This window comes from Staurois parvus, unplaced genomic scaffold, assembly GCF_062004578.1.
Source record: "Staurois parvus isolate SC_StPar_1 unplaced genomic scaffold, SC_StPar_1.0 ptg000549l, whole genome shotgun sequence".
Taxonomy (NCBI): Eukaryota; Metazoa; Chordata; class Amphibia; order Anura; family Ranidae; genus Staurois; species Staurois parvus.
In genome coordinates, this window is record NW_028318345.1 from 6,756,654 (window position 1) to 7,045,011 (window position 288,358).

General features: G+C 41.0%; 1 protein-coding gene across 2 annotated transcripts; it reads right to left on the bottom strand.

The window, feature by feature from the left end:
- Positions 1 to 282: 282 nt before the first annotated feature.
- On the bottom strand, positions 283 to 179,121 carry TRPM6 (transient receptor potential cation channel subfamily M member 6). 2 transcript variants are annotated; one of them, XM_089691080.1, is made up of 35 exons: positions 178,923 to 179,121; positions 174,885 to 175,009; positions 174,464 to 174,635; positions 161,505 to 161,679; positions 160,022 to 160,145; positions 154,029 to 154,101; positions 150,903 to 151,003; positions 149,476 to 149,610; positions 143,094 to 143,147; positions 133,529 to 133,669; positions 129,615 to 129,764; positions 125,001 to 125,281; positions 121,910 to 122,138; positions 121,621 to 121,776; positions 119,466 to 119,603; positions 113,793 to 113,921; positions 109,573 to 109,824; positions 106,626 to 106,800; positions 104,541 to 104,655; positions 97,867 to 98,066; positions 78,356 to 78,488; positions 66,656 to 67,740; positions 65,144 to 65,256; positions 64,381 to 64,471; positions 61,106 to 61,203; positions 55,994 to 56,034; positions 50,265 to 50,290; positions 43,254 to 43,304; positions 32,695 to 32,760; positions 31,729 to 32,015; positions 27,489 to 27,571; positions 24,775 to 24,980; positions 19,389 to 19,440; positions 7,834 to 7,940; positions 283 to 2,188 (listed from the first exon to the last, which is right to left on the bottom strand). In XM_089691080.1, the coding sequence occupies exons 1-35, from the start codon at positions 179,107 to 179,109 to the stop codon at positions 2,085 to 2,087; spliced, it is 5,655 nt and encodes a 1,884-aa protein (XP_089547206.1). In that variant the 5' UTR covers positions 179,110 to 179,121; the 3' UTR covers positions 283 to 2,084. The 2 variants fall into 2 exon arrangements, with proteins under 2 accessions (XP_089547206.1, XP_089547205.1); XM_089691079.1 differs by having other exon boundaries at positions 64,342 to 64,471; positions 66,644 to 67,740; positions 178,923 to 179,120.
- Positions 179,122 to 288,358: the final 109,237 nt, after the last annotated feature.

The following is a 288,358-nucleotide window of genomic DNA, read 5'->3' on the forward strand; positions in this document are numbered from 1 at the left end:
AGGATATTTTTTTCTGCTGCTAGATGTTCTCAGTTTGATGGCTTGTGTCATTCAACCCACTCCCCCTAAGCCTAGGTCATCCTGGTCTGTGAATGGGCAGTGAGGAAGCAGCACAGTCATAAGCTCATCTCTCTGACATTTCTTTCTTTTCCAATTGGCATACTTCTTGTCAACACAAGAACTCATTTGCTCCCTGTACTGCTTCTTCCTCTCATACTCCAGCTCTGCAATATGGGGACAGAAAAAGGCAGGTACCAGACCAAATTCAGGTACTTACACTGCTTGCATTTAAAACACATTTAATGATTTACTAGTGATTACAGAGCTGTTATTAATTTGTGTCTTCTAAAAGCTGCCCAGAGTTCAGCTTTAACAGTGTTATAACAGAAATAAGTACAATTCCTAAACCAACTCTACAATCTCTCCTTTAAGTTTCAAGAAAAAAACATGCTGAACACTACAGTATAGTAGAGACTCTGTACAGTATGTATCTGATGTGTCATCCTATTTATGAACCTGTAGATTTCAGAAATGCAATTGTGATACCAGCTTTAGTTGGATGATGATAGTTTTGACAACGTGTTTGAATATAGACAAAGATAACTCAGAAAAGATGCTATTGAAATGAAGATTTCATATCTTAACGTTTCATAAAGGATATGCTGTAATAACTGGGTACTTCATATCATTGGTCATGTAACAATATGTACAATATATTCAGACTGTGTGAATTTCCAGCAGGTCACTCTCTTGGGTCACACTGCTAGCCCCACTCACTCCCTTTCTTGGCTGTTATGCTGCAGCGGTTTCATCTCAGCTCCCTTCTAATCTCCTTACAGCCGGTGTAATATAAACAGAGACTGACTTGGGAGTTAGCTTCTATTTTAGGTTTATAAGGTTGCTATAATTCAGCAAATAGAGTAGTCCTAGAGGAATTCAACATGGTGGAACAGTGCTCTAACAGTACTATGCACAGTTCATAGAGAAGAAAATTTGGGTGTGTGTGATGCTATCCTTAGTACTCAGGAAGGCTGTTGCTGTGGGCATTCCCATGGTCTGGGCACAGGTTTGCTTTCATAGTTCTAGTTTACAGCCCTACACTGGGTTTTCCTGTAATATGGGCAGGAATAGGCAGGGCAATATGGTAGCAGTCAGCAATCTTGTTATACAACAGTGAAACCTATTAACCATACTTCTAATGCAAAGAACAACTTAAGCTATCAGTACCTGGCAAACATGCCTTCTCAAGATCTTTCAACAAGTAATATGAGTTTTTACAATTGCTCAGAACTGACTACAGTATGTCACTTTTGATATTAAAATCCCAGATTTTATTAGCAGGTAGCAATGCAGTCTGTAACGGAAGCATCTGTGTATGACAAAACCAAGAAGGTGGTGGAGGGGGACCTTAGGTTTACTGTACTAGACATTTTCACATACACATATCTAGTACCTCTTTAATAAAGTAAAGAATGTTATATAAAGGTTTGTAACCCATGCCACTTATGACTAGAAATAATATTGCTACATTCCTGCAACTCTAAGGCTAGAAATACATACGTAGATTTTATCCGTAACAACTTGGATGGAAATCTACACTGTCGGCTACTGTATTCAGAGAGCTGCAATACTCACATCTATCTGTATACGCAAACAGTAACTGCATCTGACTTTTGTCAAGCCTGATGGTGCCAAGAGGGCCACCTACCACTCGAATTTTAGTTGATTGAGCAGAAATCTGCTGAACTTCAAATATTGCATGGCCAGCTTAAGTTGATAAAATTTATAAAACTAATTACTACCTATAGTTAGTCACACAATGTGGTACTACTGTATATATAGCTCTACATGTAAAATATCTGTGAAACTAGTATAAGTTAAAATTTTACATAAAAAGCATAAATGGTTTAAATGATCTTCATACAAATAACAGATACTTTCCCAATGACAAAAAAAACGAGATTCAGTTTAGCAACTTGTATAATCAGCAGGTATTTGCTATCCTTTCCTGCTTGTTTTGCTGATGGTGCCAGTCTGATGCCCTGGGTAAAATGATCAGTTTATAGCTGGGCAGCACTGCTTTGCTAAAGTTCTGTGTCATATTGTTGATCATCTTCATCTGTGCCTGCTTCTCCAATTTCAAATCCTAGGTTGACCTTCCCAGGTGAATAGTCATTTCTTTTTAAGTCTGTGGGTAAAAAAAAGTTTAATATTTGAGTGAAAAAGCGAGAAAAAAACACAACACGATCTCAGCCATAAATATATACTATATGGAGTGGAGGCTGTTCACCTGGCAAAGTGAATGTTCACTTCACTGGATTTTTGCTTGCACATAATTGGATGACTAAAGTGAACACGGGTTCACCTCAAACTGCAGTGAACAATTCTTTGCAAAGTAAACATGCTCAGTAAATCAAACCAATACTATCAAAAAGTAAGCAACAGTGATCAAAAGTGCAACAGATTCATTCGACTTCCTTATAAACCTTGCTCTGCTGATAATCTAAATATTTACTATATATTATCTTCTGCTAGAAACTGGGTTGTTTTACGAACATAGTAGAGAATGTTCATTACTGTGAATAAAAATAAAGCTTTGTTCACTTTGTGTACACAGTCATGTGCAGAAGAATTATGAAAAAAAAAAAAGGTGTTGTCTTGCACATAATTGGATAACTGAATTCAACAAAGCTTACATATAGATCAGCAATAATAATGGGAAAATAAATTTAGAAAATAGGAGGAAAAAGTGTAGAAAGTTATCATTTTTGGATTGTTTGTCGCCAATTGCAAAGTGGCCTTGAGAAACAATTTTTTTCCCCACAGTAGTAGCCCAACACACAAGGCTTTATCCATAAGCACACTGCAAAAAAAGCCATGCTGACCACTAATCCATGACATCCAATGAGAACTTTCTATCAACTTAACAGTTGCAATATGTGTCTGTGACAGATGCAGTTTCAGACCCCAGCCATCTTCACCAACTTGTGACAAATGGATATATGAACTAGCATTGTGCTGCCACTGATACTCTCAATGACACTCTCAGCATCAACCTGCACAAAGATTTTCCAGCTCGCAGGACCACAATCCAGAGTAAGAGTGATATTCACTGGGCTACATTAACTCCACAGTTAACTCTTTAAACTGCCACCAGATATTTATCATAAATATTAACATTTACTATAACAATTGTTCCTTTTAATAAATGTCTGTAATACACACTATCACCACAGACAGGAATATTCAGGGATTCAGCATACAGTAGTGCTCATCAAAAAGATGATTCTTTAAGTTCTGCATTAGTGCATTAGAGACAATATTACATCTTTTCAAAATATTGTTTAATAATAAAAAAGATAAAATGGTGCAAACTAAATATTTACATAAAAAGGGTAAGCCCTGGTTTTGTTGGTTCAACAAAGTCCAGTTAATGAGCATAAGATGGATTAGTGGCTGTCATAAACCTTGGCTGATATTCCTTGATTGATGGTAAAAGAGAGCTCCAGACTACTGATACAGTTTCCCTTTTCTGGTCCCTGGGGAGAGTGTTTACAGAAATGACTTGACCAATGAAAAGGTCTGAGGAGTGGCTGATGGGAAGTCACAGTCTTTATATGGACCGGTAGAGGTTTAGTGTTAACATATGGAGATGTTAAGCAAAGCCTGACATACAGCAGTGTTCCATTCCAGACCTCTTGTAATAGCATTCAATTAGATATTTACAGATTTATTAAAGAACAGGTCTCGGCTAAGTAGGTTTTATGACCCTGCTGGAAAAGTTGAGCATTCCTGAGTCATGTTCTGGCTGGGGGGGCTGTAACCTGCTATGGGGTTAAGCTGCTCTTGTGTATATCATCATAGTGTCAACATATTATTGTTGTTTGTGATATATTTTATATATATTTATATGCATAAAAATCTCAGTGTCTAGGCAAATAAAATAAAATAAAACAAAACAAAGAATATCTTCAAAGGCACTTAAATGATTCATTAATTTATGAAAAACACTCTGGGGAGAAACAAGGTGATCCTTCTCATCTCTGTTTTAAGTCACCCATATTTTACAAATGATTCCATAAAGGGAATATTTCCATACTCTATGGCAGGTATCAATAAATGGCAGACCGGGGTCTGGATGCGGACCAAGTCACTGTCCCATTCGGACCCATGCAATCTTGTCATTTAAGAGCCTTTGCTTCCCCCAGCTGTCTCATGGTCATCCTCACAGAGCTGACAGCAGGAGGCAGGACAGTCCTGGATGGAGGGTGGGAGCTGCCCAAGGTTAGCAAGCAGGTGATTGGTTGCTAGGATGAAGGGTAGTCCTAGCAATCAGTCACTGTCTGTGTAAGGTAGGACAGTGGATCGGGGGGGCACAGTTAAAGGAGCTAAAGAAATTAGTATGAAGGGGGGGCGAGGACTGAATGTGGGGGGGCTAAGGACAGTAATGTGGGGGGCTAAGGACTGTGGTGCGTTTGGGCTAAGGACATTAAAGTGGGAGGGGCTGAGGACAATAATGTGGGGGGAGGCTGAAGACAGTAACATAGGGGGTCTGGGACAGTAATGTGGGGGGATGATGTAAAAAGTGGCAGAGTACTCTTCAGTGAAGGGGGCAGGGGACAATACTGTTAGGGGTAAGGGGGGGGGGTTGATGTCAAGAAAGTGTGAGAATACTATAGTGAAAGGGGTTGAGGGGGGTGATGTAAAGGGGGAGCTAAGGACACTCATCAAGAGGGCTTTTGCTGTGAATGAGGAGGGAACTGTGATGTGCAGTGGGGATTGAGGACACTGATGAATAGGTTCTGTACATGTGCATTTGGTGCACACGTTGTGGGTAGGCCAGCACTACTTGCTAGAAACCTGAAGAAGTCCCCGACCCTTTTTTTCAAAATCGCACCGCAGCAACAGGTGGATTGGTGCACACGAAAATGCACCACAGGGGCCTACATGAGATTTGGACCTCTGCTGCATGCACATTTTACTGCCCGGACCTTGGTGAATTTTAATTCAATACCCCTGCTCTATGGGGTTGATTTACTAAAGGAAAATACACTATGCACTGCAAGTGCACTTGAAGTTCACTGCAATTGCAGCTGCTTTATATCCAAGGGGAAGCTCTGAAATGAGGCAAAGCTCTGCTGATTTCTTCCGTCCAATCATGTGCAAGCAAAAATGCTGTTTTTTTTTCCCTTGCATGTTCCCCTCAGATCTAGAGCAAGTGCTCTTCCAAGTACACTAGGAGTGCACTTGTAGTGCACAGCCTATTTGCCTTTAGTAAATCAACACCTATGAAGCTCTGAACTGGTTTTATTCTGGTTTAAAATAGCTATAATTAGAACGGCATCATCCAAGCCTCTATATACTTTCATCTTGACCACTGCGATATATTTCTTAGAATCTTTTATTACAACCCTATCAGCCTATTACAGGGAGAATATATTACCACAGTTACATACGTACTACATTAATATAATTTTTCAGAACTAAAATGTATTCATGTTACTGAATTAACTAGAACTTTGCAGTTTCAATTCTAGCGCTTTACCATCTAAAATAACATTACAACTTTATGGAGCTTATACTAGGTGTTCAGTAAGTATCGTGACTAAGTAACAGAATGAGCAAAAGTAAAGCAAACCGGTTATGGGAGAAATATAGGGGCTGCCATTGAGGACCTTGATGTGAAAATGCTAGTTGATGATATTTTGACCTAATTGTTTAACACTTTTTGTATCACTTTCCAGGAAGAAGTATGCAAATGAGTAAACTCAGAGAAGAGACAGAAATCCTTATTTGCATAAATCCCATCTGTGGGCAAAATCTGTTCCCCCACAATACTCCCACCCACCCAGCCTATTTTTACTCAGCCAAGTCCACCATCATATGACTCTCCATGGCCTCTCTTCCAGGAATGAAGACCAATGATCAACCGGTCTTCTGTTGACATCATCACACTGCCACTGGCAGGAACTGTGAGTAGCTCACAGATGGACAGTCAATGGGAAGTGTTCTTTGGAGACCGAAAGAAAGACCTTCTCACTCTGCAGTGCAGAAGAAACAAGATTCAGGACCTGGATCGTCATGTAACCATGGATTTAGGTATTTGGGACATTTATTTTTTAATCTACTGAGAGATTAACTAGAGAGGGTGGGAGGAAAAAAGTTTAGTGGGGGTGGGTCCCTTGACAACATATAGCTTTACTTGTTCCAGGTCAGTGAGTGAAAAATCATTGAAGCAATTCAATCAAAATAGCAGGCAAGCATTTTCAGAATAAGAGGTCAGCAATGGCAGCCTCCATATGTGTGATGACCTGGTTCACCTACTGGGCGAAAAGCTGCAGTTTTAGTGTCCACCAGCAGGTGTCTCCCAGCAATCAACAAGCTCCAAAAATCAGCTTCACTTAGCCACACTTGCTGGGAGGGTACTTAAACACTTGCCCTCCTGGTGATTTACCCCCCTTCCTGACCAGGCCATTTATTGTTTTATGGCACTGCGTTATTTTAACTGACAATTGAGCAGTCATGCAACGCTGCACCCAAATTAAATTAGCTTCTTTTCTTTCCCACGAATTGATCTTTCTTTTGGTGGTATTTGATCGCCTGAGTGTTTTAAATTTTTTGCACTATAAAAAAAAAAAAGACCGACAATTTTGAGGAAAAAAAAAAAACAGTATTTTTACATTTTTTTTTACTGGAACAGGATTGCGATATAAGAGGAGAGGACTGTGGTGTGAAGGATCACACAAATATGCGATTTGAACCTCGGCTGGAAAAACATTTACCTGATAGGACCTCTATGAATTTTTATTCAGTACCCCTGGTATAGACCTTCCTTAAACTTACAGATATAGTTTTGGGTTGAAAATATGACATTACCTGGACATATCTGAAATCATTACACTCTTTTGATGTCCTTTTTTGGATTTAACAGAACCATAAATTTCACAAAGTTGCTTCCTAGACTAATTATCGTAAATAGAAATCCCATTTAGTTTGTACTGAGTGTATGTATTAATTACAGAAGCAAAATGTATTCTAATGACAAAATCTGTGCTTCAGTAAATGGGCATGTTTATTTTTAGTGAATTAGGAAATTGTTGGCATTATCTGAGAGTAGACAGCATGAACAGCATGTAATGAATGCTGCCCTTGGTAGCATCACTTCTGAGGAGCATAATACAAAAGATAAAGCATTACAAAAACTAGATTTCTTAGACCCACTTCAAAAGGTCTGCAATTACAAGTATGAAAACATACAGCAAACGCCCTTGAGGTTAACAAGCATCTCTAATGAAAAGGTGGGACTGCATGACTCTGCCTCGCCAAAGATAAACTGGATATAAGATCCGCATGATCTTAGCAAAACTCCAGAGGGAAGCCGGGACTTAAAATAAGAGACAGGGATAAAGAGTTTAATAACGGAATTGTTAACACCGCGCGCGCCCTTCTGACACGGTAGGGGTCACTTTAATATAATTTTGTGTTGCATGGCTGGTTATGGCAGCACTGGTGCTAGACTTCTTCTTAAAAATGATTGACAGGCCAAGGGCAGAGAGGCAGGCGCGCAGCAGCTGTACTTAATAGACTCAGCAGCAATGAAAGACTGTCTCATCATGTGCCTCATTTAATGTAAAAGTGTCAATGCTGTTTAATCTCTTCTCTGAGCAGCTCTTAAGTAAATCCCTTCCTAAACTCCTCACAGAATATTTTTATAATCTTGAAAGCAGAATGTCAGCACTGCACTGGAAATTAAACAGAAGTTACACATTTCAACAACATAATGAGTGGAAAAAAGTGTTGATGGTAGTATAATCAAACAATTATAACACATACCAAGAAGTTTCAGCTTCCTGCAGCAGGAGTTGCAGCGGTGTTTGGAAACAAAGTTTGTAAGTGCGTCTTCTCCTAAATTGGCTGGCCCAAACACCATACCTCTTGACCTGTAGAAACAAATGTAAAGTGTCAAAAAAGTCACCAAATCCCTTATTAAGAAAAAGGGAAGTTTGTGAACCTACACTGCGGGCACTTCACATAAGCTCCGAATCTGACAGGAAAGCTGAAAATCCCAGCTATGGTTAATGGGATCGGCTGTTCAAAATGTTTAATAGATATCAACAATACTGCTTGAAAGGTATACAGCAGAAAAATACGACACTGTGTAGCCTTAAAAATACTCAAATAGGTCACATACCACACCTGAAGTAAATATAACGTACAAAACAGTCCACAATCTAATTAACCACTTGCCCTCTTGAGGATTTACCTCCCTTCCTGACCAGGCCATTTTTTACATTACGGCGCTGCATTACTTTAACTGACAATTGTGCAGTCATGCAACGCTGCACCCAAATGAAAATTTACGTCCTTTTTTGAGCTTTGTTTCGGTGGTATTTGATCACCTGTGTGTTTTTTATTTTTTGCACTATAAAAAAAAAAAGGCCGAAAATTGAGAAAAAAAATATTTTTGACTTTTTGCTATTAAACATGTCCAGTAAAAAATTTTTTAAAAAATCAAATTTCATTATAAATTTAGGCCAAAATGTAATCTGCTACATGTCTTTGATAAAAAAAAAAAAAATGACACTACGTGTAAATTAATTGGTTTACATGAAAGCTATAGCATTTGCAAATGGCGGTATAGATACTGGAATTTTGTTTTTAGTTTACCAATAATGGCAGCGATCAGCGACTTATAACTGTGGTGGGCATTCTGACACTGGGGGGGATCTGACTTGGTGTCACTGACATCCCCAGTGACACCAATACAGTGATCAGTGCTAAAAAAAAGCAATAACCCTGTACTAATGGCACTGGGCAGGAAGGGGTTAACATGAGGGGAGATCAAAGGGTTAAGTGTGTGCTGGGAGTGGTTTACTGGGGGGTGATGTGTGTAGGCTTTACTGTAATCACACTACTCTGAATGGCTGTGATGTGCACAGCCATCCAGAGCAGTGTGCCCGAGCCAACAGGGAAGACTGCTAGTAAACAAAGCAGCCCTCCTCCCCATCGGAAATCCTCAGTTATTACCGGCTGGGACCCGGTGATTGACAGCCGCCATCGCAAATGGCCGCGAGCCCCCTACCCGGAAATGCGAAATCACGTATATATATACAGTCATGGCCGAAATTGTTGGCACCCTTGATATTTTTCCTGAAAATCAAGTATTTCACACAAAAAAGGTATTGCATTAACACATGTTTTGCTATACACATGTTTATTCCCTTTGTATGTATTGGAACAAATATAAAACAGAGGCAGAAAAGCAAATATGACATAATGTCACACAAAACCCCAAAAATGGGCTGGACAAAAGTATTGGCACCCTTAACTTAATATTTGGTTGCACACCCTTTGGAAAACATAACTGAAATCAGTCGCTTCCTATAACCATCAATAAGCTTCTGACACCTCTCACCCGGAATTTTGGACCACTCTTCCTTTGCAAACAGCTCCAGGTCTCTCTTATTGGAAGGACACCTTTTCCCAACAGCAATTTTAAGATCTCTCCACAGGTGTTCAATGGGATTTAGATCTGGGCTCATTGCTGGCCACTTCAGAACTCTCCAGCGCTTCTTTGCCATCCATTTCTGAGTGCTTTTTGACGTATGTTTGGGGTCATTGTCCTGCTGGAAGACCCAGGATCTTGGACGCAAACCCAGCTTTCTGACACTGGGCCCTACAGTGCGACCCAAAATCCTTTGGTAATCCTCAGATTTCATGATGCCTTGCACACAGTCAAGGCACCCAGTGCCAGAGGCAGCAAAACAACCCCAAAACATCATTGAACCTCCACCATATTTTACCGTAGGTACTGTGTTTTGTTCTTTGTAGGCCTCATTCCGTTTTCGGTAAACAGTAGAATGATGTGCTTTACCGAAAAGCTCTATCTTGGTCTCATCTGTCCACAAGACGTTTTCCCAGAAGGCTTTTGGCTTACTCAAGTACATTTTGGCAAACTGTAGTCTTGCTTTTTTATGTCTCTGTGTCAGCAGTGGGGTCCTCCTGGGTCTCCTGCCATAGCGTTTCATTTCATTTAAATGTCGACGGATAGTTCGCGCTGACACTGATGCTCCCTGAGCCTGCAGGACAGCTTGAATGTCTTTGGAACATGTTTGGGGCTGCTTATCCACCATCCGGACTATTCTGCGTTGCAATCTTTCATCAATTTTCCTCATCCGTCCACGACCAGGGAGATTAGCTACAGTGCCATGGGTTGCAAACTTCTTGATAATGTTGCGCACTGTGGACAAAGGCAAATCTAGTTCTCTGGAGATGGACTTGTAACCTTGAGATTGTTGATATTTTGCCACAATTTTGGTTCTCAGGTCCTCAGACAGTTCTCGTCTCCTCTTTCTGTTGTCCATGCTTAGTGTGGCACAGACAGACACACAATGCAAAGGTTAAGTGAACGTCTCTCCTTTTTATCTGCTTTCAGGTGTGATTTCTATATTGCCCACACCTGTTACTTGCCCCAGGTGAGTTTACAGGAGCATCACATGCTTGTAACATTCTTATTTATCCGCAGTTGTGAAAGGGTGCCAATACTTTTGTCCAGCCCATTTTTGGAGGTTTGTGTGACATTATGTCGAATTTGCTTTCTTTCCTCCCTTTTTTTGTTTTGTCCCAATACACACAAAGGGAATAAACATGTGTATAGCAAAACATGTGTTAATGCAATACGTTTCGTGAGAAATACATGATTTCCTGGAGAAATATCAAGGGTGCCAACAATTTCGGCCATGACTGTATATATATATATATAGATATATATATATATATATATATATATGTGATTTTGCACCCCCGCCGCACTGTATCAGTATATCTGCTATAGGGCAGCAGGGATGTGGTTAATACCACATTTTTACATGTTGTTGGAAATGAGCTTAACCGCGGTTCAACTGCCTTTTGACATCATAACAGTGTTATGCCAGGTACATACTATAAGAAAATCCAGCAAACATTTTCATAGAAGGAACAATTAAACGATTTTCTGATAGCTGATTTAGACCTTCTGAACAAAAATTTGCCAAGGGACAAACTCCAAAATTTTTCCCGTACTTGAACAGAACAAACAATTTTTGTTTAATATGTACTGTTTTCGTACAAGAAAAATCAGATACGAAAGACTGCACATGATCAGAAGCTGCTTATAACCCAGATGATCCTGAAGAAAATAAACACCACTTAATAATCGTATGCATAATAGCCAATAAAAACACATTAATATCAGTAAATATTGGTGTTCAACCCACCCCCCAAAAAAATACATTTTATATATGTGTATGTATCACGATGTATGTGTGTTTGCATGTTGTTGTCAATAAAAAACACAAATACATATTAATGTATATTTAAAAAAATATACATATATTATTAAAACTATATAATGTAAAAAATAAACATCAAACTAGATGCAAATTTACAACAAAGTGCTTTATATCTGGGCAACAATTAAATGTCCTTAACACCAAATAATGAAATTGTAGTAAACAGAATGTACCATTCAACTAAAGATTTGTGTGTTCGAAGAATCCAAAATCCCGAACAAATATGACACTGAAAAGGCGTGGCTACAGGGTCACATGTACATTACATCACTTCGCTACACCATTCTTACGCCTAATGCCTTTGTCATATAAGATTTTTTGTGTAATGTGTAGCACCCTCACTCTCCACCAGCTTCGAACAATCGAGGAAAATCGGAAAATCTTATAGTGTGTACAAGGCCTTTGACTGTCATAAATCCCCCCCCCCTATTTCTACCTGGCAAGCAGAACACATAAGCAGGAGCCCCTCTTTCTGTCACTTCTGCCAACTATATGGGCATTCCTGCCTATACTCACTTTCCTTTTCACTAAAGGGGAACTTTATGCCTCAATCGTCGACTCTCTCTGTACATCATTGTCACTATGTCATTGGTTCTAGAATACCTTACCCACATCTTTTTTATAGGTATGCCTCCACAAGCGTTTCTGGATATTTTTCTTGAGATCACACAAGCCATGTTACCATTGGGAAATTTACCTTTAACTTTGAAGGGATCATATTTTCAAACACTTTTTGAGTTAGGCTCAGTCCACACTGGTGCAATTTCTGATGTGACTTGAATCACTCAAAGTCACATGACAAGAGAAATTGCATTATGTTCAACAGTACTGGTTCACATCAATGGGACGGTGAAATTTTGGAAAAGGTTCCTGTGCTATTTTGGTGCAATTTGGCTCCACAGAATATGTTAGCCACATCTGAAGTTGCTTCAAGGTTGCACTACATGATCACACTGAAAGTCACATTGGAATTGAGTAACAGTAGTGTGAACCAAGCCTAATACAACATTGTATGTGTGGGCTCTTTTAATTTTGGATTTGTAACTCCTTTAATGGCACCTTACTGAGTTTTATGCTAAAAAAGCCTTTTGTTTACTGGATTCACTTCCAAATCCTAGAAGTTTCCTGGACTTCAGAAAACCTTTCCCCAGTCTACTCTTCTGAACTTGGCCCACGCCTAGTATCACTGCACTATCTATCGCTGTTGTGTTATGCAATTACCCATCTCATTATATTTTCCAGGATTTCCAGAAATCATGTCAAATTGGCTGTCAGGTCTACAATCACCTTGATTGTCACCAATGGAAAGGAAACTATCTTTTCATCCTTGTCATTAACATTCAGTTTGTCAGTACAGTGTTTGCAGAGGAACTATACATAATGGAGTAGTTATCTCCTGCAGCAGCCACATAATACACCAACTTCTCAGAAATATGACACTCCAAAGGCCATTGTCCTGACAGCTGACATTCATTACATGCAAACAATTGTTAATCATTTCTTCAAATACATTGGTACAACAATACTACAGTGTTAATTAACACATTACTTTTAACCCTTTCATGGGTCCTGATTTCAATCTCTGCAGGTTTCTCTATCTTGCTCAGCTTCCATTTCATGAGGAAAATTGTCTGAAACTCCAGAAACAGTCTCTATCCAGCTGCTACACATCAAGACCTCTTGCAGGGGTTTTCAGCATCTATCTTCCATAGACACAACAAAATACTTCACTTTCAGCCTCCTGGCTTTCACTTGCAGCACTGCTACTCTGACCTCACAGGCTTAAGCCCATGTCTGTCTACCTGCAGATTATTCTCATCCCATTTTAAAAGGGCAATGCACACCTACAAAACCAGGATGATAGCTGCAGGCAAAACATGGTCCTTGGGTTGGAGGCTTCATCCCTCTCAAGTCTCCACAAGCCTCTGGGCTCCATGATCTAAACTGGGTCTTACCAATCCCCAAGAAAAACAACAAGCTTGTTTTCCCTCTACAAGACATATATCATGGATCATTTAACCCTGTATGGGTGAGAACCCTATGTAATTCACGTACCTTTCATGACTGTACAATAAAGATCCACCTCTGGTTAGCAATCCCTAGTATGCCAAACTGTGATCTAATTTCCTTTTTACACCATGACATAGTGCTAGCCTATCACAATTTGTACAACAGCATGAACTAAGCTTTACTCTGAATATTATGTCCATTTTGCATCTGGTTGTCATTCTTTCATTGAACATCTACTGCAGGCCTAGTAAATATCAACATTAGTAAGATTACGTTAGGGTATAGTGCTGGTTGAAGCACTATATGCAATGCTTCATCAAACGTGAAGATGTGAATGTTTGCAACAATTATTTTTCTTGTCTCTGCAGGCTGAAAATTTAGATGCTGGAGTGGCAAGTATAATTAGAACCCCAATAAATGATACATTACACATACTTCTGGTCTTTGATGCTGGCCCTGTGCTTCCCTACCAAAAAGTTTTCATGGTAAATTAACTTTCATCCGCCCCAGCAGTAACAATGAATAGCTCCTGTCTACTGCAGTCCTCTAGGAAACAAAAGTCAGATCCCCATTCTTCAATAGTCAGATCTCCCTCCAGCAACAGTTAGGTCCCTATCCTGCAACTGTCAGATCTTCATTATGCTGTAATTTAAAAGTGTCCCAATAATATCAATAAAAAATATAAAGGCTAAGGTCTTGGTATTATATGTACCTGACTAATGGAAACATACAGCCTTCTCTGTGGGTTAAAACAACCTAAACTGCACAAATTTAAACCAATTTACCAAAGAAATAGGTTCTTTTTGCTTAAAAATTAAATGATCACTTTGCAAGTTGAGCTTAGTGAATAAGGTCATGGTCTAGGAAAACAGCATTCATCCCAAATTCATCCCAAAATTATTTTCCGGATGTAAATTGAGGGGCAAAGGAAGTTTTTCATCTTTGGGTTATACTGCCCATTACAGGAGGACTAGACTCTGGTAAACAAAAAATTGTACGCCAGCCAGGATCCATCCATCTACGACACTTACAGTTGGAGGAGTCTTCCTGGGCTGACCTATAGTATTTTGTTTGCTAGTGTCAAATTATCCTTTAGGTAGCAGTATACCCAAAGATAAAAGACTTCCTGTGCCCCTCAATGGATGAGAAAGAAATTCTCAATATTTTAAAATGATTGGGCATTCAAAGTGAATTTTATTTACTAACATTCACTGCTTTAGCAGCCTCTACTGATTTAGTTAATCAACCCAATTCTTTACAGGGATCATGTAACAATTTTACAAAACACAATTAATTTTACAGCTACTTCTCATGAAGTCAATGTATGCAATGACAGGCCAAGTTGAACTTTCCAGACTAAATTTTTGGTGAATTTTTGGGAAATTTGTCCCATGCCTCACTTATTTCTTAAAGTTATACTGTATACATATTGTGGCAGAAGGATGCCCTCAACTTCTTTGATGACAAATAATAGAAATGAGCTAAGTGATATTTGCAAAACTGATTGAGAGACAAAATTACCACAGGTTAAAATGTGCTACAGAAGACAAAATGGTACGTGGCAGAGGGACAATGGGTACCTTATTTGTTGTGTTGCTATCCCAAATTGCATTTATATTGGGCAGAAATTAACACCCTAAATATCGTGTTTAGGGTTGCTATACTACTCAACCCAAAACCCTTATCTTGGGTTTTCAAGACTCACTCTGGAGTTTTTAGAGCTGCCTGAAGAGGCAATCTCAGGAGCCCTATTTCAAGTTCGTAGACCCATTTTGATTCACTAGAAATCTGATGCCCCACCCATGGTAGGTGAGTGGATTAAAAGTGTGGTAGATATGCATAAGTTTGAATGCTTTATGTACCAATACATTTGAGAAACTTTGGTTGTGATGGCTTGATGCCCCTAGCTTAAACCGGTATACTTTGTGACTGGTAGGCTGGGTATCCTTGGACGATTTCTGCATATGTTTAATTTTTCTTCTTTGTTTCTTTGTTTTTTATGTATATACACTGCTGAAAAAAAATTAAAGGAACACTTGAATCTCAATGAGGAAAAATATCATGCTGGACATCTATACTGATATGCACTGGGTAATGTGTTAGGAACATAAGGATGCCCCATGAAAATTATCAAACTGCAGAGGGCTGAATTCAAAGGCACTCCAAAAATCAAAATGAAAAAATGATGCAGAAGACTAGTCCATTTTGCTGAAATTTCATTGCAGCAACTCAAAATGGTACTCAGTAGTTTGTATGGCCCCCACAGGCTTGTATGCATGCCTGAGAACATCAGAGCATGCTCCTAATGAGACGACAGATGGTGTCCTGGGGTATTTCTTCCTGGATCTGGACCAGGGCATCACTGAGCTCCTGGACAGTCTGAGGTGCAACCTGGCGGTGTCGGATAGACTGAAACATGATATCCCGGAGGTGTTCTATTGGCTTTAGATCAGGCAAGCGTGGGGGCAAATCAATAGTATTAATTCCTTCACCCTCCAGGAACTGGCTGCATACTCTCGCCACATGAGGCCAGGTATTGTCGTGCACCAGGAGGATCCCAGGACCCACTGCACCAGCATAGGGTTTCACAATGGGTCCAAGGATTTCATCCCGATATCTAATGGCAGTCAGGGTGCCATTGTCTAGCCTGTGAAGGTCTGTGCGTCCCTGCATGGATACGCCTTCCCAGACCATCACTAACCCACCACCAAAATGATCATGCTTAATGATGTTACAGGCAGCATAACTTTCTCCACGGCTCTTCCAGACCCTTTCATGTCTGTCACATGTGCTCAGGGTGAACCTGCTCTCATCTGTGAAAAGCACAAGGTGCCAGTGGTGGACCTGCCAATTTTGGTGTTCAATGGCAAATGTCAATCGAGCTCTATGGTGCCAGGCAGTGAGCACAGGGCCCACTAGAGGATGTCGGGACCTCAGGACACCCTCATTAAGTCTGTTTCTGATTGTTTGGTCAGAGACATTCACACCAGTGGCCTGCTGCAGGTCATTTTGTATGGTTCTGGCAGTGCTCATCCTGTTCTTCCCTGCACAAAGGAGCAGATACTGGTCCTGCTTATGAGTTAAGAACCTTCAATGGCCCTGTCCAGCTCTTCTAGAGTAACTGCTTGTCTCTTGGAATCTCCTCCATGCTCTTGAGACTGTGCTGGGAGACACAGCAAACCTTCTGGCAATGACACATATAGATGTGCCATTCTGGAGGAATGCCTGTGCAACCTCTGTAGGGTCCAGGTATTAATTTATGCTATCAGTAGTGACACTGGCCCTAGCCAAATGTAAAACTAGTAAAAAACAGTAAGAAAAGATGAGTAGAGAATAAAATGTCAGTGGCCTCCCCCTGTAAAACCATACCTGTTTTGGTTGTCGTATCATTGCTGCCCATCTAGTGCACCATTTGTTAATTTCATTAACACCAAAGCAGCTAAAACTGATTAACAACACCCTCTACTACTTAGCTGACCAGATCAATATCCAAGGAGTTTAATTGAGTTGATGCTATGCTCTGATTAAAAAGTGTTTATTTAATTTTTTTGAGCAGTGTATATGGTTATCAGTTAAGGTTGGAGTAACATTATACTTTTGGTTTCTATTGTTAAAATGTTGTGGTATGCACAATATGAATGTACCCTTGATTGCTATCCCTGGTGGACGTTTTGGATCTTCTGTCTACTGTTATTTCCCATTAGTGTGAGATGTGTTGTCTGTGATCCTGACTTGTACAATTTATACTGGACATGTTTATACTTACTTTCTGAAATAAAGTATTTGCCTGATTAAAAAAATGACCACAAGTGAAATTTTGTCAAAGCAAAACTGTTGAATATTGCTCATCAAGCTTCTGAAATGAAATCTGCATTAAATCTTTTTGTAGAGGGTGGTTGTCTTTTGGTGAAGGGTGGTTAGCGTAGTTTAGTTTATTTAATTTTGTTTTAACTCAGATTTATTAAATTTTGCCTATCCCTTTGACTTTAATGCACTTTGCTAATATGGTTAAATTTTGCTTAGCCCCTCCAGTTGTCTCTGACATTTCAGGGAAATGGAGACTATGAATTTCGCTCATCACTACTTATAAACATTCCAAGTTGGCAACCTGATACAAGTTGTTAGAGCACAAACTTAGGGCTTGTTCACACCAGATGCTGTGTTAGAACAGAGCCACTGGTGTGTAGTAGAATGACAGCAGTGCCAATTACAACACATCACATTATGTACTTTTTTAAACAAACTTTATAGAAATGTCACACATGACATTTCATTACATTTTACTGGCAGGCAGCGAGGTGTGAGACAGTGGACTGTATCACACTTCGCTGTGCTGAAAAAAAAAGTACTTTTTTCAGCACACACCATCGCAACACAGTTTTGTGAACTGGCCAGGTAGTAGACAGGGCATTTTACCTCGTCTTGCGGTGGAAATGCTCTGGAATAGCCACCCAATGCAATTTTTCAATACCTGGTGTAAATGGACCAGTCAACAAAACAGCCAACAAAACATGTCAAATAAATACAGCCTAGATGAAAAAAAAAGAAAAAAGTATGTGTGTGAATTTAGAAAACCCTTGCCAGACACCAAAAGCTGGGTTCTGACCATATATTTTTTCCACTGTATAATGACAAAGCAGCGCCTAACTAATAAAGTCATCTCTGTTCTGTTTCTTCCAACAATGCACTGGAAAAGCAAAAGGTTCACTATAGTTGCTCCACCCCAGTAGCACATACAAATATTTCCTTCATTTTCAACCACCCTGTTCAGTTGCCAGAAGCAAAAAAAAATACCCATTACTTTTATGCATGGAGAAGCATGGCACCATGCGTCAGAGCTGTTGTATAGGACGAGCCAATACCTCTGTGTAAGCTACTACTTTAGTGACTCCTAGCTTTCACAAGGTAGCTTCCCTTGCTAATGGCAACTGAGCATAGCACAGCTAGAGCGAAGGAAAGGTGATCAAATGCTGCTGGGGAGATATGGATTAAAGTGAACCTGTTGCTTTGCTCTGCATGGGCAAAGTGCAGATGCACATTAAACTTCAAATGTTACATTCACAGCATAGTGAAAAAAAATACTTATCTTATCCCTCTCTGCTAATGTGCAGGAGCGTGGTATAAAGAATGACTGAGCTACTACATGTATTTAAAAATTCATGCAAGCATTTTAATGAACACATAAGTGGATTTTTTTTTAAATCTGCCTACACATACAGTTTAAAGATGTATGTACACCCCTCTTTTATTGACTACTACTGTATTTGCCTGTACTGTATACTGAAAATGTATCATTCAGATTGAAAATACAGTGACATTAGATGCAATCACTGGAACCTATAATTCTTTCTAACGCAAGTTCATGGATGCACAACCATTTACACAGCATCTGGCACATGAAACTCTTGTTCTGCTGTCATTCATGTAATGTGCATTGTCTCCAGCTTGAAGCGCAGACTCTCTGGGAATGTTGTAATTTCATGCAACACAAGTGGAAACTATTTAATTAGTCCAATAACAAAGTGGTATAGACAACAACAGCTCTTCTCCAGCTCAGAAAGGTCCCAGGGTACAATCTCAGCTCTCCCTCAGATACCAGATGAGAGTTCCCATGAGGCACTGCAATTCTACTCACTGAAGACAACTTGTTTCTCCTCACAAATAAAAGGATGTTCATGAAACCAAAGAGTCTCTCATAAAGTAGGCTGTGTCTGCCACAGCGACGAAGAAAGAAAAATAATGACAGCAGTAATTTCACGGATGCTGTACTAATTTGTGCGGTTGTGTTAGTCTGTCATCCGGTAACATGGAAATATAGATGTTCTAGCTGATTACACTCACAATTGTTCCAATTACTCAAACAGTAAAACACTTTTAAATATACTGTGCTTGTTTAATTGTGGATTAAGACAGGCAGTCTGTGATGTGAAAGGCAGCAATCTGCAGAAAACCGTCCGTGATGAGGACAGATGGACAGACAATCTCTACTGAACGCTACATCGGCTTTTGTATTTTCAGTGGCAGCTTGTAAAATAAGATTAAACTTACTGCTTGTCTTCCGGTTTAATAACAGATGGATCTGTAAGATTTTCCCCAACACCTGTAAGGAAAACCAAGAGAAATATATTCAGTTCATGAATACCGGCCTTTAGAAATGAACAGTGAGGGCTGTGTCAGTGAATGGAGGTGAGGCGGCTAATACATTTTAAAATGACAAAGCTTTGTCACTATTGTGCCATTAATGAACAGTTCAACAAAAGAAGGAGACTCCAGATGAAATTCAGGGTCACCCTTCAATAATGATGGTTTCTGAAGTGCCAAAATGTTGGTGAAATCATTGATGACCGCTTTACCACACGATGACTGATGTAGCTATGATCCACGATTCTGTTCAGGTTTCTTTATGCATACTACATGTACACGCAAAGATCAATCGTTATCTTGTAATTTCATACTATAAACAGGATTATGAAGTGAAATAATAAGCAGTTTGTGAGAGTGATATTTCAGCCGTGAAATATTTTGGTCAATTTTCTATATAGATAATAGCACCCACAAAATATATTTTAAATGCTTTTAATGACCAAATGGTGTTTTTTGTTCTAGTATGTACTAGAAGCCCTACAGACAATAGGTGGCATAAAGAAGAGATTCTTAACAGTAAATCATTGTAAGAGCCACTTTGGATTTATATATGGAAAGCCAGATAAAGCTGCCATGGTATGAAATCCTTTAAAGAGAGAGAGAGAGAGACATCTGCTGTATATATCAAGTATATGCAGTTTAGGATTTCTGTTTTTGATAATAAAAAGATTTTATTACTGTAAATCTTTCACTTAAAGTAAGCAAAATGTCACACAGAGGCCTAAATGTAGTAATAAATAAAAACTACCAGATTGATATACACTATATCGCCAAAAGTATTGGGACACCCCTTCAAATCATTGGATTTAGGTGTTCCAATCACCTCCATAGCCACAGGTGTATAAAATCAAGCACCTATGCATGCAGACTGCTTCTACCAACATTTGTGAACGAATGGGTCCATGGCCAAGCAGTTGCATCCAAGCCTTACATCATTAAGTGCAATGCAAAGGGTCAGATGCAGTGGCATACAGCACACTGCCACTGGACTCTAGAGGAGTGGAGACATGTTCTCTGGAGTGATGAATCATGCTTCTCTATCTGGCAATGCGATGGGCATGTTTGGGTTTGGCGGTTGCCAAGAGAACGGTACTTAACTGACTGCATTGTGCCAAGTGTAAAATTTAGTGGAGGGGGATTATGGTGTGGGGTTGTGTTTCAGGGGTTGGGCTTGGCCCATTAGTTCCAGTGAAGGGAACTCTTAAGGCGTCAGCATACCCAAACATTTTGGACAATTTAATGATCCCAACTTTGTGGGAACAGTTTGGGGATGGCCCTTTCCTGTTCCAACATGACTGCGCACCAGTGCACAAAGCAAGGTCCATAAAGACATGGATGAGCGAGTTTGGGGTGGAGGAACTTGACTGGCTTGCACAGAGTCTTGACCTCAACCCAATAGAACACCTTTGGGATGAATTAGAGAGGAGACTGCAAGCCAGGCCTTCTCGTCCAACATCAGTGCCTGACCTGCAAATGCGCTTCTGGGAGAATGGTCAAACATCCCCATAGACACACTCCTAAACCTTGTGGACAGGCTTTTCAGAAGAATTGAAGCTGTTATAGCTGCAAAGAGTGGGCCAACTGAACACTGAACCCTACAGACTAAGACTGGGATGCCATTAAAGTTCACGTGCTTGTAAAGGCAGGCGTCCCAATACTTTTGGCAATATAGTGTATGTTAATTTCATTTCTTGATATATTGTCTGATTTTTTTCATGCAAAGCTCGGCAAACCTTAGGTGTTGCAATAACACCTATTCTGGTACATTGCATTAAAGCAGCTAACTCATTTTGAATAGGGCATCTTAATGTGTATGTAAAGCCTGAATTTGTAGCCTTTTTTGCTCCATTTGGTCCGTTAAACACACTATTAAAAGCATTTGTTATATCTGTTTGATAAGTGCAAAAAAATAGCTGTTAATTCTGCAGGAAATCCAATGCTGTCCTGTATCATGGGCACTCTGCAGCATTATCTCAAGCTGCGTTATCAGCTCTGCGATTTGTAGCCCTAACACGCTTTGGGGGGGATTTACTAAAACTGGTGCACTCAGAATCTGGTGTATATTTGCATGGTAGGCAATCAGCTTCTAAATTCAGATTGTTCAGTTAAGCTTTGGCAATAAAACCTCAAAGCTGAATGGTTTCTATGCAGAGTTGCATCCAATTTTGCACCCTTCAGCTTTAGTAAATAACTCCTTTTGTGTCTTAAGCCTGGTAAACACTCTGAGTTTTTTTTTTTTCGCTTTCTTTTTAAACTGAGGAGCTCAAGAGTAGCTTGCTGTACTAACTATGCAATGTTAGTACAGCAATATCCTTGCTGAGCTATTGTGTTCTGACAGGGACAGCCCCTTCCCCACCAGAACATACCAGTCAGCACTCACAGTCATTGACTGCAAGCGCTGATCGAATGCTGATCGGCAGATGTTTTTCCAGCAAGCCCGTTCTACAGAAGCCAGCGAACGTTCACCGGCTTCTGTCGGACAGGCTGCTGTAAAAATTATCCGAATGTTGGCAATTTTCTGTTGAACTGGCCGATACCAGCCAATATTCAGCTCATGTGTACCCGGCAATAGGGTGGCCATACTGCTTCTGCATACATACAGTACAATGAATGAGTGTTGTCACCTTAGGACAGAAAGTGAGTTAGTGGTAAAATAAAGGGAAAACACCTGAAAATAAGGAAACACATGCAACCACTACAACTAGAAACTGATAAGCAGTGATATATAAAATTATGGAGTTTTTTAGACTCACTTCAGCACATGGAAAAATGGACATGCATTTTTTTTAGCACAGCACAACACTTAAGAGTGTATTTTCACACAGGCACTATAGGTGAATCTAATCAAGAGGCCAACCAAAAATCATTCATGAAAAATGCAGTAACCTTTGGTAAACTATTTGATTGGCCTTGACTTTAGTCAGATTTGTGAACTACAATTACTCACTGGTTGTTCTGAGTTACTGTAATTTTACAGAACACATTCTTCATACTAGCTTATGAAACATAATTAAGTTTAGCTAATAAAAATGTTTACTGAGTTAGTTCAGCCAAGATATTTTGATGTTTTATGGAAGTTAACAGGTTTAACAAGCCAACTGTCTTTTGCTGCTAGGTGGCCATTGCTAGATTGCCTACCTCTGCCTTTTGGAGTTTTCATTTTTAACATACACAGAGTAAAGCCGACCATACATCGATCAAAACTCTCCTGGTTCAGCAGGGACTGGCAGAATTTCAATCCATATATGGACACCCTGGTTGTATATAAGTTGATCTATTGTTCGGGTTTTTCCCAAACAATTAGTGCCGCCAGCTACAGCCAGCAACACTAATCATTGCGTTCTGCCAGCCAAACACAAAAGCACTATGGGAGGGATTTGTGGTGGAAGGAAATAAATTTGCATAATCTATGGCCTGTCTAAGACTCCCCTGCAGCAGGAGAAGTGTAGCAGAAGTATACCCTCAAAGCAGAGTTACCAGAAAAGAACCATAGAAGAGAGACAATCACTGGTGATTTAATTATAGGCTCTTTAAATGCAGAACTATTAGGTTTGGGTAGACTTACCCATGAACCAACATCATAATATTGAGAAATGGTTGTTAAGTTGCTGGCTGAATCTTAAAGTGACCACATGATCACTTTAACAAAAAAGCCCACTGCAAAAGATCCCCAGCCGGCCACTGTTGTTCCTTCTGCCAACTTACACTCTCCAGCATCTTTACTAGGTACACCTTGCTAGTGCCAAGAAAATCTCCTCCACACCATTACACCACCACCACCAGCCTGAACCATTGATACAAGGCAGGATGGCTCAATGCTTTCATGTTGTTTACACCAAATTTTGACCCTACCATCTGAATGTTGCAGCAACCAGTCTACCCATTCTCCTCTAACCTTTGACATCAGCAAAGCATTTTCCTCCAAACAACTGCCACTCACTGGATATTTTCTTTTTTTCGGACCATTCTCTGTAAACCCTAGAGATGGTTGTGTGTGAAAATTCCAGTAGATCAGCAGTTTTTGAAATACTCAGACCAGCCCTTCTGGCACCCAGAACCATGCCCAGTTCAAAGTCACTTAAATCTTCTTTCTTCATTATTCTGATGCTCGGTTTGAACTTTAGCAAGTCGTCTTCACCATGTATACATGCCTAAATGCACTGAGTTGCTGCCATGTGATTGGCTGATTAGCAATTTGTGTTACCAAGCAATTGAACAGGTGAACCCAATAAAGTGGGCAGTGAGTGTATATGTTCTACACTCTTCAGCTGCTGTAAGCATTCAAACATCCAAGCATCCAATGAGTTCTATGCTGTCCTTGTTGGTTGCTTTGGTTCTTCCCTCTATCTCATACATCATGGCTGGATATACAAGACGTTAGGAGGAACCACAACGGTCAGCGAGGGGGGCAAGCACTCAACTCATTTGGTCAAATACTTGTAGCAACTGCGGAACAGAGAAGTGGCAGCTTTTACTTACACGGAAAGGTAAGTAAATAAACATTTATTTATTTATTTCAGGTACCTATATAGCGCCGTCAATTTACGCAGCGCTTTACATATATATTACATTCACATCAGTCCCTAACCCTCAAGGGGTGTACAATCTAAGGTCCCTAACTCACATTCATACATACACATACTAGGGCCAATTTAGACAGGATCCAATTAACCTACTAGCATGTCTTTGGAGTGTGGGAGGAAACCGGAGTACCCGGAGGAAACCCATGCAGGCACAGGGAGAACATGCAAACTCCAGGCAGGTGATGCAATGGTTGGGATTTGAACCAACGACCCTAGTACTGCCAGGCGGAAGTGCTAAACATGGGCTTTTTTCTGTAAACGTGGTCTTGGGGCAAGAGGGTCATTTTAAGTAGTACATCAGTGGATAAACTGTACAATTATTGTGTATTTGATTTGGCTATAATCAGCCTGACTCCATCCAAATAGTTTTTTTCTAGTTTTGAATTGAGGAAAAGCCTTCCTTACTTCCTATGCCAGTTACACGGGCAATAAATGTGCAGAGCAGTTGTCACTGGACAGAGAGGCCCAGATAGGAAGCCAGTTTTGACAGCAATTCTTCCTTACAGACAGACACCAGCCCCCACCTGATCTATGCAAAACAAAATAAAATATTTTGGCAAAGGCTGGGCAAATGATTGTATCCCAATAAAAAGAACTGTCATTAACATAATAAATTGATTTTTTTAATTCTGTTTCCTCTGTCTCTCGTTCTAATAATTTTATGCACATGTTTTACATGTTTGTCCTTGAAAAAGTACAAACATTACCTTGCAGGTCCAGAACAAGTAGTTCTCCTCTTGTATATTCATAGGTCCAGTGAGAAAAGGATAAAAGGGCCTCCTCCAATAAAGTAGTGGGGGTGATTTCATCTCCATTGTTGTTGTTATATTTACGAAATTCTCCAGTCATGTATTTTTCTATTGTCAGCCATTGGTTTGCAGAATGACAATAGATAAGAAAGACTTCTAAGAACCTAAAATCAAAATAAAACTAGTTAGGAATTGAATTCATAACTGGTTGCTTAAGTGACCTTTACCTTATAAAGTGCAGAATACTTGTTTCAAATATTCCTTCTGAGAGATAATATATTGAACATGGAAAGGAGTTACCCGAATGTCTAATGTTTATTTGGAAAATAAATCTGTTTAGCATAACTTAAAAAATGTGAGAATTTGTTCATTTCCAATATAGTTTACATAATTTGAACTGAATTCGTAAACTAGAATTCCATTAAGGATTTTAATTTAACAATGTAAAATTTTAGCAAGACTGCCCTTGAAATGTTTCCTTGTATGTGAAATTTGCCTTTGCTTTAACTAAAGTGGATCTCAAGAAATAAATAAAGCCATCCCATCAAAAAATATGAATGCCTTTCTGTTATAGAAAGAACATTCTGTTGCAGGAAATTTTCCAGATTTAGAAAATTGGTTGTCATAATCTCAGAATTCTCCGACCATTTATTTCTCTTCAGTAATTAATATAGGTCTGTAGGTGCACGACTAATGGTTCAGAGATGTAATCATAATTACCTCCTATGGAAACAAAACACTCATCAGGATCCCTTGTAAAGTGTAGTGAAATAGGAGGCCTCATTGGTCTTGTCAGCTTGGATCCAAGAAAATGACACATTCAAGCATAGGTCAACATTGAGGTACATTTACTAGTTCGGAAGTCGTGTTTTAGTGGTTTATATCTTCTTGGTAGTTACATGTCCTTAAAATGGCATAAGTATTTCACACATCACAGGGACCAGTAGAAAAGGATCTCTTTGTCCCATCACACTGCTGAATCCCTGCTCTTTGTGGCCCTGCACTGTGACCTAAAGCAGGGTCTAGGCAAAGAGTACAGCCTTGGTTGAGGCATAGAGCAGCAAATAGGAGGGAATCGGTAGACCATTTGAAACTGGGGGGAAACCACTGTGAATAACAAGTATGTATTTTATTTCTCTTATAAGCTTTTTCAGGTAGTAACAGGTCGGGGGGGGGGGGGGGGGCAGGTCTAATGTATTTAGGTTCACCTCCATGTGTCTAATGTTATATTTAGCTTTATTTCGCTTCACTTTACTGTTAATAAAGTTGTATATAATCCTGTGTTAATCAATATAGTATTGGAAGCTGGCATTAAGCAAAATTACAGCAGATACTTTACTTTAAAGCCTTTATCTTGCTGCATATACATACAATATACACAACATAAATATAATATATATATATATATATATATATATATATATATATATATATATTATACATACATACATACACACACACACACACACACACAATTGTGCTCAAAAGTTTGCATATCTTGGCAGAAATTGTGAAATTTAGATATTGATATTGCAATTAAGTTATTTATTGCAATAAAGTTGTAAAAAATCCTGTGTTAATCAATATAGTGTTGGAAGCCGGCATTAAGCAAAATTACAGCAGATACCTTACTTTAAAGCCTTTATCTTGCTGTATATACATACAATATACACAACATAAATATAATATATATATATATATATATATATATATATATATATATATATATATACACACATACATACATATACATACATACATACATATATATATATATATATATATACACACATACATATACATATATATATATATATACACACACACACAGTTGTGCTCAAAAGTTTGCATTTCCTGGCAGAAATGGTAAAATTTAGATATTGATATTGCAAGTAAAGGTTAGTTTCCCACATCTGTGGCTTTTAAAATTGCATTTAGTGTATAAATAGTCAATGAATTTGTTAGCTAGCTCTCACTTGAATGCACTGAGCAGGCTAGTTACTGAGCCTCGGGGAGCAGAGAAGAACTTGACCCTGAGCACATGGCCAAGCTGACCCTCCACTGGTTATAACAGAAAAAGGTAAAAGTTCTGGGGTGGCCATCACAGTCTCCTGACCTTAATATCGTTGAGCCACTCTGGGGAGATCTCAAAGATGCGGATCATGCAAGACTGTGCATGATCTGGAGGCATTTTGCCAAGATGAATGGGCAGCCAAACCACCTGCAAAAATTTGGGGCTTCAAAGACAACTATTACAAAAGACTGACAGTAGTCATTGATGCTAAAGGGGGCAATACACAATATTTTTAAATACTAAGGGTATGCAGACTTTTGAGCAGGAGTCATTTCATTTGTTTACTTGTCACCATGTTTTTTTTTATAATTGTGCCATTCTGTCATGACCTGCAGTTGAATATGAATCCCATAAGAAATAAAAGAAATGTGTTTTGCCTGCTCACTCATGTTTTCTTTAAAAATGGTACATACTATTACCAATTCTCCAAGAATATGCAAACTTTTGAGTACAAAATTATATATATATATATATATATATATATATATACATACACACACACATATACATATACACACACACACGTATAGAGTGCCCACTACAACAGGCATAAATATAATATATAGACACACACAAACTAATTTTTTTACTCCTTTACCTCAGGTTATATGGAATACTCTGTGGCTTCACTTGGTTGAATGTGTATATCAACTTCTGCGCTGCTCTTTGCTGCTGGATTTCCTTTATGATATGAATCAGAAGTATTAGGGGTTATTAGTCTTTCTGCAAGTATTAACCTACAGCAAGCCAGTCCCTACATAAACATAGATTTCTATGCAATTGCTTGGTATCCAGACACTAGAGTAAAGGAATAATGTAGCATAATGAAGATCCCATTTAAAGAAAATTAAGATAAAGGCTTGGTTCACACCTATGCGGTTTATGTTCTTTTTGCATAAACGCACTGCAGCCCATTTAACATGGTTTCCTATGGGACATGTTCACATCTATGCTTTTTTCAGCTGCTGTGTTTTTAGAAAGGGAAGGGGACTTTTTTTTAAACAAAAAAGGGTGCGTTTTTGGTTCAACAGACTTCAATGGAGATGCTGCAGAAAAGCATGTAGTGCGTTTTTGATGCATTTTGCATTTTTTAGGCTGCCCAACAACAAATCGGCCCAAAAATGCATAAAAACGCATAAAGCATAACACATAGAAAAGCATGAAAAGCACGTAAAAAAAGAGTGTGCAAAAACGCAGATCGCTCTACAAAAAGCACTGCAGTAACGGATCAAAAGCAAACTGCATAGATGTGAACAAAGACATATAAAATGTCCTATGTACTGACTAACTTAGTGGTATCCAAAGTGTTCTATACGAATTATACAAAAATTACACATTCACTTATGGAATGGATTGAGATGAGGCATCTGGTTTCTGAACAGAAAACAGTTTGATCTGTTAGTACATTGTCATTAATTTAAATTATATTTATTCCACACATAGGAAAATGTTGAAAAAAACACTTAATAGTAAAGGTTTAATTTGACATTGCTCAGTTTTTGGTAGAATGACCCTGCAACAATTAGTAATGTGGTGTTTGTGAGTCTACTGCTAGACTGATGTTTAATAGAGCTTTATTCCAATATGGCATAGTAAGGCATCTTAAAGGTCTAGATCACCCAAAACTGCAATATCAAGGTTATATAGCCACGTGGGAGTTGAATCAGCCACCATCTTCCTATATTGTTTTGAATTTCCAAAGCTGAAATTTCCATGCAGTTGTCTGTGACAACCCTCAGCTCTCACAAGGAAATTAAGTCGGTGTAACTTCAGATAAATTCAAAAATTACTTGTGGTCACAAGTGCTGGTCCACATATATGTGGATTGGATGTGGTTTGAATCGCCTCCAATCCGCATGACATGTGAAAAATCATTGCTTACTATGGTGCCTGTTTATATGTCCGGTGCACTGGTGGTGCGGATTCAGTGCGGTTTTAAAATAAGAGTCATGTACGAATTCTGAGCAGTGCGGTCCAGTTCAGGTGCAGATTACAGGCTATTGACTTCTATGGGAACCATTTCTAAACCACAGTTGTGTGAATGGGATAAGACCCTGAGCTAATCCTGTCCTGAACCTGATGTAACCCTGACATGAACCGGTGAACAACTACTGTATCAATTAGCTGTGAAACCTGAGCTTCAATCTGCACTGCAAATGTGTGAATCAGCTCTAAATGTCCTTTCTCACCCAACACTGCCTACTGTATACTTCATCCAGTAAAACAGTTCCCTGTGATATAGAAACAATGTCATGTAGTTCAGTTTTCTGTCCTTAAAAAACATTGAGGTTGATTTACTATAGGTAAATATACTGTGCACTGCAAGTGCAGTTGCTTTATAGCCTAGGGGAAGCTCTGAAATGAGGTGAAGATCTGCTGATTTCTTTCATTTAATCACGTGCAAGCAAAAATGCAGTTTTTTTATTTTCCTTGCATGTTCCCCTCAGATATACAGCAACTGCACTTTCAATGCACTTGGAGTACACTTACAGAGCATAACCTTTTTGTCTTTAGTAAATCAACCCCAATATAATATAGTCCAGTTTCTTGTCATATAGAAACTATGAGGGACACTTGGAATTCTACTGCTTTGTTATTCCATGTATTGCTCCACAGAAAACATGAACAGATGCATATACAGTATATACTCTAGTCTGGCGCTATGTAATGACAGAGAACTGAACTACAGACCTCACATTTTATAAATCCTTGATGATATGACTATTACAAGGATGGAAGTCCACCATTTGTTAAAGCCCTCTTAAAATTTACAATTCTGCACTACATGGATGCCCACTAAAGCTTTTTTTCTCTTAGGGCACCATCACCGGGGTTTTCCATATCAGAGCTCTTGGTTATGACTCCCTGTTGCAGGAATTGCAGGAAAAACTAATAAGTAAGGTTGTCTTGCTTCTTCTCTTTCATATTTCATCATGTAATATATCAGAAAACATGAAGATGAAAGAAAAAAATAAGAGATAGATTATAGAAGTCTTGGGAGATAAATAAAATCTGGTAAAAAAGACTTTGTTTTTTAAATAAAATTGAATTAAAATAAGAGTGTGGGGTACTTAACCACTTCAATAGTGGACAGCTTCGCCCCCTTCCTTCCCAGGCCAATTTTCACCTTTCAGTGCTGTTGCACTTTGAATGACAATTACTCAGTCATGCAACACTATACCTTATAACATTTGTATCATATTTTGAGACAGATAGAGCTTTCTTTTGGTGGTATTTGAAAACCACTGTTTTTTTTTTTGCTAAACAAACAAAAAAAGACCAAACATTTTGAAAAAAAAGGTTCTTCGTTTCTGTTATAATATTTTGCAAATAAGTAATTTTCTTCTTCATTGATGTGCACTGATGAGGCTGCACTGGTGAGCACTGATGAGGCTACACTGAGACACTGCAGGGAAATGATGAGGCTACACTGATGAGGCGGCACTGATGGGCATTGATAAGCTGCACTGATGGGCAATGATGAGGAGGAGCTATTGAGGCTGCACTAATGAGGCAGCACTGATAAGCTGCACTGATGGGCACTGATAGGCTGCACTGATGGGCACTGATGTGGCTGCTCTGATCATCAGGGCACTAATGATCAGTGCCCTGATTATCAGTGTAAATGCTGTACTGACAGCCTTGCCAGTTATCAGTTGTCCTTTCTCTCAGACAGAGAAAAGGACTGCTGATAACCGACAAGCCTTTTTACATGTGATGTGATTGGACACATCTTATCACATGGTAAAGGGCCACTGTGATTAGCCCTTTACCTTGTTCTGTGATCAGCTGTGTCCTAAGGACACAGAGGTCACAGAGCACGTCCAATGCATTCCCCAGGGGGTGCACGGGAGGCACAGTTCTGGGAGGACGTCTATAGAGGCCCTCCCAGAACTAGATGGCCACACTGTAGCCATCTTTTGGCTATAGCGCGGATGGAAAGTAGTTAAAATTTGGTAGTCTAAACAGGTCTCAAATCCAGTTACTATGTGATGGAAAAATTTAAAAGAAGTGTATTTTACCTCCTTTGACTCAGCCAAAACTTCCACTCGATCCTCTAAAAGCCTTAAGGTCACCATAGATGGATTGAAATTCAGCCAGCTCAGTAGGGACTGGCCAGATCCTACTGCGCTGTCAGATAAAAGCCGCCTGATCAGCAGCTACAGGTAATGGCTGTAGCACTGACCTGTGTATTCTGACAGCGGAAGAGTTTCCCTGTTTTCAGAATGCAATAGTGCAGTGGGGAGGATTCCCCCATCCACCTCGAATGTATGGATGGGGGAATCAGTGCAGTACTGAACCATGTACAGCCAGCTTTGCACTCACCCCTAGGCACTGCAATTCACAGTCGTAGTCAATTCTACCAATCTTAAAAGCAGTGGGAAGAGCTAGGTGTGTTCAGCAGCTGACTGCAAAGCTACACATGTATGTATCAGCAGGGACGATGTTGACAACCATGCCCACTGCAAAATTGTCTCACCTCTCTGTAGTAAAAGCACACATAGTCTTCATGAAGGATAACACTGTTTAAAATTTAATAGCAATGCAGCAGCATTGTATCATCATCATAATAAGCTGCTGGTGAACTTCACTTGTCAGACCATAAGGAATTTGTGAGACTCACAGAGGGACTAAGGGAGATATGTAAATGTAGATGCACTTACAATTAAATGTTGCATCACATCATAGTTCTACTATGACCGAACAGAATCCACTGATAAATTAATCAGTCTACAGTGGCATTAACCTTTAAACAAATTAGCCAAGTCCACCATATAAATAAAAGCACCATAAAAGCACCTTGAAATGCACAATCTGTAGTTTAAACATAATCTTACCCTGAGACACAGCTGCAATACAGTGTCACCATGGAACACCTTCTGCCATGTCTGTACCACTTCAGGAAGAAAGGATTTCACTATGAAGATCTCGCCAGGATCCAAAACATCATGCTCTGACCATGTACACACAACTTTTAAAGCCCTACGTAGCCCCCCATCCATTTCCTCAGGAGAAAGAACTTGGAGCATTGCTGCCATCCCTCTTTGTGACCATGAAGACATACTCCTATCCAGACTGGATGGTGAACTTTCTTCAAGTTGATAGACAGTGACTTCTTCTCCAGCTGTAAAGAACAACTGATTATTAGCTGTACTAGTGTACATATGAACAGAATAAAAACAAATAATTCTATACATCTGCAAAAAACACCACATATTTTATAATTAGCTTTTCCATTTCTCTAGATATCTATGTTGCTTCAGCAGATGTAGACCAATGTAGACCTAGTCACAGACATCACATTTTCATAAGGTAAAACATCTAATGCCCAGACCACAACAGAGCTGATAGGTCTCTGACAGGTCTGTCCCTAGTATCAGCTAAAATGACTTTGGTATCAAGAAAGACAGAAATTGAAGGCTTCTTTCCATTTGTCTGCTACCAAAAACATATTACAGTCTATTAACTTTTATAAATGCATTCATTCAAAATGGATATGCTGAATGTTTGGCCAGTACAACATTGTTTACAGCTGCAAATGTACATGCTATCAAAGCAAAAGGAAAAGCAGGGTTATGGATTAGTTGAACAATAGCAATGAGGTTTCAAGAGGTTGCCATTAACACACCAGTGGAACTACGCAGATTTCCAATTAAAATTTTAACACCTTAAACATATAACAAGGAGATACAACAAAAGATTAAAGATCAAGGCAAATAGATTCTAAAAATAAACATTGTACTGCTGAACTATTCAATATAATACATTTCTGAATAAAGCAATGTGTCGTAAAAGTAGCTCACCAAATAGATGTACTGGGGTAAAAGGTATGGTCTGTGCAAGTCTCATTAAGTTGTTTCTTTCTACCGCTGAAAGGGAAACAAACACACAGCTGAATGTGCATTTTTGAGCTTTTTCAACAAAAAAAAAAACAGATCACAAGTGTCCTAATTAACATTAGTTATTACTCATCCACACAAGTACAAATTCTACTTTCTACAGTTGTATCATTTTAATTTGCTCCCTAACTTAAGAATAAATATGAAAATGGAAAGGCTATTTACATTCTGCAGATCATAGTTTTGAGCTCCATGTGAACATAAAAAAAAACTCCCACTCTTAATTAAAGCAAGGCTAAATTGTACCTGAGCACCACAAACTGGTTACACTATTTAATTAATTTTTGATATTCACATAAAACTCATCCATCCATGTCTCCATGCTTTATTTTGTTCAGAAATCACCTTGAACTCCCCCTAGCATTTCTAGTAGTGGCCATCTTGAGTAAGGGCAGATGATTCATGTAGCATTTACTTCCTGGAATCCAACTGCCCTTAGCTCAGGTGTGCGGGCAGGATGTGTTTAGCTGAGAAAGCCCCTCCTCCACTCCTCCAGAAGAAAGGGAAAACAATGACTTACCATGAAGACTCATGTGATGTATGGCATAATTTTGGCCAGAAACCAGAAAACAATTGAAGAGGGAAAAAAAAGGCTAAAACATGAAAATATAATATACCTTTCTATTTATTTACTAATGCTAGCAGCATAAGGATTAAATATATTTAATGTTGATTGAGAGAATTTAGATCTGCTTTAATACAATATTGATTTCAAGAACTGCAGCACATGTTCACAAGATAAGTGTTTGGAGCATGGAGGATTGTTATATTATTATTTGAAAAAAAGGAATATTTTTTCAAATACTACTTGAGTTTTATTGAGGGGGCAAACTAGATAACTGGTGTCTGCATATAATGGTGTGATCCTCCTGTGCTCCTAACTAAAGTACCTTCTAACCTGTGGGAGCTGCTAACACCTAATCATATGCAGAGGCGGACTGACCATTCTGGTACTCAGGCACTGCCCGAGGGCCCGGGGTCAGTAGGGGGCCCCATGAGATGCCCTTAGTACCTTTTCATAGGCTTTTTTGAGTGTGGGTGAGGACACGGGCCCCATGATCCCCTATTGCCCGGGGGCCCCATGAGTTGTCAGTCCGCCCCTGATCATATACCATGTGACAAGTGTAAATCATAAATGCAATGGTGTCCAGGCACATGGACACAAACAACTTCTTCAGAATAGCAAAAGTTGACTGTATTACACCTATACTTACCTGAAGAGGACCCGGTTATCAAAAACTTTATTAAAGGGGATACCATCGTTTTGAATGGATATCATCCGCAGGAGGAGTTTCTTGGCACGGAGGATCCTTTTTATGATCCTACAGGTGTTTTGGCCCATTTGGGTCGCTGCAAGGAGGTGCAAGGAGGAGGCGCATTTCAGCTGTTTTGGGATATCTTTTGCATTGGTTGGCACGCACATCCACTTTATCACTTGCACGTTTAGAAAAGTCATTGGATCACCTGGCGTTTATGCACCTTTGAACTTTTTACATCTGTATTTCCTATTTATTTAGTGATTTATCACATATTTTTTCTGACACGTTTTTTCATTTTTTTTGTGCATTTTTTTCATACTTTGCATTTTTGGTCACATTTTTGGAGTTTGTTTTTAAAAAAAATATTTTTTATATGTATATATATTTTATATATATTTATTATTTTTGGGGGGGATTAAATTATCCAAAATTATGGGATAATGATGTTTTCTACGGATTGCTGTGTTTGAGTGGCACTTAGGGATTTGTGACACTTCTATATTCATTGTTCTACTTTTTTCACCTTTTTATTTAGTTCTACTTTTTGCTGTTTTTCACCTTTATCCAGTGCCATTTGGACTATATTTATTTTCAATATTCTTTACTTTTATAGTATTTTTCACCTTTGGAATATCACATTGGATCCCTGAGTGGATCAGTTCACGTTACACACTTTATTTTAGTCTTTTTATGGACCTGGTTGATTAGAGTACTTATTGATATCACCTGGGATCCCTAGTGGATCAGTACACTTTGTACACTTGTTTCTAGTCCCATTTGGACTTGGTTGAATTCATTGGTTAATAATATACTATTAAGATCCCACCGAGGATAAAGTTCACGTTTATTTTCGCATTTATGGTTTATTGTTTATAGCTTACAGTTTTATTTGTATTATTATGTCAGCGCTGCACCATTGCATTTATGGTGTCTGCAAATGTCACTTATAAACTTTAGCAGTCCTCATTGTCTAAAAGGATAGGGAGCATCACACATTTGGAACACCTGCTTTGAGTTTCACCTGTAATTTAAGAGAAGCAGCACAAGGCACTTGACTGGCTCTGGAGGACAATCTTTCCAAAGAGTCAAAAGAGGGCCTCATCCTTTTTTTTAGCATTTCCTTTTGCACCTTGAGCTCCAAAGTATGTTTAATGCAGGTAGTGGACTACATATACTTCCCAGATCATAGTAATTTCTCTGTGTGCAAAGAAACAAACAGAGGGTGCACGGGCCTAGTGCATTACTTTCTAAAAATTAATTTATTGAATAAAAAGTAGTATACTCACACAAGAATAAAATCAAAGGCACAACACAAAAAAGACAGTATGGTCCAATCTCCCTAGATGGTGGCTGTTCGGGCACTGTAGGCCTCCAAATGGCTCTGAGGAAGAGGTTCTGCCTCGAAACGCATCAACCATTAGTCTTTTTTGTGATGTGCCTTTGATTTTATTCTTTTGTGAGTATACTACTTTTTATTCAATAAATCTCATTTTTACAAGGTAATGCACTATGCCCGTGTGCCCTCTGTTTGTTTCTTTGCACACAGCTTCTTTGGATTTCCCTGGTCCGTTGAGGGCAGCAAGGCTTGCATTACCAAAAAGTACTCCATGTGGGGTTACGGACATTGTGGAGCTCATCTTCCAGCGCAGGAGTTTCAGCATTCATTTGCTCATGCTTTTTTATCATAGTAATTTCTCAACTGAATGGGGGTGAAGAAGAACTGTAAGGTACGAAACTGAAATGTGTTAGCCATCCTCCATTATTCACTTACTCTGTTATATATACCAGTGTTTCTCAACCTTTTTGCAGTCAAGCCAGCTTTTAAAGTTATGCACAGTTCCAACTCAGTTCAGTCATGTGAGCGGATGTCAGCAGGCGAGCTGTGAGCTGTGCTGAGCTCCAGCACCTAATACAGACTGACCTGGCTTCCCCTCTCTGTTCCTGCTTCCTGTCTTCAAGTCCTCGAGGTGGTTTGCCCTCCTTGCCGATTCGGCTGCAGCTGCCACTCACACTACCTCCACTGCTGCACACACTGCTGTCTCCACTGCTCCACAGCTGCTCCTCTTCTCAGAGATCCTTTGGGGGTCCTTTGTTGGGGTCCTCTCTGGGGAAGTTCATGGAGGTGCCTTCTTGTGGTTTACCTGTCTGCCCTTCTCCCCAATGCAGGGAGCAGTTCCAGCGGGGTCTGGTGTAGGCGCTGAATCCTCTGGCTGGCCACTGTCTATTATCCCAACCACCCCAATCATCTACATCTGTAGGCAGTTTTTCCTCCAACATGACCAGGAGGAAGGAGGGTGGAGGAGCGGTTGTCATGACAGCCAAAAATCCAGGAAAGCAGGAGGGTCTAGGAGTCACCCAGCCTCCTCCTCCATCGAGGGCTCTCAAAAGGGGGAGAAGGCTCGGGACACAGCCATGAACCACATGGAGGGACAAAGATGTCAGCCGATCAGCCAAAGCGATACGGAGCGGCAAACACAGGATCATCAGCATGAAGCTCTGTTGGTCCCACAAGTTGGGAACATGGACTGGCCTTCTCTTCCCCCACCAGCCGTGAGTACCTCTGCTACTGTTTCTACTTCTTTGGTAGGGGGAAGGTAGCTGAGGGGGAGCAAAAACCCACTATGCGGGATGTGTACTCTTTAGTAAAGCAATGCTTCTCCTTGATCACTTTGCTTACTTGGCAAGTACAGGCTGTACTTGAAGATGTGGCCCTTATTCATTATGATCTCCAAAAAGTGTGAGAACACACGACCTCTCTTGAGAAACGAATTAGTGATATAGAAGATATCTCTCCACTTGCAATCAATGTAAAAAAAGTTAAGCGCAAGTTGAACAGTACTTTATTAAAATGGAAAATTTGGAAAATCGGCTGCGCCACAATAATGTGCGTGGGGGGTCTCCTTGAGAAGGCTGAGGGCGATAACTCAGTTAAATTTGCTGAATGATGGCTGGTGGATATGCTTGGGGAGGAATACTTCTCGTCGACATTTGCTGTGGAACGTACACATAGGATTCCTAATAGGCCAGTATTACCCAGAGCTAGTCCACGGCCCTTCCTATATTGCAGAGGGCCCAGGTCCTCAAAGATATCAACTATAATGGATTAAAAATGATGTGCTTCCCTGATTTTTCACCAGAGGTACAGAAAAGTAGGGCTCATTTTCAAGATGATAGAAAATGTTACAGGCATCTGGGTTTAAAATATTCTGTGCTATATCCTGCTTGCCTCAGGTGGTTCATGAGAGTCGGGTGCAATTTTTTGAATCGTCACAGGCGGCTCAGGATTGGATGGATGGCCGTTTTAATCCTGATGCATCCTGATCGATGGTTGCTTTAAGGCTTATTTTTTTAGTTATTTGAGGATACTCATTGTTCTGGCAGAGGAGGGAGGAGAGTAGGGGAGGGGAGGGGGGCAGATGGATAAATATCTTTCCACCCCCCCCCTTTTTTTTTTCTCTCTCTCTCTCTCCCTCTCCCCTGGTTCCCTCAACATTGTGGAGCTAAAGGACATAGCTAGGTGCTGGAAGCTCAGCCAGCAAGTGGCCACTACTTTATATGTTTTGTGTTTGTGGCCAACTCCTGCGTGGAGCTGTTTTCCCTTTTTTTTTTCCTTCCTACTTTTGCTATATGAGAGCCAGGTTTGGAGCATGTATGCTCTTCATGGGGAGATATCTTTTGTAAGAATTGGGTCAGCTGTTATACTTATTGACTATCTGAGACTATGGTTAATCCAGTTTATTTGTCAGGGGTCTAAATAATGCTCTGAAAAAGCAATCTGTTTTTGAATACATTGCCTCTTTCTACTTGTCCTTGGTCTGTCTGCAGGAGACACACGCCACTTGTGATACTATCAGATTTTTACAGAGTCGTACTGTACAACAGGCCTAACACTCCTTGTATACTTCATATTCAAGGGGTGTGTCCATTCTGGTGTACAGGGGCATGTTGTTCTCGTGTAGTTGGACCTTAGTGGACGGTGATGGCAAATATGTTTTTCTTCAGTGCAAAATATATGATTTTGATTTGATACTTGCTGCTGTGTACCGACCTTCTCCTTATAATTCAGAGGTTCTGCATTGGTTAGTCTCCTTTGCAGGGGGGGGGGGGGAGGACCAATTCTGATGATTGGAAATTTTAATAATGTAATAGATCTGGGGAGGGATAGCTCTCCAACTCCTAGATCTAACTTTGGAGAAGGTCTTTCCTCATTGGGGAGACTGTGTAGGAAGCTGGGGCTGAAAGATATATGACAATTACATCCAGATGAAAGTGTTTTTACATGCTATTCTAAAACGCATAACTCTTTCTCCAGAATAGATTTGGCCCTATGTTCTATGGAGCTAATTCCAGCTTTAGTCAAGGTCAATATAGAACCTAGAGGAATATCAGACCATTCTCCGCTGTTAGTTACCTTAATATCTGGGCCTTCAAAATCTAATATTCCATGGCGATTGAACCTTTCCTGGCTGGAATTGTTCCCTAAAGAGTATAATTTCCCTTAATGTGGGTTCTGCTTCCCCATGTGTAGTAAGAGATGCGTTTAAGGCATTTCTTCGAGGCCTGCTTATTCAACAAATTAGTGTTATGAAAACAGCATCTCGTAGCAAGGGAGACTTTGGTGGCAGAAGCCAACTATATTTCGAACCCTACCCTAATTAGCAAATTGGAATGGTTGTCTTCCCAGTGAAGGCTCAATGAACTGTTGGAAGACTGGGCTAGGAATAAACTTTTTTTCAGGAAGAGGTTGACATTGCCTGAAGGAGATGCAAATGGCAGGTTATTGACTCAGATAGTTCAATCTCAATCTAACCCCACCTATGTCTATGGCTTTGAATAAGGAGGGGGAGATTAACACTAAGGTAGGTTCAATAGTGTCTATTTTTCAGTCCTCTTATCAAGATTTATATGCTTCTAGGGTTGATTATACACCGCTTGAGCCGAATACCTATATTGCTAATATCATGTCTCCTTTTCTGTTGTCTGTAGATCAAGAAGCTCTTGATGCTCTGTTTACTATACACGAACTGGAAGCTGCTGTGGCTAGTTTCTCTAACACTAAAGCCTCTGGGGTTGATGATCTCCCTATAGAGATTTATAAAAAATATAGTACACTACTGCTTCCAGCTCTGCTTAAAACATTTAATGAGGCTTTCTCTGAAGGTAGGTTCCGAGATTTAATGGGTAAAACGGTTATAGTAGTTATATAGTTATAATGGGTAAAACGGTTATAGTAGTTATACCCAAGAAAGACAAAGACCCTTTGTTTCCGGAGTCCTATAGGTCAATTTCTTTACTGACTACAGATGGTAAAATATTAGCTAAGGTATTAGCCAATAGATTGAAGAAGGTCATTCCGCATATTATTTACCCTGATGAGGCCAGATTTATGCCAAATATGTCAACAGATATTAATATCAGAAGGGCTTATTTAAATATGCAGGTGCCAGTCACGGGTCATATGGACCATGCCTTCTTAGCACTAGATGCTACTAAGGCCTTTGATAGTGTTGAGTTGCCATATTTGATGGCTGTTCTTAAAAAATTTGGTTTTGGTCCTATTTTTTGACAATGAGTCCAATTGCTGTATACGGCTCTTTGGGCCTCAATAAGAGTTAATGCCCTTCAATCCCCCTCTTTTAGACTTTTTCGTGGCACTGGGCAGGGGTGTCAATTGTCCCCCCTGCTTTTCGCCTTTGCTATAGAACCTTTGGCCTACCTTATTCAGGCTTCAACAGATGTGATACGTTTAGTTAGAGGTGTTTCTGAAGAAAAAATAGCACTTTATGCAGATGGTGTCCTTTTGTTCCTATCTAGTATTTAGACATCACTTCCAGCAGTAATGAAATATATTGACAAATTTGGGAAATTTTCAGGCCTTGGCATAAACTGGGAGAAATCAATATTAATGCCATCGGACCCTTTGTCAACTCCCTTACCATCTGCAATCTCCTATTTCAGTACTTAGCGGTAACAATATTTACTTCATTTCAGACATTCATTCCAGACAATATTACCCCTTTGTTGTCTAGATTTCAAACGTAAAATAAAACTTGGAGTAAGTTACCTCTATCTTTGGTGGGTCACATTAACCTACTTAAGATGATTTGGATGCCCCAACTCTTATATTTTATATACAACTCCCCATTTTGGATCCCTCTGAGGATTTTTATTAAGATTAATAGCATATTTAGGCATTTAATCTGAAGAAAAAAGGTTACTCATATAAAATTAGAGACATTACAATATCCCAGTGATTCGGGAGGGTTAGCGGTCCCCAACTCAAGGCTATATTTTTTTGCAGCTCAATTGCAGCACCTTGCGGGTTAGGAATCTGAAGGACCTCCTAATGCTGCTCACTGACTATTTTCTTATATTTTCAAGGGCCGGTAACTACTCCATGTTTTGGAAGGGGCATTGGGGGGCATTTCATTAACTGCCATGCCTACTTTGGCGTTAATGTGTAGGGTGTGGGAGGAAACTAAGAAAATGTTAGGGATTTCTAATCTCACTAGATATACTCCAATATGGGGGAATGATAAGCTTTCTGAGCTTCTTGTTCAGGGCTTTCAGAGATGGTAAAGATCAGGGATCTCTACTCTAGTACAGCTCTATGAGAATGGAGCTTTTCGAGTAGTTGAGAACAGAGTTTTCCTTACCTCAAAGGTGGTTTTACAAGTTTCTTCAACTTAGTTATGCGCTATCTGCTCAATTCTCCTTCACAGTAGTGTCTTTTGCCCCTTCTCCATTACTAGACACAGAAGTTCAAGCAACTTTAACCAAGGGACTTATTTCAGAAACGTATGTAAATGTATTTAAGAAATTCTTATTGAAGTTTCCGAGCCCGTCCAGGGCAGGATGGGAACAGGATACTGGTTCCATCTTGGAGGAGATTTGGATGAAGATCCTTCAGACTCTTCCTCTGGTGTCTCTTTCCCCATCACATAGATTAATGAATATTTTTATTTTTCATAGGGTATATAGAACCCCTGATTTTCTTCATACTATAGGTGTGAAACCTGACCCAGCTTGTGCTAGATGTGGCAATCCTGGTACCCTTATACATCTTATGTGGCGGTGTTCCAAACTCCAGGAGATATTGGGCAGAGGTGGTTGGTACACTCAGTGGGCTTTTTGATGTGGATATTCCTATTGAACCACTTAACTGTCTACTGGGCTATGTAGACTCTTCAGTATCCATGCCTCCTATGGTGATTACAATCATATGGGTATTTTTGTGGCCTGCAGACAAATTGCCCTTAGATGGACCTCCCAACATCCACCTACTCTATCTGACTGGATTTTTGACCTTAATAAGCTTATTTCTTTTGAAAAACATACATATTTTTTAAGGAATTCTATGGATACATTCAGTGCTATTTGGTCAAAATGGATCAAACATGTTTCCTTTATGCTTACACTCAAGGAAACATGATATGTTTGTGCATATAGATAGCAGGTTTAGATGACTATTTGTAGATCTGGACATCTCTATGGTTGTAGCTCTCCATGAATATATTACGTCTTAAACCTGCAATGATAGCTGGGTGGGAAGGTTTTTTTTTTGCATGCGTGGGTGTTTTGCGTTTCCTTTTTTGTGAAGCCCTGCATGGTGAGAGTTGTTTGTACAGTTTGTTGGTATTTGTTGATGAAAGAGAAAATAAATTAATCAAAGCAAAAAAAAAACATTATGCACAATCTTGAGGCACCCCATTCTAAAATTTAAAAAATATATCTATAGCTTTACATGCCACAACAATTTCAACACATGGAGGACACTCAACATTAGAGAAAATGTATTCTTTCAAAGCAAATATACTTTTGCACACTTGTACTGACCAGTATTCCAGCATTTCTCTTCTCCATCAGTTTCTCTCCCTCACTCAGCTAATGTGCCCCAGTGCTGATGGAGGGGGACAGGGGAAGGGTAAACAAGGATGCTGTGCAGTCACCCAACATCCTCCTCATCAACCGATGATATTACTGGTTGTTAGGAAGCCAGAGGCTGGAAGATTTTAACAGTGCACAATGAAAACCTGTGGATTTGTGTAACTAAAAGGCAGGCTTGATCCACCTGCTGGCTTGTATACCATTTTGCGGCAATTTTAGGCATTTTGCCAAGGCACCCCTGAAGAAATCTGAAGGCACCACAGGGTGTCTGAGTACCCTAGTTAAAAAGGCTGATATATACATCTAGCCTTTCGCCATCCCTTTCTGATCACAACTTTTTCCCATTGAAAACAACTTAATAATTCCTTTACAGACTGATCTAAAAAAAAATTACGCTTAATAAATATATCATATTTAAAAATAACTTATAATGGTAAAGTGAATACATAATCTGTAAACAAAACAGTCCCATATCAAACAGTGATCCTTCTTTGTTTAGACCCTTTAAACACAGCTCCACAGTGTTCTTTTTAGTTATGCTGATATCCACCACTAAATGGTACGTAAAACTCACTAGAGAGATGAAACCTTTTGTTACAGAAGGTCAAATGTAGACCTAGTAGAACTCAAAAGTATAACTTGGCAACTATCAAACTGATGCTCGCATTAATCTTTTTTATAAATATTTTTTGATCCACATCAATAAATACAATACACTTCTTTTACCTGCTTTCTTTGAAATGAGGAAAAATTTGGGTCCTCACTGCACCACGCTGCATGAAAGCACAGCTTACATGAAATAAAGTTTTAGAACCTTACTTTATGCAATGGCAAGTGAAGCTTTTTTCTTGGCTTAGGCTTTTTCAGCTATGCATTAAAGATGGGCAATGGCCAAACAAGGGGATTAAATATAAAGCTTTCCCCATAGGTTCTGCAATTAGAGGCAAGGGAATGTCATAAAATAAATTTTAAATACATGAATTTTAGTAAAATTGAAATGTGGTAGTATTAAGTGGCTATTCTACATATAAATAGTGCCATGGAGTTATTGTGTAACAATTTTTTACATTTTCCATTCAGGGATGGAATGCATTCTTACTAAAATATATTGATTTCACTTTTCATGATAACCTCTCTTTAACCTGTTGCCTCAAGCAGTATGGTTCCAGCAAACCAGCAGTAAGCCTGGTAATCCCCTTAGTGCCATCAAGTCAAGCTAAGTCTTGAAGACATATGTTAACTTGGCACATAGGCTGCGAGGAGATTTAGTAGAAAACTTCTTCTAGCAAACTAACTTTTCTCCTTCCTTTGACTTACCTGAGTAATGATTGTTTAAATCTTGAGAGGCTTTTAAAGAAGTAGACATTTCTGCAATAAAATGAGTGAGAAAAGTCATTGTAATGGACTCATAATTTACGTATTGATTTACAGTGATAATGCTCTAGTGCTGTCCTCAGCAGCATATGAATAAGTAACATTTTCAAGACAGAGACAAAGCATTAAAATCTGCTTTTCCATGTCAATTTTATCATCTCTAATATTCCATTATCTCAGTAGCAATGGCAACAGAATTATGCTTTTGCATCTATTGTGTCCCTTCACATTTCCTGTAATGTAATGGTGCCCGAGCAGTTTTTGCAATTAGCAATAGTAGATAATAAAATTATTCAACATGGGAACATTGTATGCACCTCCCAGTTTTCTGAAATTATTTGGGGTTATCCAATGATAAACATTCTCATTTATAGCAAGAAAAGTAGGCTTAGATAAGAATAATTCATTTGCATACAAACAGGAAAACATGAGTATAAGGACACAGCTGAAAAGGATTTTAGTGGTATAATACCCCCTAGCTCCCAAATGTACCTCCTCTAGAATAAAGCCTCCCCAGATATATATATTATATATATACACACACAATTGTATACTGTTCTTTTGTGAATATAAAACAATAGTGCAATTATATTACAAGTCCATTCCACAACTACAGGGCCTAACAGGTCAGACAAATACATGCCTCAAAAGCCTCCTGAGCAAGGCAACATAATAATTTATCCTACCAGCAAGAGTCTTTGATAAATTAGGTTGAAATACTTCAAGAATATGTTTGAGAAAGCTATTGAAACAAATAGTACATCACCAGCATTCAGTTTTTTTAAGAATGGTACATTTTTAGGGCATAGAAGCAATGACCATAGAATCCAATCAGATATTAACTTAATTTCTTTAATTTGAACCAAGAGCATAAGGCATGAAATGTAATTGGTTGCCATAGTCCTTCCCTTCATTTCTTTTTACATGGCCCTTATTGTTGAGTATACTCTGGCCTCTGCTGCCACTTCTGTTATATTGTATATTACGATTGATATACTAGTGGTCTTATGAAATAGAAATCCTTTTTTATTCTGCATATTGTGACAGTGTGGCGATCTGTCACCCTGGATTCTCAACAAGGCAGGTTGAGGGACTCCAGGGTAAAGGTTTGATATGGAGGAAAGTGGCTTTTCACTTTCCTCCTTTGTTTGTAAGGTCCATTTTGGGAGCTGGAGCCTGGAGATTTCGAAGCGATTTGGGAGGGATGAAATCTCCAATCCTGGGACCAGGTTTTGGGAATGGCCAGGAGACTGATTGCACAGGTGTGTGCAGGCCTTTTCAGAGAGTCAGGAGGGCTCCACCCCAGCAGATAGGAGTCAGGAGGGCTCCACTTGGAAGACTGGAGTCAGGAGGGCTCCACCTGGAAGACTGGAGTCAGGAGGGCTCCACCAAGGAGAGGTGGAAGCCAAAAGCGGCAAGGAGCTGCTTGGTAGTAGCTATGTTCTAGTGGCCAGCTGTGTGCAAGAGCCATGGTTTTTGAAAGGGTCTGCAGGAGTCAGACGTAAGCCTGAAGAGGAAGGCCAGTGGAAGATTGTATATCTGAAAGAGCCAGGAGGCTGAATTTTTGTTTATGTGGATGATCGATACCCCTGTGTGGGAAACTTCTGTTTGAACTTTCATTTAAATAAAAGTGGGCTAAAAAAGGCCTTAAAAAAGCAAGCGAGTTGCTGTGTGCGTTTAAAAGCTCTACCACTTTGAAGCGAGTTCCCACATATGGTGGCGGATGCAGTGGGCAGAATTGGAGATCCCGGCGATTGAAGTAAGTTCATCAGTTATATGAACTGTGTTGGGTGCATATGTCTGCACTAGCTGTGTGTGCAGGTGAGGAGAACCTGCTAAAGAAAAGGACTTTGCCTTAAAGAGACAGTGTTCCATGCTGTTGCTGAACTGTGTAACACAGTGCTGTGTGCATGACTGCACAAAGATGGGGCGGTCAAAACAGAAAAAGGAGGCAATGTTTGCTGAAATGAGAGAGAGAGCCCTGTGGCTAGGGGGTTATATACCGCATGCCCCAGCCAAGCTGGGAAATTTAGATGTGGGTGAGGCTGCTGTGGACTGGTGCAAGCCGCACCTGGCAGCATTGAACCAACCTACAGAGGAAAGCAAGCGCAACCTTCAGTGCAAGGAGAGAGCTGCAGGATGTCCGTACCTGGGAGAGGGGCGTTGTTGCCCCTGGCAACGCTGCTGCCATTAAACCAGTAGCTGTTGTGAAAAATGTGAATGTGTCACGGCTTGAGAGTTGGTCCAGCAGAGAGAAGCCTATGCTATGTGCAAGGAGAGGGGCTGACCAGAGGCCAGGACCAAGAGTGAAGGCCCATAGCAACACAGAGGAGGCCAGTCGGGCTGTCTGTGTACGGGGGGCCATGTCGTACAAAGATCATGGCAAGTGGTATCAAGAGGAGCCAATACAGCGTGTTGGAAAGAGCCAGCAAAGTTCTTCTTGGAGAGTGCAATCTCCCATGGCGACCGGAGAAAAAGTAGTGCCTGGAAGGAGGAGCTGCATTGAAGATGTGGCTCAGTGTCCCAGCAAAGATAAGAGTGGAAATGTACCATGCCTGGAATGTGGTCAGTGGGGGCATGGGATCTTTTCCTGTCCCAGACTCTGGAATACCGCTGATACTGGGCAAATGTCTACAACATCAAGCCCAGATTCTTGTTTGAAAATGTTGGCGGCCGCCTCTGGCAACAGGGAGGAAGTTCCTGTTGGGCCTGCAGGGGGTGCCAGAGAGTCCATGGAGCCTATGAGGGCATCTGTTACTTCACCTTGGGGCAAGGGAAAAGTTGCCAAGGAAAGTGCAGTTGAGGATGCGTTTATGAGACGACGCACTCAAATGAAGATGGTGACACCTACTACTGTGGTGGGTAAGACTGTGTGTGATAAAACCATGGCTGGGACTGTCATGTTGAGAAGGACTGGTTATGAGACTGTCCATTCTGATGTAGGAGTGACCCCAGTTAGCTGGGCCACTGAAGGTGCTTTTGAGAGTGACTTTTCCCTGTGCAGTGCCTTGTACAGTGGGGAGTTAGGGGTTAAAGTAAAACCTGTGCCTGGTTCTCAAAAAGAAAGTGATGTCACTAATGTGTGCCAGTCACATGTTGGCAGTAGGCTAGTACAGCCCACAAGAGCTACAAATGCTAATGTTGTTGATGAGAAATGTACTGCTGTTGGAAAACCCTGAGCTCTTGCAGTGCAAAAGCTGTAATTAAAGATGGCTCATTTCCTATAGCAACTGGTGGTAAGACAGCACAGGTGTCCTTAGACATCTCCAGGGGTCTCCGTGTATTGGAGCCGGAGGTTGCCCGGGACAACTGCGATGTCACTCTGGTTGAGCAGAGTGGAACTGCACCTTGTAATAGGAGTGTGTTGGTGCAGTCTAACAATACTGAAAGTGTTCAGGTGAACATCGGGTTAATGCAGCCTGGCAAAAATGCAAGTGTGTGGGTAATTCAGGAAGCACCACCAGAGCAAAGTGGTGGATGTGAGGTATTGCAACCTGCAGTGGGAAAACAGGTGTTGCCCAAGTCTGATGTGATCCAGAGTGATTTGTGCAATGGATCTGCAACCAAGCCCGTCTATTCTTATGTGTCTCCTTGGGCGGATGGTTCGGTGCTGAGGAGCACTGACGAATTGAGCACATATACAATGGATTGGGATAGTTGGGGTAAAAGGCTAATCTCGTTGATAGATGAGGCTTTTATGCAAAAAAATAAGGTGGACCCTGTTTCTGCTGTGCCAGCAGGAGGATCTATAGAACAGCCTATAGATAAGGGTGTGTATACAGCAGAGACTTTGTCTGTGACCCACAAAAGTGATGTTGACATGGAGTGTCAAAATGATGTTGTCACTGGGAATGATCAGGGGCAGCTTGTGGATACTGAGTCTGAGACTTTGAGAGTGAGCCCAGCACATGGCAGCGCTCTGGTGGAGCACCAGGCTGTGGTTATCGCCAGATTGGAGGAGGTCCCTTTAAAAATTTCAACTTCTCAAGTCTCAGCAGGTGAGTCTCTCAGCGTTCCCAGTGCCCTAAATATGGTCAGGAAGGTCTTAGGTCTAGAGTCAAGTGGTTGGGTTGTAACCAAAGTATTAAAGGAGATGCTTGAGCTTTGGAATGTACAACCAATTTATACTGGGGTGTCTCCTCCACAGTCAGATGGTCTGGTACTGTGGAGTACCACTAGGTGGAGCACCGAACGGCTGGCTGTACAGATCAAAGGGAAACAAGAAAGTTGTTTATTTTGGAATTTGTTGATGGTGTTAAAAGTTGTATCAGGGTATGCTGCTGGACTACCTGTAAATGTATTTGAGAGAAGTCTTGGAGAAATGGAAAATGAGTCAAAAAAGGTTTCACCTCCTAACAGCCAGGTGGGAAGCATTTCTGCTGCTATGGTCCAGGATGGTGCTGGTCAGTTGTCAGTGAAGGGCGTGTTGACTGCACCAGTGGACAAACCACATGAGATGGAAGGGCCGAGCATGGACCAGAGAACAGCAGAGATCCGGACCAGGGCTCAAACAGATGTGCATAAAGAAATCAGGGTCATTGGGTCAAAAAGAGGTTTATGTAGCAGTTCTGATAAGACACCTGAAATACAGGGAGAAATGGTATGTGAAAACTGGCAAAATAGATCAAAAGAGAGCTCATCTGTACTGGGTTTGGATACAGATCCAAGTGGTGTAGGAAAAGTTAAAATGGTTGGACAGCCGCCTGCAGAGTGCATGACACCAGGTGAAGTGGCATTTTGTGAGGTTCACGTGGGTGATGGCTGCCCTATGGTGTGTGTGCCCTCTACAGACACTGTCCTAACAAATGCTGGAAAAGATATTGAAAGGTGTAATATTGACTGGAATATAACCGTTCATGGTAAACTGAATGCTGTGGTAATGAGTCATGCAGCTTTGATAGCTAAAGGTACAAGAAATCAGGGGGGTGGTCCTGGTACAAATACAGTAGAAATAGGTCATCTACAGCCTTGGGACAGTAATACTGAGAGAGGTATTAGGAAACCTGAGCACCTGAAGCAAAGGGGCAGAAAGGTCGATAGAAAGGCCAGGGGGACCCCATTAGGATTTCAAGAAAGAAAGTGTTTATGGAAGTGCACCCGGAAAAAGAGTCGGGAAGGTCTGAGTAGAGCCCATAGCAGAGTGACAATGGGGCTTGGGGAGAGACACCAAAGGAATCATTGGGTAGAGTTTGCCTTTAGGAAAGGTATAGTCAGACCAGATTGGACCCCTGTAAGTGAGAGCTGGCACAGAGGTGCCAGAAGGTATAAGTTGTGTGTTCTGCCCCCTACGGGGTAAAAACAAAGGGGGGGATATGTGACAGTGTGGCAATCTGTCACCCTGGATTCTCAACAAGGCAGGTTGAGGGGCTCCAGGGTAAAGGTTTGATATGGAGGAAAGTGGCTTTTCACTTTCCTCCTTTGTTTGTAAGGTCCATTTTGGGAGCTGGAGCCTGGAGATTTCGAAGCGATTTGGGAGGGATGAAATCTCCAATCCTGGGACCAGGTTTTGGGAATGGCCAGGAGACTGATTGCACAGGTGTGTGCAGGCCTTTTCAGAGAGTCAGGAGGGCTCCACCTGGAAGACTGGAGTCAGGAGGGCTCCACCAAGGAGAGGTGGAAGCCAAAAGCGGGCAAGGAGCTGCTTGGTAGTAGCTATGTGCTAGTGGCCAGCTGTGTGCAAGAGCCATGGTTTTTGAAAGGGTCTGCAGGAGTCTGACGTAAGCCTGAAGAGGAAGGCCAGTGGAAGATTGTATATCTGAAAGAGCCAGGAGGCAGAATTTTTGTTTATGTGGATGATCGATACCCCTGTGTGGGAAACTTCTGTTTTGAACTTTCATTTAAATAAAAGTGGGCTAAAAAAGGCCTTAAAAAGCAAGCGAGTTGCTGTGTGCGTTTAAAAGCTCTACCACTTTGAAGCGAGTTCCCACAATATTTATAACTAAAAATTATGGTATTAAATGAACATGAGTATGGTTTACTGAAGGAAAAACGTGATGGTCTTAAAACGCAATCAAATATTATATGCCTGCAGACATAACAAGCCAATCAAATATCATAGAACTACACTATCTTGAAACAAACAATGCATTAACATGCAAGCTCATGTTTCAAGAGTAGGTGGGAAATGCCAATCAGGGAAATCATATCTTTTCCTGAGATAAGACTGCCACAAGGTGTTTGTTGATGAATTAGAGTTACATTTCCTTACTTCATTAAAGTACATATCCTCTCAAAGAATCCAGTGTTTACCAAGTTTCCACTAATGTGGTCCACGTCATTTTGATGTGGTTACATTTACTATTGCTATTCCCTGTGTGTGAATATCTTCTAAACAAATTTATTATGGTTTTAAAAAGACTCTGTAATTGGTATAGCCTAGAAGGCCTAGTGGGCCAAATGATCTTGGGTGGGTGAAACCAAGATCAAGAACATGGGGACATGACCTCAAACTAACTGGAGGGAAGTTCAAAACTAATCTTAGAAAGTATTATTTTACTGAAAGACTAGTTGATGCTTGGAGCAGACTTCCAGCAGAGGTAGTGAGGCAGTAAACGGTAAGTGGCTTTAAACATGCTTGGGACAAACTTAGATGTATACTCATACAAAAAAAATACAGAAAATATATATGTAAAAAATGTACAGACTTGATGGACCACTTGGTCTTTTTTTGTCATTAATTTTCTATGTGTCTATGTTCTATGTAGAACTGCTACAGGTATAAAAAAAAAACAAAAAACAAAAAAAAAAAAACATGCCAGCGCACCCTCCATTTTCAGAAAGAAGGATCAGCAACATTGTCAGAAGGAGGAATCAGCAATGGCTCCCCCAGTGTTTATATCACACTGTATTTGTTGGGCATATGTTTATGTGAATACACAGGCTTAAAAAAATGCAAACTTTAGTGTTAGATTAAATAAACTCTTATTCAAACTCATAGGTTTTAATGACACTTACTTTTAACTATATCCGAATTTCTGAACCTGGAATGAAAGCAAAATACACGTATTAAATTATACCAAATATTAACACTGTAACCAGAGTCCATGGTGTTGACATGGTAAAGTCATGATGTATGTGTTTATTATGCCCTATTTGCCTAGTTTAACAATTATTTTAATTCACAAAGCTTTAAACATACTTTGGATCAGAAATAACTCCTCTGGTATTGTATATGTTTTTGCTGTATTTGTGTATGTTTTTGTGGCAATACCAAGCTCTAGTGAAAAGAATGAGGAGATGCAAGGGGGCAAGAACAATATCCACAAGAGTAAATTATCTAAGGACCCTTGTAGATGAACTTAATGAGGTTAAAAGTAACGAAGAAGTTCAGCTCTCCAGAGAAATAATTATCTACTTGCTTAAGATGATGAGGTCTATGTTGGGTCCTTCAAAATAGAAAGCCATTGTGATTACGGGTTTAATGAATCCGGTGGTTTCCCTCCATAGGAAAATGCTACATTCCAGCAGGTTTGTAGAAAATGAATAGGGAGATTGAGCAGTTCTAAATCTATTTTAGAGATGATGCTATAGGCCTCTTACACGTGGCCATAAAGAACAGTGTATGGGTGTACAGTGTAACATTTTATCAGGTGGTGTGGCCCCCGGAAGCCACGGCTGCAGTGTATTTTTGCCCATAGGAATGCATTACTAAAACTGTACTGCACGCTTAACTGTTGGCACCACCATTTATTTGTGCACACATATCTTTGTGGTGGTAACTGCCCAATTAAATGAAGTGATCTGCATTTCAGTCAAGCACTTTTGGATGTACGATGCACTGTACAGTTGAAAAATAAAGGGTGGATCATTATTCAATAAAGAGGGTTATAATTATTTTATTATATTTTATTTAATCTTGTTATAAAACATGGAGATATTTAGTCTCCTTGTATTACAGTGAAGTATTTGAAAGTCTAGAGGTCTCCCAAGCTCACAAAAGTATACCGAGATAGCAGAAAGCAATGTCTCTTGTAATTAATGAGGTGCTGCTTTTGCAAATTCTTAAGTATGTGATTTTTTTATTACAAAATAATTATGTTTGGCTGGGTACTACATGACAACCATTCACAATTGTAGTTTAAAAGCCTTCATTTTTGAGCAGATGGTCAGATCCTTGGAACTCCTGCCCTACTAATAATACTATACTGAGAGTGGTGTGCTTCCCCTCTCTCCTCTTTCTTATTGTTTTATATCCATTGGAGTATTCTTAAGAAGCTGCCATCAGTTCATGTCTCCACACCTATTTACAGTGGTTTTTGCTTTTATTATCAGATAACATGGATAGACCATAAAAGAGAATATGGTATGCTATTAAGTATTAAGAAATCCATGAATTCACAAATATTCGCTAAAGTATAAAAATATGATCAGTGATAACTCAAAGCACTATAAACAATATTAAAATATTTCTAACTTACTGCTAGAGATGATTAGACATTGCTATTTTGCAGCATGTAATAATTTACATCTAATTGTGTATAACAATCAGCCTACTTAAGATATCAAGTCATTAATAATCTGCACGTAAGCTATTTCGAACTACAAATCAGGAGCGCACATGTGAAAAGTTAAAAAAGACAGAAATTTGACTCAGCCTTTGAAAGACTGACAAAAAAAATTTCAGAACATAAACCAGTATAAACATTCATAGATGCAAACATTATATGCTCTGCAAGATAAATGCCCTCAGGATGTTTGTCATTTTATGAAAACTCAGATGCATGTCAATGCACGATTCTATTTCAGGTAGAGTTATTGTCCCACAAACAGAGAATAAGATACAGCGAAATGCCTCCAAGCACCTCAAGGGTTTAGAGTACGCAGTTGAGAGACTATTTTTCTGCAGTCAGTCCTAACAAATATAACGTGGATCCTGAAAGGATTTTTTTCCTTATCTGACATACACTGTATGTGCAATATAGTTTGTAGATTTACTTTCACAAATCCTCATATTTATTTAAGAAACATAGCACATAACACAAGTTATTTGTTGTCGATGATTAGTTTACGGGCAGCACAGTAGCTAAGTGGTTAGCACTTCCACCTGGCAGTACTAGGGTCGTTGGTTTGAATCCCAACCATGACACCACCTGCCTGGCGTTTGCATGTTCTCCCTGTGCCTGCGTGGGTTTCCTCCAGGTACTCTGGTTTCCTCTCACACTCCAAAGACATGCTGGTAGGTTAATTGGTTTCTGTCTAAATTGGCCCTAGTATGTGTATGTATGAATGTGAATTAGACTGTACACCCCTTGAGGGTTAGGGACTGATGTGAATGTACAATATGTATGTAAAGTGCTGCATAAATTGACAGCACTATATAAGTACCTGAAATAAACAAATAAATAAAAAAAATAAATAAATAAAATACCAGATTCTACTTCAACCCTTTTTCAGAACCAGATGCAGGAAGAAGAGGAATTTTGCTCTTCCAGAGCCTGAAAGGCTGGCATTTATCTTGAGGATCCTCCAAATTACTGGAAGTAGGGACTTTCTTGACTTCAGAGCCAGATTTCTGAGCCACCAAGAAAGGGATAATCTTATCCTCAGTGACAAAAGTTGTACTGCAGCAGTCTCGAGTGAAACTGGGCAGCTGGAAGCGTCTCAGAGGAGGCTAGCCTCAAGTCTGGGAATTTCATGCAGAAGCGTTGAGTCACACTCCTAGACCTGAGATGACAAATTTGACTGGAGAGTCTGAGGTTTCTGCTGTGGAGGGAACATTCTAGGCTGAGCTATGTCCAGGACTAGACCCAGATGAATGGGAATGGTGAACAGGTTGTAGTAAAATGCATAAAACCATTCTGCCACAGTGCCTGTGGCAATAACACCTAAATCCAGAAGACCTGAGAAGGCCTAATGGAGATCTGCTAATCTCTGAAATGACACAGGTAGGAGGTGAGAAACCAAGAAGGAAACAGGGAGTAAAACTGCAGTTTATAGCCTTGGGATACCTCCTCTGGAAAGTAGGAGAGTACCTTTTGCTGAGGAAGGCTTGGCTAACCAACATCTGAATCTGAATCAGATGAAGGGACGCCTCCTGCAAGGCAGGTGAACTGTCAACAAACAAGTACAGTCTCAGGGGTGTCAACCTGATGCACAAGACAAGGACAGAGGAAATCACCACTAAGATGCAATGACTCCATCCGAAGAAATACTGAGCACCAAAACCCCACCAAACCCCACCAAAAACAGGTAGAATAACATAATAACCTTAACCAGTGATCATGGCAAAGAGGAACATGAAATCATGAAGTCATTTTAGATTGCAGAAGGAGGAATCAACTTCAATACTTGATCAAACAGAAAGGATATAGGCTTGAGGAAAGCCCGTGGGAACCAGAGTCCAACGTTCATGCCAGAGAACCAATTCAGGATTTTTGTCGTAACCACCCCAAGAAACTTGCCCAGTTGGGCATCTGGAGGCTGCACGTAAGAATGAGGCATTGTCAAGAAAGACATTGTGTGCCCAGGTGCATACTGTATGTGTGAGCAAGCACAAATTTACATTGAGCCATGCACGAACATGTGATTGTGTGCATATGTGAGCATGCCTGCATGCATGCCCACCAATAAAACAAGCGTCAAGAGGGCTATTTAAGCAGAACTAGTGTACTGCATCCTTGCCATATGGTCTATAACGTTTCCTGTATATCTGCTACCCGTTTCTGCAGCTGACCTCCTGCTGCTCACCCAAACTGCCTCTGACTATGTAGGAACTCTGTCTGCACTGACCCCTGGCTTGTCTCTGGTATATGCTTCTGCCTGATCTGCCTCACAGTTACTGACCCTGGCCTGGACTCTGACTACTCTTCTGTCTTCTTTTTGCACCTGACCTATTCACAAGTTACCGATCTGGCTTGCCTGACTCACTCTCTCTCTGCTCAGAACCTGTGCCTGCCAACTTGTACCCAGCTACTTAACAATGTGCCATTGCCTGCTGTCTGTCTGCCAATGACCTGTTGGCCTCTATCACACACTCCACAGCCTGTCATCTCTACTGCTCAACAATCACAGCCCAGCCTGTATCTGGAAATGCACAGATTAGTCTTCTGTACCACCATGAGAACTGCCAAGTAGTCATGCCACTCCATGCTCTGGTGCCTACTGTTACCTTACCAGGACTTTGAGCTGGAGGTGTAAGAGACCCCTACCTCTCCACATCAAGCTCCACCACCAGGTACACGACCGGGACTCTCCAATAATGTCACTTCTAAAAAGAAGAACTGCAACTAGGCATAACGTGAGGAAAGGCCTCAGGTACTCACAAACGTGTGCAGCTGGATTTCAGGCAGCTGGAGATGACAAAGTCATTGTAGGTGGGTAATGGAAACAAATCAGAAGCTCGAAATCCAAGCAGTGCCGCATGAGCAGCAGCAGGGGGTGAGGCTTCAACAAGGCTGAATGATGAGACAGAGAGCATGAACCAATGTGCATATCTCTATCCAGCAGATGACATCAGCACTCGGTCCTTCAGCTTTAATCCTACTGTGGTAAAAACAGCAGTGGTAGGAGATTTAAGAGTACTCAGCTATGTAATAGAGGTAGTTCCTGGTGTCCAAAGGTTGCTTCCATGCTAACCCTACAATATTCACTCCAGCAGGGGCGAACTGACCACTCATGGGGCCCCCGAGCAATAGGGGATCATGGGGCCCCTGTGTCCTTGCCTAAACTCAAAAAAACCTATGAAAAAGGTACCAAATGGTCAGTCCGCCCCTGCACTCCAGTGAGGTCTAAGCATGATATTACAAAAGTCAGTCTGAGGACAACATCCCCAGATAGCTGATAGATAGATAGATAGATAGATAGATAGATAGATAGATAGATAGATAGATAGATAGGACACTAGCACAAAAACTGAAGCTTGCAGGTAGAAGGAGGGGTTATCCTGGGGTGGCCTACTTTTTTTTGCCACTGTTCAATTCTCATGTAGTCAGCAGTTTAACCTGACTTTGTGTTTCTCAGTGGACTCCAATAAACATATTTTACAGTGTACGAAAATCCATTTTTTCTGTACCTAATTAAAATGCTCTTAGTCTGAAACAAGAAAACTAATGCAGCCACCACATCTACGCACTACTAAGCTGCAGTATATTATATTTGTGTTCCTTAGTTATCCTTTAACAACTATGATCTGCAGAATCCTTGTGCCTTGAGGCAGCAGTATAACCTCATTCATTTTATTTTGGAGTTTGGATATACTTTAGATTTCATTATGGAGAAATGAATACACCGACAGCAAATATATTACTGATTTGTATGATTTGTTTACTGCTTTTCTTTAAAATATTACAATTTTCATTTTAACTTATGCAATTTTAAAATGTTTTTGAAAATAAAGTGATAAAATAATTTATGTGATGCTATATGACTCATACTTTACAGAACACTGTTTTGTTTCTTTTTCCATGTACAAGCATAATCTTTCCTCAACAAAGCCTTTGACTTGCTATACATTTGTTACATAATCAAACATGAAACATTCTCTCTTATAGCACAATGGATTATTATTAATAACATTAATGCTTTAAAAAGGTTAATATTTTCCTATAGCTAGAGTGTGTAGGTACGTTCTCAGTTGTGGGAGTCAACTGCGTAAATACAACACTAATAGAAAATAAGAGTGTGGCAAGTCCTTTTATGACACACAGAAACAAAACCAGACATTTGGTGGTGATTATCGTACTTACAAAGAACTCCTCCTCAGATGAGCAGTACTATTGTGCAGCCCCTAAACCAAAGACATAACACAAATCATTATATAGAGCTGGGATAAAAGCCAGCAAGCTATTATCAAACAGATTACCTTTTTACACTAATTGGTAAGATTTATGTAACAGTTGTAAAAATGAAAAAGAAAAAAAAAACATTCACTACTTTCCAGTACAGTGCATTAAAACCTAAAGTCATTATTATAACACTTTCAACCTATAACATACTTTTACGTGTTTATTCACACAAAAATACATGTATTTAGGGGGGCTATTCTGATATGCTTTTTAGACCTATTGCAATTTTATGACGCTTTACTTGCCTTGCTGCTCTGAAATGATATAACTCAGTACTGCCTGCTTGCATTTTCATTGCCCTTACAGACCAAACATCCAGAGAGTCCAATCTTTAATAGAAGAGAGGAGGGACTGGGCTCCAAATACAAGTCACTAAGCTAGGTGACTAATTTGACAACACTGCCGACCATATTGTTATGTTTCACATCACTCTCATATGCCTTTAAGTGTTTTCTATATTTTGTAACTGATCCTCCTTTTCCTTTGGTTTAGTTAATGCTGTAGCCCACCCTTTTTTCCAGAAATGCATTTCAGCTCTAGCTTCATGTCATGAAGCAGGACACATTATGATCTTTTGACCTATCAGATGTTCATTGTTGTAAGATTCTCTCAGTTTATGGAATAAACTTCAAAAGATCTACAAGATATCATCTTGATTGAGTCACCGACTGTGGTATTCAACTGAGATTGCAGTTATCGTTATCTCATCAAAACTGTAAGTTACAGAGATCACACTTTCAATGCTTAGATTGGAGAGACAGAACACCACATAGTGAAAATCTGTAATTATGTATTTATTTATTACAGATACTTATATACTACTGTCAATTTTTATGCAGCTCTTTAAATATATTTAGTACATTCACATCAGAATTTAAGCCCCCAACATAATACCTGCTGATTGCAAGTAATGTAGAAAGTAAAGTAGAAATATTCATATTTTACACTTAAATCAGTTTTAAACCCAAAAGCAGACATTTATTATATTGCAGTTCACCAATTCTTAGCTGTAATGGCTGCATTACTTTTCTTTTTTAGGATGTATTTCTTTTATTTTCACCTGGTGATCCATCAAGTAATTCTGTCATAGATCTGCACATGTAGCAGTTGGAGGGTTGAGACAAAGCATTTACCACTGACAGGGGTGCGTAAAATGGTCAGCTTGTATTTATTTATGTAAAACCCTTATCCCAAAAAGAACACAACACCCCCCTCCCTCCAGACTGACAATGGTGCTGTCAAATGATGTCTCTGTTTCTCCTTCATCCATAGTGGAGGCAATCTCATATAGGAGGTGTGTTACCGGCCAGATCACCAGGTGAAACCAGAAAGGGTAATACCCTACAAAAAGAAAGCTAATGCAGCCACCACATCTAATGATTGGTGAGCTGCAATATATTAGGTTTTTGGTTTTGGATTTAATACTGTTTTTAATTCTAACTGCAAATAATTTTTTTTCTTCATAGCTTTGATATTGGGGGTGGGGGTAAATTTATCTGTGTTAATTTCTATGGAGTGGAGTGATTTCGGCAAAATTACTAATTCTATCATTTTTTTCTTTATTTATGGAAGTAAAGCTTATGTATCTTGTCTGAATCCCAGTTGCACCTTCAATATATCCATCTATGTATTTATGCACAGTAAATAAGCGTTTGTTGCCCCTTGCTATGGGGGCATTTGAGCAGGCTTGCACTCCTGTGAACGTACATAATTGCTGTGTGAGCCAATGAGGAGAGAGAGACCTGGGAGAGCCACGGATCGGCATTGCTGGATCGAGATAGGGCTCAGGTATTTATAAGGGGGGGGGGGGGAGCTGCACCCAGAAGGTGTTATACCTAATGTATATAATGTATTAAGGTAAAAAAAAAAAAACATTCTGTCTTTAGAACCACTTTGAGCATCATGGGAATCACAGACTCCGGAATATCCTCTCCACTAGAATCAGTGCTAACCAGGGAAATAGGTTGGCTTTTTTTGGTTTGACATGTGTTGTATCCATTTACTCCATACAACCTCAAATTTTATATTTTGCAAAACAAAATTTGTAGCATATTATGTTTTTGTGCACTACAATTAATGTTAGTGTAATTTTAGGGTATTATTTAGTGAAAATAATGGGTCTGATAAACATGTGTGCTAAACATGTGACATAAAAAATTGCAAGTTCCACCATTATATTCCCCAAGGTCTCAGATTTTTAAAAAATCTATAAATAATGTCTGGGGGTTTTAAATAAACTTCAGGCCTAAAATGTGCATTTTAACACATGTGCAAAAAAAAAAGTCTCCAGAAGAAAAAGATTTAAAGCCAGCGACCTTTAAGCAGGTCAGCAAAATATTCCCTGGGACAGTAGATATGAACAGTCTGATATGGCTCTTTCTGTGTCTGCCAGTAGTGTTATCAGACCAGCATTTTGTATCCACCTGGGCCAATCTAGAGTAGTGGGGACTATTGGAATTGCCTCTATCTCTGCACACAGGGAAAGAATAACTTTGAGGCAAGGGAAGGTATAGACCAGGGTCTACTGATCCCAAAGTCCACATCTGGCATTCCCCACCTGTGACACAGGTCACACCTTCAGGTGTAGAAACAACTGTCTCAGGTCTAGGTGCTGCCTCCTGAAAAAGTCTGCTGCCAATAGTCTATGGGATGTACATGGCTGACAAGGCTAGAATGTGAAATTCTGATCAGAAAATTGTGACCTCTGGTTCCTCCCTGATATTTAGTGTATCAGAGAGGCCTCCAACAGATTAGTCAAAAACTGAAGGGACAACAAATCCACAATAAGCTACAAAGCTAAAAAAACAGGGATATCCTGGTCTTTGGAGTTGTGCTGGAGACATCTGGAGTAAGATTGGCTCAATAGTCCCATTCAAAGAGTTCTTCCTCTGGGAAAGATGAGTACTCTTATCACCAGTAACATATCCTTAAAGTGGTATTAAACACAAACCAAAAATGTAATATATTGCAGTTTACAAATCAATTGATGTGGTGGCTGCATTCTTTTTCTTAGTTTTCTTAATTTAGTTTTTTGGCTTTTTTCCCCTCTTTTCGCCTGGTTACCTGGCCAGTAACTCGCCTCCTGTATTAGAGTTCCCTCACTCTGAATGAAGGAGCACAGGGGCACCTTTGGACAACAGCATTGTCAGTCTGGGAGGAGGGGAGTGTTAGGTGTACTAGCAGATTTAAATACACTGACAAATTGAAGTCAAACTCCAGCTCACACTGCAGTTACAAAAGTTACAAAAGCTAGTAATAGCAAACAGGTTTTTGTTTTGGGGGGAATAAAGGTTTTACATAAAAAAATAAAAGCTGTAAGCACCCTTTTTGGTGGTAAATTGTTTGTCTAAACACTATATCTGCTGCATTTGCAGGAATGCTTGTTCTGTTGAAAAACAACAAACTTATTTGCTGGATCACCAGGTGCAAATAAAGGAGAGAAACCCTTTAAAAAGAAATCTAGTACCATCGTCATATAAAAATTTGGTAAGCTGCAATATAATACATGTTTGCTTTTGGGTTTAATACCACTTTGACAAGAATATCTAAGGCTGGTCCAAAATAGCATTGTATAGTTAAAAGGTGGGTGCAAAATGAAAATTATGCTGCTTTAGGGGCCCAATAAGACCCATGGATTGAAACAGCACTGATAGAAGCACAGGCTGACCCTCTAGTTTCATTGGTGTGCAATACCACTATAAATGTTGAAATGGTCTCCTTTAAATTAGCAGTAATAACAGTAGACTGCAACTCCTCTAGGGTAAGTTAATTCGATAGGGATTTGAGAGACTCAGAATCAGTAAATTACATACAGAATCTGTAGGAGAGGGCTCAGGAGCATGCTTATGGCCTATATAATCTGAGTCAGCAAACAATTGGGAAATTAAACATAGTAAAACACCTCAGGCAAGAAGGTAGAGGACCCAGCTACAGGAAGACAGGAGAAACTCTAACAGCAGAGAACAACATGACTCTAAGCCGCAAGCTGCAGTTGTTGGCACCATCAGTGCATGTTCTACATACAGCCCCCATACCGTTAGTAGAATGTAGGGGCACCCGGTACAGCAAGACTGTCCCCTTGTGTCTAGAATCAGATATGTTGCAACTGCAAAGCAGATAAGCGATGCACAGGCTCAGGATAAGAGGAAAAGCTTTAAGTACTCACAAATCCCAGACAGCTCGTAGCAGGTGTGCGCAATGACTGGAGGGTTGGATGGCCAGAAATGGCCAAAGACTGAAGTTCCACATGGCACTTTGCAACAGTAGCAGCAGCAGGAGATGCTTCCTCAGTTTTGTATAGAAAGTAAGACACACTCCACCCAGTGGATGATATTAGCATACAGTCGCACAGTGTTAACCCCTTCCACAGCAGGGCTGGGGGAAATGGAGAATAATGGTGTCCAGCAACTAGCAAAATTGAGGGAGGCCTGACTGGGCTACTCAGTGAGTATTTTTAAACAAGGCAAGCACAAATGCAATGCCAGCAGCTCTGCACCTGGGAAGTGACCTGCAGCTAACTAACTAACCAGAACAGTCTGGAAAGTCTGAGGAACCCAGTGCCTGAAGGTCACTTCTTGGCTAGCTTCGCAATATCCAGTCCAGTGCAGTCAAGATGTGGTAAGGTACAAAACCAGGCTGAGGGGAGAACTCCAGATAGCTACTAATAGTAGGTTAAATCTCCAGTAGCGAAATAAAGAGTCTTGACCGAAGAACAAATTAAAGAAGGAAAAGAAATTTCTTAAAAAAAAAAAAAAAGAAAAAAAGAAAAAAAGTTAGTCTTTGAAACAGCAGAGCTGAAGAAAAGATGCCCATAAGCAAAAAACTGAGGCACACTGGTAGTAGGAAGGGTTATCCTAAACAGGCCTACAGTTCTTTTGTTAGCCAGTGACCAGTCCTCCTGTAGGTAAGAGTGTAATCTCAAGGGAGAGAATTTCTGTGTGCTTCAATGATGAGAAAAAATATTACTTTAACACAATGATATATCGTTCTCATAATTGTCCTTTGTACACATACTTCTTGGGATTGCCTCAGGTATTCACTTGTTTGCATCAGATTTCTTTCAATTTCTTGAGTTTTCAGTTGATGCCTTACATAATTCATGTGCTCCAATCCTGGACAGGACAAACACACATTTTAAACACAATTCTTACGGCAACTAATAATGTGAACCCTATTAATGCTAACATAATAAAACTATAAAACATTGGCTTTCAAGTCTTTGTTATTTTCTAAAGTATCTTATGTATCCTCATATGGTGCAATGTGTTTAAAATGTATAGATTAAAGAAGATTTGTAACATTTAAAAAATTAGCATTTGCCACCAATTCACATTTTCTAATTTGCCTTAGTTGCCAGAATGGCTATTTTCAAAACTATGTATTTCTTTATAACCAGTAGCCTAACTCTAGATTGAAAGTGTCCAAGCATTGCTCTGTTCTGCCTTAGCCTTACTTTAAATATTTCACTTCACAAAGCTACTGTACATTATCCCATCTTTAATATACTGGTCAGCTTTTTAGGAAAAGGAAGAAAAGTTGTGTAAAAAATGATTTTTCTGCACTGGTTATAATTCCATTGCCCCTTCCAGGATTTCATAGTAGTATTGTCATTTTAGACCCTGAAACAAAAATAAGATAGATCAGCTTTTCTCTGTTACAGAATTGTTGTGGGGAAAAAGGAGATATATCCTAAATCTTGATTCTTGAGGGTGTCTAGCTTCTGGTAAGTGCACAAATGTCTGAACTGAGCTCTTAGAACATCTAGCAAAATATTGATTGCCCATCCTATTATTCACAGTACAAAAACACTCACTTGCCTCCTTGTGTCATCTGTTAGAGGCTGAGAACAAAAACAGCAATTGGCTACAAATGGAACACCTCTGCGGCTATGCCTTCTCCAACCAAAAAGGTGGCAGCAACTATGTGGTGCCTGCTGCCTGCCAGACTATCAGCACCCTTCAAACTCAGATAATGAGGCTGATTTGTTGCAGATACTTGATACTACTAATGTATGCAACATTGTTATAACCTAATTAGGCAAGTTATGCAGGGAATCAAAGAGATGATCTACAGTATAAAGTGGAACACTGAGTATCTAAAACATCAGATTACTCTATAACTTTCTCAGCTGTCCAAAGTTAAAAAAATGTGAATTCCTGGCACGAATAGGTGGATGACATAGAAAACACCTATAGCACAACAACAACAACTGCATTGCCTGTATACCTGAGAAAGCTAAAAGATAGTCTCCAAACTCTTTTGTGGAGAAATGTCACAACTGAGAGACTTTACAAAGTCACAATAATACATATGGGCACTTCTCCAGAACTTCCTATGGCAGAGATTGCGACTAGATCTTGTATCTAGCTAAACAAAAAATATCTGATTACATTTAATAACTCTGATGTCCCTACTTTCCTGGATTGTTCTATAGAATTACAGAAGATAGCCAATTAAATTGTTGAAATCAAATAGATGATTTGAGAGAAGAAAGCAATTTACACCTCAACAGATAACCTAGGCAGCAATAAAACCTACTCCATGTTTGCTAATGATCAGGGACCAATATAAACCTTCTGCCCATCCAGCTCTCTGATGTGCTCTCCTACCTTCTGTTCTAGGCAACTGGCTAGCCTTAGTATGAAAGCCATACAAGCCATTACTAGCCTGGGGGAAGAGGGTGAAAGTTATTGTTTGCCAACTCTTATTCAGTAAACCTATAACAAAAGGTTAAGGCCTAGTACACACATTGAGAACATCAGACATAGGAGTGTCCATTTTTTTTATCCATGCTAGTCTCATATTGAAAACAAATAGGTTACTAGAATTAAAAAAAATGTCATAAGAAAGAATACAACTTCCCTCGACAATATAATGTATTGCAATGTATTCTTTCATTTCCGAGCATGTGCAGTCATGGTCACTCATTTTTATTTCACTGTACTGAGTAAACAAAAATTGTTTGTTCTGTTATCTTGCGAGAAAAATGTTTGTACTTGTTCCTTTGCATGAACTGTTGTGATCGGCTCTCGAAAGCTGTGTACCAACGATCAGATTATTGTACGATCGCTCTGAAAACTTTTTTTTCATGCAATATTCTCATACAGTAGTTTGTACTAGGCATAAGGAAACTAGGGTTTATTCTGCTCACATTTTGGTTTCGGATGTACAGACCCACGTTGAGTGAACGCAATGCACTGTTCAGCTGACAAATTGTAAAGAACAAAGAAAGATCATTCAAATAGCAATGGAACCTTATTACATAGGCGTCAGCATCTATATCTAAACCCAAGGTTTCTGCTGTGTCTCTCTGTTGATTACTTGGTAAAACTTTATTGATACCCAGTTTCTTGCTGAACTCGGAACTCTTTGCTGCTCCCTTGAACTTCCTATATAAGCCATGCCTCTGTATTTCCTGTGTGCCAAATTATTCTGCTTATGCCAATATCTTTCTCTTTGTTGCTACTGCTACACTGTGTCCCTATCTACCACTACTCATGTACTAGCCCTTGACTGCAGATTCAATGACTACTCTTTATTGGTCTCCACTTCAAAACTTGCTTTTTCAGCAACTGGATTCCAAGCCTGATCCCAGATCGTGACAATAGGGCACCGTGCTTCTAATACTTTGCAACATGATTTGTGGGTGGCTATGTGCTTGACACATCAGGCATGATCTATGTTGGTTATGTAGAATTTCATCCCTGTGGCATTTTGTAAAGCATTGCATTAAATAGGTGTACAGTTATCTGACAATGAACAATTTATGTACTGAAGTGGCCCTTTTTGTGGCTGACATCTGGCCAAAACTAGCAACTTTTTTATCCATACACCTCAATATTTCAAAACCTAAATTCAGAATATTATTTTGAAGAACTGCCTCATTCTACAACAGTTTAATGCTATTTTAATAAATCCATAAGTATTTTCAAAACTGCAGCCTGTTCAGAGATCAGAAATTAGGCCTGTCCCACCAAAACATAGAAACCTCAAATGTAAGAGTTAAATGCTCTCCATCTTGTTAATTAAGTTTACAGACATATTTATATAAAAGTAAACATATTATGCTTGCTTATTTTTTTCCTTCAATTCTATTTCCAGCTTTTAATGGGCTGAATAGCCCTGTTTAATTCTGTAGCACGTGTGGTACCATCCTCTCTGTGACACCATAATCCAGCACTTACTGAAAGAGCTTAATAAATACCAGGGAATAGGTCACATTGTTTTGCCAGCAGCAGGTGGTCACTTACCTAGCTGACTGAAACTAGATACAGTCAACCTGTTCTTGCTTTGTTCTTCTTTTTCATAATTCCAGCTGCTGAAGTCTGCTGGTTCTGAGCTCATCTCGGTGCTTTGAGAACAGCCATCAACTGTAATGACCTATAAGGGAGACCAGGCTTAAATAAAGACGTCTTGCATATGATTAAAGAGAACACTTGATCTCTTTGTCAGGAACAGGTCAGCAACATTTACATTACAGTACCTGACAGTATCACCCTTTCTGGTCAAAAAAATTGAATAACAGACCATGCATCAAATATTACGTTTTTGCAAAGGACCCATTAAATAAACTTGTAAAATGCTGCTGTATTAGGTTACTTTACCTATGTTCAATAAGGACTTCCCGGGGTATTATTAATAACTCTTGGCTAATAGGATGCTTTATTAAAATATCAGTGGATGACCACATCACCCATCAGTAGCTGTAAAGCCACCTGAGGCTCTCAGTCTTACTTTATGTCTCTTACAACAGTTTGCACACAGAGACACATGAACATGCATCTAAAAGCTTTAGCAGTACTCAGTGGGAAGATGTATTTATATGTATATGTGCAAGGCAACTAGATAAGTGAGAACATGTCCACAACTCTGAACATGATTGATTAATATTTTCCAGAATGAACATATTAAAGAATAGTAAACATCACAAACAAATATCCTTTTTTAAAATGTACAGGTGTACAATGTAAGCACAAAAGACACATATTTCATGCTAAAACACCTCAGGCCAAGCATAATAAAGAACAATTATAATATCTCCAAATATCTTACAGGAACTTGAAGTTGAGTCTTCTTTGTCTTTTCTTTGAATGATCTTCTGAAGGTGTTACAAAGTTTTTCTTTGGCCCGCCCAAGCTGGTAAAAATCTGAAGGTTTTGCAAACTCTGTAAAAAAGGTAGGCAATAAAAGGAAAAAGATCACTGGGCATCATAGATAGGGCTTGAATTTGAACTTTGGAAGCATGGAGATTTGTTGCAACTGCATTTCCCCTCAATTTATGAGGTGGTGACACCTTTTAGTGGGGCAGGAAGTGAAGGCATATCACTGCAACAGAGAAACAGACAGCTGAATTAAAAATGAATAGAGGTTCTAATTCTTCCTTTTGCTACCTGTTTTTTTCCTGCTATCTGTGCCCTTAAGAACGATATTTCCTCTTGTTTCCTATCCTAGATACTGGGGTGTGGCTAGTCCTTTTTCTTTATTCTTTCAAGGATAAAGTATAGGAAAAGAAGAGCATGTATCCTAGCAATAGATGAAGCAAGAGTACAGTACTGGAAACTCAAGCACAGAGATCTTACAATGGGAGTTTCTAGGATATATACTAAATTGTAAGGTGGTGTAGCTCTCAAGAATTTCCTAAAAACTTAAAAATTAATTCTGAGTGGACTGACCAATTAGGGTGAACTTGTCAGACAGCTGCCAACTCTTCACAGCAAGGGGAGTCCATTAGTGGAAGCTGACATTTCTGTAAGTGGTGTTAGCTCCAGAGCAGAACATGTCTGCACCATCAAGCACAGAGACATTCCTGCCCCAGAAATAGCACTGGCAATTTTGACAGTTGAGCAATGGCAGCCTCCAAAAAGACCAAAATGAACAAACCTTAAGTCTACCAACATATAAAAATAACACATCTAGGAGGGAAAAATTAGAGATTTGTTAGTCACTTTCTTGTAGTTTTTTATGAAGTAACAGAAAGGAATTTGTACCATGCACACCCAGGCAGTGGTACTTGCCAGGCTAAAGACCATGACCTTTACACAAAACACTTATAGTGGACACATTTTAGAAAATTGTTAGAATCTACATTAAAGGACACCATCATAATAAAAGAGACCTGCCATTGTGAACTTGTCATAAAAAACTGTATGTTTCCGAGTTGTCTTGATCATCTTACAGCTTCACTACTTAGTGAGTCACTAAAACCAGAGTTGCAACCACTGAAGTTTTATCTTCTGACCTATATACTTATTCTACATCAGTTACTAACTTATTAGAGAAGCTGAAAGATATGGATCACAACCTTAGGACATTGCGCACAGGAAAAAAACATGGCTAAAGCCTCTCCTATCATTTTATCATGACAGGTCTATGTAAGGTCATATTATATAAATTAATTCTAAATTCTTTTTACAGAAATGTCTCCATAAAAAGGACAAGTCTTACCACAGTATTATAGTATTGTTATATCATACTAGACATAAATGAAACAAAGCTGCTCCGTAGACCTAGCAGATTTGCATCAAGAGAATTACTATTACTGATGCCAATCACCTTTTAATATACTTGTCTTCCCATCTTTCTTCTCCTTGTGCTTTTTGAAACTCGACTTTGGGAAATTCCAGCGCAGATGTAGAGGGCTGGTCCAGAATGATGTGCTCTGTACTGGGTTGTCAACATTTACAACAGCCTTATCAGAGTCACTGGAAGGCACCTGCGTTTCAATGTACAGACCTTTATGGTCAAATTTTTTTACACACTGGCAGTCTTTAAAGTGATTGGGATGAATGCAAAGCTGCTGACTCTTTCCACCATTAAATACTCCAATTTCTCCCTCTTCTGAAAATGCCCAATTCACAAAGCCTCCCATAGGTTCATCATTGGTACAACCTGGAGAATGTTTAACTTCAACATTTGCAGATCCCTCATCTGAAGTGTTTTCATTTGCTGAATCTTCCTGAGGCTCATTTATGTTAATTAGTGAAAGCTTTAAGTCTTCTTGTATTGGCTGCTTATTGTCCAACTCTTTCTCCTCCTGCTCATACATATACTGGATAACATTTGTAATGGAAGCATCATGTCTGTTTTTTTCATCTTTAGAAGCGGATTCAAGTTGGCATCTCTGTTCAATACCTGAAATACTCAAAACAGGCTCATCAAAGCACGGAGACCCAACTGGACTAGAAGGAACAAGAAGAAAATTTCCATAACGAGGTGCTGACTTACTTTCTGATGATACTCCTGAAGTTACAGTGTCACTCTCTGTCTCAGGTTCTTCCATCTTACAGTCATGAAAATGTGGGAATGTTTGCTCAGTGGGAGAGTGACACTCTGAAGGCATTTGACTTTTTGCCAATGTCCTTAGAAGTGAAGGTGGCATACTATAATAATTATATTTTTTGGTGTGCTGTGAATATGTAGCATTACTCCAGCTATGTGGTATCTTTTTACAGGAGATAATCTTTTGGTCTTTCATAAAGCCCTCTTCCACTTGTAGAGAGTCCACTGCTGAGATGACTTTTAATGTATCTACTGTTAAAGCAGAAAGGTCCTGTAGGTGCCCCAACTGACTGTCCAATGAAATCAAGGAGTCCTTGATATAGAAAACTTTTTCACCCATCTCCTTCAGTTGCAAGAACATTTCTTCAGTTCTACGAAAAAAAAGACATAATTTACTATCTTTGTGCTGGTGTTATTGTTATTATTAGTTATTGCAGACTATATCAGCAAGAAAATGGGGGCTGTACACACATATTGAAATCTATTGATTTAGCAGCTCACCTGTGAAAAGCTCCTGGTGCTGGTATTAGAAAAATTGGCAATTGGCCCTAGAAACTAAGGGTGCAACAGAATAACAGGTATGCTTGGTTCTTGAACTGAAGGGGTGCCTTTCCTACCTATAACACACTTAGACTCACGTATATGCAGAACTGAAGTCCCTGGAGAGGAAGTAGTAGCATGTAGTCTAGAGGTACGTTGCTCAAAACTTTCACAATTTTATGTTTCATTGAATATTGGGACACCATACATTCTCTTTGTAACATCTATATAACCCTTCTCTCTCTAAACCTCTACCTATGATTCCCCTTGTCTACTTCTTACACCTAGCCTCCCCTCCCACCATTTCTCTAACTTCTCCATTTCAACCTACTCCATTCCCTATCTTTTCCCTCTAGGATGCTAAGGAGATTCACTCTCTCTCCTTGTTCTGGGGACCACTGTCATTGGGACTGAAAGTAAGAGAAAAATTAAAATTTTTGAGTTGTCACCAGAACAGCAATAGAGGTTAAATCTTCCAGCAGGAATACTTGCTCTTATGAACAGAGGCGATTGCCTGAGAAAACACAATCGGCCACAGACCACAAAACCACAATTACAGGTCTTCTCCTAAGGACCGCCAACTCTAATACCTTTAACCCATTAGGGTTTAGTCGCAGTTACAGCTAGCTAAGCCCTAATGGGTGAAATGCATATGAGTGGGCAGTCTCTAGGTAGAGACTTGATACGGAGGTTTTACAGAATTAAACTAAGCATATTGTGATATTTAGCAGTGCAGCTGAAAAAAAAAAAGAAACAAAAAACAGGGGTTTTGACAATTACCTATATATATATACAGTCATGGCCGAAATTGTTGGCACCCTTGATATTTTTCCTGAAAATCAAGTATTTCACACAAAAAAGGTATTGCATTAACACATGTTTTGCTATACACATGTTTATTCCCTTTGTATGTATTGGAACAAATATAAAACAGAGGCAGAAAAGCAAATATGACATAATGTCACACAAAACCCCAAAAATGGGCTGGACAAAAGTATTGGCACCCTTAACTTAATATTTGGTTGCACACCCTTTGGAAAACATAACTGAAATCAGTCGCTTCCTATAACCATCAATAAGCTTCTGACACCTCTCACCCGGAATTTTGGACCACTCTTCCTTTGCAAACAGCTCCAGGTCTCTCTTATTGGAAGGACACCTTTTCCCAACAGCAATTTTAAGATCTCTCCACAGGTGTTCAATGGGATTTAGATCTGGGCTCATTGCTGGCCACTTCAGAACTCTCCAGCGCTTCTTTGCCATCCATTTCTGAGTGCTTTTTGACGTATGTTTGGGGTCATTGTCCTGCTGGAAGACCCAGGATCTTGGACGCAAACCCAGCTTTCTGACACTGGGCCCTACAGTGCGACCCAAAATCCTTTGGTAATCCTCAGATTTCATGATGCCTTGCACACAGTCAAGGCACCCAGTGCCAGAGGCAGCAAAACAACCCCAAAACATCATTGAACCTCCACCATATTTTACCGTAGGTACTGTGTTTTGTTCTTTGTAGGCCTCATTCCGTTTTCGGTAAACAGTAGAATGATGTGCTTTACCGAAAAGCTCTATCTTGGTCTCATCTGTCCACAAGACGTTTTCCCAGAAGGCTTTTGGCTTACTCAAGTACATTTTGGCAAACTGTAGTCTTGCTTTTTTATGTCTCTGTGTCAGCAGTGGGGTCCTCCTGGGTCTCCTGCCATAGCGTTTCATTTCATTTAAATGTCGACGGATAGTTCGCGCTGACACTGATGCTCCCTGAGCCTGCAGGACAGCTTGAATGTCTTTGGAACATGTTTGGGGCTGCTTATCCACCATCCGGACTATTCTGCGTTGCAATCTTTCATCAATTTTCCTCATCCGTCCACGACCAGGGAGATTAGCTACAGTGCCATGGGTTGCAAACTTCTTGATAATGTTGCGCACTGTGGACAAAGGCAAATCTAGTTCTCTGGAGATGGACTTGTAACCTTGAGATTGTTGATATTTTGCCACAATTTTGGTTCTCAGGTCCTCAGACAGTTCTCGTCTCCTCTTTCTGTTGTCCATGCTTAGTGTGGCACAGACAGACACACAATGCAAAGGTTAAGTGAACGTCTCTCCTTTTTATCTGCTTTCAGGTGTGATTTCTATATTGCCCACACCTGTTACTTGCCCCAGGTGAGTTTACAGGAGCATCACATGCTTGTAACATTCTTATTTATCCGCAGTTGTGAAAGGGTGCCAATACTTTTGTCCAGCCCATTTTTGGAGGTTTGTGTGACATTATGTCGAATTTGCTTTCTTTCCTCCCTTTTTTTGTTTTGTCCCAATACACACAAAGGGAATAAACATGTGTATAGCAAAACATGTGTTAATGCAATACGTTTCGTGAGAAATACATGATTTCCTGGAGAAATATCAAGGGTGCCAACAATTTCGGCCATGACTGTATATATATATATATATATATATATATATATACACACACACACACACACACACACTATATTGCCCAAAGTATTGGGACACCTGCTTTTACACGCACATGAAATTTAATGGCAATCCAGTCTTAGTCCGTAGGGTTCAATATTGAGTTGGCCCACCCTTTGCAGCTATAACAACTTCAACTCTTCTGTCCACAAGGTTTAGGAGTGTGTCTATGGGAATGTTTGTTCATTCTTCTAGAAGTGCATTTGGGAGGTCAGGCACTGATGTTGGATGAGAAGGCCTGGCTTGCAGTCTCCGCTCTAATTTATCCCAAAGGTGTTATTTCGGGTTGAGGTCAGGACTCATCCATGTCTTTATGGACCTTGCTTTGTGCATTGATGCGCAGTCATCCCCAAACTGTTCCCAGAAAGCTGGGAGCATGAAATTTTCCAAAATGTCTTAGTATGCTCATGCCTTAAGAGTTCCCTTCACTGGAACCAAGGAGCCAAGCCCAACCCCTGAAAAACAACCCACTCCATAATCTCCCCTCCACCAAACTTTATACTTGGCACAATGCAGTTCGGCAAGTACGGTTCTCCTGGCAACTGCCAAACCCAGACACATCCATCAGATTGCCAGACAGAGAAGAGTGATTCACCATTCCAGAGAACACGTCTCCACTGCTCTAGAGTCCAGTGGCAGCGTGTTTTATACCACTGTATCTGATGCTTTGCATTGCACTTGGTGATGTAAGGCTTGGATGCAGTTACTCGACCATGGAAACCTATTCCATGAAGCTCTCTATGCACTGTTGTTGTGCTAATCTGAAGGCCACATGAAGTTTGGAGGTCTTTAACTATTGACTCTGCAGACAAGAAGAGAAATACTTTTTTTTTTTTAAATCAAGGAATGCGCTAAAACCACAAACTATTCCTAATTTAGTGTAGAAACATTAGTGCAAAAGATATATATATCTATTATCAATTAATATCAAAAAATATCAAAATTATGTGCAAAACATAAGTAATTTAAATAATTAAATTTGTGAATATAAAAAAACAAAAATGTCCAATTCTGAATTTCTTCAAATGTCCAAACAAATCCTTTTCAAATTCAGGTGCTCTCAAAGAAATTGTGCCAAAATCCACCACCAAAAGTAAAGTTGGGTAACTCACCAGAGCTCCATGCTGATCAATCTCTAGATCAGCAAAAAACGCTTTTTGCTCTGGGAGCAGATGCAATGAATCAACTTCTCAGGTGTGATGATCAATAGCTACACATTCATCCATAAGGTAGGTATCCACCACTCAATATAATGGTTCCAGGAGCATTATATCACTCTCTCTTTTTATATCTCTCCACCGAGGTCATGTTTGGGAATGAAAGAGAAAAATCATGGTGCAGCCAGTTTTTTTATAAAAGTATCCAACAATTTAATAAAGATTTACACTCACAAAAAGGGTGTCTTCACCGACACCAGTATAACAGCATAAAACAGCAAATGGTATAACAGTCTCCTGTTCCCCGTACACTCACTACAGCGCTCGTGACTTAATTTTCTCCACAAATGTCAGCATCCAGTAAGCCCTACTTACTGGATGCTGACGTTTGTGGAGAAAATTAAGTCACGAGCGCTGTAGTGAGTGTACGGGGAACAGGAGACTGTTATACCATTTGCTGTTTTATGCTGTTATACTGGTGTCGGTGAAGACACCCTTTTTGTGAGTGTAAATCTTTATTAAATTGTTGGATACTTTTATAAAAAAAACTGGCTGCACCATGATTTTTCTCTTTCATTCCCAAACATGACCTCGGTGGAGAGATATAAAAAGAGAGAGTGATATAATGCTCCTGGAACCATTATATTGAGTGGTGGATACCTACCTTATGGATGAATGTGTAGCTATTGATCATCACACCTGAGAAGTTGATTCATTGCATCTGCTCCCAGAGCAAAAAGCGTTTTTTGCTGATCTAGAGATTGATCAGCATGGAGCTCTGGTGAGTTACCCAACTTTACTTTTGGTGGTGGATTTTGGCACAATTTCTTTGAGAGCACCTGAATTTGAAAAGGATTTGTTTGGACATTTGAAGAAATTCAGAATTGGACATTTTTGTTTTTTTATATTCACAAATTTAATTATTTAAATTACTTATGTTTTGCACATAATTTTGATATTTTTTTATATTAATTGATAATAGATATATATACTTTTTGCACTAATGTTTCTACACTAAATTAGGAATAGTTTGTGGTTTTAGCGCATTCCTTGATTTAAGTTATAGCACTAAGAAATTTATTTGGTTTCTTTGAGGTGGAATTGCTGCTTTAAAGTATTAAGGGTGTGGCGCTTTTATTACACTTGTGATAAAGAAGAGAAATACAGTGCCTCTAAGTGTAGACTGTAAGACGTTTTAATGGTAAAACATAAGTTTAACAACTCACATATGAATGGTAGTAAGTAGGCTCATAAAGGGTTAAAAGTTGACAGCTCCTCATAGCTGGGTTCAGGAAACAATGAGCAAGGTTGCCGCCTGGACAGCAGGGAGCGCTGGAGAGGTGTAGATGGAAAGCCTGATGTGAAAGCCTGGCAAGTCTCTGTGAACTCCGGAGCAGCAACGATGGCTTGTGACTTCATAAGCATGCGCGGGATCTGAGGACCGGCACGCTCCTTTCTCAAGCATCCATTACAGTCTACACTTAGAGGCGCTGTGTTTCTCTTCTTGTTTCACTTCAGAGCCATTGCTTCACTCTATCACAGCTCGCCGGTTGTTTTTTGACTGCATACCCCCGTCATTTTCTGACACCACATTCATCCAAGAGACTATGTGGACTGCTCATTCCATGTGCCTGTTACCCCTTTTGTTATTGACTCTGCAGACAGCTGGGGACTTCTGTGCACTTCAGCATGTGTTGACCCCTCTCTGTCATTTTACATGGCCTACCACTTCGTGGCTGAGTTGTTGTTATTCCCAGTTGCTTCCACTTTGTTATAATACTACTAACAGTTGACCGTGGAATATTTAGTAGCAAGGAAATTTACATAGTTAGTCTGGTTGAAAAACGACAAAAGTCCATCCAGTTCAACCATTAAAAAAGTTATAATCCTATACCCACAGTTGATCCAGAGGAAAGCAAAAAAAAAAACAGCAAAGCATCATCCAATTTGCTCCTGCAGGGAAAAAATTCCTTCCTGATCCCCCGAGAGGCAATTGGATATTCCATGGATCAACTTTATCTATAAATGTTAATATCCAGTTATATTCTGTGTATCTAAGAAAGAATCCAGGCCTTTTTTTTAAAACAATCCACTGAGCTGGCCAGAACCAACTCTTGAGGGTGTCTATTCCACATTTTCACAGCTCTTACTGTGAAGAAACCTTTCCATGTTTGGAGATTACATTTCTTTTCCTCCAGACGTAAAGAGTGCCCCCTTGTCCTTTGGGATGACCTCAGGGTGAATAGCTCTACACCGAGTTCACTATATGAACCACTGATGTATTTATACATGTTGACCATATTCCCCCTTAATCTCCTCTTCTCAAGAGAGAATAAATTCAGTTCCTCTAATCTTTCCCTATAGCTGAGCTCCTCCATGCCTCTTATCAGTTTGGTTGCTCTTCTCTGTACTTTCTCCAGTTCCCCAATGTTCTTTTTGTGAATTGGTGCCCAAAACTGAACTGCATATTCCAGATGAGGTCTTACTAATGATTTGTACAGGGGTAATATGATATCTCTCTCTGGAGTCTATACCTTTTAATACAAGAGAGGATTTTGCTCACTTTAGAAACTGCAGCTTGGCATTGCATGCCATTATTAAGCTTGTGATCTACCAGAACTCCCAGATCCTTCTCCACCATTGATTCCCCCAGTTGTACCCCCTAGTATGTATGATGCATGCATATTCTTAGCCACCAAGTGCAGAACTTTACATTTATCAACATTAAACCTTATTTGTTGCATAGTTTCCCAATTACACAGTGCATTGAGGTCAGCCTGTACGTTGAAGACATCATGTAAGGACGTTATTTCACTGCACAGCTTGGTGTCATCTGCAAAGACTGAAATGGTATTTTTAATCCCAGACCCTATATTGTTTATAAATATATTAAAAAGTAAGGGTCCAACACTGAACCTTGGGGTACACCACTGACAACCCTAGACCATTCAGAGTATGAATTATTAAGCACTACTCTCTGAATATGATCTTTTAGCCAGTTTTCTACCCATTTACATATGGATTTTTCCAAGCCTGTAGACTTTACCTTACACATTAGCAGTGTGTGGGGAACTGTTTCAAACGCTTTTGCAAAATTCAAGTATATCACGTCCACTGCCACCCCTCTATCCAAGGTTTTTCTCACCTTCTCATAAAAAGAAATCAGATTTGTTTGACAACTTCTGTCTTTCATGAATCCATGCTGTCTGTTGCTTAAAATATTTTTTTCCAGCAAGAACTCATCTATGTGGTCTTTTATTAAACTCTCCAGTATCTTCCCAACTATAGAAGCTAAACTGACAGGTCTATAATTACTTGGTAAAGATTTTGACCCCTTTTTAAATATTGGCACCGCATTGGCCTTACGCCAATCCAGTGGTACTATGCCAGTCATTAAAGAGTCCCTAAAATTTAGAAACAATGGCTTTGAAATGACAGAGCTCAGTTCTTTAAGGACCCGTAGGTGTATGCCATCCAATCCAGGTGCTTTATTTACCTTTATTCTGTCTAAATATTTTTGGATAATACCAATATTAAGCCAATGTGGATCAGCTGGGGCTGTGTCAATACCATGCCCATTATGGACAAGAGCTCCCCCATGCTCCTTTATATACACAGAGTTGAAGAAGGTATTTCATAAATTTGCCTTCTATTTGTCCCCAGTCAACCACTCTAGATTATTTTGTAAAGGGCCTATATGTTCGGACCGGACCTTTTTACTATTAATATATTTGAAGAATTTTTTGGGGTTGGTCCTTCTATCCTTTGTAATCTGTCGTTCGTTTTCAATTTTTTTGCGGCCTTTGTTTTTTGCATATTCTGTTATATACTTTGTAATGTTTAAACAATGATAGCGTTTCTTCATTTTTATATTTAATAAAAGTTTTTTTCTTATTATCTATAGCTTTTTTAACTTTGGCCATAAGCCACATAGGTTTGATTTTTAGCCTTTTAAACTTTATGGATGTACTTATTGCACAGGTGGCAACCTATCACGGTGCCACACTTGAATTCACTGAGCTCCTAAGAGCGACCCATTCTTTCACGAATATTTGATTTTATACACCTGTGGCCATGGAGGTGACTGGAACACTTGAATCCAATGATTTGGAGGGGTGTCCCAATACTTTTGGCAATATAGTGTGTATATATACCCACAAATACATACACATACACACACACTGCTAAAAAAAAATTAAAGGAACACTGAAAACACATCAGATCTCAATGGGGATAAATATCATGCTGGTTATCTATATTGATATGGACTAGGTAATGTGTTAGGAACGCAAGGATGCCCCATCGTTTGATGGAAATGAAAATTATCAATCTACAGAGGAATGAATTCAAAGTCACCACGAAAATCAAAGTGAAAAAATGATGCAGCAGGCTAGTCCATTTTGCTGAAATTTCATTGCAGCAACTCAAAATGGTACTCAGTAGTTTGTATGACCCCCATGTGCTTGCTTGGGGCATGCTCCTGATGAGAGGACGGATGTGTCCTGGGGTATTTCTTCCCAGATCTGGACCAGGGCTTTACTGAGTTCCTGGATAGTCTGAGGTGCAACCTGGTGGCGTCGGATGTATCGAAACATTATATTTCAGAGGTGTTCTATTGGATTTAGGTCAAGCAAGCATGGGGGTCATTCAATGATATAAATTCCTTCATCCTCCAGGAACTGCCTGCATACTCTCGCCACATGAGGCTGGGCATTGTCTTGCACCAGGAGGAACCCAGAACACACTGCAACAGCGTGGGGTCTGACAATGGGTCCAAGGATTTCATCCCGATACCTAATGGCAGTCAGGGTGCCATTGTCTTGCCTGTAGAGGTCTGTGCGTCCCTCCATGGATATGCCTCCCAAGACTATCACTGACCCACCACCAAAACGGTCATGATGAACGATGTTACAGGCAGCATAACTTCCTCCACGGCTTCTCCAGACCCTTTCATGCCTGTCACTTGTGCTCAGGGTGAACCTGCTCTCATCTGTGAAAAGCACAGGGCGCCAGTGGCAGGACCTGCCAATTCTGGTGTTCAATGGCAAATGCCAATCAAGCTGTATGGTGCACAGGGCCCACTAGAGGACGTCGGGCCCCCAGGTCACCCACATGAAGACTGTTTCTGATTGTTTGGTCAGACACTCACACCAGTGGCCTGCTGGAGGTCATTTTGTAGGGCTCTGGCAGTGCTAATCCTGGGCTTGCTAATGGGTTAAGGACCTTCTATGGCCCTGTCCAGCTTTCCTAGAGTAACTGCCTGTCTCCTGAAATCTCCTCCATGCTCAAGACTGTGCTGGGAGAAACAGCAAACCTTCTGCAATGGCACACATATTGATGTGCCATCCTGGAGGAGTTGAACTGCAACCTCTGTAGGGTCCAGGTATCGCCTCATGCTACCAGTAGTGACACTGACCCTAGTCAAATGCTAAAAACTAGTGAAAAACAGTTTGAAAAGATGAGTAGTGAAAAAAGGTCAGTGGCCTCCAACTGTATTCCTGTTTTGGGGGTTGTCTCATTGTTGTCCATCTAGTGCACCTGTTATTAATTTCATTAACACCAAAGCAGCTGAAACTGATTAACAACCCTCTCTGCTACTTAACTGAGCAGATCAATATCCCAGGAGTTTAATTGGCTTGATGCTATACTCTGATAAAAAGATGTTCCTTTAATTTTTTGAGCAGTGTATATATATATATATATATATATATATATATATATATATATATATATATATATATATAATATAAATCTAATCTATAAAAATAGGGATACACAATGATTTGTTTTCAAAACACAGTTTTGGCCTTTATTTCCTCTATGTCTTCTTTTTTCTTTGTTTGCTTTTAAAAATTAAATTTCTATGTTGCTCCTACTTTATTCTAGTTTTACACATGCAGCCCATGGACAGGTGCTGGCTAAACAGACAGACAGAGAGCTCTGAAGGGATTAGAGAAACCAGAGATCAATTGGTGGTACAATGTTATACGTACAGTATATTGGTTATACCAGTGGTGTAGCGTTGTTTGTCAGGCCTGGGGGCAAATTTCCGCCCCCTACAAGAAAAGAAAAAGAGAATGAGAGAGAGAGAAAGAAAAACAGAGAAAAAGAAAGAAAAGAAAGACAGAGAAAAAGAAAGAAAGAGAAAGAAAAACAGAGAAAGAGAAAGAAAAAACAGAGAAAAAAAAGAAAAAAAAGAAAAACAGAGAAAAAGAAAGAAAGAAAGAAAGAAAGAAAGAAAAAAAAGAGAGAGAAAAAAGAGAAAGAGAAAAAGGGAAAAGAAAAAGAGAAAGAGAAAAAGGGAAAAGAGAAAGCAGTGCCCCGATCACATCTCCTGCACACTGCCCAATATTCCCTGAGCACCTGGCTGGATTGGACTGGTGGGGTGTTCAGCATGAGCTGTATGCCACCTTCTACTTCCCCCTCTGCTAGACGTAGCCAGCTCCCCTCCTACATGTGGGCCAGACAGAGTGGGGAGCTGCAGGAGAGCTGCAACTGGCATCAATGGGGTCCTGGCTGAATACACTGTGGGGAGTCTGGGCCTGGCCCAAGGCGGAGAGGGCAACAGCAGCAGCGCAGAACCGAGCACCGAGCACCGGGCAACTGAAGCCATGATCACACACAGGACGATGGTCGGTCACAGTGTGGGACTCAGGATTGCACGTGACTACTTTCTACACCCCAGGCGACCCCCCGGCTGCCCCCCACGCTATGCCACTGGGTTATACCATACATTTTTCTATAATCACTACCTTCCAAAGGCTACATTTGTAGCTTTGATTAAAGCTATTCTGTAGAAGCATTTTTAAGTCTTCCTCACCTTTCAGTTGTAGCACGAATCCTTTCACTGTCACTTGAATGCAAGCTTTCATTTTTCTCATGAAAATATGTCTCCACACATTTCTCCTCAAAGTCATGGAGTTTTCTCAATTCATCATCACTCAAGTAAAGTTCTGCCAGAGCATAGAGGACAAGTAATTACTCAAGAAATAACTATAGATCAAGTCCAAAGCTTTAAAAGTATACACAAACACTCACCTTGTAAAACAACAACAACAGTTTAAAATAGACATAAAAGGCAAACCATTTATGTATATATACACAATCACATTTAAATACCTTTTTCCGCTTTTTATAAGTGATCACACACTCTCTGTTCTCAGCTGCATAAAGAGCTGAGGGAGGGGAAACAGCAGTACCCTGATCGTCCCACTGTGCAGAGGGTGTGTATCAGCAGAAGTCTGATCATTGGATTTTTCCCAGCAGAAAACTGTCCATGCTGTGCTCTCATTCCTAGTGTGGTCAGTTTTAATAGGAAAGGAGGAGAGGGACTGGCAGGAACACCAAAGATTTCACACAAAGGAAACAATAAAAAGAGAACAGAATACCTTTTCATAAAGTACATCGTACAGCAGACACATATCAGGAATATAAAATGTTGGGTGTACATATTCTTTAACCACTTTAAGTCCGCCCTATAGCAGGGCAGACTCTCTGTGCAAAATCACACACACACATACACACACATATATACACAGTGAAGTAAATAAGTATTTGATCCCCTGCTGATTTTGAATGTTTGCACACTCACAAAGAATAGATCAGTCTAAAATTCTAATGGTAGGTGTATTGTAACACAATAGACAGAAAAGCAACAAAACTTTCAAAAGAAATGCACGTCTAACCAATTATGCACTGATTTGCATGTTCATGGAAATAAGTATTTGATCCCCTTCACAAAACATGACTTAGTACTTGGTGGCAAATCCCTTGTTGGCAATGACAGAGGTCAGATGTTTCCTGTAGTTGGCCACCAGGTTTCCACACATCTCAGGAGGGATTTTGGCCCACTCCTCTTGGCAGATCCTCTCCAAATCATTAAGGTTTGGTGGCTGACATTTGGCAACTCGAACTTTCAGCTCCCACAACAGATTTTCAATCAGATTAAGGTCTGGCTAGGCCACTCCAGGACCTTAATGTGCTTCTTCTTGAGCCACTCATTTGTTGCCTTGGCCGTGTGTTTTGGGTCATTGTCATGCTGGAACACCCATCCATGACCCATTTTCAATGCCCTGGCTGAGGGAAGATGGTTCTCAACCAAGATTTGACGGTACATTGCCCCGTCCATCGTCCCTTTGATGCGGTGCTGTTGTCCTGTCCCCTTAGCAGAAAAACACCCCCAAAGCAGAATGTTTCCACCACCATGTTTGACAGTTGGGATGGTGTTCTTGGGGTCATAGGCAGCATTCCTCCTCCACCAAACAGGGCGAGTTAAGTTGATGCCAAAGAGCTCGATTTTGGTCACTTTCTCACCAAGCTGCTTGGCAATAGTTTGGTAGCCCAGTCCAGCCTTGTGTAGGTCTACAATCTTGTCCCTGACATCTTTGGACAGCTCTTTGGTCTTTGCCATGGTGGAGAGTTTGGAATCTGATTGTTTGATTGCTCCTGTGGACAGGTGTCTTTTATACAGGTAACAAAATGAGATTAGCAGAACTCCCTTTAAAAGACTACTTCTAATCTCAGCTCGTTACCTGTATGAAAGACACCTGGTAGCCAGAAATCCTGCTGAATTATAGGGGATCAAATACTTCTTTCCCTCATGAACATGCAAATCAGTGCATCATTTGTTAGCAACATAAAATTCAAAAGGAATGCATGTCTATTTTGTCTCTCAGTGTTACAATACACCTACCATTTATTTTTTAGACTGATCATTTCTTTGTGAGTGGGCAAACATTCAAAATCAGCAGGGGATCAAATACTTATTTTCTTCATTGTATATATACGCAATCCGCTGCCCAATCTGGGATTTGGGTGGAAACAGCAAATTTAACTACTCCCCTTGATTTTTTGGTGCCGTTTTTATTGTAAAATCTGTATGCATTGATTGTGGATCAAAGCAGTTTCTATGCACAACAATTTATCGCCGCCATTCAAACCTAGCCAGACCATTTGCATGTAAACCTATTACGGTTTCTGAATTTCAAGGGTTTTTTTTGGCCTAACCCTCAGCATGGCCATTACTAAAAAAAATTAATGAATTGCGGTTGTATTGGTCCACAGACCCGATTCAACATATGCCCTTGTTCTCTGCTGCCATGGCCAGGCATAGATATGAAAATATATTTAGTTTATGCATTTCAACAACAATGCACTCTGTCATCCTCAGGGTGACCCTGAATATGACAGGCTACACAAAATTCGGACCCTCGTAAATCACCTTAACCAAAAATTTGCATATGTCTAAACTCCCAAGCAAAACATCTGTGTTGAGGAGTCCCTCATTAGTTTTTCTGGCCGTCTTGCATTCAATCAATTTCTCCCCAGCAAGCTTGCCACATATGGGGTCAAGATGTATAAGACCAGGCTATACATATAAGTTTTGGATTTACGCGAGAAAAGATAGTCAAGCGGAGCCCCCCGGATGTCCAGACTACATGGGGAGCAGTGGCAAGATAGTTTGGGACTTGGTGTCATCTTTTTTCCATATAGGGTACCACTTATACTGTATGTGGACAATTTTTATTCTAGCGGTGCCACTCTTTGAAATGTGTACAATCTTGAAATGTGGCACTGTGCACCCTAATCATCAGGGCTTCCCTCATCAGCTTGTATATACCCATCTGAGAAAGAGGGAAAATGCCTGCTTGAGAAATGATGAATTGCTCACAGTGAAATGAAAGGACAAACAGTATGTTTTTGTCCTGTCTTCCATTCACACAGACATGACCATCCAAATTTCCATGGCAGCTAGTGTTGTTGAGAAGCCCTTCTGTGTCCACGACTGTAACTTTAACATGGGAGGGGTCGACTTCAACAACCTGATGGCGAAGTCGTACTTAGTTTACTATAAAGCCAGACGCTGGTACAAAAAAGTGTCTGTTTATTTATTTCAATTGGCTCTATATAATGCTTTTGTGCTTTACAAAGCAACTGGACACAGTGAATCCTTCCTAAAATTCCAAGAAGAGATCATCATGGCCCCTTTGTATCCAGAAGGTGCTATGGCCCAAACCCCCAGCCCAGATGCAGTTAGCCGGCTGCATGAGAGGCACTTTCCTGGTGCAATTCCTGGTACCCCAACCCAAAGGACACCCAAAAAAAGATGTTGTGTCTGTAGCAGACACAGAATTAGGCATGACACCCACTTTCCTTCCTGTCTTGGCCAACCTGGTCTCTGCCTCAAGGACCGTCACTACCATACACTACTGAACTGTTAGTATAGGATACAGCAGTGCACAGGTTACACATTTACACAGGGTCTCAAAAGAAGTTAGATAGTCAGGAAACTGGCATCGCATTTTGAGAGACCCTAACATGTGGAAGTTTAAAAAAGTAAAAAAAAATAAAATAAAAAAGTAAAAAAAAAAACATAAAAATTAAAAAGTAAAAAAAAAATTAAATCAAAAAACAAAAATAGTTGTTTTATTGTTGTCAAGTTAATGTTTTACTGTTACGGTTTTACTGTTACTGTTTTATTGTTAACCATTGCTGTTTTCTTGTGCAGGAATGCCTTTCAGCTGCAACACCGATCTGTTTATTCTGACAGAAACAGGGTCTTGCTCTCAGAATATACATAAGTAGGTGTGTGCAGCGCTGTTGGAAGAGATTTTTCATCCACAGTTAAAAAAGAACATATATGCCCAAGCATGGGGACCTGGGGTGGCCAGTGGGTGGATGGCCCCTATGCTTCCGCATCACATAGAGGTGAAACTCAAAAAATTAGAATATAGTGCAAAAGTTCATTTATTTCAGTAATGCAACTTAAAAGGTGAAACTAATATAAGAGATAGACTCATTACATGCAAAGCAAGATAGTTCAAGTCATGATTTGTCATAATTGTGATGATTATGGTTTACAGCTCATGAAAACCCCAAACCCACAATCTCAGAAAATTAGAATATTACATGCAATCAATAAAACAAGGACTGTACATAGAACAATATTGGACCTATGAAAAGTATAAGCATGCATATGTACTCAGTACTTGGTTTGGGCCCCTTTTGCAGCAATTACTGCCTCAATGCGGCGTGGCATGGAAGCTATCAGCCTGTTGCACTGCTGAGGTGTTATGGAAGACCAGGATGCTTCAATAGCAGCCTTCAGCTCTTCTGCATTGTTCGGTCTCATGTCTCTCATCTTTCTCTTGGCAATGCCCCATAGATTTTTTATGGGGTTCAGGTCAGGCGAGTTTGCTGGCCAATCAAGCACAGTAATCCCACAGTCATTGAACCAGGTTTTGGTGCTTTTGGCAGTGTGGGCAGGTGCCAAGTCCTGCTGGAAAATGAAGTCAGCATCCCCATAAAGCTTGTCTGCGGAAGGAAGCATGAAGTGCTCCAAAATCTCCTGGTAGACGGCTGCGTTGACCCTGGACTTAATGAAGCACAGTGGACCAACACCAGCAGATGACATGGCTCCCCAAATCAACACAGACTGTGGAAACTTCACACTGGACTTCAAGCTTCTTGCAGTGTGTGCCTCTCCATTCTTCCTCCATACTCTGGGTCCTTGGTTTCCAAATGAGATGCAAAAGTTGCTCTCATCAGAAAAGAGGACTTTGGACCACTGAGCAACAGACCAGGTCTGTTTTTCTTTAGCCCAGGTAAGACGCTTCTGACATTGTTTGTTGTTCAGAAGCGGCTTGACAAGAGGAATACAACATTTGAAGCCCATGTCCAGGATCCGTCTGTGTGTGGTGGCTCTTGATGCACTGACTCCAGCCTCAGTCCACTCCTTGTGAAAGTCCCCAACACTTTTGAATGGCCGTTTCCTGACAATCCTCTCCAGGCTGTGGTCATCCCTGCTGCTTGTGCACCTTTTTCTTCCACACTTTTCCCTTTCACATAACTTTCTATTAATGTGCTTTGATACAGCACTTTGGGAACATCCAACTTCTTTTGCAAATTACCTTTTGAGGCTTTCCCTCCTTATGGAGGGTGTCAATGATGGTTTTCTGCACAACTGTCAGGTCAGCAGTCTTTCCCATGATTGTGATTCCTACTGAACCAGACTGAGAGACCATTTAAAGGCTCAGGAACCCTTTGCTGGTGTTATGGCTTAATTAGCTGATTAGAGTGGGACACTTTGAGCCTAGAATATTGCACCTTTTCACAATATTCTAATTTTCTGAGATTGTGGATTTGGGGTTTTCATAAGCTGTAAGCCATAATCATCACAATTATGACAAATCACGGCTTGACCTATCTTGCTTTGCATGTAATGAGTCTCATATATTAGTTTCACCTTTTAAGTTGCATTACTGAAATAAATGAACTTTTGCACGATATTCTAATTTTTTGAGTTTCACCTGTATACAAAAAAAATGTTGGCAGAGATTTGTACATCCACTTCGAACGATGTGAATAGAGGAATCTGTTATGTTCTTTTTTTTAATTCTGCCCATGAGTTGAATGATAAAAAAAGAACATTTCATGTGTGCCAATCATTAGAAGTGGTGGATGCAGGGCGGTATATTCTTATGGTGGGCATACCACACACTTTTTCTGGCAGAGATTTCTTCTCTTTTCTTCATTCATCCCACAGGATGCATAAAAAAAAAAAAAAAGAACATAGCATATACACCCAACAAGGACCAGTGACGTACATCATGTGAAAGCAAACTAGTGGCTAATTAGCTGCAGGATTGCTTTTACAAACAGCGGGAGAATATACCCCCCCCCCACTTTCTCAGGCAGTCCCGTGCCATCGGGGAAACTGAGAATGCAGCTGGAGCTTCTGCCAGCTGATCATAGAGCTGATTGGAGACTGGATCGGTGCCAATCAGCTCTATAGTCTAAGAAATCGGAAGCTACAAGGATTTCATCACTTCAGTTTCACTGGATATAAATAGAGCAGCGGTTCTCAACCTGGGGGTCGCGACCCCTTTGGGGGTCGAACGACCATTTCCCAGGGGTCGCCTAAGACCATCGGAAAACACATATTTCCGATGGTCTTAGGAACCGAGACACCGCTCCTCCGTCTCAGGCGATGTGTGGGCGGGATGATACGCTGCTCCTGTCACCTGGCCACACCTCCGGGATCGCTCAGCAGCTCCGCCTCCTCGCCGCTGATTGGCCACCGGAACTGTAGCTCAGGAGAGGCACACAGGCGGCCAATCACCGGCGAGGAGGTGGAGCTTGGAGGAGGAGCCGAGCGGCAGCGCGCGTACATCAAAGAAGATCGAGGGAGCTGCCGGAGCGAGTGAAGAGGAGAGCGGCCAGAGAAGGAAGACAGCTGACAGGTAAGTGAGAGAGCGAGCCCAGGCTGGAGCAGGGGTCAGCAAAGTAAGTATCATTGGTGTCAGTGGGAGGAATAGTGCCCCATCATTTGTGTCACTAATACCAACAATGGGGCACTATTCCTCCCCCCACTGACACCAACGATGGGGCACTATTCCTCCCCCCACTGACACCAACGATGGGGCACTATTCCTCCCCCCACTGACACCAACGATGGGGCACTATTCCTCCCCCCACTGACACCAATGATGGGGCACTATTCCTCCCCCAACTGACACCAACGATGGGGCACTATTCCTCCCCCCACTGACACCAGTGATGGGGCACTATTCCTCCCCCCACTGACACCAACGATGTGGCACTATTCTTCCCCCCACTGACACCAACGATGGGGCACTATTCCTCCCCCCACTGACACCAACGATGGGGCACTATTCCTCCCCCCACTGACACCAACGATGGGGCACTATTCCTCCCCCCACTGACACCAACGATGGGGCAGTATTCCTCCCCCCACTGACACCAACGATGGGGCACTATTCCTCCCCCCACTGACACCAACGATGGGGCACTATTTCCCCCCCCCTGACCCCAATGATGGGGCACTATTCTCCCCTCCACCACACTGACATCAATGATGGGGCACTATTCCTCCCACTGACACCAATGATGGGGCACTATTCCTCCCCCCACTGACACCAACGATGGGACACTATTTCCCCCCCCCCCTGACCCCAATGATGGGGCACTATTCTCCCCTCCACCACACTGACATCAATGATGGGGCACTATTCTCCCCTCCACCACACTGACATCAATGATGGGGCACTATTCCTCCCACTGACACCAATGATGGGGCACTATTCCTCCCACTGACACCAATGATGTGGCACTATTCCTCCCACTGACACCAGTGATGGGGCACTACTCCCCCCACTGACACCAGTGATGGGGCACTATTCCTCCCACTGACACCAATGATGGGGCACTACTCCCCCCACTGACACCAATGATGGGGCACTACTCCCCCCACTGACACCAATGATGGGGCACTATTCCTCCCACTGACACCAATGATGTGGCACTATTCCTCCCACTGACACCAGTGATGGAGCACTACTCCTCCCACTGACACCAGTGATGGGGCACTACTCCCCCCACTGACACCAGTGATGGAGCACTATTCCTCCCACTGACACCAATGATGGGGCACTACTCCCCCCACTGACACCAATGATGGGGCACTACTCCTCCCACTGACACCAATGATGGGGCACTATTCCTCCCACTGACACCAATGATGGGGCACTATTCCTCCCACTGACACCAACGATGGGGCACTATTCCTCCCACTGACTCCAACGATGGGGCACTATTCCTCCCACTGACACCAACGATGGGGCACTATTCCTCCCACTGATACCAACGATGGGGCACTATTCCTCCCACTGACACCAACGATGGGGCACTATTCCTCCCACTGACACCAGTGATGGGGCACTATTCCTCCCACTGACACCAGTGATGGGGCACTGTTCCTCCCACTGACACCAGTGATGGGGCACTATTCATCCCACTGACATCAGTGATGGGGCACTATTCCTCCCACTGATACCAACGATGGGGCACTATGCATCCCACTGACATCAGTGATGGGGCACTATTCCTCCCACTGACACCAGTGATGGGGCACTATTCCTCCCACTGACACCAGTGATGGGGCACTATTCATCCCACTGACATCAGTGATGGGGCACTATTCCTCCCACTGATACCAACGATGGGGCACTATTCCTCCCACTGATACCAATGATGGGGCACTATTCATCCCACTGACATTAGTGATGGGGCACTATTCCTCCCACTGATACCAACGATGGGGCACTATTCATCCCACTGACATCAGTGATGGGGCACTACTCCTTCCACTGACACCAATGACATGGCACTACTCCTCCCACTGCAAAATTACAGTTATGAAGTAGCAACGAAAATAATTTTATGGTTGGGGGTCACCACAACATGAGGAACTGTATTAAGGGGTCGCGGCATTAGAAAGGTTGAGAACCACTGAAATAGAGCCATTTTTAGATTGGGAAAGCATGTGATCACACTGATCTTGGTGAGATCAGATTATGTAAGGGCAGAGGAGATATCTAGAGTCTAGACCACGGATTTCTCAAAAAAGAATGCATGTCAATGCCTATTGTAGTCACAGGGGATATTTACATTCCCTGTTATAGCAATAAAAGTGATTAAAAAAAAATCAAAATAGCTAAAAAAAAGCACCCTCCCTCCCCCCCTCATGCGTGTGCAACTGCTTGCAAGTTTTGATCCCATGTCAGTATGTAAACAGCGATTGCACCATGCATGTGACGTATCATCGCAAACGTCATATCAAGGGTAGTAATTTGAAGTAAATAGTAAATGGTGAGAGAAAGCAAAAACATATTTTTTCTTTTCTTTTTTTAGATTTCAAAACCTTGTGAGAAAAAATGAGATTTGCAAAACACTTACCATGCCTATTTTTAAATTCCTTGGGGTATCTACTTTCCAAAAAGAGGTCATTTGGGGGGTTTGGTACTATCCTGGCATTTCAGGGCCTCCAAAACTGTGATAAGTAGTGAGGAAGTGAAATGAGGAAGTTTTTTTGCCCATATAGTTTAATAAACTCAGAGCATACAATAGGTACAGGTAATACAAGGTATCAGTCAGAAATGCAATAGGAGGTAATACACAAACAGCAAACAAAAAGATACATAGCAATACATAGGCAAAGAATCAGACGTAAGTCATCCCAGGGAAAAAAAAACAAGGGAAAAATGAGGACATGCAAACGCAGGAACATTAACCACTTGCTGACCGCGCATAGCCGAATGACGGCTTCACCGCGGCCGGCCAGTTCTGAGTGGACGTCATATGACGTCCTCCCAGAACGCGCTCTCCTGCGCGCCCCAGGGGGCGCGCACCCGGCGATCTCCGTGATCGCTGTGTCCTACGGACACAGCTGATCACGAGATGTGGTGAAAGGCCGATCCCACCGGCCTTTTACCACGTGATCAGCGGTGTCCAATGACACGCTGATCACAGGAAAATGCAAGTGCCGGTTCTCGGCTGCACTTTCCTCACGCTGTCAGATCGTGAGGAAAGTACTGCCGAGAACCGGCAGTTGTCAGAGCGGGGATCGGCACCGATCATCAGGGCACTGATGATCAGTGCCCTGATGATCGGTGCCCAGCAGTGACCCCCGCAAGTTCCGATCAGCTGTGCGCCCACTAGCCCCGCCCACCCATTCCCAGCGGTGCCCCCACCTGTGCCCAGCAGTGCCCCCACCTGTGCCCAGCAGTGCCCCCACCTGTGCCACTCTGCAGTGCCACCTACCTGTGCCCAGCAGTGCCACCTACATGTGCCCAGCAGTGCCACCCACCTGTGCCCACCCACCTGTGCCCACCAGCGCCACCCACCTGTGCCCACCAGTGCCACCCACCTGTGCCCACCCACCAGTGCTGTCCACCAGTGCCACCCACCAGTGCTGCCAGTCAGTACCACCAGTCAGTGCCCAGGGGTTGTGCCAGTCAGTGCCGCCAGTCAGTGCCCAGAAGTGATGCCAGTCAGTGCCGTCTATCAGTACCCATCATCAGTGTCACCTATCAGTGCCGCCTATCAGTGCTGCATATCAGTGCCGCCTATCCGTGACCCCTAATTAGTGCTGTCTATCAGTGCCGCCTATCCGTGCCACCTCATTAGTACTGCCTATCAGTGCCCTTTAGTGCTGCCTATCAGTGCCCATCAGTGCCGCCTATCAGTGCCCATCAGTGCCGCCTCATCAACGCAAATCAGTGAAGGAGAAAAAATACCTGTTTGAAAAATTTTATAAAAGAAACAAATAAACTTTTTTTTTTTCAAATTTTTTGCACTTTTTTTAATTTATAGCGCAAAAAGTAAAGCGCCCAGTGGCGATTAAATACCACCAAAAGAAAGCTCTATTTGTGAGAAAAAAATGATCAAAATTTCATATGGGTACAATGTTGCATGACTGCGCAATTGTCAATCAAAGTGCGGCAGCGCTGAAAGCTGAAAATTGGCCTGGTAAGGAAGGGGGTATAAGTGCCCGGTAGGCAAGTGGTTAAAGGCATATCTGGTCTCAAGCCCTTATTCAGCATATTGGAATCACAGCACTGGCAGGGTCGATGATATATAACCTCAGTTACCGAGCAGCAGCAAAGAGCAGGGCCAGCGAGTCAAAGGTATGCATTGGAAATGTATACAGTAGGTGTGGAGGGGGGTGCAAGGGCTTGTAGGATAGGGCCTTTTACTTTTGATGAAACTGAGGTAACCCACTACAGGTTGCCAGCACGTGGGTAAAGGGTTCAGGAAAGGAGGTATGTAAAAGTAAAACATATGTGCATCTGGATTGCAGATAGGGAGTAGGGCTCCTATGCGTAGAGAAGTGTACCAAAATGGAAAGGGGAGAATGAAAGCTAAACTCTGAGTAGGAAAGCAAGGAAATGGGGATTCAGAATTTAAGAATAAGCATGAAAAAGAAGGGAAGAGAGGGGAAGAAGAAAAACAAAAAAAGGGGGGAGGGTGGGGGGAGGGAGATGGGGGGTTGGGGAAGGGTAGGACGAAATGAGGAAGTTAAGCACCTTCAGGCTTTCAAAGTGGTCATTGGATTTCGGGCTCTTGTATGTGACTAGGCTTCAAAAAAGTCTCACGCATGTGGTATCCCCATACTCAGTAGAAGTAGCACAATGTATTTTGAGGTGTAATTCCACACATACCCATGGCTTGTGTGAGAAATATACAGTGAAGGAAATAAGTATTTAATCCCCTGCTGATTTTGAATGTTTGCCCACTCACAAAGAAATGATCAGTCTAAAAATCGAATCGTAGGTCTATTGTAACACTGAGAGACAGAATAGCAACAAAAAAATTCAAAAGAAATGCATGTCTAACAAATTATGCTCTGATTTGCATGTTAACAAGGGAAAGAAGTATTTGATCCCCTATCATTCAGCAGGATTTCTGTCTACCAGGTGTCTTTCATACAGGTAACAAGCTGAGATTAGAAGCAGTCTCTTAAAAGGGAGTGCTGCTAATCTTATTTTGTTACCTGTATAAAAGACACCTGTCCACAGGAGCACACAAACCATCAGATTCCAAACTCTCCACCATGGCAAAGACCAAAGAGCTGTCCAAGGATGTCAGGGACAACATTGTATACCTACACAAAGCTGGACTGGGCTACCAAACTATTGCCAAGCAGCTTGGTGAGAAGGTGACAACAGTTGGTGCAATCATTCGCAAATGGAAGAAACACAAAACTACTGTCAGTCTCCCTAGGTCTGGTGCACCATGCAAGATCTCACCTCATGGAGTGTCAATGATCATGAGAACAGTGAGGAATCATCCCAGAACTGCACATGAGGATCTTGTCAATGATCTCCAGGCAGCTGGGACCACAGTCACCAACAAAACAATTGGTAACACACTACGCCGACAAGGATTGAAATCCTGCAGTGCCCGCAAGGTCCCTCTTCTCAAGAAAGCACATGTCCAGGCCCTTCTGAAGTTTGCCACTGAACATCTGAATGATGCAGAGGAGGATTGGATGAAAGTGTTGTGGTCAGATGAGACCAAAATCGAGCTCTTTGGCATCAACTCAACTCGCCGTGTTTGGAGGATGAGGAATGCTGCCTAAGACCCCAAGAACACCATCCCAACTGTCAAACATGGTGGTGGAAACATTCTGCTTTGGGGGTGTTTTTCTGCTAAGGGGACAAGACAACTGCACCGCATCAAAGGGAATCTTGAGTGAGAACCTTGTTCCCTCAGCCAGGGCATTGAAAATGGGTCATGGATGGATATTCCAGCATGACAATGACTCATAACACACGGCCAAGGCAACAAACATCAGCCACCAAACCTTAATGACTTGGAGAGGATCTGCCAAGAGGAGTGAGCCAAAATCCCTCCTGAGATGTGTGCAAACCTGGTAGCCAACTACAGGAAACGTCTGACCTCTGTGATTGCCAACAAGGGATTTGCCACCAAGTACTAAGTCATGTTTTGTGAAGGGGATCAAATACTTATTTCCATGAACATGCAAATCAGTGCATAATTGGTTAGAAATTGCATTTCTTTTGAAAGTTTTGTTGCTATTCTGTCTCTCAGTGGTACAATACACCTACTATTTGATTTTTAGACTGATCATTTCTTTGTGAGTGGGAAAACATTCAAAATCAGCAGGGGATCAAATACTTATTTCCTTCACTGCATCATTTAAGTGACAACCTTGTGTAAAAAAAAAAAGTTGTAATTTTCCAAAAACTTGGGGAAAAAAATAAATCTTTCATGGACTCAACATGCCTCTCAGCAGATAGATTAGGGTGTCTACTTTCCAAGAAGGGGTCATTTGGGGCTGTTTGTACTGCCTTGGCATTTTAGCACCTCAGGAAATGTGATAGGCAGTCAGAAAGCAAAAGCTGTGTAAATTCCAGTATCTATACCGTAGTTTGTAGACACCTTTAACTTTCACACAAACCAATTAATGTATACCAATTGGGATTTTTCTTACCAAAGACATATAGCAAAATACATTTTGGCCTAAATGAATGAAGAAATTTGCGTTTATTTAATATTTTTTTATGACAGAAATGAGAAAATATGGGTTTTTTTTTTAATTTTTGGTCTTTTTTTCTTTATAGCACAAAAAATAAAAAACCCAGAGTTGATCAAATACCGCTAAAAGAAAGCTCTATTTGTGTGAAAAAAGGACATAATTTTTGTTTGGGTACAGCGTTGCATTGCATACTAGTTGAAATAGCACAATGCAAAAAATGGCCTGGTCAGAAAGGGGGGTAAATCCTCTGGAGGGCAAATGGTTAAGCTGTCCATGCATGTCAGGAATGTACAATGTGTGTATATATATATATATATATATATCTATCACTGTGTAAATTGTCACTGCTATATGAGTACCAGTAATAATAAATAAATAAAAAGTATGTACAGTTTCCTTTAGGTCTGGAAGCAACTGCACGGTGCAAAAGCCTAGCTTATTGGATGCAGACAATATAGATTGTTTAGGGAAGCCCTCACATTACATAGTTTTAGTAAAGAGATTGCTCAATCAGATTATATATATATGGCTAGCTTTAAGAGCAATGATATATATATATATATATATATATATATATATATATATAATTTTTTTTTATGGTTAAAGGGCAACCAGTTCCAACAGTTTTAGGTAGAGCATTAATGAGTTAAAAACAAATGAAGATGTAATTATTTAAGCTAAAAACTTTGAAACTTCAAACCAGAGAGAATAACAAAATAATTCCCCATAAACTGACAAAACCCTGGCTTTATTGTCCAGGGATCAGGCTTTATTATAAAATGTCAAACACCAAGCTATTACAGGCAGCAGTTTGAAAGTTGACCACGTGGTGGCACCAGAGTTCTATCTCAAACACAAAGAAACCCCATAAAAAGGACATTTTAGTATGTGAGATTCTGTTTGATAGTTTAACAACAGTGTGTGTCCCAGTGGAATATTAACAATGATTCTCTGAACGTCCACATTGTACAATAATGTCAGCAAGGAGCTGGATTTAATTAGGCAGTTTAAAAGGATGAAAACAAAGCTGAACTGTGAGCTGCAAGTGTGTTAATCACAGGGAAAATACTGTTTTTATACAGCTCACTACAGGCAAATCAAGACATAAAGCCCCATAATATAGAGCCTGTGATTAAACTCAGCAGGCCACTGGTTGACTCTACATTTTGCACTGGTCATTTAACCTATAACCTGTTGTCCATCAGTCCAATATGGTCATATGAGTCAACAGAGCTACAATTAAAGAAAGTGCATAGCTGAGGATGAAAAGATTTAGTGGCATGCATCACAGGAAATGTCTGACAACAGTAAATGGAAATTCAGTAGTGGATTTACAAGTCTGCTAAAGGTGATATGAAACATTTGTAAGAGTAAATGGTTATGATCCCACCTGTTCATGGGCAGCACAGTGGCTAAGTGGTTAGCACTTCCGCCTGGCAGTACTAGGGTCGTTGGGTCGAATCCCAACCACAACACCACCTGCCTGGAGTTTTCATGTTCTCCCTGTGCCTGTGTGGGTTTCCTCCGGGTACTCCTGTTTCCTCCCACACTCCAAAGACATGGTGGTAAAGGGGCGGACTGACCATTTGGAAACTCGGGCACTGCCCGAGGGCCCGGGGTCAGTAGGGGGCCCCATGAGATGCCCCTGGTACCTTTTTCATAGGCTTTTTTGAGTTTGGACAAGGACACAGGGGCCCCATGATCCCCTATTGCCTGGGGGCCCCATGAGTTGTCAGTCCACCCCTGTGCTGGTAGCTCAACTGGCGCCTGTCTAAATTGGCCCTAATATGTGTATGTACGAATGTAAGTTAGGGACCTTATATTGTACACCCCTTAAGGGTTAGGGACTGATGTGAATGTACAATATATATGTAAAGCACTGTGTAAATTGACAGCGCTATATAAGTACCTATAAAAATAAAATAAAATATATGACAGTGCTCTGACTTTGTATAGCACAGATTAAAACATGTCTTTCTCTTCCTGCATGTAAGAATAACAGCATAGTACCACTCCCATTCCTCCCTATATACAAAGCACATAACTCTTTTTTTGCTTTCAGATTAATGGCATCTTCCAGTTTAAGTGGAATTCTTTTCTCTACATAAGTTGCACATACTGAACCTCTTAGATTTAACTGAGCGCAAGGTGGAAAAAGTATATGTAAACCCTCCCCTTGTAAAATTCAGTTTAAAATATGAAATGAAAAGGCAAAACATTTGTGTATACATATTAAAAAAACCCATTATAAACACTTTTGATTCTCCTTCTTTATAAGTGATCACATGACCTCTGTTCCCAGCTGCATACGGATCTCAGATAGCTAGGAGAGGAGAAACAGTAATACACTGGTCTTCCCAGTGAATGGTTACACAGGAGTTGTCAGCACATGTCTGATCATTGGAGGGGAGCAGGCTGAGTTCTCAGCACTGCCAGAAAACTGACTACAGTATGCTCTCATGCCTAGTGTGGTCAATTTTTAATAGAAAAGCAGAGGGACAGGCAGGAATGCCAGGATTTTCACACAAAGGAAGCAATCCAGAGAGAACAGGATACTTTCCATACAAGTACATGGTACAACAGGGAAAAATCATGAGGAATATGAAATGTTAAGTTTACATATTCTTAACCGCTTCCCGCCCGGCCTATAGTAATATGACGGTCGGGGGAGCCTCTCGTCCCTCCGATAGGGCATCATATGACGTCCTTCCTGGATCGCACATTGCAGGGCCGCGCTGTGGCAAGATCTGTCACCGGCTGTGTACCTCGGACACGGTCGATGATAGATCTGTGTACCGGCCCTGTTGCCAGTACCATGTAACCCGCTGTGACCAATCACAGCAGGCCACATGACAGTTTTATACAATGGATGGCTTCCTTTCATGCCATCCATTGTATACAAGTGTGTCTAGCTGTGAATGGTCACAGTGATCACATGCAAAGGCTGGGACAGTCACAGCCCATCTGTGTCATGGTCAATCACAGCTAATCATAACAAAAAAATCTGCATGAATCAATTTCATTCAGTTAAATACTTGCTTATAGCAAATAAATTCTTTGCTATAAGCAATCAAATTGTGTAAAAACAAAAAAACTAAACAAAAACTGATCACTTCCCCAAAGTAGTAAAATGTTACTATGGTAACATTATACTACTTTGGGCATAGTGTAATATGAAACCTAAATCTTATATTGAAAAAAAAATTATCTTTTTTTTTTTTCATACTGTCACCAGTCAGTGTCCCTGATCACCGCTACACCAGTTATATGATGGCGCTGTACTGCATTGGTAACAGTATATATAAAAAAAAGTGTGAAAATAATTTTTTTAATTTCTTCATTTTTCAATAAATTATGACAACTCGCCATGCCTGTTATGAAATATGTCGGACTGTCTACTTTGCAAAAAGGGGTCATTTGGGGGATATCTGCACTGTTCTGACATGTTTGGGCCTCAAGAAATTAGATTGGCTGTCAGTACTTCAGGAATGGTTAATTTTCAGATAGTTTGTGAACTCTAGAACTTTCCTACAGACTAAATAAATACTGATTTGGGTTATTTTCACCAAAGAAATGTAACAGAATACATCTCGGCCTAAATTTATGAACAACAATTATTTATTTGCAAACTTTTATAACAGAAACAAAAAAAAGTGGGCTTTTTTTTCAAAATTTTTGGTCTTTTTTTGTTAATTTAGCAAAAAATAAAAACCCAAGTGGTGATTAAATACCACCAAAAGAAAGCTCTAGTTGTGTGAAGAAAATGATAAAAAGTTAATTTGGGTACAGTGTTGCATAACCGCGCAATTGTCATTCAAATTGTGAGAGCGCTGAAAGCTGAAAATTGGCCTGGGCAGGAAGGGGGTAAAAGTGTCCGGTATGGAAGTGGTTAAAGTTTCAATTACATTGAACCTGCTGCTCAAATTTGGTACTGTAGCAAACCATATATATTGCATAGTTCTCAATGAGAGCCATTTTATCTGAATGGTTCCCTTTTTGTCCATCAGATTGTGAAATATTCACATTTTTAACAATAAATAGATGACATGTTTATAACTTTACTCTTGCAGTGCCTCCTGAATTAATAATTAGTAATCAGACTTATTGCTATAATCTTTCCTCTTCAAACTACTAACACCTGTTGGTGCCTTGTCAGGCATGGTCATTATTTCCACTGAAGCTGGAGGGGCTCAGTTGTGTAAATACTAGTATGTGCATGGAAACAATTGATCAAGCCCACCCACCTATCCATGCCTCATTGTCCTCCTGGTCACATGCATTTGGCCTGTGTGAGGGGGCCAACTGATTTGCTCTGCCCAAGATTTCTCCTGCACATGCTGGTATATACGCTGTTGGGTTCTTCTTCTAGGCTGGAAGGGAAAGAAGGCCTATTTTTACCCCGTCTGTATAGGACTATTTTTACCCCGTCTGTATAGAAGGACTATTTTTACCCCGTCTGTATAGAAGGACTATTTTTACCCCGTCTGTATAGAAGGACTATTTTTACCCCGTCTGTATAGAAGGCCTATTTTTACCCCGTCTGTATAGAAGGCCTATTTTTACCCCGTCTGTATAGAAGGCCTATTTTTACCCCGTCTGTATAGAAGGCCTATTTTTACCCCGTCTGTATAGAAGGCCTATTTTTACCCCGTCTGTATAGAAGGCCTATTTTTACCCCGTCTGTATAGAAGGCCTATTGTTACCCCGTCTGTATAGAAGGACTATTTTTACCCCGTCTGTATAGAAGGACTATTTTTACCCCGTCTGTATAGAAAGACTAATGTTACCCCGTCTGTATAGAAGGACTATTTTTACCCCGTCTGTATAGAAGGACTATTTTTACCCCGTCTGTATAGGACTATTTTTACTCCGTCTGTATAGAAGGCCTATTTTTACCCCGTCTGTATAGAAGGACTATTTTTACCCCGTCTGTATAGAAGGACTATTTTTACCCCGTCTGTATAGAAGGACTATTTTTACCCCGTCTGTATAGAAGGACTATTTTTACCCCGTCTGTATAGAAGGCCTATTTTTACCCCGTCTGTATAGAAGGACTATTTTTACCCCGTCTGTATAGAAAGACTATTTTTACCCCGTCTGTATAGAAGGCCTATTTTTACCCCGTCTGTATAGAAGGCCTATTTTTACCCCGTCTGTATAGAAGGCCTATTTTTACCCCGTCTGTATAGAAAGACTAATGTTACCCCGTCTGTATAGAAGGACTATTTTTACCCCGTCTGTATAGAAGGACTATTTTTACCCCGTCTGTATAGGACTATTTTTACTCCGTCTGTATAGAAGGACTATTTTTACCCCGTCTGTATAGAAGGACTATTTTTACCCCGTCTGTATAGAAGGACTATTTTTACCCCGTCTGTATAGAAGGCCTATTTTTACCCCGTCTGTATAGAAGGCCTATTTTTACCCCGTCTGTATAGAAGGCCTATTTTTACCCCGTCTGTATAGAAGGACTATTTTTACCCCGTCTGTATAGAAATACTATTTTTACCCCGTCTGTATAGAAGGCCTATTTTTACCCCATCTGTATAGAAGGCCTATTGTTACCCCGTCTGTATAGAAGGCCTATTTTTACCCCGTCTGTATAGAAAGACTAATGTTACCCCGTCTGTATAGAAGGCCTATTTTTACCCCGTCTGTATAGAAGGACTATTTTTACCCCGTCTGTATAGAAGGACTATTTTTACCCCGTCTGTATAGAAGGACTATTTTTACCCCGTCTGTATAGAAGGACTATTTTTACCCCGTCTGTAAAGAAGGACTATTTTTACCCCGTCTGTATAGAAGGACTATTTTTACCCCGTCTGTATAGAAGGACTATTTTTACCCCGTCTGTATAGAAGGACTATTTTTACTCCGTCTGTATAGAAGGACTATTTTTACCCCGTCTGTATAGAAAGACTATTTTTACCCCGTCTGTATAGAAGGCCTATTTTTACCCCGTCTGTATAGAAGGCCTATTTTTACCCCGTCTGTATAGAAGGCCTATTTTTACCCCGTCTGTATAGAAGGCCTATTTTTACCCCGTCTGTATAGAAGGCCTATTTTTACCCCGTCTGTATAGAAAGACTAATGTTACCCCGTCTGTATAGAAGGACTATTTTTACCCCGTCTGTATAGAAGGACTATTTTTACCCCGTCTGTATAGGACTATTTTTACTCCGTCTGTATAGAAGGCCTATTTTTACCCCGTCTGTATAGAAGGACTATTTTTACCCCGTCTGTATAGAAGGACTATTTTTACCCCATCTGTATAGAAGGACTATTTTTACCCCGTCTGTATAGAAGGACTATTTTTACTCCGTCTGTATAGAAGGACTATTTTTACCCCGTCTGTATAGAAGGACTATTTTTACCCCGTCTGTATAGAAGGACTATTTTTACCCTGTCTGTATTTGTACATATTTGGAAATTTTGAAAAATGTAATCATGTCCAGAAAAGGTATGCTTACTCAGTCCAAAGTCTCCTTCATCCGTGTCATTCTCACTGTGAGAGCGACGATGGCAAAGATAGTCAGTAAGTAAATAAACGTGGCTCAGTAAGATCAGTGGAGGAGGTAACCATGGCTTCTCGTGATAAGTCATGATGTATCGGTAGCGGTTGTATTTCCACAGTTTGTGAGAGATGGATTTCATATCCAGATACACATTGCTAAAAGAAAAGAAAATAACAGATACACATATTCATCTTTATAATTCAAGATAGTTTCCCTTTTTCAAGAGCACAAAACCTACTTTCATGGGAGATATAATAAAAACAAAAATTATGTCAGAGAGACGGTATACAGAGTTTGAAAAAGATTACAAATGCTAAAAGAAAACATCTGCTGAGAGAAGCAAATGGACTGTCATAGATGACCTCTCTCTGTGAAAATACTAGCTGCCTGACAGTGCACCTGATCTTCTATTTTCACTGCCTTTGGAGTCACGGACTTGGAATAAGCATGAAAATCTAGAGTTTTGAACCTGGATATGGATTTTATGGGCTGCATGTTTGTACCAAGTCATTGGGGTTAATTAACTAAAACTAGAGAGTGCAAAATCTGGTGCTGCTGTGAATGGTAGCCAATCAGCTTCTAACTTCAGCTTGTTCAAGTAAAGTGTTACTAAGCCCACAACAGCTAAATCAATCTGTATATGCAGTAAAGCATGCTTGTTATACTCACTGTGGACCCTAAGGGGTTAATCCCCTGCATTGTGCAAAAAAGATGTTTGATCCTGTCTTCTCTGAGCCTCCCCTTCTCCTACTGTCCCCAATCCAGAACAGTCTTGGGGCAAGCCGCACATGCACAGTTTGGTGTGTATTGCTAGAGAGGTTTTGTTTTTTTTTCTTGGGGGAGTGCATGTAATCAGCACAAGGCCAATCATCGCTGTCCAGACAGAGGGTCATGGGTCCTACAGCCTCTTGGACAATCAAGGGAGAATGAAAACTCCTCCTACAAGTTTTAACCAGTGCTCTACTGGACACTGATAGAAGTCATAAGGATGATCTAACTGCTGATGAGAAAAGGCATTTAGCAGTTAATATTTACTAAAATAATTGCATTTCCATGTTCTGTGTACAGTGGTAAACCAGATACATTATAATGAATGCGGGGTCCTGAGTTTAGTAACACTTTAAGGTTTGACAAAAAAAATGAAAGCTGACTACTTTCTATGTAGGTTGCCAAAAAAGAAATGTGCCACAAGTGACAACGCTTAAGCTGCCAGCCTAACTTGAGCCAGCGGGCTCTACAAATGTTTTTTGCCCTCTCACTACCTTTTTTAACTCACATCAAAGTCCCAGAACTTCTTGGATGTCCTTTTTGTTTCTATGCAGAGCTGCCCCAGATTTTGCACTCTCCAGTTTTAGTAAATCAACCCCCTATTGATTCAAAAAATAATAAAGGTTTTGGATTAGAAGAATGACTAGACAACTAGCACAGAGGGAGGTCAACAGTGTGAGCCTAAGTACTTCTCTGAATACAGGTTTCTTTAAGATGGCTGTGCGAGCTTTACATCATGTTAACTGTGGCAATGGGGCAGATCCACACAAATGGGGCAATGAAAAAGTGTTGTGGAGCTGGGTGCAGTGCCTACAGGGTGACAGGCACTAGTAGACATTTTCCAAAACTGCAATTTATATATGTTTTTTCTGTTTGATTCAGACTGATGATACCTCCAGAATAAATATGGGCATCTGGCTACATTCCCTGTTATAATAACAGTTTTTTTTTTTGTTATTAGGTGAGCACAGTAAAGGGAATCAGAAGACTTTAGTTCACAAGCACCAAGGACTTTTTTGCTGAGAGCTAACAGCTTAAAGCAAACCTACATTTCTCATAGTGCAATAAAACATCAATTTCTATGATATAGCAGACATATCCAGGTGTCAACATGTTAATTCTATTGCATGCCAGCGCAGTATTGGTGGGTAGCCGCATTGGCCAATATTTAGGTTAAAAGGAGATACATTTTGTTTCAGGCTTTGGCCCATGGAAGCTCGCTGCTGTTTGTGTAATAATGCACCCTAAAGTCAGGACTCTTAAGTAACTATATTGCCAGAAGTATTGGGACGCCTGCCTTTACACACACACATGAACTTTAATGGCATCCCAGTCTTAGTCCATAGGGTTCAGTATTGAGTTGGCCCACCCTTTGCAGCTATAACAGCTTCAACTCTTCTGAGAAGACTGTCCAGAAGGTTTAGGAGTGTGTCTATGGAAATGTTTGACCATTCTTCCAGAAGCACATTTGTGAGGTCAGGCACTGGTGTCGGACGAGAAGGCTTGGCTCACAGTCTCCGCTCTAATTCATGCCAAAGGTGTTCTATAAGGTTGAGGTCAGGACCAGTCAAGTTCCTCCACCACAAACTCGCTCATCCATGTCTTTATGAACATTGCTTTGTGCACTGGGGCACAGTCATGTTGGAACAGGAAGGGGCCGTCCCTAAACTGTTCCAACAAAGTTGGGAGCATGAAATTGTCCAAAACGTCTTGGTATGCTCACGCCTTAAGAGTTCCTTTCACTGGAACTAAGGGGCAAAGCCCAACCCCTGAAAAACAATCCCACACCATAATCCCACCTCCACCAAACTTTACACTTGGCACAGTGCAGTCAGGCAAGTACCGTTCTCCTGGCAATGGCCAAACCCAGACATGTCCATCAGATTGCCAGGCAGATAAGTGTGATTCATCACTCCAAGGAACATGTTTCCACGGCTCTAGAGTCCAGTGGTGGCATGCTTTACACCACTGCATCCAACACTTTGCATCGTGCTTGGTAATATAAGGCTTGGATGCAGTTGCTTGGCCATGGAAACTCATTCCGTGAAGCTCTCTATGCACTGTTGTTGTGCTAATCTGAAGGCCACACAAACTTTGGAGGTCGTTAGCTATTGACTCTGCTGACAGTTGGTGACATCTACGCACTGTGCACTTCAGCATGTGCTGACCCTGCTCTGTCATTTTACGTGGCCTTCCACTTCATGGCTGAGTTGCTGTTGTTCCCAGTTGGTTCCACTTTGTTATAATACCACTAACAGTTGACCGTGGAATATTTAGTAGCAAGGACATTTCACGGATGGACTTATTGCACAGGTGGCAACCTATCACGGCACCACAAATTAATTCACTGAGCTCCTGAGAGCGACCCATTCACAAATGTTTGTAGAAGCAGTCTGCATGCCTAGGTGCTTGATTTTATATACCTTCGGCCATGGAGGTAATTGGAACACCTGAATTCAATGATTTGGAGGGGTGCCCCAATATTTTTGGCACTATAGTGTACCTGTTATGTGATGAACGTGGTCTTTAATAACATTACTGGGACTACAGGCACTCTTCAAGTTGTTAGTAACTGTGATGCTACAATGAGTAAATATCAGTATTGCATACTATTGCTTTCCAACAGTTAAGTCATAAAAGTGGTAATTTATTAAAATTTTGGAAGTGCAGGTTTATTTTAAAACTAAACTCCAGGCAAAGAGCAGACACATAAATTACATATATGGGAGCTGTTTTACTTGCCATAGGATTTGTATTTCTGTCATCCAGTCTTGAAATTTACACAGCTTTGGCACAGAGCACATCCTTATATGGCAGGGCATGGGTCCTCATGTTTCTCTGCTGTAATACAGTAACACACAGGTCTTGTCCATGTCCTCATCCTTTGATTTGATAGTGAAAGGAGAAGCAGCGGACTGATGAGCTCATCTCTATGTCACTGTGCTCTCTCCTGCCAGCATACTCTGTGCACTGCAGCACAACTGATTGGATCCTTGTGCTGGTCTTCACCCCCACTCCCACTGTTGTACGTCGGACTGATGCCAGGTTAAATTTAGGTTAATACACTGCCTATTTTAAAAAGAATATGTTTAATGATGTATTAATAAGTATATAACTGCATTGTTAATGTATATTTTACATCTGCCTTGAATTCAACCCTATGCAGTAATTAACTGTGATGCTATAGTAACTGGAACTGCATAAAATCTTCAATCATCCCCCTGATGTTGAAGAGGATATCAGCACTTGATTGGAATAATTATTTAAAAAGTAGCTTCAACCATTTTTGGATCATGGGTCACTCTCCTAATACATTGGGATCCATTGTCATATTTAAAAAGGTCTGTTACCACTTATCTACCAAATGCTGCTAAAAGTGATTCCTAAATATGGGAGATCACTGCTACTTCCAATGATAAGGGAATAAATTATGTCTTTTAGAAGAAATTCTGCAAAGAAGAGATGAATGTTAGAAAACTTCTGTTATTTGAACTGGTTGGTTACACTTCAAGAATTTCTAGTGAATACAATTATCTTAATATTATAGGAACACTCAATCCCAGATACGTAATCTAAAAATATGGCAGCTTCAACCTGCAAGAGGCAGTAATAATAAACAGTCCTATTGCCATTCATGGACTGCATAGTGCATGCATTGTACTAACATTCTTTTTTCCCCTACCTCCCTCTTGTGTCCATATCCTCTTTAGTTAGTCTATCCCCAATAGATCTTCTCTCTCCACAGCAACCCTACTTTCATAGTTTTGATGGAGCTTGTTCCTAGCACTTTAAAATTTTGGTGTGGCTGCCAGCTGCAGGTCACACTGCATGACATACTGTTCTCTTAGGGCATCCTGCATAACAAATGGTGGGAAAAGTGTGGTTGCACCATCCTGCAATTAAATCAGGCACTGTTGCCTTGATCACTTAAATGCTGCATTGATCCTGACAAATGGGCACTGAGAAGATAATTTTCACTGGGCACAGAGAGCAGGCAGGAGAGTCTCCTCAACAGGATGCAAATGGAACTTCTACTCTTATAGGTAGACTTATCATTTGTAGAAAAACAAGGGAGAATACTGGAAAAAGAAAATATCTCTTCATATAGATGAGCTTTTTGCTGTACTTGCTTGAGTTTTGATTTTTGCCTGAAGTTGAGCTTTAAAAATTGTATTCTGTACTTTGAATAGAAGCACTTTTATTGACTGATATCATTTTGTACTGATGTAGCAGAAAGTAAGTGTTTTATAAATTACAAAACTGTAAAAATACAAAACTGTATTGAGAACTGTATTGAAAATAGAATAACTGCTACAACATACCATAATAAATACTTATTGAGGTGTTAGTATATTTATAGAGGAAACACAGGCCGCTACATCACAACAATACTCCAGTTTACTATCAAGCTCCTAAAGTGCCAATATTATAGATGGTGATAAAAAAAAGGTGGCAATAAAGTAAGCAAGTAAATCTACAATATGTCTGAGATGAATTCCAGTAAGAATCCCTGTAAATCTAGTGACTACAACAGTTGGTCAATTTGGTACTACCGACTTTTCTCAGATCTGAAACTATGGCAGAATTCAGAACTGAACCATTGTCTTCCTTTTTAATGATCTGCTGGTCTGTCTTAAGGGAATGTTGAGATACCACTAGAGATAGTTAAAGTGTTACTAAACCCACAACAGTAAAATCAGTCTGTATATGCAGTAAAGCATACTTGATATACTTACTGTTGAACCTAAGGGGTTACTCCTCTGCATAGTGTAAACATGCTGCTTGATCCTGACGTCTCTGGTCCTCCACTTCTTCCAGTGTACCCCTCTCATCTCCTGATAAGACATACCGTATGGAAACAATCTGCACATGCTCAGTTTGATGTGTATTGCTAGAGAGGTTTCTTTTTTTCTTTGGAGAGTGCATGTGATCAGCACAGGGCCAATCAGCACTTTCTAGACAGAGCTCAGGGGTTCTGCATTCTCATAGAGCAGAAAGAAAAATCCTCCTACAAGCTTTAAAGTGGTTGTAAAGGCTCAATGTTTTTTATCTTCATGCATTCTATACATGAAGGTAAAAAACCTTCTGTGTGCAGCAGTGCTCCCAGCCCCATCGAGATCCAGTGATGTGCACGACAGCCTCTGCTGTCCCATGTCTTGCCTTCTCACTGGCTGAGACAGCAAGTAGGAGCCATTGGCTCATGCTGCTGTCATTCACAGCCATTCAGCCAATGAGGAGAGAGATGGGCGGGGCAAGCCGCGGCTCCATGTGTGAATCGACACACATAGTACCCCCATAGCAAGCTGCTTACTGTGGAGGCACCCGAAAGAAAGGAAGAGCCAGGAGAGCCTGCGGGGGACCCGAAAAGAGGAGGATCCAGGCTGCTCTGTGCAAAACCACTGCACACAGCAGGCAAGTATAGACATGTTTGTTATTTTACAAAAAAAAATTAACCTTTAGTATCACTTTAACCAGTGCTCTGCTGGCCACTGATAGAAGTCACAAGACTGCTGTAACTGCTGATGATAGAAAGTATTTAGCACTTTATATTTACTAAAATAACTGCATTCCCATGTAGTGTGTACTGTGGGAGACCAGATAGAGAGAATGCAGGGTCCTAGGTTTAGTAACACATTAAGGGCTCTACATGCTTATTTATAAGCTTTATCTGTACTGTTGATGCTGTCAAATGTAAAAATTCCATTTTCCATAATATAATAGATTAGTACAAAATTGCAGGAACAAAATTTTCTGCTTACATAGCATTGCAAAATTCCTAAAGTATTGAGCTAAGTGAAGAACAACCATTATTAACCATTAAGATATGAGCCCAATTTATTAAGTACTCACTCTGTACCTACTTGAAAAGGGAAATTAGCAGATTGACCATGATGATATACTGAACAAAGAGGTAGACAGCTTGAAGGAATGGTGTAAGAAATGAGCCAGGTGGACAGTTCGGATCTTCTTCACAAGCTTAAAAATTAAACAATATAAAAAGATCATTTTGACAAGCAGGACTATTATGATTATCATATCAAAGCAAAACCAAAATGCTGTCATTCAGCTCCATTATAAAGGCTATGTTTGGAGCTCAGAATATATGAGCAAATCATTAACTTTTCCAGTTTTGAGCTTCAGATAGGACCAGTCTACTCAGTGGCTCCAACAGCACCCATAAGCAGCCTGTGTGATTCCTATAGGCTAGTAATATATGTGTGATTAGAGGTAAAGCTGAATTGTAAATTATACGCAGCACTTAGTAACCTAGTCTCTAAACTCTCTGAACTGTTGCTTCTTTCCTCCTATGGACATGAAACAATCAGAGATCAAATGATCTATGCCTCCATAGCCTTCTAGGTCTTCAAAGTGCACCTGTGCCCAGACTAAACAAAAGTGAGGTCTAAATTTACAAAAAATGGTCAGATTAAAATCCCCTGTTTGTGCAAAAGAGACATAGAAGGTGACAAATTTGACAAAACACAATCCAAGTTAAAAGTAATAAGGAAATATCATAAACTTTAACTGACAAGGGTCTTAAATGACCTCTGGTGAGGCCCTGTTGTAAACTATAATGTTGTAAATAGTCTGAAGTGAAGCTTAAGGAATAAATCATCAGTGAGTTTGGGATATTGGCATCTAAGGAAGAGGCAAGTCCTCGAATGCATTAGCCTGTTGATGTCCAGTAATCCTGTTGTTATGGGAAGTGGTGTATTGTGTAGTGCTGATTTTATAAGATGAGCTTCTGTTTCACTTTTTGCACTTTTTTCTAAATGCCCCTCAGGTGTTTAGAGGCAGAAAAAACCCAGAGTCAGTGCGTTTCAAGACAGGAACATTCAGTGAGCTAGGCATGTCAAGTGCTTGGGGGCTCAGCCATTCTAATGGCCAGAATAAAATTGATATCATGACCAACAGAATGAAAGAACGTCCATACATTTGACGTGCCTAGACGTTATTAACATGTTTGCAAAACATGGCTTTAGGTGCATTTTTAACCCTTTCCTCCCCTGGGCGCCTACTCCTATGTGCGTGAGGTCTTACTCTGATGAATTGACTATTTTATTATCACATATGATTTTTAAAAAAAATACACATATATGGTATGTGATAGCCCTTATTGAACTGACCCTTAAATGATGCACTAGAGAGCAAAGCAAGAACTCTGAACTCAATAACACAGAGCAGACAAGGAGAAGCTGTTTCTAGAAAATACTACCCAACACTCCATGAGTTACACTAAGGGGGAATTTACTGAAACTGGAATAGACAGGATCTGTAGCAGCTGGGCATAGTAGTCAAATCAGTTTTCATTTTCAGCCTTTTCAGTTAAGCTTTGAAAAATAAAACTAGATGTCGATTGGTTGCCATACTTACTTGTTGCAGATTCCGGTTACTCCTGTTTAAGTAAATTCCTCATAAAGAGTCCAAAGAGTGTCAAGTGAATGAACAGTACTACACAATAATTAAAGAAAAAAATATAATTCACTTTTTACTTATATATTTTTTATTCACTCTTTAAATACTTTTAAGCACACACTTTGGTGTTGCTTTAGTTAAGAAATAGTGTCTGTTCTCCTAGAAAAGTATATTTTCACTTTATAACGTGAATGCTAGTAAATAAAGGTGACCTGTATTCATGTGTGAGAGGAAAAGCAAGATTTTTGCTTTGACATGATTGACTGAAATAGTAGAAACGAAGGAGCACCCGATGTCCAAAAGAATGCACTTTTGATGGTAGATTAGGAAGCATTTATTAAGAGTAACGACCAACAAGCTAATGATTGACTGAAATCAGCTTTACCTTACTAAGGTCAGTAAGGAGCCTCTACTCCTTTAGTGAATCAAGCCCTTTGTGTGCGAACATATTCTGGTAGCACTTAAGTGAACCTAAATATAGTGGATACAAATGCATTTCTCATACAAACAGTATTTTATTATAATCTCACCATCTATTTCTGCAGCATACACTTCACCAAACATCATCCAGTATGGCTGAAATACAATATCTCTGGCCAAAGTCCAGGAAGGAGGCTCTGATGGGGAAAGAATTGCTTTTCTTGCTACTCCAAAGGCCAACAGCACAATTGCCATGATAACCACAATGCCAAACATATTTGAAGTCTAAATACAAAAATTAAAAAAAATAAAGATTAGATAAAGATTATTGTAAACAGTACTGGAAGTATACTTAAGGGGACTGCCTGCTGTACAAAATACAAAAATATGTCCCTGTTGATTATTTCTGTGATGTGCCCTGAATAAGGAGTAATGGGTACCAACTTTAAAATCTATTTTTTAAAGGAAACCATTAACTGGCAAGTTATACTGACATCTAGAGGAGGACACTGGCAAACAAATAAATTGTCAGTCAGTCCAGGATTTATCCCTTCTACCCTCACGGCTAACTGCAGGGCAAAACTGACAGCTGCCTGCATGCTAAAATGGAGCATATCATATAGACACGGAGAATGAGCCCTTAATGTGGTTCTAAAGTCTCAAGTTTTTTGCTGAGCAAATCAGGAGTGGGAGGGGCAGGCCCGCACCACAGTTATGTGTGTGAATGGACAGGTAGAGCAACGGCTCAGGAGCAGACTGCTCAGGTGCCCCTATAGCAGGCAGTTTGCTATGGGGGCACCCGACAGAAGAGTGGGGCCAGGAACACTGGTGGGGGACCCGGGAAGAGGAGGATCCAGAGAGGCTGCTCTGTGCCAAACCACTGCACAGAGTAGGTAAGTATGACATGTTTGTTACTTTTAAGGAAAACAAACTAAGACTTTAGTATCATTTTAAGACTACAAGATTGGACAATGGTCAGTCTGAACTATCAAAAAATTGTAGAAGAAGAAGAGGCAGATGCACGTTTACAAGGACCATCTGGAATGAGGGGAAGTCTTTCTGAAAGAAGCTGAGAAAGAGACTCTCAAAGCCAGTACTACTACATCCAAGCAATGGAGGGATATCTCCTGCTGATAAATTGGAGCCAGACAGAAGGATGGAAGAATGATGCTCTGGTTGAGGTAAAAAGCCAACATGCTTAGGTAGAAAGGAAGTTCTGAACCTCAGAACCACCTTATTCCTGTGCAAGACCATTACAGGATAAGGCCACCAGCCCAAACACTCAGCTCACAGAGAAAAACAAATGCAATGATAGGAATGGGATTTTTCAGGTGAAAATAATATAGACTATAATATATGCACCTGAAAAATCCCATTCCTATCATTCTATTTATTTTTATATGCTATAAGCAGGGCTGGGACAGGGGGGGGCAGAAGGGACTGAAGCTCTGGGCGCAGCTACTTTCTGGTGTTGGAGGGGGGCACTGGTGAAGCTGATTCACAGTGCTGCATGGTGCTGCTAAGGTATGGATTCAATCTGGACCTGTATGATCACCATCGCTATGGTACACTCTTGCAATCAGAGCTGAAGCTTTGTGCCGAGTGCGTTCCTGCACCCGGCACACTAGAAGATGCAGATACACTTCCCTGTCAGGTGAAGTGATCTCCGCCCAACAGATGCTCATTCATTCATAATTCAGATGCCAGGAGGTGTGCTAGAAGAGAGAGTGATGCCAGTGACGCTGCACGGGAACGGTTTGCAACTTTGCAAGTAAAGCTTTGATCTGGCATATCCTCCTTCCTAAGGCTGTGCAATGACATATGACTTTACCTGTAAACTGACTGTTGGAGTGGTTAACTCTTTGGGGGGGGGGGGTTAAGGGCAGCCAATTCATTAACAATGCTATTAGTATTATGTAGCATGAAGGGGTTATGGCCTGCCACTGGTCACTGGTGCATTAGTGACCAGTGGCAGTTAATTAACCCCTTTGTGCTGCACATGAAGGGGTTAATTAACATTGACACTGGTGCCACTAATGCAGTGCAAAGGGGTTAATTAACTGCCACTGGTCACTAATGCATCAATGATCAGTGCCAGTACATTAACCCTTTCATGTTGCATAATACTAATAGTATTTTAATTATTTTTTTTAACAACTCCTCCATATCTGGTGGTGTGTTTAAGATACCCACCCACCCAGCCGATCCAGCCTCTCGGTCCCGCATTGCCATGTTTTACTGTGAAGTCATTGGTAGGCTTCCGGGTGTTCCGGATTCAGCCAGCACACCTCCTGATGACTCGCTGATTAGTCAAGCTGAACTTTCAGTTTAAATCAGCTAAATACATTTAAGATGCGAAAAAAAACCAAAAGGTGTTATTGGGTTCCATTTACACTTTTGCAACTTGTCATGAGACTTTGGACATCAAAAGTCACATTGCAAGTCACAGCCCATTCTTTTCCAAGGCACCTGTTCAGATTGGTGTGACTTAAAGTCACAGCGACTTTGAAAAGGTGCCTGCATTACTTTGACGCAATGTTTGATGCACCTTTGATACAGAGAGTGTATAGTCGAATCAAAGTTTCTTTGGAAATCATGTGACTTTGGAGTCGTGCAAGTGTTGATAGGGAAATCCCTCTTGCTGAGCTATTGAGTTTGTCCACAGAGGGCGCAGTGAGCTGTCCCTGCTGGGAGAACACAATGACTACTGCTAGCAGCTATAGCTGCTGGCAATTATCTCATGCTAAAAATCCAACTTGCTGGTAGTACCCAAGTCGATTGATGGATTAACCTGGGTACAATCAGCCTGCCCATAGATGGATCAAATCTCGGCCAGGCCCTGCTGAACTAGCCAATATTCGATCCATCTATGGCCGACTTAAATGTGCAACATCCTCTAAGTTTACCATTCACAGGATAAGGAACGTTGTGAGGAAAATGCCATACAAATTTCATTACACTCTGCAAGAAACTATATACCTAAGACATATTATTTATTTTCACATCCCACACATATTACTTATCATAGAATGTAACTCCACTTAAAAGAACCCTTACCATCTTCCCAAGCATAGTTATGTAAGGTCCAGCCTTCTGGTTTACTGCAAAGAAATCTAGAAGTTGTGTGTACCAAAAAATGATATCCAGACAGTAGATAAGCCTCCCTGCAGTTTGGAGAGGTTGGTCAGCCCAGCGCAAGGCAAAGCCAATTACAAATAATATAATTCCAATGCAGCCTGTCAAATTCCAATATTCATTAAGCCACACCTTGATCTTCTGACTGAATTTTCCAGGTTCAGACATAAAAACCTAAGGAGAATAAAGGGAAGGATAAATGGGTATCCCTGAAATATCACAGTATATCTGTTGTAAAGCATTGCGTAAACTGTTGGTGTTATATAAATCCTGTATAATAATAATTTCATCTCACTTACTGTCATAGTAAAACCTTGTTTACAATTGCAACCAGGAGGGGCAATAAAAATAGGTGGTTGATCTGGTGATTTTACTGACCCCTGACTGCCCCCCTCAAATTAACATGAAGGCTAGAGGGGGTGGCACACATGCCATGGGCAAAATGCTTAGCTTTGTGGTTGCCACAAAAATTATACCACAGGTCACATTCAGTGGACAATACCAAGAACAAACACAGCCCATTCAAGTGGATGGGACAGTGCCACAACCATCCTGGAACTGCGTGTAATGCAATCTGTTGCGGTACCGTGCTGTAGCCCTTCAAAGATTAAAACAGGCATTCTGGAAGCAACATATTGCGTCCGAGCCACCTGTCAAGAGCTACTGAAAACTGGTCCACTGCGAATTGCTTTTCACCAGAAAATTGTTTCACAAGACAGGAAGTGTGGGAAAACCTGCAAGAAGACGGAGCTACAATACAATGCTGACTGGCTATCTGGCCTTCTCCAACTTTACAAAAAGAAGCTATTTCATTTCTGCCATATCACTGTTGCAGATTTTGATGGATATACAGACATAAAATGGCATGGTTTGGTTTACAGAAAGCGCTCATTAACTTGTTGCCGACCGCAGATAGCCGAATGACGGCTGCACTGCGGCCGGCCAGTTCTGAGTGGGCGTCATATGACGTCCTCCCAGAACGCGCTCTCCTGCGCGCCCCAGGGGGCGCGCACCCGGCGATCTCCATGATCGCTGTGTCCTACGGACACAGCTGATCACATGATGTGGTAAAAGGCCAATCACAGCGGCCTTTTACCACCTGATCAGCGGTGTCCAATGACACGCTGATCAGAGGGAAATGCAAGTGCCGGTTCTCGGTTGCACTTTCCTCACGCTGTCAGATCGTGAGGAAAGTACTGCCGAGAACCAGCAGTTGTCAGAGCGAGGATCGGCACCGATCATCAGGGCACTGATGATCGGTGCCCAGCAGTGGCACCCGCAAGTTCCGCCCACCTGTGCCCAGCAGTGCACCCACCTGTGCCACTCTGCAGTGTCACACACCTGTGCCCAGAAGTGCCACCTACCTGTGCCCAGCAGTGCCACCCACCTGTGCCCACTCACCTGTGCCACCCACCTGTGCACCCACCTGTGCCCACCAGTGCCACCCACCTGTGCCCACCCACCAGTGCTGCCCACCAGTGCCACCCACCAGTGCAGCCCAGCAGTGCTGCCAGTCAGTGCCACTAGTCAGTGTCCAGCGGTTGTGCCAGTCAGTGCCGCCAGTCAGTGCCGCCAGTCAGTGCCCAGCAGTGATGCCAGTCAGTGCCGTCTATCAGTACCCATCATCAGTGTCACCTATCAGTGCCGCCTATCAGTGCTGCATATTAGTGCCGCCTATCCGTGACACCTCATTAGTGCTGCCTATCAATGCCGCCTATCCGTGCCACCTCATTAGTACTGCCTACCAGTGCCCATCAGTGCTGCCTATCAGTGCCCATCAGTGCTGCCTATGAAGGAGAACAATTACCTGTTTGAAAAATTTTATAATAGAAACAAAGAAACTTTTTTTTTTTTTTCAAATTTTTTGCATTTTTTTTTATTTATAGAGCAAAAAGTAAAGTGCCCAGTGGTGATTAAATACCACCAAAAGAAAGCTCTATTTGTGAGAAAATTATCAAAATTTCATATGGGTACAATGTTGCATGACCGCGCAATTGTCAATCAAAGTGCAGCAGCGCTGAAAGCTGAAAATTGGCCTGGTAAATAAGGGGGTATAAGTGCCTGGTAGGCAAGTGGTTAAAAAAAATTCATATTTATTCAGAAAGACCTCTTTTAACCACTTCCATTTTATGGATTTTTCTGTTACATTGTACTGGCACTTCCAAATACCAAGTCTCTTTAAATTATAGAATGCTTATATTTCAGGATTAGTGATGCCATTGCTAATAATTGGATTGCAATTTTGTCGCTTGAGTCATTTGGCTTATGTTGAAAGGGTTTATGATTGTCAGGAAGCTAAAGTATGTGAGGCAATAAGGATCATTTCACAAATTGGTTTCAGAATGAAATCGTACATGATGATAGGAGTTATTGTAAATCCTTATTTTAAACCAAAATAAGTGAAATTTAAGTTCCAAGACCTGTAAAAAAGACCCTCTAATATTCTTACAGATCAAAAATTACTTAATTGCTTTATAACTTATTACTGGAAAGAGGATCACCCTACTGAAGGAAATGTAATATTTTGTAATATATCACCATAATTGTCACTAAAGCCCCAGTAGTTATAATTTGTAAATCAACAAAAAAATGCTTTTAATTTATGCTGCTGAAAAATGGAACCATCCAGGAAGCTAGGGCAATAACTTAGAATTACCCAACCCCCTCCCCCCCATTTAATTAAATATGCCTTAAATAACATTGGCAACTACACAATTAATATATTAGCACAGATTACACACCCCTTTCACTACTATGCAGACACATAATGTCACATTTTATTTACCACAGAAACACGCTGACTACGAGTACTTTGTAAACTTGTATGAGCCCTCAAGGGATAGTTTAATAAGTATGTGTACAAGACTGGGCACCTGGAAGGTTTTAAACATGTCCTGCATCATAATATAACCAATTATGCTGTATACGATCCCAGTGATAAGAATGGAACACATAGACCTTCCGCTGGAACAGTTCATACCAATTACCTGATAGCATCTACAATGAACACCTTTACAAAATTAACATAAAATATTTCCAAGCCTGCTTGCAAACGAATGCTGAATGTTCTAAAAAATATAAGAAAGTCTTTACCAACTTCACAACTTGCAAAATGTCACATTAACTCCAAATCAAATAACTCCATTGACTTGGTTAAAGGGAATTCACTACCATATCACAATATTTACAACTGACAGGATTAAGCAACATAATTATAGCTGGACTCCAACCAGATAAAAAAAACATTTTTTTCCAGTTATACATTCATTACAGGCCCCTTAACACACAATAAGGGACAATGCAAACTACATACAATGGTGCTGTGGTTTTATTCATTGTAAATGGCACTCCAGTGCATGTTCCTTGCTGTGCACCACAAAGCACTGTAATACACTACCAGTTGTGTTGTGGTCAGAATGGTGCAGGTCCAAATGAACAGGCTGTCTTAACTCAACACAGAGTAAAGTGTGTGCATTAAACACACTGCAACTCTGATGTGAATGGACCCCAAAAAATTAAATATATTTTTTGGACAGTTCAAAAAAGTACCTAAAATTGACTTTATATCGACCTTGTGTAAACATCAGCACTCAGATAAGAAAGGGAGGAAAATACTCTAAACTTTTCAGGTGTTACAGCATTGGAGATGTTTCCGGAAGGAGCGGAACATTGGGATGACTTTATCTTCATTTTCCATCCACAAACTGGGGTAGGTTATAATTAGGGCTCTATTGCCTAATTGCAGTGTAATCTCTCGATAGGTCTCATGTGTGGCAGGTCTTGGCTGTGCTGGCTGGGAGGGGACTAATTTAACTGAAATGCATATCTTTTGGTGGGAAAATTTACTTCCATGCAGGTCAAGTGTGCCCTTGCCACATTAATGTTTAGGTCCACAAAGCCTCTACATATAAGCTCTTTACGGGTAAACATTGCGGTGAGAAGACTTCCAATGTTAGCTTCTAGTGTTTCTTTTGATGAAAGTTTTGGTAATTTAATTCTTCAAATGACAATATGGCAATTAACATTGATTTTTCTACTGAAATCCTTAAAAGCCAAAGTTTCCAGGCACTCATAGAAAAATAAAAATGGAAAATTGATTTTATGATGAATAGTTAACATTCATATGCTTTTGAAAAACTTACCTCTCGAACTTTCTCAATAACATTGGTAAACATGTAAACAATGACCAACCACTCCTGAACACTGGGTACTGGCTCCATCTTCACCAATACTACATAAGTAAATAGCATAAGGAAAAGTAGGTATGCCATCTGCAAACAACAAGGTCAAAGGCATTGTTGAAGACTGCAGGACATATTATTTCTCATGTAATTTCTAAAAATTTACTCATCGCTTAACAATACAAATTCTTTTTTTTATCCAATGTATTACAACACAATTTTTTTTGCAAGAACAGTGGGCTATACAGAGTGGAAAATAACAGAGTAGCTTGGAGAGATACAAAATGTGAAACTGAAAGAAAACTGGAGGACACATTACAGTAACAGATGTTAGCCTACTGTTATCTTATGAAAAGTTTCAAATTCTGTTTGGGTATACAAAGTATATATATCAGGAATTTGCTAGAGCTTGGCACCTATGCCAATGGGTCTCATTTGCAGTAGTTGCTGCTGTTAGATTGATTTCAGCACTAAGTGTCAGCAGCATTTCCACTGACCTTCTCTAGGGGCACTAAAAATCTCAAACTCCCTGCACAACCCTTAGCCAAAACCTTGTTCATTCATTCTCAGACCTCCAGTAGGATCTGCGTTTTCATTCACATACATGTTTTATATAGGGTAGATCAGTTTCTGAATTAGAGAATTTTACATTATTATATATCGATACTATCCATTAATAAACAATGAGATTATTCATCCAACACTTGTGAAACATAAAGCTCGGTTCACACTACTGCGACCCCAAAGTCGTGCAACTTTGTATAGTGACTTGATGCAACTTTGATGTTTATGTGACTTTGGCTTTGGCCAATCAACACAATGAAGAGCGTGACACAGCAGAAAATGGACTGGGAGTGGATTATAGGGTTAAAAAACACCTCTGAAGTTGGATCATGTTGCTGCCAAAGTCACATAGATAAGACAAAGTTACAACTCCTTGCAACTTTTGTGATTTTAACATTTCAATCTATGGCTTTTAAGTTGCACCAGTGATGCAGAAAAGTAGAACTTTTTTTTTTGTCATAGCAATAAAGATAGCACCCGTTGAAATTAGGAAATGAACTGTGACTTGTCATGTGGCTTTCTGTGTCACAAGCCACAGACAACTGCACAATTCGCAGCAATGTGAACCAGAGCTTATGAACACTTTTGGACAAATTAATATTAATATATTACAGTTCTATTCAGCCCTTTTTCTCTTTTAGCTTCCTTGATCCAGTTGTTTTTTTTTTATTTTACCCATATTAAATGTAAAAACATCTTTTTACGGTAATGGGACTTTCCGTGGTACTGCAATTATCAAAAACTAAGAAATCATAATATATATTATACATCCTGTTAAAAAGTTATATAGTAAAGTGCATAAAATAACCATCATAACATGGTGGTACAACAAACTGAATAGCCTCCAAAAAACTACAAGCGCTTGTTCTTACTTCAAGGATGGTTATGTTCCACCCCTTTTGACTTATCTGTTACAGCCAAGAGGTGTCCAGACAGAGCTTGAATTTCATGGAATATATACAGGAGTGTATTTTTTGGAAGGCAAACAAGAAGTTTGCTCAGGACAGCATTTTTCAGGGGAGGCGGTGCCCCCCCCCCCCCCGGCAGAAGGCACACGCACGGCATGTGGACCAGGTGGGATCCGAAAGAGGTTGCAGGCTGCTTGATGGTGTATGTAGAACCCGACTTTCGTTCCCGGGGCTATCCAGAGCTGTGAAGGTGAGTGTCTTTCTCTCTTTCTTGTTGGGGGGGGTGGCAGTGGGTGTATGGGGGTGCGGTGGTAGTGTAATGCTCTCTCGGCTGGGGGGGGGTATAAGAGGGGGTGTTAGTCGGTGTCAGGCTCTCTCCTTTGGGGGAGGGGGGGTTGTTTCACGGTGTCAGGCTCTCCCAGTGGGGAGTGCCCTCTCTCTGCAGGGAGGGGGGTGTTGCAGGTGATTTTTGTGTGGCAGCACAAAACCAAAATACACCACTGAATACATACTGTATCTCCATTTCTTCAGGATGTAAGTGGTGTTTTCTAATATATCAATACATGGTAGGAATAATCCATAATTTATAATGTACAGCGCTGAGCAACCTGTTGGCGCTATATAAATCCTGTATAATAATAATAATGATTGCTGAAACTTGCATCTTAAATTCATAAAACTCTACATATCAATAAAAGCCTCAGCTTTATCTGACCATCAGGGGTCAGCCCCACACCATTGTAGCAAGGAAGTCAGCAAGAGCACAGCGGAGGCTGACATACATCCTTGCAGTATAAAAAACAGTCCAGAGGATAATATGTTTCCAGAGCAATTTCCAATTACAAATGAGCCTCTCAATTTTCTATACATGTTTGTAGATCCCTGTGCTACACACTTTTATCTCAAGTAATTTAATGTACATAATAATTCCCCCATTCAACCCCTTTTTTCATCTAATGTAGAATTACAATATTTAAGATAAACTAGAAAACCTGCAATTTCTGGGGAAATTGTGTGAAGTGTTCTTGCCTGCACCAGTAGTGTCAGGAATGGACTCGCCAATGGTGGTGGGACTCACCTGCCTTGTGGGCTGCAGTACCAGGGCTGGCCAGCGGGTGCTCTCAGCAACCAGAAGCTCACTCCTGCAATGAAACCATCACCTGAGGCTGATTGCAAGAGGTGTATTTAAGGAATGGCCAGGCCTGCAGTCAGGGCCTTGGTGTATTGTTCCCATGAGCCCCTGTACCTGCATCCTGTCTGCTTCCTGCCTGATCCTGACTCTGCTTAAACTCTGACTGCACCGACCTCAGCTACTCCTGACCAATCTTCTGCCTACTCCTTGTACCTTGTCTGCCCGTTAGCTACCGACCCGGCCCACCTGACTACGTTGTTCTCCATATTTATATATCAGTTAAGGTTTGGGTTTGTTGCACCTTGTTGTACATATTTGTGTTAGTTTTGGGTTTGGTTTGTAGCACTGCGTTTATGTTTGTGTTGCCCTTAATAAATTATATTGTTTTACACGCTATACCTGAAGTCTATGTTTCCCTGTGTCGGTCCACACACCTCTGGTCATACCCGGAGCCCTGACAAGTAGTCTACAACTCACACTCTAGCTTTTGTCACTCTGCTGCCTGCTCACACACCTGGGTTCCTACGGCAACTCACTCTACAACAAGGGCAGAGAAGAGCGGTTAAAAACAAACTGCTCCAACTTGCTCACTTCACTGGCGGTTGCCATCTTCAAACGGTTGCAGTTTAAAAATTATAAATCCTACACCAAAGAGCTTTATATTGTGAGAATCACAAGACCCAGACCTACATTTTGATGCATAGTATGTCTCTGAAATATTAACAATGAAGGCACAGTCGCAGTGTAGAAATTGCCCTTCAAATTTGAGGTGGCTAGAGTGGAGTTTCAATTAATGTCAATGGGCAGCGTGAGTTGCAAACAAATGGTCATATTGTGAAAACTATCAGGACTATGGCTTAGCCGTGGGCATTTTTAGTGGCAGCAGGGATAGCTGAACGTTTTGATATAAGATTTGTGTAGGTGGGCTTGAAAATGAGGGAGTGATGGCAGTTTAGAAATCTTGTCCTGATTTTTCAGCTCCCACTCTAGTTTTGAACATTCCGCCATTCATTCCTATGGGACCAATTTCACCACAAAAACGGCGATATTTCGTGAACCATTCGGCGAAACGTTCCACAAAGTAATAGCACACCAATCGGGAACAATCCGCACGTTTCGGTACATTACTGTCTATGTAGTGTAAAAACTGTGGGAGGAGTTAGGGTGGTAAATTTGGCTATAATAATAAGAATATATATGTGAGATAACAGTAAGTGGTCTTATCATGCAAGAACACTTAATAATAACTGATCATAATCACATTTTATTGACACTAATAATGTAGAGAGATTCACAGCAGAACAGGAAATACTCAGACATCGGACCTCAGTAGTAGAAATAAGAAAAAGTGAGCATAGTTTACTTATACCTAGATCACATCAACACAAATATATACTATCAATGTCCTTCGTGATATTCTGATATTGGGGACAAAGAGGGAGATTGTGTAGGTGAGTGAAGGCCACACTGGGGCCAATTTACTAATACTGGAGAGTGCAAAATCCGGTGCAGCTGTGCATGATAGCCAATAAGCTTCTAACTTCAGCTTGTTTGATTAATCTTTGACAATAAAACCTGGAAGCTGATTGGTTTCCATGCAGAGCTGCACCAGAGTTTGCACTCTCCAGTTTTAGCAAATCAACCCTATTGCTATTATTGATGTCTCTTTTTAATTCTAAAGGCACAGTGGCCCATAAAGTATACTGACCATTTCGTATTTTCACCATTGAGGTTTGAGTATTTCCTTTAATACAAAAAAGTAAAAAGTGAAGCTGCACTCTGTATGAATCACACCATAGGTTTACTTAGTGTAACTGGCCTAAAACACAGTCCCCTCTTAATGTGCTGCAAATCTTGCTGCATTATTAGTTTCAATAAAATGTGATTATGTTCGGTTACTATTTAACTTAACCAGTGCAAATCTTATGTAGATGAACAAGGGGGTAAATGGGGGGTATTACTATGCAGATTACATTACATGGGATATGACTGTGTAGCACAGGGATCTGCCAGACATGTATGGATAATCAAGAAGCTCTTTGAAATCAGGGAAGATCATATCTGATGGGTAATATGTAATGTGGAAAATGCTCTGGATACATATCATATAGGTTGTCTTTTATATTTGTTGTAGTGCAAGATAGACTACCAGCCTCGCTGTGGTCTTGCTGTCTCTTAATACAATGGCGTGGAGCTGATGCCTTATGGTCAGACAAAGCTGAGATTTTATTTATATGTAATGACTTGTACTTACATGATGTAAGTTACACTAATTATTATGGACTATTCCTAGCAAGAGATACTGTATGAAATGTAGTTGTATTGCAAGGTGCTCTTGGTATTGCTTAGCATATAGAATTCACAGTATTAAAACACTTACATCATAAAAACACCTTAAAAACATGTATGAACTTCTAAATTTTCACTCTATCCAGGAACAACTGTTAATAATTACACTCTAAAGCACGACTTTGGGCAGAATAAAAACGTTACCCTTGCAGTGGTGCACCCCCCTCCCCCCCAACACTGCAAGGATTAAATGCTTATTAAATCTAGGGGTAGAGGAATATGTTGTAACACGTACCTTATTCCTCCATTCTGCAGGCTTCCATCGTGCGTTCTCCCAAAGCATTTTCTCTTTAGCGCTCTGTTTGGTGGCTACATTCTGACGTCATCACAATGCAGGACATACGTGAGGACGGCAAGAGATCACCCAGATCCTGGAGCGCTGGAGAGAAGAGGAGAGCACTGGATTCCAGGGAGTGAAGAATAATGTAATTAATATAGCGTATTCCTCTACTCCTACTTAACAAGCATTTAACCCTTTCAGTGAGGGGTTGGGGGGCTGACTGCAAGAGTATTTTCTGTAAGAATCAGTTCAGCTTTCAAGGTAAACTAACAATGTAACTAATGCTTGCCGCAATGTATCTTTATCTACTGTATATTTTCAATTAAAAATAAAAAAATTAGCTGCTTAAACAAAACTATTAAATGCGTATTTGCTTTATTTTTCAACATACATAAACTTACAGTATGAAACCAAAACTTGACAATAGGAGCTCTGTAGAACTCACAGACTTTCCTGGTTACTGGAAGATTTCCTTTAGTGCTCAAACGTTTGTCTTCATCCCTTGGATTACTTGCTCCTTTTTCTGCATCAGAATTTTGCTGATAAGAAAAAGAGTGGAAACCACCAAACATTATTGGCCATTTTATTATATCTACTGCTTAAAAAAATGAAAAAAAAAATGTTATATCTTTTTAACATTGTTACTATATGCAATTTTTAGTTTGGTCGTCACTTCTCTGAATGTGCAATTTTTAGTTTGGTCGTCACTTCTCTGAATGTACAACTCAGAGTTTAAAGTGTACCAATATGAAGATGACCAAAGAATTTAGATGTCTTTCAAGAGAAACAAATTTAAAATTTTCCTAAGTCAGATAATAATCAGGTTGCTTTTTGGGTAAAAACAATGATAACATATACAGTAACCTTGAAGTTGATATGCTATATCAGAATTATGTAACAGGCATTTTATTTTGTTTGTTTTTTTAGCCTAAAGAGCATTGTTCTCCATTCCAAATAAGACAGTGTTGGGTTTATATAAAGTGACTATATAACTCATTTGCTTTCAGTCACTCAGTCAGTGGGTGATAAGGACACACACTACACGTTGATGTGCTGGACTACATGTATACTTTTCTTCTATTACAAGGTAAGTAGGTTAGAGTGCTACTTGGCTGTATTAAGTAATTTCAGCACCTATACGTTTCAAAAGAATACTCTGCTTTTAAATAGCTTGTAGCAATAACTCATTTCTGTGTACTTATGATGACCAAAGAATGAAAATGACTTTGTTGCATTTTAATTATGAAATATTGACCACGGAAAATAAAATAATGAAACCAATTTACTAAATGAGTTAATAATTTGCACACAATAAAATGTGTGAATACTTACTTCAATCATCCAGCGGTGTGTAAGCAAATGTCAAGTTACTTATTTAATCTGCACATGATTAAATAATTAAATTGAATATTCATACAATGTTTTGTGTAAAGATCTTTGGCTACTTTAGTAAATCAGATCAGACAAGCTTCTCTGCACTTATGGCGTAATGACCCAAGAGAAAATATAAGCACAGACAAAAGTATATCAGTAACAAACTCTCACACTTAGTCTTAAAGTGGATATCTTAACAGAACACTATGAGGACACAAATGCTGACCCTCTTCATTGACCTGGAAAAAGCAAGAACCTCCAACACCCAATATGTGCATACTTGCTCCAACCCTTTATGACTCAACAAACTTTAGCAAACTTTTCATGCTCAGTATCTACGAAGAAAGATTTAAGGTATTTTAAAACCACTAGGTGGTGCCAATTTACACAGAAAGTTACTGCTGTGTTAAGATCATCTTGCTAGGTGATTTTATTGAACACACCTGCAATCCACAATGGTATACTGAAGGGGTGTCCAGCCTGCAGCCCATAGGCCGCATGTGGCCCAAGACAGCTATGAATGTGGCCAATAAACGTATTTAAAAATGTTGATTTCTTTTTTAATTCTTTTACACTTAGCAAACACATGAGGACGAATTACATTTTGAAAGTGACTCTTTATTGGAATTTTTACATTTTTATTTTCCCAAAGAAAAATATCCCACTCTTCACATTCATATCATATGTTTTTGGCAACACTTACATTTGTGATCAACCATTTTCAAGGATAATGCACATGAAAGGCAAAATTAGAACACAATATCTGATGGGCACCTTGAGACTTAATTGAGAATTGCTGCTACATCCATCAAACCAGAAACTGGTGCGCTAATTTATCAAAAACGGTGTCAAATATCACACTAGTTTTATGTTGCCCTCTTATGCTTTTATAATAAAAAAAAAATTACAAACAAATTAAGTTTTATTACTCAGATAGGTACATTATTTATATCAGTGATCATTAACTAGTGATCTGCCTGACATTTTCTGCTCATCAGGTATCATTGTTAGTGTATTTTATGTGTGGCCCAAGACAATTCCTCTTCTTCCAATGTGGCCCAGGAAAGTCAAAAGGTTGGACACCCCTGGGATACTGCATGTCATTGAACTGTTGTATAGAATTTGTCTAACTGGGTAAAATATAAACATATCCCTTTCATGATGATCAAAAATGCAACTCACCGCTGCCTGTTCCAGTCTCACGTTTTGAGTGGGAGCATCTACATAGAACCTGGAAAACTGGTGGAAATCCTGGGACTGAGGAACGTGAGACATTTCCTGCTTGGTTTTAAACTCCAACATCAAGATGAATGGTGGCAAAAGAATTCCTAAAATGACCTTTAAACAAGATTTGAATATAGTCTCAGACTAAATGATATGACATGTCCTTTGTGTAAAATAATAGAAATACAAGAACATACAAACAATACAGCAATATATTATCAATTATTTCAGAGTACAGTAATGTCACCTTGAGCCAAGAGTTTTTCCTCATGTTCAGGCAGCCCATCCACATGTCTGTTAAAAGCATCTGTGTACACGTGTGTGACACAAAAGGCCTCAGAGCGGATGACACAGCTAGTTTCAGACAAGTTGAGTTGCTCCAGTTTTTAAGCTCATATGTCAGAAGTTTCATGGCCAATTGCTCATTGAGCTTGAAGGCTTTTTCCAGAAGATCCAAAGCCAACTGGCCAAATTCTCTAAGGAAACATTAAAAAGCTTAAATTATGTATATCTTTTATAATAATAAACATTAGCATTATAATACAGCATATCAATATAAATATATCACAGCCATTTACATTAATATATTGTTTTATATACAGTTGTGAGAAAATGTATGTAAACTGTTATGAGCGTTCTGTATTTCTGCATGAACATTCTCTAAAATATTATCTGATCTTCATTTCCATAAATTGAAGTTAGCATGATCTAAAGCAGGGTATGATGGAAAAAATGTACTGTAGCAGTCTGGTATACAAGAGTAGGCCGAAACCTTTCTTAACTACCACACAGTAACAAGGAGTAATTGGCTGGGGTTACTGCCAAAAAGGAAGTTCCACTAATTACTAAACATAAGAGGTCTCTTATCTTTTTCCCAACTGACCTTCATTTGCTAAGTGCTAAAAATAAAATGGATATGCATACAGTTTTTGGATGGTGCTGCTGATTTACAAAAAAAGTCAGCACAACGTCACCTCATTCACTATGCTAAGTCAAAATTCATATTACAAAAAAGAACATTCACTCAGCTTAGTGAATGAGGCGAACGTATGCAAACTTAAATCATACAATCATGTGCAATCAAAAAAAGAGGGTTTTTGCATTCACCATAAAATCCTTCTGTTGGAGTCAATTGAGAGACACTGGAAGCCTTTCACCTTTGGACTATACTGCCAACTACAGGGGAAATGGAAACTGGCAAAAAAAACCTGTAGGCCATCCCACCTACTACCAGCATGCCTAAGTTTTGTAGCAAAGCAGTACAGAGAGAATGATCATAAACACAGAAGACAGTCCTAAATGGACTCCAAGAAAAGGATTTTATGGTGAGTACAAACATCATTTTCTATCTTGTCCATTGATGTACACAGAAACTCTTTCACCTTCAGGACATCCAAAGCAATTCAACCAAAGGGATGGACAACACAGCAAACAAATGCAAACAGACTGAAGAAAACAGAACTGGGGACTGCTTGAAGCTCAAAAAGCAATCTTATGGATCTTAAGCCCGAAGCTGGCATCAAATGACCCCACCAAGTCCACCTTGTAGATCTCAGATAATGTGTGAATGGAAGACCAGGTGGAAGCCCTGCAAATCTGGCAAACAGTTGCTTGATGCTAAAAATCCCAAGAAGCAGTAACAGATCTAGCCATGCACCTTGACAGTAGAGGATGGATCCTGATATTTGAGACCCTAAGCTTGAATGACAGTCTGTCTGAGCCACCTAGAGATGGTGAAAAGAGAACATGATAAACACTTATGGGGACCATCTGGGATGCCAAAAATGTAATCAGTCTTTCTGAAATAAGCCGTGTGGCTGAGAGATAGACTCTCACAGCCCAAACCAGATTTGGAAAATACAAGGAAATGTCTTTTTGTTGAACCAGACCTGCACAAGGGGATGGAAAAATGATGTCTTTGTTGAAGTGAAAGGCAGAAACTACATTATGCAAGAAGGAAGTCCTATGCCTCAACACTACATTGTCCATATGTAAAACAAGAAAAGGTTCCTTGCAGGATAAGCCCATCAGTTCACATACCTCCTTGTGGATGAGAGTAGAGAACAGAATGTCTCTAATGGTTTCAAACAGCAGTTTCTGAAATGCAGAGGGAACCAGATTTAGATCCCACTGAGTCCCAGGGGAACAACAGGAGTAGCCACGTGGGAGACTCCCTGTACAAAGATCAATAACTGAGAAGCCAACAATCTCTGAAATCTGGCAACTGACTATGCTGAGAACCAAATGTTAGTCCAGATACAGCTGCAGCATTGAGAGGATTCCCCCGTTTGAGAAACACGTGGGAAAGATATGGATGTGACTAAGGTTAAGTCAGATTTCAATCACCCAGTCATGTGCAAACAAAAAAATAGGGGTTTTGTACTCATCATAAAATTCTTCTGCTGGTGGTCTGAAAACATCTAGAAATATATTGGAATCCCAATATTTGTTCAGACATGTACTGATACTTTTTTCATTTTTATACAATGCTTACATGTGTCATATCACTTTACTTCAAACCAGTATATTAAAATTAGTAATTCCATTCGTGTACATCCCATCCAAATCCAGTGAGCAGGGGGGACCCCAGAAAACTCAACAAAGGAGGGCTTACTCAGAGCATCTAAGTGCAGTAGTCATTTCAGCAATTCACAAAAAAAGGCTAAGAAGCCTGCATCACTGTCCCACATATCAATGGCTGTTAAGGGAAGTGCCAACAGATGGGCCCAAACAAGTCAAATAAGAGCTAATCCTTACTGTACCTCACTGGTCAAAGGCACTGTTATATCCAAAGGTATCCAAAGTCTAATAAATCCTATCCAGATATGTCTATGGTTAGTCCTTTGTTCATAATGATGTTCACAAATGCTTATACCAATTCCCCTCTTCACACAGAATGCTCTGTTCACAAGACATTTTTTTTGCCTTGCCCATGATTGGGTATTCTTTGCAAAGTTATGTTTCACATTGTTTCACCTTATACACTCAGAAAAGTGAAAATTCACTTTGAAAGTGAACATACTTTAAGATACCTAGAAATCTTAGATAGAAAATCGGGCCAATTATACTATACAATTTATCTGTAATATCTAATTGGCTAGGCTGAATAATTTCTGTTATGGTGCAATGTACCACTCTGCTGTAATACTAAGAACCTGTGCTCATTCAGTGATACTGAGCGCCATGTATAGTTATTATAAACAGCAATAATTTCCTAATTTGAATGCAGTGTACATTGTATATTATATTATTATACTGTATTATTGTGTTAGTTACACATCTAATAGGTCACTGGCACTGCATACATCTACACAAAACAGGAGACATACAACCCATACTTAGAGTATTTCTTTAATTCATCTGAAGTGTCATCCACCATGTCACTCTGCTTTGCCTCATGTGCCATCGCCCGGTATAGTTTACAGGCAATTACCGCCTTCACCATGGCCTCTTCCCCAAGTTGCCAGAAGAACTTAGCCATTTTCTGTCTCTTCATCAGCACCGCCCAAACCAACAGGTCATTGTAGGGATACACAAATCCACCTAATTCATTTTCTTCAGGAGAAGATAGCTCTTCTTTCAGCTTCTTCTTTGATTTCTGGGTTCCAGTGGTCTTCTCCTTTTAGTAAAACATTTCATAATTTAGAAACTGTACAGTGTAAGGACATAACACAGGTTGTTAATATGGAACAGACACTTAGAACAAAAACCAACACATTGGCTTCAACCTAAACTGAATTATCAAGCCTGAAATGGATGCTAAGCAAAAACATCACCACTAACCTCAACCTAACCTCAATGGTAACCCTTAAAGTTATTGCTTAACTTCAGCCTAACCCCTACTTTAGCACGTAACCAGAGTCCAACCCCTAATATAACACTCAACCCTCTTTACCTGAACCTATCCCTAAACCTAACTTTAAATTCACCCCAGCTCCCAAGCTCAAAGTCCAAATGTAACCATTATAGATTGCACTAGGACCTTCAAACAAAAACATCTTTTGCACCGAAACACAACACAGCATAAAAATGGCAATTACAATTGCACACCAAATACTATATTTATAAACACATGATATACTTTCTTTAAAAGCTTGAATCCTGAAAATCAAACACTTTCAGATGATCTGCAGAAATCCTCAGAAGACGCAAGCTCTGGGCACTCTGTAATGCAAATGTTGAGTTCATGCTCTCTCCATCCCACAAGTCTCTTTTGGGCAATAACTGTGAAAGAGAGCCTAACTGTACAACAGCACAACAGCTGATCTCGACATCAGAAGCTAAAGTCAGGGTTTATAAATGAAAGCACCCGTGGTCTGCATGGAATTTACTAGTGAGTGTGAGTACCTTTAGTTGTCTGCTTTTTAGATCAGCAGTCACATTGGCATGTTTATTCTTGACATGGGAACGGGTTAATTCTGTGTATTTAAAATTCTAAAACGAAGGTTCAAGTGAAGCATCTGGGCACAGTTTCTTTTAAAGATTAATTTTATAGCCTATTGGCCAATTTTGATTAATATCTCTGATTAAAGCTTATTTACTAGTTTATCTTTATCTCTTAAACTATATTATAAACTGTAATAAAAGCGAAACTGATTCTTAGCAGTCTACTTGACCTGAGTGGTTCGTGAGTTATGCCTATTCCTATTTATTATTATTTGTTACAGGTACTTATATAGCGCTGGCAATTTATGCAGCGCTGTCCATACATATATTGTACATTCACATCAGTCCCTAACTCTCAAGGGGCGTACAATCTAAGGTTCCTAACTCACATTCATACATACACATGCTAGGGGCAAATTAGACATGAGCCAGTTAACCTACCAACATGTCTTTGGAGTGTGGGAGGAAACTGGAGTACCTAGAGGAAACCCATGCAAGCACACGGAAAACATGCAAACTCCAGGCAGGTGGTGCCGTGGTTGGGAATTCTTAAATATATGACTATTGCACAGAAGAAACTGACTTCAGTTTCTTTAGCTTGTATAGCTTTCCTTGATGAGTTCACTATAACCTAGTCATTTGGCAAGATTTTTTTATTTAGGATTATTCAACAGATATTTCAGTCACCGGCTTTCTGCTCTGCCCCTCCAGTGCTCACTGAAGCGCTGGACAGTTACTTCTGCACTCCTGTGACCCATTTTCAGCCAACTGCGGGCTGCAGCTCTCTGCCAGCTGATGTTACAGAGCCGGTCCAGGAGCTGGAAAGATCCGAACCATATGGTTTGGATCTACCCAGATGCCTCTTTCACCCCCTTCACAGTCCAGTGCTTCTGGAGCAGTGGAGGGACAGAGCAGAAAGCCGGTGACTGAAATATCTTCTTAATAATCCTAAATAAAAAAATCTTACCAAATGACTAGGTTATAGTGAACTCATCAAGGAAAGCTAAAAAAGCTAAAGAAACTGAAGTAATTTTCTTCTGTGCAATAGTCATAGATTTAAGAATTTCCAACCACGGCATCCATAGGAGAAGTAGGGCCATACTTCTCCTTTAAAGAAGTAAAATGTAAAAAATAACTAATAATTTGCTGAATATTTACACATTTATGGGAAATTAGTCAATCATACAATCATGTATAGCTTAAACTGATATGGTTCTACAGGCAATATTTTGAGTAAATGTACTTTTACAAAAGTGGAAAAATCACTGTAGTGACTTCCAATCTGAAACTCTTTACATTGCCCTCTTTTTGTAATATTGAATCTAACGTCTAGGTATGAAATATGGTCAAGAACTGTATCAGTGTCGCTTCACACGTAAAGTGGCCCATGAATTAATATAGGGCTATGTATTTATGGATTGGAGATGATCTGTCCACTTTGATGTGGGGAATTTAAAGGATGCACCAAACGACCACATGTATCTTTTCAGCAATTGGATCCTTTATTCATATAATGGTCCATAATACTCACCTTAAGATGAGGCTTCAATTCTGCTGTCCAAAGTTGCCCACTGTGTCCCTTCAGCTAGATTGGAGCACTCTAATACAGGAGGTGTGTTACTGGCCAAATCACCAGGTAAAACAGAGTAAAAAAAAACAAAAAGCCTAAAAAAATAAAATGAATGCAGCCACTACAACTAATGATTGATAAGCTGCAATATATTACATTTTTAGTTTTGAATTTAAGTCCGCTTTAAGTGAAAGATACATTTTTGGATCTGCTGCTGGATTTAATCACAAGTTTCAAGAGATTACATGACAAGGCAAAAAGAAAATAATATTTGAACAATAATTATTACCCTGTTGTCCTGGGTCACCTAGATTTCATATAAAGTATTTTATGATTTTTATACTTACTGTAAAAATCTTTTTTTGAAGTCCATTGCGGGAGACAGTGAAGTCTTTCACCTTTGAGTTATACTGCCACCTACAGTAGGATTGGCAGTGGCAAACAAAAAAAAAAAAAAGTAGGCAAGCCAGGGATAATCTCTCCTACTAATGGAATGCCTTGGTTTTGAAGCAAATCAGAACAGAGAGCATGATTATAAACACAGATGTTTGGGATCTGTGTCCCTCAATGGACTTTAAAAAAAAGAATTTATGGATAGTACAAAAATTCTTTTTTCTTTCCATTCACTGAGGATCACTGAAAGTCGTTCTCATTTGGACTGTTTTTGGACATCCCAAAGGTGGGCTGAGCAATACAGCAAACACTAACATACCCAAGAAAACAACAGAAAATAGGTGCTAGTAAAATAGTCTTTTACACAAAAAAAATCTCCATCCTCCTAGGACACTACAAAATACAGATGTATGCTGGTAGTAGCAGGGGGTTATCCTGGGCTGGCCTACTGTTTTTTCTGCCAATGTCCAGTCCTCCTGTAGGCAGCAGTCCCAAATGTGAATGATTTCCTGTGTCCTCCAACGACCTATCCCCATTTTAACCCCTTCCCGCTGGTGCTTCCCAGCCCTTAAAGAGTTTCAGAAGCTGGGATGCGGGGCAGAGTTTAGGGATCATATGACCGTCGTGACACGTCGTCACAGTGGTTACATGATCGGGAAAGGTCCCGACCGGCCCGGGATCTTTCCGTGAGTACATGTGTGCTGGGAGCACGCAGGGCGCGCGCTTTCAGCACATATTTTTTTCTTATCTGAACACAAATGTGTCTAGGCCCAGATGCCGGGAGGCCACACGTTTGTGTGCGGCCAGCGTAAAGGGCTTAAAAAAAGAACTAAAAAAGGTACCAATATGCACCTTTTACAGTGGATTACACAGTTTTACCTGCTAAAATTCCTGCTAAATATTCCTGCTTCAGGACAAAAATGATCAATACCTGTGCTGCTAGTAAACTGGTTGTATAAACTAATGGTTATTTACTAAAACTGAAGAGTTAAACATCTAGTGCAACTCTGCATTGAAATCAATCAGCTTCCACGTTTTATTGTCAAAGCTTAATTGAACAAGCTGAAGTTAGAAGCTGATTGGCTACCATGTACAACTGCACCAGATGCTGAGTGCTCCAGTTTTAGTAAATCTACCCCATAGTGTCATCTGCCATTGTATGAACTCCTCATGCAGCCAATTCTATGAAAGCAAATGATTAATGCTTTGGTAATGTGTGCAAAGCTAATTTCAATCCATGCCAATGTACTACCTTTATACACAATTACAAGCATCTACACAGGAAACAATATCAGATTTCTGTTTCACAGTTCCATTGCTGCATCGTTCGATAGAAGGGTTAGAATTGAATATACACCTTCAGAATAAAGACTTCCTTGATTGTTAAGGCAATACAAATCTTTCCTGGTATTTGAAATGTTTAGTAAATTACTAAGGAAATACATAAATGTAGAAATAATTTCTTGCTTCAATGTTTATGTTACAGTTCCTGCTCAAAATTCCTACCCACATAAGCAATCCTGTATGCGCATTAGGCAGATTAGAAACCTGACTCTAGCAGAAGGCTTTCAATTAAACTGGATATAAAACTTGGAAGGATCACCTTGCGCTTATAAGGCTGGGCTGTTCGGAAGAACTGGGAATGTAAGGTATTCTCAGGTGATGGAAGCTTGCTGTTCATCTGGCTGTTTTGGTTTATGGAGAGATGAGATAGGCTCCGTACAAGACTGTTAGTAGAATTGTGAGTTGTTCTCTAAAAGAAAATGCAAAGAAACAAATTAGAGACTTGGATTTTTTGATGATTAACAAAGCAGTTTAGATGATATAATAATGAGTATTGTAGTATTGTTTTAAAATGTATTTAAAAGCAGCTTCTCATCCCACAATATTTCTGAACAGTCATGTATGTGCAGCCTGACCTTGAAATACATTTTTGTAATGTTGGAAAACCTAACAAAAACTGACTGAAAAAAAATGTATTAAAAGTCAAAGTCCCTAGATACAATAGTTACAGGAAATCTCTTTAAGTAAACATAATCCACATCTTAGACAGCTTTCACAGGAAAAGATTTCCCATCTGAGGATTTTCCTCACTTCTTAGTGACAACTGGAAAATTATAGATTTACCAAAACTCTCTGTTTGAGAGACATTTTAGAAAATATAGGGGGGTGCATCTTACCAGTAAGGACACAGATAGCAAAAAAAAGTTGACAGGCGATCTAACCCTTCCTTACTTAATCCAAAACTGAAAAAGGTGCCTTTACATACATGTGAATATAAAGTTTAATTTTTTGGGGGTAAAATAACAAACATGTTATACTTACCTGCTTTGTGCAAGAGAATTGCACAGACCAGCCCCGATCCTCCTCTTCTGGGGTCCCCAGCTGGTGCTTCTGACTCCTCCTCTTCTTGGTGTACCACCATAGGAAGCTACTTCCGAAGGGGGACATACCCGCGGGCTCGATCCTAAGCCAAGCTGCCTATGTCTATAAACATAGACAGCGTAGCTCGACCCTGCTCCCTGATCCTCTGTCTCAGGACTTGACTGATAGCAGTGGGAGCCGATGGCTCCTGATGCTTCAGCAAAGCCTGTAAGAGTGGGGAGAACCGCTATAGACAGGCGCAGCACTAAACCGAGTGAGGGCTCAGGTAAGTATAAGGAGGGGGTAAAGGAGCAATATTATTACCTAAACATGTTTTACCTTAATGCAGGGGATGCAAGATTAGGCTTTACAACCTTTTCGCATCATACATACTAGGGGGAGTACAACTGGGGGAATCAGTGGTGGAGAAGGATCTGGGAGTTCTGGTAGATCACAAGCTTCATAGAAAGGTATGCAATGCCAAGCTGCAGTTTCTAAAGGGAGCAAAATCCTCTCTTGTATTAAAAGAGGTATAGACTCCAGATATATATATATATATATATATATATATATATATATATATATATATATATATACAGTCATGGCCGAAATTGTTGGCACCCTTGATATTTCTCCAGGAAATCATGTATTTCTCACGAAACGTATTGCATTAACACATGTTTTGCTATACACATGTTTATTCCCTTTGTGTGTATTGGGACAAAACAAAAAAAGGGAGGAAAGAAAGCAAATTCGACATAATGTCACACAAACCTCCAAAAATGGGCTGGACAAAAGTATTGGCACCCTTTCACAACTGCGGATAAATAAGAATGTTACAAGCATGTGATGCTCCTGTAAACTCACCTGGGGCAAGTAACAGGTGTGGGCAATATAGAAATCACACCTGAAAGCAGATAAAAAGGAGAGACGTTCACTTAACCTTTGCATTGTGTGTCTGTCTGTGCCACACTAAGCATGGACAACAGAAAGAGGAGACGAGAACTGTCTGAGGACCTGAGAACCAAAATTGTGGCAAAATATCAACAATCTCAAGGTTACAAGTCCATCTCCAGAGAACTAGATTTGCCTTTGTCCACAGTGCGCAACATTATCAAGAAGTTTGCAACCCATGGCACTGTAGCTAATCTCCCTGGTCGTGGACGGATGAGGAAAATTGATGAAAGATTGCAACGCAGAATAGTCCGGATGGTGGATAAGCAGCCCCAAACATGTTCCAAAGACATTCAAGCTGTCCTGCAGGCTCAGGGAGCATCAGTGTCAGCGCGAACTATCCGTCGACATTTAAATGAAATGAAACGCTATGGCAGGAGACCCAGGAGGACCCCACTGCTGACACAGAGACATAAAAAAGCAAGACTACAGTTTGCCAAAATGTACTTGAGTAAGCCAAAAGCCTTCTGGGAAAACGTCTTGTGGACAGATGAGACCAAGATAGAGCTTTTCGGTAAAGCACATCATTCTACTGTTTACCGAAAACGGAATGAGGCCTACAAAGAACAAAACACAGTACCTACGGTAAAATATGGTGGAGGTTCAATGATGTTTTGGGGTTGTTTTGCTGCCTCTGGCACTGGGTGCCTTGACTGTGTGCAAGGCATCATGAAATCTGAGGATTACCAAAGGATTTTGGGTCGCACTGTAGGGCCCAGTGTCAGAAAGCTGGGTTTGCGTCCAAGATCCTGGGTCTTCCAGCAGGACAATGACCCCAAACATACGTCAAAAAGCACTCAGAAATGGATGGCAAAGAAGCGCTGGAGAGTTCTGAAGTGGCCAGCAATGAGCCCAGATCTAAATCCCATTGAACACCTGTGGAGAGATCTTAAAATTGCTGTTGGGAAAAGGTGTCCTTCCAATAAGAGAGACCTGGAGCTGTTTGCAAAGGAAGAGTGGTCCAAAATTCCGGGTGAGAGGTGTCAGAAGCTTATTGATGGTTATAGGAAGCGACTGATTTCAGTTATGTTTTCCAAAGGGTGTGCAACCAAATATTAAGTTAAGGGTGCCAATACTTTTGTCCAGCCCATTTTTGGGGTTTTGTGTGACATTATGTCATATTTGCTTTTCTGCCTCTGTTTTATATTTGTTCCAATACATACAAAGGGAATAAACATGTGTATAGCAAAACATGTGTTAATGCAATACCTTTTTTGTGTGAAATACTTGATTTTCAGGAAAAATATCAAGGGTGCCAACAATTTCGGCCATGACTGTATATATATATATATATATATATATATATATATATATATATCTCCATTACCCCTGTACAAATCATTAGTAATACCTCATCTGGAATATGCAGTTCAGTTTTGGGCACCAATTCACAAAAAGAACATTGGGGAACTTGAGAAAGTGCAGAGAAGGGCAACCAAACTGATACGAGGTATGGAGGAGCTCAGCTATGAGGAAAGATTAGAGGAGCTGAATTTATTCTCTCTTGAGAAGAGGAGATTAAGGGGGGATATGATCAACATGTATAAATACATCAGTGGTTCATATAGTGAACTCGGTGTAGAGTTATTCACCCTGAGGTCATCACAGAGGACAAGGGGGCACTCTTTACGTCTGGAGGAAAAGAAATTTAATCTCCAAACACGGAAAGGTTTCTTCACAGTGAGAGCTCGAATGTGGAATAGACTTCAAGAGTTGGTTCTGGCCAGCTAGTAGATTGCTTCAAAAGAGGCCTTGGTTCTTTCTTAGATACACAGAATATAACTGGATACTAATATTTATAGGTAAAGTTGATCCAGGGATTGCCTCTTGGGGGGATCAGGAAGGAATTTTTTTCCCAGCAGGAGCGAATTGGATCGTGCTTTGCTGGGGGTTTTTTTGCTTTCTGTGGGTATAGGATTATAATTGTTTTTTTTCTATGGTTGAACTGAATGGACTTTTTTCTTTTTTCAGCCCGACTAACTATGTAAAGACTATGTAAACACTTTAACCACTGAGAAGAATAGTCTTATCCTTACTGAGAGTAAAAAGTAATCATTAATATAAAGATGTTTCAGGACATCAATGTTAGAGTATTCCTTTTCCAATAGAGGTGTACTATACTATGTGACTATATCCTAGTAGAACGAAAAAGTACAACACAACTGAAGAAGTATACTAAAAGTCAAGGAGTAAATTTACCTTGTGCTTTCTGTAAAGACTGTTATACAGCACTCGAAAACTCTTTCTTGTGTAACTACTCCGATATGCTCCGCCAATCAGATATTCAATAACCAATCCTATATCAATAAGTGTTATTTTGTAGTCTAAAGCAAGATGACTCTGTTAAAAAAATGTAAATTATTTTTATATTACAAAGCAGAGCATCTATATATAGGATAATAACATACAGTATTTATTATGAGATCACAAATGCATTATTATTCATGGAAATCAATTTTGCAAAGATGATTTCTGAATAGTTACCACTGAAAATGTACCATTGATCATATAGCAACCTGTTTTCTTGGGACAATATAGGGTTGCCAAAAATAAAAAGTGTTTACCAGTATTTGCCTAAATTTATTTTCTAAAAAAATAAGTGACAACGTCCCTTTAACTATATTCAGTTCAGCAAATCAAGGTCCTGTATGTGAAGGATTCCACAGGAGATTAGGATGACACCGTATTACATCTCCAAATGGATTAAGACTGACAGTAACAGTATTCATGTAAAAATAAATAAATAATGTAATAATTATATCATTAAAGATCAAAAGCAGAGTCAATTGCTAAAAGCCTAATACAACTAATGTGCCACGTGGATAACAGAATTATCTGACATTATGCACAAATTTTGCAACTTCAGTAGTATAATTGCTTGTCAACAATAAATATATTAACATATTAGAAATTAGACTTTCTTTACTTGTAATTGGCAAAAAAGAACATGATTTTTGCACTTATGTTAAAATTTTTTACTTTGAATCTATTGAGGGGCACATAAATATTAAAAAACAGTCCGGTTATACTGCTGCCCGCAGCAGATTGGAACAATGGCAAACAGAAAAATTGTAAGCGAGCCCAAGTACATTTTCTTCTCTAGAACATTTTATTTAAATATACCATCAAAATCTGCGCTGGTTCAGATGGATTGTAAACTGCCAACACTAAATTATGATACAAAGAATTTGCAAGACATACAAATAAATGTGTAGTGCTAAAAAGTGTGAATAAACAATATTAATGCTTTCCTAACTAGACATCCGTGAAGTTAGATGTAACAAATTTCAATACAAAGTGGAAAACAATATAAAAGTGAAAAAATAAGTCCCAATTCCAAAGAGAGTTGAAAAATATCAGAGTATAAATGTGCATCTTCAATTGCTAGACGATCAGAAGTTATCCATGTGAAACACGTATCACCATACTCCGTGCTTAGTGGGAACACAAGGATGTTTTTAGATATACAGAGATGTATTTGATTTTGAAGCAAGTAAGTGCACCTCTTTGGCTTAATAAATCTTTTAAAATAATTTTACACTATGGGAAGCTTTCTCATTTCATGCACATGCCACTTTCATGCCTAACAACGCATGCATTGACAGTCTATATGGAGCAGATAAAACGCCACTTGAACCACTTTTGGAGGCTAGAGAGGAGGCTGGGGCGGTTGCTTTATGATCATTCTTGAGCTGATTTTGACCATTCTATAACATGATGATCAAATACATTTGGAAAGTCTTCTTTGAGCACGCAGTATGATGATACGGGTTTCACATGGATAACGTCTGATCGTCTAGCACATTTATACTCTCTGATATTTTTCAATTCTCTTTGGAATTTCACGGATGTCTAGTTAGGAAAGCATTAATATTGTTTATTCACACTTTGTAGTGCTACACTTGTAGAACATTTTATTTTCATTGTATACATACAACAAAATTTATCACCAGCATGTTTCAGACATAAGTTGTGAGCAAGCAATACAAAAGACCAGCAAAAACACAGAGAGGTGGGACCTGTGTCCCTTAATGGACTTGAAGAAAAGATACAAAAATCTTATTTTCTTATTTCTTATCGTATCTTATTCGGGCAGCACAGTGTCTAAATGGTTAGCACTCCCGCCTGGCAGTACTAGGGTTGTTGGTTTGAATCCCAACCACGGCACCACCTGCCTGGAGTTTGCATGTTCTCACTGTGCCTGTGTGGGTTTCCTTTGGGTACTCCGGTTTCCTCCCACACTCCAAAGACATGCTGGTAGGTTAATTGGCTCCTGTCTAAATTGGCCCTAGTATGTGCATGTATGAATGTGAATTAGGGGCCTTAGATTGTACACCCCTTGAGGGTTAGGGACTGATGTGAATGTACAATAAATATGTAAAGCGCTGTGAAAATTGACGGCGCTATATAAGTACCTGAAATAAATAAAAATAATAATTTTCTTCTTAGTACATTGAAAGGCAATTCAGAGACAGTTGAGATGTCCAAAAGCAGTCCAGCCAAGGAGTGTGCCACTGACAGACCAAAGGTTTTGACTGTCTAAAAAACAGAAGTACCTCATGAAACAACATTTAAATCCAAGCCAGATGAGGAGAACCCTAGCAAGACAAAGGAACTGCCACAAACAAGGTGTCAGAGCCTGGAATCGAACCTGGGCCTTCTGCGGTGAGAGACAGTGTTCCTTCTCACTGAGCCACCTGGAATGCTGGACAGCTACCTTGACAATTCTTTGGATGATCCTGCCTTTCCCTGTTTTGTCTTGAACCTTGAACTCCTTGCTCCTCCCATGAACTTCCTATAAAAGCCATGTCTCTGCACTTCCTGGTTGCCAGATTATTGTGCCTTACCAGCCAATATCCCGCTTACTGCTGCTGTCTTCATCTACGTTACCGACCTTTGGCTTGCTACTGACTACGATTCTGCCTCATCCTATTTACTACCATTGGTGACCGACCCTTGGCTTGTGACTGACTCCGCTTCTGTTTGATCCCTGAACTGTTTGATCCGCTTTTGGTTTCCAGCCTACTCATTCCCTGGTGGGGTGATCCTGAGATCTGCGACCTGGCATTCACACGCAGCCAAATCCATCTCCACCATTAGGAGCTCTGGGGAAGACCGGTGGATGCTTAGATTCCGCACCTCAGGTGAGCCTGCGTCATTCCCAGGGTGGGCCGCTGGTTTACCAATCCTGCTGGTTTCAGGTAAGCCTTACAACTGCTATAGCAACTGGTCTCTGAACCTGACCTTATATTGTGACAGAATAATCTGGCCCAAACATGGAGGCCGCTATAGCAAGTGTTGTGAATCCTCTTAGGCAGTAAATTGCTGAGCTGCAGGAATTTGGGGTTACCCATCAGGAAAAAGTTGCCAAACTGGAAAGCATTGTGGATAGGCAACAGGGAGAGATTCAGGCTCTGCAGAGGCAACTGCTGAACCGTGATGATCCTAGCTCACATATGCCCAAGCCCCAACCATCTAAGTTTAATGGAGACCGCCGCCAATACAGGGGTTTCCTTAATCAATGTCGCATATATTTTCAAATGTACCCTGCTGCGTTTCCTTCAGAGAAAAAGAAGGTAATGTTTATTATTGGGCTTCTTACTGGGGAAGCTTTAGCTTGGGCCTCCCCTTATATAGAGCAAAATCATGGCATTCTAAATAATTTTGATACCTTTTTGACCGCGATGAATCAGGTTTTTGATGATCCCAACCTTTGTGCTTCTGCGGAAGCAAAATTACATAGTCTAAGGCAGGGTAGACGCTCGGTCGCTGAATACACAGCCGAGTTCAGAAGTTGGGTTGCAGATACCACTTGGAACCCTGCAGCACAAAAGAGCCAGTTCCACCAAGGGCTTTCTGAACAGGTAAAGGATGAGCTTGCCAGAGGTGATACTCCTAATGATCTTGAGGAATTCATCCAATTGTATATCCGAATCGATCAAAGACTTACAGAAAGGAGAAAGGAGAAGCTGGGAATACTTGGAATAGGGGCATGCATCTCTCTGCTAGTCCGTTTGTTCAGCAGGATTCAAGAGTCTCTCTGGGTTCTAACACTCCTGAGCCTATGCAGGTTGATGCAATCAAGAGATCCATCTCCATTCAGGAGAAAGAGAGAAGACGTTCAGAGAATTTATGTCTTTATTGTGGGGATTCTGGTCATTATGCAATTAATTGTCCTAACAAGGTTAAAAGAACTATTGCTGTGACTGACATGATTGAGCCTGAACACAAACTCTGTAAGCCAGTCTGTCTCCCCACTGATTTCTGAAGAGAATAAAGTGAACTCCCTACTTTCTCACTTTGTTATCCCTATTAAACTTGTATTTGAGGGCCATGAAATCTCCTGCTCAGCTATGCTGGACTCCGGGGCGGGGGGGAACTTTATGGATATAGAGTTTGCCAACAGCAATAATATTGAAGCAAGAGACACATTTACCCCTATTGATATGGAGACAGTTGATGGGTCACCCTTATCTTCAGGACCTGTTAACCATAAAACGGTCCCCCTGAAACTGTTGTTTGAGGCTGACCATTGTGAGACCATCAGCTTTCAGCTGATTACATCACCCAAGTTTCCCATCATCCTGGGCATTCCTTGGTTCTCCACTCACAATCCTTCCATCAACTGGGGAGCATGGACTATAGATTTTACGTCCTCCCACTGTGAAAAACATTGCAAAAAACCTTGCCGACCAAGTTCATCACCGACCAAGGAAGCGCAAGGTGATATAGTGGCTACCCAGTCATATGACAACTTGCCCACACATTATAATGAGTTCTGGGACGTCTGTGACAAGAAGAATGAAGATCTATTACCCCCTCATCGCCCATATGATTGCCCCATTGAGCTGCTCCCAGGGGCAGAAATACCTTTTGGCCGCCTATTCAATCTGTCGGAACCTGAATTAAAAGTACTCAGGGTGTGGATCGATGAGAATTTGGAGAAGGGCTTTATTAGACACTCAACTTCTCCAGCGGGGGCAGCCCTGTTCTTCGTTGAAAAGAGAGACTCCACCTTGTGTAAATGCATTGACTACAGAGACATGAATAAAATTACTATTAAAAAACGCTATCCATTACCTTTGATCTCTGAAATGTTGGAAAGACTTCGCTCTGCCAAGATCTTTACTAAGCTTGATCTACGAGGGGCATATAACCTTGTCCGCATTCATCAAGGAGACGAATGGAAGACTGACTTCAGAACTAGGTATGGGCATTTCGAGTCCTTGGTGATGCCGTTTGGACTTTGCAATGCCCCTGCAACATTTCAACATTTTGTCAACGATGTTTTTCGTGATCTGCTGGACCAATTTGTGATTGCCTATCTGGATGATATCCTTATCTTTTCCAATAATTGGGAGGAGCACCGCAAACATGTTTGCACAGTCTTTGAAAGATTAAGGAAGAATAGACTCTACATTAAATTGGAAAAATGTGAGTTTGAACAAACCCAGATCCAGTTTTTAGGCTATATCATTTCTCCAGAGGGCGTGAGCATGGATCCTGAGAAAATCAAAGCAGTGGTAGATTGGTCAGCACCTGGAAATGTTAAGGAAATTCAACGTTTCGTTGGGTTTGCCAACTTTTACAGAAAATTTATAAGAAACTTTTCTAAAGTGATAGCTCCAATCACACAGCTTACAAAGAAAGGGGTACCCTTTGTGTGGACCTCTGAGGCACAAGCTGCGTTTGAAAGACTAAAAACTCTTTTCACTTCTGCACCAATTTTGGTACATCCGGATCCTGAACTACCCTTTACAGTGGAAGTGGATGCCTCCAATTCTGCCGTGGGAGCGATCCTGTCTCAGCGAAGTGGTGAAAAGATGCAGCTTCATCCTTGTGCCTTCTTCTCCCGTTTGATGTCCTCAGCCGAAAGAAATTACGACATTGGGAAAAAAGAGATACTGGCAATTAAGGAAGCCTTTTCTGAATGGAGGCATCTGCTAGAAGGAGCTCATCATCCTGTAACTGTTCTCACAGACCATAAAAATCTGGAATTTATTTGTTCGGCCAAGAGATTGTCTTCTAGACAAGCTCGCTGGTCTCTATTCTTTTCCAGATTTAATTTTGTTATATCATATCGACCGGGATCGAGGAATGGTAAGGCCGATGCCTTATCAAGGATGCTGTCCGAGCCTCCCCTGGAGGGAAACTCCGAATATTCCATCCTAACACAAAAGAACTTCCTAGGGGCCACAAGTGCAAAAACATTCTTGAGTCTTCTCAAAGAGGGGTATGAGAATGACCCACTTCTCAATGATCCTCCTAGGGACATGAACCTGGTGTACAAAAATGGCTTTTGGGTTCAAGGACATCATCTTTATGTACCTGAATCTGTTCGGGTGGAAGCTCTCAAGTTGGTTCATGATTCCAAACTTGCTGGGCATTTTGGAGTTACTAAGACCGAAGAACTGTTGTCACGTTCCTTTTGGTGGCCGGGGTACAAGAAGGATGTCAAACGCTATGTGGCCTCATGCTTGACCTGTGCACGCAATAAAACTCCCCGAGCCTCTCCTTTGGGGTTGCTTCAGCCACTCCCTGTTCCATCGAGACCATGGGGGTCTATTTCTATGGATTTTGTGGTAGATTTACCTCCCTCAAAAGAAATGACCACCATTTTGGTGGTAGTTGACCATCTCACAAAGATGGCCCATTTTGTTCCAGTGAAGGGGGTGCCCACTGCTGAACAGACTGCAGAACTAATGGTTCGAGAAGTATTTAAACTGCATGGAATCCCTGATGATGTGGTGTCTGACAGAGGTGTGCAGTTTACTTCGAAATTTTGGAAAAGCTTTTGCTCAGCCTTGGGTGTTACAATCAATCTGTCCTCTGCTTTTCATCCCTAGTCTAATGGTCAGACTGAGAGAACTAATCAAACAATGGAGCAGTATCTTCTATGCTTTGTCACTTATCTTCAGGATGACTGGGTGGACTGTCTTCCCACTGCAGAGTTTGCATACAACAATTCTAAACATAGTTCCACCTCTCAAAGTCCCTTTTACTTAAACAACGGTTATCATCCAGTTTTTATTCCTGATCTCCCTATCACAACTCCAATTCCTGCTGTTACCAACAGACTAACTACATTGCAGGAGATTCAGGAGAAATTGATTGAGACTTTGAGGGAAGCTCAGGAATATTACAAAAAGGCTGCTGACAGACACTGGAGAGCACTTCCTACGTTTCATGTGGGTGACAAAGTTTGGTTATCAACGAAGAATCTGAAGGTGCATGTGCCATCTGCTAAGTTGGGTCAAAAGTTTGTTGGTCCTTTTCAGATTTCTGCTCAGATCAACCCAGTTACCTTTCGCTTAAAACTTCCTGACAGTATGAAGATTCACCTGGTTTTTCATGTATCGCTTTTCAAATCATTTCATGAAAATCCTTTCTCTGGAAGAATTCTTCCACCTCCTCCACCTGTTGAGGTACAGGGCGAAGAAGAATATGTGGTGGAGAAGATTCTTGATTCTAGGATGTTTAGAGGAAAGTTGCAATATCTGGTCCAATGGGAAGGATATGGGCTAGAGGAAAATTCTTGGGAGCCTGAGGAAAATGTTCATGCTCCTAGACTAACAAGAGAATTCCACCAGAGGTTTCCCCACAAGCCTGGTCCTATGACATCCAGGGGACGTCCTGTGAGGAGGGGAGTACTGTCAGAGCCTGGAATCAAACCTGGGCCTTCTGCGGTGAGAGACAGTGTTTCTTCTCGCTGAGCCACCTGGAATGCTGGACAGCTCCCTTGACAATTCTTTGGATGATCCTGCCTTTCCCTGTTTTGTCTTGAACCTTGAACTCCTTGCTCCTCCCATGAACTTCCTATAAAAGCCATGTCTCTGCACTTCCTGGTTGCCAGATTATTGTGCCTTACCAGCCAATATCCCGCTTACTGTTCCTGCTGCTGTCTTCATCTACGTTACCGACCTTTGGCTTGCTACTGACTACGATTCTGCCTCATCCTATCTACTACCATTGGTGACCGACCCTTGGCTTGTGACTGACTCCGCTTCTGTTTGATCCCTGAACTGTTTGATCCACTTTTGGTTTCCAGCCTACTCATTCCCTGGTGGGGTGATCCTGAGATCTGCAACCTGGCATTCACACGCAGCCAAATCCATCTCCATCATTAGGAGCTCTGGGGAAGACCGGTGGATGCTTAGACCCCGCACCTCAGGTGAGCCTGCGTCATTCCCAGGGTGGGCCGCTGGTTTACCAATCCTGCTGGTTTCAGGTAAGCCTTACAACTAATATAGCAACTGGTCTCTGAACCTGACCTTATATCGTGACACAAGGGTAAACTCCAGAAGATCTTCCTCGTGTCCCAGACCTGGACAGACATGCCACGACCAAGGTATATGACACCATGTATGGAACATCAACGCAAGGCTATGGGAACCCACCAGAAATCTACCAATAACAGGGAAACAACATAACCTAAAAAGAGGAACTAACAACTAGATGTACTCCACAGAAAAATAGACAACTGGGAAAAGGCCTAGAATAAAACATCCCAGAAAGGAGAGTTGCACACTGAAAATAAGTACAAAAGGAAAAGAACTGCCGGTCTACCTGAGAAGGTCAAAGTCTCATAATTCTAACCCTTCGAATTCAGGGAAAGGAGGTTCCATGATAGGAGTAGTGGGTGCATTGGTTGCGCCAACAAATTTGCAGTGATAAGTTAAAGAAATGTGAAAGCCCTCACAACATGATATCCTAACAAATTGCCAAATAACCCTAACAGAAATCCATCAAGGGTACCCCCCCAAATGGTCAGACAGACAGCAGAGGGAGAAGGGTGAACAAAACAATTGCACAAGGGTAGGCAGGGATCAGGACATACTGCAACCCAGAATCGTGCATGAGACATGAGGATGAGTAGGACCCATCTGATTAACACCTGTAGGTTTCTCTGAGAAATTCTGCCTAAACTACAGTAGATTAAAAAAAACATAGTATAGAGGGTCTTAAGAAGCACCAGGCCTGCCCCAATGCAGCAAAGCATCCTCAGTTGAGGAGAAAGGGGCAGGAATATCAGCTGCACTGCTAGGGGTAGCAGTGAGAAGACTCTGAAGCAACTTCTTCAATAGGCTGAACTTTACTCACAGTAGGGGAACTTATTCCCCAGTGAGTACTTCCAACAAAGGCCTTCAGATGAACTTTATCTCCCCCAGGGCGTACCAGCAGCAGGACTCCTGCATGTTCTGTCTACTAACAATCCAGAGGCATACAGGGTCATTCAGCCATGTACACTTCCTTTCTCCATGTGGGGACAACCAGTGAAGAAGGTGGTGAAACTATGTCTCTAAGAGGAACAGTGCAGATAAACTTTGCACACTCTGCATCACCCTGCATAGAGACCAGGCACTTGACCTGTCACAGAGAGGGCTCCTAGACCAGATAGGTGAAATCCCAATAATGCACAAGCTATGTCCATTGGAAATAAGTTCATATACTGAGTCATAAAATGAACCCCTGAGGAAATGGGGCATGTATGGTCTGGAGAAACAGGTAGTGCCAGGTTCACACTACTAACACTTGTCCTATAGACAGCAGAGTCCTGCTGTGCAACTGTTTACAGGTAATTTCAACTATTTACACAAGAAGCTTTTAAAAATGCAAATAATGTTATGCTATAGCTAGCACACTTTTTTTGTAGACATTTCAGACCCTTTTATATGTGATGGCTCAAAATTATAAACAAAACATGGCTAGAGTTCAGAACATAGAAAACTATGAATATCTGCATACAATTTCTGAAATATGTTACCTGTTTTGCATCTCCAACAAGATGGTACAAGAGCAGATTTGTTGGTCCTTGTTTCTTTAATGCAAAAAGAAGAAAATAAAATTTAATGAGAAGTGTTATTGTTTAATCAAGTCCTCTACTGGAAGAGATCTTATACAGCATACAAATCTGGAAGTCTGGGACACTGGATCTAACAGTCTCCTGAGAGAATAATAACCAATGACCCCTTCCAATAAAGTAAAGTAAAAACCCAGAGCTGGAAGTAGATGGACAATTTTTTTGCTGACTAATTTAAAAAAAAATAAACGTATTCCTTCATTCACACAAGCAAGGTGGTAAGAGGAATCTTTCCCGCTAAGGCGTTGTATTCCGACAGCAGAGATTCTGCCCTGTGAGAATGCACTGATCAGCAGCTACACCTTAAATGCTGCAGCTGCTGGTGGATAAAAATTTTCCAACAAGCTCGTTTGGCAAAAGTCATTCATTAGATTTCTGTCAAGCAGAAGCGGCCACACATGGGTCAAAATTCACCCGATCCCTGCTGAACCACATGAATTTCAATCCATATATGGCCAACTTAACAATAACTTAAAACTAACGTAAAAACATTCCCTACAAAATAGGATTTTTTTTTAATCCTATTTTGATTTGCATTTCTTTATATGGTCTTTTGTGTTGTTAAAACTTTAATAAAACGTACTTGTTTAAAAAAAAAAAACATTCCCTCCTCCATTCTTCTACCTATCCTGCATACCCTGTGTAGAAAAAAAAAAGAAATTGCATTTACCCTCTGTCCATGACCTTTTTATCACAAACTTGCTTGCAATTACGGAAGCCTGGCTTCATGAATCTGACTTTCCCTCTCCTGCTGCCCTCTCCTATAGTGGTCTCCTCTGGACTCAATCTTCCAGGCCTAGTGGATGGAAAGGAGGTGGAGTTGGAATCCTCCTATCCCCTCAAAGCACTTTTCAGGTCCTTCATTCGCCTACCTCTCCTCATTTGAAGTTCACTCTGTTCGTTTATTCTCTCCAGTTTATTTCAGAATTGCTGTCATCTAATCGGCCTCCTGGACCAGTATCAAGCTTCCTTGATGATTTCTCTGCCTGGCTTCCTTACTTTCTTTCTTCTGAAATTCCCACAGTCATTCTTGGTGACTTCAACAATCCTGTTAATCTTAACACTCCTGCTACCTCTAAACGTCTGAGCCTAACCACTTCTTTTGACCTAAAACAATGGACACATGCTTCTACTCACTCTAATGGGAACTGCCTTGACCTTGTATTCTCCTACCTATGCATTCCTTGCAACCTCACCAACTTTCCTTTTCCTCTCTCTGATCACTCCCTTATTAGCTTCTCTTTCTCCTTGGCGTCTTTCAACTACCGAACAGTTACCCATAGAAATATTTTCTATCTTAACCCTTCTCCTCTTTTTTTTTGGCAACAGATTGTCTCTATGACAAAATCTCAGCCCTGCCTGCCCCAACCTGACCACTTCTGTATACAACAGTTCACGGTCATCCACCACGTACACATTGGCCCCCCTCACTACACACAGAATTAGGCCCCAACCACTACAGCCCTAGCAAACAGACAACACCAGATGCCTCAAAAAACATAGCTGTACTCTTGAGCATTTATGGCATAAGACTAAGACCCAGCAAGACTTCGACCAATATAAATCTGCCTTTCAAACATACAATTCTTTTGTCCACACTACCAAACAGACCTATTTTATCACTCTAATTACCACCCTCTCAAGCAATCCCCATCAACTCTTTTCTACCTTTAACGCTCTACTTCGTCCTTCTTTACCTCCACCCACTAATTCACTTACTGTTCAGGAGATCTCTAATCACTTCAAAAATAAGATTGATACAATTCATGATGAGATCTCCACTGTACAGATATCTCCCTTACCCACCTGCATAATCTATACTTCCCTTGTTTAACCCAGCTACTATAGAGAAGGTTGGTAAACTTTTTTCTAAAGCTCACCTAACCACCTGTCCCCTGGACCCTGTTCCCTCGCAAATACTATGGTCACCCTCTGGCTCTATCCTGCATTCTTTAACTCATATCTTCAATCTCTCCCTTTCTACTGGTATCTTCCCCAGCTCTCTAAAACATGTGCTAGTCACCTCCATACTTGAAATGGCCTCAATGGACCCCACCAATCTTAGCAACCTAAGACCCATCTCCTTACTCCCTTTTGCCTCCAAACTACTTGAACGTCTAGTCTACAACCGGCTAAGCTGCCACCTTATTGAGAATAGCCTTCTTGATCCCCTTCAACTGCACTCCTAAAACTCACAAACAACTTACTAACCGCTAAAACAAATGGTCACTATTCTGTACTCTTACTCTTGGTCCTCTCTGCTGCCTTTGACACAGTTGACCACCCCCTCCTCCTCAAAAAACTCTATTTACTTGATCTCCATGACTGTACTCTCTATTGGTTCGAATCTTACCTATCTCACCACACCTTCAGTGTCACTTACAACTCTACTTCCCCCTCTCCTACTCCTCTTACTGTCAGGGTCCCCCAAGGTTCTGTCCTTGGACCTCTCCTATTCTCAATCTACACTTTTTCCTTGGGTCAGCTGATAGCTTCCCATGGTTTCCAACACCATTTGTATGCTGATGATACACAAATCTATCTCTCTACTTCTCAGCTCACCCCATTAGATTCCTCACGTATCACCGATTTGCTAAAAGACATATCAGACTGGATGTCACACCACTTCCTAAAACTCAATATATCCAAAACTGAGCTCATAATATTTCCTCCCCCACGTGCCTCTTCCCCTGATTTCTCAGTCAGGATCAATGGCACCACTATCAACCCATCCCTGCATGCCAGGGTGCTTGGGATAACACTGGATTCTGAACTATCTTTTCAGGCCCATATCCAATCCCTGTCCAAATCATGCTGCCTCAACCTCCGCAACATCTCCAGAATATGCCCCTTTTTAACCAATGATACCACAAAGCTCATAATTCACTCCCTGGTTATATCTCGCCTTGACTACTGCAACTCCCTCCTCATTGGCATACCTTTACATAGGCTATCCTCCCTCCAGTCCATCATGAATACTGCTGCCAGGCTCATCCACCTTACCTACCGTTCAGTGTCTGCTACCCCTCTCTGCCAGTCCCTCCACTGGCTTCCACTTGGCCAATGAATAAAATTCAAAATACTAACAACTTACAAAGCCATCCACAACTCTGCACCCAGCTACATCACCAACCTGGTCTCAAAATATCAACCAAACCGCTCTCTTCGATACCCCAAGACCTTCTGCTCTCTAGTTCCCATGTCAACTCCTCCAATGCTCGCTTCCAGGACTTCCCAGGGAGCTTCTCCCATCCTATGGAACTCCCTACCCCAATCTGTCCAGCTATCTCCTAATCTATCCACCTTTAGACGATCTCTGAAAACCTCTCTCTTTAAAGAAGCTTAACCTGTTTCTAACTATTAAACTACCTTTTATTTCCTTCATCAGCTCATCCCCACACAGCTATTATCTTTTGTATCACTCAACCCTTCCTCCTAGATTGTAAGTTCTAATGAGCAGTGCCCTCTGTTTCCTCTTGCACCAAATTGTATTGTAACTGTAATGTCTACCTTCATTTTGTAAAGTGCTGCGCAAACTGTTGGCACTATATAAATCCTGTACAGGGGCGGACTGACCATGCGAGCACTCGGGCACTGCCCGAGGGCCCGGAGTCAGTAAGGGGCCCCATGAGATGCCCCTGGTACCTTTAATTGGCTTTTTCATAGGCTTTTTTGGGTGTGGGCGAGGAAATAGGGGCCCCATGAGCCCCTATTGCCCGGGGGCCCCATGAGTTGTCAGTCCGCCCCTGATCCTGTATAATAATAATAATTCTCTCCCATCTAGTAATGCAGTCGGCTCCCCTGTCTCAATGAGCATCTGCTGCAGGGAAGAGGGAGCACTGACAATGTCTGGCCCATAGGATCTTATGGGTGATACCGTGGCTTCAGGAATTCACAGCAGCTCTTGAGTGTTCCCTTACACAGAGCTGCAGGATCACGTGAATACACAATGTACTACACAATCAACTAGCAATTTAGTAGTACTGAGGACCCTGTCTATCAGTGCTTTATTGAATGCAGCTGCAGTAGTAGATTTCAAATTGACTACTCCTGAAATCTAGTACTGTGCAATATCCCACTGTATCTGAATGTCTAGTTTAGGTCTGATGACATATAAAACATGCATTGTAAGTACAGTAATATCTCTGAGTTTATACTGGACAATCTAGCTAAGAAAACCGACAGCATGTTTATGCGAGATGTCTATATACAGTAAAACATGAATATAAAACAAACATTTTTCTCCTGTTACATGAATATGAAGTAATCAAATGAAGTTCATTACTTGTTCAAAGGGGACAGTGGCAGAACAATGTTACAGGATAAACGTATTTGAGCACTTAAAAATTTGTAGGATTTTGTACTCACTGTAAAATCCTTTGCTTGGACTCTATTAAGGAACAGTCTTTCATCTTTGGTTATACTGACTCCTACAGGAGATTTGGTCACTGGCAAACAAAAAATGGTAGGCCAGCCCAGGATAACTCCTTCTGCTACCAGCATGTCTCACTTTTGTAACAAGCATTATGTAAAACATGATCATAAACACAGAGGGGTAGGATCTGTGTCCCTTCAACAAAAGGATTTTACGGTGAGTATAAAAAAAAAACAGGATTTCTGTATCCTAGATTGTAAGCTCCAAAGAGCAGGGCCCTCGATCCCCTCATGTTCTGCATTGTATTGGTATTGTTCTGTCACATGTTCTGTCCCCCTTTGTAATGTACAGCGCTGAGCGAACTATTGGCGCTTTATAAATACTGTATAATAATAATAATATTGTAAAATCCTTTTCTTGGAGTTTGAGGGACACTGAAATTCTAATACTGTCAGTTATAATGTACAAACTGACTTCTGTCTACAACTGGATTGGCCACTGGCAAAAAAAAATAAAAAAATTTGTATAACCCCTCCTACTCCCAGCCTCAGTTTTGTGGCAAAGCAGTACTAAGAACATTAGATACATATGGGTGGAACCTGAATTACTTAATGGAATCCAAGAACATTTTACAGCAAGTCCAAAAGAAATCCAACTGAAACAGGCCCATAAAAAAAAAACAGCAGAAAGTACTGCCTGTAGCTCAAAAGGTTGCCTGAAGAACCTTACTCCTACAGCTGGTATGAGACATGAACAGTCAATTGGCAAAACTTAAATAATGTTTGAGCAGAAGACCAGGTAGCATTCATACAAATCTGAGAAATTGACGCTTGAGCAGAAAAAGCTCAAGAAGCACTCACAGATCTAGTGGAGTGTGCTTTGACAAGGAAAGGTTGTACTCAATTCTTAAGACCATAAGTTTGGATAATGATCTGCCTGAGTCACTGATAAATTGTGGAATTAAAAACTGGTCCCCTTTACAGGGCCCCTCAGGAATGAGAAAGAGTCAGTCTTTCTGAAGGAAGTAATGGCTGCAAGGTAAATGCACACAGCACAAACTACATCCAGGAAATGGAGGAAGATCTCCTTCTAGTGTACTGGAGCTGGACAGAGGAATAGAAGAACAATATCCTGGCTGACGTGATAAGCTGAAATCATTTTAGGTAAGAAGTGAGTTCTGGGCCTCAATACTATCTTGTCTCTGTATAAGACCATAAAAAGATCACAACTTAAACTGCATTCCAAATGGAAAAAAGATCCGTCAGGGTTTGGGGGTCCAAATGCATGAGGTAGCCCCCAGTTTTCAGGCTGAATGGCCTACCTACTGACTAAAGTCATCAGATGCAGGGCAAGTGCTGAGGCAATGCTAATGGCTCTGAACCTGGAAAGCTCTTTGTGGCTAACTTTTTACCAGAATGAGGTCTGAAAAGCGAGTGTGTGAAGATCTCTTCCAGGTTAGCCTGGGTTTAGATCTCCTCCAGGTTAGCCTCACAATGTCCATTCCAGCAGGGTCTGGTCATAGCAATTTAAGCTGACTGAAGACAGACCATACCAGATAGCTGCAATCATAGATACCAGCTCTTTTGGTCAGACTTTTCATAGCAGAGCTAAAGAAAAAACATCCATCCTCCTACACCAGCAAAACACAGAAGTATGTAGGAGGGGTTATCATGGGCTAGCCGACAGCCTTTTTTTTTTTTTTTTTTTGATAGTGACCAATCCTCCTAAAGGTGGCAGTATAACCGAAAAGTGAAAGACTCCCTGCGTCCCTCAAGGGATGAGAAAGACATTGTATTCTTTTCAGATAACTAAGACAGTTCACTGGAAAACATCAAACATTAGGACAAAGGCTGAACTGAGCAAAGTACAGACATTTAGGTTGTACTATAGCAATTTAATACAGACACGTACAGTATTATATAGCTCTTCCAATCTGCTTATTGTCAGAAAGCGATGCATATTCACGCCATATTCAATTAATAATTTCACAAAGTCAACGCGATCCATTACCAGAGCATCTTGCATTGCTTGTTCCAAAGAGCCCACCTTTCAAGAGAAATCAGTGTCAAAAATGTAAAATCTTGTAAAGATTTTGTAAGTCTGGTTTCACTGTTACTAGCCTTTAACAGAATTCTACTGCTCACTTGACGCTCTATGTACTGTATATATGATATATAACATTTTTCATATAGCTAATAAGAACAACTTGTAAATAACAACTCCATGTATAAAAACTGTACTGGTTGGAATAGGTAATTGAAGCTTCAGCCTAAATGTATAAGAAGCTATTCTGAAAATAAGTATAGTCTTAAAGCATATTAAATGGATCAACATTTTTATTACACCAGTTTATTGGTCTCATAAATGTAAAAACAAAAAGAGGGTTTGCAATCAGACTACTGAAATATCAGTTTTGTATGAAAAGATCCTTTGGGCATAACATTAAGAGACTGGAAGGCTGAGACTTTCTGCCTAAACAAAAGCAGAGGCATCCCATGATGGGATGGGTTCCCAAAAAAAAAAAAGATATGAAAAGCCGGAGGATAATTAAAACTATAATATGAGCAACGGATGGAGTGACCCTCTAAACAGCATTTTAAATGCTATTTCGTATTCTCTTTTGAAGCAAAGCTACAAAGCAACATTCATCTTTATGTGTACTACCTTCATATATAGTTATACTGTATATAGTTACACACACTCTTAAAGTAGTTACAGGAAACAGTAGAATTTTACTGATAGGAGACTACAGCTAAAGTAACTGCTAAGTGGACAAGCATCAGTGAAAAATGTAATTAGCTCAGGTACCTGGGGATATGATCCTGACACTGATTAGAAAGTACTGTTCCCACAAATAATGTGTTTTTAAAGGGAAACTATAAAGTTTTCTATTCCTCTAGGCATCTGGAATCAGCAATTCAGGGGCTGTTCATCCAAGTGGAAAATAGGAGTTCACACAGTTCTGGTCAGGTGTACAGCACAACAGGTTGAAACCAGATTAAGAAAAGCAAAAAGAAACTTTAAAAGTGAAAGAAAGGCAATCAGCATTCAGCATCCTATGCACAAATGTGTTGGAAGAAACAAAAGCAACCTGATATTCCCGTTTGTGCTTCCATTGGAAATAGATAAGGGAGAATGGTATTGCTACTGCCAGCAACACCTATTTTCCTTCATATGTCCACATATAAGATCTTATTAGGCTTCAGAAGCCAAAATGTAAATGGCACTAAGGCTCTGTAGCCCACCACAACTAAGTAATCTATGAGGGAGATTTTACATATAGCTGCGTTCTATAACTACAGAATACTAGTAACAATACTAAGATCAATAATACAAACTTTCCAGTGCTGTCCATACACTAGTATGTGTTTTTTAGCAATGTCCACCCTGTTCCAAGTCAGTGCCAAGCTTAGTTGGTCTGCAACAGACATATTGGTTCCTACAAAAACAAAAATCATCGTCACTTGAAAAGTAACATTTTTATAATTTATAAAATAACATCACAGAATCTAACTGTATAACAAAAACTTAAATTATAGTAGTGCTGTTAATTTAATCCTAAAAAGGTACTAAATGCTAGGCATTTTTAACCTTAAGGTGTTACTAAACCCATCATACGCTTTATACCCAGCATTCACTATATCTACTCTCCCACAGTACACACAGCATGGAAATGCAATTATTTTAATAAATATAAACTGCTAAATACCTTTTGTCATCGGCAGTATATAGCAGTCTTGTGACTTCTATCAGCTGAACACTGGTTATTCTTGTAGGATGAGTTTTCATTGTCCTCTGACTATCCTATGAGGCTGCATAACCCCTGATCCTCTGTCTGGACAGTGCTGATTGGCCCTGTGCTAATCAGATGCACCCTCCCAAAGAAAAAAAAAAACTCTCTAGAAATACACACTAAACTGGGCATGTGCAGAGTGACTCCCAGAGCTCTGTACTATCAGCAGATGGATTGGGGACAGTAGAAGAATGGGAGGATCTGAGAAGACAGGATTTTTACACAATATGGATGATTTATCCCTTCAGTGAGTGCATGAGTATAACAAGCATGCTTTACTTCATATACAAACTGATTTTACTGTTGTGGATTTAGAAACACTTTAAAGCTTACTTGAAAAAAATTGCACAATTTATATTAATTATGATTGATGTCATGTGTCACTTGTGTTGCTTTAGTAGAAATCCTCCTCTTCCAATTTCCCCCCACCTCCATGTCGTAATCTTCCTGTTGGGGGGGATTAATGGAGCCAAAGCAGCTGTGACAGGCACTCATCATGAGTGCTTGACTATGCCTGCCCTTTCCACCCACCTCCTGCATTCATAGAAGCTGTACAATAGCTTCTACGAATGAAACAGGATCTATGAATGGAGGACAGGAAGATAAATGAATGCTCTACCCTCTCAATTCCATTAATAGATAATGTTTCATTCATAGAAGCTAAGAAGCTATAGTACAGCTTCTATGAAAGGAGGAGGTGGGCAAAAAGGGCAGGTACAGTTGGCAATCTTGATGGGTGCCTGTCACAGCTGTGCTTGAAGATTACGATGGTGGGATTGGAGAAGGCAGAGACAGCAGCACAAGTGACACATGGTATCAAATCACAAGTATTGTCACTTGTGCTGACTTTTTTTTTTTTTTTTTGAGTATACATATGCCATATCTGTGGGATCCCTGGGGAAGCTGGAAATAGTGATAGAAGTCTCCGCTACTACAAAAATCGCCACTATCCCCTGGATCCCATGTTTCCTGTGTAGCAGGGCAGCTGCTCACTCAGGATGGATGCCATTTACAGAACTGAGATTGTGATATCACTACCATCCCTCTCTACCCCATCCAATCAGAGAACACTTTGCATTTATTAAGAAAAATGCAGTTGGACTTGGAATGGACTTGGAAGATAGCTGCAATCACTGCAGTAGCAGCGAATACTACAGTGATTTGCAGCTTCACAGGCGTCCCACAGATATGGCATGTGCATTCTTACACTGGTATAGGCTTGGTCAGTGTAAGTATGCTATAAAATCTATACCTGGAGTTCAGCTCTAAGCTGCAGTATATTAAAAGAGCAGTGCAGAAAAAGAAAAAAAACATACATACTCACCTAGATGGCTGCAGCATTGATCCGATGCTGTAGCTGTCCCCCACCGACTTGATACCGAGAACTGAGTGATAAAACACCACTGATGGCTCTGTTCTCAGGTCTGCTTTGAGCACAGAGCGATGACTTTCAGTCACCACTCCATGCTTTGTGCCTCCAGAAATCACTGGAGTGCTGCGTTAGGGAGGGGATGGGATCAGGTGGCTCAGGCTCTCCGTGTAAGCCAAGAGAGGTTGAGCCAGCTGCTGGTCAGGAATCTGTGTGGATCCCAACATTATTGTCGGAATCTCTGAAGATCATGGACTGGCTCTGTGACATCAGCCAACAGCAGACTTTAGCCTGCTGTCAGCTGAATCTGGGTCAAAGGAGTGCAGAAATAAATGCACTCCTGTGACCCACAGGAGAAGTATGGCCCAAAGAGCTTTGACCATACTTTCTGTTTTTGTTCTTGGGTTACATGCACTTTAACATGTATATATTTCTACTGTGTAATTAACTGTTTGTGTGGTGTTTAGCTATTATGATTTTCCAATGACCACAAACTTTGTGACTGCACAGTTCTCAACACATTTATACATAAAGAAAGTTTACAGTACAAATAACTAACATAATATTTTCTTATGTTTTACAGAGGCATGGGTACTTTGGTATGAAATGTAAAAAATAATGCAAAAACAGCCAGCAGTTTACTTTACCCACCCAAGATCAAGTCATATGCAGCTATACTACCAATCCTGGTCTTTTGATCAGCCCATATAGCCCCATTATCCTGGCAAAGTCACCAAGCTCAACTAGCTTAAATTGTAGGTAAAGCCAAAACATTTTATTTTTGATAGTTCGGGAGAGTGTAACATCCCCTGTTTTTTCTTCATCTCTATTTCTCCATGTCACCATTCTGAATGGAACTGAAAGTAAGGGAAAATGGAAAAATGTAAACTGGATCTTCACCTCAATCATTCAAATTTAAGTAAATGCACAGTTGGAAATGCTGTTACATGGCAATAACAAAACCAGTATTTACTTTTAACTTCAGGCTTTACCTTCCTGGAATACCTTTACAATAGTTTCTTCATCCCTCTCCTCCAGGTGGCCAATTTGCAGTAAGAACAGAGGAAACTCTCTCTCTTTACTTCCTGGAATTTCTTTACTCCACCTCCCCATTTCCTAACAGTAGTGGTCAACGTTCAGCTTTTTAGTAAAATATCAGAAACTTTTTCCAAGCAGACTGTATAGTTGCATGTATTTTTGTGAGGTGGGCAGAACAGCAATCATCCTGTGCCTTTACTGGTCCTGAAGAAATTTCCTTTTTACCTATTTCTTTCCAATGCACCCAGAAATGTTGTATCTTACCTTTAAGAAGAGCTGTCAGGATGGCCACATCAATGTCTTGTTGTTCCTCAGACTCAGCATCAAATATAGTAATCTAAAAGAGGGGAAAAGCATCTCATGTTGATACCACAAACTCAGACTTTTAAAGTTAAACTTTAGGCAAATATAAATGATACTTATGAATTGGTAAAGTAGGTTTCAGATTTACGGAGGGGGCAAACCAATAACTCTATGCTAAAGTTACATACTCATCATGCTGCCCTAGACACATCTGAATAATAAGGTTTTTTTTTTTTCCAAGACCCACGTCTTTTTTCATGACCGTTTTAGGAAATAACTGATGCCTAAATGCACTAAGAGTGTCAGTGGGGTCTGCTCTATTTGCAAGACAAAAAAAAAGAGAAAAAATAGATTGTTTCACATTTCCTGGACTATAAGCAACCCAGTGACACTTTTGAATATTCCAGAGTGAAGAGGGGCTAGTGCTGGGGCCAAAACCTTGGTGAACACTGGAAGTGCAGAAAAGAGGCTATAGGGCAGGGCCACAAACTGATAGTGTACAGTTCCCATAGCAAATCTTAGGAAACAATGATGTGCTGGAAAGATAGGGACATGTAGGTATGATATTTTGTCCACCAAAGCTATAAGTGTCACCCTGGTGAAGGGAGATGATGAAAAACCTGTTGGATTCCATATAGACATGGAGTTCACAATTCAGTGCTTTTAAATCCAAGGTGGGGAGGATGCCACCTTTGTCTGTGGAACAGCTAACAGATTGGAGTAAAACCATTGAAAAAATTCTACCCCAAGAACTGAGGTAATCATATCTTGATCCCAAAGACCCAAGAGGGCTCAATGGAGAACTGCAAATCTGTCTAGTGACACGGGAAGGTTGGAGGTGAAAAATCAAGAAGGGGGCAAGGAGTGAAACTACAGCTCCACCTTTTACACCCAGGTGTCTAAAGCTGTCACAGTTTGCACAAAAGGTCAACAAACACTCACCCACTCAGGTAAGTGGGGTTGCACCTTCATGTTGATAAAGGTTTGTCTGAGGATTTGGTGGACTTTGGTCTGCAGACCTTGCAGGTAAACTGGGAGGAAAGCTTGTAGGGTCTGAAAAAGAATGGTGTGGGACTGAAGAAATAAAAGGGACTTTTCTTAACTTGTAGCAAGGGAGAAGACTTTGCAGTCTGTTCTTTTGGTTTCTTCCACTTAGGAGAATGTTTACTCTTACACCAGTAACATACGTGTTAATAGTATCCAGAGCAGATCAGTCCCTTGAAGGCCATATTATTGAGAGACTTTTCTTAGGATGTGGGTTCTACAGTCCAGCACTTTAACTTTAAGTGTCCTCCACATGTGTAGGGACAGGAGACATATGTGACAGATGAGATGGGAAACACCCATCAACCCATCACAACTGCACAGGAAAGCTATACCCATTTACTTAAAATGTTTTATGACCAAGGTTTCAACTCCTGCAATGGTAAGAGCCCTTTAAGGGACTTTCAGTCAGCAAGAGTTTGGCAAAGAATAATCACTGCTAAGATGGGGTAAAGAGCAGCACCTTAAGGCAAAACAGAGCTCTAGAGAGGGCTTCCAGCCATGTATCAGTTGGGTCTTTAACCACTTGCCCTCCTGAGGATTTACCTTCCTGACAAGGCCTTTTTTTGCTACTCGGCACTGCACTAATTCAACTGATAATTGCGCGGTCATGCAATGCTGCACCCAAACGAAATTCATGTCCTTTTTTCACACAAATAGAGCTTTCTTTCAGTGGAATTTGATCACCTGTGCGCTTTTTATTTTTCACACTATAAACAAAAGACCAAAAATTTTGAAGAAAAACGATATTTTTTACTTTCAGCTATAAAAAATATATAGTAAAACTAAAAGTTAGTTATAAATTTAGGCCAAAATGTATTCTGCTACATGTTTTTGGTAAACAAAATCCCAATAAGTGTATATTGATTGCTTTGTGTGAAAAAGTTATAGCGTCTACAAACTATGGTATAGATACTGCAATTTACGCCATTTCTTTGCTATACAGCTTCGCGCTAGTTTAAACGGACAATTGCACGGTCATGCGGTACATAAATGAAATTTACATCCTTTTTTTCCCACAAATTTAGCTTTCTTTCGGTGGTATTTGATCGCCTGTGCGTTTTAAATTTTTTGTGCTATTAAAAAAAAAAACTGACAATTTTGAGAAAAAAAAAACAATATTTTGGACTGTTTGCTATAAAACATGTCCAGTAAAAAAAATGTAAAAATCAAATTTAGTCATAAATTTCTGCCAAAATGCATTCTGCGACATGTCTTTGCTTAAAAAAAAATCCCAATACGTGTAAATTAATTGGTTTACATGGAAGCGTCTACAAATGGCGGGAAAGATACTGGGATTTTTTTTTTATTATACTAATAATGGCGGCTATCAGCGACTTATGGTGGTGATCAGCGATTTATGACAGTGATCAGCGACTTATGGCGGGACTGTGACGGACATTTTGACACTGGGGGGGAACTGACTTGGGGTTACTGACGTCCCCAGTGACACCAATACAGTGATCAGTGCAAAAAAAAAAAAAAACACAGACACTGTACTAATGGCACTGGGGAGGAAGTGGTTAACTTTTATTAGGTAAAGAAAGGGTTAACTGTGAGAGGGGAGTGTTTTATTAGGGGGCGGGGGGGTGTACTTCACAGGAACACGCTGATCCCGAGAGATAAAGTCTTCTCTCAAGTTCAGCGTGCTCTGAGCTGACAGATAGCAGAGCTGCAATGAAAACACTGCAGCCGTGCTGTCAGTGATTACTTGTAATCTCCTGCAACTGGCAGGAAATGACTCACCGGGAGCTGGTGATGGACACCCGCTGCCACGATCGGCGGGACGGGTAGGGCGGGCACGCGCCTCGCGCTGCCCCTACCTGTTTTGCACAGCGTCGTTAAAAGACGGCGCTGTGCGTACAGGTGCCACCCTGCCACAGTAAAAACACTGCGGCGGGTCGGCAAGCGGTTAAAAGCAAGTGCATCTTCCATGGTACAGTTATTTTGTACTTGGATAGAAAACTGGCTAAAAAGACCACATTCACAGAGTAGTGATTATTGATTCATACCCTGAATGGTCTAAGGTAATAAATTATGTATCCCATGGTTCAGTGTTGGGACCCTTACTTTTTAACCTATAAGTTATATACAGCCTGGGATTAAAAGTACCATTTCTGTGTTTGCAGGTGACACCAAGCTATGTAATGGAGTAACATACTTACAAGACATCTCCAACTTACAAGCAGACCTTAATGCACTGTTTGATTAGGCAATTATATGGAATATGAGGTTTAACCTCCCTAACAGTTTGACTATGTCAATATTTCTGTGCTCAAAGTGGTCCATTTTTTTGCATGGAAATATGTCATTTTTTTATTGTAGGCCTGTAATTTTTAGAAATAACTCACTGAAATCTGTCCAAACAAGAGTCTAGTAAACATCCCGGGTATGATAAAATTTTAAACACGAAATCATAAAAATTTGAAATATAGAGCCAAGTTCGCACATCACGGAGCTTAGTTGCAAAATCGTTTTCAGTGTCTGATGACGAATTTCCCCACGAATCATTATCACTCATTTCTGCAAGTAGTTCTAATTTAATATCGTTGTTCTCTAGCCGGTCTAAAACCGCTTTTGACCTAAATGGTCACTTTTTGGACGCCATGGACATTTCTCAGTTTTAAGGCAGAAAGAATAGTAAAACTGCAGGCAGGGCACAGGACAAAGCACTAGGGACAAAATGTATGTGAAATGGTTTGATACAGTAATGTTATACTATGAGATTTTAGTGTATTTAGTGAATGTCACTTTTTAACATTTTTACATTTCCCGCCGGTTCCGTCCCCCGTATGTCCCGTAAATCCCGACGCTCACAGGGACCGGAACCTGGAAGACAGATGCCGGCATCAGCCGGAAGAGATGGCCGGGGATGCTGCAGGGCGGACATCGTGGGAGCGCAGTACAAGGTGCAAGAGGGATCCCTGAGCGACGCTGCAGGATAATCCCGAGTGTAGCTCGACGTTACCGCTTTTGGTACTGAAAGTTACACTCTGGAATACCGCCAGGGGGGTTAATGTTGATAAATGTAAAGATATGCACTTGGGGGCTAAAAGCATGCATGCATCATACATTCTAGGAGGAGTACAGCCTGGGGAGTTTCTAAAGCAAGCAAATACTTACTGGAGGTATCAACTCCAGAGGGTGAGACAATTTGCCCCTGTACAAACTATTAGTAAGGCTTCATCTGGACTATGTAGTTCAGTTTTGGGCACCGGTTTACAAAAAAGATATTGGGGAACTGGACAAAGTGCAGAGAAGAATACAGAGAAATGGATTAAAGGCAGAAAATATTAGCTGAACTGAATTTAAAAGGCGATTAAGGGGGGATATGATCTCCCTGTACAAAAAACATAAGTGGTCCATATAGTGAACCTGGGGCAGAGCTATTCACCTTAAATGGGGACTGGGGGGAGCTACTATTGAAAGGTTTTTCCCTTAATGCACCTTTACAGCCCCTTTAAGGACTCTAAAATAATCAAGACTGGGGATAGCACTGGCAAAAGAGATAAGCCGATCTTCTAGTTCCAGATCTTCTAGCAGAGCGGTGCACATAACATTAATTAGAGCCAAAATGGTCTCTTTAACTTTGGGAAAATGACATAAGACTATGATTCAGAAGCAAGCTTCAGCAGGTAAAGGATGAAGCAACTCAGAATCAAGACAGTCCTAGTGGCTGATGGCTTAGAGGTTGAGGACCAATTAGATGCAAAATCTTCAGGAGAAGGCACTAGAGCTCACCCGAGGCCTCTGTGGCGAGGGCAAGGCCTCAGGTAAGTATCCTAAACAGCTAAATGCCAGAGAGGGTTGGATGGCCAAAAGGTGACCAAGATCACTGTAGGAACAGATCAACAATTTAAGTTCCATTTGGCCCTTTGAACAGCAGGAGCAGCAGTGGGGAGATGCTTCCTTAACAATGCTGTATGGCAGGAAAGAGACGCGCCTCTCAGTACATGACATTAGTGCTTAGTCCCACAGCATTAACCCATTCTATGTTGGATATACAGTAGGGAATTTTAAAGGCACCCAGTGACCTATGTATCTGAGGTAGCTCCCTTTGCTTGGCCCAACTGGCCCACCCACAAAGTGTGTGTTTAGAGAAAATACAAGCATCTCTGAACCTGGACAGCATTTTGCTGCTCCAAAAGCCAAACTGAGGACAGTCACCCTGGATACCTGCAATCAGAAAGACCAGCTCAGTCAACCCTGTCAAGAAGAGTCTTGATTAAAAAGAAAACTGTTGAAGAGCAAGAAAAAATGGTGCTAGTAAAAAAGGGTAGTCTTTTACACAGCAGAGTTAAAGAAAAGATGTCCATTCTCCTAGAACACTAGCAAAAATGTGATGCAAGCTGGCAGGAGGGATTATCCTGGGCTTGTCTACATTTTTTTGCTTGCCAGTGTCCAATCCTCCTGTATAAATGGAGAAGGCAGCAGGAAATCATTTACCTGACAATAATGACTTCTTGTATTCCCCAAAGGACAAGAAAGAAAATCAATTCAGTATATTTGTGCAAGGAGTAATGGAGCACCAAGAGGTGAGCTGTCCCTCTAGGAGGGAGGAGATCTATAATTATACAACCTAAAGAGTGCCCAACATGACCACATATGATAAAAGGAGTATTTTAGCATATACAAAAAACAGAATAAAATATTTGATTGGCTAGTATGAACAAGAAACATTAGATATTAATTCTAGGTAACTACAGGCAGATGCATGAACATTTTTCTAACTGTAGACCCAGTCATGGCTTGCCCTAGCTATCTTCAAAATACTGTTTTATAAGCAAACTAAGAAAATATGAGTTTGATAAAAAAAAAAATGTAATTCCACTCTTGGAAATAACCTAACCCATGTCAATTTACATTACTAAAATTTAGCAGAAAGAAAAACGCAAGACAATATGACTTACTGAATCCCGGCACTCCATGCACTCTAGCAGAATAGATAAAATATGATTAGCTTGCCTATGACCAAGATTAAATGTTTTCTGAACCATCTGCAAGATTTCATCCTTTAGGTGTGGAGAGATTTCTCTGAGTGAAACAAAGATGGAAACACAGGTCTTATTATATAGTGACATAGTACACTAATAGGAAGCAACTTGTAGCAACTAGTTATAAACTTTTAGCAGCTTTAAAGGAGAATATTAAAAATTATTCTGCTCTTGGATGGATCACTCCACATTTAGTAATATAATAACCATAATATTAATATTAATATTGAAAAGAAACGTATACAATAGGCTCAATTCACATAGGGAACAAAGGTGACAAACCAGTTAAAGAAACTTTATTTTCAAAAAAGAGGGCAAAATGGCAAATATTCAAAATAACAATCCTTATTCTAGTTTTAAACCCTGGTTTAACACCAGAATGAAATATAAAATAATGTACTACTGTATCTAATTCTGTGTGTAAAGGTTTGTTTCCCATGAGTTTGCATCATTTACAAAACTTGTTGACCAAAAGAATATCTGCCTTTATTTAATTTACTGCAGGCTGCTGCAAATAAAATGAATCTATATTGATATTTTAGTGTAATTTTCGGCCTTGGAGGCAGCTTTATTCTATAAAAAAATATATATTTACTAACAAAACCAATTCACATGGAATCATGTTCAACATACCAGCAAAAACTTAACCCCAGAGCTATATAATTATCATAAACAGCATCAAATGATAATACTGCACCATAGATAAATAACTAATCAACTGTTCAGTTATAACCTTATCTAAAATGGTTAGATTAGAATACATATGGGGAGCAGCTGGGTCTTTATCTCAAATATAAACTATAGCTTTTCACAGTTTTTACTGAGCACTCATTTTATGTTAGTATTTACCAGAAAATAATCTTATATATGACACACTTTTTTAGTTCCTTGCTGCTCCATATTACCTGCATTGACTTTTAAAATACATATTTGTAGATTTTACCTGTAGCATTTATAAACACATTTATACAGCGTAGCAATGTGTTTTATAAATGTGCACTGTGCTCTGCTGGCTTCAGAAGCTAGAAATTCACAGAGCACAATAGAAATAAATGAAAGTCTCACCAAGAAAAAAAAATAGAAGATCCAGGTCATGTGACCTGTTAAAGCTACATGAGCATCTCTCCTCCAATCAGGAGCTTTCTTTCTTTTCTGCACTAAGTAAGGAACTTTGGTGGGGATTTCTGAAATATTTTCAGGCCACTGGGACCTTTACAAAGCTAGTGCATTATGGGAAGATCATCACAAAAGAACAAAACAAAAAATGTAATGTCTGCAGAATCCAGCTTTAAAAGAAATGAAGTACAATGTATAGCATTAATAATAACATCTTTTTAAAATTTCCTCTGACAAATCTAGAAATATTCAGAAAAAAAAATAATTTGCAACATTAGCTTACCCTCTATCAGCAGCATGCTTGTGAGTAAAGGCCAAAATGTCAGCTGCCCTTCCTGTTCCTTCACATACCACTACAGGAACTGATGGTGTATTCCTAACATATTCCCATACCATAAGGATCACATTGGGACCTCCTTCTACAACCAAGCCAACCACTGGAACTCCTTGTCCCATTCCTGTAATTAAATGATATCAATAAATTGAATCTACTTTTTAAATTACATGCATACCTGCATTTTCAGTATATGTGAATGAGCTTTGACAGTGTTAATTTCATCGCCGAAAAGAATTTCATCATTTTGGTCAGTGGCATGTTTCCAGTGATGAAAGCTAAACAAAAATGACTTTTGAATTTTCGTCAATTGCGAAAACTATGACGAAAATCAATTCCAATTTTTGTCACCGAACAAAAATGGAATGAAACTGTGAGGGAGGGATGTTTTACTTATAAAGATGTCATATGACAGCTAAATCTGTGTAGTTTGTTTAAACCTTAATACCATAAATAATAACATTTTATTAGATTTTTTTTACTCCAGGAGTATATGAGTTTGGAAATTCTAGAGAAATGCTTAAATAATGCATTATAATTTAACTAAACCCATTAGATTTTAGTTGAATAAAATGATTTTAATCGACTAAAATGTACTGCTGAATTTAGTCAGGTAGAGTTTAATAGAGTAGTAAATCTGCTCAGGGCAGCACACAATGATTGTCATGTTACTGAATATCAACAACCAATACCAGTGCATAATAAAACGTTCTATACTGACATTTTGCCTGCCAGACCACTCCACATGGCTCATAATTGTTGCTGATCTTTCACAGTCTGTAGAATTTTGTTGAGAAAATATTGTAGTGTGTACAGTACATTCACTTTGGGTCCATACACATCCAACCACACATAACATAATAGGGTGGTAGTTTTCCCTACTCTTGTCTGTTCTTGGCGCACAGGAAAAGTGTGGACAAATTATGCCTTTTAGCCTCTCCATCCACCTCCAGCCTTGGCATGCTGCATTAAAGCTGATCTGTAGTCACCCCAATAAAGATATAGTTAAATATATATCTGATGTTATATTTGTAATATTAATTATACAATATATAATATACTATATTTATAATATACAGTTTATGATGTTCAAATGTGTAATAAAATAGGATTTTTGACTTACTAGTAAAATCTTTTTCTGCTAAATCTTAGTCCTAACATGGGGTATATACAGTACAGCTAGCTTTGTGTGATTGGACAACCCCCATTTAACCTATCCTACTCCCAGCGATTCTCAGTTTTGTAGCAAACAATAAGGCAATCAAAAGAAAGAAGAGAAGGGAGAGATGCCTGTCTTTTATTGGTAAGTCAAAAATCCTATTTTCTTAATCGCACAGTATACAACACAGAATTTTAGTCTTAACAATTGTTGAGGTGACAAAGGAAACACAGGTCAACAGTGACATCTTCTTTCTCTCAAGATTCAAAAAGAGGAATCTCATATCACAAGGTCTCTGGATTCAAAAACCTTGTGCAAATACACCAAACTCTCCGTACGCAGAAGGACATTGCAAACATACTAGTAAAAGACTACAGAACAACCTCATACACAAACTGTATGGTAAAAGGATAACAACCAGGAAACAAACGCAGTCAGCTTTTGAAACCCTTACAGGATTAGACCCTACCAACACTAACAAAATTTAAAAAAAAAAATGGAAACTATACAAAAGGCGCCTGAAAAACAAATATGGTATGAATAAGAAGCAAAAAAATCTCCAGAAATTATACAAAGTGCAGATTCTGGATACAACCTAAACAACATAAAACCAACACAACATCTACACCTCCTTCTATCTGTGACCTAGAATCCAATCCATAAGCCCAAGGTATCCCATATGAACACACTGGCCTTACTGAAAATGGGGATATAACAGATGATCACAAACTTTCCAAACCAGACATAACAGTCCTATCTAAAGGCCTTACATTCTGCCTAACCACCACACTGGATAATTTACAGTTATTCTCAGATATGGGGGAATACTTCAGGAGACTAAGGCTCAAGGAATACTTTCACAGAAATTATAGCAATTGCATGACAATAGAATGTGACAAAAAGAGAAAGAATAGCAACTTCACAGCTCCACAAGGACATACATACATATATATATATATATATATATATATATATATATATATATATATATATATATATATATATATATATATATATATATATATATATATATATATATATATATATATATACACACACACACACACACACATACATATATACACACACACACACACACACACACACACACATACATACACATACACACACACACACACACATCAGCAGATACAGGGGTGCCGTTGTTATGATGGACACATATACATACATACATACATACATACATGCAAGAGGGTCAGAGACAACTGAAAAATGCCATTTATTATAAATAATTGGGATTGTGACCTCACCCATGATTTCACTCAACAATTAAAAGATCTCATTAAAACTCTACCAACCCACCTACATTCAGAACTTATCAGTGCAATTAAAGGTAATCCAGAAATTGAGGACTTCTACATGCTGCCCAAAATCCACAAGCCAGGAAATCTAGGCAGACCCATCAAAACAGGTATGAACACACTTACTGAACAAATCTCAGGCCTTGTAAAACAAGTGCTAAAACCATTAGCCATAAATACGGCTAGTTTGTTGATTTTGTTCAGAAAATCAGTTGTATCTTGCAGCAATATACAATTACCACCAAACACATTTCTAGTCACCATGGATGTAGAATTTCTGTACAGTAACATCCCTCACAAGGTTGGAGAGTTTGGGATCAGGGAGTCCAGGCACAAGGGAGAAGGGACAGAAGTTTGTCCCGGGACAGGAAGATCCTGGACAGGGCCACATCCATGTCAGGCCCAGGTACTGTAATCACTAAATTGTTTCTGGTGAAGACTTTGAAAGGCAGAGTCTGCTGGATAAAGGATGACAAGGTTACAATGTACTGATCTTTTTACAGGAGATCATCCAGGTATCTCACAATATGTATCCCCTGAGAACAGAGCAGAGCTAGGGCAAGCGCCTTGGTGGAGACCAGGGGTGCTGTGGACAGGACTAATTGGTAATGTTGAGCACCCAAAACAAAAATGCATATAGCACTGGTGAGGAGCAAAGATGGGACTGTGAGCATCCCTAATGTTCACAGAGTCCAGAAGGTCCCCAGGAAGGAAGGATGCAATGACCAATCTGGCCATTTCCCTTCATAACTTTTGCAGAAACAAGTTTTCAGATCCAGAATAGGCCAAGTGCCTCCATTTGGCTTGCAAACTGGTATTAAGGCAATGACCCCCTGAGCAGGAAGATCCGGATATCTTTGCACCAAGGACGGAAAATTCAAGAGTATAATGCAGGGAGAAGGCAGAGTCTAAAATTTCAGTTTGTAGCCCCTAGAAATGCCTGAGATTTCAATGGACTAGAGGGATAAAGGGTTGACAGAAGTCCCCCCACTCTGACAAGTGGGGCACTGCTTCATTGGTAAGGGGGCTTGGTGCTAGACTATGATGTCTTGAAGGTCCATGTCTTCTGACCAGATCTGGATTTGGAGCTTGAGGGAAAGTGACGATCATTCATTAGCGGAGTCTGAGCTAGCATAGACATCTGGCCCTTTCCCCTGCACTGATGGTCTGCCGTGTCCAGAGCAAAATGTTCCCAAAGGGGTATTAACCATCTTTGATGCAAAATGGTGCATGCATGTGTGATTGAGCTACAGAAATTGAGATCATGTAGGTACAGTTCAACAGACTTGCACCGGAAAAGGACAAAAATGGTACCAAAAAAATCTGCCACTCCCTTCCCACTTCATAGCTACATCAAATCATTTAAAAGTGTCAGCCTGAGCTCAGCTATAGCTACACTGCCACGAAGCACCAGCACACTGGGCTAGACAAGTGTGCAACTTACTGCAGCAAATGTCTCACTCTGGGCAGGATGATAGAAGCCAGCCCCATCCTAGCTCCATCCTCCACAATGGACATACACCGAAAGGGGTTCCTGTATAGTACCCTATGGCTAACTCAGCTCAATGCACTATGTGCAAAGGTGAGCACTAGAGATGAGCGAAGTATTCAAAAATTCGATTCGACTGATTCGGCGAATTCGTGGAAAAATTTTGATTCGAGTCGAATATATTCGCTGCGAATTTAACTTATAAAAGGGTGTTTCTAGGCTTCGGAGAGACTTTATATTAGTGCAGAACACTGTACCTTTAATTTAAATGCCCTTGGAGTCTGCTGTGGAAGAGAAATAATACTGACAGTCAGTATGACATGCAGATGAGTGCCGTCGATCTTAGAATCACCGCACACTTCACTCATTTGGGCAGTCACGGGGCCAAAACCAGAGTGTGGAGCCACAGTGTGGCGGTGGAGGCAGCAGCAATGGGAGGCCATACAGCACCCTATGACAAAAATGGAAACCACCAGCAGTGTGAGGAGACCTGAAAGTGGCACATGGCAGAGTGTGGCGATGGAGACAGCAGCAATGGGAGGCCGTACAGGGACCCATGACACACTCTGGACCTGGCAGCAGCATGAGGAGGCGGTACAGGGGCCCATGACAGATTACGGGCCTGGCAGCAGCATGAGGAGTTGGTACGGGGGCCCATGGCAGATTACGGGCCTGGCAGCAGCAATGGGAGGCCGTACGGGGACCCATGACACACTCTGGACCTGGCAGCAGCATGGGGAGGCGGTACAGGGGCCCATGACAGATTACGGGCCTGGCAGCAGCATGAGGAGTCGGTACGGGGGCCCATGACACACTCTGGACCTGGCAGCAGCATGAGGAGGCGGTACAGGGGCGCATGACAGATTACGAGCCTGGCAGCAGCAACTTGGACAGGAGGACGTTCAGCTTCTGCACCGTCGGGTGCGTGCTCGCAAACTGTTGTCTCTTGGAAACGGATTCCAAGAAAGACTGCTGACGGAATCCGTGAAGAGGAGTAGCAGGAGAAGGAGCATCTGAACGAGCGGAATATGCCAACAAGCGACAACAGGGGCCCATGACAGATTACGGGCCTGGCAGCAGCATGAGGAGTTGGTACGGGGGCCCATGGCAGATTAGGGGCCTGGCAGCAGCTATGGGAGGCCCGTAATCTGCCAGCACCCTATGACAAAAAATGGAACACACCAGCAGTGTGAGGAGACCTGAAAGTGGCACATGGCAGAGTGTGGCGATGGAGACAGCAGCAATGGGAGGCCGTACAGGGACCCATGAGAGACTCTGGACTTGGCAGCAGCATGAGGAGGTGGTATAGGGGCCCATGGCAGATTAGGGGCCTGGCAGCAGCTATGGGAGGCCCGTAACCTGCCAGCACCCTATGACAAAAAATGGAACACACCAGCAGTGTGAGGAGACCTGAAAGTGGCACATGTTTGGGGCATGATTCATGGCGGATTTAGTCAGTTGTGTCAGGAACTGGTGGTTTGAAATCCAGACTAATCCACGCCTGATTCATTTTCACAAACGTGAGTCTCTCCACACTTTGGGTGGACAGTCGTGTCCTCCGCGGAGTTGCAATACCTCCTGCCGCACTAAACACGCGCTCCGATGCCACGCTACTGGCCGGGCATGACAGCCTTTCAAGGGCAAATTCAGCTAGTTGGGGCCAAAGGTCAAGTTTCGTTGCCCAGTATTCAAGGGGATTGTCTACCTCGGTTGGCAGGGTGCTGTCCAAGTAGGCCTAAGCCTGTTGTTTGAGGTCCTGCTCCAGGTCCACCCGATGCTGCTGCTGCTGCTGCTGCTGCTGCGGCTGGTTATTAGTTTCCTCACTGCACTGGTGAAGAAAGCTACTCATCATCGACTGCAGACTGAGGCAGCTGCTGCTGGTGGAGCTGCCACTGCTCCTACCACCCCACCCCTCCCCTGCTGCCATGGCAGCGGAACGCGAGCGCACAGGGCCCAGAGTGTCTGAGGATGGACGTTGGCGCACAAAGGCAGAGACCAACTGACTACATAGGTGGTTTTTATAGTAGTTATTTTGGCCTCCCTCTCAACAGGTGTGAAAAAGGCCACCATTTTTGACCGGTAGCGAGGGTCCAACAAGGTGGACAGCCAAAAGTCATCCCTCTGTCTGATGGTTATTATTCGGCTGTCGCTACGCAAGCAACCGAGCATGCTATGGGCCATTTGTGCCAAGGAATGCGAGGGACTCCCTGCCTCCATCTCCACAGCATACTGCCACGGTGCGTCTGGGTCCTCTGTCTCCTCCTCCTCCTCCTCTACCACATGCTCCTGCTCCTCCACTCCTGTCCGCTGAGTGGAAAAACCACCCATTTCACTCAATAATTCCTGAGCACAAATGTCCTCCTCTACCTCCTCCTCTTCTTCCTGTCCTGCCCCCACAGGGGTCATGTGGCGTTGAGATCTGTGCGCCACGTCTACCGCACCCTGACCAGCCATTGTTAACAGCATTTGTTCCAGGACGTGCAACAGAGGAATGACGTCGTTCATCCCATAGTCCTGGCGACTCACGAATAGCGTGGCCTCCTCAAAGGGCCTGAGCAAGCGGCAGGTGTCACGCATGAGCTGCCAATGGCTGACATCGAAGTTACACAGGGGAGTACCTTTATCCGCTTGTAACATCAGGAAATCGGTGATGGCCTTTCGCTGTTCGTAAAGGCGGTCTAACATGTGTAGGGTTGAATTCCACCTTGTTGCAACGTCGCAGATCAGGCGATGCTGTGGAATTCCGTTCTGCCGCTGCAGCTCAAGGAGGGTGTGCTTTGCGGTGTAGGAATGGCTGAAATGCATGCAAAGTTTACGTGACATTTTAAGGATGTCTTGCAGTGGGATGGTGGATTTTAGGAACCGCTTGACAACCAGATTGAACACGTGAGCCATGCATGGCGCATGGCACAACCTTCCTTGACGCAGAGCAGACACCATGTTCTTTCCGTTGTCGGTCAACATGGTTCCGATTTTGAGTTTGCGCGGAGACAGCCATCTGTCGATTTCTCTGTTCATTACACTGAGAAGTTCCTCCCCTGTGTGACTACGTTCGCCAAGGCATACCAGGTGCAGCACAGCGTGACACCGTTGCGCCCTGCACATGTGATATGCCGGTCGGGTAATGGGACTTGGCACGGGGGTGGCGGCTGAGGACACGAAGGAAGAAGAGGTGGTAGAGGCGGACATGTTTTGTGGACCAAGGACGTGCAAACGTGGAGGCAAAAGCGGCGTGACCTGTCCAAGTTGCTGGTGCGGCTGTGCCGGCACCACGTTCACCCAGTGGGCCGTAAATGACATGTACTGTCCCTGACCGTAGTTACAGCTCCACACATCGGCGCTGCCGTGCACTTTGGCAGAGACCGACATGCTTAAAGACTGGCCCACCATCTCTTCTACATGTGAATGCAGGGCTGGCACTGCCTTTTTGGCGAAGAAATGCCGGCTTGGCACTCTCCACCGCGGCGCGGCACAAGCCATCATTTCTCGGAAAGGTGCTGAGTCCACCACTTGGAAAGGGAGGGACTGCAGCACCAGCAACTTGGACAGGAGGACGTTCAGCTTTTGCACCGTCGGGTGCGTGCTCGCAAACTGTTGTCTCTTGGAAACGGATTCCAAGAAAGACTGCTGACGGAATCCGTGAACAGGAGTAGCAGGAGAAGGAGCATCTGAACGAGCGGAAGATGCCAACGAGCAACAACTCCCCTCAGCAGAGGTGTTGGAGCCTTGACTGGCTGATAGAGGGCGATTGACGTCGGGTGACGGAGCAAGTAACGGAGCTGGTGATGGAGCGGGGGCTGGGGCGGGCAGAACCGCCGTATCTTTATCACGGTTTTCCCAGGCCACCAAATGGCGACGCTGCATATGCTGCCGCAACGCTGTAGTCCCAACATGGGCCCCCTGGCCACGCTTGACTTTCTGGCCACATAGTCGACATACGGCTACGTTTACTTCCTTGGGCGGCTTGACAAAAAATTGCCACACCGCCGAGTAGGAAACTTTGCCCCCGATACTCCTCACTGGCTGACTGCTGCTTCCTCCGTGCACACCGGCACCACTACTGGCCGTGGTGGTAGGCTGCAGTGGAGCTGGTGCTGTACTCCGTGGCCGTTTGCCTCCACTGACACTGCTGCGACCCTGCTGCCTCCTGGGCAACCCACCGACTGTTTTGCTCGCTGCCAAGCTGCCACCCTCTTCTCCTGATGATGCGGAAGCAATAGCCTGATGACGACGAGGCTGCCAAGTGCGATCAGCCTCCTCATCATCAATTAGGGTCTCCGCCTCACTACTAGCCCCCTCGGCTGCGTGTGGGTCAGGAGACAGACCTGTCTCTAGACCGGCTACCGAGCCACTCTCCTCGCCACTACTTCTTCGCCTGGCTGCTGAAGAGGCGGATGTCTCCCCCCGTTCCTGACCGCCCTCTGTTTGCTCTTCCTCACTGTACAGTGGGGCTGAGCCCACAGCATGCGATACTTCGCTTGGTGAGGGAACACCAAAGGACAGGGGCAGGTAGAGGACACGTGATTTCAGTGGGCTTGGTCCCGGGCCATGCCAACTAACGGTTCTGTCTGACGTACCCACCGACCGTTGGCTGTAGGTGTCAGAGATGACCTGGGAAGAGGAAGACGACCGAGCCAACCAATCGACGACGGCAGGGTTGTCGGTGGAGACACGACCGCTGGATGACACCGGGAGCACTGGCCTCTGGCTGCGAATAGTGCTGCCTCGACCCCTTCCTCTGCTGCCACGTCTGCTCGCTCCTAAAACATTGCCTCCTCTGCCACTCCTCTGCATGTTGTCTGACATACTCTTTAATTAAACGATTATGTGTCCCTGAGTAACAATTCTGTGTCTGTCCCTGAGTAACAATTCTGTGTCCCTGAGTAACGTTTCTGTGGCCCTAAGTAACAGTTCTGTGGCCCTCAGTAACAATTCTGTGTCCCTCAGTAACAATTCTGTGTCCCTCAGTAACAATTCTGTGTCCCTCAGTAACAATTCTGTGTCCCTCAGTAACAATTCTGTGTCTGTCCCTCAGTAACAATTCTGTGTCCCTGAGTAACAATTCTGTGTCCCTCAGTAACAATTCTGTGTCCCTCAGTAACAATTCTGTGTCCCTGAGTAACAATTCTGTGTCCCTGAGTAACAATTCTGTGTCCCTGAGTAACAATTCTGTGTCCCTGAGTAACAATTCTGTGTCCCTCAGTAACAATTCTGTGTCCCTGAGTAACAATTCTGTGTCCCTCAGTAACAATTCTGTGTCCCTCAGTAACAATTCTGTGTCCCTGAGTAACAATTCTGTGTCTGTCCCTGAGTAACAATTCTGTGTCCCTAAGTAACGTTTCTGTGGCCCTAAGTAACGGTTCTGTGGCCCTAAGTAACGGTTCTGTGTCCCTCAGTAACAAATCTGTGTCCCTCAGTAACAATTCTGTGTCTGTCCCTGAGTAACAATTCTGTGTCCCTCAGTAACAATTCTGTGTCCCTCAGTAACAATTCTGTGTCCCTCAGTAACAATTCTGTGTCCCTGAGTAACAATTCTGTGTCCCTGAGTAACAATTCTGTGTCTGTCCCTGAGTAACAATTCTGTGTCCCTAAGTAACGTTTCTGTGGCCCTAAGTAACGGTTCTGTGGCCCTAAGTAACGGTTCTGTGGCCCTCAGTAACAAATCTGTGTCCCTCAGTAACAATTCTGTGTCTGTCCCTGAGTAACAATTCTGTGTCTGTCCCTGAGTAACAATTCTGTGTCCCTCAGTAACAATTCTGTGTCCCTCAGTAACAATTCTGTGTCCCTCAGTAACAATTCTGTGTCTGTCCCTGAGTAACAATTCTGTGTCTGTCCCTGAGTAACAATTCTGTGTCCCTAAGTAACGTTTCTGTGGCCCTAAGTAACGGTTCTGTGTCCCTCAGTAACAAATCTGTGTCTGTCCCTGAGTAACAATTCTGTGTCCCTAAGTAACGTTTCTGTGGCCCTAAGTAACGATTCTGTGGCCCTAAGTAACGATTCTGTGGCCCTAAGTAACGATTCTGTAGCCCTAAGTAACGTTTCTGTGGCCCTAAGTAACAGTTCTGTGGCCCTCAGTAACAGTTCTGTGGCCCTCAGTAACAGTTCTGTGGCCCTCAGTAACAATTCTGTGTCCCTCAGTAACAATTCTGTGTCTGTCCCTGAGTAACAATTCTGTGTCCCTAAGTAACAATTCTGTGGCCCTAAGTAACGTTTCTGTGGCCCTAAGTAACGATTCTGTGGCCCTCAGTAACAAATCTGTGTCCCTCAGTAACAATTCTGTGTCCCTCAGTAACAATTCTGTGTCTGTCCCTAAGTAACAATTCTGTGGCCCTAAGTAACGATTCTGTGGCCCTAAGTAACGTTTCTGTGGCCCTAAGTAACGGTTCTGTGGCCCTCAGTAACAATTCTGTGTCCCTCAGTAACAAATCTGTGTCCCTCAGTAACAATTCTGTGTCCCTCAGTAACAATTCTGTGTCTGTCCCTAAGTAACAATTCTGTGGCCCTAAGTAACGTTTCTGTGGCCCTAAGTAACGGTTCTGTGGCCCTAAGTAACGGTTCTGTGGCCCTAAGTAACGGTTCTGTGGCCCTAAGTAACAGTTCTGTGGCCCTCAGTAACAGTTCTGTGGCCCTCAGTAACAGTTCTGTGGCCCTCAGTAACAGTTCTGTGGCCCTCAGTAACAATTCTGTGTCCCTCAGTAACAATTCTGTGTCCCTCAGTAACAATTCTGTGTCCCTAAGTAACAATTCTGTGGCCCTAAGTAACAATTCTGTGGCCCTAAGTAACAATTCTGTGGCCCTCAGTAACAATTCTGTATCCCTAAGTAACGTTTCTGTGGCCCTAAGTAACGATTCTGTGGCCCTAAGTAACGATTCTGTGGCCCTAAGTAACGTTTCTGTGGCCCTCAGTAACAATTCTGTGTCCCTCAATAATAATTCTGTGTCTGTCCCTAAGTAACAATTCTGTGGCCCTAAGTAACGTTTCTGTGGCCCTAAGTAACGATTCTGTGGCCCTCAGTAACAATTCTGTGTCTGTCCCTAAGTAACAATTCTGTGGCCCTAAGTAACGTTTCTGTGGCCCTAAGTATCAATTCTGTGTCCCTCAGTAACAATTCTGTGTCTGTCCCTAAGTAACAATTCTGTGGCCCTAAGTAACGTTTCTGTGGCCCTAAGTAACGATTCTGTGGCCCTCAGTAACAAATCTGTGTCCCTCACTAACAATTCTGTGTCTGTCCCTAAGTAACAATTCTGTGGCCCTAAGTAACGATTCTGTGGCCCTCAGTAACAATTCTGTGGCCCTCAGTAACAATTCTGTGGCTGTCCCCAAGTAACAATTCTGTGGCCCTAAGTAACGTTTCTGTGGCCCTAAGTAACGATTCTGTTGCCCTCAGTAACAATTCTGTATCCCTCAGTAACAATTCTGTCTGTCCCTGAGTAACAATTCTGTGGCCCTAAGTAACGATTCTGTGGCCCTCAGTAACAATTCTGTGGCTGTCCCTAAGTAACAATTCTGTGGCCCTAAGTAACGTTTCTGTGGCCCTAAGTAACGATTCTGTTGCCCTCAGTAACAATTCTGTATCCCTCAGTAACAATTCTGTCTGTCCCTGAGTAACAATTCTGTGTCCCTAAGTAACGGTTCTGTGGCCCTAACTAACGATTCTGTGGCCCTAAGTAAACGTTTCTGTGGCCCTATGTAACGTTTCTATGGCCCTAAGTAACGATTCTGTGGCCCTAACTAACGTTTCTCTGTCCCTAAGTAACGTTTCTCTGTCCCTAACTCTCTCCCTGCATACAGCCAGGTCTGCCTCTGTTGAATGACTGGAGGCAAATGGAGAATTCTAAAATGGCCGCCATTTATAGCTCGACCATTACACTGTGCTGGCTGGCTGGCTGCTGATTGGCTAATGCGATCACATGTCATGAATGAATGCATTATGGGTCAGCGCGCCTTGTCTGCGCGCCTTCCCAGACATCCCCGCTCCGTCACCGCACATGTCGCCGCCATTTTAGGAAAAATTTAGATTCGCGCATCCGAAGTCTGCTTATTTTCGGATTCGACGCGAATCGAAATTTTCCTAATATTCGAAACGAATTCCACTTCGCCTACTTCGATTCGCTCATCTCTAGTGAGCACCCACACAAGATCCTGTGTCAAAATTGACTACAGTCTGGCCTGACATCTTCCTTCAGGCAGATTCAGGTATAGTCTCCCATGGCTCAGCTGAGGAGTTAACAGATTTGGAAAGCATCTGAAGGAGAGTCACAGTGGTGTTGGTGTAACTAGGATCTTGACAGAAGAATCTTGAGAAAAAAAAACTCAACATAAAAGAGTTAAGCTTCTCTTAGTGGAGAGAAAAAGTCCATCACTTAAGGACACTAGCAAAAACTGAGACTTGTTGGGAGTGAGAGGTGTTAGATGGGGAATGTCCCTGCATCTTGTTACCAGTGTCTAGTGCTTGAATGAAGCTGCATATAACTCATGGTTAAGGCCAAGACCCTGTGTACTGTAGTGTAAGATAAGGAAAATGTATTTACAAGCTGTGAATTTTATTTCAAATCACTTGCAATTCCCCTATTTAAATCCCAGGTAAGGCAGCGGGAGAATGTATATCTCCACTCTGTCCAGTAGCTTCTGTGAGACAGATGAGCAGCCAGCATCACACCCCAACCTCTGATTACATTTACAGACTGTGTTATTTAGTGGGCAGATCATGCTTTCCTGGATCCCTCCCCCAGACCAGTATCTGTATTACAACCCTGCAGTCAGACAGATTGAGAGGATCCAATTCTTGTAGAGAAGCTTAAACCAGTAAAAATGAAATATATAGCATAGGGGTCATTAAAGAAAAGTCCAGCTGCATCACATTATTTTCAAAAGGGCTACAGATCAGCTTTAAATTACATGGAATAATCATATACTGCAATCAACTAAACAACTTACTGGTATGTATTTTCTGTAGAGAAATGTATTCCTCCAGGTTTCTTCTAAATGTAATCTCATTACCATAATTTCCAACTGTGCCATCATCCACCATGATAAAATGAGAGTGCATACCATTCAGAATGCTGAGTTTACTAAGTGGGTTCAACAGGGTTTGGTAAAGACAAACTGCCTGCAATAAAAAAGCACTGTTTTACAGTACTCCAAAGCTATTGACATCAAACATTGTTTAAAACATAGGAAATGCAACATACAGTATACTAAAATGACCTTTGTAATTAGGTCTGTATTACTAAAAAAAAAACCTAATCTGACATTTTGGGGACAACTTTAAGTAATGAAACAAAACACGAAAAACGTTTTTTTCCAATACACAATGATACTAATGAAATTAAATAAAATAAAAATGTAGCATGCTCACATCTTTTCCTATAAGATCCTTTTGATTCTCAATAACTCCCCACGGTGGGATTCCAATTGCACAGATTTTTCTTAGATGTTGGGATGCATGTGCTTTCAGGGCATCACCTACATGTTTAGAGACTCCTAAAAAAAAAAAAAAAAATAGGACAGTGGGCGAGAATTTGGCAGGCTGTGTAGATCAAAATATGATGAAAGACTGCTATAGTTTACCAAGCATGAACATGAAACATAATATGTTTATTAAAAAGTACAATATCTTCACAAGACCATGTGGGTCATACATAAGATCTCCAGTCACCTGATTTTGTCTATTGTATTACATTGTCTCTAGGTGGTATATTACCATGTGACAGGTTATTTCTTAAGCTACCTTATTTTGTAGCCATAAGCACACATCTAACCTTCAAAAATGCTCCTGTAAAAATGTACTCTGATGTTCACACCAAAAAGAAATGGATGGTATAGGAAACAAAGAGTAATGGCAAGCACAGAGGTGGCTCAGACTTGAGCCCTTTGGCCCATAAGAGAGGGAAAAAGAATCAACTGATTCCCATATCCACAATAACATGCTAACAGTTTATGAATCTTTATTGTATACTGTAAGCTGCAGCACCCATGGCTACCTGTACTGCATCTGATAGGCTGCAAGCATTGTTCGGTGGTAATTTACCTATGGGCTTAATCAATTTTTAAATCACCTTTTGTCAAGCTGGGTGGTGCTTGCAGGTCCACCCACAGCTCAAATTTCAACCACATCAGCACAGATCATCCAAAATCTGAGCTGTCTATGAGGATCTTAAAGATAATACTATGTATAAAGCTTCAGTTTAAAGAAAACTATACTCCATAAAAGGCAGCGGAATAAGTTTGCCTTACAGATAGGGCCATAAGCAGCCAGTACGTACCTCCCTTATGGTAGGAGAACTCATGAAAAATCCATGTTCGTTGTTTTAAAAATAAAGGGTATACACAAGCATTGATGGTGGGATGAGAACACAATCTGACGACTTTCATGCAAAACTATGAAAAAGAACTGGAGTTTGACTTGCTTAGATCTAAACCTCTGGAATAGTAGACTGTGGGGTTGATTAACTAAAACTGGAGAGTGCAAAATCTGGTGCAGCTGTGCATGGTAGCCAATCAGCTTCACAATTAAACTTGTTTAAGCTTTGGCGAAAAAAATGGAAATTGGTTGGTTTCTGTGCACAGCTGCACCAGATTTTGCACTCTCCAGTTTTAGTAAATCAACCCTGTGTTTTCTAGATCTGTGGTTCTCAATCTTAGGGAGAATATGGCTTGGTAAATTCTTCCAAAACCTTCTATGCCCAAATATGGCAATGATCAAGGGGTAGATCGTTGTCAACCTGTTGCCAACTCCAATTTTAACCTTCCCTACTCCATCCATAATACCTATGGTATTTAGGAACCTTAGACACTTTCCCTACCTCATGAACATGTAATGCCAAGTAGTAAGTCACCGTGCCTCAGTACATGTGAAGCAGTGGAGAAGTGTGTAAATCTCGGTTTAGGTTTTGACATGTTTGGAAAAAATATACAGAGTATATTAGGAGATCGGTCAGAGGACAGCCTACTATGGGCAAATTACAGGTTCATATTAAAGTATGTTTACCGACCTGTAACACAAAATATTTGGAAAAGCATTTTGTAATGAAGCATTAAGACACAATGGGGGGGGGGGGTACTAAACCAGAATCTGGTGCATGATAGCCAGTCATCTTCTAACTTTAGTGTGTTAAATTAAACCTTGGCAATAAAACCTGGAAGCTGATTTTTTTTTTATGCAAAGCTGCAACAGATCAAAAAACCCCAAATGAAGATAAATGCACTGGTTAAACATACCTGTCATCTTAAAGAGTTAAGCCTGCAAACTTAAAAATAAAAACATGTGTAGGGTAATGGCAACTGTATGAAATGCTAAGCCCTTAATGCCTTTCTTTATATTTGTGAAATGTACCATTTACCTTCTTAAATACCATATGTGCAGTTTACTTATACGCAAGCTGAATATTTGTTGATAGATGGCCAGAGTTTCAAAATGAACAGATTAATGGTAACAAATGAGTAAAGATGGTAATCTGTTTTAGGCAATGTTTCCTATCCTATTGTGCTTATATATTGTGAAATGTTAGCATAATGTAATTGTTAAGATGCCTTGCATGGATATGCATCTAGTAATTACTGTAGGAGAAGCTGCTGCTCTGCAGAATGTATTGGTACAAGATATAACACTTCAAGCCTGATTAACTTAGACATTACTACATATTACTGTAATATACTCTTGCAAAATATCATAAACACCTTTTCCCTCTTAAATTTGACCAATAACTCTAAAAATAATATTAAATGATAAGAAATGCATTAAAGACGTTTAACTATCTATCTATCTATAGTCTGTATGTATGTCTGTTGATGGTGGATGAATAGACTGAGCCTGGCATATCAAGGACTATGGATGTAAAATGTTTTAGTGTTACAAACTACAGTATAAACTTATATAGAAAACCCTATATTCCAAGCAGTCTATATACAGTCATGGACAAAAATATTGGCACCACTGCATTTCTGTCAGATAATGTACCACTTCACCCAGAAAATTGTTGCAATTACAAATGTTATTCTTGTGTTTATTTCTTTTATTTGTATTGGTATGACACAAAAAAGTAGAGAAACAAAAACCCAAAATCTGACACATTCCATGCAAAACCCCAAAAATGGACATGCATTTAAAGTTTGTGACGTTCCAGTAATTTGTAATTAAACTCACTTGAATCAATTAACAGATCCTAATGTTCCTGTGTCCACATTGCGTAACAATGTCATGAAATTTACAGCCCATGGCACTGTAGCTAATCTCCCTGGACATGTACAAAAAAACTTGATCAAAGATTGCAACTAAGGATTGTTTGAATGATGGATAAAGAACCTCGATCAACTTCCAGACAAATTCAAGTTGACCTTCAGGCACAGGGTACAACTGTGTCAGCTCGCACTATACATCACAATCTGAATGAAAAGGGACGCTATGGTAGGAGACCCAGGAGGACCTCACTGTTGACAGTTTGCCAAAATCCTTTTTGGGAGATTGTGCTGTGGACAGACAAAACAAAATGACAGATTTTGGTAAAGCCCATCATTCTACTGTTTTCAGGAAAGCGATGAGGCCTTTGAAGAAAATAATACAGTCAAACATGGTGGAGGTTCACTGATTTTTTGGGGTTGCTTTGCTTCTTCAGGCACTGGATGACTTGACTGTGTGCAAGGTATCATGATATCTGAAGACCTTCTAAAGAATTCTGGGGTGCAATGAAGGGCCCAGTGTCAGAAAGTTGGGTCTCCATCAGAGGTCATGGGTCTTCAACAGGACAAAGACCCAAAGCATACATCAGAGAGCACCCAAAAACGGTTGCAGACAAAGCACTGGAGAGTACTGAACTGGCCGGCAATGAGTCCAGATCTCAATCCCACAGAGCACCTGATCTCAAAACAGCAGTTGGGAAAAGAAACCCTTCCAATCTGAGGGACCTGGAGCAGTTAGTGAAAGAAGAGTGGTCCACAATTCCAGTAGAGAGGTGTAAGAAACGTATCGATGGTTACAGGAAGGGACTGATTTCAGTTATTTTTTCCAAGGGGTGTGCTAAATTGAGGGTGCCAATAATTTTGCCCAGTCCATTTTTGGGGTTTTTCATGGAATGTGTCAGATTTGGCTTTCTGTTTCTCCACTTTGTGTCATACCAATACAAATAAAAGAAATAAAGGAATGCCTAAACATTTGTAAGTGCAACAATTTGTTCGGCAAAGTGGTGCATTATCTGACAGAAATGCAGGGGTGCCAATATTTTTGGCCATGACTGTAAATCATATAATTTCATATAAAAGAATATTAAACTAGAATTAATCACACATTTTTTTAAAAAAAACAGCAAATACTGATATAAGCAGAAACTTTCTCTGATAACCTGAGAAGATTCAAAACAAATACTGTAACATATAATGTAAGACAAGGTATAATTCATACCTGTATTAATGCCCTCTGTAAGGATCCATGCCCCTGTAGTCTTTGCTGCCTTCACCAAACCTTTACCAAAAAGTTGCTTCACTTTAGGAGGAAGTTTAAAATTCTGAATTCCTCCGTGAACAGATATAACAAGTTTAGGAAGCTCCATCTGCCATTCTTTTATCATCAGGTGCATCAACTGGTCCATGGCTGTGTCGTAGGATACTCTTATATACTGAGAAAAAATATAGAAGTACCCTAAATCTCTGACCCAGTAAACTTTTTTTAAATAGTAAAACAGTGAAAGGGAATTATAACAATGATGAAGTTTATGTAACTACAAGTATGCCCTGTTTTTAACATAAATAACTAGGTAAGTTCTAAGTAAAGGTGACTGAAAAACAACCAATTAACCTGTTTATGAGTAGGCAACCTCTAATAATGATTAATATTTGATCAGTAATGAGTGGATTTGAAATTGCTGGCATGGTGCATGATATTATGTGATAGCCGCATACTCTATTTCCCCATAATTTCCTCCTCATAAAATTCAGGTTAGCTATATGACCAAGCATCTGGAAGCTTCTAGTTTTGGTAAAGTCTGTAATGCAGTTGAAGGAATACTCTGAGATTCTGGCAATTTTTGACATTGTATATTAAACCTAATCTATACAACCAGAGGAAAGGAAAAGTAAGGTAATGTTCACAGCAACTAATCAGCTGTCTATGTTTATCCTCTTACTTCTAACAGAACATTCTACCAGCTGTAATCAATAGACATGTGCATGCTGAAATTTTTGTTTTGCTTCCTTTCAAATGCATTTGTCATTGAAGAATTTTGTTTTGTCATATTGGTTATGTTGAACTGATTCGCTCTCAGGATTTGTTTCAAATCTTCAGCATTCATTTTGTATATTCGTTGGTCTGGGAAGATTCGAGAAATTTTGCTATACATTCGATATATTATCAAATCGGACAACGTCGAATCACAAGGATTCAATATTTTCAAATGCTAGTGCAACCCACCAAGAGAAATAACATGATCTGATTGGACAATATCGACAGGCATGTGCATTCAAATTAAGGAATGGAATGAAATTTGGATCCATTCATTATCCGAATCATTGAACAAATTCGAAAATTGAATTAATTTCCCCATGGGCCCAAACTATTATATTGTGTGAGGTCACCCGAATGCAACAAATGCATTCATTAATTTCATTATAAAGTTTTTTCTGATTTGTTGACATTTGTTACTATGTCAATTCAGAGATTTGTATACAGTACATCAAAATCTTAGAAAAATGGATCACAACAAAACAAAATGCACATGTCTACTAATCAATTGTTTTTTCTTTTCAATTTCTCCCTTCCCTATCACAGCTTCTGGCAATTATTATGGAGTCCCATGAGGAGTCTACTGAAACAGAGACATTCCAGTTGATCTATTAATCAATGTTTTCATCCAAGATGTATGCATTTTTCCAATTGCATTTTGGGTAAAAAAGCATGAATCTCTGGAGAAACTATGAGATTTGAAATTAGATGATGTATGACCACTTAATATTTTCATGTAAAAATGATTCTAAGATGAAATACTAAATGCTGTTAAAATCAATTATACATCTTCGTGAATTAATTGTAATACCTCTGAATATTATTAAACCGTATCTCATTTACATTTTATTAAACTATTTCCACAGTGTAAAGACAATATCGAAACATGGTGTATGTTGTATCTATTGTGTCATGTCACAATAAATGCTTGTTATGTACTGCACTTTAGTCAAAAACTAACATGAAGATATTGCACATACAAACACAACGTTCTGGGTTGGACTTCAATTTTATGCCCTACCTTTGCATGATATGTATGATGGCCATCCTGGAAATTGATGGTGCCAAATGCATCTGTGGGGCTTGCCTTTGTATGTTTGTGAACTAACCATTCTTCATCATTGCATCTCTCTCGTGGATTAGACGAAGCTTGCCAGTCGTAATTTAAACCCGGATGATCTCCAATTAATCTTCCACAGGAGCATCTAAAGCACAATTTAACATTTGCATGAGTCCAGCTCATTTTGACTAATGCCATGTTTCTACAGGTAGTGTCAAAGGAATTTTAGGCACTATATATAGGTATCTGCTCAATATGCTCAACAAACAGCCCTTTTGGCTTTTTCTGTGAGTGCCCGGGAAAAAATTGGATTTTTGTACGAATCCTATATTCTGCCATCTACAAAAGGACTGGAGGCTGACAAACAAGAAAAAAACTGTAAGCCAGTCCAGGATAACCCCTTCCACTACTAGAATGCCTCTGTTTTGTAGTAAAGCAGTACCAGGAGCATGGCCACAAAAAAAATAAATAAAAAGGTGTGGGATCTGTGTCTCTCAATGGACTACAAGAAAAGGATTTTATGGTGAGTACTATTACTTGCCATATACTAATTCACCATAATACTATTTGTTTGTCTTTTGAGGGACACAGGAAGTCTTCAACCAAAAATCATAAAGTGTAAAAGCAGTCCTACTGTGAGATGGGCAGCACACCAAGCAATCACTAACAGGCCCAAGAAAATAACAGAAAACTAAAGACTGACTGTGTTTAAATAGATACCTGAAAAATCTTGTGCCTGAAACTGGCATCAGTTGAGGTTGTAATTTCCACCTGGTATAACTCAGAGAACAAGTGAAACAAACACCAGGTGGCAGGCTAACAAAATGGTGGAACTCTTTAAAAACCATAAGCTTTGATAATAATCTGCCTGAGCCACCTGGAGATGGTGAAATGAGAAGCCTGTGTACCCTTACAGGGTCCATCCAGAATTACAAAAAAGAAGTCAGTCTTCCTGAAGAGGCACTGGTTGAGAGATAGACGTTTGCTGCTCAAACCACATCCACATACAGACAATGGAGGGAAATGTATTTTGGTGAACTGGAACAAGACAGAGGGACAGAGGAACAGAAGAACAATGAGCTGGCTGAAATGCAAGGCATGCAGTACTTTAGGCAAGAAGGAAGTCCTGGGCCTCACCACGTCATTGTCCCTATGCAAAACCAGAAAGTGTTCCTTACATTAAAAGGCTGCCAGTTAGGGCAATTGCCTTGTAGAGGTGATAATGTCACTCTCAGTCTCAACATGCACAGAGATTTTCCAGCTCACCAGACAATAATCTAACTGCCAACAGAGAGAGTGCTCTCTGCAGCTCTCTTTTGGTATATAAAGCTGAACCTAAAACTTCAGCCAGTTCTGTAGGGAATGGCCAAACTTAGATGTGTGTGGCCCTCCCTGCTCGACAAAAGTCGATCATTAGATCGACTTCTTTCAAATGGACATGCTGGAAAACGTTTGTCAATCAGCGGCTGTGCCAATTGATCAGTTTATTCTGACAGCTATATAAGTACCTGTATAAATAAAATAAATAGTCCAAATGATGTGTTGGTTTCAACAACAATCTCTAAAGGTCCAGTATCTATCAAATGTCTGTAAGCCTGGACAGACACCTTCACATTGTCTGAAACAGCCCACTGACATTTCCCTCAACAGAAGGTTGTCATTAAGTGTCCCATAATTGGGATGCCATGAAAATGCTGAAGACCTAGTACAGGGGCCACCATCTTGGTAAATACCTGAGATGCAGATGAGAGGCTCAGTATCAAAGTGTAGAAATCATGGTAAATAACCATCTTAGATGTCCATGGAAGCCAGAAAATCTTCCCAGTAATGGGAGATGATTACAGAATTTGTATATTCCATGCAGAATTTCTGGACTCATCTGAAGACATTCCAAGCGTTGAGATCCAGAATGGTGTGAATGCCCCCTTCGGTCTTGGAACAGTAAACATATTGTAGTAAAACCCCTATAACCATTCTTCCCCAGGAAGTGAGGTGATGACATCTTGATCCAGAAGAACTGAGAAGACTCGATGGATATCTGCTAATTTGTATGAAGACACAGGAAGGTTGGAGATGAGAAACCAAGGAGGGGATAGGGAGCATAACTGCTCCTGTGCCCAACCTTCTTGGATGCAAACTGTGTAAATGTCCACCAACGTTAATAATAATCCCCCAATCTGTAAAGTGGAGGCACATATTCATGCAGAAGAAGACAAATCTAAGGATTCGGCAGACTTTGAGTGCCATGACGTGCGAAAGGAAGGTAGCCAACACTGGGGGTCTAAATGTGGGGGTTAAAGGAGGGGAGAAATTAAAAGGACAGAGAAAGAGGGAGAAGACTTAGTAGTCTGTTCCTTCAGTTCCTTTTGCTGGGGAATATTGCTGCTGTAGCCATCAGTAGCATCCTTGATGATGTTATCAAGAACTGGTACAAAGAGACTCTATCCCTTGAAGTACATATGAATCAAAAGTTTTTTGCAAAAGAGTTCCACAATCCAGAACTTTAACAAAAGTGCCCTAGGCATATCAACCAACATGAGACACAAGCACCAAAACTGAAACACAGCATTCTGCTTTATGCATTTACAAAGCCTTTTTAAAGCAGGAGCAGCAGCAGGGGGGTGTTTCATTGATGCTTTATATCAGAAAAGAAAGCACAGAGCACCCTTGACACTCCACCATTATACCTATAAAGGGCTCTGCAGCTAACTTTTACCAGAACAAAGTCTGAAAAGCACCCTACACCAAACCTAATGTTCAAAAGTCACTTGCAGGTTATCTATGCAAGGTCAGTCCAATGGGTTCTGGAAGCGGTACTTCAAAAGCCAGGTTAGGGAAGACCATGCATGTGACCAAGCTGCAATCAAAGAGACATAGCTTCAGCAGCGATGCAGAGAAGAAGAAAAGGTGATAGCAAAAAATTATTAAGTCTCAACACAACAGACCTGTTGAAAAGACATTCCTCTTTCTAGGACACAACCAAAAATGGAGACACGCTGAGATTGGGAACCAGGTTTTGTTTTTGTTGTTTTTTTTTGTTTTTGTGTCCAGTCTTCTTGTATATCCTGAAGCCTTAAGACTTCTTGTGTGACTCAATGGACAAGAAAGAAAATCTTAATCATTTCTATAAAGAGGCTGTATTCTGTAAAAGGGAAGGACCTCTACATAGTAATGAATGTATTTTATAACATTCTGTGTAGTTAAGTGATAATTTAGAGCAATGATACCCTTAACTGGACACACATACTAAGCTGTCCTCACACAATCCAACTGCACAATCTACTAAGGCTAGGTTGACTAGTAGAATAATATCTGTAACAAGGTTTTGTGATATTAAAGCTTGCAGGATGTTGGAAGGAGAAATAAAGACAAAGCTTTTTTTGGATAAACTTCTCCTATGGAATCCAGGAGAAGTGTAGCCAAAAAAGCTTTGGATTTACTTCTCCTATGGATCACAGGAGTGCAGTTCAGTCTGCACTTCTGTGATCCATTGATCCTGTGATCTGTTTTTAGTCAGCTGATATCACAGAGCAGGTCCAGACTGTGAAAGCTGCATCCACCCAGAAGCTTGGACTGGCACCTGGCTTAGCCTCTCAGCGATCCGCTGAGAAAGTGGACCAGCCCCTCCAGCCCCCTTCACAGCCCAGCGCTCCAGTGAGCAATGGTGGGGCAGAACAGAGAGCTGGTGACTGACAGTCATGGCTCTCTGATCAGAGTGGATGGGGAGAACTGAGCGATTGCAGCCTTTGATCACTCTGTTCTCTGTGCAGAGCTGGCAGGGGGAAGATGCATCAATCGATGCTGCATCCACCTAGGTGAGTATAATGCTGTTTTTTTTTTTCAAAACCCCATACTTCTCTTTTAATGACTTTAATGTGACATTTAAATTGAGAACACTGGCCTCCCTGAACTGCTTGGAAGCAGTAAAACTGCTGGGAACTGTATTTTTCTGACTAGAGTTCTGGCTGGATTTTTCTACTTTACTATCCAAGGCTGGAGCCACAGACAAAGAATCTAGGGGGAGAGGATCACTCCTGTCTGTCAAAGGGACAGAAACACAGCTGCATTCTCAACTGCCATTCAGTCACAGCCGATCTGACCCTACCTGTTCCAGGTCTGTCAGCCACCTGAAGGGAAGAAGATCACTCCTGTCTATCAAAGAGACAGAAACACAGCTGCATTCCAAGCTGCCGTTCAGTCACGGCCGATCAGACCCTACCCGTTTCTGGTCTGTAAACCACCTGAAGAGGAAAGCATCACTCCTGTCTGTCTGAGAATGAGAAAAAGGAAGGCAAAGCTGCATTCTTAGCTGCCACTCAGCCCTCAGAGCTGGCCTGCACAACTCACTGATGGCCTGATCCCATCCACTTCTGTCTACCAGTCACCTGACAGTGAGGGTACCATTCCAGTCTGCAAGGAGAGGGAGAGAGATAGAGGGGCCCGGCTGCATTCCTAGTTGTTGTCCAGTCTCTTTGGTCAGTATGAATATCGTACCATCACTGCAACTTCACAAACTCTTGTCCACCAGACACCAGAGGAAGGAGTTGGCACACTGCACCCCGATTATTGAACAACTCACTCTATCCACTAAGCGGTCATCATAGACTCTGTCCACCTTGTGCATTGCATCAGCCTATTCCGCCAGCCACTAAGCTGCTATGGGGAGATCAGCGTACCCCAGTCCTTCACTACCAAGGTCTGTCAGTTTGAGTCAAGGAGATACTGAGCAGGTCATTGACCTAATTTAGAGTTACCTACCTACACAAGTCACATTCAACTCAGTTATCCTTCCTCCTGTCTTGATAGTCTGCAGTGTCCATACTGACTTTGCATGTGTCCAGTCCTGTACCTCAATCTACAGTGTATAGCCCATTACCACCACACTTTGTGCAGGGGTGGCCAGCTTTCATCAACCACACCAACGACACAAGGACTCCAATGTAGCCAGCAGAGGATCCATACTGAGGACTGTATATATTACATAAATTCATTTTTTACCATTTCACACTGTTCCAGTTTGCAGAGAAAGCCTAAGCCTAGCCCACCCATCATTGGTACGCCCAGACATCTTAGTGCTATACTCTTGCTACATTAACCATCTGTTGTTGTATACTTGTGGGGAAGCTACAGTTTATGCTTCATGTGTAAAGGTTCACTTCTTATTATTTGTGTACATTGTCAGTGAAATGCACATGGTACTACACACTTTACTGTTATACTCTGTACACCTACTTCTCAAGAGATAATATATGCTGCTACCTACTGTATAGTCTCGAGATTGATTACAAGGTGACCTTAGGGTACTGCAAAGTTTTCAAATACAGGCTGCCAAAGGTGGTATAACCTGAGGTGTCAGAGCAGTTGAGGTCTGCTACAGCGCGAGGTGAGAACAGAGCACCCAACACTATTAGCAGCTCCTGCAGCAATATCGCTACAAATCTTACAACAAAATTTAAGAAAAATGGTACAAAGACAAGATTCCAAGGAGTGCAAGGGAAATGAGCATCAGCACTTAGGGGGAAAACTTAACTTGCTTCTTTCCCCCAATGAGAAAAGTACAGGTTCACTTCAAATGAGCCCACACACTTTTTGTCACACAGATTTTGTCTCTCAGTAGATGGTACAATCAAACTGTGACATGTAGCAAGCTTTACATGCTGTTCCCTTGGACTTTACAACAACTGCTTAGGCTCAGATTCTGAAAATTAAAATTTAAATCTATATCCAAATTAAATTGCAAGTCCCTCTTCTCTTGACTGTGTCTGATTTGTAGACAGAATTTAATGTTTACACCAATCTTTCTTTACTGTATTTTCCCTACATATTATTCTCGGCACTGACAGAACCTTGTAATGCTCACTGCACATGAGTGGGCATATTCAGACACTACTGTTAGCATGTACATTGTACAAACTACAAAGAATGGGAGTTGAACCTATGCAATAGAATGCATTTACTCGACAATGGTGTCTTCTGATGTGCTTGAACAAGACCATTTTGATTAGTTCTGAGCACACACTTGCTATTTACATTCACACTACTATTTCAAATTACCTACTCAAAGAACAGACATACATTTGCTAGTATTTACAAACTGTAAGAGACATTATAATTAGAGATGAGCGAATTATTCAAAAATTCGATTCGGCTGATTCGCCGAATTTGCGGGAGAAATTCGATTCGATGCAAATTTATTCGCCGCGAATTTAACTTATTAAAAGGGTTTCTAGGCTTCAGAGAGCCTTTATATTAGTGCAGAACACTGTACCTTTAATTTAAATGCCCTTGGAGTCTGCTGGGGAAGAGAAATAATACTGTCAGTCAGTATGACATGCAGATGAGTGCCGTCGATCTTAGAATCACCGCACACTTCACTCATTTGGGCAGTCACGGGGCACGACGACGAAGAAGAAGAATGAGAAGAAGAAGAATGAGAAGAAGAATGAGAAGAAGAATGAAAAGAAGAAGAAGGAAAAGAAGAATGAAAAGAAGAAGAATGAAAAGAAGAATGAAAAGAAGAAGAAGAAGGAGAATGAAAAGAAGAAGAAGAAGGAGAATGAAAAGAAGAAGAAGAAGAAGAAGAAGAAGAATGAAAAGAAGAAGAAGAAGAATGAAAAGAAGAAGAATGAAAAGAAGAAGAAGAATGAAAAGAAGAAGAAGAATGAAAAGAAGAAGAATGAAAAGAATGAAAAGAAGAAGAAGAAGAAGAATGAAAAGAAGAAGAATGAAAAGAAGAAGAAGAAGAATGAAAAGAAGAAGAAGAAGAAGAAGAAGAATGAAAAGAAGAAGAATGAAAAGAAGAAGAAGAAGAAGAAGAATGAAAAGAAGAAGAAGAAGAATGAAAAGAAGAATGAAAAGAAGAAGAAGAAGAAGAATGAAAAGAAGAATGAAAAGAAGAAGAAGAAGAATGAAAAGAAGAATGAAAAGAAGAAGAAGAAGAATGAAAAGAAGAAGAAGAAGAAGAAGAATGAAAAGAAGAATTAGAAGAATGAAAAGAAGAAGAAGAAGAATGAAAAGAAGAAGAAGAAGAAGAATGAAAAGAAGAAGAAGAATGAAAAGAAGAAGAAGAAGAAGAATGAAAAGAAGAAGAAGAAGAAGAATGAAAAGAAGAAGAAGAAGAAGAAGAAGAATGAAAAGAAGAATGAAAAGAATAAGAATGAAAAGAAGAATAATGAAAAGAAGAAGAATGAAAAGAAGAAGAATGAAAAGAAGAAGAAGAAGAAGAATGAAAAGAAGAAGAATGAAAAGAAGAAGAATAAAAAGAAGAAGAAGAAGAAGAAGAAGAATGAAAAGAAGAAGAAGAAGAAGAAGAAGAAGAAGAAGAATGAAAAGAAGAAGAAGAAGAAGAAGAAGAAGAAGAAGAATGAAAAGAAGAAGAAGAAGAATGAAAAGAAGAAGAAGAAGAAGAATGAAAAGAAGAAGAAGAATGAAAAGAAGAAGAAGAATGAAAAGAAGAATGAAAAGAAGAAGAAGAATGAAAAGAAGAATGAAAAGAAGAAGAAGAAGAATGAAAAGAAGAAGAAGAAGAAGAAGAATGAAAAGAAGAATGAAAAGAATGAAAAGAAGAAGAATGAAAAGAAGAATGAAAAGAAGAATGAAAAGAAGAATGAAAAGAAAAAGAAGAATGAAAAGAAGAATGAGAAGAAGAATGAAAAGAAGAATAAAAAGAAGAAGAAGAAGAAGAAGAAGAATGAAAAGAAGAAGAAGAAGAATGAAAAGAAGAAGAAGAAGAAGAATGAAAAGAAGAAGAATGAAAAGAAGAAGAAGAAGAAGAAGAATGAAAAGAAGAAGAAGAAGAAGAATGAAAAGAAGAAGAAGAAGAAGAATGAAAAGAAGAAGAAGAAGAAGAATGAAAAGAAGAAGAAGAAGAAGAATGAAAAGAAGAAGAAGAAGAAGAATGAAAAGAAGAAGAAGAAGAAGAATGAAAAGAAGAAGAATGAAAAGAAAAATGAAAAGAAGAAGAATGAAAAGAAGAATGAAAAGAAGAAGAAGAAGAATGAAAAGAAGAAGAATGAAAAGAAGAATGAAAAGAAGAAGAAGAAGAATGAAAAGAAGAAGAATGAAAAGAAGAAGAAGAAGAATGAAAAGAAGAAGAAGAAGAATGAAAAGAAGAAGAAGAAGAATGAAAAGAAGAAGAAGAATGAAAAGAAGAAGAAGAATGAAAAGAAGAAGAAGAAGAATGAAAAGAAGAAGAATGAAAAGAAAAATGAAAAGAAGAAGAATGAAAAGAAAAATGAAAAGAAGAAGAAGAATGAAAAGAAGAAGAAGAATGAAAAGAAGAAGAATGAAAAGAAGAAGAAGAAGAATGAAAAGATAAAAAGAAGAAGAAGAAGAATGAAAAGAAGAAGAATGAAAAGAAGAAGAAGAAGAAGAATGAAAAGAAGAAGAAGAATGAAAAGAAGAAGAAGAATGAAAAGAAGAAGAAGAATGAAAAGAAGAAGTATTCCAGTACAGCAAAAAAGTGTATCTGCAGAGAGCTCCGCTATTTCTGACAGTTCTCTGACAGTTCCTTCACATTTACAGCGGTTGAAACATTGTATCTATTTATTTCCGAATAAAAACATCTGTATCCTAAATGGAAACAAATAGATACAATGTTTCAACCGCTGTAAATGAACTGTCAGAACTGTCAGAAATAGCGGAGCTCTCTGCAGTGACACTTTTGCCGGCTGATCGGAAAAAATTCGATTCGTGCACCCGAAGTTTGCTAAAATTCGGATTCGATGCGAATCGAATTTTTCCTGATATTCGAAACGAATTCCACTTCGCCAGGTTCGATTCGCTCATCTCTAATTATAATTGGCAAATGCAGCATCAATGTAAACTGCCTTGACTTGCACACAACAGATTAGATCTCTTAGAAAAGCAAACATGCTCATATAATCACTGCCAGGAAATGACCTGAAGAACAATGGACAGTGGCCACATCTATACTATGTGTGAGGTGAAGCCTACAGTAAGTATAGTCTCCTTTAATACTTACTTAGGCAAACTTTGAAAACAGTGTCACAGTAAACAACTATAAACCTTTGCTTCTTTGTCTTGTAACAATGACTTATTTTTCCCTTAAGTCTTGTTGAATAACTCATCAGCCTCCAATCTTTTATCAGTTAACTAAAGACAATATTAGTTTGTAAGAGGTACACAGGGAACTGGATAATTATTACAGAACCAATTGTAATCCTGTGAAACTACTTCACCTGATTAGATTCTGGCAGACATGACATCCCCCATGACATCTGCAGAAAAAGACAACACATAATTAAATTAATTAAATTACACATGCACAGCTCTTGACAGTGCCACAGTTTGTGCACTGAGGTTATTACAAATGTTTGTATCCATACAAAGCTTTATTGTAGGGCTGATTACTACTAGGCAACTAGTAGCTAAAACTACTCATAGGTGACACTATCTGGGGTTGATGAGAGATTATGCAGATCAAAAGAAAGCCTAATCTCAATTTCCCCCAATAAACTAGTACTAGCTTATGCTTTCTAGCCCCACAACTCCTCAATAAAAAAATGTGAAAGTTTGGAGCGAAAGAAAGATAAAGTACAGTCAGGTCCATAAATATTGGGACATCGACACAATTCTAACATTTTTGGCTCTATACACCACCACAATGGATTTGAAATGAAACGAACAAGATGCGCTTTAACTGCAGACTGTCAGCTTTATTTTGAGGGTATTTACATCCAAATCAGGTGAACGATGTAGGACTTACAACATGTGCCTCCCACTTGATGTGACTGCTGACAAAAGCAGCAGGATGAATTGTGAAGTGTTTCGGGCAATATTATCTCTCATATTCAGCCAAATGCTTCAGAACTCATTGGACTCCGCTTCACAGTGCAGATGGACAATGACCCAAAGCATACTGCAAAAGCAACCAAAGAGTTTAAGGGAAAGAAGTGGAATGTTATGCAATGGCCAAGTCAATCACCTGACCTGAATCCGATTGAGCATGCATTTCACTTGCTGAAGACAAAACTGAAGGAAAAATGCCCCAAGAACAAGCAGGAACTGAAGACAGTTGCAGTAGAGGCCTGGCAGAGCATCACCAGGGATGAAACCCAGCGTCTGGTGATGTCTATGCGTTCCAGACTTCAGGCTGTAATTGACTGCAAAGGATTTGCAACCAAGCAAAAAAGTGAAAGTTTGATTTATGATTATTATTCTGTCCCATTACTTTTGGTCCCTTAACAATTGGGAGGCACATATGCAAACTGTTGTAATTCCTACACCATTCACCTGATTTGGATGTAAATACCCTCAAATTAAAGCTGACAGTCTGCAGTTAAAGCACATCTTGTTCGTTTCATTTCAAATCCATTTTGGTGGTGTATAGAGCCAAAAATGTTAGAATTGTGTCGATGTCCCTATATTTATGGACCTGACTGTAGTTCCAGGAGTTGTCTTCAGTTCATCAGTGCCTTTGGGCACCCTGTACCTCCTTTCAATACCTAAATAATTATGTATATAGAGTTATAGTTGTTTCTTTTTTTTCAATAAATTTGTATCGATTATTGACATAAAGAAACCAAACCACTGCAGGTACATATGATGAATGAGAAGATTCACAGTATACAGAAGGTATATATGTGAATATGGAAAATTCAAACAATAACTATACATTTATAATGGAAAATTAAAGAATCACATAAAATCTTAAATGATTGTTAATATGAATCATAAAGGAACAATAATGAATGATAAGATTATATTATCAATAATAATATAGAGAATTATAGAGTAATTTTTAAGTGGGAGGCACATATGCAAACTGTTGTAATTCCTACACCGTTCACCTGATTTGGATGTAAATACCCTCAAATTAAAGCGGACAGTCTGCAGTTAAAGCACATCTTGTTCGTTTCATTTCAAATCCATTGTGGTGGTGTATAGAGCCAAAAATGTTAGAATTGTGTCGATGTCCCAATATTTATGGACCTGACTGTATATGCTACTGGGTAGGATGGCAATAAAATGTACCTGTTGCTTTGCCATGCATGGGCAAAGCACAGATTTACTTTAAAACTGCATAAATGTCCCTTTTTCAATATACACAAGCACATTATCTGCAAGAAAATTTTGTTTTAGACTATTGATAATTAGTCCCTTTATGTAGGGGAAATGCTGTGCAGCCTGGTAAGCTAGGTATCTCGGGAGATCATCAAGAAAAGGAGGGTGATACAAGCAGTCTACGGAAAATAAACCCAAAACATTGGAGGTTAGTGGCAATATGTGGGGGTTTGATCTAAAACCTTCACAATGACCCCTGGTTATTACCAATATGAAGTTTTTATCAAGTTCCATTTAGATTACTACTTTGAGAGATCAGGCACTAAGAAAGAAACTGCTCCAGCACTTAATTTTTGGCCCACAGAGAGATGTCCCATCCTGAAACTAAAAGGAGAAACTGGAGTAATTTCTATCTCTTAACACCAAGCCACTTGATGATCTAGTGATCTCACTGAGGATTGCTGAGAGTTTCGCAGTAGCACTATGCTATGTAAGAATCACTTTCAAGCTGATGGCTTTCATGAAGACAAAAAGGTAAAAACTTTTTTTTTAGATTTTTATTGAATGGTGAGGGGTTAGAAGCAATACCAGTTTATTATCACTGTAGCCTCCTTAGAAAGATTCACTCTTGATTTTTACTGGCTACCCATGTTTCTAGGAATTAAAGGTAAAACCAACATTTTGAGTTGCCACCAGACTAGGAACAGATGGGGAAACTTCCAAGAGGAGATCTCTCTTACATCAAAAATATACCCTCTTAATTCTTGTTGAGTCTGCAGGACAGGAACTGAAGCAAAAACCTCCCTAAAAAGTTGACTTGAGCCCTGTCCTACTCTATTCAAATTAATGGAAAAACTGTTTTAACTTCGCTATACTTTAAATCCACTATAAAAGAAATGAGACTAGAGATGCGACTCTTACTGTATGTACTTTACACTTACCCTTCTTTGGAGTATCAGTTGTCTGCATTGTAATGCTCCATGCACACTGGGTGTTTTAATCATCGTTTTTGCATCAGCGTTTAGTGGCGGTTTCCTGCATTTTTTGCAGGTTTTTTTACTCAAAAACACGTCCAAAAACTCCAGTTTACCGGGTTTTTCAGCGCTAGAGCATTTTTACAGCTAAACAACTCCTCTAGAAACCCACTAGTTCTGGGATTTTCTTCCAGCCAAAAAATGCCCCTGCCAAAAAACGCTGATTACAGTATATGTGACTGTAATCAGACTAAGTCCTCATGCACACTTCACGTTTTTACAGTGGCTGTTTTTGGCTTTTGACGTTTTTTTATACAGCTAGTAAACCCACCAGCATGTTATTCTATGTGTCCATGCACACAGACTGTAATCAACGTTTTTTGGCTGGGATGTTTATTGGCTGGACAAAAAACCCAGGACTAGTGGGTTTCTAGAAGAGTTTTTTAGCTGTAACAACGCTCTAATGCTGAAAAACATGGCAAAACGTAGTAAAACGCTGCAAACCGGCATTTTTGGAAGTTTTTTTGACCAAAAAGAACAATATTTTTTTTGGTCAAAAAAATGCTAAAAACACAAAAGCGGCAAAACGCAGGAAAACGCCACTAAACGCTGCACAACGCCAACACGAAAAAAACCTGAAAAACTCACATTTTTAACGTGACTTTACACAGCTAACGTTACCAGTGTTATCAAAACACCCAGTGTGCATAAGGACTAAAGCATTGCCTTGTTCTACAAGCAGATTTTGATGCTTATAGTAGGCACATCTTTTTAATATCCATCCCATAAGGTCACCCCCAGTAAGAAATGTGCAATGTATTTTTTATATTCACACTATTTCAAAGCTGCAATATTTATACAAATAAAATATATAACATACACTACCTGTGAGGATCTTTCGTTGCTGGTATTATTTTTGCACATTCTCGTTTGCAGAATATGTCTTCAATCCAAGATTTCTGGGACTAAATGATGAAAGCAGAAATAAATCAAGTGATATTGCAAAACAGGTAACACCGTTATTTAACATAATATGGCCTTTACCATGAATTGCATCTCCTGCGACAAGTGAATTTCACTACATTTTAGGACACTGTTCCATAATGGAGTGGGATAGGTACGAAATCATATAATGACCAAATCTGCTTGTGAATTTTATGACTGGTATGCTTGTAAATGCTTTAAAGCCTAAGTCCACCTTTTGCACAAAGAAATTCATAAATGTAGAAACACTGATCTTCTGATCAATGGGCACTTACTATAGTTATTGCAATGAAGCATGCACAGCATTGCAAACTGCCATCACTGGATCGTGGGTGCAATGCACAGGGTCTTGCTCCTACTCCCCCAGCTTCTGTACAGACCCAGCTGGAGGAAGAACAGCTGAACTACAGAGCTGAAGGAGGGCTCCCCAATGCATTCTGCAGCAGTGGCAGTATTTCCACTAAGCATTACCAGGTTCTCAATGATACAGCTATGCAGGTGGAGCCACATACAGCCATGCTGTATTCAAATAATTACAGCTGTGCTAAATTAAAATAATTGGGGATGTTCTCATCCTGTGGTAAATAAAAAAAAAATCCTATAAATTTAAGATTTATCTGGAATGATAAAAAAGCAAAAATATCTTATAACCAGTTAACTATAAATATAATGGTGGTTGGATATTACAGACATCTGAAAATTATTAGATTTATGAAATGGGCAAAAATCCTAGTAAACTGAGGTTTTAAAGTAATCAAAAATAATTCTAAATGTGTTGGAAAACCTAGGATACTTACATTCCACTATTGCCACAGAATATACCCCATTTAACCTTCTAGTCAAAGATGACCTCTTTTAAACCAATGAATAACTTCCCACTAATGGGTATCTTTCAAATCCCAGATATTGACATCTATCCAAATTGTTACTTTGAAAAAAGCCTTGCAAATTTACCAGAGATTTTAACATATAACATCACCAACAGAAGTGATGAAAAAACAGATTATTCTGTTCTGGCTAAACTATTCAAGACCTATAATAAAAACAACAAACTTTACCTAGAATGTATAAAAACTGTTACTATCCCAATATAGAGAACATACTAAAATGACCAACAATAGTACCCTTCCTGAGCATGATAGAAAGTGTATACTGTACTCACCACAAAAAGTATCCAGACATCCAAAAAAGCAAGAGTTACAATTTAAAAATTACTTAAATGGAAATTGTTCACACCAGGGTTTTGGAATTTTACTAAACCCTATGTGCTAATCATGCGGTAAGCAGGAAGGCTCTTTGAGACACAGAGGAGTTTATTTACTAAAGCTGGAGAGCGCAAAATCAGGATCACGTCTGCATAGAAACCAATCAGCTTCTAACCTCAGCTTGTTCTGTTAAGCTTTGGCAAAAAAGACCTGGAAATTGATTGGTTTCTATGCAGAAGTGAGCCTGATTTTGCATTCTCCAGCTTTAGTAAATAAACCCCGAATGGTCTTCCTCAAAAATAACTCCATGATGGGATTCTATATTTAAGTTTTTTTCATAAGTAGCTGAAATTACAATTGTAGTACAAAAATATACTTTTTTTACATGATTTTGATACTTTCTCACTTTACATCCTCCTCCCTTCCATTTTACCCCTGTTATTTCATCCTACCTATCTTGGTTACGATACAGCAAATAATTATGTACCCTTTGTTTATGTATGTATGTATAGCAATACATTCTCTTTATAGCAATTGTTATCCCTTTCATATAAAGTAATTTAAAAAATATCGAATTTACAAAAAACAAAACAATGAATTTAAAAACTGATAAATAAAAGTCCTTAAAGATGCCAGAAAAAGTCAGTAAACTCAATGTTTAGATTGGAGATATATATATATATATATATATATATATATATATATATATATATACACATATACATACACACACACACACACACACACACACATATATGCATACACACATACATACACACACAAGCATTAAATTAATTTACAATGTAAATTGCTGCTAAGTAGATCTGAAAGTGCTTTCTCTGCAGAAAGCTTCACATCAGCAGCTCCAGCAAACACTGCTCAGGGTATCCCCTCATTAACCTCCTATGCTTCCTTATAAGTAAACCAGTCCAAATGCACTCATTTGGCCTAATACCTATTCCCAGGTATCTTGTAGGACAGCAGAGGAGACATAGGTACCTCCTTCAACAGAAAACACATCACCAAAAACACTTTAAAAAAGGTCCTTCTACCAAACTGGTCAGCTGTTAAGAAGAACCAAAGAAACATACTCTTAAAGAAGAACTTCTTTAAAATTATCAGGAACTTCTTAGTTACCAGCAACATAAGAGACAGATTTCCATTGCAGTGCAGGTATATGGGAAGGCTTTCTGTATGTAGCCTCACAAAGTCACTGTGGTATACATAAGTGGCCTTACACAGCCCATTCCTTAGTAGGAAAATGTTGAAGCATTTAAACGAATAAGGCCTTCACTATGGGCTGAGAAGGTTAATAATAATCAGTCTTATCAAGGTCTGACCTATTGGGAATATAAGGCTTCTGAGACCAAGCGGAGGTGAAACAAAGCCAGCCAGGATATTATATATGTTTGTACAAACAGTGGTGAACTTTATAGAGAGATATATATATACAGCCTTCATAGCATATTACATGGGAGTCACAGAAAAAAAAAACCATAGGTGTTGAGTACAGAATATGAATAGGTTATAGCAATAGCTGGTTGAAGATACATTTTCTTCTCTTAATAAGAGTGTCATTTTAACTTCTGTTGTGAGACTACAAAAGCAAAATCATAAGCCAATGACAAGATTGTATGACAAAAATAAACAAAGTTAATGACTTGGATAAAAAAGGAATATGGCAGTATTGTTAAGTACTAAGGCTAGCCAAATATGTAACAATTAAACTAGCTGTCAAAGCTGGAAAATCTGTAAAACAACTACTTGCACCGATGTTTTTCTGCCATAATATCTTAATTGGAAACAGAGTTATCTGCTCTGTTAAACATGCAGAGAATCTAAACTTTCTGGATTGTTTGACTTCTCAGCCACCCACAGCCGCTTCATTTCTCAGTATCCATGTCATCTCCTGAAAGCAGAAAACTTGATTGGAGGTGAAAGCCACTACATAGTAAGTATCAGGTCAGCAGCTGTGACATCTGATCTTTTGTGCATTTTCCAGTGGTATTTCTGTCATTTTTTTATGACAACAAAAATATTTTTTTATTGGGCCATATAAGGTTTTCTTTTGGTCTTGCTCTATTTTTTTAAATAATCTATCTTGAATGTGAAAAAAACATTTGTATAAAAGAAAAAAAAAGGATCTTTTCAGGTCACAACCAGTGAGCCAGTGGAGAAAGCTGGGGTGGGACTGAGCCCCGCTCTTTGTGTGAATAGACACAGAGTGGGGATCTGGAGCGAGCCTACATGAGTGCCTCCATAGCAAGTGGCGTGTGCTGTGGGGGCCCTCGGCAGGGTGGAGAAGCCAGGAGATCCTGCGGGGGACTCAAGAAGAGGAGGATGGGGGCTGCTCTGTGCAAAACCATTGCACAGAACAGATAAGTACTTTATTGCTATTCATTTAGATGTGGGGATCTGGAGCGAGCCTACATGAGTGCCCCCATAGCAAGAAGCTTACTGTGGGGGCCCTCGGCAGGCTGGAGAAGCCAGAAGACCCAGCGCGGGACCCAAGAAGAGGAGGATGGGGGCTGCTCTGTGCAAAACCATTGCACAGAACAGGTAAGTACTTTATTGCTATTCATTTAGATGTTTAAGAAAAATGAAAAAGAATAGCAGGTATTTCATTTTCCACCTTTCCTGCAGCACCTGTTACAATCAGATTGCAAAACAAATCTGTGATATGCAGTCACAAGTGCTGTAGTAGGGCAACTGTAGCAATTCATAAAGCTACACTACATTATTTATTTATTTCAGGTACTTATATAGTGCTGTCAATTTACACAGCTCTTTACATATATATTGTACATTCACATCAGTCCGTAACCATCAAGGGACGTACAATTTAAGGTCCCTAACTTACATTCATACATACACATACTAGGGCCAATTTAGACAGGAGCCAATTAACCTACCAGCAAGTCTTTGGAGTGTGGAAGGAAACCCACGCAGGCACAGGGAGAACATGCAAACTTCAGGCAGGTGGTGCCGTGCTTGGGATTTAAACCAACGACCCAAGTACTATCAGGCGGAAGTACAAACCATTTAGCCACTGTGCTGCCCGTCATCATTGTAAATAACTGCTACTGCAGTCATTGAATCATATCTCACTCTGACAGGCTTCTGCTTGCAGACTGGGACTTCACCTGACTACTGTCAAACTACGCCAGTCCAAGCAGGAGCATGCACTGTGGAGGGACCCTATATAAGAATATCCTTGAGGGCTTAGGTGAAGTGCTTCGGGATGCTCATATATCGAAGCAAGTCATCAGGTAATTAATAATATGCTGTATCAGACACAGTATAACTGTTTGCCTCTTTTGCAAAGAAATTCTAATAATTGTCAGCAAGAAAATCGCCCTCTGAAATGAAGAGCAGTAATATTTACTGGCAGGAACAGCCGGTTTGGCATAAAGCCTTTACAAATATTGTTAAGCTCCAGTCACCTTACATAGCTCTGCCACTGCTCTTCTTATGGTTGTGTGTACATAATGGGAAATAACTTCTGAAACACTGCAATGGGATGAAATTTGGAAATTTATCCTACAGATGTGTAGAACTGCTACAAAGCACGTCTGGTGACTACACAACTATCTGAAACGCAACATGATCATCTTTAAAGAGACAGTGTTCACATAAACTTTCGATTGAAAGTTATTAGCACTCAATATATAGAAATCATGGCTTTTGGAGAGTTGAGCATTTTGGCCTCTTCTGATCCATTTCACCACCATGGCTAAAAGGTTTCAAGTAGCTGCAGTTAAAATACGTTATACTTTTATTGTTTTTGCCATATATGACCCAATGGGCAAATATTCCTTTTTTCATGTCCAAGGGTCACAAAGAAAGTGAGAGGGAATTTCTACAAATTAAGGGGAAATCCCTACTTAGACAGTTGTAATCAGATGTCCTCATTGGAAGACTTTACCTCACCTTGGGTTCTGGCAACAACTATAACATTCTGGATATTCCATTGCTTTCTGTCCGAGTGACAATGGTCACTAGGGCAAATAAAAAAGTAAGATCTTACCAGCAGAGACACAGCAACTAAAACCCGATAGATGTCCTAACTTTTCCCTCTCTATCTAATATTAACAAAAAAAAAAAGTTTGGCTTTAAATATATTCGTAGTTGAATAAGCTGTCTTCATTGGAAGACTTTCCCTCACCTTGTGTTCTGGCAACAACTATAACATTCTGGATATTCCATTGCTTTCTGCCTCAGTGACAATGGGCACTGGGGCAAATAAAAAAGGAAGATCTTACCAGCAGGGACACCTGATAGGGGTCCTAACTTTTCCCTCTCTATCTAATATTAACAAAAAAATATTAAAAAATATTAAAAGTTTGGCTTTAAATATACTCAAAATTGAATAAGCTGTTCTATATTTTTATTTTGAGAAAGGCCCTCTTGAATTATTGTAGTATGAACCGTCAAGTTTTTGGTAGATTCATATAGTCTAGCTCATGTGCTCTCATCAACTCTTTGATTCATTTTAAAGGCCTCATGCACACTGGGTGTTTGCCCAGCTCTTCTGAACTGCCTTTCTCCTGGCAGGAGAAAAGCAGCATAAAAAATGAGCCAAAAGCCATGTTTTGCAAGCGCGTTTAGGTATGTTTAATCACCTCAAGAGTTTGGGTGTTTATTCATTCCATTGGCCAGAATATAAATGTATTCTAGTCACTGACATGAATGAATGTTCAAGTGCTAATGTTTAGGTGCATTTAGAAATGTTTAGACCTGTCACAAGTTTTTTCTGCTGAAACGCTCCTCTCCTGAATGCACAAGTGATGTTTTTTTTTCTGCTTCTACATTTTCCTACGTCTTAACATCTGTAAATGCCTATGTGCACGGATGCATAGGCTAACATGGAGACAGGCATTTACAGACAGAAGAAAAAAATGTTAAAACGCCCTTAAAATCTGTGTTTTTGATACCTAGTGTGCCAATGTGCATGAGGTTTTATAGGAAACTTTCAACCATAAAAAACATGACATACTGTAGTTTTCATTTCTTCTCCATGACATGCAGAACTAGAAAAAAAAAGGTTTCTACCATAGGTTTAATCTATGTCATTACTATCTAATGTCATTATTTCAATCAGATTTTTGATGAACTAGGTACAATGCCCCTTCATAAATCCATCTTAAATTAAGTATTACGAATGAAAACCTGAATACCTATTAGGGTATGTGCCCTCCTTCGCACTATTCTTCATACAGACATTAAGCGTAATCCATATGAAGCGCATCTATTTAAACCACTGGAGGGCCTTCTCCGCTCTGAACGGCAGCTGGCATCACATTTATTTATGGCAACTAAATTGACGATTGTGAGGGCTTGGAAGACTCCTGTTCTTAGCTTTGAGGCTGTCAAAAATCGGATGAACTTCATAATGGTCAATGAAAAACTGACGGCCATATTATTGGATACCCATACAAAATTTCTGCAGATATGGCGTCCCTGGCTGGATGTAGCCCCGCCCTCGAGATTCGACCAGTCCCTTCTATCGATATGAGGATGGATTCTGCCGTGATCTCCCCGGAGCCCCTCCCTCTCCGTTTTTTTTTTTTTTTTTTTTTTTTTAGTGTCTGTGTGTGTTGTCCGTGTATCTCTACTATTTGTCTTTTTCTACTCTTCTGTTTACTCTGTCCTTACACATAATTTACAGATTGTGCCTGCTGTTTTATGATTTATGCAATCTAGATTTTACATTCTAGGTCATGAATATGTATTGTTTTTTTTTTTGATGCAGTCTTTTCTCAGGCCTCTCCTGTTTTTTATAATGTTGATGTAGCAATACTTCCCTTTGGAGTTTTTATTATTATTGACCCACAAAGGTCTGTTATCTGTTCCTTCCCAACCTCCCTCCTCATCCCCTCCCTCAGGGCACCTATGTAAACTTTTCGGATTTTGCTTTTACAGTCATGGCCGAAATTGTTGGCACCCTTGATATTTCTCCAGGAAATCATGTATTTCTCACGAAACGTATTGCATTAACACATGTTTTGCTATACACATGTTTATTCCCTTTGTGTGTATTGGGACAAAACAAAAAAAGGGAGGAAAGAAAGCAAATTCGACATAATGTCACACAAACCTCCAAAAATGGGCTGGACAAAAGTATTGGCACCCTTTCACAACTGCGGATAAATAAGAATGTTACAAGCATGTGATGCTCCTGTAAACTCACCTGGGGCAAGTAACAGGTGTGGGCAATATAGAAATCACACCTGAAAGCAGATAAAAAGGAGAGACGTTCACTTAACCTTTGCATTGTGTGTCTGTCTGTGCCACACTAAGCATGGACAACAGAAAGAGGAGACGAGAACTGTCTGAGGACCTGAGAACCAAAATTGTGGCAAAATATCAACAATCTCAAGGTTACAAGTCCATCTCCAGAGAACTAGATTTGCCTTTGTCCACAGTGCGCAACATTATCAAGAAGTTTGCAACCCATGGCACTGTAGCTAATCTCCCTGGTCGTGGACGGATGAGGAAAATTGATGAAAGATTGCAACGCAGAATAGTCCGGATGGTGGATAAGCAGCCCCAAACATGTTCCAAAGACATTCAAGCTGTCCTGCAGGCTCAGGGAGCATCAGTGTCAGCGCGAACTATCCGTCGACATTTAAATGAAATGAAACGCTATGGCAGGAGACCCAGGAGGACCCCACTGCTGACACAGAGACATAAAAAAGCAAGACTACAGTTTGCCAAAATGTACTTGAGTAAGCCAAAAGCCTTCTGGGAAAACGTCTTGTGGACAGATGAGACCAAGATAGAGCTTTTCGGTAAAGCACATCATTCTACTGTTTACCGAAAACGGAATGAGGCCTACAAAGAACAAAACACAGTACCTACGGTAAAATATGGTGGAGGTTCAATGATGTTTTGGGGTTGTTTTGCTGCCTCTGGCACTGGGTGCCTTGACTGTGTGCAAGGCATCATGAAATCTGAGGATTACCAAAGGATTTTGGGTCGCACTGTAGGGCCCAGTGTCAGAAAGCTGGGTTTGCGTCCAAGATCCTGGGTCTTCCAGCAGGACAATGACCCCAAACATACGTCAAAAAGCACTCAGAAATGGATGGCAAAGAAGCGCTGGAGAGTTCTGAAGTGGCCAGCAATGAGCCCAGATCTAAATCCCATTGAACACCTGTGGAGAGATCTTAAAATTGCTGTTGGGAAAAGGTGTCCTTCCAATAAGAGAGACCTGGAGCTGTTTGCAAAGGAAGAGTGGTCCAAAATTCCGGGTGAGAGGTGTCAGAAGCTTATTGATGGTTATAGGAAGCGACTGATTTCAGTTATGTTTTCCAAAGGGTGTGCAACCAAATATTAAGTTAAGGGTGCCAATACTTTTGTCCAGCCCATTTTTGGGGTTTTGTGTGACATTATGTCATATTTGCTTTTCTGCCTCTGTTTTATATTTGTTCCAATACATACAAAGGGAATAAACATGTGTATAGCAAAACATGTGTTAATGCAATACCTTTTTTGTGTGAAATACTTGATTTTCAGGAAAAATATCAAGGGTGCCAACAATTTCGGCCATGACTGTATCTATGCATGCCTTGCATCAGTTCCCCTTCATTTATTGTAATGTGTACATGTTGGTCATTGAATTCTTGCTTTGACTGCCTGTTCATCTTTGCTTGTTATTCAATAAAGCTTTTTGTAAAAGAAAACCTGAATACCTAAAGCATAAAGTTCAATGGTTGAAATAATGTTACATATAGCACAGCCTGTAAGACTCAGCAGTCTGAGGTAGATAGTGTATATCAAAGAGCACATATTATAGTTTTTCAGTGCAATGTAAAACAACATGTAAACACTGCAGTTGTTCTCTGTATGTAACATAAAAAATATGTACAGTGCATAGTGGTTTGCAGTGTAAAAAATGCAGCTCTCGGCAGTACGGAATATACAGCAAATTGTACAGAGCAATGGTCTGGAGTGTGTAATGTACAACAAAATATACAGTGTACTGAGATCCATACAGCAGGGTTCAGTTTGGAGTGTGTTACATAAACAGCATATAAAGAGAATTTTGCCCCCCCCCCTCTCTAAATAAAAGACCCTTCACATGGTGGTCAGAGTAAATGCCTTTGTTACATTAGTGGCCATTGTAAAAAAAAAAAAAAAAACCCGTTATGCTGGTGGTCATTGTAGAATCCCCTATATTGGTGCCCAGTGAAGATGTACTGTATAAATACTCATTGAAAAATGTGCTCCTTTTAGAGTGGTGGTCAGTGGAGATGTGTCCCCTTTACATAGTTGGTCATTGAAGAAAGGTCACATTGCATCGGTAATCAGTGTAATACCCCTTTACATTAGACGTCAGTGCAAATTTGCTCCTGTATGCTGGTGGTCAGTGGGAGGAAGAATGCTTCCTTACATTGGTGATCAGGGGCAGGAAGAATTATCTCATACACTGGTGGTCAGTGACAGGAAGAATTCTTCCTTACATTGGTGGTCAGTGGTAGGAAGCATCCTCCTTTAGTTTGGTGCTCAGTGGGAGAGGTGACCCCCTTAAATTGGTGTTCAATAGAGAAATGCCCTTTAGGTTAGTGGTCAGTTTACTGCCCCTTTACCTTAGTGGTCAGTGGAAACGGGCAAATTAATGGTTGGTGTAATGTACCCTTATATTAGTGGTCAGTGGGGGGAAGAAGGCACCCTTTTACATTGATAGCTAGTGGCAGTAGTGACGCATTAGATAGTTGGTCAGTGACAGAATTACTGTACTTTCCATTACTGGTCAGAGAGAGGACGTCTGCTCCATACAATGGGGGTCAATTGAGAAGTATTACATTTGTGGGCAGCAGGCTCTCAGGATGACTGCCCCTTACATTGGTGGTTAGTGGGTAAAAGGATGCCCCTTTTGTTGCTGAAAAGTGGCAGGAAGGACACATTTAAAAGGTGACAATGGCAGGAAGAATACCTCCTTTCATTGGGGGTCAGTGGCAGGAATAATGTCCCATTATATCAGTGTTCAGTTGGAAAAAGTAATCCCCATTACATTGATGGTCACTGACTGGTAGTCAGTGAAAAGAAGAATGCCCCCTTACAATAGTAGTCAGAGGCAAATAAAGTGTCTCTTACCAAAACAGCATTTGGTAGTGTTCTTTTTGAGATCTGAAATTGCATCCTTGAAATTTTTCTGTAACGGATTACAGTATTAGCTGGAGTAGGGTTGGTTTTAGAGATAATATGCAATCCATAATTAAATCCTAACCATAATTTCCATACAATTACATTTCCATGAGTTTATCAGATTACAGCTACAGTATATATTACACATATCAGATCCTAAAAACACACTTGGCATTTTAAGTAATTACAAAGAAGACAAAATTAGTTTGCCATGAACATTCATTTTAAATTCTTATTGCACCTAAATAGAAAGCTAAGATATATTAGATTTAAACCTCTGTTCTCATGTTTTATATGCATGAGCCAATTTATTACAACACCAAATATAAACAACAATAAAGCCAATTCAATCTGAAGGGACACAAAGATCATGTACATCAACAAGTTAGTACACAACAAATACAGTCAATCATCCCAGGATTTGTACACACGCATACTGCTTTATTTCAAACTGAGAACAAGGAAATAGGACAGGGCTTGGTAGGAAAACAGAAAGTCTTCCATGCCTTACAATAGGACACAGACGCAGTCTTGGCAAAGAAATGGCACTGAATGTTACTCTGAACCTAAATCCAGTGAATTATTTGTGACAACTTGTTTGAAGTGGTGTATTTTTTACATTTTATTTCAATAATTATAAAAATATCACAAGAGTATCTACACCTACAGGTGAAACTTGAAAAATTTGAATATCGTGCAAAAGTTCATTTATTTCAGTAATGCAACTTAAAAGGTGAAACTAATATATGAGATAGACTCATTACATGCAAAGCAAGATAGTTCAAGCCGTGATTTGTCATAATTGTGATGATTATGGCTTACAACTCATGAAAACCTCAAATCCACAATCTCAGAAAATTTGAATATTACATGCAATCAATAAAACAAGGATTGTACATAGAACAATATCGGACCTCTGAAAAGTAGAAGCATGCATATGTACTCAGTACTTGGTTTGGGCCCCTTTTGCAGCAATTACTGCCTCAATGCGGCGTGGCATGGAAGCTATCAGCCTGTGGCACTGCTGAGGTGTTATGGAAGACCAGGATGCTTCAATAGCGGCCTTCAGCTCTTCTGCATTGTTCGGTCTCATGTCTCTCATCTTTCTCTTGGCAATGCCCCATAGATTTTCTATGGGGTTCAGGTCAGGCGAGTTTGCTGGCCAATCAAGCACAGTAATCCCACAGTCATCGAACCAGGTTTTGGTGCTTTTGGCAGTGTGGGCAGGTGCCAAGTCTAGACTGTGGAAACTTCACACTGGACTTCAAGCATCTTGCAGTGTGTGCCTCTCCATTCTTCCTCCATACTCTGGGTCCTTGGTTTCCAAATGAGATACAAAAGTTGCTCTCATCAGAAAAGAGAACTTTGGACCACTGAGAGATCATCCCTGCTGCTTGTGCACCTTTTTCTTCCACACTTTTCCCTTCCACATAACTTTCTATGAATGTACTTTGATACAGCACTTTGGGAACATCCAACTTCTTTTGCAATTCCCTTTTGAGGCTTTCCCTCCTTATGGAGGGTGTCAATGATGGTTTTCTGCACAACTGTCAGGTCAGCAGTCTTTCCCATGATTGTGATTCCTACTGAACCAGACTGAGAGACCATTTAAAAGCTCAGGAACCCTTTGCAGGTGTTATGGCTTAATTAGCTGATTAGAGTGGGACACTTTGAGCCTAGAATATTGCACCTTTTCACAATATTCTAATTTTCTGAGATTGTGGATTTGGGGTTTTCATGAGCTGTAAGCCATAATCATCACACAATTATGACAAATCACGGCTTGACCTATCTTGCTTTGCATGTAATGAGTCTATCTCATATATTAGTTTCACCTTTTAAGTTGCATTACTGAAATAAATGAACTTTTGCACGATATTCTATTTTTTCGAGTTTCAGCTGTATATGCCAGTATACACACCAGGGATGTCAGCCTCAACAGCTCGGATTCATGTACATCTACATAGAAATAAAAAAAGAGAACTGTTTGATTATAATCCTTCACATTTCTTTGTTACAGGATAAGTTCACCTTTGGGAAGATGTTACACATTTCACAAGTTTTTAGGGTGGAACATGTAACATGCTCCTGCAGCCCTCTGCCTCAATCCCCTCCTCTCTGTGTCAGCAGGCCAGGAGTTCTGTGTATGGGAGAACTACAACTATCATCAGCCTTTGTGGCTGATGGCTGGCTTGTAGCTCTTAATGAACTAGCAGGGCACTGTGAGCATTCTAGGTAGTTCATTGTTTTGTCTTGTCATTGTGCAACTGCCTGCCTGTTCAAGGTACAAGCAGACAGCTTACACTGACAGTCTGCAGGAGCCCTGCATTGCACCTGCGATATGTTGATCATGGGTGCAGTGTTGCCACCCAGCTGTTTCATTCATTCACAGAGTTCTGTGAATAAGAGAACTACAACTTCCATCAGCCTTTGCGGCTGCCGGCTTGTAGTTCTCAATGAACTACCAGGACGCTGGTAAGTGCTTTAGGCAGTTCATTGATTCTTCCTATCATTGTGTAACTGCCTGCCCTTATGAGGTACAAGCAGACAGCTTACACAGGCAGTCTGCAGGAGTTCTGCATTGCACCAGCGATCTGTTGATCCTGGGTGCAATGCTCTGCAAACTCCTAATAAATCACAGATGTGCATTTATTATTTTTTTTAAAGGTGAACGTATCTTTTAAAGAAAAGCAATCTGGAACATCCAAATCATTCCTGCAGTGTTCTAATGAGTTTCAGCTGAAGCCTTATTCATAGTTAATCTGTTGACAGATTGTTTAGATGTTCCTGATCATTTTTCTTTAACAAATTAGGCACTGTGAAAGATTATAATCTGACCCCAGCTTTTTGAATTTTATGCTCTCTTTGAATTACATTCCTTTATATACCTTAAATCCAGCTGTTTTCTGACCAGTCACATGATGAGAGGACAGCCTGAGCTCACAGGAGGGGAATTGAATATCTCCATGAAAGCCTGAGCTCACAGGAAGGGAGTTAAATATCTCTATGACAGCCTGAGCTCACAGGACATGGGTTATATATCTCCATGACAGCCTGAGCTCACAGGACGGGAGTTATATATCTCCATGACAGCCTAAGTGCACAGGAAGGGAGTTATATATCTCCATGACAGCCTAAGCTCACAGGAAGGGAGTTAAATATCTCCATGACAGCCTGAGCTCACAGGAAGTGGGTTATATATATATCTCCATGAAAGCCTTAGCTCACAGGACATGGGTTGAATAACTCATTGACAGCCTGAGCTCATAGAAAGTTGGTTGTAAGGGAAGGGAGTTAAATATCTCCATGACAGCCTGATCTCACAGGAAGGGAAATAAATATCTCCTTGTCAACCTGAGCTCACAGGAAGGGAGTGAAATATTTCCAAGACAGCCTGAGCTCACAAGACATGGGTTATATATTTCCATGACAGCCTGAGCTCACAGTTAGGGAGTAAAATATCTCCATGACAGCCTGAGCTCACAGGAAGGGAGTTATATATCTCCATGACAGCCTGAGTTCACAGGAAGGGAGTTAAATATCTCCATGACAGCCTGCGTTCACAGGAAGTGGGTTATATATATCTCCATGAAAGCCTTAGCTCACAGGACGTGGGTTGAATAACTCATTGACAGCCTGAGCTCATAGAAAGTTGGTTGTATAATGCTATAAATTATTCAGCTTGGAAAAAGGGACTAGTGCTGAATGATGAAGGACAGTTCTAGAGAGAAGGCAGCATTTTTTATTTTAAAAAGCATTGGTCAGTGCAATTTTAAACATTTTCAAAACATATAGAATATATATGATAAAAAGATAGCGTATTTTGACAACATGGCATTCATCTTGGAACTATAGCCTTTTTCTTGACAACCGGAGTCTGAACCCTGACAACAGGAAAATTATTTAAAACCATCACCTGAATGTCAGAAATTTAAGTAAATCATTGTATGTGCAGGTATTTGTACAAGTCAAGAACCCCAATTAGACTGGTCACCAATATACTGTATTTACATACATTTTTACACACCAATTTTATATATAAGCAGTGGCACTCAATAACGTATACTGCATTAATTGTGATATAAATTGCTGACTACATACATTTTCTGCATGCTTTGAACTTCTGTAGTTTGTACAATTTATTACTAAATACATAATATTATCTGGAAGCGTGTGAAAGCCACTGACAGTAGGTCCACCTGTAATCACCATAACTAATTAACTATTGTGAGGTTGTATCTCAGATTTAAAAATATATTCCTTATAATGAATTTCAAAAGTTATTTATGGAAACCTGAGTTATTCAAGAGTAGTAAAAGGCTTATATGTAGAAAGGAATACACAATGTTTTACTCCAAGGTCCAGATTAACAATTAAAAGCTATACTTCTCATGCAGAATGTTTTTGTGACCATTAAAGCAGATGTTACCACCTACTACAGAGCAAGAGCAAGGTCACTCCTACCTCTTACATAAAAGATACAGCATTACCTTATAGTGCATCCCAGGGCAAAAATATGCAGTACAGTTCTGCAATAGATGCACATTTCCCCATGTCTTTTTCTACAAGTATAGAAAAATACCTGTGGATCTGCCAGAAATGCACTCAGCTCTTATGTCCTTTTGTGGGCTGACAGCATACAGGATTGTTGAGGACTGAGTGTTGTCAGCTTTGCCCAGTTTTCCCTTGCCAGACTGCTCAAACCCATCTACTCTCCCAGCTCTGCAAGACATAGGCTAATAACTCTGTAGTTACAAGAGAAGGACTGGGAGGTTAATCACTCTTCTATAGACAACCCATGAAGTGCTACCCACATTATAGACCTGTAGAGCAAAAATAAATAATACAGGAAAGATTGAGCACCTCTATGTGTGCCTAGATCAGACTAGAGGTGTACTTGTCTAGAAGAGAAAATATTCAGTTGCTTTGAAAATGACAATTAGATAGCCCAACAACTACTCCCATCTAATACAATTTAAGCCACAATAACTTCTATTGCAAAAACATGGAGTTTTGGCTATGTAACAGAAAACTACAGGACTTGGCGTATTTTGGTTTTTGGAGCAGTCTGAAAAAATCCTGTTTAATCAACATGGATGGTCTTCATGGCAACAAGTGGCAATCAACAAGCCAACCTTAGCAAGTAATTTGACATCTGTAATCAAGATTGGACAATAGTCACTACTTAAATGGTTTTGGTTTTAAACTGAATAAATAATTATAGCTTCAAACTAAGAAGGTAAGAAGTAGGTTTCAAATGTCCAGCTAAACATACCTCATAGAGGTTTTAGGAGCTCATCCAAATATTTGTTCACAAGTTTTGTTAGGAATCCTAACAGGGGTGTTCGTGTTTAGAACCAGTAAATGCTTCTGCCAGCTTGAGGAATTGCGGCAGTAAATTCTCATCTTCAGCTGACAATGATTTCAAATTGTACAGCGCTGAGCAAACCCTTTGGCGCTATATAAACTCGTAGTAATAATAATAATAATAATATACACTCCCCAGCCACTTTATTAAGTACACCTTGCTAGTGACAAGAAAATATCCCCCACACCATTACACCACCACCACCAGTCTGAACCGTGGATACAAGACAGGATGGATCCATGCTTTCATGTTGTTTAGGCCCAAATTTTGCCCTACCATCTGAATGTCGCAGCAACCACTCTGCCCATTCTCCTCTGACAGCTGACATCAACATGGAATTTTGGTCCACACAACTGCCGCTCACTGGATATTTTCTCTTTTTCAGATCATTTTTTGTAAACCCTAGAGATGGTTGTGCATGAAAATCCCAGTAGATCATTAGATTTTGAAATACCCAGACCAGCCTGGCACCGACAACCATGCCACATTCAAAGTCACTTAAATTCCCTTTCTTCCCCATTCTGATGCTTGGTTTGAACTTCAGCAAGTTGTCTTCACCACATCTACATGCTTAAATGCATTGAGTTGCTGCCATGTGATTGGCTGATTAACAATTTGTGCTACCAGGCAATTGAACAGGTGTACCTAATAAACTGGCCGGTGAGTGTATCTCACATGATGACTTAGAAATAGAGATGAGCTCAAGGTTCGGTCCTAGCGCAGGTTAGGACTGAATTTTGGCTGTTCGGGTGTTCAGACAAATGCCTGAACATTTACCCATTTGGCAAGAGACGAATGTCATGTACAATAGTGGTATTACTTTTGCTATTACACATGAAAGTTTCCCAGTGTGAATGTTTAAGGACACTGACAAGTACAAGTACAGCCGAGCCCTTAACAAACAACGATGTCACCAACCCCATTCACTTACATGGACAGGAATCCCTGTGTAAGCAAAGGAGTGAGGATAGCAAAAAAAAAAACAAAAAAAAAAACAAAAAAACACAATAACATGAAGTTCCCTCCCTTTTTCATAATAGACCCTTTTAATCTGGTATGAATTTTAAAAAGGTACACCATACAAAAAAATCAACATGAGGCTCCCCAGGAACTCCTTTGGGTCTCAAATGGATTTTAAGGGGAACCTCATGCAAAATTAAAAAAAATATTGTGGTTAAACTAAAATTCTAGGGAGGGCCTGCCTAGCAAAGCACCTTGTCTCCTTGATGAGGACAAAGGCCTCTTTTCCACAACACTGGCTTGATGGTTTTGGGGGTCTGATGCGGATTAAAAAAAAAAATTGTAACCGAGAAATAAAGACACCCAAATGTTTAACATTTTTATAAAAAAAAATTAAATACCAAAAAAAGGTGACCAACAACCCACCCAACAAAAATGTTGTCTGTGAAACATGCGCTGCTGAAGTATGGTGGATGACATACAAGGGGTTGGAGTCTTTCAGATTACATGTTTTCTTGGTGCTTTGCTTTTTAGACCTGTTCTTGGGGTTACTGAATTGCATTGGCTGGACTTCATCACCTCTGGTTTCTTAGACATGGTCAAAAGTATATAATTTTAGTCAGCTTTTGAAACAATCTTGCTGATCAACTTGTTCTTCTGTTACCTAGTTTGTGTTTTTGTGTACAAGTTAGCAGGTATAGTGAGTAGAGATGAGCGAAGTATTCAAAAATTCGATTCGACTGATTCGGCGAATTCGTGGAAAAATTTTGATTCGAGTCGAATATATTCGCTGTGAATTTAACTTAAAAAAGGGTGTTTCTAGGCTTCAGAGAGACTTAATATTAGTGCTGAACACTGTACCTTTAATTTAAATGCCCTTGGAGTCTGCTGGGGAAGAGAAATAATACTGTCAGGCAGTATGACATGCAGATGAGTGCCGTCGATCTTAGAATCACCGCACACTTCACTCATTTGGCCAGTCACGGGGCCAAAACCAGAGTGTGGAGCCACAGTGTGGCGGTGGAGGCAGCAGCAATGGGAGGCCATACAGCACCCTATGACAAAAATGGAAACCACCAGCAGTGTGAGGAGACCTGAAAGTGGCACATGGCAGAGTGTGGCGATGGAGACAGCAGCAATGGGAGGCCGTACAGGGACCCATGACACACTCTGGACCTGGCAGCAGCATGAGGAGGCGGTACAGGGGCCCATGGCAGATTACGGGCCTGGCAGCAGCATGAGGAGTCGGTACGGGGGCCCATGGCAGATTACAGGCCTGGCAGCAGCAATGGGAGGCCGTACAGGGACCCATGACACAATCTGGACCTGGCAGCAGCATGGGGAGGCGGTACAGGGGCCCATGACAGATTACGAGCCTGGCAGCAGCAACTTGGACAGGAGGACGTTCAGTTTCTGCACCGTCTGGTGCGTGCTCGCAAACTGTTGTCTCTTGGAAACGGATTCCAAGAAAGACTGCTGACGGAATCCGTGAAGAGGAGTAGCAGGAGAAGGAGCATCTGAACGAGCGGAATATGCCAACAAGCGACAACAGGGGCCCATGACAGATTACGGGCCTGGCAGCAGCATGAGGAGTCGGTACGGGGGCCCATGGCAGATTAGGGGCCTGGCAGCAGCTATGGGAGGCCCGTAATCTGCCAGCACCCTATGTCAAAAAATTCTACACACCAGCAGTGTGTGAGGAGACCTGAAAGTGGCACATGGCAGAGTGTGGCGATGGAGACAGCAGCAATGGGAGGCCGTACAGGGACCCATGACAGACTCTGGACCTGGCAGCAGCATGAGGAGGCGGTATATAGGGGCCTATGGCAGATTAGGGGCCTGGCAGCAGCTATGGGAGGCCCGTAATCTGCCAGCACCCTATGTCAAAAAATTCTACACACCAGCAGTGTGAGGAGACCTGAAAGTGGCACATGGCAGAGTGTGGCGATGGAGACAGCAGCAATGGGAGGCCGTACAGGGACCCATGAGAGACTCTGGACCTGGCAGCAGCATGAGGAGGCGGTATATAGGGGCCTATGGCAGATTAGGGGCCTGGCAGCAGCTATAGGAGGCCCATAATCTGCCAGCACCCTATGTCAAAAAATTCAACACACCAGCAGTGTGAGGAGACCTGAAAGTGGCACATGGCATGAGACACTGTGTACCTGGCAGCAGCATGAGGAGGCGGTATATAGGGGCCCATGGCAGATTAGGGGCCTGGCAGCAGCTATGGGAGGCCCGTAATCTGCCAGCACCCTATGTCAAAAAATTCTACACACCAGCAGTGTGTGAGGAGACCTGAAAGTGGCACATGGCAGAGTGTGGCGATGGAGACAGCAGCAATGGGAGGCCGTACAGGGAACCATGAGAGACTCTGGACCTGGCAGCAGCATGAGGAGGCGGTATATAGGGGCCTATGGCAGATTAGGGGCCTGGCAGCAGCTATAGGAGGCCCGTAATCTGCCAGCACCCTATGTCAAAAAATTCTACACACCAGCAGTGTGTGAGGAGACCTGAAAGTGGCACATGGCAGAGTGTGGCGATGGAGACAGCAGCAATGGGAGGCCGTACAGGGACCCATGACAGACTCTGGACCTGGCAGCAGCATGAGGAGGCGGTATATAGGGGCCTATGGCAGATTAGGGGCCTGGCAGCAGCTATGGGAGGCCCGTAATCTGCCAGCACCCTATGTCAAAAAATTCTACACACCAGCAGTGTGTGAGGAGACCTGAAAGTGGCACATGGCAGAGTGTGGCGATGGAGACAGCAGCAATGGGAGGCCGTACAGGGACCCATGACAGACTCTGGACCTGGCAGCAGCATGAGGAGGCGGTATATAGGGGCCTATGGCAGATTAGGGGCCTGGCAGCAGCTATGGGAGGCCCGTAATCTGCCAGCACCCTATGTCAAAAAATTCTACACACCAGCAGTGTGAGGAGACCTGAAAGTGGCACATGGCAGAGTGTGGCGATGGAGACAGCAGCAATGGGAGGCCGTACAGGGACCCATGACACACTCTGGACTTGGCAGCAGCATGAGGAGGCGGTATAGGGGCCCATGGCAGATTAGGGGCCTGGCAGCAGCAATGGGAGGCCCGTAATCTGCCAGCACCCTATGTCAAAAAATTCTACACACCAGCAGTGTGAGGAGACCTGAAAGTGGCACATGGCAGAGTGTGGCGATGGAGACAGCAGCAATGGGAGGCCGTACAGGGACCCATGACAGACTCTGGACCTGGCAGCAGCATGAGGAGGCGGTATATAGGGGCCTATGGCAGATTAGGGGCCTGGCAGCAGCTATAGGAGGCCCGTAATCTGCCAGCACCCTATGTCAAAAAATTCTACACACCAGCAGTGTGAGGAGACCTGAAAGTGGCACATGGCAGAGTGTGGCGATGGAGACAGCAGCAATGGGAGGCCGTACAGGGACCCATGAGAGACTCTGGACCTGGCAGCAGCATGAGGAGGCGGTATATAGGGGCCTATGGCAGATTAGGGGCCTGGCAGCAGCTATAGGAGGCCCATAATCTGCCAGCACCCTATGTCAAAAAATTCAACACACCAGCAGTGTGAGGAGACCTGAAAGTGGCACATGGCAGAGTGTGGCGATGGAGACAGCAGCAATGGGAGGCCGTACAGGGACCCATGACAGACTCTGGACCTGGCAGCAGCATGAGGAGGCGGTATATAGGGGCCTATGGCAGATTAGGGGCCTGGCAGCAGCTATGGGAGGCCCGTAATCTGCCAGCACCCTATGTCAAAAAATTCTACACACCAGCAGTGTGTGAGGAGACCTGAAAGTGGCACATGGCAGAGTGTGGCGATGGAGACAGCAGCAATGGGAGGCCGTACAGGGACCCATGACAGACTCTGGACCTGGCAGCAGCATGAGGAGGCGGTATATAGGGGCCTATGGCAGATTAGGGGCCTGGCAGCAGCTATGGGAGGCCCGTAATCTGCCAGCACCCTATGTCAAAAAATTCTACACACCAGCAGTGTGTGAGGAGACCTGAAAGTGGCACATGGCAGAGTGTGGCTATGGAGACAGCAGCAATGGGAGGCCGTACAGGGACCCATGACACACTCTGGACTTGGCAGCAGCATGAGGAGGCTGTATATAGGGGCCTATGGCAGATTAGGGGCCTGGCAGCAGCTATGGGAGGCCCGTAATCTGCCAGCACCCTATGTCAAAAAATTCTACACACCAGCAGTGTGAGGAGACCTGAAAGTGGCACATGGCAGAGTGTGGCGATGGAGACAGCAGCAATGGGAGGCCGTACAGGGACCCATGAGAGACTCTGGACCTGGCAGCAGCATGAGGAGGCGGTATATAGGGGCCTATGGCAGATTAGGGGCCTGGCAGCAGCTATGGGAGGCCCGTAATCTGCCAGCACCCTATGTCAAAAAATTCTACACACCAGCAGTGTGTGAGGAGACCTGAAAGTGGCACATGGCAGAGTGTGGCTATGGAGACAGCAGCAATGGGAGGCCGTACAGGGACCCATGACACACTCTGGACTTGGCAGCAGCATGAGGAGGCGGTATATAGGGGCCTATGGCAGATTAGGGGCCTGGCAGCAGCTATGGGAGGCCCGTAATCTGCCAGCACCCTATGACAAAAAATGGAATACACCAGCAGTGTGAGGAGACCTGAAAGTGGCACATGGCAGAGTGTGGCGATGGAGACAGCAGCAATGGGAGGCCGTACAGGGACCCATGAGAGACTCTGGACTTGGCAGCAGCATGAGGAGGCGGTATAGGGGCCCATGGCAGATTAGGGGCCTGGCAGCAGCTATGGGAGGCCCGTAATCTGCCAGCACCCTATGACAAAAAATGGAACACACCAGCAGTGTGAGGAGACGTGAAAGTGGCACATGTTTGGGGCATGATTCATGGCTGATTTAGTCAGTTGTGTCAGGAACTGGTGGTTTGAAATCCAGACTAATCCACGCCTGATTCATTTTCACAAACGTCAGTCTCTCCACACTTTGGGTGGACAGTCGTGTCCTCCGCGGAGTTGCAATACCTCCTGCCGCACTAAACACGCGCTCCGATGCCACGCTACTGGCCGGGCATGACAGCCTTTCAAGGGCAAATTCAGCTAGTTGGGGCCAAAGGTCAAGTTTCGTTGCCCAGTAGTCAAGGGGATTGTCTACCTCGGTTGGCAGGGTGCTGTCCAAGTAGGCCTAAGCCTGTTGTTTGAGGTCCTGCTCCAGGTCCACCTGATGCTGCTGCTGCTGCTGCTGCTGCTGCGGCTGGTTAGTAGTTTCCTCACTGCGCTGGTGAAGAAAGCTACTCATCATCGACTGCAGACTGAGGCAGCCGCTGCTGGTGGAGCTGCCACTGCTCCTACCACCCCACCCCTCCCCTGCTGCGATGGCAGCGGAACGCGAGCGCACAGGGCCCACAGTGTCTGAGGATGGACGTTGGCGCAGACAGGCAGAGACCAGCTGACTACATAGGTGGTTTTTATAGTACGTTATTTTGGCCTCCCTCTCAGCAGGTGTGAAAAAGGCCACCATTTTTGAACGGTAGCGAGGGTCCAACAAGGTGGACAGCCAAAAGTCATCCCTCTGTCTGATGGTTATTATTCGGCTGTCGCTACGCAAGCAACCGAGCATGCTATGGGCCATTTGTGCCAAGGAATGCGAGGGACTCCCTGCCTCCATCTCCACAGCATACTGCCACGGTGCGTCTGGGTCCTCTGTCTCCTCCTCCTCTACCAGATGCTCCTGCTCCTCCACTCCTGTCCGCTGAGTGGAAAAACCACCCATTTCACTCAATAATTCCTGAGCACCAATGTCCTCCTCTACCTCCTCCTCTTCTTCCTGTCCTGCCCCCACAGGGGTCATGTGGCGTTGAGATCTGTGCGCCACGTCTACCGCACCCTGACCAGCCATTGTTAACAGCATTTGTTCCAGGACGTGCAACAGAGGAATGACGTCGTTCATCCCATAGTCCTGCCGACTCACGAATAGCGTGGCCTCCTCAAAGGGCCTGAGCAAGCGCAGGTGTCACGCATGAGCTGCCAATGGCTGACATCTAAGTTACACAGGGAGTACCTTTATCCGCTTTTAACATCAGGAAATCGGTGATGGCCTTTCGCTGTTCGTAAAGGCGGTCTAACATTTGTAGGGTTGAATTCCACCTTGTTGCAACGTCACAGCATGAGGAGTCGGTACGGGGGCCCATGGCAGATTACGTGCCTGGCAGCAGCAATGGGAGGCCCGTAATCTGCCAGCACCCTATGTCAAAAAATTCAACACACCAGCAGTGTGAGGAGACCTGAAAGTGGCACATGGCAGAGTGTGGCTATGGAGACAGCAGCAATGGGAGGCCGTACAGGGACCCATGACACACTCTGGACTTGGCAGCAGCATGAGGAGGCGGTATAGGGGCCCATGGCAGATTAGGGGCCTGGCAGCAGCAATGGGAGGCCCGTAATCTGCCAGCACCCTATGTCAAAAAATTCTACACACCAGCAGTGTGAGGAGACCTGAAAGTGGCACATGGCAGAGTGTGGCGATGGAGACAGCAGCAATGGGAGGCCGTACAGGGACCCATGAGAGACTCTGGACCTGGCAGCAGCATGAGGAGGCGGTATAGGGGCCCATGGCAGATTAGGGGCCTGGCAGCAGCTATGGGAGGCCCGTAATCTGCCAGCACCCTATGACAAAAAATGGAATACACCAGCAGTGTGAGAAGACCTGAAAGTGGCACATGGCAGAGTGTGGCGATGGAGACAGCAGCAATGGGAGGTCTCCCATTGTCCCAACATGGCCCAAATAGTCCCAACATGGGCCCCCTGGCCACGCTTGACTTTCTGGCCACATAGTCGACATACGGCTACGTTTACTTCCTCGGGCGGCTTGACGAAAAATTGCCACACCGCCGAGTAGGAAACTTTGCCCCCGATACTCCTCACTGGCTGACTGCTGCTTCCTCCGTGCACACCGGCACCACTACTGGCCGTGGTGGTAGGCTGCAGTGGAGCTGGTGCTCTACTCCGTGGCCGTTTGGCTCCACTGACACTGCTTCCACTGACACTGCTGTGACCCTGCTGCTGTCTCCTGGGCAACCCACCGACTGTTTCGCTCACTGCTAAGCTGCCACCCTCTTCTCCTGATGATGCGGAAGAAATTGCCTGATGACGACGAGGCTGCCAAGTGCGATCAACCTCCTCATCATCAAGTAGGGTCTCCGCCTCACTACTAGCCCCCTCGGCTGCGTCTGGGTCAGGAGACAGACCTGTCTCTAGACCGGCTACCGGGCCACTCTCCTCGCCACTACTTCTTCGCCTAGCTGCTGAAAAGGCGGATGTCTCCCCCCGTTCCTGACCGCCCTCTGTTAGCTCTTCCTCACTGTACAGTGGGGCTGAGCCCACAGCATGCGATACTTCGCTTGGTGAGGGAACACCAAAGGACAGGGGCAGGTAGAGGACACGTGATTTCAGTGGGCTTGGTCCCGGGCCATGCCAACTAACGGTTGTGTCTGACGTACCCACCGACCGTTGGCTGTAGGTGTCAGAGGTGACCTGGGAAGAGGAAGACGACCGAGCCAACCAATCGATGACGGCAGGGTTGTCGGTGGAGACACGACCGCTGGATGACACCGGGAGCACTGGCCTCTGGCTGCGAATAGTGCTGCCTCGACCCCTTCCTCTGCTGCCACGTCTGCTCGCTCCTAAAACATTGCCTCCTCTGCCACTCCTCTGCATGTTGTCTGACATACTCTTTAATTAAACGATTATGTGTCCCTGAGTAACAATTCTGTGTCCCTGAGTAACAGTTCTGTGGCCCTAAGTAACAGTTCTGTGGCCCTCAGTAACAATTCTGTGTCCCTGATTAACGTTTCTGTGGCCCCAAGTAACAGTTCTGTGGCCCTCAGTAACAATTCTGTGTCTGTGCGAGTAACAATTCTGTGTCTGTGCGAGAAACAATTCTGTGGCCCTAAGTAACAGTTCTGTGGCCCTCAGTAACAGTTCTGTGGCCCTGAGTAACAATTCTGTGTCTGTGCGAGTAAGAATTCTGTGTCTGTGCGAGTAACAATTCTGTGGCCCTAAGTAACAGTTCTGTGGCCCTCAGTAACAGTTCTGTGTCCCTGAGTAACAATTCTGTGTCTGTGCGAGTAACAATTCTGTCTGTGCGAGTAACAATTCTGTGGCCCTAAGTAACGGTTCTGTGGCCCTCAGTAACGGTTCTGTGTCCCTGATTAACGTTTCTGTGGCCCCAAGTAACAGTTCTGTGGCCCTCAGTAACAATTCTGTGTCTGTGCGAGTAACAATTCTGTGTCTGTGCGAGTAACAATTCTGTGTCTGTGCGAGTAACAATTCTGTGTCTGTGCGAGTAACAATTCTGTGTCTGTGCGAGTAACAATTCTGTGTCTGTGCGAGTAACAATTCTGTGGCCCTAAGTAACGGTTCTGTGGCCCTCAGTAACAGTTCTGTGTCCCTGTGTAACAATTCTGTGTCTGTGCGAGTAACAATTCTGTGGCCCTAAGTAACAGTTCTGTGGCCCTCAGTAACAATTCTGTGTCCCTGATTAACGTTTCTGTGGCCCCAAGTAACAGTTCTGTGGCCCTCAGTAACAATTCTGTGTCTGTGCGAGTAACAATTCTGTGTCTGTGCGAGTAACAATTCTGTGTCTGTGCGAGTAACAATTCTGTGTCTGTGCGAGTAACAATTCTGTGGCCCTAAGTAACGGTTCTGTGGCCCTCAGTAACAGTTCTGTGTCCCTGTGTAACAATTCTGTGTCTGTGCGAGTAACAATTCTGTGGCCCTAAGTAACAGTTCTGTGGTCCTCAGTAACAATTCTGTGTCTGTGCGAGTAACAATTCTGTGGCCCTAAGTAACAGTTCTGTGGCCCTCAGTAACAATTCTGTGTCTGTCCCTGAGTAACAATTCTGTGGCCCTAACTAAAGTTTCTGTGGCCCTAAGTAACAATTCTCTGGCACTCAGTAACAATTCTGTCTGTCCCTGAGTAACAATTCTGTGGCCCTAATAACGTTTCTGTGGCCCTAAGTAACAATTATCTGGCACTCAGTAACAATTCTGTCTGTCCCTGAGTAACAATTCTCTGGCCCTAAGTAAAGTTTCTGTGGCCGTGAGTAACAATTCTCTGGCACTCCGTAACAATTCTGTCTGTCCCTGAGTAACAATTCTCTGGCACTCCGTAACAATTCTGTCTGTCCCTGAGTAACAATTCTCTGGCACTCAGTAACAATTCTGTCTGTCCCTGAGTAAAAATTCTGTGGCCCTAAGTAAAGTTTCTGTGGCCCTGAGTAACAATTCTCTGGCACTCCGTAACAATTCTGTCTGTCCCTGAGTATGAATTCTGTGGCCCTAACTAGCGTTTCTTTGTCCCTAAGTAACAGTTCTGTGGCCCTGAGTAACAATTCTGTGTCTGTGCGAGTAACAATTCTGTGGCCCTAAGTAACAGTTCTGTGGCCCTCAGTAACAGTTCTGTGTCTGTGCGAGTAACAATTCTGTGTCTGTGCGAGTAACAATTCTGTGGCCCTAAGTAAAGTTTCTGTGGCCCTCAGTAACAGTTCTGTGTCTGTGCGAGTAACAATTCTGTGTCTGTGCGAGTAACAATTCTGTGGCCCTAAGTAAAGTTTCTGTGGCCCTAAGTAACAATTCTCTGGCACTCAGTAACAATTCTGTCTGTCCCTGAGTAACAATTCTCTGGCACTCAGTAACAATTCTGTCTGTCCCTGAGTAAAAATTCTGTGGCCCTAAGTAAAGTTTCTGTGGCCCTGAGTAACAATTCTCTGGCACTCCGTAACAATTCTGTCTGTCCCTGAGTAACAATTCTCTGGCACTCAGTAACAATTCTGTCTGTCCCTGAGTAAAAATTCTGTGGCCCTAAGTAAAGTTTCTGTGGCCTTGAGTAACAATTCTCTGGCACTCCGTAACAATTCTGTCTGTCCCTGAGTAACAATTCTCTGGCACTCAGTAACAATTCTCTCTGTCCCTGAGTAAAAATTCTGTGGCCCTAAGTAAAGTTTCTGTGGCCCTGAGTAACAATTCTCTGGCACTCCGTAACAATTCTGTCTGTCCCTGAGTAACAATTCTCTGGCACTCAGTAACAATTCTGTCTGTCCCTGAGTAAAAATTCTGTGGCCCTAATTAAAGTTTCTGTGGCCCTAAGTAACAATTCTCTGGCACTCAGTAACAATTCTGTCTGTCCCTGAGTAACAATTCTCTGGCACTCAGTAACAATTCTGTCTGTCCCTGAGTAAAAATTCTGTGGCCCTAAGTAAAGTTTCTGTGGCCCTGAGTAACAATTCTCTGGCACTCCGTAACAATTCTGTCTGTCCCTGAGTATGAATTCTGTGGCCCTAACTAGCGTTTCTTTGTCCCTAAGTAACAGTTCTGTGGCCCTGAGTAACAATTCTGTGTCTGTGCGAGTAACAATTCTGTGGCCCTAAGTAACAGTTCTGTGGCCCTCAGTAACAGTTCTGTGTCTGTGTGAGTAACAATTCTGTGTCTGTGCGAGTAACAATTCTGTGGCCCTAAGTAACAGTTCTGTGGCCTTCAGTAACAATTCTGTGTCTGTGCGAGTAACAATTCTGTGTCTGTGCGAGTAACAATTCTGTGGCCCTAAGTAAAGTTTCTGTGGCCCTAAGTAACAATTCTCTGGCACTCAGTAACAATTCTGTCTGTCCCTGAGTAACAATTCTCTGGCACTCAGTAACAATTCTGTCTGTCCCTGAGTAAAAATTCTGTGGCCCTAAGTAAAGTTTCTGGGGCCCTGAGTAACAATTCTCTGGCACTCAGTAACAATTCTGTCTGTCCCTGAGTAACAATTCTCTGGCACTCAGTAACAATTCTGTCTGTCCCTGAGTAAAAATTCTGTGGCCCTAAGTAAAGTTTCTGTGGCCCTAAGTAACAATTCTCTGGCACTCAGTAACAATTCTGTCTGTCCCTGAGTAACAATTCTCTGGCACTCAGTAACAATTCTGTCTGTCCCTGAGTAAAAATTCTGTGGCCCTAATAACGTTTCTGTGGCCCTAAGTAACAATTCTCTGGCACTGAGTAACAATTCTGTCTGTCCCTGATTATGAATTCTGTGGCCCTAACTAGCGTTTCTTTGTCCCTAAATAACGATTCTGTGGCCCTCATTAACAAGTCTGTGTCCCTGAGTAATGGTTCTCTGTCCCTAAGTAACTTTTCTCTGTCCCCAATTATCGTTTCTGTGGCCCTAACTCTGTCCCTGTCCCTAGTACAGAGCGGTCTGCCTCTGTTCAATAACTGCAGGCAAATGAAGAATTCCAAAATGGCCGCTATTTATAGCTCGACCATTACACAGTGCTGGCTGGCTGGCTGCTGATTGGCTGATGCGATCACATGTAGTTGAGGAATGCATTATGGGTCAGCGCGCCTTGTCTGCGCGCCTTCCCAGACATCCCCGCTCCGTCGCCGCACATGTCAGCCGCCATTTTCTGAAAAATTTCGATTCGCGCGTCCGAATTAGGCTATTTTTCGGATTCGGCACGAATCGAAATTTTTCCGATATTCGACTCGAATTCCACTTCGGATACTTCGATTCGCTCATCTCTAATAGTGAGTGTTTATGGTTCTTCCAACTGTAATTTTACATTGGAAATATTGGATTCTGAAGTGTAAATTATTAACTGTATTATAGATATGATTGAATAGGAGGTGTGTGTATTGCCACTCATATTGTTTCATTTTTCATCGTAGAAGTTATGGTGAACTTTTTATGAGTTTCTTTCATGCTACAAGGAGATTACATAAACAAACACATGCAGACCAGTGAGGTACCAGTACATCACAGGACAGCGATTGGTTAATTAGCCACACTAAGTGATTAAAAAAAAAAGACACCTTCTGTGGCTTTCTCGGGCTATCCCACTGGAAAACCCCAGTGTTTGTTCTGTGCTTTCGCCAGCTGACCAAAGAGCTGATTGAAGACAGGAACAGCTCCTCTATGGTCTCAGAAACAGGAAGCGATGAGCATTTATACTTCCGGTTTCGCCAGATGTGAAAACACCTGATCATACCAATCTTGGTGTGATCAGATGTTATGAAGGGAAGAGGAGAGATCTGGGGTCTAATAGACCCCATATTTTCCAGAAAAGAGTACCTGTCACTGCCTATTGCTATCACAGGGGACATTTATATTCCTTGTGATAACAATAAAAGTGATTAACCACTTGCTTTTCAGAGGATTTACCCCCCCTTCCTGACCAGGCCATTTTTTGTGATATGGCGCTGCTTTACTTTAACTGACAATTGCGCAGTCATGCAACACTGCACCCTGATGAAATGTATGTCCTTTTTTCCCCACAAACTGAGCTTTCCTTCGGTGGTATTTGATCACGTCTGTGTTTCTTTGTTTTGTGTTATAAACAAAAAAAGACTTTTGAAAAAAAACTATATTTTTTACTTTTTGCTATAAAACATATCCAGTAAAAAAAAAATGTAAAAATCACATAGGCTAAAATGTACTGACATCCCCAGTGACACTAATACAGTGATCAGTGCTAATAAAAAGCACCGACACTGTATTAATGACACTGGGAAGGAAGGGGTTAACATCTGGGGTGATCAAAGGGTTAATTGTGTGCTGTTTTTACAAACTGTGCTGTGTGTTTTTTTTACTGTGTAAGCATGCTGCTTTGTAGAGCAATACAAAGCAGCATGCTGGTGCTGACAGGGGAGAGATCTGTACTGTTTACATACAGACCTCTCCCCTGTCAGTGTTGTTTGGCGATCGGCGGGTGCCGGCAGGGAATCTCCGGCCGGGACCCGGTGATCGACAGCTGTAGCCGCCAATGGCGGCGCGGGTCCCCTGTTCGAAAATACAAAATCACGTATATACACGTGATTTTGTGCAGCCCTGCCGTCCTGTAGCATTAGTTCTGCTATAGGGCGGTTGGGAAGCGGTTAAAAAAAATAAAAAATTTACAGGAATAAATAATAACTTTTTTTTTTTTTAAGTTCCCCCTGCACGCCTTTGTCCCGAATGAATACATATACAGCGATCGCTTCAAACGCGAGGTATCACCGTGAACATCAGACCGAGGGCAGTAATTCTAGCACCAGACCTCTTGTGTAAATCTAAAGTGGTAAACTTTTCTAGCTTGTACAGTGTCGCCTATGGTTAATAAAATTTACATAGTTTGTCGCCATTATGTGGACGTACACAATTTTAAAGCGTCACATATTTAATCTATTTATTTGCATCATCTTTTATTTAACAAACAATTGGGTAATATATTGATTGTTTGAGCATTAAAATTCAAAAAAGTGTACTTTTCCAAAGAAATTGCATTTGAAAAACCGCTGCGCAAATACCCTGACATAAAAAAATTGCAACACCCTCCCAGGGGCGGACTGAACATTTGGGAACTCGGGCACTGCCCGAGGGCCCGGGATCAGTAGGGGGCCCCATGAGATGCCCCTGGTACTTTTTCATAGGCTTCTTTGGGTGTTGTTTGAGTGTGGGCGAGGACACAGGGGCCCCATGATCCCCTGTTGCCCGGGGGCCCCATGAGTTGTCAGTCCGCCCCTGCACCCACCATTTTATTCTCTAGAGCCTCTGCTTTTCAAAAATATATACGTAATATTTGGGGATTCTAAGTAATTTTCTAACATGTAAACAACATGTAAACAAAGTGTCAGAAAAGGCCTAGCACTGGTTCACATCAAGAGCAATTTCAAAGTGGTGCGATTTGGTGCCATTTAAAGTGCGACTTCAACGTAGCGCTGATGTAGACACACGAGCGATTTCTGTGTCATTTACCGTATAGTCTATGAGAGTTAAGTCGCACTGAAGTGGTGAAAAAGTAATGCAGGAACTATTTTTCAAATCTCGGTACTTGAAATTGCACCTATTAAGACAGTGCCATAGAAATACATTAGATGCAACTTCATGTGCGATTTGTAAAAATCGCATGTCGCACCTGAAGTTTCGGTGGTTAAAGCATCCAGATGATTTCCAGTGGAGGGAATATTACATAAAATTATTGCATTTATTTTTTCAGCCATATCTGTGAATGTGATCAGCTTAATATACTGTGGGAGTTACTTGTTAAAACTGAAGAGTACAAAATCTGGCTCAACTCTGCATAGACACCAATCAACGTTCAGGTTTTATTACAAAAGCTTAATTGAACAAGGTGAATTTAGAAGCTGATTGGCTACCATGCACAGCTGCCCCAGATTCAGCGTGCACCAGTTTTAGTAAATCCACCCCTGTACAGCTATAAGTTTAATTAACAAAGCTAATACACCAAAGTAGGGATTCTTATTTTTTTTAAATTACATTTATTTTCTGATTGCCCAATGAAACTTAAAAAATACTGTCATATGGCTGAAATTAAGATTCCCACAGTTGAGTTAAAGTTTAATGCATGCTATGTTGAAAACCTCCTCTAAATGCTAGAGAAAACCTTATTTCCTTGCCCCATACATATACCATGCTTTTTCTCAACAACACAATGAGTGTGCATTACCTTTCCATTATCTCATTAAAAGACTGATCAGATTGCTCAGTCTAATTAAAAACAGTTCAGTCTTATACTGGCTTATCCTGTTATTGTTTAGCACATTTGTGAACGACACTTTTCTGACATGATAACCGTGGAATGACCTGCAGAGCTTTTAAATACCCTAATGACAATTTGAAACAACAAATAAAAAAAAAAAATGTAAAGGCTTATACGATGCTCTTCATTACTAGAGCCCAGTGAAAGTTTAATTCTTGTTTTTCTCCTATAGCTCCACATGCCAACATGATCCAAAAGATGCAGAGATCATACTACATAAGTGTATCTGAAAGAATGAACACTCAGCCCTGGTTCACACTAACGCAGCAAATCCTGTGTGTTTCCTGCACCGAATTGCAAATGCACAGCGTCCATGCGATCTGGTATGGGTGTCACTGTTAAATTAACGACACCCCTAAACATATCGCAAAACAGTGCTATTACCAGAATTCACATCGCATGTGTGTGAACACCCATGGGATGCGAATCAGGTGCAGGAAAAAAAGGGCCCTGCACCTTTTTGGTGCGGATGCATTGCAATATGAGCCATACAAAATGTATGGCTCAAATCGCACCGTACAAACATCGCATGTGATTTGCACAGGAATGTGGTGCGGTTCTGGTGCGAATCACATGCGATGTGCCGCACCACATTAGTGTGAACCAGGGCTAAATCAAGGCTGAATGAAGAAATGCACAAACCAAATATGAAAATTGCCATAATAAGGAATGAAGTTACCTGATTGAAGAATTAATCTTCTAAAGAGATAGGTGTCCTTTTATGACACAGAGAATAGCTGTGATTCAGAGGATCGCAGCTATTCTCTGGTCATTCACAGTTTATGACACTCAGGAGATCAGCGGAGAACATGTTCAGCCCTTCACTGCAGATCTGTGTTCTCCCTCCACATTCTCCAGCCCAGAGCTGGAGAATCGGAGGAACCGAAAACTAAGCAGCGATAATTTACCTCTGCTTAGTAAACTGATTTTTTACTGTAATCTCACCAGATTATAGTAAAATCAGCCGTTTTCCAGCGTTTGTAGACCATTCTCCCTTCGTTTGGAGAACTGATCTACATATGCTTCATAAAGGGCATTCACAGGAGAACTGTGTTCTCCGAGAATGCTGGAGAACTGAGCAGCGATCTATTACTGCTAGTTCATAAACGGACACCTTTGTCATTGATGTGAGAGCCTTCACAGTATATTGAAATGGATACAGGAGAAAAACCCTTAAACTGGAAAAAACTGAAGAGTAGTAACCCTGAATCTCCCTGAAGGAGAGGGTAGGGTGGTCAACAACACTCGCATACAAGGGCAGGTAGGGATGAACGATATACTGTAGTCAAAACTGTAGAAAGCAGTTTAACTGTTCATGTGTCAGGATGCATATACGCACCTTATTCACCAGAAGGCTCAGCTAGGGCGAAGTCTGTTTTAACAGGTATAACTATGTTTTTAATATGTGTTTTGTTTCTTTAAAGTTAATCTACAAATAAAAAGATATTTGTTAAGCAGTTGGTTGCGTGTAGATATAATTCCTGGATTTTTCATTTTGACGTACTTTAACCAAAAGACGCCCGGGCCAATAGCCGTTTGGCGGCCGTCAAAATGCTGTAGATTTCCAGGGTGGACACCAAATGGAATGGGCAGGAAGGGGTAAACATGCCCGGTATTGAAATGGTTAACGTCCGTGGTATCCCTGCAAAGCGGACATTTTCATGAAGGCTGTTTCTAGAGTTTTTCTATTCTGGGCTCTGGTTGTAGGTTAGAAAAATAAAATTAACATTTTATTTTTATATATGTATGATGTTTTTGATTTGGACTTAGAGTTCTGTTCACAAGTTTTTATGCTGTGGTGATATAACCCATACTGGACCACAAAAAAAAAAAAAAAAAAAGAACATCAGGACCAAAAAAAAAAAAAAAAAAAAAAGTAGGATTTGTCCAATCAACACCCATACGTTTTTGTTACAAAATATGTGGTTCTAAGAATCATTTAACTTACCTCTTTAAAGAGCAGAATCCTTCATCGAGGAATGAGGAGTATGAATTCTAAAGTTTCATTCAAATCTGTGCATACCCAGAATGCAGGAGAAACATGTGTTACGCTCGTGGTGCCATTATGTTACTGGCACCCAAACGTGGAAAGCAAATGTGCATATTGCTGCATGGCAAATGCAGCAAAATGTACAGCAAAAAATTAGTGAATCAGAAAGCTCCATGAGCTACTTTGCTAAATATATCACGTGCAGGACAGCCCATTGAAATCAATGGGCTATCTATCCTATACATGTCATGAAAATATGCAAAAAACACATTAAAAATGTGAGTTTAAAATTGCTAGGTGTGAACAGGGCCTAATACTAATAGTAGGAATATTCTACTAGGAAAATGTAAAATGTAAGTTTAAAATTGGTAGGTGTGAATGGGGCCTAATAATAATAGTAGGGATATGTACCTGATAGAGAATCACTAAGAGAAAGGAATCTGAAGAGGATTTCCTCAGTCAAAGAAAGAGGACCTATCGTCCGATGAGCAGGTCCTAAACAAGTCTTCATACTCACACCAACCACCTGAGGGGGAATCTGCAGCAGGGTAACAGTGTGTCCTGCTTGCTGACCATACAGGGGAGTCCAGGACCTTCCAGCTATACATACTTCTTCCCAAAAAAGGAAAGAATGGGCTCTCACATGCTGAACCCTCACTTTTCAATGTGGGTATCATTAGTTGGGGGATCTGGAAGGCAATACCTGGATGCTAGGAAAGACAACACTGTCACAAACAATACACTCATCCCTGTTCAGCATAAGGAGAAGATCAGCTGCTCTGTTGCAAGGAGAATTTTTAAATCTGTCTGGAGGTGAGGTCCTGCAGCATCCAGATAATTTCCAGTGGAGGTCAGGTCAGAACCAGCCAACAGAGGCATCCCTTGATGACTCAAGAACGGTCTGTCCCAGAGAACCATACTCAAGGAGCAGGCAAGAGAATACTGCTTAAGGAGGTCCTCCCACAATGGAGGGGAAGGACCATACCCTACCTGGTCAGAGTTCAGTGAATAGCGCCCAGGGATTTTTGGTACAAAGAGACCAGTGTTATGCCTTGCCAGGTTCCAGTATGGCAAGGGTTGAAGGAGACCATAAGGGACTGAGAGACTGCAAGAGAAGGGGAGATAATGCTAAACAGAAATTCCCCAACAATCCCACAAATTCCAAAAGAGGAAAAATCTGCTATTAATCTCAATAGTGTCAAAGGTCCACAGACTTTCTCAGCGAGGAATTAAGATGAACAGCTCCACTTGAAGGTAATACAAGATTGCTAGTGCCAGATATTTGGCAAATTATATCTATGCAAGCAATTAAAGGATATGTTCATCTTTTTAAAAAAATAAAATAAAATGCACATCTTTTTGCAGGTACAAAAAATATGCATTTATTATTTTTTACTAGAACCAGGAAAGCATTGCACCTGCGATCTGCTGACTCCTGCAGACTTGTCAGTGTATCTGTGTGCTTGTAACTTGTATGGGGAAGCAGATACACTCTGACATTAAGAGAGAATGAGCTATCACAGCGTTCAACAGCGCCGGGGTAGTTCATTAAGAACTACAAGCCGACAGCCGCAAAATGAAAAAACCTTCTATATTTGTGTTCCCGTGAATGCCGCCGCCACGCCTATCATTACTAACTCACCTTGTATTGTAGCAATAACCTTTTTATCAAAAAGGAGGTAAGCAGATATACCTTTTAAAGCCAGGATTGGGGCTCTTGATTCTTCAAAAGGTCATAAACTTGTTTAGGCATCCAGGATCAATGCATACATGAAGACTTCAAAAAAACACAAAGGAAACTGCTCACCATGTCGGGGTGTTTATCTGCCAACACTACATGGACATCAAAGCAGCTCATTTCTCACACAGGGCAGTCCTCAATAGAATCATCCCTTTGCTCTGCTCTACGCATTTTGTTGTACTGACATCATCAGGGTCATGGAGCAAAGGGATCAGAGGCATTGTACTTATAGCATACGGACTCCATAATGGACAGCAATCTATGGTCATCGCACGCCCCAGAGCCAGCAAAGCTTTGGATCTTATGACACAAAAAAGTTGAATTCATAAATATCTATATGATGTAATAAAACATTGAAATCATGATGTTTTCCTAAAAACAAGATGGCAAGATGGATGAAAATATGTGACTCTTCCTGTCAGAGTGTAGCTGCTTGCACACAGATACACTGACAGATCAGCAATCTGCTGATCGCTAATGCAATGCTTTAGAGGCTTCAGAAACAAAAAATAGTAAATGCACATTTTTGACCTGCAAAAAAAATGTGCATTCATTATTTTTTGTTAAAAAGGTGAACTTTTCCTTTAAGGGATCTGATCCTCAGTGGCATGGTTTTACAAATTAAAGTCACCACCAACAGGGGACCAAGAGTCACTCCAGTTAATTCAAACTGAGACCAAAAGTAGGTAGTCTAACTATCCATCAATGGAGTCCTGAAAGGTGAGAACACCCTGTTTGGTTGAATGCTTGTTGTGGTAAATCATTGGGGTGCACCCATTAAGTAAAGGTGCACGCACAGCTTGTCTAAGACTGCAAGGTAAAAAAACCCAGAATTTGCTGCACTCTTCAATCTTTATTCATTATTGATAAAAATCCATATCACACTGTCAGGGACAAAAAGGTTACCGCATTTCACGTTGAAAACTAGCGCTTATTCGTAACCATTCAGCGGATTCCAGATTTTTTTTGTAACGTACTGTAGACTCCCATTTAAAGGTAAAAAGCTCTATCTCATTGTCAGTAGGAGCTCAGCATCCTATAGGCCGTTTCTGATTCCCGTAGAGGAATGGTTTAATACCGGACGTGGTAAGAACATTTTTTCCGCCATAAGAGCTCTAAAAGACCCTAGGCCTAAAACAGCAGGCTAATTCTCTAAATGGAGAGAAAAATGGTGACCAAATTTCTTAAATATTAATTATATATCATATCGTGATTCTTCAAAAACCATATACTAATTTGGTAAAAAAATTGCCATGGACCATCAATTAAAGTGCAGTGTTAAAATACCCAAATTATAGAATTGAAAAGTGTATATGGTGATTAAATTAAATATGAATTAAATTAAAATTAATTAATTCAAACAAAATATATAAATACAATCAAAAGTCCACTTCGTGATGATTTTTCATAAAGTGCTCCTTCTTCTATATGCGCTTACCTTATTTTTTGACCAAACCGTTAAGTGAGGTCAAAACAGCTTTTGTCCCTTTAAATGGACTAGTGGGCGATTTTCAGGCTGTATCCTTATCCCAGATGGATGGATGGATAGATGAGTGTAGTGATATGCTTTTTCCACAGGGGGTCTTGTTGTCATCCAGAGCCCTGTTTTCCTGGATTAAAGGATATAACCTCTTAGGGATTCTTCCCCTGATAGCACTTTTTGATTATATGTATATATTTTGTTTGAATTAATTTAATATTAGTTAATTTAATTTATATTTTATTTAATCACCATATACACTTTTCAATTATATAATTTGGGTATTTTAACACTGCACTTTAATTGATGGTTCATGGCAATTTTTACCAAATTAGTATATGGTGTTTGAAGAATCACAATATGATATATGATTAATATTTAACAAATTTGATTACAGGAGGTTAATAATACACTTATATTTTGCCTAATAGTGGAGCGCGACACAAATTTTACATATAATTGATTAGAGGCACCTATTAATATGGGTATGTGTATAGTGTAAGCGACCCACACGTTTATTATTTAAATTTATTTTTTTTTATATAATTAAAATAATTTTCAATACACCATAGTAGCTCAGAAGCACTACAATTATATACCCAGTCAATAGGCTGATCGAAAAAAAAACTGAATGGATTCTCCCATCAACACAAGCAAAGTGGGTGGAGGAATCTTCCCTGCGTTGTTATTGTGTTCTGACAGCAGGGACTCCTCCGCTGTCAGAAAACACTGATCAGCATTGCAGCCAATTGGCTGTAGGAGACTGTATTGACTGATCAAACACAATTTTCCCAACAACCCCATTGGAAACCACCATAGTAGGACTGAAATTTGGACAGTCCCTGCTGAATTTTGAAAATGAAGGTTGTTACTGCAGTATCTAGCTGACTGCAAAACTATTTCTTTGCCTTCAATTAGATTGTAACTAAAAATGTCAAAATTTAAAAAAAGGGCAATAAGTTTTCTACATAACAATGAATTTAAATTGATAAAAACAAAATTCTACTAACATACAAGTATTACAAGGAAGAACTCCGTAACTCTGCTTAAATGAACTCATGAAATGTCACTACATACACCAAGAACATAATTTCAAAATATATCTTACCACTTAAAAGCAGTCCCCAGATTTCATTGAAGTGACTATGCCTAAGCACAGCCACTCAATGTCTGCCTACATGAGCATGTAAGAATGATTGCTGCAAAGAGGATGAAGCATACCCTCAAAGTGGGGTTTTGATCATTATCTGGAACTGCTGTAGCATTGCAAGTGTTTGTCAAGTAACAAATTACCAGCATAGGCTGATCAGTGTGAGAATGTTGTACACACACACCAGCACTTTGCTGCATCATCCTTGTATCATCTTAGTTTTAGAAGTAGACAAAGACCCTGACAGATGACTCAACAAAATTAGCTCTGGCCTTCTGGGGAAAAAGTAGGAAGAAAGCTTTGTAAAGGAGAGTACTATGATTTATTTTAAGAGGTATTGAAAATCTCCTAATTTACAAATTACTTAAACTGGCCATAGATCATGAGATTTACTTTGCAGCCATGGGTCCATCAACAGTCCATGTTGATGGGGGAAACCCTCCTGTGGTATTGTGTTTTCTCCTAGTGGGGGGGGGGGGGGTTGCAGGGGGGGAGCCATGCTTTCCTGGAGAACACAGTGATTATTGGCAGTAATCACACGAAAACCTGACAGGCTGGTTGTACCCAAGTCATACAAAATTTGAATTGCGTACAATCAGCCTGATCATAGATCGAATCTTGACTGGTCCATGCTGAACTGCCCAAAATTGGAACCATCTATGGCCAGCATTAGGAACGTCATCTAAGAACAGATTTGATCTCTTACAGCAAGTTTTGCTCCTAATAAGAATTTAATCAAGAGATCACACACAAAAAAATTACAGATGCAAAATAGGAGCTGGAGTCATTGAGACTTGGATTGCATCCTTTTTTGGCATGTCCTTTATTTGTAGATTGAAGTTTGTATCTGTGATCTGATTTATGAGCTGGAGTTTATGGGTACTTGGATTGCATCATCATTTGGTATGTCCTTTATTTAGCGATTGCAGTTAGTATCTATTATCTGATGATCAGAACAGAATAATATGTTAGTTCTTTAAAAATAAAGGATAATGCTAACAATTACAATTAGAATGTTAGTTAAAAAAGTATTTTAAATAATTTTTAACAGGGCAAGGAGACCAAACATTTATTTTGTGACCCTCCCGGCGAGTGCACCAGAAGCCAGAGACCTGGCTCTTACCACTTCCGTGGCCTCCTGGATACTCATCCAACTCCTCTACTCTGTCTCTGGGATCAATGTGTTTGAGGAAGACCTGACCTTCACTACAGCTGTGGCCCCTGGAACTCACCCATTTCCTCCACTCTGCCTCTGGCACCACGTTCGGATGACGTCCCTATTATACCGATGCTTGATTACCACTTACCTCCTGTGAGTTACTTTATATTGTGTGCAATAAAATGATATTTTCATACTGCACTTAGTCTGGCGCCCCTCTCTCTCCTCTTATCTCTCACTGCATAGTCCATCTTAACTCTAGAGGGTGCTGCCTCACGACTGTGCTATCCTTAACAGCTGAATAGCCCCCCCACAACTTATGAGACTGTACTATGTTAACCCCATCTCTCCAGTGCCAGCTCATTGCTACATGCTCTAGAATTTAACCCCATAATGGAGAGATCCTAATTATCCCCACAACTGAACTTTTTTCTTTCCCAATTACCCATGGGACTGTAATATTCATACCCACATCTCCTGTGCCAATATACTTTCTATAAATTGATAATAAGAGCATTATGTTCTTTTTTTTTCTGCATGAAGATATCTAAATTATCTGACCCCCAATAATGGTTTTATATGCTTGCCAGAGAGTAACAGGTGATTCCACTGTGTGAGGGTTAAGGAGAAGGTATCTGTCTGTTTTAGTCTTAAAGTGGTTCTAAAGTAAAAACGTTTTTTACCTCAACACATGCTATGCAGTAGAACATAGCTGTGTCCAGAAATGTCCAGAAATGCAGATTTCACGTGTATGCATATAAACGTGTATACGTATACACACATGAAGTCATTTGAAGAACTGTGATCTAAATGTGATTCCTTTAGGCCAGCCATACTGTGCATAGATTGAAATTTGGCTGGTTCAGCAGGGGCCAGCCAAATATCGACCCATGTATGGGCCCTGTCAGATTTTTCCCACTCAATCAGCGCCGCTGGCTAGAGCCAGCAGCACTGATTAGTGTATTATGATAGCGGGAAAGTTCCCCCACTGTCAGAATACAATAACACAATGGGGAGGATTCCGCTATCCACACACTTGAGCCCTTCAGTCCATTTGCTTGTTGAACAAAAATAAATTATGCATCTATTGGCTGCCTTAGGTGCGAATTTTATGCAGGATCTTCTGGCAGCTTTACCAGCAAGAGTTCCATGCAGAAAATGTGCATATGTTTATGTGAATGAAGCCTAAATGTACACTCACCAACCACTTTATTTGGTACACCTGTTCAATAGCTTGGTAACACAAATTATTAATCAGCCAATCATATGGCAGCTACTCAATGCATTTAGGCATGTAGATATAGTGAAGATGACTTGCTGAAGTTCAAACTGAGCATCAGAATGGGGAAGAAAGAGAATTTAAGTGACTTTGAACATGGAATGGTTGTTAGTGCCAGATGGGCTGGTCTGAGTATTTCAAAATGCTGATCTACTGAGACTTTCACACACAACCATCTCTAGGGTTTACAGAGAATGGTCCGAAAAAGAGAAAATATCCAGTGAGTGGCAGTTGTGTGGACGAAAATTCCTTGTTGATGTTAAAGGTCACAAGAGAATGGGCAGTCTGGTTGCTGAGACATTCAGATGGTAGGGTCAGAATATAGCCTAAACAACATGAAAGCATGGATGCATCCTGCCTTGTATTAACAGTTCAGGGTAGTGGTGGTGGTGTAATGGCATGGGGGAGATTTTCTTGGCACTAGAAAGGTGTACCTAATAAAACGACCAGTGAGTGTATGTCTGATTAAATAAAAAGACACCCAGTATGGAGTACTGAACACTTCCCCCTCTCCTTATGTCCATAACATAAGGGTGAGGGTTCTGTAGTGCAAGGGAAGAACTTGAGCGGGCTAAAAACACTGCTTGAGATATCAGTGCAGAAGAGGCATTGTATTATCAGCTCTAACAACAAATTAGAACCTCACTGGATTTCTGGCAGCACATCATTTTCTGCACTTGCAGCATTTTAAAGAGACAAAATATGGGTATTTGTGAATGTACTGAAGAGATTTTATTGCCCAGGCATAAATGTTAAAGAAGGTACAATGGAAGCCTCCAGGGCATATGAAGATTAGTGATTCATGGGAACCAAGAACAATGTACTTTCATGAAGCAATTTCATGCAAACTATTTCTGAGGGCCCCCTGTACTGTACCATTTTACTTCATACAAATCCCAAAACGGGTCACCTAGGACATGAAGCACTGGGATTACTTCACTTCTGCCAAGAGGTGATATTATTAGTAGAGAATCAGAAAAAAATTTCCAACCCTACTAAAAAAATTTTTTATCTAGAGTCCAAGAGCTGTAATCATTTTATCATGTACATTTGAAAACCATCGCCTACAAACTATAAGGTCATACTGGACAAAAAAAAAAAATGTGTCTTCAGCTAATTTAATAAGACAGCTGTTACAGCAGCAAATGTCAGGTATATGACTTACTAGCGTTTTGCTTTAATAATCTAACATTTCAAATGTACTAGAGTCATAATCACTTATAATAGCAGTATGGTTGCCATGGAAACCCAACAAGCTGAAAGATGAAGTTCTGTCTTTCACGGCACAAAATTGGCTTGTATACATGCTTTGCTATTCAGGATCAACCTATATCCTCTTAGTAATAGACCTTAGAAGGCCATGGCAATTGTTAATAGAATCCATCAAAATATCAGCTCATTACATGATATCTACTGGCATAGGTGTTTCCAACTCATGCACGTGAAATTAACCATATAGATTTTCAAATAAAACATTATGTACAATATCATTATGACAGTAGACGATGAACACCTCTTTTTTCATTTAGCCATATCATTACACTTTAGACTGTAAGGCAACCATGACAGATTACACGCACAGTACAAAATAATAGTAAAATGCTAATAGTGCTGTAATAAAGAATACATTGCATTGTTCCAGTATAGCTTTAGGATTCGTCTCTTGCCCACTGCTGTGCATCAGTACATTGTACACTTGCCCAATCAATTTTTTTTTTCTATAAATTAGTTGTGATGATCAGTGTTAATTCCTTTAATTTCCTTCCAATTATACACTATACATTTGTGTTTATAAACTTTGTTTGTAACTTATTGTTTTATTACTATATTCATCTAAAGACAGTAAACCTGTTGCTCTCTAGCTGTTGGATGGAACTGCAAGGCACAGCAAACACTGAGAAGTCGCCTACAGGTTATGCTGAGTCTTGTAGTTCCACAGCAGGTGGAAAGTTTGATGAAGCTTAGTTTATATAATCCCTGAGATACAGACATGTTAATACTATGTGAGCATGACAATGACAAGTTCCACAATACTGTACCTTCAGCTGCACTTTCATGTTGCTCTCGTCTCTCCAAGGGATGAAATGTAGAAAGCTGTAATCTAAAGGATTCCCCTAAATGACTGGCGTAGGGCTGACATTCTGGCATGGGATAATGAAGAAGCTTACTATCCCTCCAGGGAAACACTTGCAGAGGCTGCAGGCGGAGAGAGAATAAGTAGGAGTATGCTTCCCATGTGCACCTATCTCCTAAGACACAGCAGGAATCTGAGCCTCCTTTATGACTCAGATCATTATCTCTTCAGCACAAAACAGCTACTCCAAAGTCCCTAATAAATGTCACCAGGTAAACAACACTTAGTAAACACATGGAGTGTATTTTTTAAAGAGGAACCCCCCTTCCCCTCCCCATTTTGGTGATTCTTTTTGTTTTGTTTTTTTTCCCAAATCCCCTCTTACCTGGTTTGTTGGTTCATGCCTAATAAGCATAGTCACACACCCAGTGAATCGGAAAGTCCTATAGTGATCTGCTGTTCACACTTGCTTTCTCTATGACCTCACTGGGAGCAAGGCATCAATCGGTTCTTGCAGTCCTCCAGCCCCTGATGATACACTGCATCAGGGGGTAGGCTGCAACAAGCAAGAAAAGACAGCCGGCCTCACACAGTGACACATGCACATTTTTGATTGCAGAGCTGAAGCCTGGTGGGGTGCGTGATGTGAGTGTCCCAGGAGACTGCAGGAGCTTGGGGGTTACATGGCTCTTGCCAAGGCAAGATATACAGAAGTGGGGGGCAATTTGCAGGAAAAAGGGAGGGAGGTTGGATTCATGTTGGGGAGAGTATGTCTACTTTAAGGAAACAGTTATTTATGCAGAAAGAAGAATTTTGAAATTCAGCTAAAGTCCATCTCCAGCATATTGGCAACCCTCCTCTCCAAAGCCCTCTAATGACTGGTATGAAAATAAAAAAATGATTCAAATACCCATTTTACTTCCCTTGAGGCTAGGTTCACACTAATGCGGTGCGGTATATCGCATGTGATTCACGCAGGAACTGCACGGCATTGTGTGCGGTTCACACTATAGAAACACAGTCCAGATGCTTTCTGGATGCGATTTTGCATGCGCATTTTTGATGCATGTTTGACGTGTTCCAGTGCGTTTTTTATACATTCCAGTAAATTTTTTCCCCTCTTTTTTTCTTCAATATAAATAGGGACATGTACATTTCAGTGCGTTTTGGTGCATTCCAGTGTGTTGTTGGTGCGTTTTACTGCGTTCCAGTACAATTCTGTACAGAAAAAATGCAACCTGTTCTACTTTTTTTCTGCAACTGGAACACACTGGAACTGCAAGCACTAAAGTGAACTATGACAATGACTACTTTCTGTGCGTTTCGGATGCAGAAAAAATGTAACTAAAAACGCATGTAGTGTGAACTGGCCTAAAAGGTGAAATGATGCAGAGGAAATGATTCACTTTGAGGTGTAACTAGGTTGTGGTGTGACAGCAGACCTTCTTTTTTAATTGTCTGCAAGATGAATTCGTATACTCTGATTTCTTTGAGGGCCAGTTCACACTATAGAAACGCAGTCCAGATGCGTTCCGGATGCGTTTTTGCATGTGTTTTTGATACTTTTTTTACGCATTCCAGTGCATTTTTAATGCATTCCAGTTCATTTTTTCCCTTCTTTTTCTACAATTTAAATAGGGACATGTGCATTTCAGTGCGTTTTTGATGCTTTTTACTGCGTTCCAGTACAGTTCTGTGCAGAACGCATCATGAATGCATCATGTCCTACTATTTTTTTCTGCAACCGGAACGCACTGGAACTGCTAGCACTGATGTGAACTATGGCATTGACAAACATATAACCTACTTACTGTGCGTTTTGGATGCAGGAAAAAAAGCAAGTGAAATGCATATAGTGTGAACTGGCCCTGACACTTGGCTATTTCCAACATGATTTGTATGTATTGGTTGCACTTCACTTTTGATGTTATACTGATCACTGAGTATACAGTTTGAGCTATTATTTGTTTACTTTAAGAAGTTTTGTCCAGACCTTCACATTTTTACATGCTTGTTTGCACATATTTTTGCTTCTGTATAAAATGTAGATATATGTAAAATACTTGTTAAGAGTCAGGGAAATTAACTTCAATAGCTCTGTCTAACAAATGTTAAGATAGGATATCAGGCACAAAATGAGCGTATTGATTTCATTGAGTTGGATGACTGATATGCAATGCAAGAAGTCACAATGATGCTTATCTAATGTGTAGTACAGCAAAGCAGGAAGTAGAGTCTGCCCATGGAGTGTGCAAATATGGCTGCCCCCTGAAAACATACAATTACACATTTTACATAGAATCCATGTGTAATTTATTTATATGTTTATGTACATGTAGCAACCTCCTAGGTAGGTGCTAGGATTAGGTAGATAGCATTATCTATGTTTTGATAGGTACATTTAGTTGTCACTCTGTAGGCAGAGTGGCTGTAATTATTGCTAGGTAAAAGTATAGTTAGCGCACTGTACTGGGTGAGCTGTGATCAGTTAGCAGGGTATGCCCTGTGTGCTCAGGTGCTGCTAGTCTGCCTAGCTTCCTCTGTATCCAGGAGACTGCAGAGCTTTCTGGATGATAGGTGTGGAGTTATGCAGAAAGCAGCATGAATATTGTCCCCAGGCGGACTCAACGAGGAAATAGACATTAACACTATACTATAAACACTACAATCTCCCATTCACAGCCACTCAACACTCGCAATGATACTTCCCCCCCCCCCCCCCTTTCTTTATATACATTTTTTTTTTTTAATCAAATTTTTTATCGATTTCTTTTTTTTTTTTTTTTAATCCAATTTTTGTTCATTGTTTATATTTTATTCTATTTTTTACAATTTTTTACAATGTAATTTACTTTTTATAATGTCATCTGCATGTATTATTACCAATATGTTTATCATCTCGCAATCATGCTGTATTACCACTAAATATCTGCTCACTACTGTTACATAATTGATGTGCCAGTGCTGCAAGGTGAACATTTTACCCCACTAATCTCCCAGAATATAATTTTTTTTTTTTTCCATTTTATCATTTTTTTTTCCATTTTTTTTTTCCATTTTATCATTTTTTTTTCTTTTCATTTTATCATTTTTCTTTCGTCTTCTGTTTTCTTATTTATTACATCCTCTCTTTTTTCCATTTGGTTTCCTTTACCCCCCAGTTAACATCCATGACTTTACACTATTCACCTGACAGCAATGGTCAATCACTGGTTAATTGGTTAATTGATCAATTAGACTCACGTTCCCTATATATTCACCCCTGTTCATCCACCTCCCCCTGCTTGAAAAAGGAGTGCACTTTCGCCTTCCACGGCCAGCGCATGCTCTGAAACGCGTCGCAGTGCACCCTGGGATCTGACGTCATCACGGCCATGCCGCCGCTACGTTCCAGCGTGCGTTCCATCCGGCTCTGAGGGAGGACGTGCATGCAGGCCGGCCTCACCGCTGTTCCCCCTCCAGCCACCACGCTGTTCCAGCCGAGAGCTGACCTCCCCACATCGCAGTAAGATGACGGCTCTTCACCCGGGTTACCACCCCACCGTTAACTATTGTTAACCACGGTTTTTAAGCTTATGATTACTTCACACATGTGAGTGTTTCTACATTTAGACTTGAATTAAAAGACTTATTGCACTTAGAGGCGCTTCTCTCCTTTTTCTCATCTACAGAAGTTGCTACAGCTTATTTGGAAGCCTTGCCCTCAGTGCCACACGTAATCCTACGCTCTTCATACAGTAGCCACTAATACCACCATCACCCCATACTACTATTTCCCAGGACTTTGCAGTGTTTGCGCTGTTACAACCCTTCCTCATTTTTTCTGAATATTGATACAGTCCTAGCCTATCCCAAAGAGAGGGGGCTCTAAGGCATGCTGGGTAAATGTATATATCCAATGAGCACATGGGGCTCTGGGTCTTTCCAGCATAGGATCCTTCAAGCTTGGGAGAGGGCATGTTACCCTCCCTGGCAGCTGCTGTGGTAGGCCACAATTGGCCTACCTGAAGGCCTGAATTGCTGAGACCCTGGTTTTGCTACACTGACTGAGGGGCTGTTTCCTGAAGATCTGGTATCACAGAGGAAGGCATCCAGTTGCTCTTGGGCCTTGCAGGTACAGACATCCCTAAGGATCTTAGAGACCGAGCTATTTAACCCCCTCTGGTGCTAGGAAGTCAGCTGGGGGTTTAGCAAAAGGGAATACCGGCTAGTGTTATGAAGAGCTTTGTCCACCTGCCCACTACTACTTAAAGGGACACAGCTGTGGAGCTCTACAGAAGTTACTGCTGTTATGGCTACTAATTTTTGCTACTGCCTTAGACTGAAGATTAGACAGAGTCCTCAATGTACACAGCTCCTAATTTGGAGTATCCCACTCATCTCCCTCATCCCTATCCCAATTCTTCAAAAATAAAAACAACAACAACACCCCTAGACTGATTGAAAAAAAATTAGTGAATGAGCCTATGTGCCTGGCTGTGGGGCAAGGTATGTGGGGAGGACCTGGACTGTATTCCTGCAGCTCCTACGAAAGTAGCACTACATACATCACACTGATCTCTTTTACACAGCTAAAAAATATTAAAATATTTAATTTATTCCTTTTTAAAGTGGAACACCATGTCTTTTTTAAACCTACAGTATATACGAGGTGTGATAATTTAATTCACATAATGCCCGTGGCGTAGCATTATGGCGCTGAGTGGCACACCCATTCGCACCTGGGCATATTCCAACATGTTCTAACTTGCACTCGCCTGGGTCTCAGACCAGTTGACTCAGTCTTTATGGAGTAGTAGAAGAAATAACGTGTGTGCATTGCTCTGTTGGCGGAAAATGAGTGACAGTAATCTGGAGCAGCAGATTAACATCAAATTTTACACGAAAATTTGCAAAGGTGCAAGTGACACTTTAGCTCTGTTACAACAGGTTTATGGTGAACATTCCATGAAGGAATCAAGTGTTTTTTAATGACAGTTTGGGAGGGGCGGGAAGATGTCCACAATGACGCAAGAAGTGGTACAGCCCAAAACGCAAATGTGGCCAAAGTGCAAAGCCTCATGCACTCAGAACAAAGACTGTGCGAATGATGGCAGAAGAATTGAACATGAACAAGGAAACAGTGCAGCAAATCTAACAGATGATTTGGAAATGGGAAAGATTTCTGCAGATGGTGCCTCAAATGTTGACAGAAAATAAGAAAGAACATCATCTTCTTTCAATGTTTTGAAGAATGCAGAGGTATTTGACATTTATTTTAATAGTGCATTCTGGGAATTAAATTGTCACACCTATTTATCTAATATGTGATGGGGTCCTAGTACATCACAGGCTCAGCAACAGAATGCAATGCCAAGATGCAGCATGCAAAGCTAGCAGACTATTAGCATGCATTCAAAAGTGATAAAACCATAATTCTACCACTACAAAACGACAAAACTCTAGTTTGGCCACATCTTTAGTATGCCATTCAGTTCTGGTTACCAAACCTCAGGAAGGATGTGCTGCAACTCAAAGAGAGTCCAGAGAGCTAATAAGGGGACTGGAAGACCTCAGTTAAGAGGAATTACTTAAAACATTAAACTTATTCTCTTTGGAGAAGAGATGCTTTAGAGGAGATATGATCGCAATGTACAAATACCTAAATAGTTGAAAGGGAAATTTGTGTACGAGCGCACCTGTAAAATAGCAGCTGAACATCAGGTAACCATACACCCTAAAAACAATATAAATCATAAGATGCAGCGCTACAGAACCGAAATGTTTAAGTAAAAGCGAATAAATAAATCAAATGAATAAATAAATCAATACATAGATGACTGAACAGATGCAACAGTTCATAGAATAAGGTGACTTTTAGTGCTCTCCTCTATTTCATATCCTCCTGATGCTCAGGCGTTGTGCGAAATAGTGCTGAAGAAATGCACACTCACCAGAACGCACAGGAAAATGAGCGTTTGTCAATATAAATTCCCCTTAGAGTCATCAGCTGGTTAGGATAAGGTAGTATGATAGCCTCCCTCCAGAGCTCCTGGATATTCCTGTGCAATCCCTTGGTAGGTGGCCTATGGACTTCTCCTTAAAGCTTACATGCGTTCCTTACCCAGCAGAGAGAAGAGTAACTGCAAATGGATACTCCCCAAGGGAGTCAAAACAAAGACGTATCCATAGTGTAGTAGGTAATTAAAAGAGGATTTATTAACACATCAAGTATCCGTGATACACAGCAGTGTATATAAAAGTGTGGACTGACCGTCCAATGGTAAAGATGGCCACCGGAGCTCCACGATGCTCCGGCGGCGTGACGTCATGGCGTTCCTGGCTCCTCCTACGCGTTTCGTGCACACGCACGTCGTCTGGGGGGATTTGCCAATGAACGCCGAGCCGTGCGACGTCCATTTATATGCTAGGCGCATGCGCATTAGGGAGGCGCCATATTTTAGAAGTATAAACCAGAGACATCCGGATACTCGTACGGGCGCCATTTTTCATTGGATTTATTGCTTATACACACTGTTATAGCAGCAGTATGTATAATCGGCCGGCTGTCATTATCGAATACACCACTGTGGCCCCATGACAACCTATGTTCGGTGTTTACAACCTAGAAGCCGATTGATATATAATAATTTATGTGGTAATGAGGTAAGTATGTTCCAATTGACCAAATTAAAGTGCGAATCGAATCCGAATTGTGTATATGGCACTAGCATATAAACCACTTCATAAAAATATATATACATATGATATTCGTTAAAAATATACATAATAAATATAGACCAAAATATCTAATGTTATGCAATTAAAACAATGGACATACATAAGTCCTTACTAAAATATAAAATGGTACATATAAAATTTACCCTTTTAATTGTTACATATCCAGTATTAGCCAGTCCCAATCAGTGACAATAGATTATTATAGATGACACAATGAAAATAAATAAAAATACAGTAAAAGGATAAAGTAGGTGCAGTAGAATGACATCGTCATATCCTGTTCTCTTAATATGGCGATAAAAAATAAAATAAAAAGGTCCACAGAGTTTTAACTATTATTAATAAAACAATTAAGATCTATATCTATATTGTGGCCTTTTGGGTGCAGGGTCTGGAGCTCATATATCCAGCGTGTTTCGAGTTGTGAGACTCCCGCAAACTCTGTGGACCTTTTTATTTTATTTTTTATCGCCATATTAAGAGAACAGGATATGACGATGTCATTCTACTGCACCTACTTTATCCTTTTACTGTATTTTTATTCATTTTCATTGTGTCATCTATAATAATCTATTGTCACTGATTGGGACTGGCTAATACTGGATATTTTTTAAAAAAATATGTAACAATTAAAAGGGTATATTTTATATGTACCATTTTATATTTTATATTTTAGTAAGGACTTATGTATGTCCATTGTTTTAATTGCATAACATTAGATATTTTGGTCTATATTTATTATGTATATTTTTAACGAATATCATATGTATATATATTTTTATGAAGTGGTTTATATGCTAGTGCCATATACACAATTCGGATTCGATTCGCACTTTAATTTGGTCAATTGGAACATACTTACCTCATTACCACATAAATTATTATATATCAATCGGCTTCTAGGTTGTAAACACCGAACATAGGTTGTCATGGGGCCACAGTGGTGTATTCGATAATGACAGCCGGCCGATTATACATACTGCTGCTATAACAGTGTGTATAAGCAATAAATCCAACGAAAAATGGCGCCCGTACGAGTATCCGGATGTCTCTGGTTTATACTTCTAAAATATGGCGCCTCCCTAATGCGCATGCGCCTAGCATATAAATGGACGTCGCACGGCTCGGCGTTCATTGGCAAATCCCCCCAGACGACGTGCGTGTGCACGAAACGCGTAGGAGGAGCCAGGAACGCCGTGACGCCACGCCGCCGGAGCATCGTGGAGCTCCGGCGGCCATCTTTACCATTGGACGGTCAGTCCACACTTTTATATACACTGCTGTGTATCACGGATACTTGATGTGTTAATAAATCCTCTTTTAATTACCTACTACACTATGGATACGTCTTTGTTTTGACTCCCTTGGGGAGTATCCATTTGCAGTTACTCTTCTCTCTGCTGGGTAAGGAACGCATGTAAGCTTTAAGGAGAAGTCCATAGGCCACCTACCAAGGGATTGCACAGGAATATCCAGGAGCTCTGGAGGGAGGCTATCATACTACCTGATCCTGACCAGCTGATGACTCTAAGGGGAATTTATATTGACAAACGCTCAGTTTCCTGTGCGTTCTGGTGAGTGTGCATTTCTTCAGCACTATTTCGCAAAATACCTAAATAGTGATTCTAGCATAGAGAGAAAATGAATCAGTCTGCCAACATTACTGTATTTGCACCCATACCACCAGTTTTACTAAGTTTTTGAGGTCAAGAGTACCTGGAAACTTTTACTTCAAGTTTGTGCTGCAATTATTAAGGCCTGGTTCACACCAATGAAAAAATGCACTACATGCATTTCAGCAGTTTCTCCATTGAAATTGTAGCAAAACACTGCTTTTTGCATTTAAAAAAGTCCCTGACCTTTTCCAAAAATGCAACAGCTCAAAAAAAATAGATGTGAACATTTCTCATAGGAAACCGTATTAAATGGACTGTAGTGCCTTTCTGTAAAAAGCATTAAAAGGCATTGGTGTGAACCAGGGCTAAAGCCATTGTACTGGTGGTAGTGATTGCAGATATCCATTTGTTTACCATATCTGAATGTCAGGGCAGGAGCCAAGGAACGGACAGGCAGGCCTAACAATGTAACGCACTGGCTGACGACGACCACCACCCACAGACCGAAGTCCCTCAGGGCGCGGAGTCTAAGTCCCAGGCTGCCCTTCACCAGGGCCCCTGATGGTGGGGATGGACTTGACGCAGCCAGGAACCAGGTCGCGGCCCCCGAGACACCTCAGCTGCGGTAATGGCCGCCGCCAATGGCGTGTAGCTGGTGGAAGAGACAAAAGAGTAGTCAGACAGGCCGGGGTCAACAACAGGACAAAACAGGACAGCAGACGAGAATCACAGGTCACGAGCCGGGTTCAGCAACAGAGGGTCAGAAAAAAGGAGAATACAAAGAATAGTCAAGTCACAAGCCGAATCAGATACCAGGAGAGTCACGAGAGTCAGAACAGAGTAATAGCAACACAAAGACACAAGTGCAAAGAGCATGTGCGGGCCACAGGCTTATATGTCATCAGCCACGCCCCTCTGGGGGATGGACCTCAGAGACCTGAAGGCATAAAAGGATTCCCACCATGCACAGCAGAATCCAAGATGGACGCCAGCACATGGAGTAACATAACCTCAGGGAAAAGGTAGGACCTTGACACTGAATTGTTTTACCATTTTCAGTGTGTGTGTTTCCATCCAACTTGGGTACCCAATTCCTGGCCCCGCCCACATTCAGAGACTGCTCCTGTGATAAGGACAGTCTTCAGTGCAGCTGAGCTTCCTTCTGCTACTGCAGCTGTCAAACAGATAGTTTTAGATATGATATTTGAAGCTGAGTTGAGCCCAAAAGAGATTCACAGACACTAGTTTCCCATCAGATCTGCTCCCTTTATGATTGACAGCAGGCAATGGGCACATCCTTAGTCGATAGACAGCCTGCTAATAGTTATAAATCCACCAACTGCCTGCTCTCAATCATGAGGAGAGAGCGGACCTTATAGGAAACTAGTGTTACAGCTTTCCATCAAGCTCTGCCCACACCACTGTCAGCATCACTGGTCACTAGGAGGCAGATGGCCATGAAGCTGACAGCCCTTTAAAAATAATTGATAGGTAGGGAGGGGAGGAGGTAGCAGCAGGAAATATGCTGCTCTGCTGCACAGCATACAGAATAAAACACTATGCCTGTCTGTATGTCAACTCAGAGTTGATCTTAATTACCTACAATTCTATTATCTATGAACTAGAGGTAAATATTTTAGAAATTCAGTAATACGCCATTTTATAGATGTGGTGCTAATGAGAACTACCTGAATCTGCCGCACTTGTTGATAAAGCTACTGAAATGGGCAGCATTTTTTAATCTGTCCGCTATAAAGGGCCATACCGCCAAAAAAGTGTCCGTAGGAATTTATTGAATTAGCCTAAGAGTGATTTAAATCTTTAACGTTTAGGAGTGGAACTGCAGGCCCCACAGTGAGAGACAAAAGTTTTTTTAACAACACAATCTGTAGTAGTCATAAGTGTAACCAAGGTCGAAAAAAACGGGCAAGACACAGGACCCATGACCCAAGCCCATGTTACTACTTAACCAGCTTCAGCACTCAAACCTAACCCTGCATTTTAGTTTGAGTTGACCCTCAGGCTGCAGGATCCCCACCCCCAGAGGGCAAAAAGACCATGAACAGAGTGGCACACCTAAATTGTATGCAAAGCCTTCCCCATACTGACCATTTCATATAGTATGTCCACAGACAGTTTTCTATATTATTAAATATAATTAATTTTATATGTGACATCTTGGTGATGGCAAGGGCTGCAGCTGAGGCCACTGTACCCCAATGAAACTTATACCCTGGGGCCAGCTGAGGCCCCTATACCTCATAGCTACTCATAACCTGGGGCCAGTAGAGACTCCTATACCTCATAGCTACTCATAACCTAGGGCCAGTAGGGGCCCTTATACCTCATAGCTACTCAAAACGTGGGGCCAGTAGAGGCTCCTATACCTCATAGCTACTCATAACCTGGGACCAGTAGAGGCCCTTGCTTCTTGGCTAACAGCATATGCTAGTATGCTTGTAGGCAGGTTGCCTACAAGTTGGATTTTGTCTTAGGTTAGTTAGTCATTCTGCCCAGGTGGGGAAGGGGTTAACACTTCTGGTCTCCTTTCCCAGGTTTTTCTGGTCCTGCCTTCCACCCAGTGTGATAGAAATGGGGGGAATGTTTGGCCCAGAGGGAGCTGCCTGCATGGGAAAAACAGGGAGGCCAAAACAAAGCATAAAATCACGTAAAAAAAACACAAGTTAGCAAATCCCTCCCTTTCTGTACTGAGCTGGTACCTAACCTGCAGCCTTCTGGTGCTTATAGCGTGGCCCTTGGATCCCAGGAAACTATAGAAAGATTGGGAGCATTGATTTGTGTCCTGTAGTATGTTCCCAAACTATAATAACACGTCTGTAGTCTTTCACTGGGAGTGAGGTGCCGATAGGCTGGATTGGTGGAGAGGGCATGAGCTCTGCGGTCTCCCTCCTAAATGCAAATACTTTACAGCAAGGTGTGTAGTGACATAGGGGAAGGTATTTATTTATTTATTTCAGGTACTTATATAAACGCTGTCAATTTACACAGCGCTTTACACATATATATTGTACATTTAGATCAGTCCCTAACCCTCAAGGGGTGTACAATCTAAGGTCTCTAACTTACATTCATACATACACATATTAGGGCCAATTTAGACAGGATTCAATTAACCTACGAGCATGTCTTTGGAGTGTGGGAGGAAACCAGAGTACCCGGAGGAAACCCACGCAGGCACAGGGAGAACATGCAAACTCCAGGCAGGTGGTGCCGTGGCTGGGATTCGAACCAACGACCCTAGTACTGCCAGGCGGAAGTGCGAACCATTTAGCCACTGTGCTGCCCATAGTAGCCCATAGCTGCTCACATAGTAATCTGCGTTTCACACAACTACACACAGTGCATGTCTCATCTCTAAGCCAGTGTCTGCAATAATGTTAGACTGTCACATGAATGCGGTCCCTGTCTGGTCCCAGTCATTGGTGAATGTGCACACAGCGAAAGGTACACCCACGTGCAGGGCGAGGAAGGTCCGGCCCCATGCTACCTTCCGGAACAAGTATCTCTATTGGGAAATTTAAAGTCAGTAGTCTGCATACTTGTCATAAGTCACATGCTAAAAGTACCGAAGCAAAAAAGTAAGCATGATGGCCAGGTAACATTTTCATAAGGAAACCTTAGCAGCGGAAGCATCTGTGTCCCTCAGATGACATGTTTCTTTTAGTGCCCATTCACGCCAGAAACTTCGCACTTACTGCATGTTTTTGCATGTGCATTGACATGCATTTGACGGATGTTTTTATGTGCATTTGTTGTGCATTTCCTTTGAGGTCTTTTCCATCTTCTTTCTTCTCTGGGCTTTTATGTGCATTGCTCTGCACTTGTGGTGCATTTTTGTGCATTTACATACATTTGCACATGTTTCTGTGCATTTGCAGTGCAGAAAATTACTGTACTTTTTTCAATGCACTGCATTGCAAAAGTGTGAATTATGCCCATAGGATAACCTGTATTTTTGACTGTCTATGCAGTAAGAGTGCATTCAAAATGCATCCCATTACAAATTAGGAATAGCTGCCCAACGCAGTCCCACCACATGTGGTATGAACATACCCTTACTCATGCAACACTAGTCTGCAAAAAATAGCTGTGCCCATATTAAAATAATAAGATATACAGTTGTGTCCAAAATTATTCAACCCCCAATGCTGTAAAGGGGTTTAGGGACTATAGTGTACATTTGGAATTGTATTCAGAATCAAATCCTACAAGGACGTTGTAACTACCCAAATGCAACTAAAATGACATCAATTGTTTATGTAATACAGTAGTAAATGGTTCTTATGTGGTTTCTTCATTGCCACAATTATTCAACCCCTTAAAGACTACCACTCTGAAGAACAGAGGTTCATACAGGTGCTTTCCATCAGGTATTGAAAACACCTGTGGATGTCACCGAGCAGCAATCAAGCATAATAAGCACCAATTAGGCAGCTTTAAAATGACTGTGATACTCAGCTCCTTCTAGACATTTACTGGTGTGGTTACAAACATGGTGAAGGCAAGAGAATGGTCCAGGAAGACAAGAGAAGAGGTGATTTCTCTTCACAGGAAGGGCAATGGCTATAAGAAGATTGCAAAGATGTTAAACATACCAAGAGACACCTTAGGAAGCATCATTCGCAAATTCAAGGCAAAGGGCACTGTTGAAACGCTACCTGGTCGTGGCAGAAAGAAGATGCTGACTTCGACTGCTGTGCGCTACCTGAAGCGTAGAGTGGAGAGAAGTCCCCGTGTGACTGCTGAGGAACTGAGAAAAGATTTGTCAGATGTGGGTACAGAAGTTTCAGCCCAGACAATAAGACGCACACTGCGTAATGAAGGCCTCCGTGCCAGAACTCCCAGGCGTACCCCCTTGCTGTCTCCAAAGAATAAGAAGAGTCGACTGCAGTATGCCAAAAGCCATGTGGACAAACCACAAAAGTTGTGGGATAGTGTTCTGTGGACTGATGAAACAAAATTAGAACTGTTTGGGCCCATGGATCAACGCTATGTTTGGAGGAGGAAGAACAAGGCCTATGATGAAAAGAACACCTTGCCTACTGTGAAGCATGGTGGAGGGTCAATCATGCTTTGGGGCTGTTTTGCTTCTGCAGGTACAGGGAAGCTTCAGCGTGTGCAAGGTACCATGAATTCTCTTCAGTACCAGGAGATATTGGATGGAAACGTGATGCAGTCCGTCACACACCTGAGGCTTGGGAGACGTTGGACCTTTCAACAGGACAATGATCCCAAGCATACCTCCAAGTCCACTAGAGCATGGTTGCAGAGGAAAGGCTGGAACATTTTGGAGTGGCCATCGCAGTCACCAGACTTAAATCCGATTGAGAACCTCTGGTGGGACTTAAAGAAAGCAGTTGCAGTGCGCAAGCCTAAGAATGTGACTGAACTGGAGGCCTTTGCCCATGAAGAATGGGCGAAGATACCCGTAGATCGCTGCAAGACACTTGTGTCAAGCTATGCTTCACGTTTAAAAGCTGTTATAACTGTAAAAGGATGCTGTACTAAGTACTAAGATTGAATGTCACTTGGGGGTTGAATAAAACTGATAATGCTGTGAGCACAGAAAAGACATTTGTGGTTATTTCATTATAACTGTTATGTTATATTTGTCTGACCTACAAGTGCCTCTTTAATGTAAATGTAAGCAAGATGACTGAATGATCAAAAGCAATGTCAAACTGGCCAAAACACTCAATTTCAGTGGGGGTTGAATAATTTTGGACACAACTGTATATGACTAATATATCTCTGGTAAAAGAAAATATACCATAGTAACCAGTTGTAACAGATGTATAAATGTACATAAAAGGTTAATATGCTTGCTTTACTTTATGACTTCGTTTTTAATTTTGTGAACCAGTCAAACTAGAAAAAAACTGCCAGCTACATATACAGCAATATCCTGTTACATATTTTAAGAGACTAAACACATAAAATAATGTCTGTTTTCATCTTATTTGTGGAAGGATAAAAACAGTAACAATGTTTGAATACAAACATGAGCTTTATTTAAAGTAAATCTTTCAACATTTTCAAAAGAGAAGGATTTGACATAATTGTTCTGGTAACAACAGCTGGTGCACATAAAACATGCATTTGTTGTACAGGGTTTCTGTAATCTTATTTGCCAGTTTAAAATGCAACAAATCCTCCACGCTCCTATGTGTAGAAACAATATGTAAAAAAATGATATATAAATATCTAAATCTGTTAAACAATGCTGCTGTTCAGCAACTGCAATACCACTAGCACATAATATATAATAAACACAGCGCAAAAAATAATAATAGTGAAATCAAAAATCAATAAAGTCCACAATCTTAAATATTTCATGCTTGAGTGCTCCGATAAATAAGTACGTATAGAAGAAATGAAAGTCCAAAAAAAAAATCCCGTTCCTTTAAGACAAAAAAATAATTTCACCACGTAGTGCTCAGTGGACCCTCCCCTGTGCTTTCAACACTCACCAGATATGATGGACTCCTAGCTTTGCGGGCTTAAGAGTCAAAAATAATTAATTATGGAACATATTGATCTATTGCACCTACACTTCATAACCATGGGTCTGGCACTCTATTGAATCCCGGATATATCTGTGAGCACATTCCACCAGAAATAAGCATTTATGACTCTTATTTATCGGAGCACTCAAGCACAAAATATTTAAGATTGTGGACTATTGATTTTTGATTTTTCTATTATTATTCACTATTATTCTTTTTATTCTGTTTATTATTATATATTATTTGCCAGTTTGTTGGGCATGATTTAGTAAAACAAGATGTTCTGGTATGGTGTGCTACTAGATAATTAACAAATAAAGTTTTTGATGCCCCAATCCCAAAGTGGCCCAGAAAACCTGAGGACTTGCGCTCACCCTCAATTAGGCTGCTGAGAGTATGCCCATGTTCTCCCAAACAGCACAGAGGCTGCCAGTCACACAAACACAGTCCCAAATACACAGGCAATTAAGGATCAGTGTAGGGAATGTCTTTTTATTTTATAATTTATTACAGGTACTTATATAGCGCTGCCAATTTATGCAGCGCTTTGCATACACTATGTTGCCAAAAGTATTGGGACACCTGCCTTTACACGCACATGAACTTAAAGTGCATCCCAGTCTTAGGCCATAGAGTTCAATATTGAGCTGGCCCTCTCTTTGCAGCTATAACAGCTTCAACTCTTCTGGGAAGGCTGTTCACAAGGTTTAGGAGTGTGTCTATGGGAATGTTTGACCATTCTTCCAGAAGCGCATTTGTGAGGTCAGGCACTGATGTCGGACGAGAAGGCGTTTTATCGGGTTGAGGTCAGGACTCTGTGCAGGCCAGTCAAGTTCCTCCACCCCAGACTAAATTTTCCAAAATGTCTTGGTAGGCTGATGCCTTAAGAGCTCCTTTCACTGGAACTAAAGGCCCAAGCCCAACCCCTGAAAAACAACCCCATCTCATAATCCCCCCTCCACCAAACTTTATACTTGCACAATGCAGTCATGCAAGTACCGTTCTCCAGGCAACCAGCAAACCCAGACACATCCATCGGATTACCAGACAGATGCGTGTTTCGTCACACCAGTGGCAGCGTGCTTTACACCACTGCATCCGACCCTTTGCATTGCACTTGGTTATGTAAGGCTTGGACAGATGGTCAGCCATGGAACCCCATTTCAAGAAGCTCTCTACACACTGTTGTTGTGCTAATCTGAAGACAACATGAAGTTTGGAGGTCTTTAGTTATTTACTCTGCACACCGTTGGCGACTTTTGCACAGTTTGCGCTTCAGCATGCGCTGACCCCGCTCTGTCATTTTACATGACCTACCACTTCATGGCTTAGTTGCTGTTGTTCCCAGTTGCTTCCACTTTGTTATAATACCACTAACAGTTGACCATGGAATATTTAGTAGCAAGGAAATTTCACAGATGCACTTATTGCACAGGAGGCAACCTATCACGGCACCATGCTTGAATTCATGAGCTCCTGAGAGCAACCCATTCTTTCACAAATGTTTGATTTTATACACCTGTGGCCATGGAGGTAACTGGAACACCTGAATCCAATGATTTGGAGGGGTGCCCCAATACCTTTGGTTATTCCCAGTTGCTTCCACTTTGTTATAATACAGTGGAGATCGAAAGTTTGGGCACCCCAGCTAAAAATTTGTATTAATGTGCATAAAGAAGCCAAGGAAAGATGGAAAAATCTCCAAAAGGCATCAAATTACAGATTAGACATTCTTATAATATGTCAACAAAAGTTAGATTTTATTTCCATCATTTACACTTTCAAAATAACAGAAAACAAAAAAATGGCATCTGCAAAAGTTTGGGCACCCTGCAGAATTTATAGCATTCACTGCCCCCTTTGCAAAGCTGAGACCTGCCAGTGTCATGGATTGTTCTCAATCATCATCTGGGAAGACCAGGTGATGTCAATCTCAAAGGTTTTAAATGCCCAGACTCATCTGACCTTGCTCCAACTATCAGCACCATGGGTTCTTCTAAGCAGTTGTCTAGAAAACTGAAACTGAAAATAGTTGATGCTCACAAAGCTGGAGAAGGCTATAAGAAGATAGCAAAGCGTTTTCAGATGTCAATATCCTCTGTTCAGAATGTAATTAAGAAATGGCAGTCATCAGGAACAGTGGAAGTTAAAGCAAGATCTGGAAGACCAAGAAAAATATCAGACAGAACAGCTCGCAGGATTGTGAGAAAAACAATTCAAAACCCACGTTTGACTGCACGATCCCTCCGGAAAGATCTGGCAGACACTGGAGTTGTGGTACACTATTCCACTATAAAGAGATACTTGTACAAATATGGTCTTCATGGAAGAGTCATCAGAAGAAAACCTCTTCTACGTCCTCACCACAAAAATCATTGTTTGAACTTTGCAAATGAACATATAGACAAGACTGATGCATTTTGGAAACAAGTTCTGTGGACCGATGAGGTTAAAATTGAACTTTTTGGCCAGAATGAGCAAAGGTACGTTTGGAGAAGAAGGGGCACAGAATTTAATGAAAAGAACCTCTGTCCAACTGTTAAGCATGGGGTTGGATCAATCATGCTTTGGGGTTGTGTTGCAGCCAGTGGCACAGGGAACATCTCACGAGTAGAGGGAAAAATGGATTCAATAAAATTTCAGCAAATTTTAGATGGTAACGATGCCATCTGTGAAAAAGCTGAAATTAAAGAGAGGATGGCTTCTACAGTCAGATCCATAAATATTGGGACATCGACACAATTCTAACATTTTTGGCTCTATACACCACCACAATGGATTTGAAATGAAACAAACAAGATGTGTTTTAACTGCAGACTGTCAGCTTTAATTTGAGGTATTTACAACCAAATCAGGTGACCGGTGTAGGAATTACAAGAGTTTGCATATGTGCCTCCCACTTGTTAAGGGACCAAAAGTAATGGGACAGAATAATAATCATAAATCAAACTTTCACTTTTTAATACTTGGTTGCAAATCCTTTGCAGTCAATTACAGCCTGAAGTCTGGAACGAATAGACATCACCAGACGCTGGGTTTCATCCCTGGTGATGCTCTGCCAGGTCTCTACTGCAACTGTCTTCCGTTCCTGATTGTTCTTGGGGCATTTTCCCTTCAGTTTTGTCTTCAGCAAGTGAAATGCACGCTCAATCGGATTCAGGTCAGGTGATTGACTTGGCCATTGCATAACATTCCACTTCTTTCCCTTAAAAAACTCTTTGGTTACTTTTGCAGTATGCTTTGGGTCATTGTCCATCTGCACTGTGAAGCGGCGTCCAATGAGTTCTGAAGCATTTGGCTGAATATGAGCAGATAATATTGCCCGTAACACTTCAGAATTCACCCTGCTGCTTTTGTCAGCAGTCACATCATCAATAAATACAAGAGAACCAGTTCCATTGGCAGCCATACATGCCCACGCCATGACACTACCACCACCATGCTTCACTAATGAGGTGGTATGCTTAGGATCATGAGCAGTTCCTTTCCTTCTCCATACCCTTCTCTTCTCATCACTCTGGTACAAGTTGATCTTGGTCTCATCTGTCCATAGGATGTTGTTCCAGAACTGTGAAGGCTTTTTTAGATGTCGTTTGGCAAACTCTAATCTGGCCTTCCTGTTTTTGAGGCTCACCAATGGTTTACATCTTGTGGTGAACCCTCTGTATTCACTCTGGTGAAGTCTTCTCTTGATTGTTGACTTTGACACACATACACCTACCTCCTGGAGAGTGTTTTTGATCTGGCTAACTGTTGTGAAGGGTTTTTTCTTCACCAGGGAAAGAATCCACCACAGTTGTTTTCCGTGGTCTTCAGGGTCTGTTGGTGTTGCTGAGCTCACTGGTGCGTTCCCTCTTTTTAAGAATGTTCCAAACAGTTGTTTTGGCCACGCCTAATGTTTTTGCTATCTCTCTGATGGGTTTGTTTTGTTTTTTCAGCCTAATGATGGCTTGCTTCACTGATAGTGACAGCTCTTTGGATCTCATTTTGAGAGTTGACAGCAACAGATTCCAAATACAAATAGCACACTTGAAATGAACTCTGGACCTTTTATCTGCTCATTGTAATTGGGATAATGAGGGAATAACACACACCTGGCCATGGAACAGCTGAGAAGCCAATTGTCCCATTACTTTTGGTCCCTTAACAAGTGGGAGGCACATATGCAAACTCTTGTAATTCCTACACCGTTCACGTGATTTGGATGTAAATACCCTCAAATTAAACCTGACAGTCTGCAGTTAAAGCACATCTTGTTTGTTTCATTTCAAATCCATTGTGGTGGTGTATAGAGCCAAAAATGTTAGAATTGTGTCGATGTCCCAATATTTATGGACCTGACTGTACAAATGGATAATGATCCTAAACACACCTCAAAATCCACGGGGGATTACATCAAGAGGCGTAAACTGAAGGTTTTGCCATGGCCTTCACAATCTCCTGACCTCAACATAATTGAAAATCTATGGATAGACCTTAAAAGAGCAGTGCGTGACAGACAGCCCAGAAATCTCAAAGAACTGGAAGACTTTTGTAAGGAAGAATGGGCAAAGATACCTCAAACAAGAATTGAAAGACTCTTGGCTGGCTACAAAAAGCGTTTACAAGCTGTGATACTTGCCAAAGGGGGCAGTACAAGATATTAACTCTGCAGGGTGCCCAAACTTTTGCAGACGCCATTTTTTTGTCTTCTGTTATTTTGAAAGTGTAAATGATGGAAATAAAATCTAACTTTTGTTGACATATTATAAGAATGTCTAATCTGTAATTTGATGCCTTTTGGAGATTTTTCCATCTTTCCTTGGCTTCTTTATGCACATTAATACAAATTTTTAGCTGGGGTGCCCAAACTTTCGATCCCCACTGTACAACTAACAGTTGAACGTGGAATATTTAGTATCAAGGAAATTTCACAGATGGACTTACTGAGTTCACTGAGCTCCTGAGAGCGACCCACTCTTTCACAAATGTTTGTAGAAGCAGTCTGCATGCCTAGGTGCTTGATTTTATACACCTGTGGCCATGGAGGTGATTGGAGCATCTGAATCCAATTATTTGGAGGGGTGTTCCAATACTTTTGGCAAAACAGTGTATATGTTTATACAAGAAAACTTATTCCTGCGCCAAAACTTTCCAAATAACACTCTAAAAATGCTGCTGTGCCAATCGTGAAAACACAAACAATATAAATATAAATAAACAGCGCAAATTTAGATGATTAATCAATATAATAAATCATATAAAATAGGTACATAAATTATTCGTGTTTGCCCTTAATCTTAAACAAAAACACCCAAAAGTCCATGTGCTGAAAACATAATTAAATTGTTGAAATAAAAGTGCAAACTTCTTTTCTTCAAAAAATACTTTCACCTTCCACCCGTGCACAAACCAACATCGAATACACTCACCAGAACTTGGTGAGTAAAAGACCTTTAAGGAATTTTTAGGGATCCTAAACCCTCTTTGGTGCCACGCTAGGGAAAATCTTCACCCTCCGAATAGACTCCACCATCCAACCAAAAGAAAAAAACTCACATAGCATAATATTGTCACACAATAATAACTTTTTCCAAATGGAGATTAAGGCCACTCACATGTTAAACACTTGCTAAAGGCATGTTTATTATGTATAAAAGGCTTCAGTTCCATAGGTCTTGATAACGCCCTATGGGAGGGGCGAAACGCGTTGACGCATTTCCGGTCCACACTCCATGCGCCTGACGTCATTTCCGGTGAGTGGAACGCACGCTGAGCGGTGCGTTCCAGCGGCCATCTTGGTTCACTGTTTGGTCTAAGAGGAGTCCTGTCTTTGTTCCACTGTGGATGTGAGAGTCCTGGAAGGAAAAGTTTGTATATCTGCTGGAACTGAAGCCTTTTATACATAATAAACATGCCTTTAGCAAGTGTTTAACATGTGAGTGGCCTTAATCTCCATTTGGAAAAAGTTACTATTGTGTGACAATATTATGCTATGTGAGTTTTTTTCTTTTGGTTGGATGGTGGAGTCTATTCGGAGGGTGAAGATTTTCCCTAGCGTGGCACCAAAGAGGGTTTAGGATCCCTAAAAATTCCTTAAAGGTCTTTTACTCACCAAGTTCTGGTGAGTGTATTCGATGTTGGTTTGTGCACGGGTGGAAGGTGAAAGTATTTTTTGAAGAAAAGAAGTTTGCACTTTTATTTCAACAATTTAATTATGTTTTCAGCACATGGACTTTTGGGTGTTTTTGTTTAAGATTAAGGGCAAACACGAATAATTTATTCACCTATTTTATATGATTTATTATATTGATTAATCATCTAAATTTGCGCTGTTTATTTATATTTAAAACAGTGTATATATTGTTCATTCACATCAGTCCCTGCCCCAAGGAGCCCACAATCTAAGGTACGCAACTCACATTCATACTTATACTAGGGCCAATTTAGACAGGTGCCAATTAGCCTACCAGCATATCTTAGAAGTGTGGGAAGAAAACGGAGTACCTGGAGGAAACCCATTCTGAAACAGGAAGAACATGCAAACTCTAGGCAGGTAGGGCCATGATTGGAGTTCCAAGGGACATCCCTAGTGCTGATAGGTGGAAGTGCTAACCACTTAGCCACTGTGCTGCCCATCAGTATTTTTAGTATTTACTGCTGGAGAGGGCTTTAGGGTCTCAGGATACTCCAAACCGATCAGTAATAACAGTAGGATAACAAATTTCTCTCTCCAATCTTCCAAAACCAGCTTTTCTGGAGGTAGCAGGAAATGGCCAGTATGTCTAGGGCCCTACTGTAACAGTCCACAAAGCCACTTCTGGCACTTAGTTCCCTTTTGACATTTGCACAGTTGTTAGTCCCCAAGCAAGTTCTTTACTTACAGTGCCCCAGGAACTGTCTGCCACTCAGCATCCGCAGATAAATCCTCAGTGAGGGAGATAACAAGAACCTCCTTCAGACCCAGGACTTCAGTGCAGTACCCTCCAGCAAATGTAATCTTCAGGCAATCTTCTCCAGGCCCTCAGCCCAGCCGCTGCTGAGGTCCAGAGTGCAATCTATTGTTTCAGTAACTCTCCAAGGGGCAACAGCCCCCCAGAAGACTGGAGCCCTCCCTGAAGAGGAAAGAACTATATTCTCAGGCCTCCTGCACATTTATCACCTCCCCCACCACTTTCTGAATGCCTCCTTCCAGGAATTGGCTGGGGCATGATAAATATTCAACTGATCATTCGAATCTCCGGGCACTATGTTCTGGAAGCGTCTTCCAGAAGCAGTGGGAAGTAATCAAACTATCAGCTCAGGAAGCCCTGAACAGTCCTATTCAATCATTCATTGCTCCAGTACACTGAAATGGAACCAAACACTAATTTACCTAGCAATGTAACCAGAAGAGGGTGCTACACCAGTAGCATACGTTGTTGAAGTCAGCAAGCCACACAAAAAGCTGACATGGCTATATTGGCTGTTTTGCTGTGTTATCAGTAATGTCATATTAATACATGTGTGCTTAGAATGACATTCAGTAGAAAAAACTGCTGACAGTGGTTCAAAGGTGAGCATTTTATCACTTACATGTTAAACACTTTACTGCTGAGTTTTTCTATATGTGTTCCATAAAAATGTAACAGTAATGGTATATAGTTTATATGCTGCCATATAAATCTGAGTCGGTTAAACATTGTGTAATACCAGACTAACCTAACAGCACTGTAGCTAGTTCACTGAAGCTTTCCTGGTTATGTGGCTAACATTAAAGGGAAACTCCAGGCCAACAGCTAAATACACTTGCTATTTTACCTGCCAAAAAATGTTTAAATTTTGTTCAGCCAGTTGTGTGAACCAGGCACCCCTGGTCCAGACAGCATTGCCAGGTATCTGACGTCTAGTGCAATTAACCATTTCAGCTCTGGATTGTTTTTTCCCATTTGTGACCAGGCCATTTTGCTATTCAGCACTGCGCTACTTTACCTGGTAATTGTGCAGTCATACAACCCTGTACTGAAACAAAATTGATATCATTAATATCATCAATTTATATCATTTGTTTTCACATAGAGCTTTGTTTTGGTGGTATTTGATCACTACTGGGTTTTTTAATTTTTATTGAATAAATAAAAAAAGATCAAAATTTTTGGGGAACAAAATGTTTAACTTTCTGCTATAAAGCATATCAAATAAAATTTTTTTCTTAATCTAATTTTTTCATACATTTAGGCCAAAATATATTCTGCTACATGTCTTTGGTAAAAAAAAATCCCAATAAGTGTATATTAATTGGTTTGCGTGAAAGTTATAGTGTCTACAAACTATAATATATACTGTATACTGGAATGTTTATTATTTTTTTTTATACTACTTATAGCGGTGATCAACAACTTATATTGAGACTGTGATAGTGCAAAGAGCAATCTGACACTGACACTGGGTGGGAACTGACTAACTGCCACTGATATCACCAGTGACAGTAATACAGTGATAATTATAAATAAAACAATGGTGCACTGTAAATTAGATCAAAATAAAATTAAACCGTGTCCATGAAAATGAGTCCATAAATGTAAAATCATCAAATAATGATTCATTGGTATAACTTTTCACAGATAAATATGCTTCTTCACGTGCTGATATCCCAACACCATCAGATGAAGTGCTATAGATCATACAGGCAGTGCTCACAAAACTCTCACCTCAGAGCAATAGAAATGTGCTTTGTAATACCAAATAGGCAACAGGCTCTTCACTTTTCTGATCATCAACCATATGAAAGTGGTCAGACACCTTAAGTTTTCAATAAAGTATCAAGCCAGAACTAGGGACCGGTCCCTTGAAGGAAGATGGAAGTCACAAATTCCTTTCCTCAGAGCAATAGAAAGTCACGTGGGCAAGACGCAATGTGCAAGGGGCGTGGCTGCCAAACAGTGGCTGCAGGGGTGTGGAGGGAGAACCAACAAAGGATGGCTCATAGAAGCCTATGGGTGATGTCACCACTCCAGGCTTTGACCGCTGTTGACGAGTGCTCTCTGGAGTCCCTTGCAGCTTCCACTGGCTGACACAGGGGATCACGTGACCAGACCAGTGCAGGCTGAGAAATAAGTAAGTATGTACATTTTTCTTACAAAGGTTAGTCAGTATACAGTAGGTGTTAGGAGGGGGGAGGAAGCATTTTGAAGACTAGTTATCCTGGAATTCTATTTTAACCACTTGCCGACCAGTCAACAGTACGTTGGCCAGCGGCTTGAGCAGACACAGTCCTCAAGAAACAGGATAGGTTGTCAGTACATCAGAATGGATCAAGTTACAAATATATTTACTGTAGTTTGTAGACACTATATCTTTCATTCAGACTTAATAATATATACTGATTTGGCTTATTTTCAGCAAAAAATGTAGCAGAGAAAATGTTGGCCTAAATTTATAAAGAAAGATTGTTTGCAAAATTTTATAACAGAAACTACTTTTTTTTGGTATTTTTTTATTTATAAAATAAAAACCCCCAAAAAACAGTGGTGATTAAATACCACTACTTGTGTGAAAAAAAACATATAAATTTAATTTGGGTACAGTGTTGCATGACTGAGCAATTGCCAGTTAAAGTAGAACAGTGCTGAATAGCAAAACAATTCCTGGTCATGAAAGGGGTACAACCTTCAGAAGGTCATGTGGTTAAGCAGTACAGCTTGGTCAAGCACCCACCACAGTCTACAGGATGAATTTTAAAGAAGCGGCAACACTCTGTTTTCCCCTTTCCGTAAAACATACTGACAAGGTTAGACAGACGCTGTTGTATACATCGGGGCTCAAAGTTTCTAGTCCGGAGCTACTAGCCAGGACTTAAGTGTTACTTGCCACCAGTTGCCCCACCCAATTCCACCCCTTAACACGCCCTCATAAATTATCTTCTGAAATGGCACTGTTAAATGTTTTATTATGCAACAATGGTGTAGCGCTAAATGTGCTGATATAAAAACATGCGTGAGCATAAAAACATATACAATGACAGACTGAACTCGTGACCCCCCACACATATATAATCCCCAATATGGGGGACCAATTGATAGTGAAGTTGGTGATTCCTCGCAGTGGAACACAATAAATAGCACATGTGAAAAAAATGTGTCCCAATTCAAAGCATCATGCTATGTAGCAGTCCATAAATTCAATTCCAAAGGTGCACGGATTCACACACACACGTGAATGTAACCGCAGACAATAAGTGCCGCACACTGTGATGTGATATCTGTAAGTGGCCAAAGTTCCTCCTCAACTCCTTTATATGACCACACGGGCCTACTCGCTTAGTGGAATAACCACATATACCAAGAAATAACCACGTCTCCAGATGAACCCTCCTGGATGCCTGGTAGCCTCCAATGTTCTGGATCAGTCTCCTGTAACCTGGCACTCATATGTATCCGTTTTCCACCATAGGGTCATATTAAACACAAAAAAGATCCTCCATAGCGTGATACTGTAAATACGTTTATTGCCAGCTAGAAGAATATAAAATGCCCACTCACATTTCCATAGTGTACACTAGGCGTTTTCCCATTTTTATATTCTTCTGGCTGGCAATAAAAGTATTTACAGTATCACGCTATGGAGGATCTTTTTTGTGTTTAATATGACCCTATGGTGGAAAGCGGATACATGTGAGTGCCAGGTTACAGGAGACTGATCCAGAACATTGGAGGCTACCAGGCATCCAGGAGGGTTCATCTGGAGACGTGGTTATTTCTTGGTATATGTGGTTATTCCACTAAGCGAGTAGGCCCGTGTGGTCATATAAAGGAGGAGGCACTTTGGCCACTTACGGATATCACATCACAGTGTGCGGCACTTATTGTCTGCGGTTACATTCACGTGTGTGTGTGAATCCGTGCACCTTTGGAATTGAATTTATGGACTGCTAGATGGCATGATGAATTGAATTGGGACACATTTTTTTCACATGTGCTATTTATTGTGTTCCCCTGCAAGGAATCACCAACTTCACTATCAATTGGTCCCACATATTGGGGATTATATATGTGTGGGGGGGGGTCACGAGTTCAGTCTGTGATTGTATGTTTTTATACTCACGCATGTTTTTATATCAGCACATTTAGCGCTACACCATTGTTGCATAATGTTATTGTCTACTTTGTGGTTAAAGATTAGGTGGTAGCTGCTTAGGTTAGGGTTTATCCATTCTCAGCGCAGGAGGCTTCCTTTCGTAAATGTTTTATGTAGAATAAAGGAAGGGAGGGAGGAAGGAAAGGGAGAGAAAGAAGGAAGGAAGGGAGGGAGGAAAAAATGGTGGAATGGAGGGAGGGAAGGGAAGGAAGGAAGGAAGGAAGGAAGGAAGGAAGGAAGGAAGGAGGGAAGAAAGGAAGGGAGAGAGGGAGGGAGGGAGGAAGGAAGGGAGGAAGAGAGGGAAAGAGGAAGGAAAGGGAGAGGAGAAAGGAATGAAGAAAGGAAGGGGGTGAGGAAGGAAGGAAGTAAAGAAAGGAAAGGAAATAAAGGAAAGGATAGGAAAGGAAGGAAGAAGGAAGGGGGAGGGAAGAAAGGAAGGAAGGAAGTAGGGAGAGAAGGAAGAAAGGTAGAAAAAGAAGGGAGGGAAGGAAGGTCTTGCAGTCTCACATGGTTGGTTCCCGGCTCACATGCACAGTCAGAAGCATCACAGGGCTGCCGGCTGGTCTGTATACAATTTCCCGCCCACACATCTTCTTCTGCATGGCTCAGACTGGAGTGTGGGAGGGTAGAGGGGGAGGCAGAGTAGATTCTATTGGTGAGGAGAATGGGGGGAGGGGTTGAGCATTGAGCACAGAGAGGGGCCCGCAAAAAAATTGAATGATCAAGGATGATTGGTGCGGCGGTGGGGATAGTTAGAAGCAGCGTTCTCCCTGTATGGCTTTCAATGAAGCAGCTGGAGGCCGATTCTTCTCCTCTCCCTCCCATGACTTTCAGCCACTTCATTGAAAGCCATACAGGGAGATTGCTGCTTGTAACTGTCCACAGTGCCGCCATGCACCCCTAGTCCCGGCGCTACTCGCCCCGACGTTATTTCCGCTCAACCAATGTGAGTGAAAGTTTTGAGGACTGGTATACATAAATACATCAGATTTTGACTTGCATTCATCCTCTTTGCAAATCCCTGTACAGTAACACCCTGACCAGAAAAGGAAGGGGCAGCACTTGAAGCCATATGTGCTACAAGGAAAAATGCTGACAAGAGGAGAAAGCGAAAAGATGAACTCCTCAGTCTGTTGCTGCTAAATAATGTGTCCAGTCACAGGCTGGGAAAGAGAGGTGATCTTGCCTTACTGCATAACTGTAGAAGAGAAAAATCAGGTCACCAGCCTCAGGACTGGATACCAAGAAAAACATATCCTTTGGCAGATAGGGCAACTTCTATTTACACTGTATATGTCAATTGTATATTTAGATGATTGCATACATTTCAGCTTTAAATCTGTTACAATGCAAACAAAAGCTTTGGGTGATGTTGCTATTCACTGACTTCTGAACTGCATGTGGATTTCCCACAGTGAACCTTACAGAAGTTTAGCTTCACCTACCTGAATCTAATATGTAGTGCATGAGTCATGGAATTGCTCTTCCACCAATGGCTCTGAAAATTTGATTTCATGAATTTAAATTTAAACAGCAACTCCACACAACAAGGAAATGTAATAATTAAACTGCAATATTATCAAGGAAACACCCCTATTACAATCCAACCAATTTGCATATACTGTAGACTGATAAGTTAGTACCAGAGTCATAGTTACATAGTATGGCTGCAAAAAGACAAAAGTCTATGCAGTTCTACCATATTAAAAAAAAGAAGTTATAAACCTACACCCATTGATCCAGAGGAAGGCAAAAAACCCAACAAAGCATGATCCAATTGGCTCCTGCAGGGGAAAATATTCCTTCCTGATCCCCGAGAAGCAATTGAGCAATTGGATATATGGATCATCTTTACCTATAAATTCTAGTAACCAGTTATATTCTGTGTATCCAAAAAAGAATCCAGGCTTATTTTAAGGCATCCTCTGGCTTCTTATCATTCTTATGACAGTGGTAAGATCTTACTACCCTTCCTCTCATTTTTGGCTCACTTTCACATTCCTCTTGCTATAAAAGGAGTGTTCCAAGGTATTCCTGTATCTCCTATTTCTCATGGTATAAAATAAATAGAAATTCATCTGAAAGAGAGATACCAGGGCCCTCAAGAGCAAAGGTCTTCAGCACTGTACGTTATTGCACGTCATTTCTAAACATTGTTCTGCCTACCAAAGTTTTTGCATGTTTCTGTAGGAACTGTATCTACTAACAGATTTGGCTATCATGTGCTCTAACAAAGACATTTCTCGGAAAATATTACAAACAATCTTACATAATTAAACATATGTGTACCTGTTAGAGATTTTGTATATAGCCCTACAGAACAGACTCTACTAACAGGAAACATGAACTTTATTCAGGAAGAAGACATACAGTATAGTCATAGATGCAGCTACTAACTTATAAGCATTGCCCTCTACTGGTTGAAGAAAATATTTCTACTGAATACTGTTGGTCTAGTTGTGGTACAAAAATACATGAACACTATATTCCAACACTCCCACTCAACAACTACTCCTTATATTAGTCCCATTTCAAATCTCAGTTCTATAAATATGTTTCTTGTAAGACGTTTTGTCAAAGCATCTGCTCCACTTTTGTTTCTCATGGGCTGGAAGTCTGTGCATCTCACTCCATGAATCTGGCTCTGGTTATAATGCTACAAGAGCAACATAGGACAGACATTTGGCTGGGATGCCTTTATTGCTTCTGGTGGATTTCCTGATTGAAGCCTCTTGTGACCTGGTTTCTTCTTTTACAATACTTGGATTATATGCGCTACTTTCTATTTCTGTGTCACTTTATTGCTTATCTTCATGTGACTAATCTGGAATTTCCCTCAGTTTGAACTGTTTGTGTTAGTTCATGTAATTTTGAACACACTGAAGTTTCATCGACAATTACACTTCTACTGATGGTTACACTGTTTGTGTCTTGGTGTAGAATTCTGTATCCCTTTTGAGATTCACTGTACCCCACACAAGTACATCTTCATTTGCACAATCATCCCATTTTGTACATTATTCTTTTGGAATGTGCACATAGGCTTTGGTTCCAAAAATTTTTAGCTGGTTCAAATTCAAGGCTTTTCCATTCCATAGTTCATATTGAGTTTTCTCAGTTGATTTTCCTGGTAGTAGTAGATTTTGGAGATAGTATGCAGTCATAACTGCCTCCCCCTAGTATGTGGTTGGCACACTGTAAATTAATTACATCCAGTGGTTTCTTAGCTCTGCTGTTACTCTGTTTTGGAAAGGCTTTTCTTGTCATTTTTCCTTTTATACAGCTGGTGCATTTCATTGAGCACATGGACTAATTTTTATTCCACTTGCATAGTCGTTCTCAGTTAATTTCTTTATTATGGTAAGACTTCTGTGTCCAAGTCATCTGTTGCATGTGTGAATGTAGTTTGAATGTTTTTCCTTCTTGGCAGTTTTAACCATCTCATTGCAGTTCAACTGATTGTTTTGTTAATTTTGGGCTTTGTAAGTAAGATATCCCTTTTGTGATGGCACAACTGTCATTTTGGAAGGTCACTACATTGCCTTGTTTTGTGAGCTTCTTCACTGACAAAAGATTAGCTTCAATAGCAGGGGCACAAAAGACATTCAATACAGGTATCCGTCTGGTGACACTCTGGGAAATAGGACAGTAAAGAAAAACGTATCCTAATCCTTCTGATTCCTTTATTTCATCATTAGATGTGGTAATTTTTTCTGTTTTAGTGTGGTCAACGTGAAAAATACATTTCTGCCATTTTTTCATGTGACTCGTAGCTCCTGGGTCAACACACCTTGCCTGCAAAGATGAGGTGCAACTCTTGGATTGAAAAACACATTCATTATCTGAAGAAAAATCAGTTTCTTCCTTCACACTTTTGTCTTTTTGTATTTTAGTTTGTCTTTTCATTCTAGCTCTCCAGATTCTGAAAACAGCTTTTAAATTACCTTGTTTCTTGCACACAAAGCATTCACATGTTTCTTGTCGCATGTTACTGTTTTTATTCCTATTTTTCGCTTTAAAGCAGACTCTGCAATAGAAGCACAGTCACTAATAATGCCTTGTGTTTTATGTTTATATTCATCCACAGGCTTGCCCTTAACATATTCCGATGTCAATTCAACATCTGGATGTGCATCAAGTGCTATGACAAACATTTCAACCTTCTGGTAAACCACTAACAGTGCTGCAACATGAAAATATTTTTTTCTTCTCCTATACCTCTCAGATGTTTAACCATTTCCAAGGTGTGCCCTATGTAATCCTGCATATCCTGGCCTTTCAGCAGCTTGGTTTGGTATAGCTTTCTATTCAGTTTTTTTGCTGATATAGCTCTTTTATGCACCTTTTTGTAATCTTTTGCACATTTATTTAGCAGTTTCACATTTACATATTTCTATGATTTGAACATCTTCTGTGCTAAGACAGATTGTGCTCTGAGCTTTTTGATCTTCCTCTCATCTGAAGGGTGTTGTGGTTTGTCAGATTTGCAAATGAAAGTTTTGTTGCAGCTGTGCTACTGGTCATTGTCTTTTATTTTGTTGCTGTATCTTCTTTCTGTTGCTGTATCTTGCAGTTCATTTGCTGTAGTTAGCTATGTCTGGGTGTCTGCATGGATGTCTGGGCTCATAACCTGTTAGAAATTCTGTATATAGCCCTACAGAACAGAGAGTGCACAATCCACCTGTGTTTATCTGCTGCTTCTCTGCTAACAGGAAACAGGAACTTTATTCAGGAAGAAGACACAGAGTATAGTCATAGATGTAGCTACAAACTTATAAACACTACCATCTACTGGTTGAAGAATATACAGTTGTGCTCAAGAATTTGCATACCCTGGCAGAAATCATTAAATTTTGGCATTGATTTTGAAAATATGACCAATCATCTGCCAAAAATGTCTTTAATTTAAGTATAGTGACCATATGAAGCCATTTATTATCACAAAGTTGCTTGGCTCCTTTTTAAATCATAATAACAGAATTTACCCAAATGGCCCTTATCAAAGTTCTCATAATCCTGGAATGTTTGGTCTTGGTACAGACACACAACATGACACACACAGGTTAAAATTACAATTAAAGGTTCATTTTCCACTTCTGTGGCTTTTTAAAGTGCAGTTAGTTTCTGTTTATAAATAGTCAGGGAGTTTGTTAGCTCTCAAGTGGATGCCCTGAGTAGGCTAGATACTGAGCCATGGGGAGAAGAAAAGAAATGTCCTGTGTAACAAGGTAATGGAACTTTATAAAGAAGGAAAATGATATAAAATGATATCCAAAGCCTTGAATATGCCAGTCAGTACTGTTCAATTAATCAGTGGAAAATTTGAGGATGCTTTTGATACCAAGCCAAGGTTGGGTAGACCAAGAAAGATTGCAGCCACAATTGCCAGAAGAATAATTCAGGATAAAAGGAAAATGCCACAGGTAACCTCAGGAGAAATACAGGCTGCTCTGGAAAAAAACAGTGTTGTTCTTTCAAGAACCACAATACGATGATACTTGAGCAAAAATGAGCTGCATGGTTGAGTTACCAGAAAGAAGCCTTTACTGTGCCAATGCCACAGAAAAAGCCCGGTTACAATATACTGACAACACCTTGACATGCCTCACACTGTAATCTGGAGTGATGAGACCAAAATAGAGCTTTATGGTGAACTCTACAGGCACAGGGGATCTTGTGAAAATGAATGGCAAGATGAATGCAGCATGTTATCAAAAAATACTGGCAGACAATTTGCATTCTTCTGCATGAAAGCTACGCATGGGACACTCTTGGACTTTCCAGCAAGACAATGACCGTAAGCACAACGCCAAGCTGACCCTCCAGTGGTTACAGCAGAAAAAGGTGGAGGTTCTGGAGTAGCCATCTCAGTCTCCTGACCTTAATATCATCAAGCCGCTCTGGGGAGATCACAAATGTGTGGTTCATGCAAGACGACCAAAGACTTTGCATGACCTGGAGGCATTTTGCCAGGACGAATGGGCAGCAATACCATCTGCAAGAATAGACAAATATTACATAAGACTGCACGCTGTCATTGATGCTAAAGGGGCAACAGAGAGTATTAAGAACTAAGGGTATGCAGACTTTTGAACAGGGGTCATTTAATTTGTTTACTTGTTTCCATGGTTTTTTTTTATGATTGTGCCATTCTGTTATGACCTGCAGTTGAATATGATTCCTATAGGAAATAAAGGAAATGTGTTTTTCCTGCTCACTCATGTTTTCTTTACAAATGGAACTGTATAATACCAATTATCCAAGGGTGTGCAAATGTTTGAGCACAACTGTATCTCTACTGAATACTGTTGGTATTGTTGTTGCATAAAAATACATGAGCACTGTATTCCAACATTACCCAGCTTTATAAATATATACAATTATTAATTTATTCTCTAGCACATGACCATTTATTATAATCACATAAGCCCTAAACACATGTAGTCCAGTCAGCAGGCTGATAACACTCAGTCTTGTGAATGAAAGTACCAGGACCAAGACCCAGGATTTAAGTGCCTTTCATTCATGACATCCCCACTGTACCACTATTCTCTAGTAAAAAAATTTGAATGACATTTAAGGTGATATTCATGTGTTGGAGTATGGTTAGTATGAAGAGCTCAAAGAACAAAATTGTCCAGCACTCCAAGCCAAACCTCAAAAATATACTGAGGTTACCATCTCAAAGGAAAAGATGAGAGGGAAAAAAATCACATTCACAACATTTCATGGCCTTTAAAGAGCTGCACTGCTACTTTAATAAACTATAGAACGTGTGTGAACTGTCCTTCCTGCCTGCCAGACCTAGTTTATACTTACTGCAGTTTTTTATCACAGGATTTGGTGTTTTACAATTCCCTATTGTGCTCCATTGTGTGTGGTCAGTACTGCAATGTAGAAGACAGTGCACAGCTATCAAGGTTTTCAGAATAATGAAACCATAGGGGTTGCATAGTGCTACAGCCAGGTGCAGCACATGAAGATGGAGATTAATGCTTTTAACAGGTTAACTGTATCTCCTGAGTAAGGTAAAAATTGAAAATTTCAATGACTGTTGTATGTTATTAAAAATGTTTGTTCATTTTATTTCAACATTGACGATTGACACACAATTAAAAGCCATGTGATTTTTTTTTTTTTTTATTTATTTGCTAATTTCATGGGTAATAGGGACACTTTTAAGAGGCAAAAAATCAATAATTTCATGTATCTGCTGGTCTCCTGTCTATTAGTATACCAGAATTCTGTCCCTAAGACCCATAGATTTCCAAATATTTTGTGCTAGGTTCAGAATTATGTCCTACTATTAAACAGATGACAATACAGGATCTGCTGTGCTAGTAAGAGCACTGGTTAAACACTGCAATATTATCGCTTTCTAGCATAATAAAGTGAAATCATACAGTAAAATGGAAGACATGGCATAAAATATATCCAAAACAAAAGCTTATAAAATCAGAAATTACAGCATCTGAATATTATCATTGAACCATGTATGACAGTCATTAAAAAGAACTTTTATTAAACTTGTATGTGCAAAAAAAAAAAGTGATAAAAAAGGTTAGTACAGATGGAAAATATAGGAAAGTACACATGTTGGTATAACATACCTGTCTCATCTTGGTATGCAGTAAACATGTAGCACCCAGCCATTGAATATGAGCTCCTCAGGCAAAGCTGAGTAAAGTAATGTTACTTTTCTGCTATATTCCAGTGTTAAAGCCAGAGGACAGAACTTCATTAACTTTGATGTCACAAATAAACACTCCAGTTTGGGAAAAAATAAATAGGAATCAATTTTTGCAGGGGCCCAGCAGGTTTAGCGGAGTCACCTTGCTGACAGACACTTGTGAATGTGTGATTTAGTTTAGCTTCGCTCATTACTCAAGGTAGAAAATCATTAACAAAGGTGATGCTGGCCACTTTAAAGCTTTAAATACCAGTTTTTTTCCTTTAAGTTGTACAAGGTAAAGGTCACTTCTTAAATTACATATTACATGACAACATACATGGACACAAGAAATATCTCTACCATTCACTAAGGTCCAACTCCAATTATTTTTTGGAGACTGCTTAATGATTCGAAACCTGTCCCAAATTCAACTTACGGTATATATCTTATGTAAGTTTTCCTGGAAAACCTTTTAAAATTAGTGTATACCTCATGCATAAAAGGGACTGAGGATAGCAAACGTTTTTTAGGTCATAGCTACCCGTCTGTGTATGACAAATCAGCAAGAGAAAAAACATAATCAAGCTGATCCAACTGTATTTTTAAACAAATTTTATTAACTTCTGATCAAGGGTGAGGACTAATTTGAAAATAAGGACTGAAGTGTCTTTAATAGTTGTAACTTTATTAGCAGTTTTGATATGGGTAGTTCACATGGTCATTTTAGCTGTTCCCACCATGAACATATAACCTTTAGCTCAAGATAGCATACCTCCTTTATGCTCTTGAAATATGGAAAAGCCAGCGCTCCTCTGCACCAAACTAGTAGTCTTCTTTCCCTTCATCTTAAAATCCAGCCTGGTCAGTATGATCATACTAAAGGAGTGGATAATGAGTAAATGAGATGCAGCTCTGTTGACTTCCATCATCCAATCATGTGGAAACAAAAATGAGTTTTTTTATTTTCCTTGCTTGTGATTGACTATTTTTTGTATCATGAATCTTTACTGCATTTACTAAGTTCTGGAACAACTGCACTTGTAAAGTGCACAATCTACTTGCCTTTAGTAAATCCACCTCACTGCGCGGTAGATGTGCTTTTAGTGAACTGGTTTTTAATGGCATGGCAGCCCACTTTTATTAAAAAAAAGGTCCATAAACATAAATTCCCATGCAGAGGTTCTTTAACATCAGTGCACAGTCTAGTTGTCTTTAGCAAATCAACCCCATTGAGTTTAATCACCTCGCATTGTAGCTTCTTTTTTTTTTTTACGTTTCTGAACACAGGTACATTGTTTTCTATGGGACAATGCACACAGCTGCATAAAGATTAGTAATATACTAATAAGTTTTAAAAAAATATTACTTTTGAGTGCAGTAATTTACCTGCATAAATGTGTATACAATTAGGTATAAAAGTATTTTTCTGTAAATTGAAACACTGGAAACTAGAAGAGGATGAAGAATTTTAGTCATATGCACCTGTATGTACATATACACCAGACATACCCTATGTTTTTTTTTAATTTTGGATGTTTCTGCCAGCAGCATCCTGCATTTAAAAATCAGTAAATGAGTACATCTGTGTGCAAGAGGCCTAATAACTTTTGATCTTCCCTTTAAGTAGTATACACCTTAAGGGAGAGATGCAGTGTTCTGTATTTTGGTGTGGTACTTCAGTTGCTCAATGGCTGATAAGATTGCCCTACAGAAAGTCATTTACACCGCACAGGAAATTATAGGCTGTAAACTGCCCTTGTTGGTTGATATATTTCAGTCCCGCTTTCTCCATAGAGCATAGAGTATATCAGGTAAGCTCTTTAGCGATATTAGGGTGAGAACGAAAAGATTTAGGGATAGCTTCTTTCTGAGAGCTGGCTATGGATCTTATACAATTAATTGAAGTTGAAGTTCCATCATCTGTTTCTATCATCATCATTTAATGGTATTAATTTTTTTTTTATTTTTTATTTTGAGCAAGGTGTATACAGAAAATTACACAGCCATCTTGCATTTTGTACTAATACAAGTCAGTCAGGTATATTAACATACAACACTGTTAAAAAACACAAAGTATACCTGATGTTAGGGTTTGCACATCGTTTCATAGATACCTGGTTGACATGAAGCCAATAGGATCTGTGCCAAAGTCTACTGAGGTCAGCTGGAAAATTATTTTATGAACTCATGTCCAAAAAGTCCATAACAACAGACATTGCCAGAAGATATGTGGGAGGGTTCCAGGGTCCTTTTGATATCTCCAACATTCCTTCAGGATTGGGCGTAGATATTGTTTAGTAGCACCTGAACTTGATACCACAGCAACAGTAATTTATAACCTTGTTCCTAAAAGCAATTCACTATTAAAGTGGTTGTAAAGGAAACCTTTTTTTTAAATAGCAAACATGTCTATACTTACCTGCTCTGTGCAACAGAATCGCACAGAGTGGCACCAATCCTCCTCTTCTCGGGTCCCCTGTCGGTGCGCCTGGCTCCTCCCCTCTTGCTTAGGAAGCCCATGGGGGCATTTGTGTGGGCTTGCTCCCGAGTCCCGTTGCTGCATCCATTGACACAGACAGCTGGCCTTGGCCCCGCCCCGAGTTACTTAGTTAGTCTGGCTCAAAAAAGACAAAAGTCCATCCAGTTTAACCATTAAAAAAAAAACGAATTATAATCCTATACCCACAGTTGATCCAGGGGAAGGCAAAAAAAACCCCAGCAAAGCACGATCCAATTTGCTCCTGCAGGGGAAAAAATTCCTTCCCGATCCTCCAAGAGGCAATTGGATATTCCCTGGATCAACTTTACCTATAAATGTTAGTATCCAGATATATTCTGTGTATCTAGGAAAGAATCCAGGCCTTTTTTTAAGGCAATCCACTGTGCTGGCCAGAAACAACTCTTGAGGGAGTCTATTCCACATTTTCACAGCTCTTACTGTGAAGAAACCTTTCCGTATTTGGAGATTAAATCCCCTTTCCTCCAGATGTAAAGTGTGCCCCCTTGTCCTTTGTGATGACCCCAGGGTGAGTAACTCTACACCAAGTTCACTATATGAACCACTGATGTACAGTTGCAAGAAAAAGTATGTGAACCCCTTGGGATTACATGGAGTTTTGCATGAATTGGGCATAAAATGTGCTCTGAACATCATCTAAGTCACAACAATAGAAGAACACAGTCTAATGAACATAATACTACACAAACATTAGATGTTGCCATGGTTTAATTGCACATAACATGTAAACATTCACAGTGCAGGGAGGAAAAAGTATGTGAACCTTTGGACTTAATAACTGGTTGACCCTCCTTTGGCAGCAATAACCTCAACCAAACGTTTCCTGTAGTTGCAGATCAGACCTGCAGAACGATCTGGAGTAATTTTGGACCACTCCTCTTCACAAAACTGTTTCATTGTAGCAATATTCTTGGGATGTCTGGTGTGAATCGCTCTCTTAAGGTCATGCCACAGCATTTCAATCGGGTTGAGGTTAGGACTCTGACTGGGCCTGTGAGGGTGAAATGCCGAGGAAAGGGACAGTTTGATATCCAGGGCTTTGCACAATGCCCTCCAGAATCTCGAGGTAAATTGAACCCCTCGGTCCGAGACGATGTCCTCAGGGACCCCGTGCAGTCTTACAACCTCTCGAATGAAAACTTGCAACGTCTCGGCTGCCGATGGAGTCTTCCGTAATGGTACGAAATGGGCCATTTTGGATAAACGGTCCACGACCACGAGAATTGCTGTGTGGTCTAGTGAAGGTGGAAGTTCGACTATAAAGTCCATTGAGATCTTCTGCCAAAGCCGTTCAGGAATGGGTAACGGACGCAGCAGACCCCAAGCCTTATTCCTTGAAGGCTTGTTCTTCTGGCAGATGACACAGGAGCCCACGTAGTTCTTACAATCCTTGGCCATGTCTGGCCACCAGAAGGAGCGTCGGAGAAGCTCCAGGGTCTTGACCAGGCCAAAATGTCCTGCCATCGGGTGGTCGTGGCAATGTCCCAAGACTAGGGTTCGGGCTTCCTCCGGCACCACAATCCGGTCCTCTCTCCATAGGAGTCTCCCCTTGTTCTGGAGGGGCGCCCCATCTGGGGTTGACATGGCTGTGGATGCTCCCATTATCCTGGAGTGAAGGTTCGTCTGGAGGGCCAAGAAGTTCCCTGCGGACAGAATAGTGTCAGGTACTGGGATCTCCTTGGCGTCCTCGTACATGCGTGACAACGCGTCTAGTTTCGTGTTTTTTGATCCCGGCCTGTACGTGATATGGAAATGGAATCTTGAAAAAGACAATGCCCATCTCGCTTGTCGTGGGCGTAAACGTTTGGCGGTCCTCAGGTATTCCAGGTTCTTGTGGTCTGTGAATATCAGGATGGGGTGTGAGGCACCTTCCAGCAGGTACCTCCATTCCTCTAATGCTGTCTTGACAGCCAGTAATTCTCGATCGCCAATGTCGTAATTTTTCTCTGCAGGGGTAAGTTTCCGTGAGAAAAATGCTACCGGGTGGAGTAATTCCTTGGCGCCCTTTCGTTGGGAGAGAATGGAACCAACCGCGTTCTCTGACGCATCTACTTCTAAGATGTAGGGTAGGGAGGCGTCAGGGTGACCCAGAATGGGTGCCGAGGTGAATAACCTCTTTAACGCTTCAAAAGCTTCCTGTGCCTCTGGCGTCCCAAGCTTGGTTAACTGAGTGATGGGGGAGACCAGACCCGAGAAGTTTTTGATGAACTTCCGGTAGAAGTTTGCGAACCCGATAAACCGTTGGACGCCTTTCCTGTCCGTGGGTTCAGGCCAATCCAGGATCACAGAGACTTTCTGAGGGTCCATTGCGACCCCCGTGGTGGAGATAATCAGGCCCAGAAATGTAATGCTAGACTGTTCAAAGCAACATTTCTCTGCCTTAGCGTACAACCCATGCTGCCGCAACCGCCCCAACACCCTTGTTATATGTATCCTGTGCTCCCCCAGGGAAGCTGAGAAAATCAAAATGTCGTCTAAGTAGACGATAACAAAGATATCCAGGAAGTCCCTAAAGATGTAGTTTACAAAGTGCTGGAAGGTGGCCGGTGCATTGCACAACCCGAAAGGCATGACCAGGTATTCGAAATGGCCAAAACGGGTGCGGAAGGCCGTTTTCCACTCATCCCCCTCCCTTATGCGAACCAAGTTGTAGGCTCCCCTTAAATCCAGCTTGGTAAATACTACTGCAGCCTTTAAACTCTGGAATAATTCCGGTACCAATGGTAGTGGGTAACGATTTTTGATTGTGACCCTATTCAGTTCCCGGTAGTCAATACACGGTCTCAAGGTCTTGTCCTTTTTTTCCACAAAAAAGATCCCTGCCCCTGCTGGAGAAGTGGAGGGGCGGATGAACCCCTTCCGGAGGCTGTCCTCAATATATTCCTTCAGGGCCCCTAATTCGAGCTCAGAAAGGGGGAAAATTCGACCAAAGGGAATCTCTGAACCAGGTAACAGGTCAACGGGACAGTCATACGGGCGGTGGGGGGGTAGAGTATCTGCTCCCCGTTTACTGAACACATCAAGAAACTCATGATAGGCTGCAGGAATCACTTGTTTTAAGCTGGCCTCCCCTTCAGAGCACAGGAGGACCTGGGGGACCTCCGGGCCCGAAGTTCGGCAAAGTTCCCGACAGTATGGGGAAGGGAACGAGATTACCCCAGTTTCCCAGTCAATTTGGGGGTTATGGGCCCGTAACCATGGGAGCCCCAGAATGACTGGGAAAAGGGGTGATGCAATAGCATCCAGGCGGAGGAGCTCCCGGTGCTGGCCGGCGATGGAAGTAACAATGGAAGGGGTCTCCTGGTTAACCACCCCTGATTTTATCCGGGAACCATCGGCCAAAAAGATGTGGAACCCCTTCTCCTTTGGATGGAGGGGGATACCCTGCTGGTGAGCAAAATTGATATCCACAAAACAGCTGTATGCCCCCGAATCAACTATGGCCGTCACCTCCACGGTCCTTTCTGAAAGCTGAAAGGAGAGGGGCACCACTAAGTATTGGGACGGATTCATATTGCCAATAGATAAAGAAAATTAGGTGAACTTACTCAGTTTCTGCGGGCAAGATCGTACCATGTGACCAGCTTCACCGCAGTAGAGGCACAGGTTCTGGGAGCGTCTGCGCTGGCATTCCTCTGGCGATAGCTTAGGCCGTGCCAGGCCTAGCTGCATGGGTTCGGGAGCATCTTCAGACGGCAGGTTCTGGATGTTTGGCCTAGTAGTTTGACTGGATCCTTGGAATGACCCCTAGGTATTTCCGCGACCCTGACCAGACCTCTCCAACCTGCGTTCCCGTAGTCTACGGTCAATTTTAATGGTTAGTGCAATCAAGTCCTCTAATGTCTCGGTCACCTCTACCCGGGCGAGCTCGTCTTTCAGGGCCTCTGACAGGCCCATACGGAACTGGTGCAAAAGTGCAAACTCGTTCCAGCGTGTGTCCCCCATCCACCGCCTTAAAACAGAGGCGTATTCCTCTGCTGCTCGCCGACCTTGTCGGAATGCGTATAATGTGGCCTCGGCCGAGGCTGCCCGTTGTGGATCATCGTATAAGATGGCCATAGCCTCAAAAAAATTGTCAACCGAAACTAGATGTGGATCATTGTTTCCCCTTAGTCGGTGGGCCCAGTCTTGGGGTTCACCCTGCAACAGGGAGATAACAAACCCCACCTTCACTGATTCTGTCAGAAAGGTCCGTGGTTGCAGTTCAAAATAGAGCAGGCAGGAGTCACGGAACAATCGGAAGCGTGTGCGGTCCCCGTGGAAGCGCTCTGGTAAGGGTACTCGGGGTTCCGCCACAGGGAGTGATGCGGAAGGCCCGGGAACTGGCTCATGGGCTGCTACGGCCGGGGGTGCAGGAGCCGGGGCTTGTGAAACAGGAACAGATATGGTGCAGGCCTGGAACCGGTTCTCAATCTGCAAACATCTGTCCTGTAACACGTTCACAGCTTGCGTCAGGGTAGCCAGGTGTCTGCAAACTTCCTCCATCGGGGAGGGTCCTCCTCGAGGCTCAGTCATGGCCTTCTGGTACTGTGAGGGACTGCCTAGCGGCACCACTAGCACTCCACTGGTCAGGCGTGCCCAGAGCGCGGAGTCGAAGTCCCAGGGTACTTGTTCACCAGAGCCCCTGATGGTGGGGATGGACTTGGAGTACCCCGAGACCAGGTCGCAACTACTGAGCACACCCGTCAGTGGTAGGTGTGTTCGCCAGGGGCTCCAACCAGGGAGAGCCTGATATGAGGAGGTCGGGTGACCCCGATGGGATGGATGGCTGAGCAAGTGCGAAGTCAGACGGGCCGAGTCGGTAACGTAGAGGACGGTATGGTACAAGGGAGTGGGCAGAGAATCGTCGGGTCACACGCCAGGTCAGCAACAACAGGTCAGATCTAATGAGGGGCATTCAGAAGAGAGGTCAGGCAAAGCAAGGGTCTGGGCAGGAGAAATCAGCAGGTCAAGAACAATCCGGGTCAAATCACTTACTAGGTACAGGTTCACAGGATGCAGGTAAGACCAGAAGGCACTGAATGACAGCTCAGGGCCATTTAAATATCCCGCCCTGCGCTGCCATTGGTGCCCAGCGGGCGGCCGCGGCTTCTACTGCGCATGCGCGAACGCCGCGGCCGGCCCGGACCTAGTGCCCGTGTCCCTGCACAGGGCGGCGCACTGCGCCTGCGCCGGGGCCATCGGGCGGGGATCGAGGAGATCCCTGACAGGGCCACTCCAGAAGGTGTATTCTGTGCTGTTGCAGCCATTGTTTTGTTGAATTACTTGTATGCTTTGGGTCATTGTCCTGTTGCATCACCCATCCTCTGCAGAGCTTCAGTTGGCGGACAGATGGTCGTACGTTTTCCTGCAAAATGTCTTGATAAACTCTGGAATTCATTTTCCCAACAATGACAACAATCTGTCCAGGCCCTGAGGCAGCAAAACAGCCCCAAACCATGATGCTCACTCCGCCATGTTTTACAGTGGGGATGAGGTTTTGATGTTGGTGTGCTGTGCCTTTTTTTCTCCACACATTGTGTGTTCTTCCCAAACAACTCAATCTTGGTTTCATCTGTCCACAGTATATTTTGCCAGTAGTGCTGTGGAACATCCAGGTGCTCTTTTGCAAACTTCAAACGTGCTGCAATATTCTTTTTGGACAGCAATGGCTTCCTCCGTGGTGTCCTCCCATGTACTCCATTCTTGTTTAATGTTTTCCTTATTGTAGATGTGTCAACAAAAATGTTAGCATGTGCCAGAGATTTCTGTAGGTCTTTAGCTGACACTCTGGGATTCTTCTTTACCTCATGCAGCATTCTGCGCTGTGCTCTTGCAGTCATTTTTACAGGACGACCACGCCTAGGGAGAGTAGCAACAATGCTAAACTTTCTCCATTTGTAGACAGTCTGTCTTACCATGGACACATGAACATCAAGGCTTTTGGAGATACTTTTGTAACCCTTTCCAGCTTCATGCAAGTCAACAATTCTTGATCGTAGGTCTTCTGAGAGCTCTTTTCTGCGAGGCATGGTTCACATCAGACAGTGCTTCTTGAAACCAGTAAACCCAAAACAGGTGTGTGCTTTTTAAGGGCAGGACAGCTGTCAGCAACACATCCAATATCACCACACTGATTAGAGTCAAGATTGGCTCACTCCTGGCTCCAATTAGCTCTGGGAGAAGTCATTAAGCTAGGGCCTCACATACTTTTTCCTCCCTGCACTGTGAATGTTTACATGTTATGTGCAATTAAACCATGGCAACATCTAATGTTTGTGTAGTATTATGTTCAGACTGTGTTCTTCTATTGTTGTGACTTAGATGACGTTTAGAGCACATTTTATGCCCAATTCATGCAAAACTCCACGTAATCCCACGGGGTTCACATACTTTTTCTTGCAACTGTATTTATACATGTTGATCATATCCCCCCTTAATCTCCTCTTCTGAAGAGAGAATACATTCAGTTCTTCTAATCTTTCCCCATAGCTGAGCTCCTCCATGCCTCTTATCAGTTTGGCTGCCTTTCTCTGCACATTCTGCTAATGTTCTTTTTTGTGAATTGGTGCCCAAAACTGAACTGCATATTCCAGATGAGGTCTTACTAATGATTTGTACAGGGGTAATATGATATCTCTCTCTCTGGAGTCTATATCTCCTTTAATACAAGAGAGGATTTTGATTGCTTTAGAAACGGCGGCTTGGCATTTCATGCCATTAAGCTTATGGTCTACCAGAACTCCCAGATCCTTCTCCATCATTGACTCCCCCAGTTGTACCCCCCTTAGTATGTAAAATACATGCATATTTTTAGCCCCCAAGTGCATTAATTTACATTTATCAACATTAAACCTCATTTGCCACATAGTTGCCCAATTAAACAGTGCATTGAGGTCGGCTTGTATGTTGGAAACAGCCTGTTAAGGACGTTATTCCACTGCACAGCTTGGTGTCATCTGCAAAGACTGAAATGATAGTTTTAATCCCGGACCCTATATCGTTTATAAATATATTAAAAAGTAAGGGTCCCCACACTGAACCTTGGGGTACCCCACTGACAACCCTAGACCATTCAGAGTATGAATCATTAACTACTACTCTTTGAATACGATCTTTTAGCCAGTTTTCTATCCATTTACATACGGATTTTTCCAAGCCTGTAGACTTTACCTTACTCATTAGCCGTGTGTGGGGAACTGTGTCAAAAGCTTTTGCAAAATCCAAGTATATCATTTCCACTGCCACCCCTCTTTCCAAGGTTCTGCTCACCTCCTCATAAAAAGAAATCACATTTGTTTGACAACTTCCGCTAACTGGAGCCGATGGCTCCTGCTGCTATCGATCTGCCCAGTGAGGAGGGACAAAACCAGGAGAGCCCCTGGATCACAATGGGACTCAGGTAAGTATAAGGGGGGGGGAGGGTTCTTTTACACAGAAGTTTTTTTTACCTTAGTGCATAGAATGCATTAAGGTAAAAAAGGTAAAAAAAAGTTAGGCTTTCGAAACACTTTAAGGATTTGTGTGCTAGAGTAATGGTTCTCTAAATCTGGACTTTCAATAAGGTTCTCCGGAGATCAATTTCCCACTAATGAATGCAGAGGGACGTTTAGGGGCTTGTACAGGAAAGATAACAAATGGAAGCATTGATCCCATCACCACAGAGATTCTCGAATGGGAGAGAGAACTACCATAAGGTATGTGGTCCGAAATTGAAGTTAATTGAAGAAATGTGTCTGATTTGGTACGTCGCCCAGGGATCTGGGGGAAAGTTTAGAAGCGAACTTAGTTCCTGTTGGTTCAGCCAGCACCTACGAGTCAAAGTGGCAACAGCAGGATTTTTCTAAAGTTGATAGATGTAATATATGTTTAATATCTAGTGCAGGAGGGATCTCCGGGAAGTAAAAATGCAAGGCACCACCCAGCTTTTGCAGCTGCGATCACAACCTGCAGAGAAAAACTGTGGGTGGTGTAAACCTACCCTAATTTTGTAACTGTGTTTGTAAATTCAGCCAAGAACAGCTGATACATCATGGCTTACATGACTGTGTCATCTCTAAATCAGCATCATATTCTATTAAGTAGATGCTGACCCTGTGCCATGTCTAATCACAAATGGTGTTGTCCTTCTGGAGAAAAATGCAGGTATTATAATTACTGTGAGAAATAATAAATACCTGCAATTGTTATTTACCTAAAATACATTGCATGTATGCACTCAGCATGAGATATACTGTATATATATATATATACATATATGTATACACACACACGTGTGTGTGTGTGTGTATATATATATATATATACAGTTATGTTCAAAATAATAGCAGTCAGACATCACTAACCTGATCAATCACTGTTTTTGGTAGAAATGATATTTCTACATGGCAAATAATTTACTAGCAGGTGTAGTAGAGTAATAGAAATCCAACAGACCCAACAGTCATGACATGCATGCTGCTGATTCTGTGTAATTGAATCACTAATTGAAAGGGGCATGTTCAAAATAATAGCAGTGTGGAGTTCTATTAGTGAGGTCATTCATTCTTTGAAAAACAGGTGGCAATTATTGCCCTTATTTAAGGAAGGAAGGCAGCAAATGTTGTACATGCTGGTTACAGTGCATTTCTCTCTGAAATTCTGAGGAAAATGGGTTGTTCCAGACATTGTTCAGAAGAACAGCGTACCTTGATTAAAAAGTTGATTGGAGAGAGGAAAACATATAAAGAAGTGCAGAAAATGATAGGCTGCTCAGCTAAAATGATCGCAAATGCTTTAAAATGGCAACCAAAACCTGAAAGACGAGGAAGAAAGCGAAAAACTACCATTCGAATGGATAGAAGAATAGCCGAAATGGCAAGGATTCAACAATCAGCTCCAGGAAGATCAAAGAAGGTGTAAAGTTACCTATGAGTACTGTTACAATTAGAATACTCCTATGTGAAGCCAAGCTATCTGCAAGAAGCCCCCGCAAAGTCCCACTGTTGGAAAAAAGACATGTGCTGAAGAGGTTACAATTTGCCAAAGAGCACATTGACTGGCCTAAAGAGAAATGGCGCAACATTTTGTGGACTGATGAAAGTAAGATTGTTCTTTTTGGGTCTAGTGGCCGGAGACAGTTTGTCAGACGACCCCCAAACACTGAATTCAAGCCACAGTACACTGTGAAGACAGTGATGCATGGTTGCGCAAGCATCATGATATGGGGATGTTTCTCATACTACGGTGTTGGGCCTATTTATCGTATACCAGGGATCATGGATCAGTTTGAATACATCAGAATACTTGAAGAGGTCATGCTGCCTTATGCTGAAGAGGAAATGCCCTTGAAATGGGTGTTCCAACAAGACAACGACCCCAAACACACCAGTAAACGTGCAACATCTTGGTTCCAGACCAACAAGATTGGCGTTATGGAGTGGCCAGCCCAATCCCCGGATCTTAATCCAATAGAAAACTTGAGGGGTGGCATCAAAAATGCAGTTTCTGAGGCAAAACCAAGAAATAGAGAAGAATTGTGGAATGTAGTCCAATCATCCTGGGCTGGAATACCTGTTCACAGGTGTCAGAAGTTGGTTGACTCCATGCAACACAGATGTACAGCAGTTCTCAGAAACAGTGCTTATACAACTAAATATTAATTAAGTGATTCAAAGGAAAGCAAAATCTTCAAACATTTTTCAGTTTATATAGTGAATGTTTGAGTTTGTAAAGAATAATACAAACACTGCTATTTTTTTGAACAGTCTAATATTCACTTTTCTTCATTTTTTTTAGAGGAACAACACAAATTTGATATATTTTGTTTTCATGTTTTGTTTTGGAATAGAATGTGTAGTGTTCCCAATGCATTTGTGTGTATGGAAATAAAAGCTATTAGAAGGATTTTGAGTTTTATTCACTTTTTTCAACACACTGCTATTATTTTGAACACAACTGTATATATTTATATTGTATTTATAATTCTTTGTTATTTAAGCCTTGTCAGATATCCCTGAGCTTGTAGGGTTCTCATACAGTATTAAATTAAACTTATAATGAAATTCTACAGACGCTGTCTTTTTTGACCGTTCCTTCTGAAAATGCTTGCTACCTGGCTGCCATGCTATTCCCATACCATCAGCAGCAGAATGCAGCTCGTAAGTTCTGACTTCAGTGGCCAGCATCCTATACATTGGAAATCAGATGGCTGCTCTTTTTATTTAATCAGGTAATTTTTATTAAACTTTTTTTTACCATATACAAAAACAACTTTTACAAAGAACAATGTTCTTTAAAAAGAATAATCAAATAAAGAACAAATGAATATAAAATAAAGTATACGGAAGACCTATGACTCTAAGATCGTGCAAGACATAAGATTCTATATGCCAGTTATCAAGTGGTCAGGTCGTCTGTAGGTAACCAACCACTGGGCAGCAGTGGTAGGTATTTTGAAGAAATGGGTATTGTTTTAAGCAACCACCCATAATCTGGCTGGGTGCAGAGTAGAGTAGGTAGGGTCCAGCTGCCGCAGCATTTTTTCATATCAGAGTACTTTGCACGTTGGCGCTTCACCTCTTCCGAGAAGTCAGGAAACAAGTAAATCTTAGAGCCATCCACAACGATATCCCCTCGCTGTCTAGCCTTTTGAAGTATGATAACTCAATCTTGGTAATTTAGCATAAGCAGCAGAAAGGTTCTATGGGCCACTCCTGCTGTAGGTGGTCTGGCTGGAACCCCATGTGTCCTCTCCATATCAAACAGGGGACTAAAACTCTCAGCCCCAAATGCAGATTTAAGCCACCGCTCAATGAAATCTGCTGAGGCTTTACCCTCCACTCGTTCAGGCAGACCCACAATTCTGATATTATTCTGGTTTTCTAAAGCAGGCCATAGACGGGGAGAAAACCGGCTGTTTTTTTTTTCAAAAATGAAAAATCGGTTGTTCAATCAGTCGACATTACCACTATTGGTAAAAAAAGGCCGGCTGATTTTCATCCCGTCTATGCCCGGCAATTATATAGAACATATGCAGAAGAAGAAGAAATAGAATACGAATAAAAAAGAAGAAATAGAATATGCAGAAGAGGAAGAAATAGAATATGCAGAAGAAGAAGAAAAAGAATATGAAGAAGAAATAAAATATGCAGAAGAAAAAGAAGAAATAGAATATGCAGAAGAAGAAGAAATAGAATACGAATAAAAAGAAGAAATAGAATACGCAGAAGGAGAAGAAATAGAATATGAATACAAAGAAGAAATAGAATATGCAGAAGAAGAAGAAATAGAATATGAAGAAGAAGAAATAGAATATGAAGAAGAAGAAGAAATAGAATACGAATACAAAGAAGAAATAGAATATGCAGAAGAAGCAAAAGTTGCAACATTGTATCTATTTGTATCCATTTCGGATACAGATGTTTCTATTCGGATACAAATAGATACAATGTTGCTATACTTTTAAATGTCAAATATAATATCGGACTGAAATTCTTTTTTCTTCTTCTTCATATTCTATTTCTTCTTTTCAGTCATATTCTATTTTTTTCCTTTCTTCTTTTCCTTCTTCTTTCATGTCACTGCTCATGTGCATTTTTAAATATCGGAAAAAGATCGGCAAATTTGTCCATCATTGCTGCGAAAATCGGCAGAACGACAAATTTGGCCGATTATTTTCCAGCAGGACCGATAAAGGTCAAAAATCACGAAAAACGGCCGACCGATTACTGCACTAACGATTCGAAAATTGGCCGATTTTTTTTTTCGGCTGACTTTCGGTCATTTTTCATCTCATCTATGGCCCGCATAAGTCCTTCAAGTGAAGGTCATGAGCAGCTAGCTTCTGAAATATAGATGTAGAGGATTGAATAGGGGGTGAACAGAGTCCTCCGGTGTGCTGATCCTTTCCTCCACTGCAGTGACCCTTTCTTTCACGTTGCGCAGATTCTGTCTGATTAAAGAGTCAACTTCCTCCAAAACCCTGGTTGAGGGTAGTGAGAGAGTTATTGCAAGATGTAATTTCTTTCATGACATTAGTAGGTTAGTGTGACATTAGTAGGTTCAGTGTCTTGAACAGGAGAATCTGCAAGACATGGGTCAGAGTTCAAGACAGGGTTACTCACTGCGCCATCAGGGAGGTTCCACATAGCGGCATTTTCCTCCCATGCCGGAGAGCTGGAAGTTGATAGATCTGCTGCTACAGCTGGAGGCATTGATTCTGGAGCAGCGCTGGAGCTGCCTGGTTCCTTTGCCGATGTTCGGGCAATGCATTCCAGGCAGGTAGCTGTATTGTGAACCTTCTCCTTACTGAGAGCTGTGGCAGGGTCCCATCTTGATTAGAGTGGTTGGCCACCGTTACTTCTTCTTCTTCTTTGTCATGTTCCAAGACTGGTGAAGTCCGCCAGGAAGGTATCAAAGCAATAGAGGAGGATGAGGGTTTACTAAGTAGCCAGGTATAGCAGGATGGATCCTGATGCAGGCTGAAAAAAGATAGAATGGTTCAGGAGAGCTCTGGTCTGCGCATCCACTCACATCGCTGTCCAAGCTACACCCTGCCCAGATAGTCGTTCTTAATGCCATCTGAGACGCTAGTCTTAATTCCTTTAGTGTATATAGGGTCAAACCATGCAAATCTCTAATCACCTTGTGTCACAAAGCTGCAAATATTGAAGAGGATATCCTCTCTTTGTAAAACTTAATTGGAATGGATACTGCGCTATGTGAACCATTACATTGTATACAGCATACATATGCACTATGAAGACCCTCATACCTCTGAAAGGTAATAAAAAAATAAAAATTAATTAAAACTGTGCAAAATACACTAATCACAAGTGTACATAAAGAACTGTGAAATATGGTCAAATCAACCTTTGGATATCATACAACATACATATGTACTATGAAGACCCTCATACCTCTGAAAGGTGATCAAAAATTAAAAACAAATTAAATAATATTGTACAAATTATACTAACCACAAGTATACATGAAGAAAGGTGAAATAGGGTCAAAACAACAACACAATATCTTATGGTCCATATAGACATATATTAAAGTCCTTATAAAGATAAAGACTCCTCAATCAGTGATAATACTGTAAATCAATGCTGTGGGTGCAATGTGGATAATCTTATATCAAATGGTCACCTGAGTGTTTACCTCCAACAAATAATTAAATGGAGGCTTACCAGAAATGGAGACCCCTTAATTATAGGGGGTCCCAACCAGTATTGTGATATAGAGCACTAGCAGGCTCTCTATTCAAAAAGTAAACGCCTTGCACAATCTAAGATTTAACCTTCTTTTGTCCAACCTGAAATTGTGACCACATGTGTCTTGTCCAGGGAGCTTAGAGTAAACATTTTTTTTCACAGTTGCTATAATCCCCCTTGATATATTTGTACATTGTAATCATATCTCCTCTTAAAGTGGAACTACACTGGATCTGAGCACCACAAACCAAGAACACAATTTAATTCATTTTTAATATTCAAAGCAAACTCCCCATTCCATCCATGTCTCCATGTTTTTTTTTTTGCTGAGAAATCACTTTGAAAAACACCCCCCTAGCATTTCTGGCTGTGGCCAACCTGAGTAAGAGAAGATGATTCATGTAGCATTTAGTTCCTGAAATCCATCTGCCCTTAACTCAGACATGCATGAAGGAGGGTGTGCTTAGCTAAGAAATCCCATCCTCCCCTCCTGAAGACATAATTTGCCTAGGCATGGAAACCAGGAAGAAACTTAAGCAATGTTAAAAAAGGTTTAAAACATGTAAATATGATATACTTTCCTATCTACTAATGCTAGCAGCATAAGGATTAAAAATAGTTAATGTTTTACTTTAATCATATCTTCTCCAGATTGAGAAAGTGTAATATTTGTAATCATTTTCCATAGCGGAGGCCCTCTGTATTTATAAAACAATTCCTACTGAGAAAGCCCATATCTGGGATGTAACATGTATAGGTGGAGGGAGCTGAGCCCTAGGAGTTTTGAACTGATGACCATCTGGGAAAGCGGGGTGGTGAGACATGTAACTACATTATATGCTGGCTTGTTTCTTACATTTTGTAAGCGGTTTTTTATTGGGGGACTAATAAATTGTTTTATAAATAGAGAGTACTACGGTTCCACTTTTCTGTTTTTCATAATACATATTATATGAGAGCGTCACCTGTGGCGGTGCCAGGAGAGGAGCTGGAGGAAGACCACAGAGGATGTATACAAGTCTGTCCACACGATGAGCGCATAATGATCTCACTGGTGCTGCAGCACTGCAAAGATGTCACAAAGACCCCAACTGCAAAATTTGTAATATTTTCTAAAGAGTAAGTTCTACATTGCACATAAAAGTTTTCAGCTTATTATGGTGCTCAGACACTTTAAAGGTGCCACACATAATGGTTCTGCAGCTGAATGCCCACTCTAAAATTCCCTGCAGGGCAAATCATGCTCTGTGTCTCCAGTTACTGCAGTGTCTTTATGAAAAAATATTATTATTTATTACAGGAAAAAACTTACTCACTCACATGCTCACATGCACCCCAGCCAGTGCATAATATTTGTGGCTACTGTCTTTGAAATATTACACTCTATTTTTAATTTAGGATAAACTAAGCCTAAAGAATCTGGTTATATTCTGTCCAGCCACTGTACAATATGTGTGGCTATTGTCTCTAAAATAATACACTCTATAATTTATAGAGAAAATCTGCCCTGTCACTCCTTCTTACATTGCAGCCTAATATAACTGCTTGCATGCTGTCTGGTCACTATAAAATATTTTTGACTATTGTCTTTCAGATAATACACTCTAATTTATTTTTTAAAGCAAAACCTGTATTGCCTTTTTCCATTTGCTGCATATTCAAATGCTCATGTACTTGGGGGGGGGGTTTATAGTGTTTTTGTACGCATTGCTTTTATATTTTATTAACATTTTATTACAGTAGCACTTAGAAAAAAGACTCTCACAAACTATTCTATGCAGGGGCGGACTGACAACTCATGGGGCCCCCGGGCAATAGGGGATCATGGGGCCCCTGTGTCCTTGCCCAAACTCAATAAAGCCTATGAAAAAGGTACCAGGGGCATCTCATGGGGTCCCCTACTGACCCCGGGCCCTCGGGCAGTGCCCGAGTTTCCAAATGGTCAGTCCACCCCTGATTCTATGTATCTGTTTTTACCAACGGCCAACTGGAATGAAGTTAAGGGCTTTAGATTTAGTATTATTAAGAGTATAGTTTCTTTTAGATTTGTTGTGTCTGCTATTTTCACAACTTAATTTAGGCCAGTCCTGATGAATAAATAAATTAAGCCTGACAGAAAAAAAAATTAAAGCCTTTTTTCAAGTTATAATGAATGAGATTTGGGCTACTGCTGCTGTATCTAGAACAAACAATAACATAAACAATGTTCAAGTTATTATTATTATTATTACTACGAGTTTATATAGCGCCAAAGGGTTTGCTCAGCGCTGTACAATAGGGGGGACAATACATGGCACAGTACAACAACAATAAACAATGTACGAGGGGTAAGAGGGCCCTACTCTTACGAGCTTACAATCTAGGAGTTAAAAAAATAAAGTGAATTTGGTGTGAATGATGCTGCCCATGAGGACCATTTTTTCAATAATACCACATACAGCTTGAAGGCATCTTCAAAGCATGAGGTTAAAAGGATTGCTGTTTTTTCCCATGTCACACTTGACGCCATATTAAAAGTTGATCTCTATCCCTGCTGTATGCTATTTGATTTTCAAAATTTACCCCCATAGACTTCTGTAAGGTTCAACTTTAAATTAGCAATTTTTAGAATTCATGCTGGGTGTGATGAATTACCAGTGAACAGAACCCAAACACATTCCTAGTGACTATGGTAATCAGTACAGAAAAAAGGACAAATCTCTCCATTGGGAACACAGAAAACAATACAAACTTGACAGAAGTTCTAACCGTTTCACACTCTATTCAATGCTAAAAATAAAAAAATAAAAGTTTTCCTAGAGTTACACTTCATTCTTCTCTTAGTGACCCAAAAAAACAAATGCTATTGGATATAGTGAGTACATATAGTAGGAGCATCAAGAGAAGCGATTAAAGTGTGGGTCAATAAGAACACAAGGATGGTACATGGTGTTATCTACTGAACTCAAATGAGAGAGCATTAAGAGGGCTCCTAAACCCCTAAGACAAAAGGTCAGCTCATCATTTTACCAGCAGCTCAGTTGATTAAACTTTTTTTTCTAACTCTCGTCACCATAAACTAACCTTTGATACCATATTGGACATACAAATAATCACCATGAAATTGTACATAACATCATAGTTTAGGTC

Coding starts and splice junctions, on each gene's coding strand:
- TRPM6 (XM_089691079.1), bottom strand. CDS start 179,109: ATGGACCAGTTGATGCACCTGATGATAAAAGAATGGCAGATGGAGCTT. Junction 175,010..178,922: donor TACAGAGGGCATTAATACAG/GTATGAATTATA, acceptor TTTTTTTTTTAG/GAGTCTCTAAACATGTAGGT. Junction 109,825..113,792: donor TTATTGAGAAAGTTCGAGAG/GTAAGTTTTTCA, acceptor TATTCTCCTTAG/GTTTTTATGTCTGAACCTGG.